The sequence below is a fragment of the Mesocricetus auratus genome, unplaced genomic scaffold (assembly GCF_017639785.1).
Source record: "Mesocricetus auratus isolate SY011 unplaced genomic scaffold, BCM_Maur_2.0 Super-Scaffold_100013, whole genome shotgun sequence".
NCBI lineage: Eukaryota > Metazoa > Chordata > Mammalia > Rodentia > Cricetidae > Mesocricetus > Mesocricetus auratus.
Window position 1 is genome coordinate 29413629 of NW_024429196.1, and position 288358 is coordinate 29701986.

The window sequence follows — 288358 nt, forward strand, 5'->3', positions numbered from 1 at the left end:
CCTGAGTGAAAAACATGCTGTTGACATTGGGCACGACCATGTCGAGGATTCCATAGCTTGAGACCCATGAGAGAATGGCAAGGCACAAACCCACCCACAAGAGTGAGTCTCGGGGAAATGGCAACGCCTGGGGTGGAGGGAGAGTGTGGGTGTTGATGATGAGTGCAGATAATGTCCACCATCGCTTTCTCTCCCAAGATGTTTACGGTCTGAAGACTGCTTCCCTACAGAGACTGTTCCTACTGAGATTAATGGAACCTATCCCCTTGATCCAGCTGTGCACACTTAAACTCGCACTGCCTCCTTGTTCAGCTGTATAAATAACCCTGCCTCTCGGTTCAACTCTGTATAAAAAACAGGCTGCGTTTCCAAGGTGCTGAGGTTTCTCCATCTGAGAGCCCAGGCCACCAGACCCCAGCTTTTCTGTCCCTGTGTCTGTGATTTCTTCATTCCCTCTATACCCCAGTATGGGTCAAGTCCTTGGAGCTGTGCCGGATGAGGACATTCAGGAAGTAAGAGTGCTTGTTCTGAAAGCAAGGGGACCCATGTTCAAATCTCCAACACCTACATAATATCCAAGCATGCCTGTACATGCCTATGAGCAGACACTGGGGGAAAGAGGCGGATCCCAGGAGTTGATGTAGCTGAAATGGTGAGCTTCTGGTTCAGCGAGAGACCACTGGCTGCTCTTCCAAAGACTCTGGTTCAATTCCCAGCACCCACATGACAGCTCACAAATGTCTGACTCCACTTCCATGGGAGCTGACACCCTCACACAGACATACATGCAAGCAAACTACCAATGCACATAACATTAAAATATACACAATGTGAAGAGGAAAACAGTTGTCCTCTTTTGGCCCCCAAATGTGCATTCACAGGCATGAACACCTGCCTCTGTGTGTGTGTATGTGTGAGTGTGTGTATGTGTGTGCACACATGCACACACATACACAAATGGAACGATGACCTGGAGCCAATAAATGAATAAATAAAACAAAAAAGCAACTCAGTAGCCATATTTCTTTAATAGAGGAGCTTACATTTACAGTTTGAATGGTAAGAAAAAGATCTACCAAGGTGGAAATACGTTGAGGAAAAAGAGGTACCATTGTGGTAGGGTGAGATCCCTGGGAGAAGAGGATCTGCATTCATGAAGCACCTGGTCTTGTTAAATATAGATTCTAATTTGAGGGCCCTGAGAGTCTAATTTCCAGCAAGTTCCCAGGAGATGCCACATACTTATGGACTGTTCCACAGACCATGCTTGGAGTAGCTTGCTGGCAGAGAAGGAAAATTAATGTCAGCATCAGGAGCTCCTGCCTAGTAATAAGGGGAAAATAGTAGAGCCTGGGAGGTGTGCTGGAAGGAATAGGAGGGGTCTTCTGGTTGCTTCTTTTTTTTCTCAGTGACAAGCAAAGACTGGAGACCCAATGTAGACATACAGGGAGAAAGATGTGTTAGCAGAGCTGAAGCTTAAGCAGAGGTTTGCAGACTCACAATGGAGGCCTATCAGACAGCCCAGCATCAGGCCTGGATGTAGTCTGGAACTTGTATTTCTTTTTCTATTTGCTTATTTCATATGCTTATTTTCATTTAGAGAGAGAGAGAGAGAGAGAGAGAGAGAGAGAGAGAGAGAGAGAGAGAGAGAGAGAGAGAGATGTAAGTAGGTGCACATGCATGTGGATGCCTGCAGAAGTCAGAAAAGGGAATCCTGTTCCCTGGAACTGGAGATACAGGCAATTGAGAGCCCTCCAATGTGGGTGCTAGGAACTGAACTATGAGTCCTATGGAATAGCAGCAAATGCTCTTCCCCACGGGCCATCTCTCCAGCCCCTCTTCTTTTTCAGCAACTTTACTGAAGCACACCTGATAAACCCAAAACCACACATACCCTCTATATATAGGTTGATGAGTTTGGATATATACATACCCAAATGAAACCGGCCCCACCGTCAAAGCTGATAAACCTCCAAATGTTTTGTACTTTGAGTATTTGTTTTTTACTCATCCTTTCATTCACTTACTTTTGTTTTCTCATTTGTAACCCTTGCTTGTGCTGGGCTATACCACCGCTGTGGAATTACAGCCCCAACCCTGCTTGATTGATTTCGTAAACTTTCTGCCCTCTTTCCACGCACTGTTTTGTGCATGGTACACTGTTCTTAGCTATGGGCACTTATGCAGATCTCTGGAACATAGTCATGTCAGCTCCCCACTGCTCCCCTCTGGAAATGTCCATGTCCCTCCTCCAGGTTCCCTGGCAGTGCTGACATGAATGTTACCAGTAGGTAGCCCACATTTTCAAAACCAATGGGATGGAGGAATGAGGCTAGATCTCAAGGATCGTCTGAAGTCCACTATGCTGAGTTCTCCCCCATGAACCCCCCTATCTCTATCTTCCAAATATGGAATTGCATGAGGCCCCTATGCCTGCCTGGAAATTATATCGATACTAGGGATCCAAACTCTGATATTCACATTTGTTTGGCAAGTACTTCATGCACTGAGCCGGTCCCCATTTTTAACTCTAGGTACCATAGTTTATCTGAACCCCACTGAGAATGCTTGTGGGGTTCTTAGAGGTATCCTTGTAAGCAGTGCTGTAGTGATACATCTTTGTTTGCTCTGAACAACTGGAAGATTAATCTTGGAAGCAGATGAATGTGGATTTTAAGTATCAGTTACTGTATCAGTTATAGTTCAGTTAACAGAAACAACAAACATTCCAGCCAGTAAGCCCTGCCTTTTCTTGAAAAGAAAATTTGATTTCATTTCTAAATCCATGTTAAGGCACAAAAATAAAATTAATGAAAAAGTTCAAATTATTTCTTTTAAAGTTGAATGAATCTCTCAAGAGGAAAGACATATATAATTTGTTTTTGTTTTTGATTTTTTTGTTTGTTTTTTCAAGACTGAATTTCTCTGTAGCTTTGGAGCCTATCCTGGAACTCACTCTGTAGACCAGGCTGGTCTCAGAACTCACAGAGATCTGCCAGCCTCTGCTCCTGAGTGCTGGGATTAAAGGAATGCACCACCATCACCTAGCTAGACATATTTAATTAAAAATATAAGAAAATATTTTTTCAAAATTTATTCTAGGGCTGGAAGATGGCTCGGTGGTTGAGAGCACTTACTGGTCTTATAGAGGACCAGAGTTCAGCTCCCAGCACTCACATAGAACAGCATGAACCACCTATAACTCCTGTTCCAAGAGTTCTGATGCCCTCTTCTGGTGGTACTGTACATACACACACATGCTATACATATAGAGAAGTAGATATACACATAAATTTAAAAATAACTAAAAATTTAAAAAATATTCTATTCTATCCTTCCCTGGTATCTTTATAGTCAAGATGTTTTCTATCCCTCCCAAGACCATATCTTCTGAATCCCATGCAACATCTTTGATAAGTCCAAGTCCATTACCACTATGCAAGTCCCAGGCACTAAAGTTCCAGTCACAGTGGCTTCATAGAAGATCAACACAGCATGGAACAGCTGTTTATCATGGTCTTGGTTGCTATGGGTAAGCATCGCAAGCAAAAGACAAGGAAAGCTTGCCTCTGCTCCCCAGTGACTGGTACCTTAGCTAGATCTGAATGCTGATGTCACACAGGCATCTGGCAAATGACACTGGCAATTGTTTGGCAACTTCAGTTCCTTTTCAAGTTGGTGGCTCACTAGAGTCTCTCCAGAGTGAGAGCTACAGAAAAGGAAGCTAGGTGAAAGCCACGTTGTCGTTCATAGCCTAGCTCTGACAGTCATGCAATGACACTTCCTCGCATTCCATCTGTCAAAGCCATTGAGAGTTTCAGCCAAGTTCAAGGGGAGGGAAACAGACTCTATCCCTTGATGGGAAGAAGTGTTGTTCAGGTCGAGGTGTCTTCCAAACTGGTACTGCTGCTTCCCACTTTCATGCTTCCCTTCATGCAGTCCCCAAAGCAGCCTGGCCAGTTTAATTTCATTAGTTTTTACAGTGCGTGCGTGCGTGTGTGTACATCTTCATTTGTGAGTGCTGGCATGGGTATGGGGATCAGGAACAACTTTAGTGTTGGTCCCTGCCCTCCACCGTGTTTGAGACAGGATTTCTTGTTCACTTCTGAGTACCTGAGTCTGGCTGCCTCTCCTGCCTGCAGAGATGCTTCTGTTTCCCCTTTCCGTCTCAGTGTAGGAATGCTGGGATACAGATGCACATTACCACAGCTTTACCTGGATTCTGGTGATCCAGACTCAGACCCCTGCACTTGGGTGGCAAGCACTTTAACCCACTGAGTATTCTGTCTCCCCAGCCCTAGGAAAGCTTCTAGCAATAGATCAGGCAAACTCCTGCACTTGCTATCTGGGCAGAACCGCCCACGAGAGCCTCATTAATACAGCCCAGGGTTTTCACTTCCTCACACAGAATATACTGTATGTTCGTCTATCTCAGTGTCTTCACGGAAATTTCTTTTCTTGACATGTCATGTGCGTTGCCTTCTGTTCCCAGCCTAACAAACATCACTCCTCAAGAGTTTATTGTCCCTGATCTCACTCTAAAAGCCCTTCTCTGAATTCTGTCATTTGTAACAATGTGGGCAAACCAAGAAGACATTTTACTAATATAAATAAGCCACAACAAAAAGACAAGGCGTTCCAATGACACAGGATTTAACTTTCAAGAGGAATCAAAGCACTCTGCCACTGACCTCTACTCTACTCCCAACCCTTGCATGTAGAGTTTTTCAAGGTCAAATCCATAGTGGCAGATGGTAAATGTTTCCTTAGAGAGGTTGGAGACAATGTGGAGAATAGGAAGATGCTGGTCAAAAAGAACTGTACAGCCAGGCAGTGGTGGTGCACACCTTTAGTCCCAGCACTCGGGAGGCAGAGGCAGGCGGATCTCTGTGAGTTCAAGGCCAGCCTGGTCTACAGAGTGAGATCTAGGGCCACCAGGACTGATAGAGAAACCTTGTCTTGGAAAAAAAGACTCCACTCTCATGACCCAGTCTCACCCCAAAGACCCCAACTCTTGTGAGGAAGTACATAGACATCAAAACCATAGCAGCACAGTGGCTATAAAAATAACAGTGAAGAGGAGGGCTGACGGAATATTTGGAGGTGCTGGACATAGATTAGTCTATGTATGCCACATAGGTCAAAGTGATTATTTCATCAATTAGTCCCAAATTAGCCAAGTTGTGGGTATTAAATATGTACAGTTTTTGTATATCAATCACACTCCAATAAAAATAGTTTTAAAGAAATAGAAGCTGGCCATCCAGCTTGTATTTGACTCATATGATCTTAATTTAATAAACAATGATTTTTTAGCATAAAAACACCCAAATATTTTGCAGGAAATGCTTGTACTGTATTTGTTAAACAAATTCAAGTAATAGCATCTTGTTTTTATTCCCTGAATCTAGTGACTTTTTATGAAATGTTAACCCACATGGCAACTTAAGTTCTTTTTTTTTTTTTTGGTTACAGGGTTTCTCTGTATTGTTTTGGAGGCTATCCTGGAACTCGCTCTGTAGACCAGACTGCCCTCGAACTCACAGAGATCCACCTGTCTCTGCCTCCTGAGTGCTGGGATTAAAGGCATGCACCACCAACATTTGGCCAAGTTCTATTTTAAATGTCTAATTTTTGTGTTTGCATGTTTATAGTATGAGTTTGGGTGTGCAATACAAATCTGTTCGGGTGTCCTCAGAGCCAGGGGATGCATCAGATCTCACTAAAACTGGAGTTAGAGGCAGTTTGTAAGCTGCCCCATGTGACTGCTGACAGCTGAAGCTCTCCTCTGGAAGACAGACATACATTTAACCTCTGAGCCAAGTCTCCAGCCCTGTGAGTTCTTCTCAAAATGGCAGAAATAAACTTGATTTTTTTCCGTTTTTTAAAATTTAAATTAGAGGGGCTGGAGAGATGGCTCAGAGGTTAAGAGCACTGACTGCTCTTCCAGAGGTTCTGAGTTCAATTCCCAGCAACCACATGGTGGCTCACAACCATCTACAATTCAATCTGGTGCATGCCCTCTTCTGGCATGTAGACAAACTGTATCTGTAATAAATAAATAAATCTTTAAAATTTTAAAATTAGAAACAAGCTTGTTTTACATGTCAATCCCAGTTCCCTCTCCCTCATGTCCTTCCCTACCCTCCCCCACTGACACCCTATGGTACCCCCTTTCTGCTCTCCAGAGAGGGTGAGGCCTTCCATGGGGGAATCTTCAAAGTCTGTTATATCATTTGGAGCAGGGCCTAGACCCTCCCGTGTGTGTCTAGGCTGAGAGAGTATCCCTCTATGTGGAATGGGCTCCCAAAGTCCATTCGTGTGCTAAGGATAAATACTGATCCTAAACTTGACTTCTTAACTAAATATAAGAAAATGAGCTGAATTTGGTGTCCATTTTGTCTCAGTAGCTGCTTCGATCCTCAGCCTCAAAATCTGAGAAACTTAACAGACCCAGATCTGTTTCTCGTTGATGAAACAGCTAAAAAGATGCTGAGTCGGTGGCTCTCCTCAGCAGTTTGCTAAAGCACTAAACTGCAGGACACCTGTAAAGTCACCACCTCAGATTCCTTGGTGTCTACCATACAAGTGGCAAAAGAGACAGTATAAGAGGTCACATGACCCTTGCATGTGTCTGAGTCCACTCTAGCCACATGCCATTAACAACAGTGTCTCCACCTACACACAAGAAGAACCCGGAAATAGTATCTCACAGGAACCTCAGAGTTCTCTGCAGTCGAGAACTGTTAGTATAATAAAAGGACCCAGGCTGTGGTACCAGAATTCTGAATTTACATCATAGCCCAGCCTTCTGCTACTATGAGATTCCAGACAAATTCTGGAATTTGCCTGTGCCTTAGGGTTCCTATTGCTATGAAGAGACCACAGCAACTCTTATGTATGAAAGCATTTAACTGGGGCTGGCTTAGACTTCAAAGGTTTCGTCCATTATCATCATGCCTTGAAACATGGCTGCATGAAGACAGACATGGTACTGGAGAAGGAGATGTGAGTTCTACATCTTGATCCATAGGCACAGCTAGAGACTGTGCCACTATACCTGGCTTGAGACCTAAAAGCCCACCCCCAGTGACACATCTCCTCCAACAAAGCCACACCTACTCCCACAAGGCCACACCTGATAACAGTGCCAGCCCCTATGAGTCTCTGGGGGCCATTGTATTCAAACCACCACACCCTATGGACCTCAGTTGTCGAATTTGTAGATAGGTCACATGCTGTGAGTATTTCTGTGAGAGCACAGTACCTGGCACACAGAAAGCATTTAATAAGCAGCTGTTATTATTAGATGAATGTATTTTATTGTCTGCCATCTAAAAATCATTTCTTTAAAAAGTATGTCCTCACTTTATGTGTGTGGGTGTCTGCACATCTGTCTGAGCACCACAAGCATGCAGTACTTTTGGAGGCCAAAAGAGGGCCTCAGATCCCCTGGAACTGGAGTAATAAAAGGCTGTGTGCCACCATGTGGGTGCTAGAAACCAATCCTGGTTCGTCTGCAGGAGCAGTAAAGCCTCTTAACTGCTGTGCCATCTCTGCAGTCACTATTAAAAGTATTTCTGTGACTCGCTTCCTGACGTTGGTTTATCTAATAGTAACACAGACCAGTAGTGTTAATTATATACATATATATGAATATTCTTCATCTATTCTAATTAAGGTTCTGCCGAATTCAGTTACTCAACTTAGATGAAATCACATAGCTAGAGTTCTCAAAATACATCTGGTTCTCTGACCTCAGAGGAGCAGTGAAATCTTTTGCCAAATGTCCACACCCAGACATTCCACATAAACACAGAGGGTTGTATTTGCTACAACCTTCAAACACTGAAGAAATTTCTTTTTCTAGTACAAATGACAGCTGTGCCCAGGCTGTAAAGTCTGGTTCCTTATTCCAATCGCCTGACTACAATCCAGTAAAAGAAAACGCAAGAAACTTACTTTTTCTTATTGGTTTCAACTGTATGTTTGTCTTAGTGGGGTCGAATTTCCCCGTGCTGAGCCTGACTCACGTTTTCCCAGCAGACATGGCATCACCTGTGATACTAAACATTTTTACTGTATTGCTGACGACCAGAACTGAAAGTGAGGTATTAATGGCAACAGACAAACAGCTTCAGCCACATCTTCCTCCTGCTTTCTTGTTTGGTTTTCAACTTGGTTTTACTTTGCCATGCCAGTAGAACTTTCTCAGGAGACTGATCATGTCATCTGCAATAGCCAGCGTCTGTATTGTTGGGGTAGATTTATCTTTTTTTTTCCAAGGGAAAAGGAAAAGTAGGATCAGGGATAGAGAATCATCTGACATAGCATCAATTCACCAGACTTCTTCTGCTTTGTGATGTATTGTGACAGCTTTGGCTTGTTCATTCTGTTGGTCTTTCCCATCTGCCAGCATCTAATACTTCATGAGCAGACAGCTTTGCATGCTTTCAGAGACTTCCTTGGATAACCACAGACATCTGCAACCAGTTCTTCTCCTTTCAGAGTATTTTCAGCAAGCAACAAAACACCGTTGTTCGGGGCTGTGGGTGTGGTTCAGTGGTGGAGTGCTTGCCTAGCATGGGGGAGGCCCTGGGGTTAATCCCCACATCACAAACCAAAGTAACCGTTTTCTGGTCTAGTTATTTCCAAGATGTCTATCCTAGTTATTTTTCTTGCTGTTGTGATAAAAGGCTTGACAGAAGCAGCTGATGGAAAGAAAGAATTTGTTTTAGCTCACGGTTTAAGGAAGGACACAGTTCCTCATGGCAGGAAGACACAGCTTGCCTCCTCCTTTATCCCCCACCCCCTACCGTGTGTGGGGTGTGTGTGTGTGTGTGTGTGTGTGTGTGTGTGTGTGTGTGTGTGTGTGTGTGTGTGTGTGTTTCTGGTTTTTCGAGACAGGGTTTCTCTGTGTAGCCCTGGCTGTCCTGGAGCTTTCTCTATAGACCAGACTCATGCTGCCCACATCCAAGATGGGCTTTTCTTTCTTGTTAAACCTCTCTGGTAACTCTCTAAGATACACCTAAAAATGTGTCTCTAGGTGACACCAAAATCAAATTGACACTGAAGATTAATTACCACACATTTCCATTGTGAAAATTATACTACAGATTATACTCATGGGCAGATTGACAAATAAATATTTTCACTATTTCTATCTTGTAAATGAAATACCTTGTTTTGTACTATGTCTCAAATGTATCTTTGACAAAATGAAGATAAAACTCATGGTTTTAGCAAGTATATCCAACGATGGCCTGTAGGGTCAGATTAGTTATGAAAGCAGCCCAACATAAAATTATAAGTTTGCCTAAAGCATTATTTAACATCTTTGTTTTGTTTTGTGTTTCAGTTTGTGGTTCTGGAGCACGGGCTTTATAGACAGCACTCTTGTGTTGCAATGGCAAAGGGCTGGGCACATCTGGTTAGAGTATGAATTTAAAGTTAATATTTGAAAGGGTGTTCTCTCCAAGAGAAAGGTCATAGTTACATTTTGTTGGCTCTGTCTCCAAAGGGAAAGAATAAGAATCCCATGACTCAGCTTCTCTTGAGTTAAGCTATGTCCTAGATGAGAAACCCAGAGAAGCCACCTAGTCAGCTTCCAGGCTTCAAAATCAAAATCTTGTGTGTTGTATTTAGCTATTTATTTTTTAAGTATTTCTTATACGATAACTCTGTGTGTGTGTGTGTGTGTGTGTGTGTGTGTGTGTGTGTGTGTGTGTGTGTTACAGCATTGATTATAGAGGTCAGAGGGCAACTTTTAGTTGTTTCTCCCTTTCCACCTTGTCTGAGGCAAAGTCTCTCTTATTGTCCCTGCCACTACTTCGCTGCAAACTCCAGGATACCTAGCCTGAAAGCTTCCTGCAACCCCCCTCCACCAACACACATACACACACACACACACACACACACACACACACACACACACACACACACACACACGCAGAGTAGCAGTGCTGGAATTACAGATGTCGGCTGTACTGTCTGACTATTGCATGGGTTCTGGGGAGTCAAACTCTGGTCATCAGGCCTGTGGGTGCTTTTACCCACTGGCACATCTTTATGCCCCCACGTGTGATAACTTGAAACAAAGCTGAGCAACTGAGCCACATCCAATTACTCTTGCAATCTCTGTTCTAAAGTCACTTTTCTTTCAGACTACCACATTCAAGGAGACAACATGGATGCCTCCAACTCCACTCCCTGGGGGGAAAACCTATGAGAGCTAGAGAGAAAGTAGATTAGCAGAAGACAATTATTCCTTCTGCAGATGAAAACAGTCATTCTTATGTGTAAGCGTGTTTTGCCTGTGTGTGTTTGTCTGTATACCACATGTGTGCCTAGGACTTGAGAAGGCCAGGAAAAGGAGTGAGCTGCCCTGGAACTGGAGTTAACAGATGGTTTTGAGTTGCCACGTGGGTGCTGGGAATTGAACCCTGGTCCTATGAAAGGGCAGGTGGTGTGTGCATAACTACTGTGAACCTACCCAGACCCTTTGTAGTTTTTCCTGAGGCAGCACAAAACTGCCCTTCTCCTAAGGAGTTGTGTGACTTCAGCATGAATGCAGGGCTCCATCCTTTTTGGCAAACAGGAAAAAAATGTTTTTAGTCTTCCTATCATTTGCTTTAGTCCTGTGGTGGTGGGGGGAGAGAATTCAGGATGTCTAAGAGAGGAAGAACTCCAAACTGTTTCTTGTCAGTTTATGTTTTAGATGGGCTACAAAGGGCTAGGAGGGAATAGCTCACTGTGTTTACTGGCTTTAGTCTACCCTTTATTGTCCTTTTGCAGCTGCTGTTATTACTGGTTCATCTTTAACCTTTCAATTAGTTAACAAACAGCCTTTAGAAGATCTTTATCGCTCACTGGAGGGCCAGTGCTGGGTGATTTTTAATCAGGCCAAGAAAGGTGAGCACTTGAAAATGAGTTACAAGTAGCTGGAGATTATCCAGTCCCGTGCTTCAAATCTGCCTGCTTTTAAAGTCTTTACATTCCTGACCTACCGAGCTATTATTGACAATCATGTCAATGTCTCAGAGGAAGCGCATGCATTGATGTCTCAGCTGGTACTTGGGAAGCCTGTTCCCATTCTTCCTGCCTAGGCTGCCTTCAGCATCCTTGATGTCTGCCAGCTTTGGTCTCAGTGGTCATCCTATTCATTGTTTCTCTATTCCTCCTGGGCAGGAAGGAAGTGGACTGCTTTGGGAACCATTTCTATCCTAGAGATACAAGGGTGGGTGCTATAAGTCCATGATTCCTTTTTGACACTAAAGATAGAGTAGCAGAGCCCTGGACTACTATGGGGATGAGGTGTTAATTCCTTGTGAGTACATGAATCTTATTCTTTTTGTTTGTTTGTAAACTAATTTTGCATACCAATCCCAGTTTCCTCTCCCTCCTGTCCTCCCATTCCCCCCCACCAACCCCCATCCAACCCCCCATCAGGGAAGGTGAGGTCTCCCAAGGGGGGGTCTTCAAAGTCTGTGACATCATTTGGGGCAGGACATAGGCCCTTCCTCTTGTATCTAGGCTGAGAGAGTGTCCTTCCATAGGGAATGGGCTCCCAGAGCCCATTCGTGCACTAGGGATAAATACTGGTTCAACTGCCAGTAGCCCCTTAGACGGCTTAAGTCCACCATCTGACACCCACATTCAGGGGGCCTGGTTCGGTCTTATGCAGGTTCCCTAGCTGCCAGTCTGGAGTCCATGAGTTCCTACTTGCTCAGGTCAGCTGGGTTTCTCCAGCCTGGTCTTGGCCCCTTTGCTCATCACTCCTCCCTCTCTACAACTGGATTCCAGGAGTTCAGCTCAGTTTTAGCTGTGAATCTCTGCTTCTGCTTCCATCAGCTACTGGATGAAGGCTCGGGGTTGCATTTAAGGTAGTCACCAATCTCATTATAGGGGAAGGGCATTTATGGCACAGGCACTGAGATCGACAATTAACAAATGGGACCTTCTGAAACTAAAAAGCTTCTGTAAGGCAAAGGACACAGTCAAAAAGACAAAAAGGCAGGCCACAGAATGGGAAAAGATATTCACTAACCCTACATCTGACAGAGGGCTAATCTCCAAAATTTACAAAGAACTCAAGAAACAAGTCTCCAAAACACCAAAGGATCCACTTGAAAGGTGGGGTACAGAGCCAAATAGAGAATTCTCAGTAGAGGAGGCTAAAATGGCCAAGAGACACTTAAGAAAGTGCTCAACATCCTTAGCCATCAGGGAAATGCAAATCAAAACAACTCTGAGATACCATCTTACTCCTGTCAGAATGGCTAGAATCAAAAACACCGAAGACAATTTATGCTGGAGAGGATGTGGAGAGAGAGGAACACTCCTCCACTGCTGGTGGGAGTGCCGACTCATACAGCCTCTTTGGAAATCAGTATGGAGATTCCTCAGGAAAATGGGAATTAATCTACCACTAGACCCAGCAATTCCACTCTTAGGCATTTATCCAAATGAGGCAGGTTCATACAACAAGGGCATCTGCTCCACTATGTTCATAGCAGCATTGTTTGTAATAGCCAGAACCTGGAAGCAACCTAGATGCCCCTCAACTGAAGAGTGGATAGAGAAAATGTGGTACATTTACACAACGGAGTATTACTCAGCAGAAAAAAAACAATGGAATATTGAAATTCGCAGGGAAATGGATAGCACTGGAAGAAACCATCCTGAGTGAGGTAACCCAGTCGCAAAAAGACAAACATGGTATGTACTCACTCATATATGGATTTTAGACATAGATCAGGATAGTGCCAGTCTGCACTTCCACAGATAGAGAGTCTGGTAAACAGGAAAGAACCTAAAAGATATGCATATATGCATAGTACCCAAGAGAAGAGGATGGAGACAAGATCCTCTGAATGGATGGGGAACACGGCTAGGGGTGGGGGGGAGTGGGACCTGGGAAGAAGAGAGGGGGTGAAGAGGAAGGGAGTTGGTCATGGGGGAACAGGAAGTTGAGGGGGTGGGGGTAGAATAGGGGAAGAGGGAATCATAGGTTCGAAGACAGATCAGGCACCAGAGTGACCTTGAGTGATCTAAAGGGATAACACCAATTGGCAAGCTAAGCAATAGTGGAGGGACCACCTCGAATGCCCATCCCTGATAATGAACTTGATGTCTATAACCATCCGGGAGCCTTCATCCTGTGACTGATGGAAGCAGAGGCAAACACACAATTAATCACTGAACTGAACCCAAGGAACCCAGTGACAGAGAGAGAGGAGTGATGAGCAAATTGGCAAAGAATGGGCTGGCAAAACCAGCAGAGACAGCTGATCTGAACAGGGGAGAGCTCTTGGACCCCAGACCGACAGTGGGGAGGCCAGCATGGGACTGATCTGGACCCCCCCAAATGTGAGTGTCAGTGAGGAGGCCTGGGCAACCTATGGGGCCCTGAGCTGTGGATCAGTGTCTATCCCTGGTATACAAACTGTCTTCGTGTGCCTATAGCACAAAGAGGGATGCTCTCTCAGCCTGGACTCTTAGGGGAGTGCCTGGACCCTACCCAGAGTAAAATGACAGACTCTAGATATCCCCTATGGGGAAGGATTTGGCAATAGGGGGGGGGAAGGGGAGTGCAGGAGGAGGGGAGGGAGAGGGAACTGGGATTGACATGTAAAACAAGCTATTTAAAATGAAAATAAAAAATGATAAAAAAAAAAAAAGGAAGCCTCTCCACTATTGCTTCAATTCTTAGTTGGGGTCATCCTCGTGGATTCCTGGAGATTTCTCTAGTGCCTTGTTTCTCGTTGAGCCTGTAACAGCTCCCTCAATCAAGGTATCTCTTTCCTTGCTCTCCTCCTCTATTCTTCCCCTACCTCAACCTTCCTGATTCCTCAAGTTCTCCTCTCCCCTCCCCTTCTCCCCTCCTATTTCCCTTACTTCCCTCCCCCCTCCCCCATGCTCCCAATTTACTCAGGAGATCTTGTCTTTTTCTCCTTCTCCAGGGTCCCTGTATGTCTCTCTTAGGGTCCTCCTTGATGAATCTTATTCTTTCATGAGGAAAAAAATGTTAAGATATTAAATGGTTTCTATATAAGGTACATAAGCCATACTCATAAACTCAAAAGATATTAAACATAATTTTAGTGTTTATTAAAATGTTTATAAAGCCAGGTATGGTGGTATTTGGCTTTAGTCCCAGCACTTGGGAGGCAGAGGCAGGTGGAGCTCTGTGAGTTCAAGGCAAGCTTGGTCTACGGAATGAGTTGCAAAACAGCCAAGGCTACACAGTGAAACCCTGTCTCAAAATACAAAAACAAAAACAAAACAACAAAAAATAAAGTCTAATAAAGCATTAAAATATTTGACATCAGCTAAAATTCAAGTAATTAAATTTAATATGGATGAAGAAGAATTACAGCAGGGGTATAGAGCATTTATGAAACTTTTTTTTTTTTGGTTTTTATGAGACAGGGTTTCTGTGTGTGTGTATGAGTGGACATACACAGAGCCTGTTCTCTCCTTCCACCCTGTGCATTCTGGGAAAGGAACTCAGGTCCTTAGGCTTAGCAGCAAGCACCGTCCTTTACCCACAGAGCCTTCTTGCCAGCCCTATTATTATCCTAAGCTTTTGTATTTTATTACATTTTATTTTCATTGGGGACACAGGTGTGTCACAGCGTGCATGTGGACGTCAGAGGACAACCCATAGGAGTCAGTTCTCTTCCTCCTTTGTGTAGGTTCCAGGGACTGAACGTAGATTATCAGGCTTTGTGATGAGCATCTTTATCTACAGAGCCGTCTCGCCAGCCCTGACATTGTATTATTGTGCCTGTGTGTGATGTGTGCATGCCTGACACTGAATGCGTGTGGAGGTCAGAGACAACACTGTGGAGTTGTTCCCTCTTCCACCTTGGCACTGTTCTAGGGGTGGAAGGTGGGCTGTCGGGCTTGGGAAGTAAGCTCTTGGCTTGCCATCCCACACTTCCGTTTAATAACACCTTGGTTGAGCTGTAACGCATCTGTCACATAGTCCCCCATTTGAAGAATGACATGGAGCTGGGTGAGCTAGTTTGTTTGTAAATCCAGCACAGAGGAGGTGAGGCATGAAGAGTGAGTTCTAGGCCAATCTAGAAAATCCCAGGCCCACATGGCCCACCTGTGAGGCCTTGTCTCAGAAAACAAAACAGAGCAACCTATAAAGATACAACTTAGTGATTATTTTTAGTACATTCACAGATATATGCAGTCTTCTTTAAGTCAATTTTAGAATTTCTCACCACCTCAAGGAACTCTTGCATTCTTGCAGTTATCACCTCTTCTGTGCCTCCCTCTTTGCCTAGCTATGATTTATATTTTGTACTGAGATTTGCATATCCAAAGCACCTAATATAATTAGACTTAAAACATGATCTTTGAGCCTGGTCTGTTTGAATTGAGTATATTTTCAAGATTGACCCCTTGCTTCAGCCAATCACTGTCTTATTTGTTTTATTCTATTTATTGACAAATAAATGATAATCTATTTTATAGATGTTTTGTTTATCCGTCCATCAGCTGTCTTCATATAGATTTGTTTTGAGATAGGATCTTGCTAAGTAGCCCTGACTGGCCTGAATTTACTATATAAACCAAAATGGCCTGACATTTAAAAGTAATTTCTCTGCCTCTGCTTCTCAAGTACTGAGATTTCAGGCATATACTACCATGGGCTGTTTCTGTTTTTTATTTTATTGTACTTTTTTTTTTATTTTTCAAGACAGGATTTCTTTGTGGCTTTGGAGGCTGTCCTGGAACTAGCTCTTGTAGACTAGGCTGGTCTCAAACTCACAGAGATCCACCTGCCTCTGCCTCACAAGTGCTGGGATTAAAGGCATGTGCCACCACCGCCCAGCTATTGTAAAAATATATTTAACCTTTATTTTTATGTGTATGGCTGTTTTGCCTGCTTATATGTCTATGCACCATGAATATGCGATGCCTGTAGGATCCAGAAGAGGATGTCTGATCCACCTGGGACTGGAGTTATAGACAGTTGTTAGTCATCATAGGGTGCTGGGGCTTGAACGAAGGTCCTCTGGAAGCCAGAAGCCAATGCTCTTAACCACTGAGCCATCTCAGGCCTTCTATGTAGCTCAAGTAGCCTTAAACTCACAATCCTCCCTCCTTAGCCTCCTAAACTCTGGGATGGTAGGTGTGCACCATTACTCCTCACTTGTTTTTGGCTGTTGCTTCTATTGTTAAACATTTTTTCAAGCATTTGTTTAATCATTTAAGAATCTGCCAGACTGTTTTCCAAAGTGATTGCACCATTTTCCATTTCCGCCAATACCCACAATATGTAAGGGATCCACCTCTCCACCTTTACCTGACTTGTGAGACTAGCCATTGTAGTGACTGAAGCAGCATTCCATGTGTCCTTCGCTGCTGCTTCTGGAGGGATGGCAGATGCTGGGCATCTCTTCTTGTGCTCACTGTCCGCTTGTATGGTCCACTTGGAGCCTTTGCCCAGGTTCTAGCTGAACTATCATTTTATTAGTTATATACCTTCTGTTATAATTCCTTCTGCTTCCCCATACTCTCTCTGTGGTTTTTGTTTGTTTGTTTTTCAGATAGGGTTTCTCTGTGTAGCCCTGGATGTCCTAGAACTCCCTTTGTAGGCCAGGCTGGCTTCAAACTCAGAGATTCCCCTGCCTCTGCCTCCTGAGTGCTTGCATTAAAGGCAGAGCCACCACCGCCCAGACGCTTTTCCTCTCCACATTTTTGTTTGTTTTGTTTGTGTGTGTGTGTGTGTGTGTGTGTGTGTGTGTGTGTGTGTGTGTGTGTGTGTGTGTGCTGGTCAGAAGATAACTTTCCTAAGTGGCTTCTACCATGCGTGCTACAAACGAGCTGGCCTGTGAGCTTCTCGTGGATTCTCCTGCCTCGACTTTGATCTCACCACAGGAGTGTTAGGATTACAGGAACCTACCATTGCATCCAGCATTTTACCTGGGTTACCTGGCTAGAACTAAGGCCGTTGAGCAGCAAGTGCTTCTGTCCGTTGAGCCATCCCCCAATCCCTTTCCTCCCTGACTGCAAGAGCCCTGGAGAAGATAATATATCACTTACTTTTGCAAAGCTGTGAACAGAATACCCAAGAGAAACAACTAAAGGGAGGAAAGAGTTTCCTTTGCTCACCATTGCAGACTCCAGGCTTGTATAGCAAGCCCCTTTCCTCCTGTGCCATCTCCATAGTTCCTAAGGATTGTTTACCCTGGCCATATTCCAATCTCTCTGAGTCAGTTTCCTTTAGGTGGTAATTATTAGGATGAAATAAAGCAGCATGTGGCAGATACCTACCTAGGGCCTGTCCAAAATACAAGTACTGGTGGGAATTTGTGCTGCAGAACTTTATCCAAAAGCAACTCTGGCCCACAAAGCATGTGACCCTGTATTAATGAAGAATGCTGCTAGGGAAAGTTTATTAAAGGACTTCAGAATGGGGGTGGGGCTTCCAGAAAGGGAGCAAATGGCAGAAATAAAAGGAGGGTTTGAGGGCTGAAGAGAAATGAGTCAGACTTTAAAGCCTGGGTGGCTCCCAATTAGCAATAGTCATTAGCTGACCCTCACTGGGCTAAGGTCTTGCCAAGCCAACTGCTGAGAACAAGATTTTCTGGGGACTCATGGCGCTGCCTCTGGCAAGGCCACATTCTGTCATGCCTTGTCTGATTCTCTCTTCTAGTCATCAAAGAGTTTCTAGGAGAGTGGCTGGTAAGACCTGTATTAATTGGATAAGCCTACATGAGGGTCCTTGAGCCTTCCCATTTCCCTGCTTTCTGTACCAAGTAACCTTGGACTTGAGTGAACACCATTGCCTACAGACCCCACTTAAATGTTCTGAAGAATAGAAATAGATTGTCCTGCCTCATAGCGCCAGCAAAGAAAAATCTGCCTTCTAACTGCTTGGTGCACACAACAATGGTACCTTTGTTCCTCATCAGTAAACTCATAGCCTCCAGGGATGCTGTGCAGGCCTGCAGTGACCAGGCAGAGAACATGCAGTCCTTTGATAATGGCTCTTTATGCCAGTATCTAAATCAAAGTAACAAGCATGCTGATGACTCCAGCAAGCACAACCCTTGCTTTGAGGTCTCACCCTGAGATGAAGTCCCACCTCCAGGGGAGAAGCACGTGCCATCTTGGTGCATTCAAAGAAACAGGAGCCTTGAGTCCTGTACTCAGCTGTGCTTGCCTGAAGAGCTCAGACAAAATCTATTGCCAGGGGGAAATGTGGGTTATGCAAAGGGTTTTTCCTAACTCCCAGAGATAGTGATAGGCACTCGTCTCTGGCCTGCCTTTGCCCATGCTTTACATAGCTCAACAATTTCATAAGCCTTTTCTGTTTTTTTTTTTATTGGAGTGCAATTCACATAACAAAAATAATAATTTAAATGAACAATGTAGTGTCATAGTGGAAAGCTCACTGAAGAGGAGTGAAAGGAGGTTGTCATTCATGCAGGGGTGAGTTCTCAGTGAGACTGCTGTCTTCAGGGGAGGGTCACCCATGCTTCTGTAAGTAACCCCTCACCAATGCTCATGTAAGCAAACCCAGTAAACTCATCATAAATTCACCAAACTAGACTTGGGAGGGACTGTTCTTTGCTCTGTGGTTGATGTCATATCTGGGATATATAGACATCTGTTCATGTCCCTCCAGGAAACAGTCACACATAAGTTCCTTACCCCAGCACAGAATCCTGTGTCTCTTACCTATCCTTCTCCCTCTCATCCGTGCCAACCCTCATAACAACCAATCTACTTTTTGTGGCTTTACTTATCCTGGATATTTCTTTTTAATGGAATCACATTATATGTGAGCTTTGTCCTAGCTTCATTCATTTGTTAATATAGTATAGCCTTATCAAGATCCATTCCTTTTTATGCTGAATGGTAGTGTGTGTGTGTGTGTGTGTGAGAGAGAGAGAGAGAGAGGGAAGGGAGGGAGGGAGGGGAGGGAGGGAGAGGGAGGGGAGGGAGGGAGGGAGGGCGAGGGAGAGAGGGGGGGAGACAGAGTGTATATGTGTGCTGTGTTTATACATGGGGGGTGCATGCATGTACTAATGCGTGGGAACCACCAGAGGAAGATGGTGTGGGTGTCCTGTTCTGTCACGCTCCACCGTGTTCTCTTGATGTATCCCTTCTCCACCGTCACATTGCTGGAGGTACAGGCATGGCCAGCCACACCTTGCTTTTTACATGGGTGTTGGAGACTTAGTCCAAGTCTGGACTAAGTCTTTACTCTTGTGCAACAAGAGCTCTTCACCGCTGAGAATCTCTCAAGTCCCACCTTTCAATGTCTTACATTTTCCTGCTTCTCTGCTAGATATACTGCCCCTCATGAGCAGGGCCTATACATTAAAAATAAGAGCTTCAGTTCCAAGACCCAGAATAGTGCCTGGATGTGGGTAGCTTAGTTAATCTGCACGAAACAGTCTGAGAGATGAGTAAATAGTAGTTGTTAGATGGGCTTATGAAAATGGGATTCACTCTTAACATCCACCATATGCCCTCCCGCATGCAGGAGGCGTTAGTCACTTTGAGTTCTGGGAAATAGCAGAGCACACACCTGAAAGGGAGTGTGATATGCTGTATGATGACTCACAGTCATTGTGGGCTTGTTCTTTGGCCTGTTCAACTTCCCTTCCCCTTCTAGACAGGAGCCCTCCTTCTCCCCGCCCCCAGCCCTCTTTCTTGAGCAGACCTAATTCTTTGAGATCGGGGGAGAGGAGGGCGCGGTGCTACTGCTGCCCACCAGTCATAGGTCAGGCCTGTGTCAACTGAAGTTTCTGAAGACACATCTATGTCAATCCTGCATCATGGTTGACTGATTAGAACTTCATGACTGGGGAGATGGGATATTACAGATCAAGACCCAAAAATTATGTTGAGCTATCTTCATCTCAATGTAATGGCCATTAACGACCGACCTCTAAATCTGATCTAAGACCTCATGACTACTAGGTCAAACTTTTGGGATTCACTGTTAATCTTAGCAGACCACTAGCTTCCAGCAACCCTAAAGTTAAGAATGTTACAATATCTGAAACCTATGGAGGATATTTCCTAACTCTGCTGTAACCCACCCATGTGATGTCTCACCAGTGTGTTTGTCTCTCCATTAGTGAGGGCTCTCTTATATTCTACAAATATAAAAATTCATGTAACCTCTTCCACAGCAGAACATTTCATTCATGAACTAATGCTCCCAGTCACAGTCACTCTTAATTCAGATGAACTTCTCTTACTCTTTTAGGAGTAAGAACTGTGGCAGGTTTTGTATTTGTTTGTTTTGTGCTTTTTTTTTTCTTTTTTCTTTTTTGGTTTTTCAAGACATGGTTTCTCTTTGTAACTGCCCTGGAACTCACTCTGTCGTCGGACTCACAGAGATCAGCCTGCCTCTGCCTGCCATGTGCTAGGATTAAAGGCCCGTTATTGACTGTAAGAAGGAAAATTTTTGTACCTTAATTGAAACTTAGGGTTGATGAGAAAGTTTCTACTAATGTTTATTCACCAAAATTGACCTCCAACAGGCTCCATTCCCATAACAAAAGAAGATAAGCCTGACTAACAACTGGCCATGAACATGACTCTAAGGGGCAGCTCAAGTGTGCAGTACAGGGTGACAGCCATCATTAAATCCTGATCTGCACTAAAGTCTCTGTGCTCTTATCAGGAAAAGCAGAATTCTGCCAGGTAGGCAAGGTGAACCTGGGTAACAAGCATTCGAAAAGAGCAGCGCAGGTGTACTAAAGAAAGAATTCTGACAATACTTTTGTGGTGTAAATCTCCCTTGTGTCCAAATGGCCAGACCTGCAGTATCCTGTCTCTGTTTAAATTATTCAAAGTGTGACCTTGGGTCAGGACCTGAGATTTGAGAATGACAGTGTATGTAAATTAGTAAAATCTTCTATTAGAGACCAGCTCTTCTTTGGGCATTAGCCAAAGTCATTCATACCTGTGCTATATTAAAGAGCCTTTTCATTTCTTAATTATTATTTTCTTAAGTGTGTGGAGTGACTTATCAGTGGGAAGGCATATTAATTCTATAACAATATAATCCAAACAAAAGCAATGAAAGCCTTTATCAGGTTCCCATGGAAGAAATTTTGTAGTGGAGGAAGTAGCCTGCTCAGAAACTGTGGTGATCATGAAGAGTGTCACCCCAAGAGGCTGTACAGTATTTGAAGAGAACACAGAGATTCCCAGCACTATTATTTCAGCTGTTAGATTTAGCCATCACTGTGAGTTCAAGGCCAGCCTAGTCTATGGAGTGAGTTCCAGGACAGGCTCCAAAAGCCACAGAAAAACAAAAACAAAACAAACAGAAACAAATAAAAGATGGTTTGAGCTGATTTCTGTAAAGAAAACATTGACTTTGAGACAAAGCCCACCATATAGATGTGACTGACCTTGAACTGGCTGTGTGGGTAGGCTAGCTTTTCACTCGTGTTTCTCCTGCCTCTGCATCCCAAGTGCTGAGATTATAGGCATGTACCACAAAACCTAGCCAATTTTCAAAGTAAAGTTTGACAAAAAGAGGAAATAACTTGTAGTTTGGTGTCAAAGTGACCCTTGCATTCCAGCTCTGCCACTTACTGATGATAGGGCCTTGGGTGAGGTCATCTAATACCACAAGGCTCCAGTTTCTTCATCTATAGAATAGAGATGAAGACTATATCAGAGAATCATAGCCAGCCAAGGTGTCCATGGAAGTCTCCTTGTGACATGTTTTCCTCTCTCTTCTCTTCTCTCCTCTCCTGTCCTCTCTTCTCTCATCTCTCCTCTCTTCTCTCATCTCTCTTCTCTTCTCTTCTCTTCTCTCCTTTTGTTTCTCTCTTCTCTTTTCTCTCTTCTCTTCTGTCTCTTCTCTTCTCTCCTTCGTTTCTGTCCTCCCTTTTCTCTTCCCCTTCCATCTCCATCTCCCAGTCTCCTCCCTTCCCCACACTTCTCCTTTTCCCTCTTCCTTCCTCTCCCCTGCCCTCTTCCTCCCTTCCTTTCCTCTTCTGCCTTTTCACACCCTACTTCTGTCCTGTGGAACAAGTGTCCCATTTTTGCTTATCTGTATTTCTAGACCCTCATAAGAACAGAAACTACATACAACTGCCATGTTCACTGCTCTGTGCTTGTCCTCATCACAGCATCTGGTATGCTGTTGCCTTGTAGTATCTACTGAATGATTTACTTTTTTCATTAATTGATTCAATGAACATAGCGAATTACTTTCTTCCACCTGAATCAAATTCTCTGCTGACACCATATGCCTATAAGGGGTATCTTAGAGTATCTAAATGTAGTTGGTGTGTTTTTTCTGCATCTTTCCCCATGGAAATTTACCATCTAATAGTTGTGGAATAGTCCTGATTTCTCCAAATTATTCTTAGAAAAATGAAAAAAAACTCAGTCTTATTTTAGGTTTGCATAATTTCTACATTTACTCTTCTAGAGCATCTCCTGATGATGGCCCTTGGAGAGACTCTCAAGGGTTGATGGCCTATCTAGTCACCACCCATACTAGCTAAGTGCCCATGGTGGGGCCAGCCCAGGGATGGGAGAGGGAAGCTATAGTATAAATGTCTACAGATGTAAATGACCTCCAAACTCAGAGCTCAGCCATACATTTTGCAGATAATCAATGCAGATTGTCACCCTTTTTAGTCTTCAGTGGAGGTTGCCTCTAGGATAAAAGCAGGTCCCCTCAGGTTTCTAAAGTATTTTCTAAGTGCAGTCCCAGCAGAAGTTTGGAATTCTTTCCTTGGATTTTAATCTCTTAGATTTAAGGCATTGGTCTCTATCAAGATGCCAATGCCCAAGGAAATGTTTGCCTCTCTGTCAGTCACGTATATTTAAAGACTAAAGGAAGATTCATTTGAATACTGGCTAGAGGACACTATTAACTTTCATCTGATTCCATCCAGACAAAAATATGGGGCAAATCACTCAGGGATATCAGGCTCTGCACACCCAGGTTTATGGACATCAGTCCCAGAGACTGACTCTGCCTCTTTTCTTGAAAAGCCCCAACAGTTACCCCCCCCAAAAAAAAGTTGAAAAAATTACTAAGCTGTCCCGTCCTCACACGTGAGCAACTGCACTTAAAGATAAACATCTTCCCCTGGTGGTCCTCAAGGACTTGGAAATATTTCTCAGACCTCAGTCCTCAAGGACTTGAAAACATTCCCCAGAGCTCAAGGTTCCAGGCAGGTCACAAAGTTCAGCCAGGGCACAGACATTGCCTAAGACAGATAATGAGCCAGTCAGCCACAAGCGTGAGTGTTTGCATGAAGGTCTGGCACCGATTACCAAACACCCTTTGTACCCCCACCACCCCGTTTGCAGTTTTAGGCTTTAAAAACTCATTGTAATTTCTGCTCAGAGTTCACTCCTTCCCAAGGCTGCTGAATCCTGGTACGCCGGCTTAATAAAAATCCTCTTGCAACAAACTTTGGCTCCCTGGTGGTCTTTGGGGCAAGGGACCTGAGAGAAAGACTGAAGGGTCTTTCATTTTGGGGGCTCGTCTGGGATTTCCCTGTGCCCCCAGACCCTGGGACCTCCAAATTCCAGAGGAACCTCCACGAATGCTCCACGTCTTCAATTCTTCTCTCCGCTTTTACTTTCAGTTTGGTGAGTTGTCGTGCCGCAATCGGAAAACAATTGTGCTTTCTGAATCTTTTTATTTCTGTCTCTGAATTCTGAAGTCAGTATCAGTATCCCCATGTACAGGTAAATCAGTATTCATCCTGGAGGACGCCCCAGTGAGGTTTTTGGAGGGGGCAATTCTACTGCCCCTGTATCAGTAGGCCTGCCATCAGATTCTATCTCTGTCCTGCAACAAACTTGCCAAGGCCGTTGTATCCTTGTCTGTTTTGTTCTTGTCTGTATGTTGTTTGTGAGTATTTCTTTAACTAGTAACATGGGACAGACACCTTCCTCCCCTCTGCCTTCCAATGGGTCTCTGACTGACTCATTGGAAGGACATAAAACAGAATCTGGGACTGTAGTTAAAAATGTTGGGAAAAAATTTCTTTTCCTTCAGGAACACTGGCAGCCAAGGACACTATGCCCAGTGCTGCTTCCCTCCTAAGCCCAATTCTTCACTGTGGCAACAGTCAAGGTCTCGTCTGCTGGCCAGCAGCTTCGCACCTTAATTCTTCTCTGTCCTGATTCTGCTTGGAAAACAAAAATGTTAAATTTTGCCAGTCTATATACTGTAATAAGCTTTGACTTTAAAATAAAAGACAAAGATACATTATGTTTAAGGAAAAAATTATGCTTTTGTTCCCACAGGAAAAGAAAAACATATGGATTTTAGTCATTTAAATCTAATGGGTTATATTTACCTTGTCATAATTTAAGATATTTCACACTTTTTACAGGGTTTTATTATGTTGATACAAGTTTAGAGTTATTAAAACCACAAGAAGGACTTTGGTAAGAATTTTTATGTTGACTAAGAAAAGGTCAGAGATTAAAATAATAAATAAGTAAAGGGAGAGAGAAATTTGTCTACAGAAGATAATACAGTAAGTTATGGAAGGTCACAGGAAAATGTGAACTATGTTTGCTATGGCTTCTCATACATACAAATACTAAAATTCAAAAATTGGTAATATAAGTTAAAAATTTAACCATATTGGGTTAATTCTGGTTAAAAAGATTGTCTGTTTCTCAAGAAAATTATATAGGTTTGTCAAAAAGTTTTGTCTATGTTTTCTGGTGTACAACTCTATACACATGAATGTTAAACTTTGCAATTTAATAGTCACCCAGGTGATAATGGTTTTAAAGGCATAAAGGGTATTTTATTCTTGATATTGCAAAAAGAGATTAATTGTTTTTTTTTAAAGTTTTAAAATGTTTAAGGTTATAAGGTATTTGTGTTTAGGCTATATTGTTAACGTTTGTACTTAAATCAGAGAGCTAAAATTTAAGATCACTGTCATAAATTCCACATGCTAACCAAAAATTGGGATGTTTATTTCTTGAGATACAGTAAGGCAATAACCTAAATTTGAAAAAAGAGCTTGGAGTAGCTTCTAAGCCCATGGGTCTCAATCCTTTGTGGATTGAAAAACCTTTTTATAAGGATAGCCTAGGACCACCTGCATGTCAGATGTTTACATTGGTAATAACAGGAAAACTTTGTAGCAACGAAATCACCACAACATGGAAAACTCCTTTATAAGGTCAAAACATTAAATTTTTAAAGCTAAACCTGACAATGTAAAGTCCTAGTCTTATAAAATCTGCTAATTGTATTGTATGATTAAGTTTGTTGATTGTAGCCATATTAAATATTAATATAATTAATTACTTCGTTCCCTGTATATGTTTTCAAAAGTTGAGCTCAAAACAATTAACTGAAAACAAAGTTGTTTTTTCAGATTTACTTAGGCAACCCTCTAATACTTCAGAGATTTGTAGAATTGGCATTTAAAATGTTAGTTTCAAAGTTTATAATATCAGATAGAGATCCTGACAGTGACCCAAGGTCTCCAAAGACGATTATGGGAAACCCCAGTTCCCGCACCTGGATTATGATGACACTGACCAGGGGGCAAGATGCCCCAATGCAACACCTGCTAACAGGACCTGGTCCAGACTGTGGACAAGCTACTGGACATTGGAGAATTGATTGCACCACTTTTGCCTAGACAAAATAAGGTCAGTCTTTTCCATGTCTCCCTTCCACAGAGAGGAAAAAAAACCTCTCACCTTATGGTCCTGTGGAAGATTGATGCTGTTCTGTGATACTTCTGCCTCCAACACTATGGAGACTTGAGTATTGCTAACTATATATGGACTGGTCCCTGTCATTTTTATTAGATTCAAAAGTTAAATAGAATTTATCTTTCTCAGATCTCTGATAGTATTGGTGGTTGGGCTAGCTATAACTTCGTTAGCTTGACAAGCACCAGGCAGCCAGATCCTTCTATAAGGTTATGGCCAGCTTGGTAGTTCATTTTATTTATTAAGATCAAGCCTTGATATAGTTCCTAAATAAAAACCTGAGGATGTAAGTACATATAAGTTTCAAGGATATAAAAATAATTTTAAACTGTTTTTCCCTTCTATGATACAAACGTTCAGAGCTTGACCTTTAATAAGGTTCTGATAAGCTGATAGAGCAGTGACTACCTCTGTTCAGTCACAAGCTCAAGAATTTGGATTTATTTTGGTTGTCATCTAAGTATAAACCTAAAGGGCTTTTAATCAGGCCATAGGTATCTCTGTCCAATCTATACCTAGCCCTCTCTGGACAGAAGAAAAATGTACAAAACTGTAGGTTTTGTTGAGACTTAAAGGTATGAGTCTATTACGGATACCCAATGTCTGCTTTTTCTGCAATGTGGATTTCAATACAGATTTGTAATGCTAATATATCTAAAACTCTTATGCCCTCTTTTTTTTTCCAAGACAGGGTTTCTCTGTGGCTTTGGAGGCTGTCCTGGAACTAGCTCTTGTAGATCAGGCTGGTCTCGAACACACAGAGATCTGCCTGCCTCTGCCTCCCGAGTGCTGGGATTAAAGGTGTGAGCCACCATTGCCCAGCATTATGCCCTCTTGTAAAATAAAGTTTATATAAGCTTCAGAGGATCAAAAAGTCATAAAGCTTGGATCCACTTCTCACAGGTCAAAAGGACTCCAGATAAGTTTCCCACCTGTTTGCTCCTGAGGATGGGATTTTCTCTCCTGGTCTTGGGACTCCTGCCCTTCCTGATCACTAAAACTATGGGAGTAAGAGTTCTGATTGAGCACATAAGTTTTAACTTCTGTTCCTAGTTTAAACATGTCTCAACGGGTTTACACTTCTGGCAAACATCAGTTGCTGACTACAGCCTACTCCAAAAGACTGTGAGCCCTGGGCTTGCTGCTGATGTGGACCAGTCCAGCCAATGTGAACACTCCCCATATCTTCAACAGAGTCTTTGAGCCAGCTGCTTCTGATGAAGACCCCCTTGCCTAAATCCCCCTTTTGCTTTTGACTAGCATTTCAGCCTGCTTTGGCCCCTGACAACAACACCCCAAAAGTCAGCAGGAATACGTCGTCCCTTTTCCCTGGTTGAGATGCTAAGTCAAAAGAAAACACCCTTACATAGTGATGACAGTAGACCTTGTACCCCAAACTTCCCCCAGAGTCTTTTAAACTGTCCACTAGTAACCCAAGAGTGGGTTGCCTATAAGAAAAAGGGGGATGTAAGAGCAAGGTAAACTGGAGAGGATGTAGTTAGCTCTATCCTCAGAAAAAGTCACCGTGGTTCACCACACTATTGTCCACCCTGATGGGCCCCTTGCTTATCTACTCCTTTTGCTCACCTTTGGACCTTGCATTCTTAATCACTTACTTGCTTTTGTAAGAAAGAGAGTGAGTGCAGTTCAAGTTTTGATGCCTAGACAGCAGTATGATGCTTTGGTTCGACTGAGTGTTAGACATAAATTTCAGGATTGAAATTAGTAACTAGAAGAAGAGGGGAATGAAGAGCCCCAACAGTTAGCCCCCCAATAGTTTAAAAAATTCTAAGTTGTCCTGTCCTCAGACTTAAAGATAAGCATCTTCCCCTGGTGGTCCTCAAGGACTTGGAAATATTTCTCAGACCTCAGTCCTCAAGGACTTGAAAACATTCCCCAGAGCTCAAGGTTCCAGGCAGGTCACAAAGTTCAGCCAGGGCACAGACATTGCCTAAGACAGATAATGAGCCAGTCAGCCATAAGCGTTAGTGTTTGCATGAAGGTCTGGCACCGATTACCAAACACCCCTTGTACTTCCACCACCCCGTTTGCAGTTTTAGGCTTTAAAAACTCGTTGTAATTTCTGCTCAGAGTTCACTCCTTCCCAAGGCTGCTGAACCCTGGTACGCCAGCTTAATAAAAATCCTCTTGCAACAAACTTTGGCTCTCTGGTGATCTTTGGGGCAAGAGTCCTGAGAGAAAGACTGAAGGGTCTTTCACTCTCTCTGTACCCTGTGCTGTTGGCGCCTGGACTTCCAGTTAAACCCAGCCATGACAATGCTATTCACCCAGCTGAGCACCTGCTAATCCACTGACCACCTTGGAGACTTGATTCCAAATTTGCTTGCTTTCTGTGGGGCAAGCCCTTGGTCCTGGCTCATGACACAGGACAGCAAGACAATGAAGGCAGTGGACAGTGACCAGAAGCTCAGAAGGTATCTTCCCTGCCCACACGTACATGGCTTTCTGACCTGACACTGATCAGGGAAGGGAGGAAGCAATATCTAGATCTTCTTTGATAGTCTTTTGGCATTGTGAATTTGATTTGATTCTTACATTTTTGTTTTTGAGACAGGATCTCAATGTGTAGACTTGGCTGGCCTAGAACTTGCTATATAGACCTGCCTGGTTTCTAACCAATAAAGATCTACTTGCCTCTGTCTCCCAAGTGTTGGGGATTGAAGGCCTGTTCTACCATTCCCTGCCCAGCTGATATGAATTTTATTTATTTATTTATTTATTTAAGTGTTTTGGGAAAGGATTTCTCTGTGTAACACTCTGGCTGTCCTTGTAGACCAGGCTGGCCTGGAACTCACAGAGATCTACCTGTCTCTGTCTCCCAAGTGCTGGGGTTAAAAGCATGCACCACCACCACCTGGCATATATGAGTCTTATAATGTTACAGTTTTTTATTTGCCTCAGTCTGAACTGGGAGGTTGGGTTAGATTTTTGTTGCTGCTTTAGTTTGGTTTTTGATGCAGAGTCTCATATCCCAAAGGTGAGCTCAAACTCTTGTAACTGAGAATGACCTTAACTCTTGATCTGTCATCCAGATGGACTTTGGGAGCCCATTCCACGTGGAGGGAAGCTGTCTCCACCTGGACACATGGGGGAGGACCTAGCCCTACCCTAGATCATATGACAGACTTTCCAGATCCCCCAACAAGGGCCTCACCCTCCTTGCAGAGTGGAGTGGAGATTGGAGAAGGGGTTGGGAGAGGGTTGAAGGGGGGCGAGAGAGGAGGGGAGGGAGAGGGAGCTAGGATTGACATGTGAAGCAAACTTGTTTCTAATTTAAATTAAATTTAAAAAAAATAAAAAAAGAGAAAGGGGTGTCAAAGCCAGGCTTTGGTGGCGCACGCCTTTAATGCCAGCACTTGGGAGGCAGAGGCAGGTAGATCTCTGTGAGTTTGAGACCAGCCTGATCTGCAAGAGCTAGTTCCAGGACAGCCTCCAAAGCCACAGAGAAATCCTGCCTCGAAAAAAAAAGAAAGGAAGGAAGAAAGAAAGTCCCAGGCACCCTGTATCTCTGCACTCTCTCCTGCTTCATGTTCATCCGTTGTAATCCCTCCTGCTTTCAAACAAATGGCCACTGGATGGTATGAACACTGGTTACTCCATGATTTGGAGCCAGGTCATTGGCCAAACTAGGCCAATCAGAGCCCTTCTTAGCATAATGCCCTGGGCATAGAGACAGAGTAAAGTCTGGTTTCTCTGGTGATGGAGGCCATGACTTTAAGGAGAAGACAGCTCTGACTCAGCTCTTGAGGCTGTCTGTGCCACATTGTCTTGGTTACAGAAGTCAATGGGGCCTGCCTGAGGATAAGAATAGCTATTGGCCAGGTGTTGGTGGCACACGCCTTTAATCCCAGCACTCGGGAGGCAGAGGCAGGCGGATCTCTAGGAGTTCCAGGCCAGCCTGATCTACAGAGTGAGTTCCAGGACAGCCTCCAAAACAATACAGAGAAACCCTGTCTCAAAAACAAAAACCAAAAAACAAAACAAAACAGAAGCATAGTTATTGGGAAGCAACTTTGCAGGCTAGTTTTTATTATTGTTGTTGTTTTTCCTGAGATAGGAATTCTTTGTGTAGCCCTGGCTGTCTTAGAACTCTGTAAACCAGGCTGGCCTGAAACTCATAGAGAGCTACCTGCCCTTGCCTCCTGAGTGCTGGGACTAAAGGCGTGCGCCACCATGCCTACCTGCTGGCTAGTCTTGACACCATCTGGAGTCTGAGATGGGGGAACCTCAGTTGGGAAATTGCCTTCATAAGATCAGGCTGTAGGCAATCCGGTAAGGCATTTTCTCAATCAGTGTCTGATGTGGGTGACACTACCTCCACTGGGCTGGTGGTCCTCAGTATTTGGCACTGCTCCATGGCCTCTGCATCGGCTTCTGCCTCCAGGTTCCCACTTGGTTTGAGTTCCTGTCTCCGTTTCCCTCAGTGGACTGATTCAGGATATTTAAGACAAATAAAGGCTTTTCTCCTCAAGTTGCTTTTGGTCATGGCATTTCATCACAGCATTAGTAACTTTAATTAAAACAGAGAGTACCAGTATTAGCCTGGCTAGCCCCATGGGAGCTTTACAAGAGTCCTGAGCCGTGGGGGAAAGAACATCGGCTCTGTGCTCTGTGGCTATCAATCACCAGACACAGCTCTGGGAAGGACGTGGCCTTGGGCAAATGCTGTGTATCTGTGAGCATTTAGCTAAAAGTTTCTTACTAACAGAGGGAGATCTGGGTGGTGTACATCCAGCATGTGTTCTCTCTGGTGGGGATTGAGCTTGGGGTCTTGTGCTAGGCAAGGACTCTGCTACTGAAGTGGGTATGCAGCCCTTCTTTCTGAGCCTCTCTCTCTCTATCATCAGTGAGGGCTACACAGTGGGTGCCTGTCACACAAACAACACAAATCTTTTTTTTCTTTTCTTTTATTTACACACATATATACATACATATGTACACATAAACTTTGCTAGTGTATGTATAGTATATTTCTGAAATGAGGCAAGAAACCATGAAATTAATAGCAAGGAGAGGGACTAGAGACTTCACTATAAGGAATAAACACATTTCTCTCTTTGTGTTTGTAATAATTTGAACATAAAATGGTCCCCACCTCAGACTCGCATGTTTCAACACTTGGTCTCCAGATGGTGGTGGTGTTTGGGGAGGCTGTGGAACCTTTGGGCCCTGAGGCCTATCTAGCAGATGTGGGGCCAGGTGCTATGGTATGGTTATGGCCTGAGGTCTACTCAGGTGGTCTCCCCAGTGCCCTCATGTTTCCTCTGACGCAACGGTGATCTGCTCTTGACAATGTGCTTTGCTACCTGATGCACTGTGTCCCTGAACATACCTTTCCTCTCACATTGTCTTAAGGGTTGTCTGACTTACAAAATACCATGTATAATTTTAAAAGCAAAAACAAAGCAAAAGGGGGCTGGAGAAATAGCTCAGTCGATAAAGTGCTTGCCTTGTAAGCATGAGGACCTGAGCTCTATCGCCAGAACTCAGGTAAAAATGTCCTGGGTCATGGCATGCACTTGTAACCCCAGCACTGGTGAGGCAGAGATGGGGATTCCTGGTGACTCCTGGCCTGCCAAAGGAACTAAATCAGCAAGTTTCAGGCTAATGAGAGACCATGTGCGAAAAGAATTAGGTGGGGGTTTTTGTGGATAATACCTAAGATGTCTTTCTAGTCTTCTCATGTCTACATGTGTCAGACACACACACCACTTGCACACACATGTGCACATGTAATAAAAATATGTGATATTGATGCCTAAAGGCTAAATTCACAATGTAAACTGTTTAGCACTGTGGAAATGCTGGGGTTTAAGTCATAGAAGACCTCTCTGGTCAAGCCGGCTAAGCTTCAGTACCCAGGGCAGTTTCACACATCACACATAGGATGAGAAAGCCCTCCTACAGCATGGGATCCCAGGCACTTCCTACAGAACAACAAATGCCAGTGACCCAAATATGCAAACCAAACTGGTGAGGCAAGATTCTGCTCTTCACTACAGTGTTCCCAGGTAGCACTGGGATACTGAGTTGAATGAAGGCCTGACTTCTCTAGAGGAAGGCGAGCCTCTCAAAGCACATCCTGGGGCTCTTTTACCCATATACTGATCAGATCTGTTAGCATCAGAGTGTGCAAAACAATTGGAATGAGAGTCATGAGAAACCCACCACTTGATGAACTGGGCAAGAGTTGTATCAACCGGAGAGTCAGGCAGCTGATGACACAAATGACACAACAAGCAAGAGGAAGGTTTGCTATTCATCTTCCAAACAATGCCTTCTCATGACAGCAGGCTAGGAAGACCAAAGACAGCACAGTTGACAGGGCCCATGGGAAAAAGACCTAAGACCTAAGTGAAACTTTCTAGGGAAGCATAGGGACTGATGGCAGCGGGAGGAGAAGAGGAGACTACAGAGGTGTGTATGAAAATGTCCTTATACTACTGTATCAAGCTGGGTGTGGTGGCACAAGCCTTTAGCCTCAGCACTCAGGAGGCAGAGGCAGGTGGATCTCTGTGAGTTTGAACCCAGCCTGGCTATATAGAAAATTCTAGGTTAGTCAGGGCTACACAGAGACACCTGCCTAAACAACAAATTAAAAATTTACTGTACCATGTACAATGGATATATACAACTTAAAAAAAAAAAGAACCAAAAACATATGCAATTTCCATCTTTTTTAGTTTTGTTTTGGTTTTTGAGACAGGGTATCTCTATAGCATTGAAGCCTGTCCTGGAACTCTCTGTAGACCAGGCTGGCCTCAAAGTCTCATAGATCTGCCTGCCTCTGCTTCCCGAGTGCTGGGATTAAAGGCGTGTGCTGCTGCCACCTGGCCTTCTTTTTTATAAAATAAACCAAGACAAATAGTGACCTTTGGGCCCATGGGACATTTCTCCTTCCAGTTACTGCCCCTTAAACTTCAGGTGAGAAGTGAAGATTGACCCAAAAGGAGAGAATTGAGGGTCCTATGTGTAGCCAAGTGACTTTTGGTCAGCATACTTGTGCCCCAGCACCAAAAACACTCAAACAAAAGCTATTGCATGGAAGTACATTCTTGTTTTTGTTTTTAAGATAAAGCCTGCATACCCTAGGTAGCCTAGGCTGACCTAACATTCAAGGTCATCCTCCTGCCTGAACTTCCCAATGCTAGGACTATAGGCATGCACCACCACACTGCTGAGAGCAGAAACTTTAATGCACATATTTAACTTCTGTCTTGGTGGCCTTCATACTGTGCCAACCAATAAGACACGGAAGCGCACCAGCTAGTCAGGCCACGCCTGTCAGTCTAGCTGCCCTCGCACAGATAAAACCCAAGGACAGCTTTTCCGTGTCAATAGTTTCCTTAAAGTGATAGAACTGGAAATTGAAGAATTCTCCTGACCTAAATTGCAGCCTTCAAAGCACAATCAGAATACTCTGTCTCCCAGCTGGCCTGCCACACCCTCCCCTAAGTGACAGAATGACACCCCTGAGAGCACTCCTGGCCAGTCACTGAATTGTTTCGACCAAAAAAGTCAGACACTTTTGACAACTATGGATTTTACACTCAAACTCAAACCAATGGATCCACCCACTTTTCATTGTGTCTTGTGAGTCCAGATGACTTTCCGTACACCCACACAACTACGCCCTGGTAGTGATGCAAACTGTCACCTTCCCAGAACTCTCTGGTCAGTTCATGCTTATCTGCAGTTAGTCTCCATAGTGTGTCCAGAGGGCGGGCCTTTTAGAAGCTCATGTCTCCATTCCCCCTTAAAACAAATACAAGGACTTGACAAAACCCTGAAATACTCTTCATTTTACATGCCCTTTACATCTCAAGTACAGATGGGATGTAGCTCAGTGGTAGAGTGCTCATCTGACATGCAAGAGGCCCTGGGTTCGATCCTCCGCACCACATAAATGAGACATGGTGGTGCATGTCTATAATCAGTTCTGGGGGTGGGGGTAGAGACAGAAAAGTCAGAAGTTCAAGTTCAGGACCAGTCTGAACTACATCAAATCCTGTCCTTAAGTCCATCTTTTGCCATACTATGTTTTAGCCTTTCTTTTTAGAACATGTAAGAACATTTGATGAAGCCGGTCATGATGGTATGTTGGGACACAATCCAAGAACGGAGTCATTCCAGGATACTTCTGAGTGCTTGAGAGAAAACTCCAAGAAATCAAGGTAAGAGTCTTATGACCTTCGTTTCTTCAAAAACATGGAATTGTTCTTAAATTATGCTTTCATTCCCCTCCTAGGTGTAGCAGATAGGAGTGAGTTTATTTCAGATTAGTCTTTATTACTGGTTATTGTCATTTGTTTATATGCCTTCATGGAAAAATGTTGTTTTTCACCCAATTCAGTGGCTGCCCCCAAAGCAAGGGCCACAGCCAGTAGGAATTCTGTTCCTCATGCACCAGCTCTCTCCAAGCCACTGAGGGAAACTTTATCTAGATCTCAATTCCTCTACAGAACTCAGGATTCAAAGGTTGGGGTGAAATTCTGCTTGATACTGAAAACACACGAGACGTTTCTCCCAGCTCCCACTTAAGAACACTCTCTACACCTGGTTCCTCCTTACCACTTCCTGTCAGCTAGTTGCTGAGAACAGCCTCCAGACCACAGGTTAATTTAATTTAATCAAACAAATGGAACATGTTTTTGTATTGTAAACAAAAGCAGTAGGAAGAAATGTAACACACCTTAAAATAATATTCCGTAACAGAACAGCTTGTCTGCCATGCTCGGCTTGCCCTTGCGATTATACACTTTACCAATGTGACTCCTCTTAACCCTCAGAGTATAAATTGTCTGATGCTCTGAATAAAGTTGGCTACTGTACGAGACTTTAGTTCACCTCACTTCTAGGCTCCATTCTCCCATGTTCCACTGGCCTCTAGAGCAGTGACAGTGGCATATGCCTTTTATGCCAGCATTGGAGAGACAGAGGCAGGAAGATCTCTGAATTTGAGGCCAGCCTGATCTACATATGGAATTCCAGAACTACGTAGAGAGACGTAGTTCTCAACAAACAAACAAACAAAAATAGCATTTATACTAATATGAATTTTAATTTTCTAAAATTCCTTATTACTTTTTGAAGTATTTTAAAAGTTAAAAAACTTTTGACCTTACTGTCTGTGCTACTGGTGTTATGTTCAGGAAGCTGTCTCCTGCACCAATTCGTTCTAGGGTACCACCCACTTTCTCTTTTAACAGGTTCAGTGTGGCTGGATTTATGTTGAGGCCTTTGATCCATTTGGACTTAAGTTTTATACATGGCGATAGACATAGATCTATCTGCATTCTTCTACATGCGAGCATCCAGTTATGCCATCACCATTTGTTAAATATGCTTTCTTTTTTTCCACTGTATTTTTAGCTTCTTTGTCGAAGATCAGATGTTCATACATGTATGGGTTAATGTCAGGGTGTTCAATTTGAATCCATTGGTCTACCTGTCTATTTTTGTGCCACTACCAAACTGTTTTCAGGACTACAGCTCTATGATAGAGCTTGAGGTAGGGGAAGGTGATGCCTCCAGATGTTGCTTTGTTGAGTAAGGTTGTTTTGAGATACCATCTTACTCCTGCCAGAATGGCTAAAATAAAAAACACCAACGACAATTTATGCTGGAGAGGTTGTGGTGAAAGGGGAACACTCCTCCATTGCAGGTGGGAGTGCCAACTGGTTCAGGCACTTTGGAAATCAGTATGGAGATTCCTCAGAAAAATGGGAATAAACCTACCACAAGACCCAGCAACTCCACTCTTAGGCATATATCCAAAAGATGCCCATTCATACAACAAGGACATCTTTTCCACTATTTTCATAGCAGCATTATTTGTAATAGCCAGAACTTGGAAACAACCTAGATGCCCCTCAACCGAAGAGTGGATAGAGAAAATGTGGTACATTTACACAATGGAGTACTATTCAGCAGAAAAAAAAACAATGGAATCCCGAAATTTGCAGGCAAATGGATAGCACTAGAAGAAACCATCCTGAGTGAGGTAACCCAGTCACAAAAAGACAAACATGGCATGTACTCTCTCATATATGGATTTTAGACATAGATCTGGGGAGTGCTAGCCTACAATCCCATGACCAGAGAGTTTGGGAAACAGAACCTTCATTCAGTGGCTGATGGAAGCAGAGGCAGACTCCCATAGCTAAACACTGAGCTGAACTCAGGAAATCCAGTCACAGAGAGGGAGGACTGATGAGCAAAGGGGTTAAGACTGGGCTGGTTTAACCCCCAGAAACAGCTGACCTGACAAGGGTTGGCTCTTGAATCCCAGACTGATGGCTGGGATTCCAGCATGTGACTGATTAAGACCCTCTGAACGTGGGTGTCGGTGAGGAGGCCTAGGTAATCTATTGGGCCTTGGGTAGTAGATCAATGTTTATCCCAGGTATACAAATGAACTTTGGGTGCCCATCCAACAATGAGAGATGCACTCTCACCCTGGACTCCCAGAGGAAGGTCTAGGCCCTGCCCTGTATGAAATGACAGACTATGGACACCCCCATGGAGGGCCTCACCCTCCCTGGGGAAATGAGGGGATATTGGAGGGGTTGGTGGGAGTGTGTGGAAGGAGGGGAAGGAAAGGGAGAGGGACCTGGGATTGATATGTGAAGCAACCTTGTTTCTAATGCAAATTTAAATTTAAAAATTAAAATAAAAAAATAAAAGTTTTTTTAAAAAAGTAGCATTAAGTCAAGCCTCCCCAAACCATACATTAAGAACAACTTAAATATAATTTACTGAGGGAAGACAGCTGATGGCAGTAGTTATTTAAACTTTCTTAGCTATGGGTTTCCTCTCCCATAAACAAGAAGACCCTGCAGGATCTTTTTTTTTCCTTGGGGGAGGGTTTGAGACAGGGTTTCTCTGTGGCTTTGGAGGATGTCCTGGAACTAGCTCTTGTAGACCAGGCTGGTCTTGAACACACAGAGATCCGCCTGCCTCTGCCTCCCAAGTGCTGGGATTAAAGGCTTGCACCACCACCACTGCCGGGCCAGGATCTGTTTTTACATAATCCAATTATGCTGGATCACTAAAGCACATCCCAGCACCTGACAAAGAGGAGTCAAAATCAATAAATGCAGCAGAAGCTGGCCAGTGATGGCACACACCTTTAATACCAACACTCGGGAGGCAGAGACCGGCAGTTCACTGAGTTCAAGGCCAGCCTGTTCCACAGAGCAAGTGCCAGAACAGACTCCAAAGCTACACAGAGAAACCCTGTCTCAAAAAACCTAAAAAAGAAAAAAAAATACAGAAATAAAATTAAAACTCAGATATTTTATATAAAACCATTATAATCAAGATTTGGGGTCCTTTTATGTTTTCATTTTTTTTGAGGTGCTAGGAATTAAAATCAACATACCAGGCAAATGCTTTACCACTGAGCTTCCCCAGCTTCTTTTTTTTTTTTTTTTTTTTTTTTTTTTTGGTTTTTCGAGACAAGGTTTCTCTGTATTGTTTTGGAGGCTGTCCTGGAACTCTCTTTATAGACCGGGCTGGCCTCAAACTCACAGAGATTCACCTGCCTCTGCCTTCCCGAGTGCTGGGATTAAAGGCACGTGCCACCAAAGCCTGACCCCAGCTTCTAATTAAAAAAAAAAGATATAAAGATAGCTTAAATATATCTCTGGAAATTTCCCCTAAATTACCCAAGTCAGGGCACACAAAGTTGGGCTTGAAAACCTAATGTCTGTGATTAAGGAAATGCAACCGACACATACTGGAACATCAGCCACCCCTCTCTTTGGGGATCTGTCTTATCCTTCCACAGGCATGGACTGCTGGTAGCCATATCTCTGCCATGTGATCCTACCCCCTTTGACAGTTGGTCAAAGTGGGCAATCAAATTACTCTTCTGGAAAACTGATAAGGAATTTGAAACTCTAGATAGTCTAGTTCAGTGAGTCTCAACCAAGGTGAATTTTGCCTATTGGGACACTGGCAGTATTTGTAAACATTTTGTTTTGTTTTTGTTTTTTGAGACATGGTTTTTCTGTGTAATGGCCCTGGCTGTCCTAGAACTCTTCTTTGTAGATCAAGTTGGCCTTAAACTCAGAGATCTACCTGTCTCTGCCTCTAGAGTACTTGGGATTAAAGTCATGTGCTACCATGACAAGCATCTGTAGATACTTTGTTAAAAGTCATTGGGGTTAGAGGGGTGGCTGGTCCAGACATCCAGTATCTGTAAGTCCAGAATATTGCTAAACATCCTATAATGCACAGCAGCCCCACAGTAAAGAATGATCTTATTTATCTAATGCATCACTAGGTAGTGATAGTGTAAATTCAATTGGTAGGAATTCCTGATCCTCATCACACATGCAAGAGAAGCAGGCAAAGTCAACCACAGAGAAGCTAAGATGTGTGGAGAGGAGCTGAACTTAGTTTTCTGATTCCTCCTCCTTTGCCTCCATCATGGGGTTCAATCTAGAGCCTTGAGCACCTGAGGGGAACACCTACTATTGAGCTGCTGCCCCAGCAAGTTTTCTATGTCCCAACTTCAAGTCTTTCTGCATGTTTGGTTTTTATTTTCCCTTTTCAATAATGAACAATGCAGCATTCTACTCTTGAAAGGTACACAACATAGAAACAATACTGTCGCCGGGTGGTGGCGCATGACTTTAATCCCAGCATTCGGGAGGCAGAGGCAGGTGGATCTCTGTGAGTTCGAGATCAGCATGGTCTACAAGAGTTAGTTCCAGGACAGCCCCCAAAGCCACAGAGAAATGCTGTCTCAAAAAAACAAACAAACAAAAGAAAAAAAAGAAACAATACTGTCTTAGTTAGGGTTTACTATTGCTGTGAAGGGACACCATGACATAGTAACTCTTATAAAGAAAACATTTAATTGAGGGTAGTTTGCTTACAGTTTCAGAGGTTCGGCCCATTATGATCATGAAGGGTCACAAGCATGGCAGTATACAGGCAGATATGGTGCTGGAGCGAGAGTCCAACATTTTGCAGGCAACAGGAAGATGACTGACTGTCACACTGAGGGAAGTTTGAGCAAAAGAGACCTCATAGTCCGCCCACACAATGACACACTTCCTCCAACTCGGCCACACCTCCTATTAGAGCCATTCTCTTTGGGGATCATTTTCTTTCAAACCACCACAAATACAGAGCAGAAAACGCCCAGTTAGAAGTCAGGGTGTACCAGTTGTGGCACACCTGTAGTCACAGCAGGTAGAGAGAGGAGGATCAAGAGTTCAAGTCCAGACTCAGCTACAGAGAAACTCTGAGACTAACTTGGGCTACATGAGAGACCCTATCTAAAAAAACAAAGCAAAACAATAAGCCAAACCAAACCAGGGTGATGAGTACTAAGAGAAGGATCATACAGAGTATTTTGAGACTCCAGAATAGTGGAATTTCACGGAGCGGGGAGAGGTAAGGAAAGAGTCCTACAAGATGTGACATCGACACTGAGAACTCAAGCAAGCGGGAGGAAAGCATGGCCAAGTAGGAAGACGAGTATGTGAGTGGTGTTCATTCAGATAGAAGAACAAATGTCCATAAGGGAAACAGCATGGCGAGTGTCTGGGATACAAAAATGTTTGGTGTAGCAGTGCCAGTAGTCTGTCTGTTGGCTCTCAACTGCAGTTCTGCTTTTCTCTGCATTGCAGGGGATAAAAAACCAGCAAGTTACATCTCCCTGAGCTCTTTGTCAACTGGCTATTGGCCAGGTTTTGCCAGTGGAAAGCAGGGGAGGAAGATGGAGGTGGGTGTTTTGTGTGTCTGCCATGTTCTTCCACATTGCTAGAATCTCCACTAGTGGCAGCAACAGCAGCCAGTGAGTGAATCCTCCTGGGTTCACCAGCAGCCATGGCAAGGTCACTATGTCAGCTTCACTGGTAGTGGTGCTAATGAAGGTGGATGCTTTTGTATTCTGTTCAGCAGCACAACAGTCACAGACAGCATTGTTTGCTGAGGCTAGGTAGCATCTTTTTCACACTTCTCCAGCCTAGGTTCATGTAGCTCTAAATTTCTGGGGAAACAAATCTTTCTACTCTTCTAACTCTTTTTTTTAGCATTTCCATTTATCACATTGCCTGTGTTTAAAATACCTCCTGACTGAACCCTAAAATAGCAACTGAGTCAGAAAATAAGATGGGGTGGAGGAGGGTTGTGGTGAGGGATTTGGTTCAATAGGTAATTCAACAGCAGGTGGTTCAAGCTGCGTTAGGAAATGATCAGGCATTGGGACTTTATCTTAAGAGCAGTGAAGACCCACAGAAGACTTAAACACACATTAAAGATTGAGCACAGGGTCTTTCCCATGCTTGTGCACACAAGTGCTGGATCACTAAACTACATCCTCAGTGCAAGGTTTTAAACAGACATATACTTTATAAATCTTTATCTCCAAGATCTTGTGAAACAGTAATTTTAGTATCCTTTTTTAGAAAGCAAAACAAACAAGCCAAACACCTACATTTCAAAACACCCAGAAGAGCTGGTATTAGATTCTTTTCTTTTCTTTCTTTTTTGTTTTTGTTTTTTTTTTTCTTTCCAATACAGGGTTTCTCTGTGCAGCCCTGGCTGTCCTGGAACTTGCTCTGTAGACCAGACTGGCCTCAAACTCACAGAGATCACCTGTCTCTGCCTCCTGTGTGCTAGAATTCCAGGCATGCACCACCACTGCCTGGCTTGTTTTTGTTTTTGAGACAGGATCTCACTATATATAGTCTAGGCTGGCCTCTGACTCATGGAGAATCCCCTGCCCTTTGCCTCCCGAGTGCTGGATTAGAGACACACACCACCATTCCTTTTCCTTTTCTTTCTTTCTTTTTTTCAGGGATTGGATGCAGAGCTCACTTCACTAATGAGCTATATCCTCACCACCTTGTTCTGTTGCATTTAATCCTAGCTGGTCATGGCAGCATGCCCGAGTATACTGTTTATTCATCAAGTATTTTATGACTTCTCATGTGCTCAGCACTTTTCAGAATGTGGGAAGCATAGTTATAGACAAGGCAGATAATATCCTTACCTTCTTGGACTTTGACATTTTAGTTGGCAGGCAAATAACAAGTGAAGAAGATAATTTGCAGTCTGATAAAATAAATAAGCAGTATACTGACAGAATATTGGCTGAGGGGAAGTGGGAAGGGCTAGCTGTGGGAAAATGCTCGGGGAGGAAGTGGAGGTTGATCACTGTGGAACCAAGAAGGGTAAAAAAGTGTAGGTGGTTAAAGGCCAAATTCTAGGTCTTGAAAAACGGATGCATTTGAATTGTACCAATCAAGAAGCAGAGGCCCAGTACGAGACGAACAGCAGAGGCTAGTGAAGCAATTCCCTGTGAGCTATACTACCAGCAGAGGCATGGACATGATCAGATTTGGTTTTTAGAAGACAATGGATAAACTATAGGAGGTAAGACTGTTGGGAAAGCCATTGGAGAATCATTGCAGTGGCCCAAAGTTGGAAACTGGCCTGGATTAAGGTTTATTCATGTTCTTTCTTTGTAGAGTGAGGATAGAAGTTTAGGAAAAACAGATCAGCAAACAGTACTGAGAAAGACTCCAATGTGCTGTAGTGTGTCAAGATTTAAAACATGTTTAAGATTGATGTACTTTCTACCATTCACTACCAGCCAACCTACTTCCTCTTACTCAGGTTTCACTCTAGCAGGAACCAAGAACAGATGTGGCCTTGTAACTCACTGAACCAATTAGTGGCTTTAAAGTCTCTTTACCATGGGTAGTTTTTGTTGCTTAACTAGCTGTTTATCAATTGGGATAGGCAGTGATGCAAGAACCAAGAATGGCTGCAGAGTTGTGGTTGGGCTCAGTCTGGAAAGGTTTGCTCAGTTCAGGTGTTTGGTTTTGCTTCTTGTCCTTCCTACAGGGCTATCAGACCTGTACTGCCAATATTAAACTTCAGTGTAAAGGGTTCTTGCTAGCCTTAAATCCAGTTCTGGTGTCCCAGTGCCTTTATGCCTCTTGATAACTGTAACATGTTCATTCAAAACAACATGCTATAATTCAGCTGATACACTTAAAAGCCTCTTTAGTATCTGTACTGGCTGATTTTGTATCAACTTGACACAAGCTATAGTCATCAGGGAGGAAGGAGTCTCAGTTGAGGAAATGCCCCCATGAGATTCAGCTGTAAGGTATTTCTCAGTGATCAATGGGGGAGGGTCCATGCCATGGTAAGTGGTACCTGAGCTGGTAGTCCTGCATTTTATGAGAAAGCAGGCTGAGCAAGTCAGTAAGTGGTACCCCTCCATAGCCTCTACTTCAGCTCCTGCCTCTAGGCTCCTGCCCTGTTTGAGATCCTGTCCTGACTTCCTTCAGTGATAAACAGCAGTGTGGACGTGTAAGCCAAATAAACCCTTTCCTCCCTAACTTTCTCTTTGCTCATAGTGCTTTGTCATAGCAATAGAAACCCTAAGACAAGTTGGTACCAGCATAGTGGGGTATTGTGACAGACCTGACTACGTTTTGGGGAGGCTTGTGGAAGAACTTTGGGACTTGGGGCTAGAAGAGTCATTGGGTGTTAGGAGCTCAGTGGGATGTTCTTTGGAGCTTGGAAGATAATGTTGAGAGCGGGCTTGGTGGTGGTGGTGCACTCCTTTAATCTCAGCATTCCTGAGGCAAAGGCAGGTAGATCTCTGTTAGTTCAAGGTCAACCTGGTCTACAGAGTTGGCTACACAGAGAAACCCTGTCTTAAAAAACTGTTGAGAGCAGTACAGAGCACGGAGTTTTGACTTGTGAAGTTTCAGAGGGAAGTTTAAAGACTGTGTTGCAGCCATTTGTTATTTTGAATTAATATTCTGTGGTTCTGGTGAGGTGGGGCTGAACAATCAGCTGTGATTGACAAGATACCAGAACTACTAAAGCAAAACTGCTTTGCTGGTATACTTGATGCTGGTTGGCTGCAGCTAAGAAATTGATGGTGATTAAGAAGAGACCAGTATCGCCAGGCGGTGGTGGTGCACGCCTTTAATCCCAGCACTCGGGAGGCAGAGGCAGGCGGATCTTTGTGCGTTCGAGGCCAGGCTGGACCGATAGCCTCCGAAAAAATACAGAGAAACCCTGTCTCGTAAAAAAATAAAAAAATAAAAATAAAAAAAAGAAGAGACCGGTATCACGAAGGTGAAATCTGGGAAGTGCTTCCTGAGAGCTCAGAGAAGCTGTGTTCCAGAGATGGCCAAGGTTGTACCTCGTGCTGGTAGCTGGACTTGGTAATGTGTAAGAGTCACCGTGATGGTATTGGTTTTGACATGGGCAGCACCTAAGGCTTGACACTGTGAGAGGCCAGGAAAGCCCATTGGTGAAGTGCAACCTCAGTGGCAGTTGAAGGCCCAGGAGGGGCCATGCAAAGAAGTTGGCACCATGAAGAGACCTTATGGGAGACTATTGTTGGAAATGCAGCCCAGTTGCAGCAGAAGACCCTAGTGTTTTGCAGGTGCCAGTACCATGGGATGACCACCAGGAATAGCAGCAGCAGTGGAGTTTGGAGCCAGCTGAAGCCTAGAAGACAAGCTCTATGTGATACAGAGGGAGGAGTCGAAAGAGAAACACACACACATTGGAGGAGTCCAGAAGATTTTGAGTGGATCCCAGCCATTAGGCAACTGGGATTTGGTTTTGCATTGATTTGATTGTGACTGGGCTCTGATTTTTCCCTCTTGAAGTAAGAAAGAACCCCTAACTAAGACAATATCCAAAGACTGGTGGCAAACTATGAATAAAGCTCTCTGTATTATTATTATTGTTCACTTTAAAAATGGCTATTACATGTCAGTTCAAAAATATAGATGTCATAGCTCTGATGCCTTCAAAACTGTGCCTACTTAAGGCATTAGCTAGTTTGCCAAGAAAAGATCAGTTATGTTCACTGTTAAACAGGTTCAGAATCTCTTTTTTGTTTTCTTGAGACAGGGTTTCTCTGTGTAGCTGTCCTGGAACTTGCTCTGTAGACCAGGCTGGCCTTGAACTCGCAGAGATCTGCCTGCTTCTGCCTCCTGAGAGCTGGGATTAAAGGTGTGCGCCACTACGTGCGCCACTACTGTCTAGCCAGAATCTCATCATTTTGCATCTTATAAGAATTTATTTGGCCTTGGACATGTATATCAACTTAAGATTCTATGTGGTTTTATTTACTCAAATATACTTTTCTGTGTATATGTGTGTGCATTCACCTTGTTTTATGAGAAAAGTTCTCTCACTAGTGTGCTAGACTTGCCAAACCTAGGGATAGAATCCTCTGGTGTCATCTCTTTAGTATTGAGATAACAAGTGTGAGTCTCCATGCCTGGCCTCTTCAAATGGGTTCTGGGGATCAAACTTGGCAATTACTTTACCAACTGAACTATTTCCCCAGCCCTACTACTGTGTATAGTTTTAAATTGCTATCTTCTCCCCTCCCAGAGAGGACTGCTGTTCAAAATCATACTTCCTTAAACCCTTTTTGTGGGGTGAAGAAACATACAAGATAAATAAATAAAATAAAGGTCACAATTGTCACAGCTGCTGGACAGTTTCCCGTGCCTGTAATTCTAGCCTCTGGAAGGCCGAGGCTGGAAAATAGACAACTGCAGGCCAACCTGGACTTTGTTGCAGGATCCTGATTCAAAAAAATTCATTAAAAGTACACATTTTAAAATCTCAGTTATTATAACTATGAGGAAAGACATTTTACCAAGATTTGCTTTGGGTAACTACTGTCAAACTATACTTGAGAGCAAAACTTGAGTGAAATAATAAAGCTTTATCAATTCTATTGGCTTTGCAACTCACATGCAGGAAGTGCCAGTTCCTAAGCAGTCAGTGGCCATAAGAAAATCATTTATTTAGGCCAGTGTCTTAAACTGTGGGTTGTGACTCCACGTGGGACTACCTAATGAGATGTAGAAGTTGTAGACAATTTGGCAAAAGTAAAAAATTCCTGAGTACAAAATGACCAAAATCAATTTAAAATTAGACACAGTATGATGAATGGAGGTGTTTCAGGCAGTCTTGCACCTAGAATTAAGGAGCATCAATGCAGCCTTGTTTTCCTTTTTTTGGAGACAAGGTCTCTATGTAGTCCTGGTTGTCCAGGAGCTTACTAAGTAGGCAAGGTTGGTCTCAAACTCACAGAAATCCACCTACATGCTGGGATTAAAGCGTGCACCACTATGCCCAGCCATTCTTGCTTTTGAAAACATAGCATGTTCATTCTTCCTGGTCTGTGCCAAAAGAGTACTGCCCCAAACACTTTGGCTCAGACTGTATGTTACAAACTGCAGTGTCCTAACTGTGCACACAAAGTTAGCTGCTGTTGTAGAAATCATGCTTTGTGGAAAACAGACTCAACATCCTTTTCACCATTCATCATTAAGTATCAAATTAGTGTGTCTTTGGATTGTATTGTTAGAATGTTTGATTTGAAAATTTAGGGACTAAGCCAGGTGGTGATCTCAGAATTCTTGAGGTAGTGGCAGGTAGGAATTTGTGGGTTTCAGGTCATCCTAGTCTGCAGTGTGAATTCCAGGACAATACAGGCTACACAGAGAAACACTGTCTCAAAAAATCTAAACAAACAAACACCCCCCAAAAAAATTAGGGACTAAGTTGCAGATTTGAGTTTCATACCAATCCCATGGACTTTAATGTGGGATGAGGACAGACTTTCCAACAACTTTGGAACAGTCCCAGATATACATCTACCATTTAATATTACATACTTATGGAAGGCAATGCTCTCAGCAATGTTTATTATAAAATCAAAAATATCAAATCAACTCCAAAAAAATGTTGAAAATGCTCTAAATACTGTAATATTAAAATCTAGCACATCACTGTCGTTAGTAGGCAGATTTGTTTTAATCTTTTAATAAATGGTGTCTTGGGTGTTTTGTTGCTGTGAAAGGACACTATGACCATGGCAACTCTTATAAAGGGAAACATTTAATTGATAGCTGGCTTACAGTTCAGAGGTTTAGTCCTTTGTCATCAGAGCAGGAATCATGGTGGCATGCAGACAGACTTGTTGATGAAGAAGTAACTAAGAGATCTTACATCTAGATCCAAAGGCAGGAAAGGTGAGCCACTGGGCCTGGCTTAAGCTTCTGAATCCTCAAAGTCCATGCACTTCCTCCAACAAGGCCACAACCACTCCAACAAGACCACACCTCCTAATAATGTCAATCCCTATGAATCAATGTATGGGGGCCATTTTTGTTCAAACCACCATAAATGGTAAAATTATATGTATACCAGAAATAGTTCCAAAATAAAATTATCTATAAATGAGTTTTACACCTATTTTATATACTTGTATACCTATAGTTGCATAAAAATTTATCAGATTAAAAGAAGGGCAACTACTTGACAAGCATGGTGGTGCACACCTTTAATCTCAGCACTCAGGAAGCAGAGACAGGTGGGTCTCTCTTAGTTTGAGGTCAGCCTGTTTCAGGACAACTGGGACTTTTCCACAGAGAAACCCTGTCTCAGAAAATCAGAATAAAAGACTGGCTACTAGTGGGAAAAGTTTAAAAAGCCCTGGTCTAGCCAGGTCTGGTGGCATCTGGTGGTAGAACTCTGTAAACTTGTGGTCAGCCTGGTCTACAAAGCCAGTTCCAGGCCAGCCAGGGCTACATAGTGAGACATTGTCTCAAAAATAAAAAACAAAAACAGAAGCAAGGTTTTCTCAAGGCCTGCCCCTTGGATTGACAGGCTTGCATGTCTTTTCAGGAAAACTGGAGATTCTAGGAACAGTGGAAGAAAAAGGGGTCTGGGGGGAAGGAAGTGGTGAGCACCAGGAAGCGTCTTGGCTCAAGACTTAACCCACTCACTGGTCAGTTGTCATGTTTGTACCTGATTAGTTGTATCTCTCAGCAGGTGAAGTTCTGCTTGATGGGAGAGGCCATTCTGTAAATCTGTCTCTTATTGGTTGTTGAATAAAGCACTGTTGGCCAACAGGGAAGTAAGAGAGGTGGGACTAGGAGTCAAGCAGGATTCTGGGAAGGAGAAACATAGGGAGCCATCATGTAGCTGCCATAGGGGTAAGAAGTCCGGACCCTTTTCTCCGGTAAGAGAAATACTTAGATTAACAATTATGGATTAAATACTGAAGTCAGAGCTAGCCAGTAAGAAACAAGCAAGGCCAACAGCTTCATAATTAATACAGCATCTTGTGTGTTATTTGGGGACTACAACGTGGCAGAGCCCAGGCAACTGGTGGGGAAAAACCAAAGCGGCTGGCAAGGAAAATGCTTCACTCAACATCTGCTTCCAAACTGAATCTGGCCTTACAGTTTACATACACCACAGTAACCTTTTTACAGCAGAAGGTGATCTGCATGCGCCATGTCAGAGACCAGCACCATCACATTTATCCTCCACTCTCAGAAACTGCAGGGCTAGCCTGGGATCCTACCCCCATTCAAGTTGTATCATTCTTCAGGTTTGAATGTGATACATTGTTTGTGGTTTCTGTTGACTCTTTGGAACAATAAGCAACACAAAATAAGTCCTGAAGACACTTATTTAAGGCATTTGTGACATCATTTCAAAGATCCTATCTTGTGGATTCTTCCAAATTTGCTGCCATTTATCCTATTATCAGTTGGCTCAACCATCATGAGTTAGACAATTTAATGGAATACAAACTTCCAGTCTCCTAGGAAGGATTGATTGAGCAGATACAGGTGGTCTCCAGCTATGCCCAAAGGAAAACATATATAGCACAATGTAGTACTGTTTCAGACAATGCCTGGGTGGTGATTTTCCTTTATTCTGTTGCCAGTGAAATTTCTGCCTTCCTGAAGGTTTTAAATATGCCAGATTAAGTGGGCAATCCAATAGTCTATAGTTCCAGAGTTATGCCATTGAAGGCCACAATTTTATAGAATTATTCTCTGAGTCAAACAGACACCATCTTCTGGAGTTCAGCTGTGCCTACTTGACAAAAATCATCCCAGCTGGTTTTGTTGACTGTTTAGATACACCATAGAGAGGTCACTGAACCCTTGTCTGAGTATCCGGCCACGTCCAATCACCTGTTGCAGGTAACTCTGTCCTATTGCTCATGGTCTAAGGGAGGGGCCAGAGAATAGACAAGGGAAGATTGGGGAGGGGGTCCATTTGTACAGCTATGGAAAAGCATCATCCTTGCTAAGACTTTCTGGTGTGGCCTTTAGGGGCAGGAGCACTCAGTAAATTCATTGGCTCCCCAGAGTGAACATTGGTGAACTCACGCCCCAGTTTGTTGTTGGGACCTTAGTGGGAGAGGTAGATATTGTATATGTCTCCCCTGGGAAGAAATTTTAGCACCAAATAACTAGATCTGCAAACAAATGAATGAAAAGAACACCCTCCAAACCTTAATGTTTTTGCCTTCTTGGGGGACAAGTGTAGCATTTTTGTGTGTGTGTGTGGTTGCCATTGCATTGGTTGGTGTGGGTAATTGGCATGGGTCCAAGAAATTCACTGCAAAAGTGGTTTGTGAGTGTTTGCTTTGCCAAACCTACAGTCCCCTTATTAGGAAGGTGGTAAAAACTTTTGGTGATACATCCCATCTAATAAACCCTTTCGACACTTAGAGATGGACTGCAGTTGTAACCTTAAATAGGTTCCAGTGTGCACTTGTAAGTTTGTATGTTTTCAGGATGGAGGCTTTCTCAGGTAGGAAAGTGATGATTAGTTTAAAAATTCTAGAAAATGTTTCTTGTTGTCTTGGTTTTGAGACATCCCTCCAAAATGTCCAGTGACAAAGGAACCAATTTTGTAAACAAATTAAAAGGCAATTAATCAGGTACTATGAGCACCATCACATTGCCATTTTCCCTGTCACTGAATTCTTCTGGACTATTCAAGATGAGTGAGATTTTGAAATTGGAATCTGAAAGTGTAGTATCTCTGAGGGGCTGAGTTAAGAGGATTGAAAATCTAAGGCCAGCCTTGACTCTATGAGTTTGGGGCAAAGCTCAGATATCTGTATCTCTATCTCTGTCTATATATCTATAAAGTTTCTAAATAATAAAATTGAAATTGGCAGTTAGCTGAATGAATTTATGGTGTTGGTATTACTGTTGTTTTGAATGGCAAGATCATCAGCTCCCCGAAAACAGTTTGATCTCTGATAGTTTGGGAATGTCCATACCTTTAATAGAGCCTCATGTATTTCCCATTTTCCCAAATTTTGATATAAAAGCATCACAAGTTTTTTTCTGATTTATTGATTTTTATTTCATGTGCATTCATGTTTTGACTGTAGGTATATATGTCTGTGTGAAGGTGTCAGATCCCATGAAACTGGAGTTACAGTGAGGAGCTGCCATGTAGATTCTGTGAATTGAACCCAGGTCCTCAGGAAAAGCAGTCAGTGCTCTTAACTGCTAAACCATCTCTCCATCCCTGAATTATAAAGTTTTAATGCATTATGCCAGAGTCTATGTTCAACAGGTAAAAAGTATTTTAGAATCTATCAGGTCCTCAGGAAATGACATCAGAGAAAGGCTGCATTTCTGACTGGGAAGGAACCTGCCATGTTGTTTTTAAAGACAGGGTCTCATGTAGCTTAGGCTGACCTGGATCTTGTTATGTGATAGATAACTTTCTTTTCTTTTTGTTTTGTTTTTTGAGGCAGGGTTTCTCTGTATTGTTTTGGAGGCTGTCTTGGAACTCACTCTGTAGACTAGGCTGACCTCGAACTCACAAAGATCCACCTGCCTCTGCCTCCCAAGTGCTGGGATTAAAGGCATGCACCACCAACACCTGGCTAACAGATGACTTTCAACTCCTAATCTTCTTGCCTCCATCTACCAAGTGCTAGGATTATAGATGTGAACCACCACAGGCAGCCTGATGCCAAGTTCTAGTATATGTATGTGTTTATGATTCTAGCTGCACATGCAGCATGAACCATGGAAGCCAGGATTCAACCTCAAGTGCCATCCATTCCTCAGGAGCAATCTCTCTTATTGTCCAAGGCAGTCTCATTGAGACCTGGGGATTACGGATTCGAGTAGACAGACTAGCCAGCAAACCCCAGGGACCTCCCAGTCTCCATCTCCCCAGTGCTAGAATTATACTGCTAAAACACCAAATGAGGCTTTTTGTTGCAGGTTCTGGGGATTAACCCACTTTACTGATTGAACCATCCCCTCAGTCCTGAACACAACTTTCTTATGATTTGCATTGCAGCAGTCTCAGAGCCTCAAATTACGTGTTCAAATCTGTCAACTCACAAGGGCCCCTCCAGACACTTAGAACTACACACCTGCTGAAAACTTTTAAGTTAAAGCTAAAACAATCCTTCAGAAGCAGACAGGATCTAAACTACTGTATAGAACCATCCTCCAAGCTAAACTGCCACCATCTTTAGGGGCTCAGCTGGGCCTGCTTGCCAAAAATCATCACTGGTGTGCTTGTTGACGGCTGGCACTCTCTCTTGGAGGGAGATGGGGAAGGCCATAGGACCCTCACCTGAATATCCACTTACCCTTCCCAATCACATGTATGCAATTCTGCCTAGTTACACATGATGGGGGAGGGTCTTCTGGGAAGGACTAGAGTATATAGGTGGGGAAGGATGAGGGGAAGGGACTCCATTTACACAGATAAGGTGTGGGGGTTTGTGGTCTCCATGAGTGCTGGGTGTAGACATTCCAGTGTTCCCAAAACCCCTCACCCACGACTCTGTAGGTGAGCCTAATAAACTCAATGATTCACCAGGGCAAACTATGGTGGAATTACACTTTGGTTTGTCCATAGGATTGTAGGAGTGGATAGAAGGTGTTTACACTACCTCATGGGAAGGAATTTTAGAAATCCTCAGTAAATGTTTGAAGGTTTTCTTTTAGATTTTGAAATTCTCCTGTGATGACTGAGTGCTCTATCTCATAGCATGGAGGAAAGCTGTCATGCATGCAGGCCTAATTGGTGAAAGGTTTTATCTTATAAGGGAGAAGACAACTGCATACAAGTGTTAGTAGACTCAGAGTATGTAGATAAACAAAATGATCAAGGTTTAGTTAAAGTACAGTCCTGAGTTTGCTGCTCATACTTTTGTCTGTCCAAAGACAACTTGTACTTGTTACGATTGTAAGCCCATGTGTATGACACTGCATGTGTGGATATGAGTGGAGACCAGAGGACATCTCAGGAGTTCTTTCCCTCCACCTTGGTGGGTTCTGGGAATAAAGACAGATTGTCACGATTTTGCAGCAAGCACTTTTACACACCTTATCCGCTCACAGCTTCTGATTCTTTAAATCCTTCTACACCAATTAAAAACATAGCTTATTGGTTAGGCAGGGAACTTAAAAAATATCTTTTTCTGGTGCCAGGCATGAAATTGGCATTCCAACCAACCAGACTAGGGCCTTGTGCATGCTGGGCTGCTGTTCCTCTGAGCTATATCCCTCCCATTTTCCAGGGTTGTTGACTTTTTCTTTCCGAGTCTGTCTTGAAAACAGTTCTCTCCAATCTAAAACCTTTTCCATTGTGGTCACTGCATTTCCAAGCTGTTTATTTAGATTATACATATTTTGGGCTCATGATTTTAATATATGAACTTTAGTTGGAGCTCCAGAAAGTAGACTCCTGGACTTCTTGAACTAGAAAGAGTTTTTGTAAAATAATTACCTCTTCTCAAATAAAAAGTTTAAAATAGTATCTGGTCAAGGCCGTTAAATCGATTCAATCCTGTTAATTGTACATTCCAATATGACTCAACACAGTTTTGATTCTAACCCAACCAACAGATGAGACTACTTAACTGGTCCAATTTAGTAAAATATGGGGTAAGTGAAAGATGATAAAAGTTGGCTGAGAATAAGTATGGTGAGTTTACAGCCAGTGGAACCTGAGATCAAAGGTACTTGCATATGTTGATTTAATGGTACTGGGGATTATGGGAAAGTCTCCTTTGGATCCTGACAGTTCTGCCTGAAATCTCGAAATTATAAATTTTACAGAGAACAGGATCTAGAACCAGGTAGCATCCCAAAGATGGTTCAGAACACCCAGCTCTAGTGTGGTGAACTGTACTTAGAGGTAGAAACACAGTAAACATACAAAATCATCTCAATAGTGCAATACCGGACTTGCCTTAAATTTAAGGGCACACTTTGGCAGCTTTCAGCCTGGGACTGGTTGAGCCCAGCTGCTTAGTTACCAGAGGATATACCTCATGATCTGCTTTGCATCTCAAGCTAGAATGCAGACCATTTATACAGGAAGGCCACTCTGGACCAAATTTTTACCTCAAGTATGGCTACCAGTTTAGAGCACATTTGTTCGAACAGAACCGTACACGTTTCAAACAGGGGACACAGAATTCTAAGCTCTTCCCGGTCCCGCAGGCAGGGGCGGGAGCCAAGCTGCAGAGGCAACGAGGTTGTCAGCCTTGCAAGAGGGTGTTCTCACGACTTGGCCCCTCCACGCCTCAGCCGGTGCACACCCCACTCCAAGTCCCAAGGGTTCGGTTCCCGGGACTGAGGACCAGCGAGCTCCAGCTCACGCCACACCGCGGGAGTCAGGCACGTGGTAGCCTCGCCGCCCTGTCCCTCCTATTCAGCTACTGCCGAGGCCTCGCGTGTCGCCGCCCAAACCACCGTGCCCCAAGACGGGTGGGAAAACCGGAAGCCAAGATGGCAGCTGCCCGCCCTTCTCTCGCGAGAGGAGCGAAGACGGGAAGGTGGGGCGAGCGGGAAATGCACCAATGAGACGACAGACCGTGCGTGACTGACGGCTCCGGCGGCCTCTCGCACGCCCCGCCCCGGCTGCGGAGCTCGCTCTCCGCTCCCGGCGCTCTCCCCGCCTCCCCTTCCCTCCCCGCCCGGCTCTTCTCTTCCCGTTGAGGTGGCGGCCGGCCTCGCCTCCTAGTCAGCTCCGCTTCTCATCTCCTCGGGTCTTCCCTTTTCCCCGGAGCCCAGAGCGGCCGGACTTCTCGCTTCTTTCTCTACAGTGGCCCCAGAGCCCCTGCGTGCGCTCCTTCTCCCACCATGAATGAGGAATACGATGTGATTGTGCTGGGCACCGGCCTGACGGTGAGCTGCGGGGGACGGCGGGGAGACGTATCCGTCCGGCCTCTCTCGGGCCCGGGGGGGGGGCGAGGGCGGGTCGCTTCGGTGTACAACGAGCGAGCCCCGCCCGCGCCCTAACAGCCCTCGTCTGCACTCCCTTGGGGACCGGCCACCCGCGTCCGTGGCTTGTTGGGATGCGCTGATTGAAGGAGCCCGAGTGCTAGGGAAAACCAGGATGTGGAACTTGGGACCGGTGTCTGGGAAGCTAGCCCATTGGGAAGTTGAGGACAGAGTCGCCCAGCAGCTGGAGAGGAACAGCTTCGTCCTTGTGCAGGAAGGAGGAGGAAAGGGAAAATTGCTTGTGCTCCTTCCACTTCCCCTTTGGGTGGATGACCTCTCCCGATTGGAAGCAAGCAAGCCCTAAACAGAGCGGGAGGGAGTCGGCTGCAGGCGCTTGCCTTTCATTTCCTATGGGCGAGCAGCAGCGGTTGCTTAGCTAGTCAGTCGGCTGGGAAAGCCAGGCAGAGGGATAATCGCTGATCGGTAATTGTCCTAGAGTTTGGCCAGCTGAAGTTTCTAGAGAAAATAATGAAATGAGTTCCTTAAAAAAAAGAAATCCCTTTTCTAATAAGCCTTAAGCATTTCATTGCCGTCCTATCATCCTCTCACTTAGAATGGGAAATGAATTGTCTATTAAATACTTTCACCCCTGGCCCTTGTCATGTTTCCCTTTTGTTTGCTTTATTGCGTGACACCACTGTTTCTTAGTGTTTTCCCTTAAGAAATGGATTGAGCAGGAGAGGCTAAAAAAATAAACGTGCAGCGTGAATGTACTGGTAATATATAAATGTAAGGCGGTACCTAATGCTGTAGTATATTATTTTTTGTGGGTATCTATCTGCTAAGATATGTTTAGATGATCTGCATAAAAAATGTAGACAAGTTTTTATATTTTTTTCTTGACTTTTTAAAGAAAAGAGCTGATCATTTGCTAAAAGAAATTGGAGAGAGAACCAATCATTTTGAATATCCATTTGGGTGTGTGTGTGAAATTATGACTGCGTTATTTCATCAGGAACATTGATGTACGCATCCCACACAGTATCACTTCAAATGCCCGAGTCATTTAAAGTCACAGCTTTTGAGTTTGTTGAAATGCATAATGTTTGATCAAATTAATATCTTTTAGATAAAATATTCTGAAATAGCTGTTTTAGATATAAGCTGTAAGGATTTTTTGTTTTTCGAGACAGGGTTTCTTTGTGGCTTTGGAGGCTGTCCTGGAACTAGCACTTGTAGACCAGGCTGGTCTCCAACTCACTGAGATCCACCTGCCTCTGCCCCCCGAGTGCTGGGATTAAAGGCATGTACCACCAATGCCCGGCTAAGCTTCAAGATTTTTATATCACTTTTTTTTAAACTTTTAGTAAAAGCTTATTTTTTCTTTACAGTGATTAGTGATGGTTGCTAAAGAAGATTATTTAGTCAGGTTCTCAATAGCATTGGTTGACTAGAATTGGGAGCTCTGCCTATCCCTGCCTGTCCCTGCCTCCTGGATCCTGCTGATAGCTCAATAGACATGTGACTGCCCAGAGAGTAGGCCGTCAAATAGATTCCTTTGCTTATCTAGAAAGCCATTTACTTATTTCTGCCTCTTTATATTCCTTCATGGTAGAAGAGGGCACCAGATCTCGATACAGATGGTTGTGAGCCACCGTGTGGTTGCTGGGAATCAAACTCAGGACCTCTAGAACAGCCAGTGCTCTTAACCTCTGAGCCATTTCTCCAGCCCCAATGTAAAAAAAAATTTTTTTGAGGTATTTCTGTGTTGTCTTGGCTGTCCTGGAACTCCCTATGTAGATCAGGCTGGCCTTAACTCAAAGAGACCTTTCCACCTCTGCCTTCCCAGTGCTAGGATTAAAAGATATGCACCATCACACCAGTGATGAATTTTTTTGGTTGTGATTTGGGAAGACTTGGGTGTCAAAATGAATTACTACCAGAGGAGGCAGCAGTTTCTGACCTTTAAGTGCATAATTGGGTTCTAAGTAGTTTGTGGTGGGTCCAGTGGCTGCCAGCATGTTGCAATAGCCAGTTATTTCCATTTTGTGTTGTCGTTGCTAATAGTTCATATTTGCCCATTAATAAGGTCAGTTGAGTACAGATAAGTGAGTACAGAGCCATCCTGCAAGTTTCCACATGCCTAGTTCAGAAGCATCACTATATCAAAGATAGCACAGTCTGTTTAACAAAATTACTTTCATTTGAATTGTGAATTTCTTGATGAATAGTGGATACTGAGTCTTACAGCTATGCTAACTTTCTTCCTCAGTGGGTGGTAAAGATGTATACTGGGAGATGTTCTTTTAGAACTGTATCAGTGCAGGGTGGTGACTTTAGGACCATTATTGATAGAAGCAATAATAGCAGGATGATGTTGACAATAAGAAATTAGATTAGAGCCAGGTAGTTATGGCGTCTTTAATCCCAGCACTTGGGAGGCAGAGGCAGGTGGAGGCCAGCCTTGTTTATAGAGGGATTTCGGGACTACCAGGGCCTGTTACATAGAGAAACCATGTCTCAAAAAAACAAAAAAGAAATAAGTAGGACTTAGGTGAAATCTTGAATTAGGTTAAATCTTGAAGAAACCTGCAGTCAAAGTTAAAAAACTCAAATTAGAAGTAACTTTAATATTTGAGTGGACATACCATTTGATGTTTTTAATCTTTGGCTTTGGATATTTAGTGCTGAATATTTAAGAACCTAATAAAAGAGTGGGTACCAAATGCTATATAATACAAGTATGTCAAGGACTTTGCAGGGAACTTGTCACTTTTAAACAAGTGTTGAGTTTTCTATGTCCCTTGGTATTGGCATTATTTTCTATCAGTTAAACTGATACTAATCCACAAGTATTAAAAATAACTTGAGTAAAGACCTTTACTTCTCTGTGAGAAATGGCAGATTCGGTATAATTCTCTAACACTGAGAGTTATCATTTTAAAGAACTATAGTTTGGTTGCCCTGTGGTGGTGGTGGCACACACCTTTAGTCCCAGCATCATGGGTGTGTGTGGGGTGTGTATCTCTGTGTGTCTGTCTGTCTTTATGAGTGGGTGTCTGTGTGCGAGTGCACTCAGGCCATCTGAGTTAGAGACTAGCCTAGTCTGCAGAGTTCCAGGAAAACCGGCGCTAACCAGAAAATCCTTGTCTTGGGAAAAACAAAACTCCAAACCTAATGAAGATAAAGTAGGAAAAATAATTTTTGGGGGTAACTAGTGTTTTAAAAGGACTAATTTTTGTGCTGGAACGCAATGAAGGCATTAAGATCTAGCAAGTTGTATAGGGGTACTTAGACCCGTTCTAACTAGGCTCAGGCTGCTTTGCCTTTTAAATTATTCTGTCTCATTTTTGCCTCCCACTCCTTTGTTGGTTGGCTGGCAACTTCTGCATTTCTGTGCTTTGAGCGTATGTAACCAGGCTTTCATCACATAATTGGCACGCAACTCATATGGACTTGGTAATAAATCAATGAGTTGTGCTAGAATTAGTTTATTTGAAAAGAGAGGCTAGCTCCATAGCCATTTGTGTTTTCCAAAGGCTTTTTTGTTTTCTACACAATAAGCCTAGAAATTATGAATAGAAACATGTGCTTTGATGTTTAAACAACTCATTCTCAGCATTATTTGTTCAGAAATTATTTTATATCCTAAAACATTGCCCCTACATTTCTCTTTACTAAAACATGGTTATCCAATATGAGGTTTTGTACTTAATTTGAAAATCTTAAACTGTAATTTAAATTTGCTCAGACTTAGATTTGGTGTTGAAAACCTCTGCCATATCTGTGAGAGTTGTGTGGACAAAAGACTTTGTATTCCCTACAGTAGTGGTCATAGGATCAATGTTTTCAAATGCTTTTTTTTTTTAAGCTGAATATTCCTGGCTTAAAATGTTTAATTTGACCAGGCAATGGTGATGCATGCCTTTAATACTGGCACTTGGGAATCAGAGGCAGGCGGATATCTGTGAGTTCAAGGCCAGTCTGGTCTTCAAAGCCAGTTCCAGGACAGCCAAGGTTTTTAAACGGAGAAATCCTGTCTTGAAAAACAAAAAACTAAACAAAACAAAAAGTTAGAGAGTGCTGTATGAATCTTTTAGAGCTCCAATGCAATACCACAAATGGAAAATTCCATCCTTAATATCATGTAGTTGGGTGGTTGTCAAGATGCTGGTTCACTAAAATTACTGTATTAAGATATAGAGTCTTAGCACAAGTAAAATTTATATTTAGTTTGGATCCCATTCCCAAGAAACTTTGCTGTGGCTTGGTGACACATGCTTTTAATCCCAGCATTTGGCCATTTTGGTCTACCTAGAGTGTTCTAGACCAGCCAAGAAAACATAGTGAGACCTTGTAACAAAAATAAAAACAACAAAAAAACTTATATATGCAAATATTCTAAGTTGTGAGAAAGGCATTTCTGATCAGGGTTTGCAGCTTGTATTAGCCTTAGAACACATGAGCATTGCAAGTGTTCCAGATTTATATACTGTAAAGCTAGGCATTTGTCTGATTTGTCTCATTTCTCCTCTGGATTAATGTTTTAACTCACATACCTTATCTCTCCTGCCATTATCTCTCCTCCTTGTACCTGAGTGAAGACTTGTATTACGGATAATTTTTTGTTCTGTTTCAGTTATTTAAACTACCTGTGACTAATGTAATCTGTTGTGAGAAGTGAAAAGGTAAACTTAGAAGTTTCCTATATTATCAGTAAGTAGTTTATTTTCCTGTAGAGGAGTAACTATAAAAAGAATAAATGTAGGAATTGAATGGTCTGATCAATGCATATAAGTTTGAAGCCACCAGGCTGCATAGTGAGATACTGTCTGAATAAAAAAAGGAAGCATGAGAAGTTCAGATAGAATCCCCCAAAACAAATAAATTTATTTAAAAAGAAAAGATTCCCCCAGAAACTTCTTAAAAGGAGGTTAACTGTTTTTAAAAAGTATTGATAAGCCTGGTGTGACGGTACGCCCCTTAACCCCCCAAGCACTCGGGAGTTCAAGGCCAGCCTGGTCTACATAGTGAGTTCTAGGATAGCCAAGACTATATGGAGAGACCCTGTCTCAAAACAAACTAATAAAAAGTATTGGTAAGGTTTGAGTCGCAGGGGGGATTCATAAAAGGACGTGGGGCTAGTAGGATGGATGGCTTAGTGAGTAAAGACTTGTTGACAAGCCTTATGATCTGAGCAGTGTCATCTTGGGATCCACAGGTATGGGAGTCAGTTCTGTGCTTTCAAGTTTTCCTCTGACCTCTACATTTGCTTCATGGTATACATATGCACACATACATAAGTATTAAGAATAAAGACGTGTGCAGGGCTACCGAAAGTATATTGCTTGTGCAAAAATGAGGACCTGGGTTCTATCTCCAGAACCCACATTAAAAAAACAAAACAAAGTAAAAAACAAACAAACCAAGGTATAAAGGTATTTGTTCTAAATGATACCCTGAAAGCAATTACACATATTGCTGTTTGACACATCTTTAAATTATTAGGTCCTTTATTTTAGTTCTCAGCCTTCATGCTTTAGGGCCATAGTCCAATGGGCCATGCTTCTTGTGGAAGTGTGAAAAGTTAGGTGTAGAGCTATACAGCAAAGTTTGCTGTTATTTTGTCTTATAAATTGTACCCTGAAGTCTACTTTCATTAAGTGAGAAAATGACTTTTTTGGTTATTCTCTATCTTTTATGAGAGAACCTGTTAAGTGTTACTCTATTTTCACATACTGTGTTGATCAATGTATTCTAATGTGTTACTAAAAGAAACAAGGGAGCTGAATATAGTGACACACTCCTTTAATTCCAGCACTTGGAGGCAGAGGCAGAGAGATCTCTGAGTTAGAGCCAGCCTGGTCTATGTGATAGATTCCAGGACAGCCAGAGCTACATAGTAAGTAAGACCCTGTCTCTAAATAAAAAAGAAAGGAAGGAAGGAAAGAACATTTTTGTAAAGTGAGAAAGAAGGGAATTTATTTTAAATAATATTAGAACAGACTTTTGTATTTATAAAATACTTTCAATTCTGTTAATCAAGATGGCTTTACAAAAGTAAAGAGGTAGTTAACAGAAAAAATATTTTGCAGTACACATAACTTGTAGAGGACTTCATGGCTCTAAAATATATAAAGACCTTTTATAAAGTGGTACAGAAAAGACATAAATCCAACTTAAGAAAATGAGTCAGGGCTTGATAGGTGGCTCAGCTGTTAAGCACACTTGTTACTCTTGCTGATTACCTAGGTTTAATTCTCAGTCCCCACATTATGGCTGACAAGTATCTGTGACCCCAGTTCTAGGGGTGCACATACACACACACCAGCAAAACACTCAAAAAATTTAAACTAGAGAATGAGTCAGTGACACTGCAGCAATGGTTCAGACACTGAGTGCTTGCTGTTCTTGTTGGGGACCAGGTTTGGGTTCCTGGCTTTACAGTCACTTGCCTCTCCAGCTACTGGGGATCCGAAGCTCTCTTCCTGTCCCTAGGCACGTGCACATACCCACACGCAGACACGCATAAATGCATAATTAGGAAACTTTTCAAGCAAGGGAAAAAAGACTAAACATTTGAGTTAATTATTTCTAACAGGTGATAACCACCATTAATCAATTATAACATGTTCTCAGCCTCATTTCATCAAGAAACCCTGATGAAACAACATCTTACTCAGAGTACTAACTGGCTGGAAACAAGGATGTTCATATACTATTGAAGCAAGTGAGTTTGGAATTACAACGGAAAGCAGTTAAGCACAGATGCTGTTCTGTTCATGGATGCAGCTGTAACAAATGGTATGCCAGAAAGATCCATGTGAAAGTGGCCACAGCAATACTTAACTAGTCAGGAACTGGAAGTCTTCGGTCCACCAAGAGAAAAATGGATATGTAAAATCTGACATATCCCTATGGTGTACTAATTCAGTGGAGCCCTCTGTTGTCTTGTTATTGGAAGCACATCTCTAGACTAGCTGCTTCCTAAGCACCCGAGAACTTACTAGAAACATTAGACACCTAGTCCCTCAGACAGATATATGAATCTGCATTTTCACGTGAGCCCAGGTGACTGTCACTTGAGAAATGCTACTTGAGTAACTGTTCTTCAGAAATCAGTTCTGGACCAGCTTCGTCAGTCATCTAGGAAGTTGTTAGAAATGCAGATTTTCATCCCCCTCCCTTCTCAAGCAGCCTAAAAGATAGGACTCAGTTGTTGTTTTACCAAACCTTCGGGAGCTGTGGTATCAACTTGAGTTCACAGAGCCTGTTTAGAATGTCCATTTCCCAGCAAGTTGGCAGATGATGGAGAACCGGGAAACACACCTTGAGATCATCCTCCATTTGCAGGATTAGGTAGACTTTCAGGTAGGAAGTGATATTGTAGGTTTTGCAGGTCATGTGGGCTCTGTCACAGTTGCTTTGTTATTGAGAAAATAGCCACAGGCAGTCTGTATACAAACAAGCATTGTGGTATAGCTGTAAAATGATTTACAAGCCATGTACCTTAGGAGCCCCTGCTCTGTAGCAAGGAGAGTAGATAAGTGATGCCTTATAAGACCACACACAAACAGTATACACCTTTGATGTGAGCATTTGGAAAGCAGATGGAGGTGGATCTCTGAGTTCCAGGGCAACTCGTGTACATGCCTTTAATCCCAGCACTCAGGAGGAAAAGACAGAATCTCTTGTAGGTCTGAGGTCAGCCTGGTCTACAGAGAAAGTTCTAGGATGGTCAGGGCTACACACAGAAACCCTGTCTCAAAAACAAAACAAGTATCACCTACAGTGCTGACAAAACACACCTCCAGGTGTACCTGTAAGGGCGAATAACTGTGGGGTAAGACCTGCCCTGCATGTAGCAGCTTCATCACATGGAAGGATGGTGCAGGAATATGAAATAAAAGGAGGGGAAGGAGAAAGCCAACCAGTGCAAGTATTCTCTCTGCTTCCTGTCAGCCGACATGGGCTTCTCTGCTTCATTAGAGCCTGTGAAAGGATGAACCAAAATAAATGACCCCTTGTGCTGTTTGTCAGCTGTGTAAGTCTAACGCAACTGGGTTTAAAAGATAGTCTGAGGAGACAACTTAGTCCATAATCCTTCCAAGCACGGGGACATGAGTTAGAGTGCTAAGCCCACATGAAAAGAAGTCAGGCATGGAGGCACACGCTTGGAATCCCAGTGCTGGTGTATCAGAGTCAGGAAGATCCTGACTGGAACTCGGCAGTTACTCAGTGAGTTCCAGGCCAGTGACAGACCCTATCTCAAAACAGGTGGATAGTGCTTAAGGACTGACAGTGTGCATACATGCCCCCCAAATAAGATTTGTTCATATCTCTGTTCTGTCTCTAAGATGACACAGTGTCTCGCTGTGTATCCCTAGATGGCATGAACTCACTCTTTGTTTTACATTAAATTTCTTTAATGTCTGCCTCAGAAATCAGGCTTCTCTACTGTTCTTGTATTTGTCTTAGCTGAAGTTTGAATGGAAAAATCAAGTCTCACAATTGTATATTTGAAAAGGGAAGACTATTTTAATTGCCTTTCAGATTTTTTTTTGTAACAATTTCTTTCATTTACACAAAACTTGTGCCATTTTTTTTTAATTTTTTGAATCAGGGATTCTCTGAGTAACAGGTTTTTTGTTGTTGTTGTTGTTGTTTTTTTTTCCGAGACAGGGTTACTCTGTATTGTTTTGAAGGCTGTCCTGGAACTCACTCTGTAGACCAGGCTGGTCTTGAACTCACAGAGATCTGATTGCCTCTGCCTCCTGAGTGTTGGGATTAAATGCGTGTGCTACCACCGCCCTGCTTAAGAGACAATTTTTAAAAGATTAATTGTAATATGAAACCCAAACTGGATCTATATTTCTTACTCTGGCCTATTAAAAGTCTTTGCTTTAGGTGCTGGAAAAATGGCCTAGTGGTTAAGAGCACTGGCTGCTCTCCCAGAGGACCCAGCACCTACATGGCAGCTCACAACTGTATGTAACTCCAATTCCAGGGAATCTGAAACCCTCAGACACACATATAGGCAAAACATCAATCATTAGAAAAGGTTTTTAAAAAATGAAATAAAAATCCTTTGCTCTGGCTTGTACTTAGAATTCTTCTTTTGTGATTTATAACATCATTCTCCAGTCACTTAGGAACTCCTAGCTTTCTCAGTAATACAGATCTTCAGAGTGTTGGGTATTTCATTTGATGATATGAAAAGTCTAGTCTGTCTTGGGTGTGTTGGAACATGCCAGCACTCCTGGGTGGGAAGGTAAGAGGATCACTAGTTTGCTGGTTCTTAGCCAGCCTGGTATACTACATAGCAGCAAGACCCAATCTTAAGATAAAAGAATGAGAAAGAATCAGTTGTTTCTAATTAACACTCTAAAAAGTCCTGTACGTATTGGACCCCATGATCGTAGATGAGTGTTCCAAAATTATTTTGCATTCATAAATTGTACTTTACTGGTAACAAATGACAGTTTGTCTTTTTATTATTTTATGTGTATGGTCTTTTGCTTCTCTGTATGTTTGTGTACCATGTCCTTGCTAGTACCCATGAAGGCTAGAAAAATGCAGTCCTATCTCTTGGAACTAAAAGTTACAAGTGATTGTGAACTGCCTTGTGGGTGTTGGGGATCAAACCCTGGTCCTCTGGAAAAGCAGCTAGTGTTTTTAACCTCTGCACCATCTCTCCAGCCCCAACTGCTTGTAGGGATGCAGGGATGGATCTGAGTTGGGTGGCAAAGGAATGAAGAAAAGACAAGCACACAGACAGTGGTGGCCTGGGCTTTCTGCTGAAGAAGCTTCAGCACTCTGGAAGCTCAGTGTTTGTGTTACATAGAGTTGAACAGAGATGGGTTTATTGCAGACAGGGAGGCTTGGTTTTTACATTTAGATAAACAAGGATGCAACATTTACAGTATATTGCCAGCCTAAGGAGACAGGGTTAGGAAAGCTTGGCAGTCTCCGTTGGGAAGCAGTGGGTGGTTGGTGCTGAAAAGCTATGGTGGACATTTTCAGTACACACTGTCAGACATTTCCACTTGGACAAGGAGGAAAGTTTTTGCCATTTCCCTGCGTCTGTCTGAGAGGAAGTCTGCCATTAGTCAACAATGCACACTCACCAACTCAGGGCTTCCTCCTTTTCCATACCCAACATGTATCAATTTCTAAGACAGTCATTTTTGAAAAAATGTTTACCAAAGCAGAATAATCATAGTCATTTCTCTCAAATAAAAATGGTGACCACAGAACAAAGTATCTACATACAGCCTGTAAGTGAGTGGCACTACAGATTTTCCTTGAGCTGGAAGTGCTATCTGGGACTTCAGTTTTGCCAAATGCAGTGTAAAAAAGGTTGGTATTTCAGATGTGCCTTTATTTAGTTAAATTTCAATGCCTCGTTAATGACCTTAGTGAATGCCTGGTGTGACAGGGTGTAGTTGAAAGCCTCTGCCTTTGTCCTGTCTGCTTGTGATTTGGTATTACTATAAATGACAGCCCAGTACACAACAGTGACTGATACATCCCATTATTGTGAAACAAATTTTCACCTGGGAACTCACAGGAGCCGGAGAGAGGCTTTTAGGTCTGCTGGTTTTGTCATGGTGAGCAAGTGTTTTAATTACTATGAGACTGCTGTTGAGTTTACTTTTTAATAAAGAACCATTTAAACATGTTACGTATGTTCTTTTCTTTTAAAAAATACACGTTTACCTTTTAGGAATGTATCCTGTCGGGGATAATGTCAGTGAATGGAAAGAAGGTTCTTCACATGGATCAGAACCCGTACTATGGAGGAGAAAGCGCATCTATAACACCACTGGAAGATGTAAGTCTCTGTGCTCAGTGTATCTATGTGTAGGAATTGTGAGTCTCCACTTTAGCTTTTGGAGATGGTCTCAATTCTGGATCATTATTAGTACTATTTGGGAGAGGGGATGAGACAGGGTCTCTCTCTTCTCTACTTAGCCCTGGCTATCTTGGAACTCACTATATATACCAGGCTGGCTTCAAGCTCACAGAGTTCCCTCCACTTGACTCCTCTTCTCAGCCCTGGGATTAAGGGCACGGAACACCATATCTGGCAGTTTTGGCTTATTAAATATTCTACTTAATAAATCTTCAGCTCTGTTATTCTTAGGTGCTTCTAGTTTGGGGATTGTAGAAATGTGTGGGCTAAGAAGAATGGGAGGAGTGTCCAATGTGCTAGCAGAATGCCATCACTTGCCACCTGGCCTTATTTATTGTCTCAGTCTTTGTTTTTTGTTTTTGTTTTTTTGTTTTGAGATAGGGTTTCTTTCTGTAGCCTTGGCTGTGCGGAAACTCCCTTTGTAGGCCAGGCTGGCCTCCTTTGTCTCTAAAGTTTTGCATACTTTATTCCTGTTTTCCAGATTACAAAATTGTGTTTGCAGGATTAAAAAAGCACAGCTGTGGGCTGGAGAGATGGCTCAGAGGTTAAGACCCAGGTTCATTTCCCAGTATTCACATGGTAGCTCACAACTGTCTGTAACTCCAGTTCCAGGGAATCTTGATACCCTCATACAGACAGACATTCAGACAAAGCACCAATGCAAACAAAATAAAATTAAATGAATATTTTACAAAATCATAGCTGTAATTCCAATCATAATGCTGTTTGCTCCACTATCCTTTTTCCTTTATTTTGGGGATGAGGGAGCAGGGCAGGGCAGGGCACAGGATTCATTTTTAAGTGAGTTTTTCTAAATTTATTTCTTCATCTGAAGCTTGTAAAAATTTACATTCATGAGGATTAACACTTCATGAAGTAATGTATACTTCTTCCATGAGTACTAAAGTCACTGCCTGATTATATGTAATACCTGTACCAAGAAGTTTATTCTTGTGTTTAAGAACATAGAATAGTTGAAAGAATGTTTTATTACAGTGTAGCAAAACTTCCCATCTGAATCCAGTAGATAACATCTTATGTTTGATTGGATTTTTTTTGTAATAACAAATACTGTGCTTTTTCTTTAAATTTGACAAGGTTTTGTTATATAGCCCTAGCTGGCCTTGAACTCAAGATTCCCCTCCCTTCAGCTTCTAGGGTGCTGGATTGTAGGTCTGTACCAATAGACCTAGCTTTTTTTATGGCTTTGAAAAGTTGAAAGTAAAAAAGACATTGTGGCACTTGACCTAAATATTTCAGCTTCCATCTGTTAAGGATGGCATTTTCTACACCATCATAATGCCACTACATTTATGAAAATGAACAATATTTAGATTATATTCAGATTTCCAGTAACTCAAGAGAGTGATATTTGGCTCTTCAGTAGGCTTTTGATTAACTAAAAATTTGAGCGTTGTTTGTGTTTCTTCTCTGTTCTCTTAATCTACAAGTCTCACCACCTTTCCCCTTTCCACTTTTTCTCTGGAGAAGTACAGGCTACTGGGTTGAAGGACATTGTTGATTACTTCATACTGTATCATGCTGGGAGGCACTCATTGGAGGTGAATGTGTGCTTAGTATTCTTGCTAATCTTCTCTGTATCGTTCCAATTTTAGTATATGTGCTGCCGAAGCGAGCACAGTGTGCTTAGTATTCTTTAGTGTGAGCTTGTGTTCACACTTATCAAAGTGTTTACATTGTGTATGTGTAAGTTTTATACATCAGTTGTATTTCAGTAAAGTCTAAACACTACAAGCTAACAAGAACTAGTCTTAACTATTTTTTCTAGATTTGAAGTATTTAACTTTTTTTTTAAACTTGTGTAGCTAGAGAAGCAAAAATTAGGGGGAATGAGTTTAAATGATTGAACAATAAGTGGAAAAGATTCTGCAATGCTTGTATCTTAGCATTCGTGAGTTATTTAATTACATAATGTATTGAGACCTGAAAGTCTTATCTAATTAGATAAAAGTTTACTTGACAGATATTTATCTGATTAAAGATAAAGTGATTTGCCTCTTACAATTGTATTATATATACCTCAGCCTCTCAATCCAAAAATTATTGAAGTTATAGTGAAAAATTACATCTTGTTACATTATTGATATTTTTTTCTGTTTTTAGTTATACAAAAGATTTAAGTTACCAGGACAACCACCAGCATCAATGGGGAGAGGAAGAGACTGGAATGTTGATTTAATTCCCAAGTTCCTTATGGCCAATGGTAAAGAATGCTGACATTATTTATGACAGTGTATGAACTCTGGGTTGGAAGTAGAGAACATTATCCCAGGTCTTGAGGCCCTGGGGAATTGGTTGATGTCAACAGTATGTTTAGTAATATGCTTCATTGAAAGTGTCTGGAGTCTAATTAAGAATGGAGGGAAGGGGTATAGAAGATAGCTCTGAAAAGAAACAAAATCATTATATGACATAGAGCATACTAAAATCGAAGATTTTGTGATATATATTATATATGTATGTATAAATATTGTAAGAAACTGTAGACATTTCACACAGAAACATTTGTTGCAAATCCTGTGGTATAGTACAAACCAAAATTCTAAATATAATAACATTGTAAGTACCTGCAAGAGACTTTCTTCTTAATGCGCAGGTGATGATCTAGAAGAGGCTGAGTTTTTGTTTGGTTGTTTGGTTTTGTTTTTAGAGACAGGTCTTCTCTGTACCTTTGGAGTTTGTCCTTGAACTCACACTGAAGACCAGGCTGGCCTTGAACTCATGGAAATCCACCTGCCTCTGCTTCCCGAGTGCTGGGATTAAAGGCATGTACCACTACCCCTTGGGAACCTGAATCTTAAATGGCCTTTTAAAAGTTAGCTGTTGATCACCTAATTTTTCATTATTTTAGAGGACTGAACTATCCTTTAAAATTTCTGTGGTGTCTGTGTTTTTTTCTAAGATGGTATTGAAAAATGAGCTAGGTGCAGTGGTGTATACCTGTAATCCCAGCACTCAGAAAGCTGAGGCAGGAGGATTGCTAATAGTGTGGGACTTTCCTGTGCTACAAGTGAATTTTAAGTCAACCAGGTCTCACGGTGGGAGGCTCTGTCTGGAAAAATAGAAAATAAAGGAAAAACTAAATTTTAAGTTGCAAATTTATTTCCTGTGAAATACAGTATGTGTTACTCTTTTTCCGTTTTTTTTAGTTATGTTTTATAGTTTGTATTGTAGATACTTTGAGTTTTCTTTTCAATTTAATTGAATTCTTGTAAATCATCAACAAGTTTGTATAGTCTAGGTAACACTAACAGTAATCTAAAAGGAAACAAAATTTGCATAGTCAGAATCCCACTATCTGGATTTTTTTCTTTGCAGTGATAGGGATAATCCTTAGATTTAATTGTGCTTAACATTTTGATGTTCAAGATACACATAAGTGTTTGTATGTACAGTCCCAGTTAACAAGTAGTTTTCAGCCTGTGTATTAATGCATGTGTTAGGGATGTAATAAAGAGGGAGGAAAGGGGTGTGTGCGATTGATGACAGATAGCATTGTGTACCCTTAGGAGAGAATTATGGATCTTTTCCAGAAGACTTTTTCTGTTTTTGCCACATTTGGCATTTGCCTTTCCCATTACCATTATCAGCCAGTCCTTGATAGTATTCATTTTTGTTTCTGCCATTTTGTCATTGTAAGGTAAAATTTGAATTTTTAACAAAATCTGTCTACTAGAGGGTGGAATGAGTTTTAGTTATTTACCAGCTTTCTTGTTTATTGGTGAATTGGCTTATTTTCTGTTATGTTTTCCTTATGGTGAACTCCTTATAGATACCACCTCTCCGAAGACACAGGGGCAGCCTTTGTAGACAGGGACTTTGCTGCACAGCTCTATTGTATATCTTTTTCTTTATAAAACATCCACTGGTCTTTTAAGGTCACAAACCTTAATATTGGGGACAGTTAATGTAGTTGTCCAGTGTACTTTAATCTCTGCTGCATGAGAATCTCTTTGTATTTTATTTCTCTAATTTCTATTCATTTTTAGTTTTTTTGTTGTTGTTGTTCTGCAGTTCGAATGCTAGACATGCTAGACAAATGTTTTTCCACTATGTTCCCCAGCCCTAACTTAAAAAAAGATGTGACTACCCTGTTGTAGTTATCCTTTCAAATCATCTTTAGAATGATTTTGGTCTCACAAAAATTTTGGCTGATTTGGGCACATGAGCCTCCTTGGGCTTATATGCAGATGGTATTCCTAACTGTAGTCCTTAATCTATTTGATGTTAATATACTCTAATACATAAAAGTTGACTTAGAAATTGAAATATTTGGGATTGTATGTGACTGATATAGAACTTCAAGGTTGCCTAAATTCACTCACTAGTATATATTCATGGCCTTTGTTAGCCTACAAGTTGTAACATTAAGCTTAAATGTATGCTTAAGGTGTGTATTTCTAATCGTACCATTGAAAATATAGCTTTAGGGACTTCTTGGTAAGAATTGCTATATAATGTTAGGAAAATTTTAAGTTTTATTGGTAGTAACATTTGAGTGACAGCTTGCATTACTTGACTTTTCTAGGTCAGTTGGTGAAGATGTTACTTTACACAGAGGTCACTCGCTATATGGATTTCAAAGTGATTGAAGGGAGCTTTGTCTACAAGGGGGGGAAAATCTACAAGGTTCCTTCCACTGAAGCAGAAGCACTGGCATCTAGTAAGTAAAATTTTTTTTTGAGACACGGTTTCTCTGTATTGTTTTGGAGGCTGTTCTGGAACTCGCTCTGTAGACCAGGTTGGCCTCGAACTCACAGAGATTTGCCTGCCTCTGCCTCCCGAGTGTTGGGATTAAAGGCATGCACTGCCAACGCCCAGCAAGTAAGTAATTCTTATTTATCAGAATGATGACATTTTTATGGTGAAAAGGAGTCTCAGAAACCCATTTATCTAGTCAACAGATAGTTATTGATTTCCAGTTGTGTGCCAGACACTATTTTAGGCCCTTCTTAATCTTCTGTTTAGGAGAGGAGGGAAAGGATGTAAAACTAGAAGTTTTCTTAGCTTTTTCTTAGTACCAGCTGTGTGCTATTAGTAGGAGTACTGGCGTAATAGAGCTTGGGATTTAGTTATAGCGCGCGCTCGCGCTCTCTCTCTCTCTCTCTCTCTCTCTCTCTCTCTCTCTCTCTCTCTCTCTCTCTCTCTCTCTCTCTCTCTCTCTCTCTCTCTCTCCCTCTGTTTGTCTCTTGTGTGTGAAGTTTTTTTTTAATATTAACTTACTGTTTTTTTTAGTTTTTAGACAAGTTATGTCCCCCCACAGCCAATGTATTTCTTTCTTTTCTTTCTTTCTTTCTTTCTTTCTTTCTTTCTTTCTTTCTTTCTTTCTTTCTTTCATTTATTTATTTTTTTTTTTTGGTGTTTGAGACAGGTCTTCTCTGTGTAACAGTTTTGGCTGTCCTGGAACTCACTTTGTAGACCAGGCTGACCTCAAACTCAATGAGATCCACCTGCCTCTGCCTCCCAGGTGTGGGGATAAACACGTGCACCACCACCGCCTGCTCAGTGTATTTCTTTTAAAGATACTTTATTTTTATTGTGTGTGATTATTTGCCTGTATATATGTGTGCATACCACATGCACACCTGGTGCCCTTGGAGGCCAGAAGGAGGCATTAGATCCCCATGGGGCTGGAGTTACAGATGGTTGTGAGCCACCATGGGGGTCCTTGGACCTGAGCTTGGATCCTCTGCAAGAGCAGCAAGCTCTCCTAACTGTTGAGCCCTCTCTCCAGCCCTGCTTATAGCTGTTTTTTAAAAAAGTGTGTAGAGGAGCTCGCTGATTGTTTTAAGATTTCATTAAAGTAAGTGACTCACAGTGTGATCAGCTTCTGAAGGTGGTTGCTGTTAATTCTTCCTGCTGTCTTCAGCGTCTTTTCCCATTAGGTCTAAGAGTGTGTCTTACAGCCAGAAGAGGGAAAAGGAGCAGCATTCATAATTTTGGGAACTGACTGAATACAGATGTGCATTGTTAGAGGAAAAACAACGGTATAGATGCCTTTGGAACAATGTTTTCTAAGGTTCAGCTTCTCCAAATATGTACTCCTTACCTGAAGTTTTGTGGTAAAATTGAACTTTATGAGTGATGTGTTTTAAAGTGTTGTGCCCTTGGAAGCCATGTATCTAGATCCCATGTTCTATGAATTGTGTTTGTTGAGTCATGACATTGATGTTTAAAGAGTCAGTGTCCTATTGTGAGTATGTGCTTTTTGAAAAAATGTTTTTCAGGCTTAATGGGACTGTTTGAAAAGCGCCGCTTCAGGAAGTTCCTAGTTTATGTTGCCAACTTTGATGAAAAAGATCCTAGAACTTTCGAGGGTGTTGACCCTAAGAAGACCTCAATGAGAGAGCTGTATAAGAAGTTTGATTTGGGCCAAGATGTTATAGACTTTACTGGCCATTCTCTTGCACTATACAGAACAGATGAGTAAGTAGATTAATGAATCTCATTGGTGGCTTTGCACAAGCTGGAAAATGTTTGCCAGCAGTGACAGGAGGTCTGTTGTGTGTACCGCAGTTGGATTTAGGCAACTTTGCAGTTCCTATTCTGTATCATAGACAATTCCAAGCACTTCAGTTTCTAGTCAGTGTATTTGAAGAGATAATCAACAATACAGAGTGAGGATTCCAGTCAGAAACTTTTGGTTTTCAGATTTTTAGTTTTCTTTAAACATTCAACTGAATCTCTCATTTTCCAAACGAGCTTGTATGCTGTTGTGTGACCATGTGAAAGAGGTTCTAGTTGCAAGTTAGTGTTAGGACATTTTAAGAGAAACGAGAGGGAAGTAGTTTGAAAAAAAAAGTTTAAAATAAACAAGAAAGAAGTAGTTTTTTTCTAATGTTGTTTTAATTTTTCCCAGCTACTTAGATCAGCCGTGTTGTGATACCATTAATAGAATTAAGCTTTACAGTGAATCTTTGGCAAGATATGGTAAAAGCCCGTACCTTTATCCTCTCTATGGCCTTGGAGAATTGCCACAAGGATTTGCAAGGTGAGTGCCTGTTTAACCTGTTAACTATAACCCTGCTGATCTTAGACTTCATCCTGACTACTGAAAGTGAAAAATGTCTCTGAATAGTGAGAAGCCATTTATTTGTTTTGTGTTTTTTTATAGTAATATCATTATCGTTATTATTACTATTTTGGTTTTTCGAGACCCAGGTTTTTTTGTGTAGCACTGACCTGACTGTGCTGGAACTTGCTCTATATACCATGCTGGCCTTGATTGAACATATATATATATCTTATTATTTATTTATTTATTTGTTCTTTTGAGACAGAGTTTTTCTGTAGCTTTGGAGAGCCTGTGCTGGAACTCACTCTATAGACCAGGATGGCCTTGATTGAATCTATGTTTTAATGCCCAAGTGGGTGGGATATGCTACATCATTATAATTCCATCTTTTAAAAGTGGTTGTGAATGCCTTTAATCCCCGCACCTGGGAGGCAGGAGGCAGGAGGCAGAAGGCAGGTGGATCCCGTGAGTTCAAGGCCAGACTGGTCTACAAAGTGAGTTCCAGGACAGTCAGGGCTTTTTATATAGAGAAACTGTCTCAAAAGGGGGAAGGAAAAAAAAGGCTGGAGAGATGGCTCAGAGGTTAAGAGCACTCACTATCTGCTCTTCCATTGGTTCTGAGTTCAATTTCCAACAACTACATGGGTGGCTCACAACCATCTGTAATGAAATCTGGTGCTCTCTTCTGGTCTGCAGACATACATGCAGGCAGAACATGTTATATATAATGAATGCATCTTTTAAAAAAGAGTTTTGTATTTTAATAAAGTTCAGTATGTCAAACTTATTTTACATCTGTTGAATGCATTTTGAGTACTATGAAATGTTTGCTTAGCCTAAGGGCCAGAGAAGCTTATAGTTTTGCCTTTTTATGTAACTGCTATAATTCACCTTGAAAGAATGCTGATGCCTAAGTGAACTATGGTTTGAGCCTCTGCCCTTTAATCTGTTGTATTTACTTGTTCCATCTGCATTTACAGATGTGTGTATGTGTGTCTGTGTCTCTCTGTGTGTTTCATTTTCTAGTGGTCTTGTAGTAATGGTTAGGTCTAGTTTGGAGGCTGTTTATGTTCAGATTTAATTTGTTTTTCCTATTCCTTTACCACATTTGTCCTTATAATTTTATAGTCTTAGAAGTCAAGTGATATAACTCTTCCCACTATATATCTTCAAAATTTATTTTGGCTATTGTAGGTACTTTACTGCTTTTTAGATTCAGGGTGTCAGTTTCTAGAAAAACTTGCTAGGTTTTTTTATTGGAACTGGATTGTCTGTATATCAATTTGTGACAAATTCTCATTATACTAACACTAAGTCTTCTGGTACACACTTGTGTTTAACTTTGTCTTCACTGTGCTTTTCATATAATTTTGTTCACATTTATTTAGAAGTGTTTTATCTTGATACTGCTGTTAATTATTTTTAAGTTGTTCGATGCTAATGTATATAATGCCCAATTAATTTTTCTGTATTAACTTTGCTATGCTCATTATTCTAGTTCAGTTATTCTGACTTACCTGAATTTTCCTTATACATAGCTATGCCAGCTATGCTGACAGAGAGTAGATTTTCCCCTTAAAATATGTATGCATTTTGTACCCTATCCACCCTTGATTGTATTATACTGGCTAGGACTAGAAAAATGTTGAATTGGCAAAAACAAATATTCTTGTCTTATTCCCAGTCTTAGAAATATTTTCTGTTAATAGTTTTAGTAGTTTTTTGATGGATTGTTTTGCGAGATTAAATTCTCTTCTCATCATAGTTTAGGCAGCTTTTTATTGTTGAGTGGGTTGTCATTGAGTTAATAATGCAGCTTGTCTGTGTATTCTGTTAATATGCTGCTACTGGGTGTGGCGGCACATAGGTAAGCCCTAAAAGATGGTGCTACATCCCCAGGCTCACTTTTCTTCATTTTAAAATATTTTACTGTCTTTTTGAAGGACTTTGTTGGTTGTAGCCTGTTTTCATTTAGCACATTGGAAATAGCCTTCCCCATGACTGGTTCTTGGCTTGAATGAGAAAGTGGCTGTCCCTGAGTTCTTTCTTCGGGTATTTTGCGTTTTTTTCTTTCTGTCAGTGATCTGGCTTTTGACAGTCTTGCTGTTTGAATATTTAGATTACTTTTAAAAGAATCAAATGTAGAATTTTAGGTCATTATTTATCCAGCTATTTGGTCACATTTTTCTTCTCTTTTGGAGCGCCAGTCTCTTGTGTGTTAGATCTTTTGGCATTACACCATTCCCTGTGTTGATGAGGCTCTGTTCATGTGGTTTTTGTCATTTTTTTCTCTTTCTCATTTTGGGAGATGTGTCTTTGTCATAAATTCCATCCCTTTTTCTGCCTCTTTCTTCTGTGTAGTACTGGGGTTGATATCAGAGCTTTACTGGATGTGAGCAGTACTTCTACCATTATGTGTATGTGCATGTGCATGCTGCATATACAGCTAAATCTTTATTTTTATTTTTCCTCCCATTCGTTTCCCTTGTTCTTTGATTGCGTTATATATTGTGAATATATAGAGAAATATTGATACAGATTCAAATCCTGTATTTGAGGGAAAAAATGTGATTTGGTATTTTAAGTCTCTTATTTTGATTAACATGATTTCTGGGTTTATCCATATTTTTTATAACTGACATAATTTCCTTTTTGCCTGTATTCAACCACCTTTTTTCTTTACTCACCCCCCACTATGTTCTTTTTATGCCCCTCTCAAACCCTTTCTTCCCAACACTTCTCCCTCACACTGTCATGTCTTTTTGTTTGTTTATGGCCCAGTACCTTTAATTAGTAGGTACTATAATTCATTTAGATTTAATTAAGAAGGGAGATTTTTAACAATTCAAGTAATTGTGAATTCTAATTGAAATTTTTTTTTAGGTTAAGTGCTATATATGGAGGTACCTACATGTTGAATAAACCAATTGAAGAAATCATTGTGCAAAATGGAAAAGTGGTTGGTGTAAAGTCTGAAGGAGAGGTAACTATTCTTGTGAATAAAATATACTGTCTGCTAGGTACTTAATCTGATGTGGACATTGATATTATGTCCTGGGGACAGACATACCCCCTCCCCTCCTTTCTTCCCCCCTTTCTTTCCTGCTTCCCCCCCTCCTTCCCTCCCTGCCTCTCTCCCCTCTCCCCCCATATTGTTTAAAGTTATTATAGTTTTTTTTTCTGTTTTTTCATCTTCACACAGCTGTGTTCTCTCAGGAGGCTTCATGGTGTTGATATGAAACATTTGCCATCTTTCCAGTGCTATACCATACACTGATTATTTACTTTCTTTTTTTTTTTTTTTTTTTCTTTTGGTTTTACGAGACAGGGTTTCTCTGCATTGTTTTGGAGGCTGTCGATCCAGCCCCGCCTTGAACTCACAAAGATCCACCTGCCTCTGCCTCCCCAGTGCTGGGATTAAAGGCATGCGCCACCACCGCCCAGCTATTATTTACTTTCTACTAGGACATACATGGCAGTCCAACAATAATCTTTTGAGGTCAAGTAGAACTGGATTTGAATTACTTCTGAATGCCTTGCAACTGCACAAGGAAAACTTACATTGATTACGGGCAAAAACTAGCTTAAATGGTTACCTGTAGTTCAGTAATTCTGAACTTAAGTTATGAAGATAATAGATTCAAGACAATACTGTAAATATAGTTGTGGTGGTTTGGAGATTTTTGTTGTTGTTTATTTATTCAGAGTGCTTGGGATGGAATCTAGGACCTTAGACTTTGTAGGCTCATCCCAGTACATTGGTTTAAAAAAAAAAAAAACACTATAAACACTGAATATTAAATTGTAAATCACCTTTTCCCAAATAGTTATTTTGAGTGATGCTCTTATGAGAACTGGTGTGCAAAATAACTATCTTTGAGACCTTGTCTTCAGTTCTTTGGTAATATCAATTGGGTGAAGTGCTGGATTAAGTAGTAATCTTGTTTTTGTTTTTTTTTTTGAGAAATTGTCATACTGTGACATTAGCCATATTATGTTTCATTCTCAAGCTATCACTTTCTGTTTGGGTAGTAGGCATCCTAATAAGTATCTTGTGGCTTTGATTTGTACATCACTGGTGCTTCATGATATGGTACTTAGCCATTTGTGGAGCTTTGGAGAAATCTCTGTTCATATTCTTTACAGACTATTTATTTGTTTGTTTATTTAGAGACAAGGTTTCTCTGTGTAACCCTGTCTTGGAACTCACTCTGTAGACCAGGCTGGCCTCAACTTCAGAGATCCACCTGCTTCTACCTCCTGTCCCACTGCCTATTTTTTTAATCAGGTCTTTTTTTTTTTAATTGTTGAATTATAGCAGTTCTTGATATACTTTGGATATTATTTTGTAACGTTGAGGTTTTCTGACCTGGCTAGGTCCTGCTGCCCTTCTCTGCCCCAATGGCTAAGGTTTCTTATTGGCTAGCTGTCTAAATTATTAACCCATTTCTAATAATCTCAGTATTTCCACATGGTCCCATCTTACCAGAGAAAAGGTCCGGGCCTCTTACTCCCTTGGGGTCTACATCGTGTTTGCTCAGCGTCTCTGCAGAGAAGAGAGGAGCAGATACGAGAAGAGAGCGATTTCCTGCTTGTTCCTGCTTATGTGCTGATTCTGCCCTATGTCACTTCTTGCCTGGATCACACGACAACTTCTCTTTACTACATTTCCCAGAATCTTCCTTGACTCCTAGTTCCAACTATCTTGCTTCCCTATTGTCCAACAGTGCTTTATTCATCAACCAATAAGAGAGACATGTTTACAGAGTGGCATGTCCCACCATCTCTTCTTTTCTGTCTAAATAAAATGAAGGGTTTTAACTTTAACATAGTAAAATATATAACAAAACAATTACCAAGTAAGAACTATAGTTGCAATATTTAGTTCATTAACATTTGACAAAGTTTATAGAATATATTCTATCATCTATCCTGTCTTTGTGAGTCTAAAGTCTAATTATACGTTTGACTATTTCAGGTGACTTATCATCTTATTTAATTGTACATTTTTCATGATTTTTTAATTTAAATTAGAAACAAGCTTGCTTCACATGTCAATCCCAGCTCCCCCTCTCTCCCCACCCCCTACCAATACCCATTCAACTCTCCAGGGAGGGTGAGGCCCTTCATCAGGAATCTCCAAAGTCTGTCATATCATCTGGGGCAGAGCCTAGGCCTCCCCCATATATCCAGGCTGAGAGAGTATCCCTCCATATGGAATGGGCTCCCAAAGTCCATTCGGATGCCAGGGATAAATACTGATCTAGTACCCGAGGCCCCAAAGATTGTCGAGGCCTCCTTACTGACACCCATATTCAGGGGGGTCTGGATCAGTCCCATGCTGGCCTCTCACGTACAGTTATCAAGTAAGAACTAGAGTTATAAAACTTAGCTCATTAACATTTGGCAAAATTTATAGAATATATTCTATCATCTATCCTATCTTTGTGAGTCTGAAGTCTTATATGTAATTTATCTTTAATCCTAGCTAAGGAAAACTAAAACCTGTATAAACACAATAGCTAAACAAGAGGAGAAGTAATACATGTAACAAAATTGACCTTAAATTTGTATCAACAAATGAAAATCCATACCAATACAAAATATTCATTTCTATATCGTATTCCCTTTTTTTTCCTTTAAAAGAACATTGACTGTGATCATTACCATTTCTAATCCACCCCATTTAAATGGGAAAAAAACAACATAAACAATATTTGGGAATCTGGGCGTCATTCTCTCCAAACTGCTTTCTGCTGTTCCGGGCCCTGTCATGGAGAGCCTAAGAAAACCCAGAAGTCCTAGCTGTAGTGGTCCGCAAGGCTGCCTTGCCCCAGCTGTTTGGAATGTTGGACCACCTGGGCCACTGTTTCAGGGGATCTTATTTCATCAAACTATATTAGTCTGTGGCTTTTTTATTACTCAATTTTTTGTTTGTTTGTATTTTTGAGACAGGGTTTCTCTGGCTTTGGAGGCTGTCCTGGAACTAGCTCTTGTAGACCAGGCTGGTCTCAAACTCACAGAGATCTGCCTGCCTCTGCCTCCCGAGTACTGTGATTAAAAACGTGTGCCCCCACTGCCCAGCTACTCTTATTTTTTTCCTTTTTCTATTCTCTCCCAAGCCTATGTATATGTTTAAAACCCTCTAGAGGTTTTTCTTCATCCAAATCTGTCTTTACTGTAAATCCCTTTCTGGTTTGAGGTCTTTTATCTGCTAAACAACATTGCTAAGATTAAAGCCATGGCTGTTTTAGCCACTGGCTTTCCAAGATGGTGGGGGTACATTTATTGCCAGTATTGAGAGCTGTGTTCACTACCTTGGTCTATGATGCCATCAAGCAGCACGCTGCCGGCTTGGAGATGTGGTCACTGCTGCCACCAGCTGCTCGTACACCATTCAGTTGTTAGCAGGGCCTCTTAAAAGAGCCTTGCAGTTTTTTTGCTGCTTATGCTGCGTCAGAAAGACTCCCTTAAAGGAGTCATGCGCGTCTCTGCTTGTCTCTGTTGTTCTGTTTCTAAAATCCCTTTTAAGCTTTTGTCATTATATGTGGAAATTGATGCTGCATGCTGCTGGTGCAATTTTGTAGGATTAATCCAGCAGCATTTCTTTTATCAGTTATATTTCTTCTCATAGTTCCTTTTTGCTTTAAACGTTTAATACCTACTGATACACACGAATTTTAACTTTCATGAAGTCTACTTTGTGAGTCTTTGGTGGGTTAAAACAGGTTATTACAATAAATGAAGCTTTCTCCTTACATCTCTATCCTTAAGAGTTTTTGTATTTCAAGTCTCATCTCTTATGGTTTTAGTTAAGTTTCAGCCCCGCCACTCCCACCCCTCCCATCCCCTCCCCCGGATAATTTTTACCAGCACAATGGCTTGTTCTGTTTTTTGAGTCTCAGTCAGGTACTCCTCACTGACCTCAACTATATAGAACAGGTTGGTCTCAAACTTGTGAACCTACCTCTATATCTGAGTGCAAAGATTACAGGTGTGCACCACAAGTTTTTAAGAGTTTCCTTAACCTATAATTGGTTTTATCAAAAATCACTTGAAAGTGTGGAAATTTATTTCTGGCTTCTCTTGTGTTCCTGTGGCCTCTCTCTCTTTGTGCTAGTACTAGGTACCAATCTGTATTGAGTGCTGTGGTTTTTAGTGGAGTCCTCCATCTGTATTCTTTTCTCAGTCTTTAAGATTCAATATTACATTTAGGATTGATTTAGAGATCTTAGCCTTCTAATACATGAATGCTGGACATATGACCATGTTCCTGTGTCTTCTGTATAATGTTCCTTTAAATGTTTTGTTACAGATTGCTCGCTGTAAGCAGCTCATCTGTGACCCCAGCTATGTAAAAGATCGGGTTGAAAAAGTGGGCCAGGTAATCAGAGTGATCTGTATCCTTAGCCACCCTATCAAGAACACCAATGATGCCAATTCCTGCCAGATCATCATTCCACAGAACCAAGTCAACCGTAAGTCAGGTAAGTTTTGGAGAGCAACCATTAAGAGTAGAATTATGTGAGATTTCTTAGTGTTCCCACCCACATTCCAGGTTTTACTCAGTACTAAGGAGACTTTGATATGGGAAGCAGACCTGGGCAGCCAGATGTCCTTCTTGCAGCAGTACACTGAAATGGAGTTGGTCTGGTACTCATTACCTCGAACCTCAGCCTCATGTCTAGAATGAATGACTCCGTGGATGAATGCTTGCAGGCTTCCAACTTTTCATTTATTAGTTCAACTCATACCACTGTGTTTCAACTGATTGTGTTGTTGTGGTTTTAATGGTTGTTTTAGCCACATGTGATTTAAGTCAGGACTTGGTCTAAAAATTTCAGTTCCAATTTTGATATAACTAGTGATTTTCAACTATATCTTATATTTTTGCTAGACGCCCCACATCTCAAGATATCACTTAGGAGTTTTCAGTATTGATTCCCCCACACATACAAATAAGAAACCACACCACAGAACATTTTCATTATAATAAAAAGATAGACATAGTTTTGGTTTTTTGAGACAAAGTTTCTCTGTATAGCCTTGGCCATCCTGGAACTCACTCTGTAGACCAGTCTGGCCTTGAACTCACAGAGATCTCCCTGCCTCTGCCTCCCAAGTGCTGGGATTAAAGGCGTGCGCCATAACTGTCCTGCAATAGCCACATTTTGAGTGATTCCCAAGCAGATTTGCAGACCTGTGGAAAAACTTAAAAATTCCAAAAATTATTTCTACATTTGAAGCTGTATTTAGAATAGTGGTTAGTTACAGAAATATGCAAGTATTATGACAATGGGAGTATGTGACAGCGAAATCTGCTTACCTCATAGGACTAGGAAAGACAGCAAACAAGAAGGGTCTTGGGCACAAGATAATACACTTTCAGACAATGCCCACAGTGGCCTACTTCTTCCTGCTAGAGCGGTTCTCAAGCTATGGGTTGCAATCCCTTGGGAGATTGATCAGCCCTTTCACAGGGATCACAAATCAGCTGTCCTGAAAATCAGATATTACATTGTTTCATAACTAGTAAAATTGTAGTGATGAAGTAGCAGGGAAAATATGATGCACACATTTAATCCCAACACTCTGGAGGCAGAGGCAGTCAGATCTCTGAGTTCAAGGCCAGCCTAGTCTACAAAACAAGTTCCAGGATAGTCAGGACTGTTACAAAGAGAAAACCCTGTCTCGAAAAACAACAACAACAAAACAAAGCCTTAAAAACAAATCAAAACTTAATAAATAATACTAATAATGAAATTTGTGGTTGGGGTCACCACAGTATGAGCAACTGTATGAAAGGGTCGGAATACTGTGCTAGATCCTATTTCCTAACAGCCCATTTAGCTCTGAGCTCATCAATGGATTGATGAGACTGGTACTTTGCTGATTCATTCATCTGTTAAGACCACCACCAGCAGAGAACCAATTCTTCAGCGTATGAATTTATTTTGGGTGACATTTTATATCCAAGCCATAATGTGGTTATGAGAAATTTGTTAGTAAATATTCGTAACTTACCCAAAACTTAGTTTATCTCCATATGTAACAAGTTTAGACAGTATTGCCTGTTCTAAGTAATTTTAATTTATAATGAAGTGAAACCATATAGTAAAATTTGAGTGTACTTTTTGCCTACGGTTTTCAAACATCAGTGTGTATGGTGTTATTTCTTCCAGATATCTATGTTTGCATGATCTCCTTTGCACACAATGTGGCAGCACAGGGCAAATACATTGCCATTGTAAGTACAACTGTGGAGACCAAGGAACCAGAGAAGGAAATCAGACCAGCTTTGGAGCTCTTGGAACCAATTGAACAGAAGTGAGTATTGTGCTCATTCATGTCAACTGAAACTGAGGTGTTGGTGTCTAAGAATAAGACAGGCTAGCCACTGGCTGCTGTGAATCCTTAGAATGCCTTGCTCTGTCAGTCTTATGCTTTTGGCTCAGAAATTAAGGCAAAGCAGTGATCCTGATTTGTTTCTCCCCATATAGATTTGTCAGCATCAGTGACCTCTTTGTACCTAAAGATTTGGGAACAGAGAGCCAGGTGAGTGTGATGATCTGAAAAAGATGTTACTAGTCTTTGTTGGGGAGTATTTCTGAGTAGTCTGAAGTCTCTATAATTCTTAATTCCAGATCTTTATTTCCCGTGCCTATGATGCAACCACTCACTTCGAGACAACCTGTGATGACATTAAAGATATCTATAAGAGAATGACAGGATCCGAGTTTGACTTTGAAGAAATGAAGCGCAAGAAGAATGACATTTATGGAGAAGACTAACAGCAGTACATATAATTAGGACAAACCTAAAATTTGGCAAATAATGTATATTGTATGAAATCAATATTGCAAGCCCGCTTTTATGATCAAAATGGAGATTGAAGAGTGCTATACCAGTGAATACTCCTTCCCTTCACTTTTCTGATATCATGTATTAACTTGTTTTCATGGAATGGCTGGTCAGAATTGGTTGTTTCTGTTTGGTTTAACCAGACTGGCTTTTTTTTTAAGTGAAGGAGCTGTTCTAAACAAATATTGATATCGATAGAGAACTTGATACAGTTCTTGTATCTTTTAATCAGTGTAGCCTTTGCGATTGTGTTGCCTCTGCTCAAGAGCTAGATCTATACAATTTGTGCCATCCTGATATTGGGACTCTAAATTGAATCCTTTGGTTTGGGAAAACATTCAGAGTTTTCTCTATTTTGTTATGTCAAGTATTAAAGCAGGGCCCAAATAGTAGCCACATATTTTGTTTATGTGGGTGCAAACTTCTAGCCAAATTTTAGACTTAGGGAGTTGTTTGGAGGAAGCCAGTATGTAGTATTTTAACCTACTACAATTGCTGAGAAGGGGAAAGGAACCTTATGGTAAGCAGGTAAAATTATAGAGGCACCTTTTATCCCAGGTATGGCTTCTTCAATGGACCAAGCTGCAATGCAGTATTGATTTGACAGAGCCTTGATTTCAATGATGTCTGTCTCAAAATGGCTCCAAATGATTTCTGTACTGCAAAATAAAGCCAAACTCTGGAAAGCACTGTCCTCCATATTGTCTACCCTGTTCTGCTTGTGTAGGAGAGCTTACCTAATAGATTTGGATGGGAACCATTTATTTCCTGGCTTCATTATGACTAGTTACATCTTATTCTTAATATTGTTAATGAGGCTCATTGTAGTGGGATTTTTATTAAAGGCATCCTGGTGAATGGCTTAAACATTGCACACAGACTGAATCACACAGCACAAGCAACTGCATTTTAATTGTCTTTATTAAAAAACAAAACAAAAACCCAACCCCAAACTAGGTATAAAAGCCTTTGTTCCAAATAGATAGATAGTATACAAATGTTTTTTTTTGTGTATTTTAAAGACTTAAGAAAGTTCTAATTATTATAAATAATTTCTTCCCCAGATTGATTTTTGTAGTGCAGCATAAAAAAAAAAACCCTGAAGTGGAAAAGTGTATAAATTTGTCATTTACAGAAAAATGTTTCTTTGTAGTGTTTCTTATGAAGCAACAAACAAAACAATTATGGATTATACTTTTTTACAATATGGTAAAATCCCCGAAACATGCACTTCATAAGCCTCTGACCACACACAGAAACAGCTACTTGTTAAAATAGACTTTACTTCCCATAAACGTGTGAAGGTCTCAATTTTAATAGTAAGCTTAATAGTTTTGAGGGCATTATGTTTAGAAGGAAAATACAATATTTAACATTGGAACCCAGAACTAATGGCAACTATGGTCCATGATGAAATATGACATTCTAGCAAGGTATGAAAAATGAAACATGGATTTGATTTTTTTAGATGAGGATTGATTGTGTATATCTGAAGTTTTCCAGACACAGGAAAATACACCATGTCTAGTCTCCAAAATGTAGTTTAATTACCTATAGAAACACAAAATTGTTAAGGCAAAAATAACCAAGAAATATAACCGAAAACTTTACAGTGTACTCCATTTAAATCTAAAGAACAGTTTTTGAACAGCTTTCTTTCCCTCAGTGGTAGTGTCTGCTGCTGGTAATTCCAGCTTACACGGAAGTTTTACAAAAAGTTCTTACCAATAGCTACTCCTAAATGGAGCTGCTATCTTTTGTATATTTGCAGTGAAGTAGTTTACATCTGTAACAAGGATTCCATTATTTTCAAAGACTTCTGTGGACACAGTTGGCTTGTCTGTAAAGAAGAAAAAAACCGTGGCAAAAAGCTAGCATTTCCCATTTTTCTCAAGGTAGCAGAATTCACTAGAATGATAAGAAAAACCAAGACGCATGGCAGTAGCATGGGGGAGGGAAGAACATAATGGACAATAGTACTGGTTTCAGTAAACCAGGCCGCCTAGCTAAGGCTCACAGAAAAGTAGAAAAATGTACTGGTAGGACCTGGTAATATTAATTAGAAGGCTATGAACTAGAGAAACTCAGCAATCCTTGGCAAGCATCTTCAGGACTTACTGGGTATTTGTCAAAATACATGCTGCACTACCAGCTATGGGTAAAAGCCACATATATTTAGGGCATTCAGTAACTACTTAGGGTATTTATAGAGCTGTCCTATTTTAGCATTAATGAAGATTAGACTCAGATTAAACTTACCTGTTAGGAAGACAGCAAACCTGGCATTGATATGTTGAACTTGTAGGTTTAGCAAGCATTTCAAATTTTCAGCTTTTGTTGGTGATGGAGAGTCACATTTGTGATAATGAAGCAATTCAATGATATTTACACTCTGATATGATTTCAGAATTAAGTTCTTTTTATGTGCAATTGAATCTACCCTGGAAAATAGAAAGAAATGTTAGCTTTTGTTGCTTTCATGAAAAAGAAAAAGAACTGTGGATCTATATGAAAGAAAGTGCATGTTAGTGCAGGTCCCCTAAGTCCAGAAGAGGGTTTCTGATCCCTTGGATCTGGAGAGGCAGCTGTAAGCCACCTAATAATGTAGGTGCTGGAAACTGATCTTGGGTCATCTCTCAAGTACCAAACAATCTCTCTGGCTCTCTTTGCTTTCATTTTAATTAGTTGTTAAAACACTGGTCAAGCTGGGCAGTTGTGGCTCAGGCCTTTAATCCCAGTACTCAAGAGGCAGAGGCAGGTGGATCTTGGTGAGTTTGACCAGCTTGGCGAGTTCCAGGACAGGCTCCAAAGCAATACGGAGAAACCCTGTCTTAAAAAACAAAAACAACAAAAAACCCACTTGGTCAAAGAGCCTGTCTTGATGTTCTTTTTCATGGCATAATGGCCAGCATGTATGCACTATCCCTATTAGTTGCCTCTAAACTTTACAACAATGATTCCTTTGAAAATACAGACTGTAACCTTGGGCCTCGTTCTAAGAGACATAATCCATGTAATTACAACAATCTTGTATTTTGGCAACTAAAGGTCCTACAAAGTTCTCAGGCAGTCACAACTATGCTTTTTCACTGATGTTAGTGGACTTTTGCACTAATTATATGTAAGCCAACAAATCTTGTTAGGGGTCTTGCTTTATAGTCCAACTTGGCTAATAATTACTGTATTCCAGAGATTTCCCTCTGTTCTTGCCCTTAGTGCTGTGGGATTACATTGTATGCTACCATGCCTGACAGCAATAGGTATAATTTATGTTTCATACTTAAGTCTCCTGGTCAGATTACCAATCTCAGTGAAACTAAGCAGAAGACATCTCCTAAAGAAAAATATGTCTTTAGTTCTTTAAATGTATTTATTCATAGGTGTGTACATGACAGCTTTAATACATCGTTATTACTAATGTTAAGCTTTCCCTCTAAAATGTTAGTTAGCTGGGGATGGAGAGGTGTCTTAGCTGTTAAGAGCATTGGTTTGATCCAGCATGCAAATGGTGGCTAACAACTTTTGGAGGAGATCTGATGCCCTCTTCTGGTTTCTGGAGGCACTGCATGCATGTAGTGCATACATGCAGGCAAAACACCCATACACGATTTTTAAAAAGCTGGTTGGCAAGATCATCTGTGAGTTTCTGGCCACATCCTCCAGCCTGCTTTGCTTCATTCACTATCCCTACTTTATTAGTGAATCCTCTTTTCTTGGGTAGCTCCTGCAGCAAGGAAAAACCTGAAATTTTATTCTGTCTTTAAATGTATGTGTCTGTGCATCTGTATGTCAGTGTAAGTGTATACGCACAGAGGCCAGAATAGGGCCTAGACATACAGATAGTTGTGAGTTACCCAACACAGGTGCTAAAACCCAAACTCTTGATGGATCAGCAAATGCTGTTAATACCTTATCCATTTTATTCTTTCCCAATCTGCTTAAGTTCTTTTCCTACTGTTACCAGAGAACTTGGGGTCACACCTTGAATGAGTAGAAACTCTCATAGGCTTCAGATCTCTTCAGACAAATAAAGCTAATTTTCTTTAAAAAAAAAAAAACAAAGTAAATCACTGCTGCAGACATGGTGCAGTCAGTAAAGTACCTGCTGGCTAAACATGAGGACTTGAGTTTAGACCCCTCCCCCCAGCTCCCATATAAAGAGCCAGATGTGGTGTCACACATCTGTAAGGCCAACACTAGGATGAGGACAGGCTCACTAGTCAACCAACTGGCCTAGTCCAACTGATGAGTTCCAGATTTAGTGAGACCTCTTAAAAACAGACAGTGATAGAAGACACTAACATAGATTGCCAGGCTCTGTGCACACAAATGTGTAACCTACATAAATACATACATATTCACACACACATGTTGGGGAAGTCCTGTTATTTGCCTGTTATTTGTCAATAAAGTACTGTTGAGCCTATAGGAATCTAGATAGATGGGGCTAGGAGTCCAGGAGGATTCTGGGAAGGAGAAACACAAGAGAGTCAACATGTAACGCCATGGGGGTAGGAAGCCTGGAACTATTCTCCGGTAAGAAACATACTTAGATTAACAATTATGGGGTAATTACTTAAGTCAGAGCTAGCTAGTAAAAAACAAGCAAGGCCAACAGCTTTATAATTAATATAGCCTCCTGTGTGTTATTTGGGGACTAAATCGCAGCAGAGCCCAGGCGGCTGGCGGGGGATAAACCAAAGCGGCTAGCAAGAAAAAGCTTCTCTTAACACACACAAATCATTGATTTAACCTGATATGCATGGCTGGCTGACATACACGAGAGGCCTGCACTTTTCTGAAGAGAAAGGAGGGGCGAGAATGTTGAGAGGGGGAGGAAATGGAATGAGAAGAGAGAAGGCAAACTGGGCTGCAAAAAAATTAATGAACTTAAAACAATAATCACTGCTTTAGATTTAAGGTGAGTTGTCTACAACTCAAAATGTGAATCAGTATCCAAAAAAGCAAGTTGATACTTCACCGTATTTCTGTACACGGTAGCAGAGCCTGACCTAACTATGGACTTTTAAAACCTGACATGTTGCTGTAAATACACCTTTCACTGGACTCCCTACTATAAAAAACCCCAAAGCTAACCAGCAGACCTAAATCTTCCAAAGGTGATGTCCATTCTGACAAAATTCTGTGACTGTGGTGCTTGAGCTACACTAGTCTAAAGCACATAGAAAACTGGAACTAGGGTATTTGCACCTTTCTCCACATGTAACTACCTGACATCTTCCTTGAGTTTTTTATTTTCTCTGTAGTGAAGCAGCCACTTCCATCTTCCATTTTCATTTAGTTTTTCCAGGACTGTGACAATTTCCTTCAGTTGAACTGCAGAAAAAAAAAGTTCAGCAAAGAGATGTGTCTTAGTTTTTGTTGTTAGTGCAAGGTCCATTAGTTCTAACTTTGAATGAAGAGACCCAATGTCTCTACCTCTTCCATGTCTGGCCAATGTCCAGTCTCATAAATGCATACCCGGTGACTCCTCAAACCAGTTCTAACTCGTCATACTACAATGGAAACTGTAGGTGCAAAAGCATGATGGTCACCTGCAGCTAAAGCTCTGAGCGTGCCACATGACAGAACAGAAGCAGGAGCTCAGTGCAGTAGAAAAGTTACATAAATATTTTTATTAACCTAGTTTATGTGAAGAAGTTATGCTGATGAAGGTACAGAAATGATATTCAAATTGATCTGATGTGATCTGAGTTAAGGCAGGTTTAGATTATAACAAAAAAAAAGAAAGAAAAGAAAAGAAAAAAAAAGCCTGCCATCAGAAGTAAATACTACATTAGGGTGTTAAAGGTATTAATTAACCAGCATGACTTTTGGAAGCCATTTTTTCAAGATTTTTGTTAAGAAGGACATTAGGTCTTGTGTCATCAAAACAGAGAAGTGATTCTTAAACAAAACCCAAAATGTTGCTAACTTTGCAAATGTTAAAAATGACTACAGTAAAAACATTTAGTAGAGCAATTTGCACAAAGTAAGCCCTCAATATGTGGTAATTAATTTCTTTAGAGTTGATTTCTTTTTGATGAAACAGTATTTGTGTCACTGGATAAGGAGGAATTGAGCTGACTAGGTTTCAAAGTTAAAGACCAACCTAATGTTAAATTTTCAAGTATGTCATCATCTGATACCACAAAGCCGCCTGAGCGAAAGAGTTCTTGGTAAGTGTCATTCAGAATGTCTTCAGGGCTGTCCACCCCAGCAAAGATGACACTGGGGAAATGCTTTAGTTTCAGCAGAGAAGGAATCTGTTAGACATAAAAAGACTTCCATGAAGAAAGGTATATGTAGGAACATTTAACATTCTCATAGGTTTCAAAGACCATGAGCAGCTGAAAGTATCTTCAGCTTTGCCACACATAAAGAGAAGTTCTCACCTTATTATGAGTAGCCATTAAATGCTCATCAACATTCATTAAAAAGAGGACTCAAAAGAAGAACATGTCTGAAGTTCAGGGACCTATAGATAGTTTTAAGTCACACAAACTCATTCTGTTTCCAACAGACCTGGTAGTGCCAACACCACTGAGATCATGTCACTATCATGTGTCTACAAACAAGTTGTACCTTGAGACAAACAATTATTTCCTGTCAACTAGCAGGTAGATAGAAGTTCCTTTAAAGCATGATTTTCTTAATAGACATTAGGTGAGAATATTAAACACTAGCTCACATTTTTTCATAGTTCCCTCTCAGTTAGACATGGTAACAACCTAACTTACAGAAAGACCCCTGGGTGACTGTAGGGTATGCCACATTGTACCCTCCCCAGTTATCTTCCCACTAAAGGCCCAATGGAAACATGTCAGCTATTTCCCTACACAGAATGCACAGAATAGCAGGGGGTCACAATACTACAGATTTTCGGTGCCTAGAATATATTTCTTTTTACTGTGAGATTCCAAACTTACTTGATGCAAATGTGATATTATGTCTTCATTTTTGATGATCACTAATAGTGTTTCACTCTCTCCGTGAAAAGCTTGACAGAAATCCAGAAGTTCAATTTCTGAATGGCCTCCTTTTTTTAGAATGCTCTGAAAGATTTACAAGTAGCTATTACTAAAAAAGGATACTAGTACAAAACACCTTTTTCTTTTTTCTTTTTGGTTTTTTGAGACAGGGTTTTTCCCTGTGTAGCTTTGGAGCCTGTCCTGAAACTAGTTCTTGTAGACCAGGATGGTCTCAAACTCAGAGATCCACCTGCCTCTGCCTCCTGATGCTGGGATTAAAGGCATGTGCTGCCACTGCCCAGCTTTTTTTTTTTTTTTTTTGAGACAAGGTCTCTTTATAACCCTGTCTGTCCTGGAATGTACTATGTAGACCAGCCTGGCCTCAAATTCACAGAGATCCAGCTGCTTCTGCTTCTCAAGTACTGGGATTAAAGGTATATGCCACCATGCTTATACAACTATTTTTATAATAAAAACAAGCACCAGCTGGGCATAGTGGTGCATCCATTCTTGGCATTTGGGAGACTGAGGAAGGATCATAAGTTCTAGGCCAGTCTCAGCAACACATCTCAATATGAAGCAAACAAAAGCATTTAACAATACATCAAAAAATTCTATTTACTAGGCAACATAAATAGCTACTGGTCTTATTACTAAGTGAATACACAAATATTACAATGAACTGAATTTGTTTTAGTTATAAAATTACTAATGTGTATGTATGTAAGTGGGTGCACACGCACATGCCATGGACTACACGTGGAGGTCAGGGAATAACTTTCAGGATTTGTTTCTTTCCTACCATGTGGGTCCTGGATATCAAACTCAGGTTGGTAGGCTTGGTGTCAGGTCCAAGAAGTTTATTTTAAAGATAAAGCAATTTATATCTACAAAATATCAAAGGATGATTAAAAAAATCCGAATCAATTCACAAAAATGAAGTTTCATTTTCAAGGGAGTAAGACAAGACAGAGTTGCTGGGTGTTTACATAATGCCATTACATTTAATATACGGCTAGAACTTTAGCAACATACCAGTGCATTCTTTTATCACTAATGGGAATCAATTTGAATAGTTAATTGTTCACTGGTGGTCCACACTTAATATAAGGGTAACAAACTACGTGTTTCTAAGGAACTGTACATTCTGACTTTACCTCAGAGAGGATCCTTGTGAAACCTCATTGGGAAGGTAAATGTGCATTATGAAAGAACTTTCTCAATCCCATTTCTCTTATGACTCTGTTTCTTGAGAGAACTTTTCTGTGTTGCCCTGGCTGTCCTAGAACTCACTCTGTAGACCAGGCTGGCCTGCAGAGATCCACCTGCCTATGCCTGCCAAGTGCTGGGATTAAAGGTGTGCACTACCACCGCTGGTCCCTTATACCTCTTATGTGATGCATCTTCACTGAGGATTATGACTTGCCACTGTACATTCCAAACAGTCAAAACATTTATTGTCTTTATAAGGTATTACTTTGTCTGCCTTGAATCCCTAACTGTACTGTTGTTTTCTTGAGACAGGATCTCCCCCGGTAGCTTGGCTGGCTTCACACCTCTGATTCTCCCATCCCAGCCATCCAAGTGCTGGGACTACAGGTGTCAGCTACCACACCCAACAAACATTGTGCTCTTGAATGCATGTTATAAGTTTACTTTAGTATGTATTCAATTAAAAATTGTACCTTTGTACAACCATGTACTTTTTATTATGAGCAGTGGCCAAATAGTGAAATACTGTCAAATTTTCAATATATTCACTATAGAAATAAGAGGCTCCCTAGCCACAGTGTGGGTGCTAGGAATCAATTCCGGATATCTGTAAGAACAGTAGGTATTCTTAACTGCTGGGTCATCCCTGCTATTTATTTAAAAAAAAATATTATGAGTCTTGCCAGTACACACTCGGGAGGCAGAGGCAGGAGGATCTCTGTGAGTTCGAGGCCAACCTGGTCTATAGAGCAAGTGCCAGGATAGGCTCCAAAGTTACACAGAAAAACCCTGTCTTAACTCCCCCTCCCAAAAAAAATTATTAGTCTTTCCAGTGACCTCAGGATGAAGTCTAAATATGGTAATGTATTTATAGGAGCCCTTTTCTAGCATGGCTCTTTAGTGTCTCTAAATTCTTGACAATAGACTCTATGTCCAGTGGTGCTGACCAAGCTACCCCACTCCCACCCCACTATGCACTTGTTCCTTCTGGTCCCCGTGTCCCATACCTTGTCTTTTGTCACCCCACATGCTTGTATCTCTGTAGCATTAAGCCCATTGTATGATGTGTCTGAATTAGTACAAAGATTACTTTTCACAAAATGTTATACGAGAACACGCCTTTATTTTGTAACCTATCATTACCGATTTTCCTTTTTCTCAATGAGACATTTTGGTATGTGATTTTTGTGAATGTATGAATGTGGGGCCAGAGTTGACATCAAGTGTCTTCTATTGATCGTCACTGTTTTCAGACAGGGTTTCTCATCAAACCTAGAGCTAACCTATTCAGTCAGAATGGCTGACCAGCAAGCCCCAGGGATTTGCCAACCTTTGTCTCTCCAGTGTTTGGATTACAGCCACCTGCACAGCGTGCTGTGTTCAGGTCTTTCTGTTTGTATGTCTTGTATGGCTAACACTTTACTGACTGAGCCATCTCCCCAGCCCTGTAATAGTTTTTCTTAAAAAAAAAAAAAAGTGGTTATTGAAAGCCTGTAATGGTGTGAAAGCCTGACTTGGAGGGCAGTATTTGTCTTGATTGACCACTAGCTTTTCATTTTTGTCCTCTTGGAATTTATATTCCATTTGAGTTGCTGATAACACCTGCCATGTAGTATGCAGACAAAACTCAAGATTAATACCCATCACATCCTATACCATTTCTTTTTAAGCACAAACTTTTAAGTTTATTACTTCTAAGATAAACTAAAATTAGAATATAATGAAGTATAAGAGTAAGCTGATACTTTACCTTTGTTCTTAAAAAGAATGACTTATCTTCTGTTTCAACAAGGTAGAACCAGAAAGGACTCTTACAAGCCTCCCTCATAACTCCTTTTAGTTTGATATGCAGAGTGGCACACAAGTCTGTGATCACATCTTTGTAGGATACTGACCGTCTTGGTTGACATGTCTCCTGGGACACAGATTCTGCAGAAGCTATGTTTAACTCTTTATCTTGGGAAACAATTTGGTTGCTGTTCATCATAATCTTATTAAACTCAGCATATTCATTTAGAATAAGTGAAATATCATTTCTACCTTCTTTCAAAGTACTGTTGTATTTCAGTTTATTGAGGTGGACTGGAACAGTCTGACTGGAACAGTCAGAACTTTTAAGATTTCTACTTTGACTACATTTCTCCTTCCAAAAACAGGAAGAACTGTCCAGATTGCTGGGGGAGTGGCCTCTTCGGCGATGGCTCTGCTGCCTTGTGTCTGAGTGTACAACTGTCACCAGAATGGGGCTTCTGTTCTTAGGTGCATGATGTAGAAGGGAGGCATCAGAAGTTTGTGTTGAAGCGCATGTTCCAACTGAAATTCGGGTAAGTGACTCCTTAGAGAAACTGTTGGTGTTAGGGGAAGACTGCTGAGAATCCAGCTTCTTTATTATTTGTTTTAGCTTATGATCAAAACGCAAGTACTCCAGGTCTAAAGTATTCTGAGTGAGGTCATCTGCAACATGCCAAGTGCTAGTCCAGGAACTAAGAAGGCTGCAGTGTGCAGTGAAATTCCAATGCCTCTTCAGGCTATGCAATGTTCTTGTGGTGTCTCTGGACTCTTTTGTTATAGTAAAGTTAGTGTAAGTCCTGGGGATACCGTGGGAATCTGGGATCTGGACATAGCGTGGCATACACTTATTTGTTGAGATAGGACACGGTTCTGTGTCCCAGTTTCTGTGTGGAGTGTGTGTTTCCAGGTCTGAAATTTTCCTAGAGTATTCCCAAGTGTTATCACTGATGTTTAAGCCTGTGAAAGAGTCATTGCTATCTTTTATAGCATCTTTTTGGTTTGCATGACTACCTCTCAAAGTACACAAATTCTCCACGTCTAATTTGCAGTTTCTACAATCGAGAGAATCCTGATTGGTGTCTTCAGAAAGTGGCCCATAGCACGTGGAGTCATTTACACTTATCTCTGTATTCCTGCTCAGTGTTTCAGAATCTGCCTTGGTTTTATGTCCCATATTAGGGTTTTCACTGACAATATGTTCTTTGTAGATACCACAAGCAGAGTCAACAGATTCTGGGACAAAGGAAGCAGAAGGCTCTTCATTGATACTTTCACTGATGTCTGCTGTATTTTGGTAAGAATGAACATTTTGGGAGGAAATGCCATCATTCAAGGGCTTTTTTTCTTCCCATTTTGATGTGTCCTGCAGCACACGAGTTGTTTTTTGCTCACCTTTTGTCAATGTGAAGTTAGAGTGAAGGTCAATAGCACTGAGATCCATCCTTTCTTCATTTAGTTCAGTTCCATTATTTTGAAGTAAGTGGGCCATTCTAGGTGTTTGTATTTCCTGTGTTTGAAACCCTGGCTCTACACTTGTTGGTTTTGTATAATAGGTGCACTGAGCATGGTCAGAGGAAGAAACAAAGTTAGAGATCTCTGGGTGCATGTTTGCCTGTACAACATCAGTTTTGTCAATGGAGGCAGAGTTCACTGACCCAGCCTGCATATCACCCTCTGTTTTCAAATCACTGTCACAGACATTTTTATTCTTTTTAGAGCTAGTCTGTTTTATTGACATGTTCACTATTGCACTTACAGTGGTTACAGAAACCAATGTATCTGCCAAAGACTTATTTTCAACAACACTGGACTCCAAGGCAAAAGGTTTTATGTCTAGATTTCTGTTTTCCATACAAACTGCCTGCAATGGGTTTCCTGATTTTACCAGTTTTTCAAGAGGCTTGAAGTTATCTCCATATTTGGGGGGCGAGGTAGGCTTGTTTAACTCTGTATCATAGCACTGCACCTTTTCTGAGAAAGACAAATCCTCATTGTGCTCATCTGGAACACTGAACTCTGTTATCTCACCAGGCAGAGTTACTCTGCCTTCTCTTCCTGCATTATTTAGTATCTGTGGCATTTCAGCCGAGAGCTGCACTTGTACATGAGGTAACTTATCTTGTCCCATTGAAGTCTTAGGACCAACAAAAGAATTTCCCTTTTCTGGTATGGTTAAATCTCCTGACTTAATCTGGGAAAACTTATTTTTCTCAGACTGTGTACCATGAAGTTTTAGACAACATGGAGATGGTTGTGTTTCTTCAGTTTGTACTATGGGATCAGGACTAGAAGCTGGAGACACTTCTTCTATTAGAGGACCAAAGGGAAAGCCTGAGGGAACATTAATTTCCTCTGCAACCTTAGGGGCACAATTTTCTTTAGAAAGTATTAATGTACCTGGTTTCAGATCACTGCTTTGTGTCTCTTTTAATGGTTCTCTGGATTCCACAGAAAACACTGACATAAGGCTAGCTGAACTTACTTCTTTGTTTTTTATGTGGCTCACTTGTGCTTCTGGTTCAACCATTTCTTCAGTTCTACTCAGTCCTAAATTTGATATCGGGGCCCTATGCAATTGTTCAATTTCATCTGATGCTATTTCCTCCCTGGGAATTGTATGTGGTGATACTGTTAGAGTTAGGTCAATATCAGAATCTTTCCCTAACAACTCCATGCTAACCTCTTCCCTATTCATAGACAGATTGGTTTGTTTGGGAATTAGTGAATTAAATGTTTGCAAACCCTTTTCTTGGTTTAGACTACTCTTGTCATTATTCCTTACTTCTGAGGAGCCATCTGTTATATTACTTATTGTTGGAATACAGTTAAGGGACTGCTTGTTTCCCAGGGTAGCAGAGGTTGATGATGACACTTTAACTTGTGATGGCTCTAGAATCTCATCTAAAGACATGTGAAAGCCATTCTGAGTCTGTAGAAAGGAATCTTGTGGGCATTTTGTTTTATCACTGGCTAATGAATAACTAGAACTTTTAACAAATGACAGTGCCTCTGTTACCAATCCTTCATCTGCTGATGACGTTGGAGGAGGAATCTCTTTCTGTAATGGACACAGGCTTTCAGGAGGTGTTTCCTTTTTTAGGGAGGAGGTAGAAAGACACTTACTCTCTTTACATTCTGAAATAGCAAGAGAAGGAATGTCCCTAGGGCATTGTGTTTGTGCCTTTTCCAGTGTAGACAGAGGATGCTGAATACTCAAGGCAGGGGATACTTGTTTAACCAGCTCAGTATTAAAGTCTGTAGGTTTGTCAGCTGTATTTACTTCTTTATGTATTGGTATATAGGCAGGTTTTTCAAAAGCAAGAGTAACAGGATCCAGATTAATCATCATATATTCTACATTATCATCTGTCCTTTCCACAGAGGGTGTACAGTTGTTACTGATGGGGCTGCTATGCTGGATAACATCCCGTACAGCACCTGTTTTTATCAGCAGTGATGGATGGAAAGTATCAACTTTGTTCTCAAGGGTGCCAACCACAGACTTCTGACACATCATTGGCTCGATTCTGGCTCCATCACAAACTGTGGTCAAGGTGGCTTGTGTGACAGAGTCATTACAAGAACCTATCTCTGTGCTCTGGAAGGTTTTATCTTCACTAGGAATACAAGATCCATTACTTTGAGCACTTGCAACACCAGAAAGTCCCATATTAAAAGTCTCAGACATATCTGGTAATTCTTGTTTGGCTTTACCTCCGGTTACCTGAAATGACAAAAATTAAAACAAATAAAAAAAAGTTAAACAGATTAAGGAAAATTATATATATTAAAAAAGGTATGGGCTACTTTTAGTTTGTTTTTTGAATTTTCTTAATCTATAAGAAATTACCAAATGATAGGATAAGCAAACCTACCAAATTAGGGTTTTATTTTGTGTGTGTGTGTGGGGGGGGGGTACATACCATTAAACTTAGGCTCTCTGCCCATTAGGCGAGCATTCTTCCTCTTAGCCATGCCATAGCTCACTGTTTTTCTCCTTTAAAAATATTCATAGATGAGGACGAGGTGTGTATGGGGTGGGGTGGAGGTGGGGGGGGTGGCACATGCCTGTAATTCTAGTACTCAGAAGGCTGAATCAGGAAAATATAGAGTTCAAGGCTCCTGTCTACAAAGGAAGGCCTGTACCTTATTCAATGAAGAAGGTAGACAAAACCTACCTATGAATAATATAGAGGAACACTTTATGGAAATTATGTTTGGGGCATTAAAATCCTTTACACAGATAGAAGATCCATTTTTTTTTTTTCCTAAATAATATCTTGTCTTGAGTAGGTTTACATATAAAATGAAAAATTATCAAAAAAATAATCCCAACGTTTATAATAGTACCTCACCTCATTATTACAAGAAGAGGTGAAATTCTGGCCTCCTGAAGTATCCAGGTGACACTCCCCTGTAAACATTTCTTTCTGTTCATTCTGTACACAGAGTTCCAAGTCTCTGGTGGTTGGTGGACTAATAAAAGGAAGCACGCAGTTAGGTCCAGGAAAGGTCCTATTGGTGCCATGTCCTTCACACGCTTCCTTAGTCTCCAACAGAGGGTCTACAGAATATCTTTCCACACTGGAAAACTCCTCAATTTCACTTTGGTCAAAAGAGTCTACAGACCTATTTATGCATACGTATTTTGCTGGGTTTCTGTGTTCTACCACCTTTCGAGGTGACCCCATGATTTTGTTCTTTTTGCTGTAGAACAGAGCTACCCACATATGAAGTAAAAGCTTCACATCTTCCATATTTTCAGGCAAATCAGTGTTCCAGGGTCTGAGATGTTAAAGAGCACACAAAACATAATTGAAATGTTATTTATCATAATTATTGTAAACAATTTAATTATCATAGTAAGTTTCTCTATGAACAATTATTTTTGTGTTCACTTTAAAATATTACATATATGAAGCAGTAAGATTTAACAAATGATTATGAAGTATAATCCATTAATTTTAAAGAGAAGAAAACCAAGAATCAGAACATTAAGTGCCTTATTTCAAATCACAAAGCATACTCAACAGTTGAGGCTTCTGCCTCCTAGCCTACTAGCATTTGCTTTTCATACCACACAAACTGACTCTGGAGACAGCCTGTTATTGTGGGATTAATGGTTCTAGCAACTACCCAAATTCTTATCACTTTAGTTTGGTTGGGAATTGTTAATTCATTTAGTTTTCTTTCTCCTTTCTTCTTTTTTGAGTCAGGGTTTCTATGTGTAACAGTCCTGGCTGTCCTGGAACTTGCTTTGTAATTAGTTTTCACTTTCATCCCTTATAATAGTTGGAAAAGTATGATGATTAGAATATTCTTTGGGCAATGCATCAAAAACTATACTATTTTCAGATTATAGTTCTAGACAGGCACAAAGCAATTCTGTCCTTTGACAAAAAGACAACAGACTGCTGAAGTGGGCTGAACTGGAGTTAGGCTACAGCTGTCATACTAACTAGGACATCAACTAACTCTGTGTATTTTTTTAAGACTTATTTATTTATTACATATACAGTGTTCTGCCTACATGCCAGAAGAGGACACCAGATTGAATTGTAGATGGTTGTGAGCCACCATGTGGTTGCTGGGAATTGAACTCAAGACCCCTGGAAGAGAGAGCAGTCAGTGCTCTTAACCTCTGAGCTATCTCTCCAGCCCAAATCTGTGTATTTTAACCCATGCAAGAAAAGAAATCTGGTAATATGGAATGTCATTTAGTAAATATGAAATGGTTCACAAACAGCTGAATGTCATTCCATGCTGTTAATTCTTCTTGATAATAATTGCTACCACTTATTATAGTGGGCCAGTCACTGTGCAAAAGTTTACTAATCTTAATGACCTTCAGAATATAGCTTCTGTTAAACCTATACTTAAAAACCTCTCCAGAGCCAGGTGTTGGTGGCACACCTTTAATCCCAGCACTCAGGAGGCAGAGGCAGGTGGATCTCTGTGAGTTCGAGGCTAGCCTGGTCCACAAAGCGAGTTCCAGGACAGCCTCCAAAACAATACAGAGAAACCCTGTCTCAAAAAAACAAAACAAAACAAAAAACCTCTCCAGACCATAACCCACCACTGACACCTGATATTTGTTAAGAGATGTAGACCCAGAATGCACCAGAATCTGCAGCCCAATGAAATTCCTAAATGGGAAGTATATATACAATACTTTTGAGAATCCCTCCCTGCCTAGAAGCACATACTTATTCCAGGTCACAACAAGCTTAACTACGAAAGCTACTAGTTTAAGCTCCAAAACACTATAGTGCTAATAAATCACTTTTTAAAAAAATAATTTACTTTTATTTCGTTTGCATTGGTATTTTGCCTGCATAGATGTCTGTGTGACAGTCCCAAATCTTGGGAGTTGGAGAGGGTTGTTAGCTGCCATGAGAGTGCTGGGAATTGAACCCAAGTCCTCTGGAAGAACAGTCAGTGCTCTTAACTGCTGAGTCATCTCTCTAGCCCCCTTGTTTTAGTTTTCTTAAACAGGGTTTCTTTTTGTAGTGCTGGCTGTCCTGAAACTCAATCTGTAGACTACAGAGATCTGCCTGCCTCTGTCTCCTGAGTGGTGGGATTAAAGGTATATGCCAGCTCCATGAATCTTTTTTTAAAAATTTATTTATTATATGTGCAGTATTCTGCTTGCATGTATGCCTACAAGCCAGAAGAGGGCACCAGATCTTATTACAGATGGTTGTGAGCGACCATATGGCTGCTGGGAAGTGAACTCAAGACCTTTGGAAGAGCAAGCAGTGTTCTTAACCACTGACCCATCTCTCCAGCCTTCCATGAATCCTTAAGGAAGACTTATGGAACCATTCATTCACTTAAAATCACTCCCATCAATTTGATGAACAAGCAATGCAAATGAAAAGCCACATCTTTACAAGTTCTCTATGTGATCACTAATGGTGGCAAAATGTATCATATTCATTAAACACACACTTTATATTGTATTATTGCTGTACAATGCTTGTTCCTTCCCCAAAGTCAGGCATGAGTCTCCCATCTTACCACACAGAGCAAAACAAAAAGCTGTACCCCTCCTACTTACCCATGTAATGCTCTCACAACAGTTTTTTCCAATGGGTTGCTGGTATATTTGCTATCTAAGCTGAATGTATATTCTCCTTCACATTTGAAAGTGATCTTAAAGGAGCCATCACAACTAAGAACAGTATGAGAGCAAAAAATATCTTTGACACTAGAAGATACAAAGAGACTTTTGCGCTTAGTCAAAGAATCTTCAGAAAGCTTTTGTAGAGGGGAGGTATTCTGTAGATGCCGAAATGGCATGACTTTTCCTATAGGCGTTCCAGCTTCGGGGCCTTTTGTCCCATTCTTTGCAAAAGCTGGGCTTGGTAACTTTCTCTGATGCAGATGTTTCTTGGATTGCTCAGCAAGGAGCAAGGCATAGGAATGTTCAACAGCAACAGAGTTTTGGCTTGCATCTGAGGATTCTCGGGCTTCCTCAAGGAGTGCTGGCTGGGAAATAGCAAGAGGCTGAGCACAAGGTACAATGTTTTCTTCTTGGCTAAAAGTGACGTCTAACTTTGAATCAATCTTCTCATCAGAGGATGGCTTAGGTAATAGTATACCTTTTTGACTTTTAACTCCCCTATGATATTCATGGTCAGAGGTGCTGTGCAATGAATTTTCTTTAGAGAGTAAAACATTGTTTTGTGGCAATTCAGAGAAGCAGGGAACATTCCTAAGCTCACAAGATGGTATGGAAGAAGCAGCGGAGCTTAATGCCAGGTCAGCTAACATATTTAAGGCCTGGGAGTCACAGTTGATAATTGAGTTTTCAGGAAAACCTTTAGAAATCGCTGCAATACTTTCTTGTTGAGCTGTACTTAGGTTAGTTCCATCTTTTTGAACATATGATGAAATTTCTGATTGAAGATGTAAAGAAACGTCTTTTTCGGCTTCATAATAAAAAACAAAAAGGATAGTTATAACATTTTTTTCTTAGAATATCTTGCATATTCCTATACTTAACTGAAAATAGTCAATGCAGTTACAAAAGGAGGGTGGGAAAAACAAAACCCAAAGTCCAGCCTTCAGTGTGCTTACATTCTAGTTAATGTGCAATTTAGAAATATGAAACACGTGCTATACAGTTTGCTAGCACACTTTATAAGAAACCATTTCCCAAGAAACAATTAAGCTAAAATTAGAGAATGTTTAGCTTTATGATATGCATAGAACATTATAAAAACGTTGAATATTCAATCAATTTTATACTTAATTTTATATTTAAAGAACTTTACTTTTAGCAATAAAGGTACTATTACCTGCAAAAGAGGTAATCTCCTAGCAATTTCCTTTCTGTAATAATGGAATCTAACCATTTGCCATTACCAGAAAAATTACATTCTCCAGTGGTTTGCAAAGCACTTGCTGAACACTAATCTTCTTAAATGCTATTATAAAAAAGAAAGTTCACAACTATACTATATAACAATTCCCTTTACAGATGAATGGATACAGAGAAAAGCCAAATGGATGCTTTCAAATCAACCACAGCAGGTCTGAAATGAGTCAATAACCTGTCTACAAAAGGCCAGTTTATACATTTAATTAATTAATACATTTAAAGAGAGGAAAACTCTGGCCTGTGATGTATCATTTGGAATGAGGAGGGTTTTGGGAGAAAAAATTACTCAAACACAGCTTAGTTGTCAACTGACACTGATTTTTGTTTACTTTTGTTAACATTACAGTTTACATCTATTTCTTATATAGAGTATCACTTGTAAGTTATGGCTATTATGATAATGACTACCAATGACAAGAAAAGTAGTATATGTATGTAAATTTAATTTAAAGCAATTATTGACTTGGTACAGATTCTCAATCAATTAAAACATCATATACAGAAGACTAAAATTAAGAAAAAATAGACCTAAGACCAAGGTGACAACAATACTTTCTGATAAAGAATTAATGTCGGGCTGGAGGGATAGCTCAACCGTTAAAGGCTAGGCTCACAACCAAAAATGTAAGAATTAATGTCTAACAGGTGGAAATATACTATTAGCAAGTCAGCTTTTCACTTATGTATATAAGTTTTATCAAAAGTAAAATATCTCAAAAGTACAACACTTTTTAAAGCAAATACATTTTTAATTACTGCTTGTAATTATTTTTAGGCAATCTTACAGCCTTTTCTAATTGATCAGAGATCAGACAAACACTAGTAGATACTACTTTGTAAGACTATTTAGTGATAAATGAGGATATTTATACTTTAACTCTTATAAAACTCATGTTCAGGCTTTAAAGTTAAAGTAGAGGCTACTTACAGGTTTTCTAAGTTATTTAAAAGAAATTTTTATGTAGCTTGCTCAAAACTGCCAATAATCTAAAATAATGTATTTGGTTTAAAAGGCAGCAATTAAATTTTAAGTTATTTTACTTTTCTATCTTTTAAATAAATAGCACAATTAAGAATCCAGAGGCTGGTTATGGCTCAGTAGTTCAGAGTACTTGTTGCTCTGCCAGAGGACTGGGTTCAGTTCCTAGCACCCACACGGTGGACACATACCTCTCTAACCCCAGTTCTAGGGGACCAGACTCCTCCCCCTCTGGCCTCCATGAGCACTGCATGCACATAGTGCATAGACATACATGCAGGTAAAACACTCCTACATAAAACAAATCTAAAAGTAGTAAGAAAGAAGAAACCAAATTATTGTCATTCATATCTGGACTAAAGACTAGAGTGTTATTGATACATTTCAAAAACTGCTGTTATATATTGCAATATATTTTCTTACAATCTATTAGACGTGTAATGATAGTGTTCATATTTACAGGAAGAGGTTTTCTTACCAAGTTGGAGCTGCTTTCTGGTTCTGGGATTCCTACGGCCTCTTGTTACATTTACCTTCCGTTTTTGTGGAGACTTTTTCAAAGGTGGCTTAGGCCGTGAAACAACTCTACCTGGAGATTTCTCTTGTTTCTTTGCCCTTTTAGCATTTGTGGCCACCGGAGCATCTTTAGATACGGAAGTGTCTCTTTTTCTTCTGTCCAGTCTGGTTTTCTGTACAAACTGTGCAGTCAGCACTTCTGCACCTTATGTAGAAATGACAGGGCTGGGTTAAGGGTGTGACCCAGACACTTAGCAGCATAACCCTTTTCTTTATTTTACTGGGGGTGGGGTGCTAGCTAATACTAGGAAATACATTACAAAGTTCTGGATATCAGTGAAAGATTTTAAAATAAAGCAAAACATGGGAAAATGACTAGTGATTAAATTACAGGGTCAAACTTAACATTCAGATCTTGGCAATCAGCATATTCTATATGCTTCTTAGGCACCGGTATTTCCTAATTAAAAATAAAAAACAATCTCTCTTTCTGCTACTGTCTCCTCTTCCTCTTCTGTCTTCCCTCTGTGTCTCTTTACATCTTTTCTCTTTCTTTCCCCTTTCTAATAAAACTTCTCACTCAAAAACAAAATACAACGTCTTTAATCCCAGCACTCGGGAGGCAGAGGCAGGCAGATCTCTGTGAGTTTGAGACCAGCCTGGTCTATAAGAGCTAGTTCCCAGACAGCCTCCAAAGCCACAGAGAAACACTGTCTCGAAAAACAAACAAACAAATAAATAAAATTAAATACAAAAGTGGTGGTGTATGCCTTTAATCCCAGCACTAGGTAGGCAAAAACAAGCTGATCTCTTTGAGTTCGAGACCAGGCTAATCTACAGAGCAAATTCCAGGATAGGCTACAAAGCTACACAGAGAACTCCTGTCTTGAAAAACCAATTACCCGCCCCCACAAAAAAACAAAACAAAACAAAAACCAAGAATGGAGGCTTGCTTGTCAACATGGACAAGTTCATAAGACCTGGGAAAGTGGTACTGGTCCTGGCTGGATGATACTCTGGACACAAAGCCATCATTGTGAAGAACACTGATGATGGCACCTCAGACCACTCTTTCAACCATGCCCTGGTGGCTGCAATTGACCACTATCCCTGAAAAGGGACAGCTGCTATGGGCAAGAAGAAAACTGCCAACAGATCAAAGATCACATCCTTTGTGAAAGTGTGTAACTACAATCACCTCATGCCCACAAGGTACTCTGTGGACACCCCCTTGGACAAAACTGTTGTTCAACAAGGATGTCTTTAGAGACCCAGCCCTGAAACACAAGGCCAGGTGGGAGGCCAAGGCCAAGTCTGAGGAATGATGCAAGACAGGGAAGAAAAAGTGGTTTTTCCCCAAAGCATGCTCTTAGGTATATTTTTGTTTCCATCATAAACAAAAGAAGAAAAGGTTGGCAAACATTTCCCATGAAGAACCAGACAGTATGTACTTTCAGTTTTGAAGGTCATATGATCTCTGACTTAATTTTCCAACTCTACCTATATAAAGTGACAGAACCCTGCCTCAATGAGATGATGGGACAAACTTAGACTTATCCTCTCCAAGAAGCAGATGGGAGGTGATGGGGAGGAGGAGGAGGAGAGGTGGGAGGGGGAGCTGGAATTGGAATGTAAATAATAACAATAACAACAACAACAATAATAGTAAGAGCTTTAAAAAATGACAGAGCTAGAGATCATCTATGTATGAACGAATGGAAACCTTGGTTATATAGTGTGTTGACTCCTCTGCTTAAGAGGTCCCATAAAAAATACTACAATTCCTTAGTTCTAGAGAAAATACAATAGATATAACTTGAGCTGATGATGAATGAAAGTAATACAGTTTGCTATACTGACTAAACTATATCTGTCAATAAAATAAATGGTGGGGATGAAGAATTGGCTCAGTGGTAGAGAGAGAGAGAGAGAGCACACTGCTTTTCTAGAGGACTAGTGTTGGATTATCAGCACCCGGGCATCAGGCAGCACAAAATGGCCTGGAACTCCATCTCCTGGCACTGGGGTTGGGGCATGATGTATATGTGTGCGTGCATTTGATAACCTCTTCAAGTTTCTGTGGGCACTGTAAGCCCCCAATGAAAAAATGTAACTTTTTTCTTTCTTTTATAGGTGCTTAGGCTGTTGGTTAACGGACACTGTTACTGGCATGTCCATTTTTAGAGGATCTGTTTCCTACTACCTGCCAGAGCAATACAGAAATCAGATAGTCCTCTTTCTAAGAATGGAACATAAGTATGTGAGAACCACCTGAAGGTTTACTAGAGAAACATAAGCTTATGGTGGACAGGCTTTTGAGACCTTAATTGTTTTCATGTCTTGGTGTCCAGCTCTAGATCACTGTTTTCTCTAGCTTTCATATACATACAAATCACTCAGGAAAAAACGGCATTTCTAACAAACTGGTAAGCTCTAGTTCACATGAATCCAGTCCAATAATAGGATTTGAAGTGAAGTTGTAATTATAATAATCACATACATTATTCTTACCTCTTTTTCTCTTCTGAGGAAACTGCCCTTTAACTAACTTAAGCGTTGGGTTGCATGATCCGCTGTCTGCTTTGGGTGCAGTTCTTTTGGAAAGTGAGCGGCCCAGGCTCCCCCGTTTATTTGGCAGCATAATGGCTGATGTGCTGGCCTTTCTCTTTGGCTGAACTCTCAGATTTGAAACTGGAGTCAATAGAGCCACAGCTCTCTTCTTTGTTCTCAATGTTTTCCCAGACTTTGTTGTTTCAGTTTCTTTTCTTAGTTCCATCTCTGAGTCAAGAAATTCAGGATCTGGAGTCATAACTAAAGAAAATCCAGCATCACAAATCCCATCTGAAACACAAGGACACTGAGGATGCTCTGCTAATATGTCTAAAGTAGTAGACAGATCCAGAGTGTAGCCACTAGGATCTGAAAAATAACTCTTCATCTGAGTCAGAGACTCTGGAGGGCACTTTTCAAGTGGGGGAGCCAAGTCAAAAGCATGGGACAGTTTCCCAATGAATGCAGTGTCTTTCATTTCATGGTTCAGAGTCGTCAAAGAAAGGCTTTTGTCCACCTTATACAGGTCTTGGAAAGTATGCTTTACTAAAATGTTTGGAGGTATTCCTTTTTCAGGAAGTGATTTCTTTGCTTCTAGAAGTGCACAACTAAGGGCAGGTAAAATAGGTATCACTTTCAGAGAGATGCCATCTTCAACTTTCAAGTCCTTTGCTCCTAAAACACATACGTTAAGAATTCAACCCTGTTTCAGACATACAGGAAAAATGTTATAGATTTCAAATTTATTACCAAGTTATATATGTTACAGTACTGTAAATGCAAACCTAAGTGGCAACTAGTAAAAGTTTAATGAGTATATTTAATGAGTATTTATCTCCATATACTTACATCTCACACACACATCAATACGGAAAAGTGATTTGATAAGCAAAATACTACGTTACAACGAATAAAACAACTGTGCCTCCAAATCCATCTCACCTACAGGGTGTTTAGAAGAGCCCTGTGGACCTTATAGTAGTAGCACTGCCCTAAGGACAAGCAGCGTGTTTCCCACTTCACTTACTTTCTTTGAGAGGCTACAATGCAAACTGAAGCGAAAAGTGCAAAGGCCTTAAGCCTTGAATGTAACTGAAAAAACAGATGAAGCCTTGGGGTGGTGGTGCACACTGTTATACTGTCTTGAAAAATAATTATTTTTCCTTCTCTATGAAATTATATTTTATGCATTTAAAAATTAACTGATGTGTATTGCACCTCATCTCCCTGACTCACTCTCTGATTAATTTTGCTTAACTTTTTTTTGTCTTTTGTTTTTGGTTTTCTCGAGACAGGGTTTCTCTGTAACTTTGGAACCTGTCCTAGAACTCATTTTGTAGACCAGGCTAGCCTCAAACTCACAGAGAACTACCTGCCTCTACCTCCAAGTGCTGGGATTAAAGGTGTGTGCCACCACCACCTGGCACTTATCAATAACCTAACAAATGAGGAAAAAGGAGGATGTCAGATCTCTATGAACTAGTTAACAAAATTCTAAAACATCTCAGTTACCAGTAATATAAATCTACAAAAACAACTCCAGTGCCTACTAAATGGAAATAGAAATTATGAAATTAAAAAAAAGCACCTGCAGAATTACAAAATACCAAATTAGTCCTAGTTAAATATATTAACACTGTACAAATATTAGAAAAGGCAAAAGGGCAAACAATAAAAAGGAAATGTAGTTAAGCATTAAGATTTTCTTCCAAAAAAAAAAAAAAAAAGATTTTCTTCCAAGCTTGTCAGAGTACCAAGAGAAGAGAAAAGAAAATGTAGAAAAGGTCTGTAATATATTACTAAAGACAGCTTCATGAAAAAGTCCCTAGGCAACTTCACTATTATCAGAAGAACTTGAAAAGGCAGGAGCCTTCCACATCTACTGGGAAACCCTGTCTTGAAAATCCAAAAACGGAAAAAGAAAAAAAAAAAAAAAAAAAAAAAGAAATAACAGCTAGTGCCACCAGGCAGTGATGGCCCATGCCTTTAGTCCCAGCTCTTGCGAGGCAGAAACGGGTGAATCTGTGAGTTCAAGGCCAGTCTGGTCTATAAAGTTCATTCCAGGACAGTCAGCACTGTTATACAGAGAAACCCTGTCTCAAAAAAACTGGAAAAGAGGGAGAGGGGAAGGAAGGGAAGGAGGGGGAAAGGGACAAGTGGGGGGAGAAGGGGAGAAGGGAGCAGGAGAGAAAAAGGCCAAGAGTCAACATGTTTTGTAGTAGATTTACCATAAAACTTATGAAGACTATTAAGCTGGCTAAACAAAATTTCAATTTAATAGAGGTTACTAAAGCTCTGAATGAGAATGAGTAAAAACTGTCTCAATGAGAAAGATGTGAAAAAGTAATCCAATACTGTTCTAGTCATTCACACAGCATTCCTGTGCTTTTTTCCAGTTATTAGACTGGCGGTTTATAATTAAAGAGGAGAATGAAGGCTGGGGACGTGGCTTAGTAGGATAAGGTTCAAGAAGCATGCATGAGGCCTAGCATCCAGCAGAAAGGAAAGGAAGTAAAGGGAAAGTGGGAGATGACAAAAAAGCGAAGAATGTAACCATAAATCTTTTATTCTTTAAGATTTTTAAATTTTTTGTGTGTGCAACTACACATGCAATGTGCAAATATTGGTATTGAAGCCCTTGAAGCTCGAGCTACAGGTTGAACAACCTAACTTGGGTGCTGGGAACCAAACTTGGGTCCTCTAGAAGGAGAGCAAGCGCTGTTAACCACAAAACCATCTCTGCAGTTCCAAAATAAAAAGTTGTAACAGAAAAAAAGTAGCACAGTATGTTGAGAGGCAGCCCTGGAATCAGGTTAATTAGGGCAAATCTGTCTGTTTCTTCATCTTTCAAATGGTTATAAAGAATATTTACTTTAAGGATTGCTAAATCCGTAGAAAAATACATAACACAATAAATGTGAATATTCTTTGCCAATCTGTCCGTATAACTGGCTCGTCTTTGATCGTGCGTGCGTGTGTACGTGTGTGTGTGTACGTGTGTGTGTGTGTGTGTGTGTGACTTTAAGGGGCTGCAGAGATGACTTGTCAATTAAGAGCAGTGGTTACTCTTCCAGAGGACCTGAGTTGACTTTCCAGCACCCACAGAAGGCCAAAACCACCCCAAACTCCAGTTCCTGGGGACCCAATGCCTCTAAGGTCACTACACAAACATGGTATACATTCATACATGTAGGCAAAATACTCATACACAAAGTAAAATAAATCTTTTTTAAAAATCAACTTTAAAAACATTCTTATACTGGCTATAAATCTAGAAATATTATATTTAGTACTATCCTCAAACACATACAATATAATTCAAACATGTACTTTTTAGCAAACACTTATTTTTTTAGATGTCTGACACATATGCTCTGAATACACAGAATGAAACCAAGGTAGACATTATGTTTGAGGATATAGTCTAATGGTGAACCGCATGCTCAGAATCCAAGTATCACAAACCAAAAACTAAATCAAGCACATTAATAGATTTGTATGACAAGCACAGCCAGATGTGGTGACAAATATCTATAATCCCAAGTGATGCAGTCCTGGAGATCAAATCCTTTATACCTATGACACTAACACTCTACCAACTGAGCTACATCCCCAGCCTAGAAGTGTTTTAATTGCAACGAGATACACATGACATACTATATAACTGTTTAGGTACTATATGACTTGACTTGTGGTAGTCTGAATGACAATGCCCTTCATGGGCTCAGATGTTTCAGTGTTGGTCCCCAAAATGGATGACAGTTGTTTGGGAGGTTTGAAGATGTGACCTTCCTGAAAGAAGTATGTCACTGGGGCAAGCTTTGAGGCTTCAAAAGCCCCTTGCCATTGCTAGTATGTTCTCTCAGCTCGCTGTTCCAGCCCCCATGTCTGCTGCTTCCCATCCACCATCATCGATTGTAAGACCTCTAGAACCATAAGCCCAAATAGATTCTTCTTCTTCCTTTTTCCTCCCCACCTTTGGTTTCTCTGAGACAATAGCCCTAGCTGTCCTAGAACTCGCTCTGTAGACCAGGCTGGCCTCAAACTCACAGAGATCCATCTGCCTCTGCCTCCCAAGCGCTGTGATTAAAGGTGCGCATCACCACCGCCCAGCCAAGATTCTCCTTTTTTTTTTTTTTTTAACACAGGGTTTCTCTGTATTGTTTTGGAGGCTGTCGGTCCAGCCCAGCCTCGAACTCACAGAGATCCACCTGCCTCTGCCTCCTGAGTGCTGGGATTAAAGGCGTGCGCCACCACCGCCTGGCGATTCTTCTTTCTTTATGTTGTTTTATCACTGCATTAGAAAAGTCACTAATACATGATTAAAATTATTTTTTGAGGTCAGGTGGTGGTGGCATATGCCTTTTAATTCCAGCTCTTAGGAGGCAGAAGCAAGAGGATCTCCTTGGGTTCAAGGCTAGCCTAGTATATTAAACAAGTTCCAGGAGAGTCAAATCTACACAGAGAAACCTTTTCTTGAAAAACAAAAAAGGAAAAATTATTTTGTATTTCTAACATTCAAGTATTTGTACTCAGGGTCAATATCACCTTGAGAATGCATGGTCCAAACACAAAGACCCACAGTCTAGATATGAAAGGTAACCATGAAAACCCCAAGTCATAGCTTTTAGACAGACAAGGAAAAAGCATGTCCTAGTTACTGTTGAGCAACAAATGAATTCAGTTTTGGATATGCTGAATTTGAGGAAGCTTAGATATCACGCTAGATACATTAGTCAGTGGAGACACAGGTCTGAAGCTTAGAGTCCATTTGCAAAGGAAGTAAATTAGGAAGGTAAAGATGACTGATGCTTAAGGGAAAAAAACAGTTAACAAGGGCTCTGTGCTACTGAGAAGTTGAGTAAGATGAGTACTGGAAAGTACACAACAGGCTGAGTGAACTGGGTACCACTGTAATCTTACCTGTTGACTGAGGTGAATAGAATAAATGTAAACCATGTAGACCCATCTGCTCATCTCCAAAATCTGTAAGAATAAGAATCAGGAGAAGAACATGTAGGTTGTTGATCTTATGAAACAAAAGTAAATACATTAACCCCCCCCCCCCAAAAAAAAACCTCATTCTTACCTGGTTCTGGCGTTAAGGCTGATGAAGTAAGTAAAATGAAAAATCCCCTATCTTCTAAGCATTTGATGATGGCCTAATTAAAAAAAATAAGAGGATTATTCAATCTCTTTACTTCTGGGAGAACTATTATAGACTGAGTAGGACTAACACTCATTTTTGAAAGGTAGGTTCCCATAAAGGTTTCTACTTGTCAGTGTCACCTATGCCATTTCCAGCTACTGAGGGATGTGCAGATTATACAAATCTTTCTAAGGAAACTAAAGTGATGGCCAGGAGGGGCTCTGCCTCTTCCTATTCATATGGAAAGGAAGCATGTGACCCTGACTGGCAGCCACAGGACAAAACTATCACACAGAAACTCATGTTATTTGCTTGCAACTCAGAGTATTTTAGCCAACACTATCATTAAGATAGGTCACTATCCCTACACACATGCATGCACGCATGGTCTGTTTTACTTTATTGATTTTTCTTTTTTAAAGATTTATTATATATTGTGTTCTGTCTACATGTACATCTGCATGCCAGAAGAGGGCACCAGATGGCTGTGATTGCTGAGAATTGAACATCCAAGACCTCAGGAAGAGCAGTCAGTGCCCTTAACCACTGAGCCATCTCTCCAGCCCATTTTTTAATGTCTATTGTAGGGACAGACAAGGCCTGATCTGCTTCATTCCTGTCCAACATTTGCATCATTTTCTTTGTAATATTTAGAAATTATTGGGCCAGGCATTGGTGGTGCATGCCTTTAATCCCAGCACTCGGGAGGCAGAGGCAGGAGGATCTCTGTGAGACCAGCCTGGTCTACAAGAGCTAGTTCCAGGACAGCCTCCAAAGCCACAGAGAAACCCTGTCTCGAAAAACGAAAAAAAAAAAAAATTTAGAAATTATTCATCATAAAAGCTAGTTTAGGGCTGGAGAGATGGCTCAGAGGTTAAGAGCACTGGCTGTTCTTCCAGAGGTTCTGAGTTCAATCCTGGCAACCACATGGTGGCTCACAACCATTTGTAATGAGATCTGGTGCCCCCTTCTGGTGTACAAACATACATGCAGGCAGAACACTGTATATATAATAAATAAATCTTTTTTTAAAAATTTAAAAAAAAAGGTAGCTCAAACTCTGGGTAAAGTATCTATTTCTATCTTCACCCCTGGCTAGCATGACAGAATTCTTTGAACCAGTAGCTATTCCTCAGTCTTATTGCCTCTATTATAGAAACGGAAGAAACAACTTTTTATAAACCCTGGATAATGGTAGCTTTCAAAGAAACATCTCAGAAGTAGCACTCTGACTAATGCAAACACACTAGCTATCTAATCAATGTATCAAAAAACAATAAAGACGATGAGAAAGAAAAAACTTTTTCTTTTAGTCAGAAATATAAACTGAATAATGAGACACAAAGGTTAAGCTGAGATGTAAAAAAATGAAAATGTCAGTTAAATTATGATGTCAGTATACATAACAGTGAAAACCCTCCCAATAAGCTAAATAATTCAGTGAACACTTAGGCATCAATTTCCCAGTTTAAGGAAAAAATAATTATATATGAAACTAGTGATTCTTACCAATTGCTTATTTTTAATGTATTCGGTTAGTTTATCTATGTTTTCCCCTTGTTTGTTTGACAGCTCCACTTCATATAAATCAAAGCATAAATCCTGGCAACAGACTGTAGAGGGAATCAGAAATACAGAACATTTTAAATTTTAATTAAAAAGTATTCTTTGACAATTCCATATGTATGTATTAAGTGTTTTGATCACATACACTTCCATTGCTCTCTCTTTAACACGTGAAAACATGTATGTATGTATGTGTGTTTGCATGCATGCATGCATGCATGTATGTATGTATATGTATGTACATAGTGTCTCACTGTCTTGATATGTTTTCCTGGCTGGCCTGGAACTTGCTATACAGACCAGGGTGACCTTGAACCCACAGAGACCTGTCTGCCTCTGCCTTAGAATTGGGATTAAAGGCAAGTGCTACCACAGCTTGCCTCAGAACATTTATTTGTTTGCTGAGACAGGGTTTCTTGGTATAGCCTTGGCTGTCCTAGAACTAACTCTGTAGACCAGGCTGGCCTCGAACTCAAAGAGATCTGCCTGACTCTGCCTCCTGAGTGCTGGGATTAAAGGCCTGCACCACCACTATCCAGGCAGAACTTTTATTTTTAACCTACTTAAAAAACAACTTTCACAATCTCAACCAAAAAAATGGATAAAGCAAACGTGGTATATTTACACAATGGAATATTAGCTGATAAAAATCAATGAGATCATGAAATTTGCTGGTGAACAGATGGAACTAAAAAATATCATCCTGACTGAGGGAAATAAAGATCAAGAAAGACAATTATGGTATGTACTCACTCATAAGTGGATATTAGCTATAAAGTAAAGGATAACTATGCTACAATCCAGACCCAGAGAAGTTATGTAATAAGGAGGGCTCAAAGGGGGACATGTGAGAGAAAAGGGGGAGAGAGGAGGGGAGGGAGGAAGGGGGAGAGGGAGAAGCAGGGAGGGAGGGGGGAGAAAAAAGGGGGGACAGATCTCCGAATTTGAGACAAGCCTGGTCTACATAGTGAGTTCCAGGACAATCAGAACTATCCTGTAAGATCTTGTCTCAAACAAAAACAAAAAAATTTCTCTCTTGTATTGCTACAAGATTAACAAAATAAATACTACGCAAAAACATCAGTGTTCCATGAACTAAAGGACCATTTTTTTCTCATATTTGTTTAATTTTTGCTTTTATTTTGAGAAAAAGATCTCATAATGTCACCCTGTCCATCTGCCTCTGCCTCCCAAATGCTGGTCTCATATTTGTTTTGAACTTAACAAGTACATAAGTTAAAAGTAAAAACTGTTGTACATGGGAGGAACGGGTCTGAGTTTTCAGCTATTTTTTTAAAGTACATTTGCTCAATTTTCTGAGCATTCTATATTAAAGATAAGTCTTTGTCATCTTAGATGAATCTGTCAGTTCTTCACTGGCTTCTAAGAAATGGAGAAAAGACCATTTTATAACCCACTTAAGATGAGCTTTAGGTGTGTGAGTGTCCGGATGACAGTGGACAATAACCGCAGGAAGCCCAGGATATGTAGTGTGCCATTACATTCCCACAGACCTTTCTGCTCCAAATAATTCTGTCTTCTAAAGGCAGCTTCTGGTAGGCTTTCTTTCAGAGAAGACACTTTCATTACATACTTAAAATCTAATTCCCGTGGCCTAGAAAAGAAAAATGCATCAAGCAGTATAATACAACCTCATCACTTTCTAACTCAAATGCAAACAAAAGTGTAACTATAGAAAAGTCCTTAAAGGGCTGGAGAAATGGCTTGGTTTTAAGAGTGTACTGCTCTTGTCGAGTTTGGTTACTAGCACCCACACTGGGCAGCTTATGACTCCCTCTTTTGGCCTCTACTGGTACCTGCACATGGTACCACACAAGGCATACACACACACCCACAAGACATACATATATATACACAATGTTTTAAAGTCCTTAAATTCCAGGTTAGGTAATTTACATATTTATATTTATAAACAGTATAGATTCTCACATACATGACCACAGATACTGTAGGAAGATTTTAGATACCTGTGCCACTAACCACGCCTTGAGCGTGGCTAGAGGCTCAGGTATCTAAAATCTCTCCCTACCAATTCCCCTTTTAGTCTAAAGAAGATATTTAAATTTAAAACAAAACTAAATTGTATCAATATACAAAATATAGGAAGTGTGTTGGAAGCTTCAGAATTTCATAAGAAATACCATGTTAATAGCAAAGGCTTAAAGAAGAATTTTTCTATCACTTGGCAACAAGCCAAGGACATAGTAAGAAACTGCCCCACCTGTTCATTCTATAATCCAACTCATTACCAGCAGGCAGTAATCCCAAAGGTATTCACAGAAATGAAATTTGGCAAATGGATGTATTTCACGTTCCAGAATTTGGAAATTTGAAATACGTTCACCACAACATAGACATGTTCTCAGGCTTCCAATGGGCTACTGCCCTCATTTCTGAAAAGGCTGATTCTGTTATCACATACCCCTTAGAGGTGATGGCTGTTATGGGTATACCTGCACAAATAAAAACTGACAATGCTCCAGCACATGTCTCCAGCAAATTGGAACAGTTTTTCAAATATTATAACATAAAACATGTAACTGGCATACCACACAATCCTACAGGACAAGCAGTGGTTGAGAGATCTAACCAAACCTTAAAAGAAATGCTTCATAAAGAGCCAGGGGGAACAAAGACCCCCAAACACAGATTACATAATGCTTTACTAACATTGAACTTTCTTAATGCTAATAAGAAAGGACAAACAGCTGTGGAAAGATACTGGAATACAGAAAAAACTTCTGAACTAAACCAACCAGTGTATTTCAAGGATGTTATGACCTCAGTTTGGAAACCAGGATATGTGTTAACGTTGGGGAAGGGGTTTCGCCTTTGTATCTGCAGGAGAAGAAAAGCTTTAGATTCCATCAAAATTAATCAAGATTCGATCTGAACAGGAGAAACCTCCAGAAGAGGAAAGATGACAGCTCATCCATAAGGTCATATTCTAGTATGCGTAAGGAAACCTTATAAAGGGAAAGAGAAGTGTTGTGATTTTGTCTCCACAGGAAAACCCATCTCCAAATAGTGAGAAGATACTGAACGTGTGGACACCTAACGAAGAGAGGACGGCTACCCAAAGAACCTTCAAACAAAGAAGAATCTACTGTTTGGTATCAATGTCTAATTCTCTTCATTTGTCTTTATAATATCTATTTCCTTTTACTTCCTAATACTCTTTTAGTCCCAATTCACTTAAACCAACACTGGCTTTGGAGCTGAATTGGCTCTCCCCTTCTAAAGCCAAGCATGTTGTTAAAATAAAATTCAGAATTTCTGTATTATATCAAGGAACCACTGACGTAAGACAAAACAAATCCAGGGACTGTCATCTGTTTATACTCGGTTCTTACTCTGAAAGTCTAAATTCCCTCACATTTACCGTCTTACTTATTGCTGCCATTCCCGGTATGCATACATATAAAAGTTAAAAATTCCTCTGTTAACATTAATGTTTGAGTTTTCCACAGAGAACAAGGAATTTTCCAACAGCAATCTTCAAAAACTTCGGAAATAAATTGGGGCCCTACTTCATCAACTCCACCTGATCTGACTTGATGCATGTGAACTGACAAGTACCATCCTGAAACCGATTTGGGACTGCATCGCTCTAACCAACTCCAGACCAATGAACTGATATGGTGCACCTTTTACATTCTGGCCAGAGCCTCAGACAAGAGCTTCACTCAAGATTAGAACTTCAGTCAAGAACTTCAATCAAGCATCTCCCGCCAAACAGAGACTGGGTACAAGTGCTGTAACCAGTGCACTCAAGACTTTCACTACACTAACCTTTTTCTTCCTACAGGATCCCGTGAGGTTGTTGTCGTCCCATCTCAGCAGGAAGTAGTTCTGAGAATACCATGCCCCCTTTGCCTACTGTTGACACTACATGGTAATTTATACCTGTTTAGAGTTAGTTTTCAATTATTTTAAGGTTGGGATTGGAAGGAGGTGTTCAAACTTGGGCATCTCTTTCAGATAAGCTTAGGTTTGGATGGAATAGATATGCTTAGGATGTGATATAGGTAGATTATTGTATCTTCTGGTAATTTATGTAAAGTCTTTCTATGCATAAATATTCTTATCAATTTCTATGTATATATGCTTTACATATGTTTGAGATATTTTGTATATTGACACAATCTAGTTTTAAGTTTAAATATCTTCTTTAGATTAAAAGGGGAATTGTAGGGAGATTTTAGATACCTGTGCTGCTGACCACACCCACTTTGGGCATGGCTAGAGGTGCATACAGATATGGAAATAAAAGGCTGTGCAGGAGAGACACACACTCTCTTACGGGCTTCCAGTCCAGTCTCGGAAAGCTGCTGACTCACTTGGGTTGCCAGTTTCTCTTGTAAGTACCTTCTACAATAAATAGATACCTATACCCTCATCAAGGGTGCAGTTTATTTTACAGCAACAGTATACAAACATGCTCACATTTTCTGAATACATGTTATTTCTGGCAGGGTAGAAATATCCAGATGTGTTTAAGAATTATGTATTCTGAAACTGAGAATTTTTAAAAATTATACTAAGCTGAAAAGTCTCTAAATATTGGGCTATACCATAGAATGTGTCATATATCTCTCCAATATTTTTTCTTGTTTCACAATTTATTTTGAAATGGTATCAGTAAAAACAGTACAAAAAATTTCTACCCTGCACTATATTTGCTTACACTCTATATGCTTTTGGTATTTCTTATTATTTTTGAGAGGCAAATCTGATGCCCTTTTAACTAGTGTTTCCCCCCCCAAATAATATTTCCTTGTACAACAAATTACCATCAAGAAATTCATAATGATAGATTACTATTACTTAGCTTACACCTTATCCATATTTTTGCAAAGATCCTTCAAAAACCAACTATCAGCTGGGCGTTGGTGGCACACGCCTTTAATCCCAGCACTCGGGAGGCAGAGGCAGGCGGATCTCTGTGAGTTCGAGGCCAGCCTGGTCTACAAAGTGAGTTCCAGGACAGCCTCCAAAGCTACAGAGAAACCCTGTCTTGAAAAACCATAAAAAAAAAAAAAACAAAAACCAAAAAACAACTATCAGTAACAAAAACAGATTGAGCAAATTGCATATATAATCTACCTATATCCCATCTTAAGCATATGAATTCTGATAGAAATAAGTTCTCATATGCCAACTAAATTATGTCTATACTTCAGTGGTATGGAGTAAAAAGTATGAACAGGCCAAACAAAAAGATTTCTTAAGATGACCTCCATAGCTACCCAGGAGAGAGAAAAAAAACCTTAATTAACATAATTCAACATATTAAAAACAGATTTAACAGCTGCTTTTAGTATCAGATACTGTAAATCTTAATGAAGAATCAATAATAGAACTGAGAAGCTATAATTTGTTGTATTGCTCTCTGGACAAATCTGATTTGTTTTAGAGAAAAGGTAAACTTCTAATATAAAATAATTTAGTCAGGCATGGTAACAAATTCATGGAGTCCCAGTTATTCAGGAAGTTGAAGTGGGAGGGAGGATCACTTGAGCCTATAAAATCCAAACCAGCCTGGGCAATACAGCAAGACCACATTTCAACTATAAGAGAAATATTATTTTCCCTTTAAGGTACAGAATTTAGGTCACCTGTGTACTTGTATTCTATACACTCAATCAAATGTATTCTAACATAAAACCAAGTAAAATATATTTCACACCAATGTGACCTTGAAATGAGTACCCAGCATTGGAAAAACAAAACATGCATTAAGGATGACATCAAATATAATACTTACAGTTGTACTGGGATTACTGTGCCATAAGTAGACCGAAGAGTTATATCACACTGCAAACAACCCTGAATAATTAATTGTCCTTTCCATGGAGAGATGAGAGCTTTAAGAAATGAGAACAGAAAGAAGCTGACTATTTTGTGAAACTTTTACTAAAACAACAACAAAAACTACAAGAACTAATTGACTTCTTACCATTGTGAGTGAGTTCAAGTCTAGAAAGAAACAAAAAGAATATTTTTATTAGAGGAAGAGAAACAAACCAAGTAAACAAAGTACACAGGTAATTACTCACAAGCTTTTATAAGTGGGTGTTGCCATCTTTTTGGTTCCCAGTACTGAAAAGCTACAATTATATAAGGAAGGGTCCGTCTGGGTCATTTAATAACAGTGTTGCCTAAACATTCATAGAGGTAATTCTGAAAGAAGGAAAAAATGTATTATTAGTACTATGGAAGTGCATATGAATTAAGTTTACCCCAACCCTAGCCAAACCTGAAATTTAGGACATAAGGTTAAGAAATATTTTTTAAGGTATAATTTATTCATAGTGACTATACCTGACTTAGTTCGAAGGCACAAAAATGACTTCTTTTGTAAGAAAATGTGTAGGTATCTGCAGCCACATGACAAACATAGCCAGAAGATTGCCTAAGGTAGTTACCTGTATAATTCTCAGACACAAACTTGATTTTTCCCTAAAATAAAAACATTAAGACTCATCAGATGTTTTCAAATAACAAAAGCCTTAACAGTAGGCTTCATTTTAAAAGAAGTCCAATAGGGATATAGATTTTTTTTTCACCAACAACCAAAATAGAATTTATGCTTCTTAGAAAAAAAATCATCTTAGTGTCACCCATAAGCACTTTAAAAAATAGCTGTGCTTGGGTATCTTTCTGAGGTTTTCATCACAGCATCAAAGGAATACATGATCAGACCAATTATCTTCTTTTTTCTTTCTTTCTGGTTTTTCGAGACAGGGTTTCTCTGTGTGACATCTCTGGCTGTCCTGGTACTCATTCTGTAGACCAGGCTGGTCTCAAACTCAGAGATCCACCTGCCTCTGCCTCCCAAATTCTGGGATTAAAGGTGTGTGCCACTACCACCTGGCTAGACCAATTATCTTTAATGAAACTTCACTAAATGCTATGTAGTAAATACAATAAAGAATGACAAATGAAATCTAAATGACCAAAATAGGAGAAATAGTAATTACAAAATTATTAAAGTATTAATGAACTGCAAATTATTCCAGTGTCCAGAAAGTCTTCAAGGGGAGACATGTAATAAAATGAATCACAGGCACATGTCCTTGGCCACTGAATGATAAACAGTATTTCCCGTGACAGGCTCAATGAAGAATTAAAAATCAAGTTTACTAGAGCTAGGAGAATAAGTAACAGAGTACTTGCCTAATGTGGGCAAATATGGGCAAGGCCTTAGTTTTGATTTCTAGCAAAAGGAAAAAAAAAAAGTCAAGTTTTAACATATGATGAAATGCCATAGAATGATTAAGTGTTAAGGGGGCAGGGGCTCACAAGTTTGCACTAGTAGCTGAGGAGCTACCGACAGTTGATGGCTTCTGGGGGAGGGAGAGTTCTCTTCAAGGATATAGTCCTAACATGTCCACCACACTCCAGGTAGGTGACACCACTCTTATGGTTATATGGACAGCACAAATTGGATGAGGTAGGTTACTTAGGGAAAAAAAGGACAAGAAGTTGAGAAGGGCCGGGTGGTGGTGGCACACGCCTTTAATCCCAGCACTGGGGAGGCAGAGGCAGGTGGATCTCTGTGAGTTCGAGGCCAGGATAGGCTCCAAAGCTACAAGAGAAACCCTCTCTCAAAAAAAAAAAAAAAAAAAAAGAGGTTGAGAGGGGTTGCGGAATGGGAGATGAGATGAATCTGAGAGGAATTAAGAGGAGTAAATATCAAAATACATTATATGAATTTTATGAATAGTAATCGCCAAGGGATTAATAAAAATATTATAATAAATTAAAGATCAGGGGCTGGCTCAAATGATTAAGAACATTGGCTACTCTTCTAAAGGACCTGCGTTTAATTCCCAGGACCAAATGATGGCTACTAACTATAACTCTAGTTCCAGGGAATCTGAAACCCTCTTCTGGCCTCCTTCAGCACCAGGCATGCATACAATATACAGGTACATGTATAGCAAAACATTCATACACAAAATAAAAACAAGTCTGTACACTGTATGGCTCTATTTTACATAAAGATCTACAATAGACAGATCCAAAAAGGTGGAAAATAGACTAGTTGACTGGGTTGGTGACTTAAAGGGTCTAAGATAATTACAGTGATTGTGTCACAAATGTGACTACATGAGAATAACACACATGTTAGACCATATAGTTAAATGGGTGAATACTACTGTACAGGAAATATTGCAAGGTACTTTAAAAACCAAAATCACCATGAATCTAGCCAGCATGCATAACAATCCGTTTTAGTCCTCACAGTTACACTTTGTTTTACCTAGCAGTGCTAAATACCCTCTTCTTGAGTTCCTGCTGCTTTGGGCTGCAAATACTCCTCCACTTCTCCATTACCTAGTTCCATGGATATCCCAAACATTTCTGGCCATCTACTCCTTCTATATATCCCACATAATGATGTCTTGGCTTCAACTAATACCCCAACTCTGGTTTGGGTGGATCCCCTCCTAAACTGCTATCACTACAAGGCTGTTTCAGAAACATGAAAGGCTGAGTAGTTCTCTAATTCATGAAAGTAGTATCTATCCACTTACTGAGAAATTACTAAGTACAAGTTCCTTGGGTAAGTACTTTAAATGTCATTTAATCCTCAAAGTTACCTACTTTTCCAATGAGGAAAAAAAAACCCAAAACATAAAACTTTTGATGCTAACCATGTTTTTAATTATTGCCTATTTATCTCCCTGAGTTCTTCAGCATCCCTGTCAATCTTCTCGCCTCCTTTCCACTCAGGGTACCACTACAGTATGCTGAAAGTATTTTATTCTCTCTTACCATTCCACAGTTGTCAAGTTTGCTCAGATCTACCCTTTCTATTCTAACATCATTACAAAGGTATAAGAGTCTTACTAAAGTACCAATCTCTTGGCACTGAAAAATACTGTTTTGGATTCAAAATTCAATTACATCTAAACTTCTAATTGAATATTATGACCTGCATAACACTAATGAATCTGGCTTTTATTCTAGCCATCTCAGAGAAATAACGAAACTTCACTTCATTTTGCACGAGAGGAGATTCACTTTTCTCAGACCTGTATCTGGCTGGACTGCTCAGTGTGTTAAGAACACTCAAACAACACATGTTGACATGCCAATTTTGCCTTTTAACAATGGAACTATTTTGCTTATTATAAATCTTAAAATGAAAATTATTAATCCTAAATACTCTATAAAGGAAAATACAATCTGATCAATGTATATTCACAGCTCAAAATAAACTAATGTAGAATAAAATTATATTTACAAATTATGACTTTTTCATCTGACTGCAATTGCTTATATTTGGATTCAATATTCAACTTTAAAAATAAATGTAAGCTACCTTTATTTTTCAGGTGTATATTTGTGGAGGGCAACTGGAAGGAGTTGGTTCTCTCTTTCTATCACGTGGGTTTGAGGTCAAACTCAGACTTTCTGAGCTATCTTGCCCCCTCCTCCTTGATTTGTGATACAGGGTCCCTTTCATTCTGTAGCCCCAGCTGGCCTTGAACTTGTAGCAGTCTTTCTGTCTCAGCCTAAGTGCAACATTCAACTTTTGAAGATTGTTTTTAATATTGTCAAAATTTGTTCTACAAAGTTTCTGATTATCAGGTTGATACTTACAATTCTTAAAATACTATTTTTGTTTTGTCATGATGTACAAAAGGTAAATAAATTGTTCAAGATCACACATAATTTTGATTAAAATTATTTTGAAATGTTAAGTGGTATGCATTCATCCTCTCACTCTCTTTTGTGATACTGGGGAATCCAACATGCTAAATGCTCCACTACTGAGCCACACCCCCAAGTCTTATGGTGACATCCATATAAACCCAGTGACCAACGTTCTAACTTATCAAATCGGGTTTATGAATTTGTGCTTTAGTGGTAAACTATTAATTTTCAATGAAAGATTGCACCAAACTCATTGTTATGTTGAGTACCTTCCAAAAAGATATTAAGTCATTTTTCTCTTAGAAGAAAATCTAAAAAAATTTGAGACTATTAATTTTTTCTGTGACGATTACATTTTTAAATCCATCTTTGCTTTTCTCGATCATTTTATATTACAAAGCAAGTGGCAAAACTAAGAATTTTTAAAACTGCTTTCACCACTAGATATATTTACCCCAAATGCTCTGAGCACAAAGTAGGGGGTTTCCACAGAGGTGAAATAGATCCTGTAACAAATAAACTAGGCCTTAAGAACTGGGGTCAAGTATTTCTTCTCCTAACGAGGGAGCAGCTGTAGATTAAAGGGTGTATCTCATCAAGCAATAGTGCACTGACTATTAGCAAGGGATTCAGTTCTCCAATTAATGGTATTACATCTTATTAAGGGAAAACAGAAAGTATACCCTAGGTACATTTCTTATGACAAAAGCAGTAATTAAAGCAGAAGCCAATTTAAAAAGACAAGAAAAGAATATTTACTATGCAGATAATGAAAGATAATAACACATTAAGACAGCAGAATAAAAAAACAAAACAAAAAACAAAAATCACATTTAAGAGCCATTTAATAGCCAAAAAGCATTAAAACATCTTCAATTTACGAACTTAAAAAAAGCCAAATCATTTCATGAAAGATAAAACCACATTACAATGACACAGTAGAATGCTAAAGACAACATATATATTGCAGTCAGAGGAAAAGAAACCCAAAGACTAGCTGGGCAGTGGTGGCACACACCTTTAATCCCAGCACTCAGGAGGCAGAGGCAGGCCATCTCTGTGAGTTCAAGACCAGCCAGGTCTACAAGAGCTAGTTCCAGGACAGCCTCCGAAGTCACAGAGAAACCCTGCATCAAACTCTCCCCGCCTCCAAAAAAGAAAAGAAACCCAAAGACTAATGGGTGAGTTAGTAGCAATAATGGAAGCCAAAGACAGAAATGAGGCTATCCAAGAACATATAAGAAGTATTCAAAACTAACATTCTAAAAGACAATTATCAAAGTACAATGTTTATATTCAGCAAAAACATTTTCCAAAAAGTTTATCATCATCATCAAAAAAACAAAAAAAAACTTTTAATAAGAGCATCTACAAAGGAAGTAACTTTAACCACAAGGAAGATACCTCCAGATTGAAAACCACAGTAATGAATGGAGAGCATAGTAGAAATGTGGGAAATAATAAGAACTGGCTATAAAACCCAATAATTATAAACAGGCTTCTGGCTATCTGCTAATAATTGTAAAAAGAGTTCTATTACATGACAACAAATAGAATATAAATCATAAAGAGAGTAAATGAAGTGAACAATTCTAAGACAGATGTAAAAAATAGATTAGAAGATCTTAACATTAGAAACATAGGGTAGGGCAAACAAAATACAAAGAACAACTACATTAAATGCAAATAAATTATAATGGTCTGCCCCTAAAGATATTTAAAACTGCTTTAAAAAAACAAAATTCAGTCAGCAGAGAGATGATTCAGTGGTTAAGGAGATATATTGCCCTTAAGAGGCCCCAAATTCAGCTCCTAGCACCCACATTGGGTAACTCACAACCTCCTGTAGCTCCAGAACCAGGATCCAACACCCTCTTCTGGTCTTCACATACCCTCACTCACACGGACACACATAAAACTTAAACATGAAGTCTTAAAAAAAAAATTCCCAACCAGGTATGATGGAACATACTTGTAATCCCAGAAATTGGAAGACTGAGATCATAGAGCAGCCTAAACTACAGGGAAGAAGGGAGGGAGGGAGGGAGGGAGGGAGGAAATTCTAACATAACAGATACTGTTTTACTAATTAGTGGTACTTCGAATTGAATCTGGGTAGCAAACATACTAGGCATATGTTCCATCACTCAATATTTACAGCCCTTCCGTATACCCTTTTAAGCAATTACTTGAGATACAGAAGTATGGGGTTGGGGATATTGCTCATTTGTAGCAAATATACAAGTGTGTATACCATCTAGTTATTTCAAAATTGAGAAATTTAAATAAACATATTTTTCACTGGTAAGATTAATAAAAATGATTAATTTAGAAGATGAATCAAAACAAGTTGGTCAGTAAGAGATAGTAATATTAAAATTAAAAAAGGAAATGTAAAAAAGCAAGACATTTCAATAGTAAGAGAGTAACTCTAATGATAAATATTAAAACAAAGTCCTAGAAAATTCAAATTTACCAAATATGACATCCTGAATTAATTTTAAAAAAATCTGAGTAACCCTTAACCACTAAAGACATTAAATCAATAGCCTAACATCTGCCACCAACAAAACTGTAGGCTCAAGTGAATTCAATGACAAATGTTTATGGCAGTGGTGATTAGGAGCAGTTTGGTGATGGGAAATGTGGTTATGAACAGAATATATTCTTACAATAAACTGTATCTTGAAGGAAAGTAGTTATAAGCAAAGGTTCTCAAAGTGGTGATGATTATGCTAATCATCTCTCTTTCTGTCTCTCTCTCTCTCTCTCTCTCTCACACACACACACACACACACACACACAGAGAGAGAGAGAGAGAGAGAGAGAGAGAGAGAGAGAGAGAGAGAGAGAGAGAGAGAGATTAACACTAGTCATCATTTGGAAGACCTGCACAATTTAGGGAACCAGTATTTTCCCAAATGACTAATGCAAGCCCTTTAAAGTGCAAACTAGATAAATGCATTTCAACAAGTTTATTCATAAGGTTTCAAATTTACACTGTAGGAAACTTTTAAGAAACTATTTTCAAAATTGATGAATACCAAAGGAAACACAACTACCTGAAAATATTGCTAAAATGTCCCTCCTTTTTAAAACACTTAGCTAGCCAAGGGTAGACTATTTTGCCATATACTTCAACTATAACAATCTATTACAACAGACTAAGTGCAGAAGTAATACTTGAGCATTTAAAGGTGACATGAAGCTATTTGCAAAAACATAATACAATGCCACTCTCATCAACAATTTTTTGGAAGGGAAATAGCTATTTTTCATTAAAAACATTACTTAAGTCAAGATGTAATTGGTTCAGTTTTTAAAGATACCAAAAGTATGTCTGAAAGTAATCAGTTTAACATTTAATGTAGTAATTATCAACAAATATAACTGGAGTGTGAAATAGTTTTAGAACTATAAAGAAGTTGACTAGGGAAGTAGAAGTGTACTTGCCTAGCATACACAAAGCCCTGCCTCAATCCCTAGCACTGCTTAAATCCAACATGGCAGTGTGTCTGTAATCCCAACATTTAAGAGAAGGCAGCAAAAAAATCAAGAGTTCAAATCCAGCCTTTGTTACATACCAAGTTCAAAGCTAGCCTAGGCTACAGTTTAAAAAAAAAAAAAAGAAAGAAAGAAAATGTGTAAAAGAGCATGGACACATGCTATAACATAAATCATGGAACATAAAACAAAGTATGAATCTCTTTAAGTTCAAAACAGGTGAATAATTGTTGGATAATCAAATAAAGGCAGTTCAAGGAATACTTTCCTTCTAGAACAGATACAAACCTTTTCTAAGGTACCTGTAGTACTCTACTAAGCAAGGTACAGAGACAGCCTGCTTGCTTTTTTTGTAAATACATTTTTCACACATAATAAAAATCTATTCTCTTAGAAGGGAAAAATCAAAACAATGTCTTTTCTTAAAGGAATCTATAAATGCAATATTTCAATGAAAACACAAATATTCCAGTGAGACTTTCTATAGAAATTGAGATGATTCATCTGGAAGAAAAAAAAAAAAGAATTCAGAGCTTCCCCTGGTTTCCCAAAAGACAATGTACCAATGTATATTATAAAGCTATCATAACTAAAACAGTATGGTAACTGCTAAACAGGTCAAAGAAGAATGTTCAGATCTAAGGTCATCAACAAGGGATAATGGATTGTCATGTCCCAAATGTTTGACTTTCTCACTAGTAATGATTAAAAATTAAAATGAGAATTTTTAAACTATTAGATGAGTTAAGATGTTTAAAAAACATGGTTACCATCCAGTGTTGCCTAGCAGTAATGAAAACCATACTTAAGGGGAAATGAAAATTTAAAAATACAATCACCCCCAGGGCATTTAACAGACTGCCTAGCATTCTCATAAGAATTTGATTCTACAGAAATATCAGGAGCACCAAAACCTGTTTATAACAGCTGCAGGTGGAGGGAAAACACAGCTCTACAGCATTGTTATAAGAAAATCTTAATATGTTCCCTGATGAGACACAAAGGATAAACACGTCTAAATTCATACTAAATAAATACACTATGGGTAACAAATATCAGGCAAGTTTCCCGGCAGTTTTCAAATTTCAATTTATTTAAACAAATGTTTGGGCTAGAAGAGATGCCTGTCATTTATCTTTTCTAAATAAAAGAATGTAATAGTTAGGAAATGTATTGACAACAAATGTCAAACATCATCTTCCTTAAAACAATAATTACAAATACTTGGTTATCTTTTTACTTTTTCTAACTTGGACTCACTAGGTATTGAAACACAGGTGACAATGGAGCTACGCTTTATTACAGGACCATTTTCCAATAGAAAAGCATTCTCTTACACTATCAGGTGTATATGCTTTGTACTAAACCTCTTAGGTACGATTTCCAACAATCTCAGATGCAATACTATCACATACGCAGCAGTCTTCTTTTTGCTTTCTCAGGGGAACACTCAGTCCTCAGGTCATTTGTATTATACAAGTTTAGGAAAGAGTTTCATTAACTTTCCTATTCTAATTTGACCTTCAGAGAGAATACAGGCTAGAGTTGTTTAAAGTTAGGCATTTCAAATAACTAAATCCCGATTAAGAGAAACTCGAAAACTTCCAATCTCCGATTTTGAAGTTCGGCTACGTTTTCCTACCAAGTGGTTGGTACCGTCTTCTAATCAACTTCGGGACCAACCCACTGCAGTATTCCTTCAACGTTTACTCCAGCCGGCTGCTGACTTCCATATGGGTAGCCCATTTACACATAATAAATAAGTAATGCCACGTGTGGCCTTGGATTCTACAGAATTCACAAACATGAGCTGAGGGTTGCCCTCAGAAACCTGGGGAACGAGCTAGCCCATCTTCAGTGTCGGCTTTATCGCATCCCTTGATAACGGAGCTGACCTGTGACAGGCGACCCAAACCAAAACTCTCCGGAGTCTTCCCGCCCCAAAGTGCAGAGACGACCTCCCAAGCCCTCCGAGGGCTCGCACCGTGACTACCTTCTCCAAGCTGGAGCAAGTAAATGAGCGCGGCTCCCAGTCCTGGGCTACCGAGGCATCTGCCCGCTGGCCCCCGAGCGCCGCCCGCCCCACCCGCTAGCCCTCGGTCACCGCGCGTGCCCCTCACGCGCCGCGGGAGCCGCGTGCGTCCTTCCCCACGGCTGCCTATGGAAGTCCTCGCCCGAGACGCCCCGGCACCCGAGGGAGCGATACCTGTCCCCGGCGCGGCCGCCTTTCCTGAGGAGTCGAGCTCACCGCTCAGTGTCCTTCCCATGCTTTTCCAGCCCGTCCCTTTCTCCTCCTGGCCCTTCGTCCTGCCGCGTCTCCCGATCTTCTCCTCACAAACCCGGGCCCCGCGGCGGCGCGCGCCCCGGTCCCCCAGCCTCACAGGCGGGTAAGCAGCCTCGGAACAATCCTGGCGCTGGGAACCAGCCGCGTCGCTAACCCCGGGGCACCAGCCACCGGAAGTAAAACCTCGTGGCCCTAGGCAAAGGGGAGGGGGTTAGAAAGACAGAAAGTGAAAACTCAAGCTTCGTGGTCCCGTAATAGACGGGAGCCAATCACGAGGAGGACGCCAAGGCGCAGGCGCGACCGCCGGCGGCGTCCACGTTGCGCTGGCTTTTCTTCTATGCGCAGCTGCGGGGGCCAAAGCTCGTTTCGGATTGGAAGACCAAGCCAGTTCCGTGGCTTCTCGGGGACGTATGCAGCCGGATATGGAAGGCGTGCACAGGAAGCGAGGATCCTGTCAGTGTCTCGTGGGTTGCTTGTGCAATCTCAGATGTGAATATGTGCAAATTACAAGAAATATATATGCATAAACACAGGCACACCTTAATGACCTTCCTTAGTCACCATTCTATTGCCACGACCAAGGCAACTCTTACAAGAGAAAGCATTTAATTGGGCGCTTGCTTACAGTTTCAGAGGTTTAGTCCATTGTCAGAACCTGTCAACCTTTTCGAACATGCCTGAAAAGAGAAGTGAGGATTGAGAAAAGAGACAATAGACAAGAAATAGAGTTGGGAGGGCTTTCAATGAATAATGAAATAGCCTCAAGTTTATTTTTCCTAGCCTTTTACCCCAAACGAAAGGGGAGGACAATAGATTTCAGCCGGGCGGTGGTGGCGCACACCTTTAATCCCAGCACTCGGGAGGCAGAGGCAGGCGGATCTCTGAGTTCGAGACCAGCCTGATCTACAAGAGCTAGTTCCAGGACAGCCTCCAAAGCCACATAGAAACCCTGTCTAAAAAAAAAAAAGGCTTCCATGATGCAAAGCGCAAGCAAACAGTAAGCATAGTTACTTTCCCAATACCCAAAACATCTAGTCACCATGCCCTAAGTCAAACATTCTGTTTGGTCTAGAGGGCCAAGACATCCAGTGGCTACACCTTAGGCCAAACATCCTATTGTTAGGTATCAGGGTCAAAGCATCCAATAGCCATACCTTTAGCCAAAACATCCTGTTGTTTTAACCTTGGAGGAGCAAGAATAGGTTTGAACTCTTCTGACCTTAGGTCAACATGGAACTGAATCAAATCTGTGGGCCCCCACAGTCCGTTATCATCATGGTAGAGAGCATGGTGGCATGCAGGCAGGTGCTGGAGCAGTAGCCGAGAGCTACATCATCTCATAATCATTAGACAGGGGGGGGGGATTGTTGAAACCTCAAAACCCACTCCTAATGACACACTTCCACCAATAAGTCCACACCTCCTATTCCTTTTAATCCTTGCAAATAGTGCCACTCTGTGGTGACTAAGCATTCAAATATATGAGCCTATGGGGGCATTCTTACTCACAGCACATGAACCCATTATTTTGTATGATAGCTAAACCATTCATAAAAGAGGGGGAAATTAGAAAGAGAATGACTTTTTAGTTAAGAAGGCCTCCTGGTATAGAAAGTAAGTCCCTATTACTAAAGACACCACACACTTCAGCCGCAGGACCCAGAGGCCCCTGAGCTGGAACGGACCTGAATGCTTCCAAAAGAGGGAATCAACCAACACTCTTACCCAGCTAAGACACCTATGAACCAACAATGACCAACATGACACAATAATCCTTAGGGTACAATAGTGGCACACATACTTTGGTAGTGACCAACATCTCTTTAATTGGATTTAAGACCTGCGCAATAAGAGAGCAATCATGCCTGGTACTGGGAATCTAGCTAATTAGCCAGGACTAGTGATATCATGGATCTTGGAGAACTGTAACCACCACTTTACCAGCCCAAACCCAAACTATATTCTAAATATTTATTCTTATGTTCACAGATAATTGTAGTCCTCATCCCACATCAGGGAAACTTCTCTTTGTAACTGACAGAGACCATTACAGAAAACCACAGCCAATCAAAACACAGAATTGTGAGGCCCAGTCTCAATGGATACATCTACAAAACAATAATTATCACCTAAGACTCATGGACCATAGAAGAGTGGGTAGAACGATTGTAGACCTAACATGAATGGGAGAAATCCCAGGAGGCCTCACACCTACAAAAAGCACTACAGGTAGCCAAATAAGACTGAAATATGGAGAAACTGTTTTCCCCTGGAAAGAGCACACTAATTAGTTATCCAATATTAAAAATGGTCGTCCCTGAAAACATACAAGTAACATTTTACAAACTGGGCAGCTTGTGCTTGTATTTAAGAGTGTGTGTGTGTGTGTGTTTATATATGTATGTAACACAATGAAAAAAGACATTGACTTGACAAAGAGCAAAGAGAAGTATAGGGAAGGGTTTGAAGGAGGAAAGGGAAGGGGGAAATTATCTAATCATATTAGTCTCCAAAATATAAATGTAACAATTTTTAAAAAGATGGCCTCCTGGGGGTCTGGAGGACCCAGGTTCTATTTCAAGCATCCACATGGCAAGTCATAACTTTATAACTCCAATTCTAAGAGATCTGATGCTCTGTTCTCGATTTCAAGGGCACCAGGTACACAAGTAATATACAGCTATACATGCAGGCAAAACATATACATAAAAGTTTTTAAAAATTAAGGTCTCCTGTTATGCTACCTAGCACAATTCCAAGTATGTCTACAGCAAAATAAAGCATAACCACAAAAATTTGTTCAGTGCAAAGAATATGGCTGGTGTGTGATTATCACATTACTGGAAAGTATCAGAGATAGGTAAAGTAGACAGGTAGACTGTCTCAAACTATAGGGTAAGAATCAGTCCTTATAGCTTAGGAATGGATTGCTCATTTCTCTTACAAAGAAAAAAAAACAGTCTAGTATTGACTTAGTCATGTGGTTATTAGTAATCATTCTTATGCAGATATATAAGAGAAAGGAGCAAGCTGGACAAAGAAGAGTGAAAAATGTGCAGTTTGAGGAAAAGGGGAGCACCTGGAAGTATTTGTCTGGAGCCAAGTACAGTGATCAAAGAGACAAAAGGCTTACAGAAAAGCCTGATTCTAAATAGAAGGAAGGGAGTGCTGATCTCAGGGTAAGACCCCACCCAGCCAAGCTTCCAACTTGTGAAAGTAATTCAATGAAAGCTTAAGCAGTGAAGGAAACCATTAAAAACAAAAAGCTCATGCAAATGCACCTGAAGGAGGGAGCCAAGTTCCAGCCCCATCAAGCAGTAGAACTTGGCAGCTATGGGGTAGGGACACTTAGGTGGTTCTGGCTTTACAGTCAAGGATACAAAAAAGGGATTATGGAGTTTCCCTTTGTAGCTAAGGAAAGCTGCTCAGGCCAGGCCAGGCCAGGGGTGTTCCTGCATGGAGGCCCAGAGAGGTTAGCATATAAAACTCTGAAGGTGGATACTAGATTATCTTGGAGAGCCCAAGATGTTGGAGATGCCAGAGTCATGGATACCTGTCAAGGAAAGTTGCAGATGGGGTATGGAACCAGCACAGGAGAGAAAAACACGTTGCAGTTGAAGATCTGAAAGGATATGAAAGGAGTTGGAGATCTGAGGTGCCCTTTGACATCAGAAATGGAGATACAGAACTTGGAGATTGCCTTGCTGAGTTTTAGAGTTGCTTTGGTTCAGTATTTCCTCACCATACTTTCTTCCCTTCATGTTTGAATAGTAATGTATATTCTGCGCCACAGCATGTTGGAAGTATGTGATCTGCTTCTGGTTTTGATTTTGTAGGCACTTCTGGTTAAGAGATTGCCATGAGTTTCAGAAGAGACTTTGAACTTTTAAACAGTATTGAGACTGTGCTAGACTGTGGGGAACTTTTGAAGCTGGACTGAATGCAAGCCTATGGGGACCAGGGATTGGAATATGGTGGTTTGAATAATGCCCCACCCAGGGCTCATATATTTGAATGTCTAGTCACCAGGGAGTAGGACTCAGTGATGGGATTAGAAAGATTAGGGGGTTTGGCCTTTTGGGAGGAAGGGTGTAAGTGGGGGTGGGTTTTGAGGTTTCAAAGAGCCCCCTCTCTCTCTGCCTAAAGATTATGATATGATGTAGCTCTCAGCTACTGCTCCAACAACCTATCTACATGCCACCATGATCTCTGCCATGATGATAATGGACTAAACCTCTGAAATTGTAAGCAACCTCCCCAATTAACTGCTTTCTCTTATAAGAGTTGCCTTGGTCATTATGTCTGTTCATAGAAATAAAACAGTGACAAAGATACAGGAATAAAAAACATTCTAAGGAACTACTATGAACAATGCTTGGCAACAAATTAGGTAAATTGGATAGGCACATTTTGAAAAAGGAACAAATTGCTAAAACTGACCCAAGAAGAAATAGAAATGTATGCTAGCGCCGGGCGTTGGTGGTGCACGCCTTTAATCCCAGCACTGGGGAGGCAGAGGCAGGCAGATCTCTGTGAGTTCGAGACCAGCCTGGACTACCAAGTGAGTTCCAGAACAGCCTCCAAAGCCACAGAGAAACCCTGTCTCGAAAAAACCAAAAAAAAAAAAAAAAAAAAAAGAAATGTAGGCTAGCAAGATGACCCAGTGAACTAAGGCACTTGTCTCTAAACCTAACAGTCTGAGTTCACATCTCAGGACCCATATTGTGGAAAGTGAGAACTGGCTCTTACTAGTTGTCCTCTGATGTTTACACACATGATTATCATAAATTTAATTTCAATTAAAAAAGCAATAGAATATGTAAATAAGCATTTCTCAAGTAGGTTTAAGTCAGTTATTGAAAAGTTTGCAGCTGGGATACTAGGAGAATACTGGTAAAAGGAAGTCAGATAGTGAGTTTCCATCCAGATGCCATGTAGCTGCCAATGGAGTAAGAGGTCCAGGAATCACTGGTAAGTCAAGACCATGTGGAGACACATAGATTAATAAAAATGGGTTAATAATTGAAAGAGAGAGCTAGCCAATAAGAATCCTGAGCCATCTGCCAAACAGTTTATAATTAATATAAGCCTCTCTGTATTTGGGACTAAAAGGCTGTGGGACCAGACAGGACAGAAACTTCTGTCTACATGTGGCACCCAAATGTTTGGCAAGAATTTCCACATAAAACTTGATAAAAGCTTTAAAAAAACGTTCTGAACACACAGAAACTGCACTGCACTGGACTTCCTAGTCTCACAGTCTCATGTAGGCCATGGTGCAGAGACTCTGTGTCAGCTGGGCTTGAGCACAGCATGGTGGATTCCCACCATGGTTCCCAGAGGTAGTCTCCAAGCCACACAACATGTTGTATGGCAAATTTAACTTTTACTCATATAGCCAAAAAATGTTTATGGGCAGTATGCTACAAGCTGCTTGATGGCAGCATAGACCAGAGTTGAGGCAGACTGAGAGCACAGCTCCCAGAGCTGACGATAAATATAACCCCACCATGTTTGGCTGGTTGACTGGAACCAGCAGCCAAAACCTCTGCTTTAATCCTAGTCATGCTGCTTAGCATATTAAAGACTCGTGTGGTCAGAAAAAGAGATATACAGTAAAGCCTGGTTCAGATGAAAAAAACCTCTAATGGTTTACAGTGTGTTTAGAAATATGCATAGGTTTGGAGAGAGAAGGAAAAAGATAGAGAAAGTCCTTAAAAAAGAAAGAGAGTAGCTGGACATGGTGACACACACCTTTAATTCCAGCACTTGGGAGCCAGAGGCAGGTGAATTTCTGTAATTTCAAGGCCAGCCTGGTCTACAGAGTGTTCCTGGATAGCCAAAGACACACAGAAAAACTCTGTCTCAAAAAAAAAATAAAAGTGAAAGAAATAGAGTAATTTTTAAAAAGCCATGCAAAGATGGAAATGACACAGAGAGTCTGGATACTGTATGTTATTGTGTTGTCTTTGAATTGTTTGATTGCTGAAGAAGGAGTAACAGCTGCTAAATAAGCCATTTGGGTATAAGTGCTGCTGGATTAATACAACATATGTATTTTAGAAATACCTTGACTTCAAAATTTAAGTCTAAGCACCTGTTACTTTGGAAAAGAGGTTCTGTTTTTGTTTTCACAGAAAAGCTGTGTATTCTTTCAGGTCTAATGTTGTTTGTTTAAGTAATAACCCCTGAAGCAGTGGCCCAGGTGATTCAATATTGAAAACTACAGTCAGGATGTGTCCATGCTTCTGGGTTTTCTCAGGATCCCCATGGGACTGACAGCTCCCCTAAATAGCAGGAAGGAGTTTGTAGAGAACCATGCCCACATTCCCAAATATAGTTTATAAATGTTTGTTTTCATTTACATGGGGTTGGTTATAAATGGTAATGATCACAGTCAACATTTTTCTAAAGAAAAAAAGGAATAAGGAATATGATACAGAAATGAATACTTTGCGCCAGGCGTTGGTGGCGCACACCTTTAATCCCAGCACTCGGGAGGCAGAGGCAGGTGGATCTCTGTGAGTTCGAGGCCAGACTGGTCTACAAAGCGAGTTCCAGGACAGCCTCCAAGACAATACAGAGAAACCCTGTCTCGAAAAAACAAAAACAAAAACAAAAAAAGAAAAAAGAAAAAAAAAAGAAATGAATACTTTGCATTGGTATGGGTTTTGGTTTATTGATACAAATTTAAGGTTAAGTTTGTCATATGTATGTTTCTATTCTTGTCTGGGTATTGTGTTTATACAGCTCTTTAAAATGTAATGTATAATGAAATACATATTATAGATACACACACACACACACACACACACATGTTTACAGTTTACAACTGGGTAGTGATGGTGCACTCCTTTAATCCCAGCACTCAGGAGGGCAGAGGCAAGTCGATCTCTGTGAGTTCGAGACAGCCTGGTCTACAAGAGCTAGTTCTAGGACAGCCTTCAAAGCCACAGAGAAAGCCTGTCTTAAAAAAAATAAATAAGAGGCTGGGCTGGGCTGGACCGACAGCCTCCAAAACAATACAGAGAAACCCTATCTCGTAAAACCAAACAAACAAACAAACAAAAAAGTTTGTACACACAAAGAATCCCAGATTCAGAGAGCTTCACTGTGAATTCTAAATTTTTTTAAAGAATGGGTGACATCAATCTTCACAACCCCTTTACAAAACAGATGAAGTAAAATTTCCAAAATCACTCATGAGTTCATTATTCCCTAATACCAAGCCTAGAAAAATATAACAGGAAAGTTACAGACCACATTTCTTATAAATAAAGATGCAGGGCTGGGCAGTGGTTGTGCATACGTTTAATCCCAGTACTCAGGAGGCAGAGGTAAGCAGATCTCTGTGAGTTTGTGGCCAGTGTGATCTACAAAGCAAGTTCAAGGACAGCCAACATAGTGAGGCCCCGTCTCAAACTAACTAACTAACTAACTAACTAACTAACTAACTAACTAACTATGCAAACTCCTAAACATGGTACCTTGAAGCCAGCATCACATGAAAAATTTAAAAGGTCAAAGAGCATAACCAGACAAATCACATCTATGTGCAAGGATTATTTTAATACCAATGACAATCAATATGATACAAGTATAAAACCGTGATTATTGTACCAATTAAAAAAGATGTATTTGAAAAAATATATCCTTTCATGATCAGAAAAAGTAAAAACAGTAACTAGGAGCTTTTTAAAAAATTTTTTTCTGAGACAGGGTTTCTCTGTAGATTTGGAGCCTGTCCTAGAACTCTTTCAGTAGACCCACCTGCTTCTGCCTCCTGAGTGAATTAAAAGGGTGAACCACCACCCGGCACTTGGGAGCTTTTTTTTTTTAAGATTTATTTATTATGTATATAGTGTTCTGCCTGCATGTATCCTTGCATGATAGAAGAGGGCACCAGATCTCATTACTGATGGTTGTGAGCCAACATGTGGTTGCTAGGAATTGAACTCAGGACCTCTGGAAGAGCAATCAATGCTCTTAACCACTGAGCCATCTCTCCAGCTCCACTTGGGAGCTTTTTTAACTAAAAGGGATACCTATAAAACATACATTGTAGTATCATGCTTAATGGTGAAATATTGAATGTCTGCCCTCTGTGATCAAGAACTAGACCAGATCTGGCTCTTCCCAGGAATTATCTTCAACATTGTACTACAAGTTATAGTAAAGGGAATTTGACAGGAGAATAAAAATGTACTTATAGACCAGTTCATGGTAGTGCTTGCCTTTAATCCCAGAACTCAGGAGGTAGAGGCAGGCAGATATCTATGAGTTTGAGAACAGCCTGGTCTACAACAGCTAGTTCCAGGACAGACTCCAAAGCCGCAGAGGAACCCTGCCTCAACACCCCCCCTCAGTGCACTTATATTAGAAAAGAAGTAAAGTATCTTTTTTTTGCCCACAGCATGGTTGTATATGTCCAAAATCTAAAATCCTCAGAATATAGTTGTACATAACCACAAATAGAATTAATGAATAAATCCAGCAAGATTGTAGAATTAATCAATATTTAAAAAATCCATCATCAATCATGTTGCAATATTTATACTAAAGAATATTAAATTTAAGAAGGGCATTTCCAGTACTACAAAAAAATGATAAGATATTTAGAAGTGGATTTCACAGAAGAAATGGAGACATGTATACTGAAGGCTACAAAACAATTTGGAAAGTAAGACAGAAATAAATGAGCAGCTACTCCACCAGGACTATGACAACACCATTAAGCTGAACAACACCAACTAAAGATGCGCTTTGGACTACAAACTTCTCAGAACAATTTCAAGGAGGCCAGATGAGATGATCCAGTCTCACAAAATACTTTAGCCAAGACTTGAAACAAACCCTGCACTTTCCCATTACTCAGAGACTGGAAAACAAATGATACAGCTTGGCAATTACCCCAACAATTTTCCTTTCAGGATCCCCTAAAGATTCTGTTGCCTCCAGACAACAGGAAGTAACGTTAAGAAAAAAAATTCCCACGTTCCCAAAAGGTGGGGTGGGTGGCTTTTGGTCACTTATTGGTTTATGGAAATTTGTCATTGTTTAGGGGATTGGTTACACAATGTTGTTGGTTACAATCAGGAAGGATGTTGAACACAGGGATAGATTCAAGGTTTTTGTTTTGAAAAAAAAAAAAAGGAACCCAGATATGATAGGATAAAAGGGTAGATTATTGAATCTACTTTTAAAAAGCAACTACTAGTTTTAAATATTTTACACTGGATTGGACTTTGTATATTGTATGAAAATATTGTATATTGATACAAACTTGAGATTAATTTTGTTAAAACATACTGTACATACATTTCTAATATTGTTCTATGTATTATATATATACAGCTCATTTTATAATGTAATGCAAATTTCTAATCCTTGAAAGTTACTATTACCAACTATATAAAATAATAAGGAAATGTAGGTTAGTAATTAGTCACCTATTATAATCAAACTTGTAGTTACATTAGGTATGTTTTCAAGGTCAAATCGATATATATTTTAGAAAGACAAATGATCTTCAAACACTTCAGAGATTGATAGAATATGGCATTTAAGATGTTTTAATAACATAAGTTTTTCTTTTTTTATGACAATGAGATATGTCTGCTCCTGGCAGCACCAATCTACTTCAGAGAAGATGATAGTCATTGAAAAAACTCCAATGGAATTTACTTTCTCTGTGGCAAAGGTAAGACACTGGGCAAGAAGGTGCCCTTACCTCAACTGCTGACAATATGATGTCCAAGCTGGACAAGCAGGACATCAAAAAGGGTGACTGCAAACCTTGTCAAGATAAGGTGGGACAGTTCTTTAAAAATCCTACTTCACAGAAGTCTGTCAGATATGCTAGGCCTAGAGGCCGAAGATTGATGACCCAACATTGCAGAGGAACATTGGGTGACTATCTAGACTCAGAAAAGAAACTCACTGAAGAGATGCAAAGTGTGAACGGTTTGAAAGACATTAGAAGATAATTTGATAATGCAAATTAAAATAGGACGTAAATTAGGTACAAGACTTTGGACTCATCACGATAGAAAAGATAATGGAGTATTGTCTCTGAATGTGCCAAATGCAAATGGACTAGACATAAAGGTTTAGATAATGAAGCATTTTCTCTGAATTTGTCAAATGCAAATGAACTAGACATTGTTGATATTACTATTGCCTATATATTATATATACTTATTGTATATAGTTTTTCTTATGTTGCCTTCTTTTTGTATTAGAAAAAAGGGGAATTGTAGTGATATATTATTTATGATTTATTAAAGCTTGCCTGAGGATTCACAAAGCAAAGTCAGCCACAAGCTATAGAATTCAGGCAGTAGTGAAACACACCTTTAATATCAGTAGCTATACTAGCTAGCTAGGCAGGGGTGGCACACACCTTTAATTCCAGGATTCAGGAGACAGGCAGATGGATCTCTCTGAGTTCAAGGCCATCCTGGCCTACATAAGAGTGAAGAGTGTTGGGGAAGTCTTATGTCAATAAAGCACTGTTGAGCCAATAGGAATCTAGATAGGTGGGACTAGGAGTCCAGGAGGACTCTGGGAAGGAGAAACCCAGGAGAGTTGAGATGTAACGCCATGGGGTAGGAAGCCCGGAACTTCTCCGGTAAGAGACATACTTAGATTAACAATTATGGGGTAATTACTTAAGTTAGAGCTAGCCAGTAAGAAACAAGCAAGGCCAACAGCTTCATAATTAATATAGCCTCCTGTGTGTTTATTTGGGATTGATGCGGCTCTGGAACCAAGCTGGCGGGAAAGCTTCTCTCAAGGAAAAAGCCTCCTTTTACAGAAGAGTAACAGAGATCATGCCTTTGATCCCAAAACTAGGGAGGTGGAGACAGGAGTGATGTGGCTGGGTGGAGAATGGAATGCAAGGAGGAGACAGGAACTGAGAGCTTTTGCCTCTGAGTATTTGTGGAGACAGGATTGCCATTTCAGCTGGGTAGAGGTAAGATCTGCTGTCTTGGCTGCTTTGCTTCTCTGATCTTCAGTTTATAGCTCAAACCCTAGTATATTTCTCTGGGTTTTTTATTTTTCATGTTACAGCAAAACAAATCTCATTTCTTTCTCTATGAATTTCCCATTCATATGTTTTAATTAACAGTTTATCCCCCCCCCCCGTTGTTTTGTCTTTTTCTCACTGTTCTGGAGAGCTTAGGGATGCCCTTCTCTATTTGTGAATATATGTTTCTCTTATTGGTTGAGAACAAATGCTGATTGGCCAGTAGCTAAGCAGAAAGTATAGGCAGGACTACCAGACTAGGAGGATTCTGGGAAGAGGGAGATGCTGCCATGTAGCCTCCAAAGGAGTAACATGCTGGAACATTATGGGTAAGCCACAGCCTGTGGCAATACATAGTTTAATAGAAATGGGTTAATAATTAGGGGAGGGTTCAAATAGTTTATAGTTAATGTATGTCTTAGTGTGTTTATTTGGGACTAAATGGCTGCAGGACTGAGCAGGACAGAAGCTCCATCTTCACACACCTTTAAAAATGGTTTCTGTACTGGGTGTGATGGCACATTACTTTAATTCCATCACTCGGAGGCAGAGACAGGAAGTTCTCTGTGAGTTCAAGGCCAGCCTGGTCTACAAAGTCAGGGCTGTTACACAGAGAAACCTTATCTCAAAAAGCCAAAAGGGGGGGGGGTAGTATTTCTGCAATAAATACTGAAGTCAACCATCAGAATAGTGGAAAAGACTACCAACAAGTAATAAGCAAATGATTGCTTAAGAAGTATGTAGCAAGCATTAGTATAACATTTGTATACATACATGTATATATCAATACATACTCTATGTGGTCTATACTCAGATCTGCAGAATATGTCAGGGAAGAAATGTTGAAGAAAATACAAGGTCGGGTGGTGGTGGCGTACGCCTTTAATCCCAGCACTCGGGAGGCAGAGGTAGGCGGATCTCTGTCAGTTCGAGGCCAGGCTGGACTGACAGCCTCCAAAACAATACAGAGAAACCCTGTCTCGAAAAACCAAAAAAACAAAAACAAAAACAAAAACATGCAGACATATCACACTGACAAGAAGGAATACAGAATTCCACAGCAAATGTGTTAATAAAATAAAAGACTATTACATCTGGGCATGGTGGCACATGCCTTTAATCTCAATTCTCAGGAGATTTAGGCAGGTGGATCTCTGTGAGTCTGAGTCCAGCGTGGTCTACAAAGTGAATTCCAAGACAGCCAAGGCTGTTTCACAGAGAAACCCTGTCTTCAAAAACTAAAAACCAAAACCAAACCAAAGCAAAGCAAAAACATCCCCCAAGTCTATTAATTTTATTTAAATATGTAGAAATATGCAAGAAGACGTGCAAAAGGGCCGGGGGAGATGGCTCAGTGGGTAATATGTTTGCTGTACCATCTGTGAGGACCTTAGTTTGGGTCCTCAGAACTCAAGTAAAAGCTGGGCGGTGTGGCTAGTCATTCAGAATCCCAGTACTCTTCCACCTCGGTGGGAGGAGGAGGAGGCAGGAGGCTCTGTTGAAGCTCACAGTTCCGACATTTGCAGGAGCGAACAGGTGACTCTGTCTCAAACAAAGGGGACGGCAAGGACTGAGAGGGTATCACCTGACCTGCACACACATGCCGTCACTCACACGTGAACAGGTGCACTCACATACGCATCATACAAATAGTAAAACAAACAAACAAAAAGCAACTACAAGAGCCAAGAGTTAATAGACAAAAGGATGTAGTAAACACACATTATCAAAAGGGCTTGAAATTTTATTCCAAGGCTTCCCCAGCAGTTCAGATCTTCAACCGGTAACATTCAAGGCCTCCTAAATAAACACAGTACCTGTGGTCCAACAGGCAGATACAGTTTAGGGTTATCCAAGAATCCTTACCTCAGAGGATGGCTTCTAGTGCTCTTTCCAAAGATCCTGACGTTTCCATGTTCAGCTCAGAATGTATTTCTACACTGAGGCTCAGTACAGGTTAAGGTGAAAGAATATTTCAAGAGGCTGAAGAAAGAAAAGGAAAGAAAAATCATAATAGAGCACAACGCGGCTCACTCGCTGGTTGTCTTGGAATCCCTGGAGAAGACTGGTTTCTCATTTCTGACAGGCTGCTCATGGTACTTCAGCCTCCTTCTGCTAAACATTAGTGAGCCACCAGATTAAAACTGTCCACCAAGAAACGTACTTTTTGTTAACGAATTTCAACTATTTGAAAATTAGGATTTATTTTGAAAAGTGGAAGAATCAGGCACTTTGATCACCAGCTTCACTGGAAGGCTCTTCTTTAAGGGATTGGATACTTTGCTCAGCGGGAACAGTGTAAACTACAGGAGGCCAGTTTTGGCAGCTAGGCGCATTTTGCACACGGGTACTTGTTTCAAGAAACAAACATTTTGCACACAGACACATCTTTTACAAACGAACACAGGTGTCTAGGCTTTTCATCTAAACACAGGACTTGTTAATGGGCAGGTATTCACACGTGCAACGTGTCAACACAGGCGTACATTTTGCACACTTCAGTTTGCTTGTGCAAATATGCACACCCTTTGGTGGTGACAGCGGCGTGGACTCAGGCGCTGCGAATCAACAGAAACTACAACTCCCAGAGGTGGCCACGGAAACAGTCAGGCCCCGCCCAGCGGCCTGCGGTCCTGGATAGGTCCTTGCTTGGTCCCGGTTTAAGTCGCGGCTCAGGTCCCAGCTCCCGGGAGTCACAAGACCGGTAGGCAGGGGCCCCCAGCCGGCGAGCCGCATGGAGCCCCGCGCCGGGGACGGCTGCTTTCTGGGAGATGTGGGTACGTGCTTCGCGCCGCAGAGGCCAAGGGTACCACACAGGGACTGGAGCAAGGACCGGGAGATCAGTTCTTGCGGACAGATCAAGCTCATGGATGTTCTTTATCCCGGAGATGGGCAGCGCGCCCCGCTCCCAGTTGGTGGGGTGGGATGTGGTGATTCGATCAAGGTCCGGGTGATCCTGAGCATCTCAGATCCGCTTTTAATGTCTGCCACCTTGTTCCAGGCCGGTGCACCGCGGGGTTGGCCATCCGTGTGTTGCACCAGGTGTGGGATTCAGAATCCCCAGTTCACGGCACACTTTGGGGATCACGCGGGGCCGTTGCCCAGTTCAGCGGCAGAGCCTGGGAAGTGTGTGTGCACTAGTCACACTGGCTGACTGCTTCAGGAGGAGTCAACTGCGGGTGTTGCACCACCTTCCGGGCGCTTGGTGTAGTATATTGCGTGGAGGGTCACAGTGTGTCGCGTGAAGGGAGGGTCCCACCATTCTACCCACACTCCAGCTGCGACCGGGAGTATGCTCCAGAATGAGAACACGGCCCAACGGTGCGGCATGCCGGGTGCTCTCTACCTTTAGGGCAATTTTAGAGTGAAATGGATTCGAAGGCGAAGGAGCATTCTTTGGAGAAGTAAAAATTTTCTTGCTTACAAAATAATAATAACATGATAAATGAAAATTGAAAGCTTGGAAAGTAAACAAACAAAACAAAACAAAAACAAAGCTAACCAAACCAAGACGCCCACCCTGCCCCAGCATTTTTACATTAGAAAAAACAGTAATGTAAAGAAAATATAAAATCTTAAGAGTTAATTTAGCTGGGTAGGAAAATTGCAGCCATAATAAGGCAGATAAAATATTTTAATTGATTCTTGCAAAGACGGTTTAATGGACATGTTTTTCTTGGCACCCTAGGCTGCTCTAAGACTTTGACCCTGGTAGCATGGTCAGCATTTGATTCAAGTGAATATTCAGTGGATGGCTAACTACGGAAGCCTGTTAAGGATACATTTTATTTTGTTCAGGTAGAGGACAGTGTGGTTCAGAGTTGGACATGGTGGCAATCGCTTGTAATCCTAGCCCTTGGAAAGCAGGGGAAGTAGGGCATGAGTTCCAGGCCAACCTAGGCTGCATGGCAAGACCTTGTCTCCAAATAAAAATTTTAATAACATCACTCCCAAGTATATTCTCTGTATAGCCTGTAGGGAAGAAAATCACATTCTCATTTAGTGGGTGCATACATGTTCTTGAATTTTTTTTTCTTCGAGACAGGGGTTCTTTGTATGGGCCTGGCTGTCCTGAAACTCACTCTGTAGATGAGGCTGCCCTGGCCTGGAACTCAGAGATCTGCCTGCCTCTGCTTCCCTAGTGCTGGGGCTAAAGGTGTGTGCCACCACTGCCCAGCTTGCACCACTGCTGGCCTGAATATTTTTGACATTGTCATTTAAAATTTTTAATATGTTTCTCCAAAAATACGTCTTGTGGATATTTGTATTTCCGGCCTAAGTGAATAAACTGAATGTGTTGGATACAAAACAGTGTCACTGTTTCCGGAAAGTGGAGCCTCCATAGCAGTTTTCCCTGGGTACCATTCTGCCCTGCAAGTCTGTATCCTGTTGTACTGTAACTGTGCATACCACTTTTTAGATTGGTTTTGTTTGCTTATGTAGATGTGTTCCCCCTCTCTGAATTTAGTGAGGCCTTTGCAGAGAAGGGACAGAACAGATCTTCCAGGTATCACTGGGAACCCCCTAGCCCCATTATTCTTTTATCCTGTGTCTACCCAGTTCTAGCAAGAATTCAGGATGTTTTCCAAGGCATAGAATGATACTTTTAAGGGTTAGAATGGAAAACTTACCCCAAAATGGGAATTCAAAGAGAAGTTGTTGATAAACAATCAAGAGAAGCATACCCGAGGCTAACAAAGGAAATAATAATAAGTAATAAACACACTTTTAATGAGCCAAACAGCACACTTCCTTATCTTTTCTCCATCTTGTGACCCTGTGAGAAGTTACATCCTTCACAAGAAAACTAAGGCTGTTGATTTCAGATGAAAACCTTTTCTAAAGTTATTCAACAGAAATGAAGAAGATAAGCCAGATATGGAGGTTTCCACTTGTAATCTCAGCTGCTCAGACAGGAGGATTGTGAGTTCAAGGCCAGCTCAGGCTACTACCAAACCTAGAAAGGACAGAATGAGAGTGCAGGCAGGACCTTGTGAAATGAAGCCCAGGCTCACTGTGTCTTGTGGCTGGGACTTGGGATCTAAGGGAGAGTACCCTCGAATATTAAGGGTCTTATGGTGGCTAACAGTAGGGAAGGAGGCAGGCAGCAAATTACTGTGTGAATGATGTGAATGGAAAGGGGAGGGTGCTGAGGGTGCCGTAAGTGTTTTCAGCAGAAGGAAGGGGAGGATGCTGAGGGTGCTGTGTTTTCAGCAGTCTGCAGTGGAAGGGGAGGATGCTGAGGGTACTAAGTGTTTTCAGCAGTCTGCAGCGGAAGGGGACTCCTGTCGCTGCTCATTGTGCAGCGACTTCCTGGTTCTTTCACCTTTCGCTTTCTCTCTTTCACTTTCTCTTCCTTAGTCTTCAAGTTGAAGCTCCCTAGTCCCTCTATGGAGGCAAACATCTTGTTTTTTTTTTTTTTTTAAATCCATATATGTTATTTTCCTTTTAAAAAAAGACTAAGTGCATTTAAAGTCACATTGATTGCCATTTACATTATGTTTCTTTGTCAAATAATATTTTGGAGATTCATAATTAAAACATTTAAAAAAGACATAGATGAGAAATACCTTAAACTCAAAAGCAGCTCAAATTTTAAAGTAAAGATTTCTACAAATAAAGAGACGGGCACCTTGACTTCCAAAAGAAAATATGAGTCACTGGAAGACTGTGGTCAGCTTATTTGGATACATGAAGAGGAAGGGAGATGGAGCCAACTGGCAATGGGAGACCGATTGTATAGCAAGGATTGAAGCCTGGGCTCCAGCCCCAGAGGGAGCTTGCCAAAACAGTGCAGGGTTTCAGATTTCCAACGCAACACTAACCCCAGGATATAATATTGAGATTCAGGAATGGAGCACTTTATCAGAACTGGGGTCTTGGCATTGGGCTGGACCAGTCCATAGTGAAGCCTGACCTGCCAGTTTGCTAATTGTCTGTATTTTCTGCATTTACTCTTCAGGAATGCATTTAAAAGGTTCTCACTTCCAAGCTGTCCTTCCCCTTACTTTTTTTTTTTTTTTTTTGTTATCCTTCCTGGTGCTTGCTACTGGTCTTGATGAAGAGAATGCCTTATTCCTCCCTAATTCATAACCCTAGAAGAGTCATCCAGTGGCCAGGAGTGTCAGATGCACCCTAGATGACTAATACCCCTCCCTGCTATAAAGCTATCTTTTGCGATGCTATTGAGCAGATGGCAGCTCTTTCCAGGCTCAGGTTCTCCTCTGGCTTTTGGTTTCTGTAAGGGCTACTGTGTCTTGTTGGCTTAATTGGACCTGGAATAACATGGGAGATACACCTCTGGGTATTTCTGTGAGAGCCTTTCCAACGAGGTACTGGACTAGCATTCATCTCCCTTTGCTTCCTGATTGTGAACACAATGTGTTTTCACATGCTCCTATTGCTATGTCTTTCCCACTGGGATGGATTGTGCCCTGAGCCAAAATAAGCTCTTCTTGCCTTAAGTTGCATTTGTCAGGTGTTTTATCATAGCAGTGAGAAAAGTAACTAATATAGTTACTCATAAAAATTTTTATGTGTGTGGGTGTTTGGCCTGCATATATGTTTCTGAGCTATATGTATTCAGTACCATCAGAAGCCAGAATACGGTACTGAATCATCCAGGACTGGAGTTACAAGTGGTACTGAACCTTCATGTAGGTGCTAGGAATTGAGCTCAGGTCCCCTGAAAGAGCAGCCAGTGCTCTTAACAGCTAATCCATCTCTCCAGCTCCCTTCTAAACATTTGGATTGTGGTAAAGAGCATGTAACAAAAAATTGCCATCGTAAACTTTTGAGATGTAGAGTTCAGTGGCATTAAGTACAACAGTCATCATCCTTCACCCACATAACTCTTTTTATCCAGCAAAACTGGCTCCATATACTTATTAGACAATAATTCTCCACCTTCCTTAGTCCCATTAGGCTGCTTTCTGTCCCTGTAATTTTGTTTACTTTATGTACCTCATATGAGTAGAATTATATAGCATATGGCCTTTTGTGACTGACTTATTTCACTTAACATAGTGTTTTCAAGGTTTATGTATGTTGTAGCATATATTTGTATTTTCTTCCTATGTAAGGCTACATTTTGCTTATCCATTCATCTCTTGATGAACATTTGTATTCTTCTTTGTTGTGTTTACTTACAAGAGTATGGGTAAGTTTGTTGGGTTCACTTACAGGAGTGTGGGTGAGGGTTTACGTACAGGATCAGAGATAACTCAAAGGCAGCTGCACCACCAAATGCAGCATGGATAGAATATGAAAACTGGAAACCTGGAGTTCACTGCACAACTTGGAAGCAGCTCCACACTGGAGAGTGTCCTTTCCAGGCAGCTCAGTTGGTCTGAGTGTCTTCTAGGCCTGGCTTGTTTGAGAGTATCTCTTATTAGTCCTTACTATTTGTGTATGTCTGGAGAGTAAGAGACCTTGTGAATCTGGTCAGTTTCAGGAGCTTCCTGATGTTATTGAGTTGTTTGCTTCCTGAGTTTTAAGAAACTTTCTTGAGAATGGAATGTTTCCACTTCCCTTAAAACATCCAGAATATTAAGAGTCTTAATGAGCTTCCCTCCAGGATTGAATGTTTTGTTTCAGAAAAAAAACCTATATAACAAAGGAGTAAGAAGTAGTAGCATCTCATTGTAATTTGGGTTTGCATTCCTTTATGTTTGTGATGTTAACAATCTTTTCATATGTTAATTGTCCATTTGTATGTCTTCTTTGGATAAATGTCTGTTAAAACCCTTTGCCCACTTTAAACTTGAATTCTTTGATTTTTATGTTGTTGAATTATAGAAGTCCTTTATATATTCTTGGTATTACTCTCTTATCAGATATGTAATTTGTAAATATTTTCTTCCATTCTATGCATTGTCTTTTTTTTTTTCCCGAGACTGGTCTTGAACAGAGATCCCCTTACCTCTGCCTCCACACCACTGGGATTAAAGCGTGCACCACCACCACCACCACCACCACCACCACCACCACCACCACCACCACCACCACCACCACTGGGCCTATGTACTGTCTTTTAACTCTGTTGACTGTGCCCTTTGATGGACTGAAATCTCTCCCTTCTTCCTGCTCCTCCTCTCCGTCCTCCACCTCCATTTTGACAGTCACATTTGCTGCTTCTGATTTCTGTCTTTAATATTGCTTTAAGACGATTGCCGTTGATGTTTCTACTGGAAAATGTAGTTACCAGCCATTGCATTTCTTCTAAAGACAGGCCATATAAAGAAATAAAGTTCTATTGTCTTTTTCAAATTGCATATTTTATACAATTAAAATTCCTTTAAGCCATTCCATCCCTTCATCCAAGCATCCAGCATCCAGGTGAACACAAGCAACATGCGTACTAAGTGCTAGGAACACAGAGATGAGTCAGCAAGCTTGACCTGCACACTCACAGCTTGCCTTCCTCTCTGCTGCTTCCATGCACTTGCCTGCTATTTCAGAGATTTTGCTTCTGAATTCCTATCACTGGAGATGTTCGTCCATTGTCATTATTGTGGTGTTTTGAAGTGTTTCTGCATTCACCTTGCTCCTAACTAGGAGCTGCCTATAGCTGCCTCTTACACATTTTTGTATATGGAAGTGGAGAATGCTGGTCCCTTGTAGATATGCTGCTGAATGGATATATGGCAGGAACTTCACACGATACGTTAGCTCCACCTCAGGCCCTGTTCTGGTCCTGGTGGCCTCCTTTTCTCCCCTCCCCTCTCGTTTCTCCTCTCTCCTCCCCTCTCCTTCCTCCTCTCCCCTTTCTGTCCTCACCTCCCCTCCTCTCCTCTCTTCTCAGTTTCTTCCTATTTCTCTCTCTCCTCACCACCCCAACACAAATCCAAGGCTTACCTTGTTGTTCTCTCCCTTCTAAAGTTGCGTGCAACTTCTTTTAGTTTGGGGTTTTCCTCTCTCCCACATTGACTTTAAATTGTAAACTAGCTACTTCTCACTGTTCCCTCAAACTGTATATTGCTACTTATGGGGCACATTTCTCTTGGTAAGGACCATCTGTGGAACTGCTGGGCACAACAGTGAGCTATCACTGTGTCTGTACGGGGCCAGCGGTGGGAGGTGGGATCATAGTATGAGCCAGAGCCATAGCACAGGAACTCTTCTATGCCCTGGCAAGGACTTTGGACTCTAGCCCTCAGCTAGTTGAGATTGCTTATGGGCTTTTTAAATTTATTTTTTCATTTTATGTGCTTTGGTGTTCGCCTGCATAAATATATCTGTGTGAAGATGTTGGATCCCCTGTAACTAGAGTTACATACAGCTGTGAGCTGCTATGCAGGTACTGGGAATTGAACCTGAGACCTCTGGAATGGCAGTATGTGTTTGTAACCAATGAGCCATCTCTCTAGCCCTGCTTATGGATTTTAATAGGAACGCTGGAACCAATTGCATGGTGTCTTGGCTGCCAGTGGGCCCTGGAGCCTCCTGTGTATGCCTTTGTCCTGATGGCAGTAGGAGGGTCTTGGTAAGGGTTCTGTTTCCTCTTCAGGTTTCTGGGTGGAGCGTACCCCTGTGCATGAGGCAGCTCAGCGGGGTGAGAGCCTACAGCTTCAGCAGCTGATTGAGAGTGGAGCATGTGTTAATCAGGTCACCGTGGACTCCATCACACCCCTTCATGCAGCGAGTCTGCAGGGCCAGGCCCAGTGTGTGCAACTGCTGCTGGCAGCTGGTGCCCAGGTGGGTGACCATGTGGGACTGACAGCTCTCTAGTCGCAGCTGTGAGAGTGGATGGGTCAGGCTCAGAGAACACTAGAGAGAAGAAAAGACTCTAAAGTTATGCAAGCAAGTAGGTAGACAGGGTGCCCCAGTGAAACTGCCTAGGGTGCTGAAAGCCACGGGAGGAGGTGGGGTAGTTGCTGTGGACCAGTTTTAGCACAGTGGTTTAGCATGACTCTGCTCTGAGATGGTCAGGGCAGAGCAGGGCAGCCGTGGACCAGGCACAGACTCTCTGGGAGCACTTGGGCTTAGGCTGAGCAGTTGCCACGTAGGTGTTTAACCAGCAGAGTTCTTGACTCCAGGATATCCATGTGAGATGCTGGCAATACAAGTGGGGTGGGGTGGGGGAACGGAGGTAGCAGAACTAACTTCTGACCAGGTTGCCTTCGCTAGCATGCATATTCCCCGCATAGTTTTAGCTACCTTGGTTTCTTTTCTGTAGGCTGCTTAGCAGAGCTGTCAGGATCTGCGTCACCCTCTGTGTTGGTGCTTACAAAGAATATCCGGCTCTGGTCTCGGAGCTCACCAGAGCAGAGCGAAGGCAATGCACCGTTTACTCTTCCCCAAAGCTTGGAATGGAACAAATTCCACAGTTTTCAGTGTGTACTCACACGGAAGCCAAACTTGTCTAGGGAGTTGCCTTCTTCCTGGCCTGTGATTTTCATACAAGATGAGGCATGCTAAGCAGTCTGGAGCGCTTTTTTTTTTTTTTTTTTTGGCCCAAGCTCCCTCTTGATACCTGTTTTCCCAGCTTGCAACCTCAGGCTCTCCTTTTCTGCCCTATATCTATTATTTGCCTCCGGTGTTGGTGGGGGTGAGGTTGAGTTTCATCCTGCCCTGGGAGGGAGGGGAGAACCTTCAGTGAGGGACTTCTATATGAGAGACTCCTATGCATTCCTGCCTCCAATCCACGCAATTGTTCTCTTTGAACCCCCTTGCCTGGCTTGATGTACAGCAGCAAACTGGTAATTTTAAGGCGTTATCTTTGCAAAGATGAGTGCGCATGGAGGCTACAAGCACCATCACATTCATTCGCCCTTTGACGTTTGTTTCTTCTGATGTTTGAGGTGGATGCACGCAACATTGATGGCAGCACCCCTCTCTGTGATGCCTGTGCCTCAGGCAGCATCGAGTGTGTGAAGCTCCTGCTGTCCTATGGGGCGAAGGTCAACCCTCCTTTGTACACAGCATCTCCGCTGCATGAGGCCTGCATGAGCGGTGAGTCCATTGAAATGGCCCAAGTACAAAGCACTTAGAGCCCAAAAGAAGATGTTGGCCTGTATGGATGGGGGTGGGAGAGGACCAGTAGGAGCTCTCAGTTCTTGTCTTCTTGAAGAAAAGAATTCAGTCAAGAGACATAGTTTAAGCAGAAGTTTATTTATCAAAGCTAAGCAAAGCAAACACTCAACAGAAAGATTGGAATGAGCCATCCCAAGTTGTAAGCAGCCCAGAGAAGTCTGAGTTGTAGATCCATAAATAAGTTTTTTGTTCATTTGTTTGTTTTTGTTTTTATTTGTTTTTGTTTTGTTTTAGAGACAGGGTTTCTCTGTGTAACAGTCCTGGCTGTATTGGAACTTGCTTTGTAGACTAAGATGGCCTCAAACTCACAGACATCCACCTGCCTCTGCCTCCCGAGTGCTGGGACTAAAGGCATGCACCACTACATCTGGTTATAGAGAAGTTTTATGAATATTTGTGAGGTAGGTGGCATATTCTCCTCCTAAGTTATGGTGGACCAGACTTTCCATTTTTGGGGATTTCTTCTTATGATACTCTAAGAAAACAAAACCCATAAAAGAGAGGTATATGTCAAAAATCTCAATGCCAGTGATATTATAATGATGTCAGGTTGTTTGGGGATGTGGGTCCTTCTTTAACGTGCATTGTGTGGAGAGAAGCTTTGGTGCCTTAGCCTCTGATACACTGGGAACAGCCTAACTGAAGCTTCAATGATGTCTCTCCACAAGGGATATTTGACCATCAGGGAACACAACTGCTAAGATATAGCTAGTGTTCCTTGGTTACCTCCACATCTAACTCCTTGCCCACCAATATCAAGCAGGATTTGGTCTGAGGGAAAGATGCAAAAATAAGGTAAAAAGTGACTCAGGCTAAGCAGGGAGCAATGACACCGACTGAAAAGAATTTATGTAGGAGCAGGGACCTCTGGGAAAGGGGACTATGTAGTGGTTGTACTGTTAGGATGAGCTCTGCTAGCGTGGTGGGTGTGGGGCTATGTTTTAGGGAATGGGATGGTTACTGGGTAGCTGTCAGCAACAAGGAGGTAATTAAGTGACATGAGAAGATGGATTCTGGGTGATGGCGGTGCACACCTTTAATCCCAGCACATGGGAGGCAGAGGCAGGTGGATCTCCATGTTTGAGGACAACCTGCTCTACAGAGTGGGTTCCAGGATAGCCAAAGCAACATAGAGGAACCCTGCCTCAAAAAATAAAAAAAGGCAACAAACAAATGAAGACAGGGTTGAAAGGAAGGAAGGAAGAGAGAAAGAAAGGGAGGAAGAAAGAGAGGAAGAGAAGATGGAGTCTGTGGCAGAATCTTCTGGAAAGGAGAGAAGCAGGCCCTCAGTCCAAACCTGTCCCGAAGGCAAAAGGAAGAGCAGGAAAGAGGCCGTCGAGGTGCTAGAGAAGGCAGAGGAAGGTTCCTTCTTCCTGGAGACTGGCAGGATGCCAGCAGCTATGCGCGCTTGCTATAGCCTGGATGCTCCCTAGCCACTTCGAGGGGGAACTAGGGGATGAGGATCAGGATAGTCTTTGATCCCTGTGTCCAAGTGGTATCCCACGTCTTCTGTTCTCAGAAGGGAAGTGCCTGTGACCCTTTTACTACCAAGTGTGCTGAGAACTCCTGAGGGAAGGGGAGAGATGTCTTTGTCCTCTTCTAGGGCCATTCGGAGTTACCAACTTCTTTGTATGTGGAGATATAAGCTGCTTACCCTTTTCTACTGCTGTTGGCTATGGTTACCACTTCCAGTGTACAAATTCATGCACTTTTCCATCTTTTCCCATTTATTTCAAGGGAGTTCTGAATGTGTGAGGCTTCTTATTGATGTGGGGGCCAATCTGGAAGCTCACGATTGCCATTTCGGGACGCCTCTACATGTTGCCTGTGCACGAGAGCATTTGGACTGTGTCAAAGTTTTGCTCAATGCAGGTATGCTGCTGCTTACCCAAGATAGTGTTTACCTGAGTGGTTGACTTACCTGTGCTGTGCTAGCAGAGGGCTGGGTAGTGGAAGCAGATGGAAATAAAGTTTCCACAATGCCGGGTATACAGTCAACACTTAGTAAATGCATGCGATTACTTTATTATTTGTGTGTGTGTGTGTGTGTGTGTGTGTGTGTGTGTGTGTGTGTTGTACATGCACCAGAGGGGGATGTCAGGTGTCCCCTTTACCAGTCTCTCTTTGCCTTACTCCCTTGAGATAGGGTCTCTCTCTGAACTTCCAGCTAGGATGACAGCCAGCAAGCCTCTCTTTACCCCTCACAGGAGATGGTTATAGGCCACAGAGCCACACTCAGCTTTCAGCTTTATTATTATTATTATTATTATTATTAGTTTACATTCTAATCCAGTTCCCCTCTGTCTCAATCCCCTCACCTTCCCCTTACCCCACCCCCACTCTTGCTCTTCAGAGAGGGTAAGGCTTCTATACTTCCATAGGGTAGGGGGAGTCAATGAAGTCTGTCCCATGACCACATTGAGGCAGGACCAAGGCCCTCCCCCCTGTGCCTAAGCTGAACAAGGTATTTCTCCATGCCCAGCTTTTTATATGGGTCCTAGAGATTTGAACTCATGTCCTCTTGTTTGCACAGCAAGTTCTCCTATCTAATGAACCGTCTCTCTCAACCCCATGAATGGTTATTTTTAGAGAACACAGGCAGCTGTTCATAAATAATGCCTGTCTGATGAGGTTTGCTGTCTGAATCTGAGTCAGAGGTATAATGAATGGGCAGTGGGGTTGGCAGTATTTAAGAGAATGGAGCATGTATAACCTGGTTTGTGGCGGGTATTTGGAAAAGACTCCCTGCAGAGAGATCCCTAAAGTGAACAGAAGGTCTGCACATGTTTGCGATAGATGAAATCTCTTTTGTTTTTCTGAATACTTAAATCTTTGGCTACCGAACCCAATGGAACCTAGATGGCTGTTGGAATAAGGAAGCCAATTACAACTGGGTGAACAATGAAGGTCATTTCTTGGTTCATGTGACAAAACATGAGAAGTATAGCAGAAGTACAGTCATTTTGATCTCATGGCTCAAGAGTTTCACTATGCCTTTGAAAAAAATTTTTTTTGAGACAGGGTTTCTCTGTGGCTTTGGAGGCTGTCCTGGAACTAGCTCTTATAGACCAGGCTAGTCTCGAACTCACAGAGATCCACTTGCCTCTGCCTCCTGAGTGCTGGGATTAAAGGCTTGCACCACCACCACCAGGCTGAAATCTACTTTTCTTGTGCTAGTTATCTGCTATGATAGTGGATAAATGGATGCAGCTGGTACAAGTGCTCTCTCTCTCTCTCTCTCTCTCTCTCTCTCTCTCTCTCTCTCTCTCTCTCTCTATCTCTGTGTGTGTGTGTATGTATGTGGGTGCCTGCAAAGGCCAGAGAGAGAGACAGAGAGAGTGTGTGTGTGTGTGTGTGTGTGTGTGTGTGTGTGTGTATGTGTATGTATGTATGTGGGTGCCTGCAAAGGCCAGAGAGAGAGAGACAGAGAGAGAGAGAGAGAGAGAGAGAGAGAGAGAGAGAGAGAGAGAGAGAGAGAGAGAGAGAGAGAGAGAGTGTGTGTGTGTGTGCCTGCAGAGGCCGGAAGAAGGTACCAAATCCCCGTTGCAGGCAGTTGGGAAACCATCGTCTCTCAGTCTTCAGCACTTTGCATGCAGTAGGTGCTTCTGCAGTGACATCAAAGGTCCTGACTCCACTGGAGGCGCTGAGCCATATATGGAGTTGTCATACTGTTCTCCACAGGAGAACAAAGACAGTTGCTCCTTTTCTTTTTGTAGGTAGAGAGGCTGAGCTAAGCAACTAGATTCTGTTTGCAAAGGAAAACTGGTGAGGATCAAAGTCCAGTTATTGTGGTTAAGTAATTTTTCATCTGACCATTAACAGTAAATATTTAACTCTTTTGGAAGAGGCCAGAAGTTAGTAGTTAAGGGTTAGTTGTGCATACACCTCCTTGGTAGAGAGAGCCCTGTTACTGTGTATTGAGTAATCTGTGCTGATGTCCCAGGGTTGGGGCTGTTCTCAGCCGTGTGCTAGAGTGTGTTAGGGCAACCCTGGCTTCACTGGGTTCTGTTTTGCTCCAAATCACATTAATGCTATTTTGCTTTGAAGTTAGGATTTTGGTGATGAGCCAGCTGTGACCCCTTTCTCTGAGACGTGACATTGACAGTTGTTAATGACTAGGAAAAGGTGCTTTACCACCTCCCCTGCTTGGCCAAGACATAAAATGTTCACTGTACCACAGTCACTGCCTGCTGACACTCTTCCCTCCCTCCTTTTGTTCCTTCTCCAGCTTTCTAATGGAAACCCACAGTGTTGGTCTTGTCTCACCATTTCTGATTTCATTGAGCACTCATCCAAGCCCATGCATACTGCTGTGCACACACTTGGTTTGATGTTTCCAGTCGGTTTCCTTCCTTTACCCTCCTTCCTTTCTACCCAATCAAATGATGCCAAGCACACATTATGGAACAGTTTTATTGCTTACTTTGGGAAGGCTTCTTTGAAAGAGTCACTCATGGTCCAAGGCCTTATCTCAGGAGCCAAGGTGGCAAACAGCAAGGAAGGAGGGGTGTATATTCCAGATCTTTCCTGCTTCCTTTTTTCTCTCTGACCTTGAGGGCAATTTGCTTCCTTGTGTCTTTTTCTCCATTGTTAAAATTGAGATACTTACATTCTGTCCTGGTTAGCAAGAATATTGCAAGGATCAATGAGACAAAGCCACTTGGATGATAGATTCTGTGATCTTTACAATTTAGTTTTCACTACAAATTGTATATGTAGCATTAAAATTTATTTTTGCACAATGATTACAACAGTCTTTACTTCCTTCCCGTATCATTTTGTAACTCCTGTGTGTGATTCAAGCCTTTTCCCTTGAGTGAACAGTCAATCCCTCCAGACCTGAGCTTTCTGGATTTTGCCAGGGGGAAAGGAAAGAGTGTTCCCAGGATCACACCGTGACCATTGTGATAAACGCAGCTCTTAAATCCGGAGGATTACACAGAGTTTAAAGCAGAAAACCATTGTTTTCCAACAATATTTCGAGTGGTGGAAACAGCACTGAAAATGACCACCAAATAGTGGCATGTTGTTGGCATAGCTATGATTTTTAAGTCTGTGGTTTGAAGCCGTAATTTTAGGAATTTATCAATGCTAAGGTATTTGCTTGGCTTCTTTAAAATACTTTAATCTTTTCTTATTGTCAGCTATTAATTCTTAATTGGTCAAGAGGAGATTCAAAGAAGTTGTCATCTTCTTCCAAATGAAGTCTGAGGCCTTAGGAAACCCATTGTATAGAACCAGTGATTGCTATGTGTCAAGGAGGACATTTCACAGAGACCATCTTGTAACCAAAATTTTTAACTTTTAAACATTCGCCTTAAGTTTTATTTATTTTGATTGTTTGCATGTGAGTTCAGGTGTGCATGCCATAGTGCATTCGTGTGATCAGCTGATAGCTTTGTGGAGTTGGTTCTTCCCTCTTTCTGTTGGTTCTGGGAACTGAGTTCAGTTCACCAGACTTGTGCTGAGCCATCTTGCCAGCCTCAAAGCCTTTATTTTTTAATGTATTTTAAAATTAGCTACTAATTCTTTGAACCTTTCTGTATGCCTCCAGAAAGATAAGGAGGGTGGAATTGAGTCCACAGCTAACTTCCATGCACATTATCTGTTTCCCTTTATCTCTCCAAGTGAATAAAAGAATATATTTAAGGAATATTCATTTTATCATCCAACCCATTACTTTTTGAGTTCATGGTGCCTGTGGTAGAGCGGCTGTGTCACCTGGTATGTCTGTGTCCAAGTATAGGCTGCAGCATTTGGGTGACTTAGGTTGAGCCTCTAGAAATCTAGGGACCTCTGAGGTCAGAGTATAGGACACCTATATGACACCTAAACAGACATTTGACCCATAAGAAGACTTTTATTTTGCTTTTTTGGGGGTGCATATATTTTTTAAATTATTGCTGCCCACACTTTCATAAGGAAAAATAATTATTACTCTTAGATTTTAAGAAGGTACATTTTGGGCAGGGTTTGCTTTTGCACTCAGCCAAAGGATGGTGTGTGTAGGTCAGTCTTCCCCTTGTTCCCAAAGGATGGTGTGTGTAGGTCAGCCTTCCCCTTTGTCCCAAAGGATGGTGTGTGTAGGTCAGTCTTCCCCTTAGTCCCACATTCTCACTTTGGTGACAGCCATTCTCTGCTCTGGCTCTCCAGGAGCCAATGTAAATGCAGCTAAACTTCATGAGACCGCCCTTCATCATGCAGCCAAGGTAAAGAACGTGGACCTCATCGAGATGCTCATAGAGTTTGGAGGCAACATCTACGCCCGGGACAACCGGGGGAAGAAGCCCTCGGACTACACGTGGAGCAGCAGTGCCCCGGCCAAGTGCTTTGAGTACTATGAAAGTGAGCCAGGTTCTATTGTGCAAATACTCCCATATCCCAGTGTCTTAGTTAGTGTTTCTATTGCTGTGATGGAACACCATGACCAGAAAGCAAGTTGGGGAGAAAAGGGTTTATTTGGCTTACACTTCCATGTTGTTATTCATCATCAAAGGAAGTCAGGACAGGAATTCAAATAAGGCAGGATCCCAGAGGCAGAGCAGATGCAGAGGCCATGGAGGGGAGGGGAGTTGCTTATTGGTTTGCTTCCCCAGGCTTGCTCAGACTGCTTTCTTATAGAAGCCAAGACCGACCCAGGGATAGCACCACCCACATTGGGCTGAGCACTTCCTCACTGCCTAGTAATTGAAAAAAATGCCTTACAGCTGGAAGTCATGAAGGCATTTCCTCAACTGAGGCTCCTTCCTCTCTGATGATTCTAGCTTGTGTCAAGTTGACACAGAACCACCCAGACTGTCAGGAACCACCATTGTTCATCTTGGGTCCTCAGCTTGCTATTTGTCCTTGAATTTATGCTGACTGCTTTGAGTTGAGTCCTGAGCTCCTGTCCTTGGTCACTAGTATGTACTAGGATTACTTCTGTCTCTGGGGACCGTGTTGTACTGAAGCACCAGCTCTTCCTGTATTCCCATAGCCTGTGTCCCCAGTGAGGAAAGAAGCCTATAATAGCATGAGCAGGCTGCTAGCACCTTCCCTGGCATAATTCCTTCACTCATGCCTCATTCGGCTGGATTTGTGACACACAAGTCCTTTAGCCACAAAGTCTATTTGCTGATAAGTCTATTTGCCAAATAGTAAGTGTCTAAAACGAACCAACATCCCCCTCCAACAAAAGAGAAGACCCCTGTCTTGAATAAGATGAATCCCTGTGGATGCCACCTGAACCTTATTGCCTGGTCCTCTGGTCCCTGGCTATCTGACCTTCCAGAGGTGACATTTGATCCATCCTGATTCTAGGGGAAAGGGAGACTCTTCCAGTTCTGCCTTAGCATTAGGTCGCAGGATGTGCTTCTTCTAGAAATTATCCTCATGTATTTCCTTGATCCTTTTTTTTTTTTTTTTTTCAGAGACACCTCTTACCCTCTCACAGCTCTGCAGGGTGAGCTTGAGGAAAGCCACTGGCGTTCGGGGGCTAGAGAAAGTCGCCAAATTAAACATCCCTCCACGGCTCATCGACTACCTTTCCTACAACTGAGTTGCAGGCAGGGGCTGGAAAGGCTGGTGACTTGCCTGGCTATCACCTTGTTGTGCCTAGCCTTGGGCCCTAAAGAGTTCTGCCCATTTCTCTGAGACAGTATCATTGCTGTAGATAGATTGACGCTCCTCTGTTTCTTTTTGGCTGTCGTTTTGGATGTCTTCTTCTGAACCCTGGAGAAGATCTCGGAAGCACCAGGTGGTGGCCAGTGTCTGACATCACAGTTGTGGATATAACCCTCAGTTGTCTTCTGAACTAATGCTGTCATTCTCGGCTGGGCTCAGTTCTCTAGGTTTCCTCTTGTCACCAACCTCCCTCTAAGGCACTGAAGACAGACAGTTGAAGGTGCACAGGAAATACTGGGGACTCAGGACACTGATGTTAATTTTCCTATGTCTGGGTGCCATGCCACAAGAGCATCAGGTTCTAAGCACCTGACCCTGTGACCTGGGATGACCATGTTGCTGGTATCTTGCCACTCAGACAGAATTTCTGGGGTAGCAGCTGGCACTTTTCAAGGTCTACCTGCACCCAGATTTATCACTCAGGGGCTTTACAGATCTGAGTGGGGAAGACAGGCTTTGTACCCCTACATCTACCAGTGTTTCTTGGAATGATTGTCTCCAATATTAGGACTCAACTCTTTTAAAAAGTTTATGTTGGGGGCTAGAGAGATAGCTTAGGACCGGAGTTCAGTTCCCAGCATCCACATCAGGCAGCTCACAAGGGCCTGTTACTTCAGCTCCAGGGGATCCGACAGCCTTTTCTGACCTCATTAAGTATTCACACATATATATGTACACACACACACACACACACACACACACACACACACACACACACACACAAAGGTATACATAAATAAAATAAAATCTTTTTTAAAAGTCTATGTTGGAGAACCTTTAGAATATATACGTATATATGTATATATGTGTCTCTCTGTATATGCATATGTATATGCTGTAACAAGATTTGCAATGAGTAATGTAAACAATATAAACAATAAGTAATATGAAGGCCTGGTGGCATGTGTTCCCATGGATAGTCATTTCCAATGTAAAGGGCTGTTAGAAGACTTTTTTTGAGACAGGGTCTCACCATGTGATGCTGGCTGGCCTGAAACTTGCTATGTAGATCAGGCTGACCTTGAACTCAGAGATCCACCTGTCTCTGCTCCCCCAGTATTGTGATTAAAGGTGTGCACCACCTTGCTCAGCTGTTTGAAAACTCTTTCGGGATTGTTTTTCATTTGTTTTTTTGTTCGCCCAATGGAGTCTTCACCAATCCTTTTAAGCTAATTCCTTGAAGCTATAAGATTAGTAAAATACAGTGACACCACTCCAGCACCCATGAATTTTTCTTGCAGATGCTTCTGGAGTATCTATCGTGCATAAGACATCAGTGCAAGACTTGAATCAGATGGGAATGTGATTCATCAGTCAAGCAGGAAACGAAAGTGGGCATAATCCTTTCCTATAGTAAAGAAAATGGATCCTACATTGTGGGTTTGAAATATTAAGTCTTGCATTCAGACTGAATTTTCCTGATTAACATTCTATATCTTTTTTTTTTTTTTTTTTTTGGTTTTTCGAGACAGGGTTTCTCTGTGGCTTTGGAGGCTGTCCTGGAACTCGCTTGGTAGTCCAGGCTGGTCTTGAACTCACAGAGATCCTCCTGCCTCTGCCTCCTGAGTGCTGGGATTAAAGGCGTGCGCCACCAACGCCCGGCTAACATTCTATATCTTAATAATACTGATAATACCCCACATACAACAGGGAGAGCTAAAGAATTTTCCACTAGTCACTCAATACCACGAAAAGCTACCTTATTTCAGTTACAGTCTTAGGTATAAGTTCTAAATAAATCCATGTTTCTGCATGTAATAATAATAACAATCATTATATAGAGTATTGGATTCTGCCTCTTTCATGTAACAGAATCTTGCGTCTATCAATAAAACCCAATTGTACCTCCACTCAGTCAGCATATCCTTTGGTATAGAATAAAGTCCCTTCACCATTATTGCCCAATAAAGGTGGTTGAACGAAGTTTTTCCTGTGTCTTATTTTCAAGGACAGATATGCCAAAATGGGCTCCACCCTGTGAGAGTAGAGTAGGGCCACTCCCTGTCCTAGAGACCGGATGACAAGCATTTTGGGTCCTTGTCCATGCTTTTTTCAAGACAGGGTCTCACTATATAGTCCTGGCTCTCCTGCAACTCATTTTGTAGACCAGACTGGCCTCAAACTCACAGAGATCCATCTGCCTCTGCCTCCCAAGTTCTGGGATTAAAGGCGTGCACTACCACACCTGGTTCCTTGTCCACTATTAAGCAGGGCTGTGATGATAAAAAAAATGTTTCTTTCCTTCTTTGGGCCTGAATTGTCTCAGCTATAAAGCTGGGGTAACAGGTCAGGCTTGGATCACAAGGATTGTTTAGATGGTCCACTGATGGATCTCTTTACCCTGCAAGTGAGGAAGCAAGACCCATTTTCTTCATAGGCTTTTGTGGGGCTGAAGCTAGGTGACTGAAGGATGCTTTGATACGCCTAAAATGCTCCTTCGGTGTGAAAGGTACACAGCTATGACTGATCTCTGGTTTTGTTGATATTTGTAGAGCTTACACCTGTCTAAATTATTCTCTTCTGATTTTGGGGGTGTGCCATATCTCAGGGGGTACTGTTGACATCTTGAAACTCTATGTGCAGTTGAAAGTTTAGAGAAGATATTTGTAATGTAGAAAATAAGTAACAATCAAAAATGTGAAACTAGCTAGGCATGGTAGTATGTAGTTGTTTGAAGTATGTAGAAGTTTGAAGCCAGTAGCAAGTTCCAGGTCAGCCAAGGCTACATAATAGGATCCTGTCTCAACACACACACACACATGCGAGCATGAGAGAGAGAGAGAGAGAGAGAGTTGGGAGGAGAGAGGTCACCAATGAGTTTCAGTGTTTTTCTTTATTATTTGTTTATTTTTAACTTTTATTGTATGTGTATGAATGTGTTGCCTGCATATATATCTGTGCACTGTATGTGTGCCTGGTGCCAGTGGAGGCTAGAAGAGGGTGTCAGATTTCCTGGAACTGGAATTACAAATGGTTGTGAGCTACCATATGGATGCTGAGAATTGAACTAAGGTCCTCTGGAACAGCATCCAGTGCTCTTAACTGCTGAGCCAAGTCTCCAACTCTTCTTCTGAAAAAGCTAATACACGTAGAGAAACATCATCAACAGGCAAAATAATCTTTTTTTAAAAAAAGAAATATAAAGGATAGAACTATATGATTCTTATAAACTGTGCTGTGAAACAGTGGTTTGGGTCATGTGATCTCCGTTCCTCTATAGCCATTGACTCTTGTTTTGGACCTGCTCTTAGATAAGCTAAACCTTGCAGCCCTGGCTATGCTGCCTGACTTACAGATTTGCTCTCATCTCCTTTAAAGGAAAGCTCTGGATAAAACACAATTCAGGGTTCAGCCCTACTGCTACTACATGGCTTACTCCATAGATGATGACAAGCCCTCTATTTTAGAGGTGCTATGCTCAAAGTCCCCAGCTTCAAGCCCTGCCTTTGGACAAATTTTTTTAAAAAAGGGCTAAGTGAGGACCATTCTGCAGTTGCATCATCTATCCTAGCTTGATCTGTGCAGGTTGCTGGACAACCTGTTCCTGAGTGCCTCCTGGCCTCTGCTGATGGATCCAAGAAACTGTTTATATCTGGGTGCCTTATAGTCTTCCAGGGAAGGAGTTGAACCTTATCTTTTCCTGTGCCTCCAAAATGCTACCTACAATAGTCCATTCAACGTCTAGGTACACCTTCAGAGAGTTTGGAAATCATTTGTGACAGAAAGAATACGTTTGCATGCTTGGTTCTTCTCCGGGTTGCTTTAGTTAAGTGAGCTTTCTTCCGGGGCGACACCCTTCCCTTCTGAGCAGTGAAGTTCCTTCATTTGCCAAAGAGCACAAAGATGGGTCTGAGAACAAAGCCCTCGAGCTCACTCATATTGCGAGCAGCTGAGCTGGCACTGAGGCTAAGGCAGTCCCACAAAGGCACCGGCAAGCGAGGGACTGTGCCTGCCCTTGGGAATCCCCATGTTTTATGGATGGGCCTAGAAGTTATTCCTGGTCCCCAGGGTCTTCTTTCCTTTTCCCACCACAACACCACACGGCCTTGATAGCTAGGCTGCAGTTACACCATCAGGGAAGTCTTGTAGTATCCTGGCAATTTGAATGAAACCATGTTTTCAGTTGGTTCAGTCTAAACAGTGTCTCTGAAAAGCCGAAAGTTTCCAAACTATGAATAAATGAGGAGATTCATATTGACTCTTGCTCTCATTTGCTTGGTTAAACGGGATTTTACTTCCCTGCAGCTGGTCTCCAGGTGTACACTTCTTGTGATCAAAGCCTTTGAAGCCGGGGAGAATTTGCTCCTCAGCTCTGAGCCAGGATATTTTCCTTGGTTATGAGTCTGTATGCCAAAGGCTCAGCAAAGGCAACTCCTATGGCTTCTTGGATTAACCTGCTTATTCTGCTCTGTGAGGGACACAGCAGTGAGGCAAGATAGGAAGGAACATTCACTCGTTACTTGGCCCCCCTTTCCCATCTATCCCCCTTAGCTTTCCTTTTATTCTATCGCTACCAGGTTTTGTTTTGTTTCACATTCTCCAGTAAACACTAATAATGTGAGAAGAAACAGAACCAGGTCTCGTCTTTTGTCCAGGGAAGAGACACAGGAGTGAATACTGTGTGCAGTGTGTCAGGCAGCGGTCTAGTTTCACAAGTTGGATTCTTTTCTCCCAGTGGGATGGAATTAGGATGTGAAGCCTTCGGAGGAATGAGGCTGGAGGGTGGAGCCTTTCTGATTAGGGCCTTAATAAGAAAGTCACTTCCTTGTGGTGACAAAAACACCTGGCAGAAGCAACTTGAAGGTGAAGGGGTTTGCTTTTGGCCCACAGTCCATCATGGTAGAGAGGCTGGAGTGAAGGCTGTGTTTCGGCTCCACATCTGGGACCATCAGAAAGCAGAGAGAGAGCACAGAGCAGGAGCTGGACTGGATTATGTCTCTCAAGGCTAGCCAATCTCCAGTGATGCAGTTCCTCCAGTAAGGCCCCATCTCCTCCCAAAACAGTGCCACCAGCTGGGGACCACGTATTCAAACACATGAGCCTGTTTGGGTGGGGGAAACTTTTACATCCGAGCTATAGCAGTGCCCTTATAAAAGAGTCGCTAGTGAGTCACCTTGTTCTTTCCATCACAGAGGATGCAGTGAGACAGGCCATGCACAAATCAGAACACAGTTCTTTACAGAAGCAAATATTTTAGGTGATTCGTGTCTTCAGTCAATGACAATACATGGTTTTGCATTCTATTAGCAATTAGTTAGTATAATTGACTGACTGTGACAGAACTTAGGTTTGGCTACATCCTGTCAAGTTATAAAGGAGAGCAAGCCACCAAAGGTACTGTTCTGCCTGGGGCTGTGGGGAAGATATCATGGGAGTGTGTCTCATAAGCTATGTGTGGTAGTGTGTGCTTGTAATCCCAGTGATGGGGAGGTAGAAATGGGTGGATCCATGGGTTCATACTCCTCCTATACTCTCTGGAGAAAACAGTCCTGACACTAGGTAGTGACTTTCCTCAGCGATTCACCTGGGAACATAAAACTAGCCCACAGACATTCCCCGAAGATCCAGAGGTTCCAGTTTCTGCAAAAGGATGCCCAAAGAAAATAGCCTGCAGCCAGTGGCTCACCCCAGAATGTTGTCCCCTCGCAATGAAAGAAACTGTCCCTACACTGCTCTCACTTGTCTGGAACCAGTGGCTTTCTGACACAGGGCTGTTACTTTGTGGGGTTAGCAGTGACATGTGAGGCTCTGTTTGCAGGTGACCATCTGGTGGGTAGAACATTTGTTTTGAGTTAGTGTTTCCATGTGGAAAATAGAAGTAGCTCCCTCCTCATGAGGCTGCTCAAAGGGAAAACTTTACAGAGGGCTTTGATCCACTTGGAAAAATACAATACACAAAAGAAATGCAGTTCAAGATTGCTTGTCCTTATTTTCCACACGGTAGAGATTTGGCGAGCATATTTGGATCTCTTCCGTTCATCAATCATTTACTACAGTGTTTGGAGCATGAGGAAGAAAGTAATGAGTCACACCTGGTCTGAGGTAACCAGGTGTCCATGGGCACAAAGTATACAGCAGTTACTGTGTTCACTTATGCAATCTCAAATGCTTGCCTGATTCTGGAAGTCTAACAAAGGGCAGTAGATGGCAAAGAGAAACAGATTTAAGAGCAGCAAAGCATGTCTCCTAGTTAGGGGATGTTTCTGCAGGAAGCAGAAAGCAGAGGTTACAAAGGGGCCTTAGCTGTGGCCTAGTCATCCAAGGCCATCAGATTTGAGCAGCAGCAGGCAGTCTAAAGCACTAGGCTATACAGGGCACCAGGTAAACTGTGGCTAGAAGCTAAAGGGAAAGGATGGGATGGAGGAGAGAGCAATTGGTTGGACAGTGGTTCTTGAAGTGTAGCTTCTCCACACACATACACACCCCACCAGCACCTCTGCAAACCTAGTAAGCAGCTAACTAACCCCTGGGCCCATCTGAGACTTGCTTGAAACTCAAACGGTGAGCCAAGGAACCTGCATTTTAATGTGTTTTTTTTTTTTTACTTAAAAAATTTTTTTTGAGATAGGGTTTCTCTGTGTAGCCCTGGCTGTCCTGGAATTCGATCTGTAGACCAGGCTAGCCTAGAATTTACAGAGATCTGCCTGCCTCTGCCCACCAAGTGCTTGGATCAAAGCTGTGTGCCACCACTGCTAACCCGGGAATCTGCATTTTAACAAGGCCTTCTGGTTACTCTCATGAATGATACATGTTAAGAAATAAAAATTCTTGCCTAGCATGCTCTCGATCCCCAGTACCACATAAGCCAGGTGTGATAACACGTGTCTGCAATCCCAGCATTCAGGAGGTGAAGGGAGGAGGATCAGAAGTTCCAAGTCGTCTTACTGCGTTCCTTGTCAGCTGGAACTACTTATAGCCCTGACAATACCAAGGAGGAGGAGGAGGAGGAGGAGGAGGAGGAGGAGGAGGAGGTAAGGAGGAGGGGAGACTAGTAAGAATGAGAGGAGAAAAAGGAAGGGAGAGGAGGAAGGACTGTGGTGTGAACAGAGACTTCTGGGGCCATAGAGGGCTGTGTCTAGCTTGTTGACTATGATCCTCGTCCTAATGAAGAGAATTTGGCCTTTCTCATTTCCTTCTGCTACCATAGCTGTGTAAACTCTAAAGAGTAAATATTAATATTAAATTAATCTGGACTACGAGTAACAGATACTAATCACAAGGAATCTCCCGCCTTAAAGCAGAAGATTGTTTTTTTTTTGTTTTGTTTTTTTGTTTTTTTTCTGTCTTTCTTTTTTTTTTCCAGAACAGGTTTGAGGATGGTAGGCTGGCAATTTTTTTTTCTGTCAAGGCTCAGATAGTAAATATTTTTAGCTCTGTAGTCCACATAATTTCTCTTTGTCATCTTGGACAAGATAAGTTTTAGGCAAATGAGCATGAGGCTGTGTTTCAATACAACTTTATTTACAAAAACAAGTGGTGAATCCAGATTTAGTTCATGGACTACAGCTGGACAGCCCTTGGCATAGTATATCAAGGAAAACATTTTTATTCTTGTCTTAACCTTTCTTTCATAGCTTCTAGTGACTGCCATGGCACCAGTCAACATTACCCTTGTTCTAGACAGGAAGGAAAAGGTGGAATAAAGTTTGTTTGTTTGTTTGTTTTTTGCCTGTGCAGGAGACCTTATTTACAGCATTGCTTTATTGTTGTTTGCTTGTTTGGCACATTGACCTTCACAAAACATGGGGTTCTCTTACTAAGAAAGACTAGGAAGCAAGCAGATTGTAGGCCCAGCAGCTGCCAGCACAGCTCCCTCCCGTCTTTTACATTTTCTAAGTCTTAGACAAGCACTGTGCAAAGCCTGGTGCAGAAACTCAGTCCATAAAGACTCCCTAGTTTCTTGTTTCTGACCTTACCTGACTTCACTCCATTACTCAGTTCTTAGAGAAAAAGGCAACCTCCCCCTCCATTTTACAAAAAGGTGACTTAAAATTTCCAACCCTTGTTTAAAAAGTGCAAACCATTCCGAATACTCCCACAACCCCTTTCATGTTACTTGGGGTCCCAGGTGGAGAACAAAAGACAGGAAGATGCGGGCAAGGCAGGAAAGAGAACATTAAGCATTGCTCATGCGGCAGTAATAGTTAGCAGGTTTAGGAGAGTGGAGTGGTGAACTCAAAGCAGTTACAGGCTGTGATTGATGGTGTGTGATGGGTACCAGGAACGACCTGCCCTGATCATTCAAAAGCTTGGAGAAGTAGTTTCCATGATGCCACTTCATCACTGATTTCAGTGTATGCAAAAGCATGTTGTGCAAAGATGGGTCTTCTACTCAAAAACCAGGCATTGTTACATTTTCCATGGTCTTTCCAACAGAGATGAGACAACACCATGACTATCCCCCCCTCCTCGTGTGTGTGTGTGTGTGTGTGTGTGTGTGTGTGTGCGCGTGCGCGTGCGCGCGCGGGCTGCATTCAATGCCCAGCATCTCTCAAGCTGGGCATTGAACCCAGTGCATGTGCACACACACACGTTGAACCCACGAACCCACGGCCTGTGCATGCTAAGCAAACACTCAACCACTGAGCTACATGCCCAGTCCTCTATCGATCTTTTAGGCCACTTGGTGTATCAGAAAGCCCCTCAAACTTTCAGACCCACGGACAGTGCATTACTCAGGGTCCTCCAGTACAACAGCTTCTCTAGCTTTGCTCTTTCTCATTACTCCTTCCCCAATTTCCCAGAAGGCCTCTTTCTAGTGAAAGCAGGATAGGATGAGAAAACAAAGTGCCTGAGTCAGCAATGAATCAAATAGAGCTATCAGAAAAGGAGGACACGGCATGCCCCTCAAGCTTTCCCCTGCGACTTAGGAGCTGCTCTAGATGGTGGTGTGTATTCCCTGTTATTACACAAATCCAGCAACTCTCTTGACACTGAGATTGGCCATGGCCTCTTCCTTTCCAATTCCCCACTGACCTTGTCTCTTCAATTTCACATGACATGTTTACTCATTTATTATTATTTGAGATAAGCTCTTACTATGTAGTTCAGGCTGACCTTGAACTTTAGATCCTCCTATCTTAACCTCCCAAGTGCTGGGCTTAGGCACCATCATACCCATTCCAGCTCTGCATGTTCTTGGATTCTATTTCTCAGATGGAGAAACCTTGAAGCATAAGACTAAGGCTAAATGCAGTCCCAACAGTGGGCTCTTGTCTGATGGGTCTACTCCATACAAGAGAGAGATCTGTCTCTTAGTGCCAAATCTATGTGAGGACACAGCAAGAAGACAGTTGTACACAGGCAGGAAGAGGCTTCATTGGACCTCCACTATGCCCCTGATCTTGGAACTCCTAGCTCTCAGAACTGCAAGAAAATAAATGTCTATGTTCAGGTTATGGTACTTTCTTATGGATGAAGCTAGAGTCCCGAGAGGAGTGGGTTTAAATATCAGATCTGGATATTGTAGCTCTAGTGGCTGAAATTTGTGAATGTTGATGCAATCTGAACACTATTCTATTTTTAAAATAATTTATTTTAACTTTATTTTATGTGCATTGGTGTGAAGGTGTCAGATTCTCAGGAACTGGGATTACAAACAGTTGTGAACTGCCATGTGGGTGAAGGGAATTGAACCATGGTCCTCTGGAAGAGCAGCTAGTGCTCTTAACCGCTGAGCCATCTCTCCAGCTCCCCTGAACACTATTCTTAGATAGCCAATCGAACATAGTTAGGGGTAATCTTGATTGTCAACTTGAGTGGATTTAGAGTGACTTAGGAGAAACACCCTACCTTAATGTAGGTGGCACTGGTCCACAGACTGGGCTCACACACTGAGTCAAAGGAGAACATGAGCTGAGCGTCAGCCTTCAACTCTTCTTGCTTCTTGACCCACTTCCTCAAATTCCTGTTACATGCCTTCTCTGCTATGGATTGATCTCCTCAGACTGTGAGTCAAAATAAACTCTTCCATGGTACTTCCTGTTAGATACTTGGTACTGGCAACACAAAAGTAACCAATAGAAGTAAGAGGCATATAGACTCCAGAGAACAACAGATGTTCAGACAGGCACTGCCTAGCCTGTATCTCACTTTGAAAAGATTTCAGTGGGCCCAGAAGCTTCTTAGTTACAGGAAAATCCCTTTCCTTTTTCAGGCCTCAGCTGATTGACAACCTGGTGCACCTCCTTAGATGGTCCCTGAAGTGTAGGTGGAGTTTCTCTGTGTCTTGGCAGCTGCTCCCAAATAACCATTCAGAGACTTATTATTAGGTAAAGATGCCCAGCAGATAGCTTAGGCTTGTCTCCAGCCATCTCTTACAACCTAAATTAACACATTTCTTTAATCTCTATGCTGCCCCAGGCTGTTTTACCTCATCGTTGAACTTTCCATGTTGCTTTTTCCTCTGGTTAGAGATTCCTCAAACTCAACCTTCTTCCCAGCATCCTCTCTGTGCCCCCCAAATCCTGCCTAGCTACCAGCCAATCAGCTTTTTATGAACAATGAGAGGAACACATTTTCACAGTGTACAGAAGGGTTATGGGTTATTCCACAGCACTGAAAAATCATTCCCTTTCTGGGTCTCTGTGGGCATGGCTCATAACTGTACCCAAACACCTGGTTTTTAGTTTGCTATGGTAACAGTCACACTCATACTTTCTTAATAATTTCCTAATGAGCCTTTACATGTGTTCAAGCATGAAGTGCTTTGAGGATGGGGACCAGGTCCTGTGTACTATCATCCCCAAATCCTATCCCCAGTCCATGTCCTGGCTGAGAGAATGAGCTCTAGTTTGCTAAGTGGAGGAGATCAGCAGAACAGGGATCCTCAGGGTCCCTGGCTACCCACTGCCGTGTGGGAGAGAGCCTGCTCTTCCTCACCAAACGTCTGATTTTACTGAATTCTGCAATGCTCTCCACACAGCAAAGGGTTCCAGCATTTCAGCAGCCACCTTCTCTCATTCTTCAGATAGACCTAGCTTTGATAAGGGTGGCCAGTAGGGCTCTGTGGGGATGTCAAGGAGTTCAAAGGCTCCTACTTGGAAAGGGTGTTTCTGGGGTCAATGGGTAAAGGTTTCAGCAGTATTTGAAACGTAGACTCTAAATTTTAGTCACATTATGGAGTTGAGGGGTGAATAAGTAACTGTTTTGAGTTGGTTGAAACACAGGGTAACAAGGCTGTCTGGCAGAGAGCCTTTATGAGGCCAGCATGACTTTAAAACAGGGTCAAAGAGGCTAATAGCTCCCTGTCTCAATCCAGGGCCAGCAAAGCTCAAAGTAGAGAGAGCAATGTTTCAAACAGAACCTGGCCACCTGGATCCCTTGTTTCTTCTGCAGGTCTTCACCTGCCATCTTGCTGACTGTGCAGGTCTCCTCCCATGATTCTTCATGCTTCAGCATCTACCAAAGAAATGATAAGGAAAAAAAGAAAAAAAGAGGGCTCATAATACGATCGTGCTGGGTTTGCAGAAGAGTGTGCCCATCAAAAGTCAGATGTGAGGAAGGAGGGGCTCAGGGAGCACTGCCCCAGGGTGCTGAACTTTTCCTAGTGATGGATTCAGGGAACTGGGAGTCATTCACTGCCTTTAGTTATATGCCCAATAGTTATCTCATTAGACTCCAGTGGACAGTCCCAATCTAATGGTCACAAGATGGTTAAACTAAACAGGTCACAAAACAAAAGCACAATCATGAATCTGGGAAAGGCACAGGTTGGGGTCTGGTATGGATGAGTCAAGGATTCACCCTAAAATATTGTCACCCAAGAGTTGAGCACAAATTTAGGGACCTGAATTGTCAATACGTACAAATTTTATTAAGGCCTTGGCGGTGCTCTGAAGGATAGGCTGCCAAGGCCTAATTTGTAGCCAGTTTTCTGTTCAGACATTTGGCCACATGGAGGCACCAAAGCACCAGCCTGGTTCCCTCCTGCCTGGGTCCACTGATGGGGAGGGATAGCTGGGTTCTCTAAGCTGCAGTGGCTCAGGCCAGAAAAGGGTGTCCCTGAGAAGACTCCTCACAGCTCTCCAATCCTTAGTAACCTCTGTGACTCTGGGGGCACCAAATGTAATTCAGTGCTAGGAGTTGAAGTCAGATTGATATCTCACATGTCACAACTGAGTCAGTCTCTTTGGGGGAGTGTTACCTCCATGGCCTTTGGATAATTTACTTGCAATACTCAGGGTCTGGAGAAGACCCATCCCTAAGGACACTTTCTGCCCTTAGGTTTTTTTTCCTGTTGAAATATAAATTTTGAGTTTTCTCCAGTTTTGTAGAGCTATAACTGTGTAAATTTAAGGAGTACAATGTGATATTGGGATATGTGTCTTCTGCGAAATGATCACCACAGTTGAGGTAATTATTGCATCTGGTGTGATTTCTATGTGGTGGGAACCATTTAGGAAGACTCAGCTAGCTTCCAGTGTACAACACAGGATTGTCAACTGGAGTCTCTAGGTTGTGCTTTTGAGCTTAAGATGACTCATTCATCCTGAGTAATGGAACTCTTTCACATTGGCTAATTCAGTGTGTGTGTGTGTGTGTGTGTGTGTGTGTGCACATGCCTATGTGAACATGTGCAGAGGCAAAAGGCCAACCTCAAGTGTTGTTCCTTAATCACTATGTTTTAAATTTCACTTAATTTTATGTGTATGTGTGTATATCTGTGCACCATGTATGTGCAGAAGCCTGAGGAAGTCAGAACGAGCATCAGGTCCTCTGGATCTGGAGTTATAGAAGGTTGTGAACTGCTAAGTGGGTGCTGGGAACTGAACCTGGGTTCTCTGAAGAGCGGTCAGTGCTCTTAACCTCTGAGACATCTCTCCAGCTCTTCTACCTTAGTTTTTGATACAGTGTCTCTCACGGATCCTGGAGCTCTCCTGGCCAGCGAGCCCCTGGAATCCTTCTGTCTCTACCCTTCCAGGGCTGGAATCATACGCGTGTGTTAATGTGGCCAGACTGACAAAGCTTTATTTTTTTATTAATTTTAGTTATGTGTATGCATAACTTACATGTGTGTGTCTGTGTATAGGTATGTGCATGTGAGCGCAGGCACAAGCAGAAGACGAAAGCATCGGATTCCCAGGAGCTGAAGTTACAGCTGGTTGTGTGTCGCTTCACAAGGGTGCTGGGACCCTAACTCATGTCCTCTGAAAGAGCAGCATGTTCCTTTAACTGCTAAGCCATCTCTCCAGCTTCCATTTCAGATTTCAGTTCTGCAGGAAATATGCCAGGGCTGAGCTTCTGTTTCCTAGCACCTTTGGTTTCTGACACCTGTTTGGCCTTTCCCGTGCCTGTGTGACCTCAGGTAAGCCACTTGCCATCTCAGTTTTTACCTTTGTCTGTGGTGTCAGGGTTCAGTCAGCCTGTCCAAGAGTATTTCTTAGGGAATAGGGGGGAAGTCTGCTCCAAGTTTGTGAGCTGAGAAAGGCGTTCCACTGGAGTCTGTTTTGGAGGATGGTGGTTGGAGATGGCATCAGCTATATACCAGAAACTTTGCTCCAGAGGTCAGGTTGAAGGGGTTGGAGAAAGGGGTGGGAAGGCGGTTGAATTTTGGTAGGAAAAAAATATGCAGAACAGAACAGAGCTCCAGACACACATTCCACTCATTCCTTGCAACAACCACAACAAGCCAACAATACAACAGTAAGTCTAGGTGGCTTTGTTTGGGCACCTCCAACCCTTCCCTTGCTGATGAGCATCTTTGGAACTTAGACCACCAGCTTTTGTTTAAAGTGCTTTCATACAGGCTGGAGTGATGTCTCAGTGGCTAAGCGCACTTGCAGAGGGCAGCTTCCAGCACCCATATAGTGGCTTAAACCTTCAGTAACTCGAGCCCCAGAGTTTGGGACACCCTCTTCGGGCTTCCAGGTGCACTGTAACGCACATAGTGCACAGACATACGTGTAGATAAAACATCCATGTACACAAAATAATAAAATCAAAGTTAAGGTGCTTTTAATCGGTTAATTAATTTTAGGTTTTTGCTATTTGCCCTTTAATTACTAGCCTCAATCTGTTCACGAGCACTACCCCAAACCTCCTGTTTGACCCCCTCCTCCCAGATCTGTGACATTGGGCACTCTTAGGTAGGAAAATGATGACAGGAAGCCCCAACCCTTTTGTGTGACTGCCTGTGACATTTCTCTGGCCACTTTAAAGTGCTTTTATAAGGCTGCTGTTTGAGCTTCTGACTGTCTTTCTGGGTCCCAGCCTCAGAGCAGTGGTGCAGAGAATCATGGGAACCTTTGACTGCAGACACACAGTCCTCGGTCATCCCCAGCTCCTGGAATGATTCTGTCAGTCTAGGATGGGGCAGGGTGTCGAACCTGCTTCCTTTTAAGCCATAGCCTGCCAGGTGGAAGGACACCCTGCCAATGGGAGGAAGGAACGAGTCCTTTTCCCTTGTGGGTGTCTTCTCTGCCCTCTGCTCCCCTTTGGCCGCTTCTTTTGATTTGAATTCATATCTTGGTATATTGTATACAATTCTGGAAAAAAGATATAAAAATAGCGATTCTCTGGAAGCAGTGTTTCCCCATCTTGTTTAGTCTGGGGTGGTGTGCTGGCTGTTTCAGGGCTGTGGTGGAATGCGGCTGGCAACATGTTCCCTAGCTCCCCACAGCCCTTCCTGTGCACACAATCTGTTTGCTCTTGCTGTCAGTCCTAAGCTTAGGGCTGGTAGGATGCCACCAAAGGCAGGGTTGGCCCAGGACACTCATTTCTTTGGTCCCGGTCAGCTCTGTAGACCGGAAGCTAAATCCTGCCTTTGTGTCATTCTAAGCAAGCGAGAAGTGAAGGACTCCTAGTGTGTGAAATGCAGTCTGAGGTTTGCACAGTCCAGAATGCACAGCGAAGGCTTCAGATGGTCCCTCATGCACGATCAGACCTGCTAGTCAACATCAGCCATGAAACACTTTCTAGGTGGCTCCTCCCACTTTCCTGTCATTGCTCCTGAGACTATTTGGTCCCTTATCATTGCTCATTCTCTTTATCCAAGTCCTTCTGTGATGGTCAATATTGTCAGCTTGACAGGATCTAGAGAAGTGGTTCTCAACCTCTCTAACACTGTGACCTTTTAATATAGTTCCTCATGTTGTGGTGGCCCTCAACTATAAAATTTTGTTTCTACTTGTTATAAAGTAATTCTGCTACTCTTCCGAATCACAGTGTAAATGTCTGAGTGGGTTGCGACCCACAGGTTGAGAACCGCTTATCTAGAGTCACCTGGAAGACAAACCTCTGCTCATATCTGTGAGAGAGTTTCTAGACGGGGTTAACTGAGGTGGGAAGGTCCACCCCAAATGTAGGCAGCACGATCCGGCAGACGATCCGGCTTGGCCGACTAGTATCCCTGACTGAATAAAAAGGAGAAAGCAAATTGAGCACCAGCGTCCATCTCTCTCTGCCCTCATGCCTTCCCCACCGTTAGGCCTTGAACCCTTGACCCAGGAACCAAACAAACCTTACTCATCATTGAGCTGCTTTTGCTGAGGTTTTGTCACAGCAATCAGAAAGGACCTAGTACATCTTCTTTCAGGCTGGGCCCTCCTCAGGGGAACACTGACCACTTTCCCCAGAGCTTGTGAATTTTTCTCTCCATACAGGCTCCAGAACCAGTCATAACAAGTTTATGGAAAAAGGAAAGGGCAGAGTAAGTAAAAACATGCATTTTGGCCTCAAAACAAACCCAGAAACAGATTCGTTTCCAAGCCACTTCAAGCTATGACGTGACAAGGCTCAGATGCATGGGCTGTGGGTTCTGCTTCAGTGGGGTTGTCCCCAGCCTTGAAGAAAGGGTCAGTGTCGGGAGTGCATGAAGTGGCGGGCATGTAACAGGAGAGAGGGGATGGTCCCTCAGACCAGGGCTGGAGGCTTAGTGTTCAGACAGGGCATCCCACTCTGAGCCAGCCAACAGAGGAGAGAAACTGGCCACCTGGGAGAACAGGGCAGACGGCCTCGGCACGCTCCGACTGTGAGCCGGCCTTCTCATGTCTACCGCTTCCCTCCTTTTCCTTGGCCTTCAGGCGCCTGCCGCCTCTCTCGAGGCGGTCTTCTGTGGCTTTTCATGTTAACTCTCCTGGCCTTTGTGGTTAGTTGTGCCCTTTTCTCATAGGCCCCGGGAGAGAAGGGCCAAGGCTCGGGGACACCCCAGGCCTGGCTTACTCGCTTCCTTCTGCGCAGAATTGCCCTTTCTTTGCACTTCCCTCCGCATCCTGTCCAGCCACAGCCGGGGGTCTGTGCTGAGCTTGGAGACCTTGTTTCCCTCCTGTTTTGTCTGCTCAAGTGCGTGGCCACTGGCTGTGCAGTGGGAAGTGGCAGCAGAAATGGCCTGGTGGCGCTTCAGAGAACTGTCTGCTTCTCTGACCTGTGAGACTTGGGGATAAAACTCATCGACTCCCTTCTCAGCACAGTGCTGACAACCCCATTAGGTTGAGCAGTAGCTCCCCCCCCCCCGAGACTGTGTTTTAGGAAGAAAGAGGTAGAAAGACCCTTTCATTCATTGACTCACAAATCCATCCTCTCAGCGTAGAATGGAGACCTATGTTATTCTAGGCTCTCTCTGTAGATTGACAGGTGGGCTAATACAAACAGCTGGCGCAAGCTAGAATGGGGCTCTCTGTGCTTGGTGCTCTGAGCTCCAGATCAGCCAGGCTGCAAAACCACAGGGAAAAGCACAGGGCCGGAGCCTTGACCCTTGGCCAGCAGAGGCTGCAGCTGTTACTGATTACCATGCCTGCCTCAGTCCTGGAGGGCTGGCTGCCCTTTCTCCAAAGAGGAAACGCTGATGCCTCCCGCAAATTATAGAGAAAAAGAACAAGCTTGTGGTTTCATAGACCCAGCCAAAGCTCTGCCTCCAAGGCCTGGTATCCTTATAAGCTGGCTCCGTACACTGCTTGTCCAAAGGCCTGGACAGGGAGAGCAGTACCAAAGGCTCGAGCATGTGGCTTTCCTACCTCCTATCCTTATTGAACATGAGCTGGGTCAATGTAAAACTTGCCTCTTCACCAGAACCTTTCAGGACAGGGAGATCCTGGGCAACATTATTTAACTCTCTGAGCTTCTGTTTACCCACTGAGAACTTGAGGGTAGTTGTACTGTGTGTCTCCAAAGTTCTTGTGTGTGTGTGTGTGTGTGTGTGTGTGTGTGTGAATGCACGCACATGTGGGTGTGGAAGCCAGAGGTCAGTCCTGGGTCTATTAAGAGTTGTCCACCTTTTTTGTTTGTTTTTTTTCTGAGATATCTTTCACACTGAAACTTGGGGTTTGGGGATCAGACTAGGTTGGCTGGCCAGCAAGGATACTCTGTCTCTACCTCTTCAGGACTGGGATTGTACATTCTACACTACCGCTCCTGGCTTTTTTTTTTTTAAGATTTATTTATTTATTATGCATACAGTATTCTGCATGCATGTATGTCTGCAGACCAGAAGAGGGCACCAGATCTTGTTACAGATGGTTGTGAGTCACCATGTGGTTGCTGGGAATTGAACTCAGGACCTTCGGAAGAGCAGTCAGTGCTCTTAACCTCTGAGCCATCTCTCTAGCCCCTGCTCCTGGCTTTTTATGTGGGTTCTGAGGATCCAACTGAGGTCCTCATGGTTGTGTGGCAAGCATTTTGCTGACTGAGCTATGTTTCCAACCCAAACCTCCAAAATTCTTTCAAAGATATTATTTATTTAGCAGAAAGACAATCAGCATCTTAACTAATTTTAGCAGAGATCTGTGATGTGCAAAATGTGGTTCTAAGTCTTTCACATGGATTAGCACGTTAAATTCTAAGAGCATCTCTATGGGGTAGATATTTTTGTGACCCTTCCTACCACAAGGACACGTGCTCAACTGTGATCACTGCAGTTTTATTCATAATAGCTGTAACCTGGAAACAACCCAGATGTCCTGCAACTGAAGAAGTCAAGAAATGCACTTACTGGGTACGTACTGGTCAAATTGAACACGTGGGATTCCCACCAGGGCATTAGATACCAGAATCCATACTTCAGTCATGGACCCATTCCATCTCCCAGTGAGGGAGGCAATCAGCCAAGGCCACTGCCTCTTTTTGGAGCTTACTGGCTTCATCTTTAAAGGAGAACACTGAGTCCTGTCCTGATGTTGCCTACTGCCCTGAGCTGACGGAACAATGTAGAGAGTGACAGTTGAAGAACAATCACATCTGAGCTGTCTGGGAACAGGGTGAGGACCTTGCTCTTACGTGACCTCAAGGCACATTTTTTTTTATTTTTAAATACACTATTTTGATTTATTTCTTGAGAATTTCTATAGCTAACAATGTATTTTGATCATATTCACCCCCTACTCCTTCCTCCAACCTCTCCCAATTCATCTCCCACATCCCTTTCTATGGAATATTCCTCTATAGCTTGACAGGTGGGACTTGTAGACAAAACAGAGTGTGAAGAAGGGGAAGAGTCTCAGGATCATGAAGAGATGAAGAACTTACTGTGTTGGGAAAAGCCACACGACAGAGCATAGATAAGAAATGGGGGTTAATTTAAAATATAAGAGTTAGCTAGTAACAAGTCTGAGCTACTGGCCAAGCATTTATAATTAATAAGAAGTCTCTGTGTGGTTATTTGGGAACTGGCTGGAAGGAAAGAAAAGTTTGCCTGTGCCTTTCCAATTATCTATTTATGTATGTATTTATTTTTGGTTTCTTGAGACATGGTTTCTCTGTGACTTTGGAGGCTGTCCTGGAACTAGCTCTTGTAGATCATGCTGGTCTCGAACTTTCAGAGATCCGCCTGCCTCTGCCTCCCGAGTGCTGGGATTAAAGGCGTGCACCACCACCGCCTGACTCTAATGTATTTTTTAACTAGCACACTGAGTCTAATTAACGTTGCTCATATGTGCACTAGTGTGCAGCCCATACTCTGGAGCATGATTGACCTACCAGGGGCCATATACCAAAAAAAAGTTGTGGATTTTTTCTTCCCTTTGTAGCCACTAACTGTCAATAGCTGCTCACCTAGAGATAGGGGCTGGTGAGTCTGTTTCCTTCCATGCTGGGATGTCTACTGGCTTATCTTGTGCAGGTCTTATATAAATAGCCAAAGCCGTTGTGAGTTCACAATTACAAGGACTCTGTCAAATCTAGAAGTCATTGTTTTACCTTAGTCCTGGGTCCTACAATCTGCCTTACCATCTTCCTTGATAGTTCCCATACAGATGTCCCACTTAGAGCTGAGTGTTCCAGAGTCACTTATTTTCTGCACTTTGATTTAGGTACTTACTTGACTGTTTTGACTGTCTCTTATTTACATGATGTCTCCAAAATGTTCTTCACTGGGTGAGTTTTTCTACCCATTTTTGAAACAAAGTCTTACTATGTAGTCCTGAAATTTACCCCATAGACCAAGTTGGCCTTGAACTCACAGAGATTCACTTACCTCTGCTCCAGAGTGCTGTGATTTAAGGGGTACACTACCATATCTGACTGAGTCTCTCTGCCTTTAATTTTGCCAAGCTCCATTAACATCTTGCTTAGAACTCTTGGTCCTGAATGGAAATGCCAAAATCTTTGCACAGCACTGAAGGCCCTGCCTATCTGCCTCTATTTACTTGACTATCTCCATCTTTCCTGGCCTTTCTGCTGCTATCCAACACAGGGAGGCCAGTGTTTCCTGACCCTACCCTCCAGTAGCTGGCTTTTCCATCTTACTTCAACATCTGTAACCCCTTGTTGCTCCTACAATTTACATATCCATCCTCCTTCTCCAGTGGCTCCTTAGGCTAGTGAGCCTCCTCAAGTATCTTCCCATTCCCAGACAGGGATGGCTATCTCCCAGATGAGAGAACAGAAACTAGAGTTGAAAAGGGATTTATCATGGATCATCAGGCAAAATCAACATGAGAGGTGGAATTAGAGCCCAGTCCCATGGTGTCTGGGGTAGAGTTGTATAAGGAGTACCAGGGGGTCCGCATCTACAGCCACCTGAGAGCAACGAGAAACCATTAAAAGGAAACTACACATAGCTGAAGGCCGACAAAGGCTCCTGAAAGCCTGAGTTACTCTACTCCCAATAGCACATTTCCTACAAAGAAATCTGCCGTCCTTTCCTTCCTCAGATCTCTACATCCAGACGGGCGGAGGGGACGCATAAAGATAGAAAAACAAAGCTGAGCATGCAGCCTCAGTTCCCCAGACACCCTTTATTACAGTTATCTGAAGGATTGAATGATTGGTGGGGACCACACATTTGAAAACTCTGCTCGTGTGCTCAGACCTGCATCTGGTTCTGAGGGGAGAAACCTAACAGCATGAAAAGACCAGAGGCCAAGTAAATGGAAATTTGGCAGGGTACGGCAGGCTGCTGCTGGTGGCTGTAGCCAGACAGGAAAACTGAGATGGTGTGAGCGAAATGGCTGGAGGGCTAAGTCTTTTCTAAGAAGTGATGGAAGGATCTTTTTCCAAGGGGCTGGAGGGGCCCTGCAGACATGATCTCATTACTCTCCCCATGGTTCCCCTGCCCCTGAGATCTAAGCTTAGCTCATTTTCCTAACAAGACCTCTCACTGACAGTAGAGGGATTAGAAAGTCCCTCAAATCCCACCCATGACAGCTCACTATGGCAGTCTCCTCACACTGCAAAACACTTGAATTCCTGTGTGCAAAAATGACTGTGGAAGTTGGGGGAGGGGAAGTTGTTCAAGGGAATTGTTTGATTCTGTATTGAGGGGTTGTCTGTCTTACCTTGCTTTGGCAGAAGGAGATGTTAGTCACTCAGTGAGGCAGGCATTCTTAGACACAGATTCCTGTATTAAGGCACCTCCAAAGTTCTCTTTATTCAGCTAAAACTTGAGTGAAAGCTGAACCCCCAGGGTCATTCCTGTTCACTGTCTAAGTGATACAAGCTGACCTTTCCCAGAAGCATTCCTAGCCTCTGTTTTAATCTCTCAAACACACACCGGTGCATGGTCTTAAGTGGTATCCATTATCTTCCTTTCTTGAACTATGACTGTCAACTGACCATGCTCAGGAAAGTGATCCTGAAAATACTTTCCTATGAGTAAATAGGGCCTCCTAAATAAAATTCCCATAGTACTTTGGTTTGAGGAGAACATTACCTTGAAAATAGTACCTGTGCTCTCTTTACCTGATGCAGGTATAAATATCCACTCATATCTGTTGGTCACACTTGGTTTGCACTTGTATTCACTGTATGGAGGGAGAGTAGGGCCATGTGGAGTGGAGAATTGAGAATACTCAGTGTTGTGGGTAGAGAACATCCGGGATCAATTAGACACTGCAGTTGTTTTTAATCTTTTCTGTGGCACAACACTTTTTTGGATACTGGTAAATACAAGGTTTCTTAGTGAACTTTTTTTTTTCGAGACAGGGTTTCTCTGTGGCTTTGGAGGCTGTCCTGGAACTAGCTCTTGTAGACCAGGCTGGCCTCAAACTCACAGAGATCTGCCTGCCTCTGCCTCCTGAGTGCTGGGATTAAAGGCTGTATCACCAACACCCAGTTTCTTATTGGACTTTTACTCATGACAGGTATTGAATGAGAATCACAGAGTTTGGACTGAAGAAAGAGCATGGCAGCCATGGGTGGTGTCTTAGGGTTTCTATTATTGTGAAAAGACACAATGACAATGGCAGCTCTTATAAAGGAAACCATTTAGTTGGGGCTAGCTTATAGCTTCATGGCGGGAAGCATGGCAGTGTGCAGGGAGGCATGGTGCTGGAGAAGGAGCTGAGAGTTCTGCATCTTGATCCACAGCAACAGGAAGTGAACTGTGTACCATACTAAGCCTAGCTTGAGCAAAGGAGACCTCAAAGTCCACACCCACAGTGACATACTTCCTCCAACAAGGCCACATCTCCTAATAGTGCCAATCCCTTTGGAGGACATTTTCTTTCAAGCTCAGGTGGTCTGAGAAAGATTCATGAGCTCTGATTATAAGCTGGTGCCCATCTGCTGCATGCTGAGTATGTGCCTGGCATCTCAAAACATCGTTTCATGTAATCTACATCACAATCGGGAGGGCTGTTTCATATTACTGCCCATTCACCACCTTGGTAGTGTCAGATACAGGCCATTGATGCTCTTGAGGGAAGAATGATATTGACAGAGATGACTAATATAAGGTAAAAATTATGTAATTACTGCTTAATAAACTAGCTTGGTTTCATGGATTGAATCCAGGGTTTCATTCATGCTAAACTCATAGTCTGTCATTGAGCTATTCTTTCATCCACAAAATACATATGTTTGTGTTTTTGTATGTGTGTGAGTGTATGCCTGCATGTATTTGCACACATGTGAATGTCAGAGGGCAACTTCAGATGTCCACATTTTAAAATTTTGAGACAAGGTCCCTTACTGGCCTTGAATTCACTAAGTAGACAAGGCTGGCTGGTCAGTGAGCCCGCAGGAATGTCTCTTATTTCCTAGTGCAGGGATTACAAGTGTGCATCACCATATATGGCTTGGATTCTAGACATCAAGATCACATCCTTGTTCTTGCAAGACAATCACTTTACTGAGCTATCTACATAACCTCAAAGCAAATACATTTGGCTGAGGAAATCAGAGTGCATTCTCTGATTTGACCCCCTGCATGGTTAACCATGTCCTGGTTGGAGCTGTCACTATTCACTTTTCTCAAATCTTGCTGCAGGCAGAAAGGCTAACATTTGAGATGGTGGAGCAAACAGAAGGACTGCTTTCTCTGTATCTATGGGTCATGGTGCTTTGTGGTCTGAGATAGATGAAAGGACATACTGTTTTCCAGTGCTGCAATGTCTCCTTTTTTCTGCCAATCTAAAGAAACATGAGAATCTTCACAGCTAGGAACGAGGGGGAGATGCCCTTATTCTAGCTGGGGTGTGCAGCTAACATGAAAGTGGAGATAGAATGCAGACTGTAGAGGAAAAGGCATCAGGCAGCCCCTCCCTTGGAAAAGCCCTGTTGCCTTCCAATTCTCAATATTTGTTTTGGCCCCAAGCAGCCGAGCCCTCTGGGGAAAAAGGAACCTGGTGGAACGAGAACAGGGAGGAGGCACTGAAAACCACAGGGTTAGTGATGAGGTGGTACAAAACACACCTAACCAAAATACTGAGTTTAGGGTGGGTCAGGTATGTGGAATTCTGGACTGTTCCATGACCATCCAGGCCAATATGAACAGCTAAACACACCCAGATTCCTGGTTTCTGGTAGGTCTGTATTTCCTGAAAAACCTTTGGCAAAGTGGTCCCAATGCTTGAAAAACCACAATAAAGCCTCCCCCCCCACAGCATCACAGAATCAGTAACTCTAGGGCTGATGAATTTGCACATAATAAACAGGATTCCAAAAGAAAGACCAGTAAAACTTTTATTCATGTATGTATTTATAGATAGAGTCTGCTGTATCCCAGGCTGACCTTGATCTCATCATGTAGCCAAGGATGACCTTATACTCTTGATCCCTTTGCTCCACCTCCTGAGTGCTGGGATTACAAGTGTGCCTGGTTTATGTGGAACCTAGGGCTTTGTGCATATCCGATATGCAGTCTACCTACCGAGTTACGTTCCCAGTCCCTTATTTGTCTTTTAGAGCTGAGTTGTTCATTTCCACAGCTCAGACTGGGTCTGTAGATATTCTTTTCTTAAAACCACAGCTGTCCAGCCAAGCATTCAGATCAGCTAGGCAGCACATGCCTCCCTTCCAGCCTCCAGCTCCCGAAGCTTTTCAGAAATGAAGTTCACTTGGTGTAGAATAAAGAACGAGGAAGCCCCGTGGTACTATCCAGCTGGGGACTCCCTCCCAGCCTTATGAATGAATAGAAGCCGTTTGTTTTATTTATTGCTTGTAGGGAGGTGAAGGGGCGTGGAGAACTGGAAGAACATCAGAGCCAGTCTCCTGTGGGGTCCAGTGCTAAGCAGAAAATTTTAAGGTAGAAGTACGGTGAACATCAAAACTGTTTTTGTAGCATCTCTCTATGCTGCAGCTTTCTCTCCACAGTTTGCCATGAGCTGGGTAGGCAAGGAAATCTCAAGATGTTAGCTTGTTTCTACAAACTGAAGTTCTCTGACAAAGCCACATTAATATGGAGGAAGCTGTAGATTTCCTGATCTCGGCCATCGAGAACGTCATGATTGTGGAGAGAGAGAAGTTAAGAGTCAAAGCTGGCTTGGGATTATCTTTAGTTCCCTTTAATAGTTGTTTACTGTCAACTTCTGCATCTCACCTTGAATTCTTACACTGCTGGATGACTTTGAGAGTACCCAGTGAAGCCTGGCAGACTCTGACCTCCTGCAACCCTAAGGTTAAGGATGCTGTTAAGATGACATATGAGTCTTGCAGACAGATTGCTCTGCCATCCTGGAGCTTAACTGCTGATCCCACCAATGTAACTGGGACATGTGTTGATTTATGGTTTCTTTTGTTTGGTGAGTGTACAACTTCATGTAATGTGGAACATGTCATTTCAGAGTAACTTGAATACGTGTCCCTGAACTGTGGTCACTCATATTTGGGTCTGAATAAATCATTTTCTTCGAGAGTTGAGTTGTTATTTTATGTCAGAATCTGTGTGCATTTCCTCATCAGGAAATCCTTATAAGGAATCTGCTTGCTTCTCAGTCTGCTTGATGTAGTGAGTGCTTCCTGTCTTGCTGCTGTGACCAAATATCTGACAAGAAGCAGCCCACAAGGAGAGAGGGCTTATTTTGGCTCACAATTCGATGGTACCACCTAATGGTAAGGAAGGTGTGGTGACAAATGCCATGACCTGCACAGCTTTAGGAACTGACCTGGCAGGAGCAACGAAAGGACAGACACATTGACACACCTACGGAAAAGCTCAGATCAGGTGGGCCATGCACTTTGGTCAGATACACCAGTGATAGCCTGGAAACTCAGCATGTTTATTACGTACCACTGGGTGAGGAGGTAGGTTTATTTTATATGGCTGCATGAGGAGACAGGATTAGAGTATATGGCTGAATGAGGAGACAGGCTTATTGTATACAGTGGAACAAGTAGGAGGTAGGTTAGCTAATCTGGGTAGGAGTGCTCTGTAGGGCAGTGGTTCTCAGTCTGTGGGTCACAACCCCCCGGCACCCTCCCCCCCTGCACATGAGATATCCTGCATATCAGATATTTACATTACAAATCACAACAGTAGCAAATTACAGCGATGAAGTAGCAGTGGAATAGTTTCATGGTTGGGGGTCTGCCGCAACTTGAGGGACTGTATTTAATGGCTTGAGATCCACTGCCAGAGGGGATCAGTTTCAGCTAGCAATCATCTGGGAGAAGGAAGTTTCTGCATACACTGTTTTTATCTAAGAGACAATGATTTGTAACATTAACTTTTGGGTCAGAGGAAGGCTTTGCCATCCTCATGGGTCTGAGGCTCATGTCATTAATACACACTCACTCAGGACTCCATTCACTCTCCACAGGAACATTAGGCAGCTGGTCACACTTCCTTTCCAGTCAGGAAACAGAGTGATGGGTGCTGGTGCCTGGCTTGCTTTCTTGTTCTTATTTTATCTGGGACCCCAGGCCACAGAACAGTACCACTCATTTAAGAAATCTAGTGTATCCTCTCAAATATAGTCAAAGGTTTGTCTCCTAGACAATTCTAGGTCTGTCAAGTGGACAGTCAGTATTAACCATCCCAGAATGGTTCTTAGAGATCATCCAAGTAGTGTTCTTTAAGACCTAACAACAGCTTGGGGACCATATAGAGATGTTTAATGAGTTTAGAAGGTGTGACCCAGGCTCGAAATGCAAACCTAGCTATAGGAAGCTGTTCTGAGTGGTGATCAGTACCCAGAACAGCCATTACTCAATTAGTGACGGGTAAAATGAAATCAACAAAAATTTCACTGCGTTCTGAGATGGACAGTGTGTAGAAACCCAGAAGTGGAAGTTGGACCCTATGCTAGCTCTGTCATTGATTAACTCCTGGTTTTCTCTTTTAAGAGGCTGTGCCGGCCTTGCCTTCTGCCGTTCTTTCTCAAGTCTGAAAGCGTACATTAACAGTGTACCCAAATTCCTGGGAAATGAGAAGAAGGCTGAGATATGACTCAGGTTCCCCTAGCCTGTGAGTCACTCATAACTGCAAGCATCGACGGTGCCAGCAAGCTCTCTTGGACTTTGTTCTTGCTGCACCCATTGGCTTTTAATCCCTGAATTACAAAGCTGAGCCCTGACCACCACGACTGGGGCACTGTGAAAACGGATGCTGGGCCATGGCCTTTGAACTTGAGCTTGCAAGCACTTAATGAATAAACAATTGCATGTTGATAGTAATGACAAAAGAAGTCCTTCCATGGCTCTGTCAGTACTTCAATGACCAAAATAAGGAGCTTTCCAGGTGTGTACGAGAGCACAACAAGCCCCATCTCCTAATCCTTCTCCAACAGTTCCACCAACTAGGGACCAAACATTCAAATATAGGAGCCTATGGCACCATTATTATTCAAACTGTCACATCTAATCAATAGTAGCTACTTTATAGGAAGCAGTATGTCTCAGAAAGACTCTGCCTCACTGATATTGGGACACCTAGAAGGCCAGACCTTCTTGTTGAACTTAACCCTTGGTGGAGTCAAGCCATGTTGCCAGTTTGTGGGCACTGGTGGTGTCTGGTGCGTACCTGACTGGAGCTTTAAAAGGGCATGGGAGGAGCTTGTCTGTCCTCATCTCCCTGCTGTCACGGAGGAGGACTGATTTCCCATGCTCTCATTCCCGTAAATCGCCTTCCGCTTGCTGCTCTGACGATCTACCACGCTTAGTCAAACCAAACCGAACCAAAGGAAAACAAACAACAGAACTGTAAATGGTCTTGAACTCAAGAGAATTCTTTCTCAATTTCAACCATGCAAACATTGTGGTTCATTTAACTGGATTGCCAAATTGGTCTTCCCAACACATAACAACCTTCCGGTGTAACTTTTATTTTAATTTAATTAGCATAAAGAAGTAGCAAGTTTCTTTATGGCTTTTTCTTGTACACTTAGTTTTCCCCATTCTTTCCCACCATTCACTCCCCTTTCTTATGTCCCTCCTCCTCAGATATCCTTCCATTGACCCAATTTTTTTTATTAAAAAATCATTTTTCATTTTACATACCAACCCTCTCTCCCCTTCCCACCCCCATCCACTCCTCAGAGGAGGTAAGGTCTTCCTTGAGGATTCAACAAAGTCTGAAATACCAAGTTGAGGCAGGACCAAGCCCCTCATGCCCTGTATCAAGGCTGAGAAAGGTATTCCACTATAGAGAATGGGCTCCAAAAAGTCAGTTCATGACCCTGAGTTAGGCCCTAGAGCCACTGCCAGGGTTCCTCCCAAAGATCAAGTCACATAACTGTCACCCACATTCAGAGGGTCTAGTTCGGTCCCATACAGGTTCCCCAATTGTCAGTCCATAGTCTGTGAGCTCCCACTAGCTCAGATCAGCTGTCTCTGGTTTCCCCATCATGGTCTTGACTCCCCCTCCCCCTACTTCATATGATCCCTCCTCCCTCTTTTAAACTGAACTCCAGGAGCTCAGTCCAGTGCTTGGCTATGGGTTACTGTATCTGCTTCCATCAGTTACTGGATGTGGATTCTATGATGACAATTAGGGTAGTCATTAATCTGATTAAAGGGGAAGGCTTGTTCTGACAGCCTTTCCATTATTGCTAGGAGTCTTGTGATTTCCTGACAATTTCTCTAGCACCAGGTTTCTCCCTAAGCCCATATTGGCTCCTTCACCCTAGCTACCTCTTTCATTGCTCTCCCCACTCTGTCCCTCCCCCAACTCTGTCTTCTTGATCCTTCATGTTCCTGTCCCCATGCCCTCCCTTCTCCCCTCCTCTCGGTTTACCCAGGAGTTCTCAACTATTTTCCTTTCCTGGGACCCTCTGTGGCCCTCTTCTGCTTTCTGTTCCCACCGTGTCACCCTCTCTTGCAGAAGGATCCACTGTGCTCAGGGTGAGTGAGATCCGACTCACGCCTAGCCCCTCTGCTCCTCAGCCTAACACCCTCTCAGTACATTTCTGAACAATGCTGCCAGATGCTCTTCCAGAAATGTCTCATTCATTGCGTCACCCAGTCTGCTGAGGAGGCTAAAGAGTGCACACACACACACACACACACACACACGCACGCATGCGCGCACACACACACACACACACTTCTCAGGATATTGTAGGCACATGGAGGGTTATTATGAGGGGAATTCAGGGAGTTTCTACTCAATGGCCCCAAAATATCTACACGTGAGTGACAGGGGAACAGGAGGGGCTGATAAATGCACCTTTATATGCTACACTATGAACACATTTGTGCTTCGTATTGTAGAAAGATAACTGCACAGACATGCTACTAATAGCACATAAACACTGCTAAGGGTTGGTTTGTTTTCAGTTAACCCCACAGCCCAGGCGCTCCTGGAGGAGTGTGAGGTCGGTACCAGACCGTACTTACTAGACTCAGTACCTCAAGAGGGAAGAGTGGAAGGGATGATATGGCAACCATAAATCTCAGAAATGTGGCTGACCACCTTATCTGGAGGCTAAGGCTGACTTGTGGAATAAATAACTGCTGTCTTTGTCCCTCTCCTACCCCTGATAAAGTCTGCTGGCTGGAGATGATGTGTAAGCCTATTTTTTCTAGGACTGGCTTTACTACGCTGTGTTCTCAGATCACTGGGTCTCTAAATAAAGCAACAATTTGAAGGTTCCACTCTGGACTCAGTTCATCAGTGTTTGTGGTGAGAGGCATCATGAGCTCTAGGATTCCGGTTAGAGGAGTTTATGTGATAATCTGTTTGGCAAGGGGGTGTGTTATAGGGTATACCTTGCAGTTTTTTTTTTTCCTAGGGCTGTTCTACCAGGTCCATACTCACTGGCTGGCAGGATTTTTGTTTTTGTTTTTGACAGCAGGAACCCAATCTTTCCATTTTCCTTGCTCAGTAGGCTGCTGGTAACTCCATGGACTTGTTTGGAAACTGGGTTTTCTTTTGTAGGTGGTGATATAGATTGCTTAGTAGGTTTTACACAGAGTAGCATTTCGTTTACTGATAATGTGGTGTTTTCATCTGTTTTAAGGATCACATTGCCCATGGATTATTGCTTGGATTCCTCAGTTTCCATTTCATATTCCATATCTTCTTCAGCAGAATCTTGCAGTGAGGTGACCTCATGGCTGGTGGGGAGGTTCCTGACAGGGAACATGTACATTCTTTATTTCTTGTTTTGCATGTCTGCAAAGAAAGGACCTTTTCCCAGGGGATGATGCATCACATGTCTACTTCATGAGGGTGTAGAGGACTCACCACACAATCTTTTTAGGGCACTGGATTATAAAGAAATGAGAATCTAGGATAATTTGTTTCTCCTTAAGTCAAGACAGATCGTCTGTGATTTGAGAAATAAAACACTATTATCATTATGGAGAGTTGAGAAGAGAGCCATCCTTCGGAGGTGAAGATGAGCCCAGACTATAGGAGCCTCCAACATTTGTAGAGTTTTTTTGTTCATGCTGGTGTCTCTCTCTGTCTTAACTTCATCAGATGTTTTAGGGAAAGCTATGTGTTGTTGTATTCTGCAAAGCTGACATATAACTAGACAAAGCTGGTGAAACCACAAGTGACCTGCATCCCAAGAGTCTCTGGATTCCCACTTGCTTCCTACCACCCAGGGGAGCCACACTTCGGATTTACAGAATGAAATTGTGTTTATCCATTCCTAGACTTGAGGTAAATAGAAGAGTGCATGGTGAGCCTTTTGCACAATGAATTTTGTTCCAACCCTGGAAAAATAGCCAGCACTAAAGCAGTGTTTTCAGAGTGTTAATTCCAGCAGCAGCTCCCTCTAGCACTGCATGGAAAGACAGCAGGGAACATTTTCAGAGAAATCTTGAGTTCAAAGCCAGAGAAACCACTACTGTCTTTACACTAATCGTCCAGACATGGTTCAGAGCTTTGAGAATCTGTCCTAAGTGTCATGAGAGAAACCAAATGGTATTAATGCTTCAGGATCTCCCCCCCTCTCTGTCTGTCTCCTGGTGCTGTCCTCACCCAGAAGTGACAGTATGAGGAGGTGAGGCCTCTGGGGGATGATTAGGTCCTATGGATGGGGCTTTCAAGAGGGGGTTAGTCTTCCTCTAAAAGGGATTCCAGAGTTCTCACTTTTTCCACCATGGGAGGGTCTAATGAAAGGTCAGGAGTTTGCAGCCGGGAAGGTTGACCCCGCCAGAATCTGACCACGATGGCTCCTGTGCTTATGACTTAGGACTCTACAGCCATGAGAGAGAAATCTCTGTTGTTTATAAGCCACCAATTTATGGTACTGAAAATAAGACCTGTATTGGTTATTTTTCTCCTCAGCTGTGACAAAATACCTAATGGGGGAAGGCTTGTTCTGACTCCTGGTTTCAGAGGGCTTTCAGTCAATTGTAGTGAGGAAAGTATAGGGGCATGTGTAAGAGGAACATTACCATACTCTGGATAGGGATGTCATATGTTATTTTATTAGGGAGAAATCACTTACATGAGAAACCGATAACTCGAGGTCAGCACTACGACCATTTTTGCTGCTCTCCAAGATCCAACCCCAAGAAAGTAAGAGCTGCCTCTTGGAGATCTTTATCCCATACACCAGTAATTTAGAAAGGAAGGAGAAAATCTTTGGAGGGATGATAATTTAATAGTGAAAGGTTGCAGTGTTCTTGGAGTTGGCCATTTACTCGGCTGTGCAAAGTCTTGTGCTTTGTAAAAAATTTGTAAAGCAACATACAAATCGCAAACTCAAGAAACAATTTATTTGTTTTTCACACCCAATGGCAGTTATCTTTAATTCCCCTTTCTTCCTTCTTAGTTAGACTGTGAATGGTTTCACAGCTTTTTAGCCTTGACAATTAGAATTTTGTCTTCCCTGTTTAAAACTGAAATTGTGACTCAACTCATACCTCTTTATGTCTTTGTTCACTCATTATCATGGGACTGCATGGACATACAGTTGGGTTGCTGTGCCCAGGAAGCTGTCACAGGTGTGCTTTCCCTGTCTGCTCACCTGAGCTTCTCTTTTTGGGTTTGAGGCACTTAGCAAAATAAAAACCCTGAGCACAGTAGACTTAGGTTTTTTTTTGGAAATACCCTGCACAACATTAAACTCAATAAAAGGTGAAAATTGTCATAGTCAATGATAGGAAGGGCTTTCAAATTTTAGTGCTTAAGGTTACTTAATGGTCTCCAAAACCCATAACTCTATAGGGTATGATGATGGTGTAAACTATGTCTTCTAATCTGAATAAGTCCTATGCTAAAGAGCTGTTTCATTTTGGATCCTGTGGGATGGTTCAGTGGGTAGAGGCACTTACTGCCAAGCCTGATGGTTTGAGTTTGACCTTGGAATCCACTTGGTGGAAGGAAAGAACTGACTCCCAAAAACTGCCCTCTGAACCCCATATATGTTTAAAATAAATAAATGTGAAGAATGTAACGCACTAAAGAAAATACAAAACGAAATAGATTAATTTCACTCACAAAACAGCTACCATAGAATGACCAGTAGGAAACTGTTCACAGTGTGAAGATAGTATTAAGCATAGTAAGTTTTTAAAGTTTTTTTTGTGTGTATATGAATATTGCTGTAGGTGCATTTGGAGACCAGAAAAAGGTGTCGGGTTTTCTGGAACTGGAATTATAGGTGGTTGTGAAACACCATTTGGTTGTGGGAAACTGAACTCAGGTCCTCTGCAAGTGTAGCAAGTGCTACTAATCACAGATCAGTCTCTCTAGTCCCCAGAGTAGCTTTTAATATAAAAGGCAGAGTTATAATAACAAGCCCTCAGTGGAGGTTGTTTATTTTACCCAAACTCATTGCATTTAGGATGAAAGTGTTTATGTTACCAGAGGTTTTCTCTATGGAGCTTGCTGAAGCACACAGCTGGGATGTGGTTGAAGACTCATGAATAAACATCAGAGTTTGAGATTCATTTGGGGCAGTTGATTTAAATTTGCTCCATAATCACAGACTATGCTCTAAATTCTCTGAGACCTTTTGCAAATCTTTTGTCCAAGAATAATCAGATGAGAGAGTATGTGAATGTCTTAAGAATCTGTAGAGATATTGATAAACATCTTAATGTTCATGCCAGTGTTAGCCAAGGGCCATTCTTGTGACACTGGCGAATGAAAGAACAGTCTTTTTGACATTGGGAAGTTATATGATTTCCTTGAGGCCAGACAAGACTGAGTAACCAATCTCTGTATGTGTGCATTGATGTTTGCATGTACATATGACTCTGTGTGTGTGTGTGTGAGAGAGAGAGAGAGACAGTGTGTGGTGTATGTGCATGTACATGTGAGTATGACTGTTGGTGTGTGTGTGTGTGTGTGTGTGTGTGTGTGTGTGTGTGTGTGTGTGTGTGTGAAGGCCACTTCTTCTTTAGGTTTTCCACCTTAGTTTTTGAGACGGGATCTCTCACTGACCTGGCACTTGCTGATATGGTTAGACTGGATGTCTAGTAAGGCCCGAGACCTTGTCTCCACCTCCCCAGTGCCGAGATTATACATTCACATTGCTATACCTGACTTTTCATGTGGGTGCCAGGTATGAAACTCAGGTCCTCATGCTTGTCCAGCAAACATTTTACTGACTGAATCATCTCTCCAGTCTCTATCTTTTTGAGAAAATCTTTCTGTGTAGTACACACTCTTAAAGCTCTGGCTTCCGACTCTGAAGGGATGGAATCACAGATGTGTGCCACCTAGCTACTGTGGTTTCTACCAGATGTCAATGATTTCCTTTTGGCATTCAAATTTGGCATAATTTATTATTCACTAAAAAAAATTCACTCTGTTAGACCCAACAAGTGAACTTTTCTTGAAGCTCCAGTTGCTTGCAGTTCTGGAGAGTTAGCTTTCTGGGATAGTATGGTCAAGGATTCTGTCAGTCTTGAGAACAGCTCTGGAGAAAGGCCGTTAGTGAACTATGCAGTGGTTTCTCTCTTCACTGAGTCCATTATTTCTCACAATACTTAAGGTTTTATGACTACATGCTTAGTGCTCTCCGGAAGGTGAGTGGACTTCCTGACTTCTAGTAGACACATCACCAGGTGGAGAAACCCACAGGTGTTGAGTCTGTGCTGAGGATAAAGCAAGAATAGTGTGTTTGGAGCTTTAAAAGCAGAGCACTAATGTGTGGATCACATTCTTCCAGAGGTGAAGGGTATGGCTGAGTTTGTAAGCACCTAGATTTAGATTAGAGCAGTGAGTGAAGAAACAGGTCCAATGGGACCTTTCGGGAGAGCTGAGACCATGAAGGCTGAGGTCAAATATGTAAAATGTGCAAAGCCAACTTCACTTAGGGAGATGGGGAGTTGCTCTGGCTTGGATGAAGGTTGGGTTTGAAGAAAGCAGATTAGGAACAAATGAGGGGTTATGCAATCCAAAGATGTCTTTGAGAGTTCCAAATCCAACTTCTTGGGCAGATGGTGCAGGATCTGGCTGGTGTTAGGACTGTTTGGTCCTTATCCTGGCCCTGGAGGATCTGGTCTGGAGGAATTTCAGCTATCTCAGCCTTGTTTTCCTGTGAGACACCTAGCTAGGGCATGATTCTGTTTCCCTAGAAGAGGAACAATCTTGCCAGCATAGCTCACTCACCCAGCCTAGAAAACAACGACTCAGTGATATGCTCAACTTACTGAGTCTTAAGAGTAAAGGGGAGAGCGGAGATGTTTCTGTAGATGAGAATGCCAGCCAGGGCATTGAGAGAATTTATTGGGTCTATTCAACTCCATAATAACATAATAACAAACAGAACCATAACTGATGGCGTAGGGATTCTTGTGAGGCAGGTCTTACATCCAGACCTTTCTTCCTCATTCCTAACTCCCTTTCTGATGCTTCAAGTTAGCTTTGGGCTTCATTGTGGCTTTTCTGCTTAATCTCAGTTACTTATATCATTAATTCTTTTAAGACTTGGAAACTTAGAACATTCTACCATCTTGGATCTTTGTAATTTGAACTTAGAGGGACAAGAGAGTATCAAGATCTAGACTTGTTTTTCTGGTACCACTATAAGCACCAGAGTTGACTAATAGAATCTTCCTTTTTCTCTTTTATTTTATTTTATTTATTTATTTTGCTTGAAAAAGGCCATAATGAAATTTTATTCTTTTTTATTATTATTTATTTTTAAGTTTAAATTTAGATTAGAAACAAGGTTGCTTCACAAGTCAGTTCCAGATCCCTCTCTGTTTCCCTCCCCTCCTCCTGTGCCCTTCCCCCAATCCCCCCAATATCTCCTCATTTCCCCAGGGAGGGTGAGGCCCTCCATGGGGGTGTCCATAGTCTGTCATTTCATCCAGGACAGGGCCTAGACCCTCCCCCAAGAGTTCAGGGTGAGAGTGCATCTCACATTGTTGGATGGGAATCCAAAGTCCATGTGTATACTTGGGATAAATACTGATCTACTGCCCAAGGCTCAATAGATTACCTAGGCCTCCTCACTGATACCCCCATTCAGGGGGTCCCTTTTTCTCTTTTAACAGTCCTTTATTCTCATTCTCTCTGTGTCTCTTCCCTTTCTCTTCCCTCTTTCTTCAACATAAGAGGAAAAGAATGGAAACAGAAAACTAAAATTAGACATACCTGACCAATGATTCTGCTTCAGGCAATGGAAATATAAACCATACCCACATTTCTGTTTTTCCCAGGATCTGAAGTACAACGTTGACTGTTTGGGCAGTTGGCTATTCTGGGGTACATTTCAGAAATAACTCCTGTTTATTTATCACTGGATATTTATAACAGCATTTCAGAGTTGGCTTCCAGTAACCCCATGAAGGATCATGAGCTCCAGCAATAGCGGAGGAGGTTGCAGGGAGGACCTGAGCAGGGAGGGATACTGGCACTGCTGGAGGCTACAGGCCCTCCCCCTGCTTAGTGTTTCTCCAATTGAGGTTGTGGGTCTAAGGGGTGGGTACTGAAAAACAAGACTTGAGCTTTGTTTTTCTGTGAGTCTTCCCGGAAAGGATGTTAGAGTCTAAATCGGATTACTTCTCATTGATGGAGTGTGGACGCATGCACACACACACACACACACACACACACACACACACACACACACTCACACACACACACACACACACACACTCATGCACAGATACTTTGAGCTCAGGCAGAGATAAGTGTTGACATTTCTGGAGGCACAAAAGGATCATGAATTCCTGTGAAGTCACCCATAGACCTGAGTTGCCTAGGAATGCTGACTGTTCCAGGCACTGACATCATTCCTCTTCCAGCCCTGAAAGGAACCCTCTGACCCCCAGGTCTTAGGGCACTTATTTTTAGCTTGCAAACCCTACCCATTGGCATTCCCTTGGTGTCCTCGGGGAGCCAGGTTTCAGGAAGGGCCTTCGACTTTATTTAACTTCCCGTTCAGATCTCTGCCTGAGAAGGAACCAAGAATGAGGTATAAGAAATGAAGGGAGGTTGGTGATGGTGGCACACACCTTCACTCCCAGAACTTGGGAGACAGAGGCAGGTGGATCTCTGAGTTTGCAGCCAGCCTGGTCTACAGAGTGAATTCCAGGACAGCCATGGGTACACAAAAACCAAAAGAAAAAAAAAGGGGGGGATTTGGAGCTCATCTGATCCAGCATCTTTGCTGGGTGGAGGATGCCAGAGAGGTTAAATGGTTATTCAAGGTCAAACAGTCAGTTGTAGATTTGCCCTCCTAGCCTTCCTACAAATTGCTGTTTCTTTCTCTTAGTGGTTTCCAAAGAAGTTGCCCACAGGAACCTTTTGCACTCTAAAAAATTATTTGTGTGTAAGTATGTATGTGTATGCATGTGGTATATATGTGTGTTTGTGTTCCTGTGTGTGTGTGTGTGTGTGTGTGTGTGTGTGTGTAGTAGAGGCTAAATAGGTGTGTATCTCTAGCTAATACTCTCCACCTTATTGTTTTTTTTAATTTATTTTTTTGAGAACTTTGTACATGAATGCTGTATCTACATTACTCCCTCCACCTGCTCAAACTGCAGGTGGAGGGAGTAATGTAGGTACAACACTCAATGTTACCCCTCCAAAATGCAGTCACTTCTTTAATTATTATTTGTGGTGATATATTGTTTATGAGCTAATAAAGTCACTGAAGATCAGAATGCAAAGCCAGCTACATTAGACAGCCATAGAAGCTGGGCAGTGGTGGCACACACTTTTAATCCCAGGATTTAGGAGACAGAGGCAGATGGATCTCTTTGAGTTCAAGGCCACCCAGGGCTACATGAAAATGAATCAGTCTAAAGGAGAAACAGAGCTCACACCTTTAATCCCAGCACTAGAGAGGTATATAAGATAGGAACAGGGCATTCAGTATTCAGTCTCAGGGCAATTAGTCTCCAGCCACGTTGAGGTCAGGATTGCCCCAGTCTTGGCTGCTTTGCTTTTCTGATATTCAGCTTGAAACCCAATATCTGTCTCTGGGTTTTTACTATGCAAGCTACAATTATTGTTAAGTGTGTGTGTGTGTGTGTGTGTGTGTGTGTGTACAATGTAAAACCTAAACACACACTTGTGTGCACTTGTGTCCAGGGCTGACCACTTGGGACTGGGGATCAGACATCCTATGTAGTAACTCTTCCTGGGGGAAATTAATTCTGTCTTAGGAGTGTTGACCTCTTGTAGCTTTTCAGCCAGGGGTGGGGCCATGTGGAATTTCCCCTGTCCACATTGGCTCGTCAGCTAGCATTGTCACTATGCTGTTTTTTCCACCTTAATTTTTGAGACAGGGTTTTTCACAGAACCTGGAGCTCACAGATTTGATAAGACCAGCTGGCCAGTGAACTTAAAGTAAACTTCTGTTTCTGCATCTCCAGAACTGGGAGTATAAGCGCATGTCACCATGTTAATAGTGCATGTCACCATGTTCAACTTTTGACATGGATGCTGGGGATTCATCTTAGGTCCTTATGCTTGAGCTGCAAGTACTTCACCTACTGAGTCAAATCTCCAGACCCTAGAATATTGATGATGATCCCAAAGGAGTTATCCTAGTCAGCATTAACTTTCCACTTCACACAACCTAGAATCATCTGAGAAAAGAGTTTTGGTTAACAGTTGTCTGTATCAGGTTGGTCTGTGAACATATCTGTGAGAGATGGTCTTTATTGTCTTAATTGATGTAGGATGGTCCAGCCCGCTGTGGATGGTTCCTATCCCTGGGCAGGTGTGTATATATGTGGAAGCTAGATGAGCAGGAGCATGAATGAGCCAATAAATGAACAAGCAAAGAGTTTCTGCTTAAAGTTCCTGCCATGACTCCCCACAGCCTCAGTGATAGGATGTTATTTGGAAATTTAAACTAGGCATTTTCTTATTCTAAATTGCTTTTGGTCAGAGTATTTTACCATAGCAATAGAAAGTAATCTAGGACAAGGTATTGTCTGTATGAATTGTGTCTGTTGATATATGCCATTAAAAACTAAATCTGAGAGGTGTAAAGATAGCTAAGTGAATAAAGTTCTTGTCATATAATAATGAGGACCTGAGTTAGACCCCCAGCATTCACGTTAAAATTTGGGCATAGTAGTGTACACCTGTAATCCCAGCGACAGCAAAGAGCAAGTAGGAGGGTCCTCAGGGCTTGCTGAGCTGTCACTGTAGATGGATTGGTGAGTTCAGATTCAGTTAGAGACTCTGTTTCGGAAAGTAAAGAGTAACTTCAGTATGAAGATGTTTACCTATAGCCTCTACATTCACATACACAGGGGCTTATGCATTGATGCATACACACAGAGAGACACACATACAGACACACAGACACACAGACAGACAGACAAACAGACAGACAGACAGAACACACATGCAAAGATGAGAAATTAGGCAGGTATACTGTAAGTTTGAAGCTATCCTGGATGACATAGCAAGACTTGTTTTAAAATAAGTAAGTTAATAAATACAACTGAGAACCACAACATGCATTTATTAATACAGTGAAAGTATTATAATAAAATATGTTATGATAATTGTATTATTTAGCTACAAAATAGTGGAAAAGTAGCATTACTCTATTTTGTTTATTTTTTAATTGAAAATAAATATTTTCAAACAATGTATTCTGATTATGGATCCCCTCCCTCATTTTCTCACTGATCTTCCCCACCTCTGCACCCATCCAACTCCTTCTTTCTCTCTCTCTTTAAAAAACAAATAGGCAAAGTAAAAACAAGGACAAACAAACAACAAAGAAAAAGCATGATAAACATATATTCACAGACACACACACAAACAAAACCCATAAAAACACAAAATTGGAAACCATAATATATAAGCAAAAGACCAGTAAGGTTTAAAAAAAATGCCAAAGCAAAGCAATATGTGACATAAAAATCTCCAAAAGTACTATTGAGTTTGTCTTGTATTGGCCATCTACAGCTGAGCATGGGACCTGCCCTTAGGTGTGGTTTGCATATCCAGGGAGACTCCATTGGAGAAAGCTAATTTTTCCTTTGCAAGAAGTTGTTAATTGCAGATAGCTTTGTGAGGGGTGGGAGCTCATGCCTACTTCCCTACCTCCTTCTCAGTGATATGACCTCATCTGCTTTGGACCAATGCAGACCCTATGCCTGCTGCCAGTCTCTGTGAGGTCATACGTGCTTCAGTTCCATTGTGTCTGAAGACACTGTTTACTTGGTGTCATCCATCCCCTCTGGCTCTTATAGTCTTTCCTCTTCCTAGTCTGCATAGCTCCTTAAACCCTGAGGGCTGGATTTGATGAGTGTATTGCCTTTAGGACTGAGTGTTCCAAGGTCTCTCACTGTCTATACATTGTTCAGCTGTGGGTGTCTGTATTTGTTCCTATCTACTGTATGATGCAACTTCCCTAATGATGGTGGAGTGAGGCACTGGTCTATGGGTACAACAGAATGTTGTTAGGAGTCATTTTTATTGCTATGTTCCTATAGCACAGTGCTTTTCAACATTCCTAATGCTGTGACCTTTTAATATAAATTCCTCATGGTATGGTGACTCTCAAAAATAAAATATTTCATTGATATTTCATAACTGTAATTTTGCTAGTTCTATGAATTGTAATGTAGACTATCTGATATGCAGGATACCTGATGTGTGACCTCCTAAAGGGATTGTGACCCAAAGGTTGAGAACCATTGCTTTAGCAGACTACTAGTATTTCCCCTTAGTCCATAGCATATGTAGTCTCAGGTTCTTGGCCACCTGAGCAGTGTTAGGTATGGGTTTCCTCTCATGGAATGGACCTTAAATCCATCAGATAGTGGTTGTCTATTCCCACAATGTTTAGGCCACTATTATACCAGCAAATCATGCAGGCAGGTCACTATTGTAGATTGCAGGGTTTGTAGTTGGTTTGATGATTATGTTTGTCTTCTAGTATGGTGAAGAGTTCCTTCCAGCACCACAAACATTATCAATGAAAAGAGTGGAATTATGGGGCTTGAGAGATGGGCCAAAGGTTAAGTGCACTGGCTCTTCTTCCCAAGGTCCTGAGTTCAATTCCCAGCAAGCACATGGTGGCTCACAACCATCTGTAATGAGATCTGATGCCTTCTTCAGGCTTGCAGGCATAAATATAGGCATAACTCTGTATACATAATAAATAAATAAATCTTTAAAAAAAGGGTGATATTATCTTATATTTTGTAAATTGTTTTAACATCTGGATTAATGGAAGACACCAGGGGTTTCATATCTCCTTTCTCATCCAATCAGTTACAAAATCTCATGTCACATAATTGCTGGAAACACCACTATGCGAAGATGAGAGCAAAATGTATCTAAATGTTATAGGATTATTATAAACAGATCTGTGTATCTCAGGATTCTCTGTACACTCCTTGAATATCTGATATGTTTCAATGACAGTCTTTTTCACTCTGGATCAGACTACTATTCAATAAATACTCATAAGAAAACTACTATTACAACAACAACTACAATAACAGCAGCAGCAGCAACAACCACAACAACAACAACTACTACTACTGCTACACAGGAGAGCTGGTGCTACCCTTCTAAGCTGGCCCTGGTGGCAAGGGCTCAGGAGAGGTGACCCCAGTGGTGTGAACACGGGAAAGATGGCCACACTCATGAGTGCTGGACTCCGTGGCATAGGAGAGCTTGCGGGCTGACAAACTCAGCTACCATCCAGGCCCAGACCCAGGGCTTTGAGTTGGTTTACTCCAACATCTACCCATCTATGAGTGCTGGAGCCCAAGAAGGGGCTGGTTCTGGGGATCCATAAACACAAGATCTCCATGACTCAGGGCATCAGCAGGATATTTGAGAGTCTCGATGAGGGTCCAGTACTGATGGTATAGCAGAAGCCAGAAACCTTTAGCTAGGCTAATGACTCATTGTAGTGAACATTTGCAAATAAAGCTGTTTGGGTGACACACGGAAATGTCCAATGTCAGTGCCACTACGATGAATGAATGTGTGATGGAGAGGCAGGTAAGATGGAGGAGTGGAATGGTGTGTGCCCAGTAGGCTGCAGTTGACAGAGGTTGGTGCCCAGAAGGGTCAGCAAGAGTTTTGTTGTTGCTGTTTTAAAAATTATTTATGTTTTATTTTCCTTTTGGGGGGTGGTTACAAGAGTGAAAGGCAGATATGGAAGGGCTGGGAAATGAGTGGGGTTGGGATGCAAATATTCAATTAAAATTGTGTTTAAAAAAAGGAAAACTACGACTAGGTTCTAAGTTGGTAAAGATAAATAGCATATGCAAGCTTTCTTCCCAAAACTCAGTTGTAGAAGAAAGAGAACTTAGTTTTTCTAATGTAATTAAACATCTGATTCCCTGCCCACATTCTGCCAGACTTCTGGGAAACTCGATCCTGGTATTCTTTCACAGACTTTACTTCCTCTACCCAAAGAATGTGGTGTAATCTTAGGGGCTCACAGAGGGCAAGAGCTTTCAACTGACTTGTACAGATTCACATGGCCCCGTGCATTCAGTTAGCTACAAAGTAGAGATGAGATGCCCATGGTTGTCTGGTGTCATTTAGAGTCCAGTTCTTTCTGCTGGAGTGCTGGGAATGTGGGCATAGGCATACAGGCTGAGAAGTCACCCTCCTGTTCCTTTTCTGTTTCCATGTATGTGTGTGTGTGTGTGTGTGTGTATGTGTATTCCACATGTGTGAGCATGTGTGTGTAGAGGGCTGTGCACCCATGTGCATGGCTTTGTGGAGGCGTGAGGTTGCTGTTGGAATCATTCTCCATTGTTCTTCCACATCATCTGTGGAAGCACTGCTTCTCACTCAGACCCAGAGCACCCTTATACAGCTGGTCTCCCTAGCCAGCTTGTCGTGGGGGTCTCCTGCCCCACCTTCCGAGGCCAGACTTACAGGTAGGCTGTAATTACACTGGGCATTTTTATGTGGAATCTGGGGAGTCTGAACTTTGGTTTTCATGCTTGCATAGAACTACTTTACCATTCTCTTCTGTATTCACCCTCAACTCTCAGGATTCATTTTTACTTTTATGATTTAATTTTTAGGGTGTGTGTGTGTGTGTGTGTGTGTGTGTGTGTGTGTGTGTGTGTAAGTGCATGTGATTTCAGGTACCTGCAGAGGTCAGAGATGTTGGATTCCCCCTGGAACTATATTTATAGACTGTTGCAGTCTGTCTCATGTGGGTACTGGGCATCTAACTCTGCTCCTCTGCTAGGACAGTATGGTATGCATTCTTAATCACTGAAGTATCACCACCGCCTTTAAAAATCTTACAGTGTGTGCATGTGTGGTATACGTGCATGTGTGGTACACCTGCATGTGTGGCGGACAGAGAAGGGGGTACACCATCTTCCTCTATCACTTCGTTACTTTAGTGTTTTCTTTTTGAGGTGGGGTCTCTAGTCTAATTTTTCCAGGTTCACTGGCAGGCAGGCAAGCCCATTGCCCCCACTCCTGTCTCCATCCTCCTCAGTGCATGGGATCGTGCCGAGCATGTGGCCAGCTTGTCATGTGGGCGCTGGTGTCTGAGCCCCCATCCTACTCTTGAGCAGCAGGCGCTCTGACTGCTGAGCCATCTCCGGAGGGCTCCCACACTCCTCTCTTGTTCTCCGTTTCCTTCATTGCTTCCTTCCTTTAGACTTGGAGAAATCTTCCTCCGGGGCAATCCTTCTCCCCTCAAGTTTGTTCATGTCACTCTCTCTCTCCCCTACTCTACCTCTCCATTTCTCTTAGGGGCTTAAGATATCAAAAGCCAGTGGCTACTGAAGGATGTGGATGCCTTATCTATATAACAACAAACTTGGCTTCAGGTTGTGTTTACGCTTGATCCTGAAGACTGGATAACCAGTGTGTTTACCATAGGCTTGGAGGATTAAGGGAAGAAAGTCTGTTTGCTCCTTATACATGATAGTAGAATTCTTCTGCCATGTCCCCGTCTTGGTTAGGGTACTTAAGAATGTTGAAGAATAGCCGGGCGGTGGTGGCGCACGCCTTTAATCCCAGCACTCGGGAGGCAGAGGTAGGCGGATCTCTGTGAGTTCGAGGTTGGGCTGAACCGATAGCCTCCAAAACAATACAGAGGAACCCTGTCTCATAAAAAAAAAATAATGTTGAAGAATAAATTTGAGGTGTTCAGTATTCACTGGATTCCCCTTTTGACTGTAAAAAAAAAAAAGATATCAAAAGCCAGAAAAACATGGAGGCTAATTCTACTTCCCACCCTGCCTCATGCTTCCCTTGGGATTAAATGGGTTCATAATCAATGTGCCTAGCAAACACTTAAGTACCCAGTAAGGGCTGGTGTTTATACTCTGGCTGTTTTCAATCAAGGATACTGAGGTACAGCATTTGAAGGGAAAGAGAGCAGACTCTAGAGTTTCTACACTTCTCATGAAAATGGCAGCCGGCTCCTTTTCAGTGACTGTCTGAAGCTGTGTGTCAGCATTCCTGGGGGAAGAAACAGAAGAAGCATCACCCTATCCCTACCTCCTCCTCAACAGCCCTCTGTTCCCAGTGCACTGGAGTACTTTATTGGAAGACAGTCCCCTCTGAGGTTGCTCAGTAGGCCTGGTGGGTGGTGCATTCCTTGCAGAGGCTTAACGTGTGAAGGTCTTGAAGGGAAGCCCCTGAGTTCAAGCTTCTGACATGGCTTTATATAACTTATCCAGCCTCTGCTCAGACTTGCCTTCCTTTGGGATGGGCAGATAGGTTTTTTTACCCCCTCAACTCCTCCAGTGACTCACCCCTTGCCCCAAGAGTTTTCAATGGTGTTAGCTAGTATGTCCTTGCTTCTCTAGAACTTGGTTCTCTTTGGGGGAGCTCTTGGCATTTCAGGGCCATTTCTGTGGGATACACAGACCATGACTTGCACACCTTTGGACAGTCAGAAATGGAAATATGCTTGTGTATGGAGCTGTGTGCGTGCGTGTGTGCGTGTGTGTGTGTGTGTGTGTGTGTGTGTGTGTGTGTGTGTGTCCAGGGCCCTCTATAAACATACATTCCATAACAGAAAGGCACAGTGTGGAAGAATCTTCTCTTTCCTTTGAAGACTGTAAGGCCTCCAAGGGTTAAGTCTAGAAGATACATGTGTCTGAATAATTAAGATTTTTTTTTTATTGGAAAGCACACTGTGTGCCGCTCTCTGTATACTTTCTTAAGGTATGATGCTCATGGCTGACTGTGTGGTCTGGATAAAGCTGCTGTTGCATGGTGTTCCATGCTGATGTTTTCTTGTGTGGAGATCAGAAGTGTGATCAACCTCCATTGGACCCTACAGCTAGACACCGAGCTCTTGTGAGTCTGGGTAGCATAATCCTCCAGTTCCTCTGGAGCAGAAATTGGAGCTGGATGGGATTTGTTGCAGAGAGCAGCATGAGGATTCAGCTCCAGCCGGGGTTTCCTGTGCAAGCCATAGTACTTATGAGTCATGAAGCCACCGTACATTACAACTCAGAAAACCCAAACCCTGGGCTGTCTGCTCCGGAGCACATTCATAGGTGAATTGGAGGTGAGTCAAGAGCCTTCAAAGGAGGAAATGACTTATCAGGCCGAACTTCCTGGCAAGTGCGTCCATCAATCATTTGCAGAAAACAGAAGAGCAAGAAAGCACTTTGCAAAGTCCCAGTTGCAAATTCCCTCCCCTTTTCTCCAGGCTCCATGGAACTGTCATAGCCTGTGAGCTGCCTCAAGGGGGCTCAGGTGTTCTTGCACAGTGTCAACCAATTCTCTGAGACCAAAGTCTGTTTCATGTGCTGTCAGGATCCCATGCTTGATAGTATCACCAGTTGAGTCTCTTCTCCTGGAGACTGACATTGCAGTTGAAGGCCTGTAGCACCATCACAGAACCATCAAATAGCTCCCAAGATGCCTTCACAATGTGGTTTGGAACCCAAATTTAGTCCTTGTCGCAAGGATGCTTGTGATCCCATCTATAGTCATCATTGACCTTAAATCTTAGGGAGACCTAGGCCTTTCTAACTAGTGTCCTTTGCTTACACAGCACCCACGAGAAGGCCAAACCTATGAAAAATAGGGACAGAAGAATAAACCCAGGTCAAAGGTACAGAATAGTTTTTGACAAAAAATTCAGGAACCAATAAATATGACTCATTGGCAACTTCTAATATTAATGGTCTCAATTCCCCAGCAAAAAGACACATTAGCAGATTGGATTAGAAAACAGGTTCTACCTTTCAGCTGCAACCAAGGCAGATGTTAACTCAGGGTATAAGGATAGAAAAGGGTATTCCAAGCAAGTGGACCCAAGAAACAAGCAGGTATATCCATGTGAATATCTGACAAAACAGACTTCAAACTACAACTAATCAGAAGTGATGGTGAAGGAAAATGTGCATTTATTAAAGGAAAAATCCACTAAGAGGATATTCAATTTCAAACATTTGTACACGGATAATAAGGGAACCAAATTTATAAAAGAAACACTACTATAATTAAAATCACAGATTGACCTATACACAGTGATTGATAGTGGGAGAGAAAAGACGCAAATCAATAAAATTAAAAATGAAAAGGGGACATTATAACAGCTATTGATGAAATTCACAGAATCATAAAGACATACTCTAAATTCTGTATTCCACCAAACTGGAAAACCTAAAAGAAATGGATACCTTTTTTTGATATATGCAACCTACAAAGTTAAGTCAATATCTAATAAGTAGACCCATAATGCCTATTAAAAGAGAACCAGTCCTTTTTTTTTTTTTGTCTCCAAACTGAGAGTTAGGGGGAAGAGCCTAGGGCCAAATGGATTCAGTTAAAAATTCTACTTGACCTTCAAGTAAGAATTAACTTCAACACTCTTCAAATTATCCTGCAAAATAGAATCAGAAGAAACATTTTTATGTTCTTTCTATGAAGGTGCTATTACCCTGATGCCAAACTATACAAACCATTTATGAGCATAGTTGCAAAAATTCTCAGTAAAATATTTGGAAACCAAATCCATGAATACATTATCTACCATAATTAGGTTGGCTAATTTCAGAGATGATTCTACATGTAATCAATAAGCATAATTCACCACATAAAATGACAGAAAGACAAAAACCACATGGTCATCATACTAGATATAGAAAATGTCTTTGACAAAACCCAACATCCAAAAATCCTAGAGAGAATAGAGAACAATGGACATACCTCAACACAATAAAGGAATTTTATGGCAAGTCCACATTTAATCTCAATGTAAAAGGAAAGAGACTCAAGGCACTTCCACTAAGATCAGCAATGAAATAAGGATGCCCACTCTCTCCATACTTATTCAGTACAGTGCTTGAAGTCTTAGCTAGAGCAATAAGAAAACTGAAGGTGATCAAGGGAAAACAATAGAACAGGAAGAAGTCAAAGTATCTTCATTTATAGATGATTTTTATACATAAAAGACCAAACTGACTCCATCAGGGAATCCTCACAGCCAATAAACACTTTCACTAAAGTAGCAAGACACAAAATTAACTCACAAAAAATAGCAGTTTTCCTACATACAAATGACAGACAGACTGAGAAAGAAATTAGGGAAATACAACCTTTCACAAAAGCCTCAAAAAGATCTTGGAATAACTAACTAAACAAGTGAAAAATTTGTATAATAAAAAATTTAAGACAATAAAGAAATTAATTGAAGAAGACACCAGAAAATGGATCTCCAAGGTTCATGGATTGGTAGGATTAATATTGTAAAAATTGCCATCTGACCAAAGGTAATATAAAGATTCAATTCAATCCCCATCAAAAAACAATCTTCAACTTCATACAGAAATCCCAAAAGCAAAAATAGCTAAAGCAATCCCAAATAATAAAAGAACTTCTGGAGGTATTACCATTCCTGATTTCAACTTTTATTAAAAAGATATAGTACTAAAAACAGAATGATATTGTCATAAAGCAGACCCACTGATCAAAGGAATTGAAGACCCAGGCATAAGTCCATGCAACTGTGATCACTTGACTTTTGACAAAGGAACCAAAAAATACAACCTGTAGAAAAGACAGCATCTTCAACAAAAGATGTTGGTCAAACTGGATGGCTGCATGTAGACGAATAAAAATAGATCCATATCTATGAAACTTCACAAAACTCAACTCCAAATAGACCAAGGATCTCAACCTAAGACCAGATACTCTGAATCTGGTAGAAGAGAAGATGGAGAATTGTCTCGGACTTGTTGGCACATGAAAAGACTTTCTGAATAGGATGCTGACAGCACAGGCTCTGAAAACAACTAAAAATGGCACATCATGAAACTGAAAAGCTTCTATATGGCAAAGGACACTTGAGATAAAGTGGAATCCTACAAAATGGCAGAAAAAGGTCTTTATCAATAACACAGCTGAGGCTTAGGATCTAAAATATGTAAAGAACTAAAAACCAAAACCACCACCACTGCCAACAACAAAAAACTAACCAAAAGAAAGCAAATATCCCAATTAAAATTGGGAGAAATCAGTAGAGAGTTCTCAAGAGATGAAACACAAATGTTGAGAAATACTTAGAGAAATGTTCAATATCCTTAGTCATCAAAAAATGCAAATCAAAACTATCTTGAGATTTTTAACTTACACCAATCAGAATGGCCAAGATTGAAAATAAAAAAAATTACAACACATGATGATGAAGACACTTATTCATGGCTGGTAGGAGTGCAAACTTGTGTGGCCACTATGGAAATCAGTGAGGTAGTTTCTCAGGAGGCTGGGAATAGATCTACCTAAAGATCCACTAACCTTGGGCATACACCTACAGGACTCTACAACGTGCTACAGACATACTTGCTCATCCAAGAGATGCTTGTTCATTGCTGTTCTATTCATAACAGCAAGAAATTGCAAAGAACCTAGACGTCCATCAACTGATGGATGGAAAATGAAAATGTGGTACATTTGCACAATGGAATATTAATCAGCTGTTAAGAAAATTTGAAATTTGCAGGCAAATGGATGGAACTAGGAAAAATAATCCTGAGTGAGGTAACACAGACCCCAAAGGACAAATATTGTATGTTCTCTCTCTCTCTTTCTATTTTGGTTTTTTGAGACAGTGTTTCTCTGTGTAGCCCTGTCTGTCCTGGAACTAGCCTCAAATTCACAGAGAGCTGCCAGCATCATCTCCTGAGTGCTGGGATGAAAGATGTGCACCGTCACCACCTGGCTAGCTTTTTTTTTTTTCGTTAATTGGTCTTTTGCTTGTTTGTTTTGATTTTCATTTTTATCGAGTTCTTTTGTTTCCTGTGTGTGTGTGTGTGTGTGTGTGTGTGTGTGTGTGTGTGTGTGTGAGAGAGAGAGAGAGAGAGAGAGAGAGAGAGAGAGAGAGAGAGAGAGAGAGAGAGAGAGAGAGAGAGAGAGAAGAAATATGACATGACTGGGTAGGGAGGAGCTGGTGGGAATTGCTGAAAGGGGAAAAACATCAAAATATATTTCATGAGAAAACTTTTACCAAGTCCCTGTGAGATTAACTAATAGCCACTTAGTATTTCATGTGCCATTGTTAATAATAACAATGCTCTTATATTCACTTCTATAACCATGGAAATTACTCTTCAGGTTTGAATTCAAGGACTCAATTGCCCAAAGTATACAAAATTAGTTTGAATGTAGCCAAAGTCTCCATTCAATTTGACAATTTACTGATTTTGTTTGGGTGTTTGTGTTTTGAGGGAGTTGATTTGTCTTTTTAGCCTAGAGTCCCTAGTTACATTTTTCCTTCTTTTAGTCTCACAATGAACACAGTATTCCATCTCCATACAATCTGTGAACTGCTTCACAGAACAAAGCTGTCATCATTTCATTTCACACTCTTCCAATGGTAACACAAAGGGCTGTAATTGATGTGGTTGAGAGACCAACATCCAAGCAATAAAAATGAATTCCGTATGATGGTCTGCAGCAAGGCAAATGGAGCCAGTGTCTGGGCTTAATGGGAGTGGGGAAATCGATCCCAGATGACTGTAGTGTTCACACAGACAGTCTCTGGCTTTCCAGCTGAAACCATTTCTGATGGCAGCTCGTCTCCAACATGTGTTGTACAGACTCGGGTTATTTACGGGATGCCCCGAGAGCAGCCAGGCTCCAGGTATAACAACAGGGCCTGCATGCGTGAAGGCTGAGGTCATGTAGTTATTCATTTCAAGCTGTAAAGGCATTTGGTTTAAAGAGCCCAAGAGACTCCACAGGGATTGGTTTTCAGAGGAGAAAAACAGCCCGGAGTTCTTTTCCTGTCCAGGCAGCGGTGGGTTCACCCTGACATCACCAGCCCCCTCTTAACTCTTTGGGGCTGGTAAAGTTCCTAAGTCCTGTCACTTTCTCTTAGTGATTTTTTACCTTTGGAGGAAGATAGAGTAAGCTCAGTGATTTACAGTGGGGCTTGGGCTGTAGCTCAGTTGGTAGAATGCTTGCCTAGCATGCACGAAGTTCTGTGTTCTGTCCCCAGAACTGCATAAAATTGAGTGTGGTGGTATGTGTCTATAATCCCAGAGGCAGGAGGATCAGAAGTTCAAGGTCAACCTTGGTCACAAGTTTGAGACCAGCCTGAACTATGTAAAACACTACCTCCTGTCAGGCACTGTGGTATACAAAACTTTAGTTCCAGTACAGCTAGGTGGATCTCTGTATTTGAGGCTAGTTTAGTCAACATAGTGAGTTCCAGGATAGTCAGAGCTATATGGAGAGAGATACTGTCTTACCCTTTTCACCCGCTTCCTGACCAAGAAAGGTCAATTCCCCAAAATAAAGTGATTTAATGTTAATGTGATGACAATTTCCAGGCATTGGTCCAAATCAGAAGGTACAAAGATCACTAAGAAATCACCCTGGGGACTCAGGAACAAACACTTGGGCCTCTGAAAGAGACCTTAGGCTCAGTCTGAGTCTGGAGACACATTCCCATCTGTAAAGTGAAGAATGTCATGGTGAAGGGAAGGTGCCTACTTGTTTTTAAGTTCCCCTCTAGCTCTGTAAAAAGCATGTGAACACTTCTGCTGACAAGTTATATAATTGTTTCTAATCCGAGGACTCTCATGAGTAACTGTTCCTTATGTCAAGGACCAGTCCTGGGCACATGGGCTATTATCTAATTGACTACCTGTGTGGATAGACTGCTGTGAAAGTGATTAGAGTGCTAAGAAATAGTTTGCATGTGCACCCATGTACCATTATCCAGTGTTCATCACAGATGCATGGCACGGGAGAGCATAAGGGTAAAATGATATTGCTTTGGTCCACATGTGTCTGGAGATAGAGCCCAATCAGAGCTTGCTCAACATGCATAAGGCCTTGGGTTCAATTCCTAGCACTGGAAACAGAATAAAACTAAAGAAAGCCCCAAACAATAACAACAGAAATCCTTAGAAGGTAGATGAGACAAATATGTATGAGCTTTAGCTTTCTTTATACAAAGACATCTGGGTTAACGATAAATCTAAGAGATAATGTGATTCAACAGTCATGATTCCTATAAGGTAACTCTTTCCAGTGTGTCATCCTCATTGAGTCAACATTGAACGTGCATAGCAAATGCATAATCTAATACAGACATGCCTCAAGCAAATGCTATCATTCTACAAGCTACAATTTAACAACAGAAAGCTTATACATAGCAGGAAAAAGTGGAAGAATGACGTGTCACTGGGTGAGAAGACATATAATCTATATTTTCCTGTTGTGATATTATGAGACTCAGAAACCTCAAAGATGCCATTGGTTTCTTTTTATGCCCCAAATTATTTCTAGTAGCCTAATCCTGTGCTTTGTGTACATTTAGTTTTGAGAGATAGACACAAAATTCAGTTGTGTTTGAACCACACAGACGGCAACATGCTTTAAGGCTGAGAATCTCTGAGGGCCCCAAAGAAATGCGATGTTAGAAGAGAGATTTCTGAACACCAGAGATATATTGCTTGAACAGGAAAATATGAGGAGAAAAGGCATGAAGTCATGGCTACTATGGGTCACCTGGTCATGGGCCACCTGTCTGCATTTGTTCCTGGGTGGCTGAGCAACAGTTGTTGCAGAGGTGGCTCCCAGAACTGGTACTGATGTCAGCTTCACTGCCTCCTGTACAGACTAGGCTCCTTCATCCTTAGTGATGCAAGGAGAGAAGACAGAAAAAAGGCATTCCTAAAGCATGGGCAGTGAGCACATGACTCAAGATCCTGTGACCACCCTGTTGAGTTTCCTTCACATAAGCGCCGAGTGGGGGTGATGGCTGGACTTGGGAGGAGGGCTGAATCCTTGTACTCAATGCAGTTTGAGTCTTTCCCACATGTTCAGGACACGTTTGTCATTGTGCAGTCTGTGTATGCGCGCACGCGCGCGGAGAGGCCACACATGGGTTGGGGGGTTGATCTGGGGGCTGGAGCTAGCCTGTCCTTAGCTGCTGGCCCCAGCGGGGCTCATTCATCTTCTACAGCTGTCCGTGATGGTGGTGGGGCAACAGGTGAAAGCAGGCCCGGCTCATTTTCCCCAGGAAGCCTTTAGCTATGCCCTACCCCCATCTGGGCAGAGCCGACCGACCTCCCGGCTTAGATTGAATCACGGTGGGAGGCCAGCTCTCAGAGTAAGAGGGCTGGAAAAGCCATTTTCCTGCACCCAGCCCTCGACTGTCCCCTGAACCTGTGCCTGGAAAGCTGACTTTAGATCCCCGGAAGGGTTCCTTGATGTACGGGGACAGGTGTTACAACCCCCCTGGAAGCTTAGCTTGGAGTCCAGATAGCCACAGGGTCAGAAAAGTGCATTTCCTCTCCAGGCATGAGACCCCTTGTCATCCAGTGGGACAACGTCAAGCTCTGCGTGTTTCAGGTCTTGTGTATCAACCACACCTTCCAAATATTCTAGTTAGCCCTAGATAGTGTGAACATATCATCTTCCTTCTAAGTTCCCTCTGATGTCCAAGATTGGTGCTTCATGAATATTAAGATTTGAAAACTAAATGTAAACTTAGTTGTATTTAAATTTCACAGGATAGCATCAAGCCTAGATTCTGAGATTCAGAAGACAGAGGCCCCCCACAAGTGTGTGAGGCCTACCTAAAGTTATACAGAAAGAGAAAGGCTTGAGCAGGAAGAAAAGAACAGGATGGGGAGATAAACTGAGCATGCTCCTCCGCCCCATGGGTGTTTCTTTGTGTGCGCACACAAAGGCAAGTGGTTAATGTTAGCTGTCTTCTATTGATCTCCACCTTATTGTTTGAGTCAGAGTCTCTCCCTGGTCTGGAGATTGCCAATTCTTCTAGACTGGCTAGACAGCGAGCCGAAGGGAGCTTCCTGTCTCCCCCCGCCATGCTGGGGTTACAGGAGCATGGTACCATGTCTGGCTTTTTGCACGAGTGCGGGAGACCGAACTCAGGTCCTCCCGTCTGCACTGCAGCACCTCAGCAGCTGGGCCACCTATCCAGCTCTGGACACATACTCCCTTCAAGGCCCTGTGAAGAGTCCAGCCTTCTACCGTGGCCAGGGCTTGAATCATCAATTTGAAGAATGTCCTAAATGTTCCTCCCAGCATCCTAAAGGACGTATTGTCATTTATCTCTCATCCTCTGGGTGCCCACATACAACCCCTTTTGTTACTTAGTTACTTTTGGGGACCAGAAGAAAGAGGGGGTAGTATGAGGGCAAGAAGACACAAAACAGCAAATAGGCATCATGGCGGAATCTGGGACTGGCAGGTCCTTTGGAGATGGAGTACAGTTACAGAAGGACTATGACTCCAGATCCTGAGAAAGCAGAAAATTCTGCCATTTAAATGTGGTATCAGTTTAAGTAAAAATTGTCACTCCTATGTAAAGGGTTAGGATTGACTGTCATAGAATAGCAGGCTCTGCCTTTCTGTGGGATCCAGGATACAGCCAGGGCTCTCCAAAGGCAGGGCACTGGAAGCTCCATGCAGGTGAACACCCGGGGACAGGATTCTGCTGGCAGGGAGTGAAGGTTTTCGTTCCCATTCCCTGGGACTATTTTCTGTGCAGATGACACTACTCCAACTCTGTCCTAGGTAGAGAAGGTGGGTAATAGAGCAACTCTACTTTGTCAGTGTCTGAATTCCTGGCATCAGCTTCACTCTTCATGGAACCTCTTAAGACGAAGCCACTTCACCAGGTCACTGACAACATGAAAGTGGGCCATTAGCCAGTTTTGATGTTCAGATTTTCTAGTACAGGGCTCTGGAGATGACTCTTATGCATTTGGTCTTCCCACCATGCTCTACCACCAGCCTTTGGAACATTCCACTTCTTCTGTCCCCAGCCCCGTGCCCACGCCTTAGACTGCACTCAAGTCTGTACCACCCCACAGTATATGCAGCTTGAATTCTTACCAGAACTTTTCAGTGGTCTCCAGTTCATCTCCCCACCTTGTGACTACCTCAACCCCCCTCAGAGTCATTCCATAGTGTGGTCTTCCCGACTTCTCGTGGCCCCTCAGCTTTCCACTCCTACTCTAAGACATGCTAAAGCAAGCTCCCTCCTCACATGCTCCGATCTCGCACGAAGCCTTCTCAGAGCAACCTAGGCAGCTGCGATGTTCTTCCTGGAAACTCTGTGGTTGCTGTGCCTGTGGCAAAGCTCACTGCTTCTTGTTTGTCCCACTCTTGTGCCTCTGAGGCTTTTACTTGCAAACAGATGCTCTTTGACTCATGTATGACAAGTTTATTTATGCACCAATAAACTCATTGCAAATTGAAAATTTCATTGAGTTGAGATTGCATTTGTATGTGTGTGGTATGTGTGTGTGTGTGTGTGGTATGTGCAAAGGAGTGTGTGGGTTCATGTGTCTGTGCGCCCATGTAGAAACCAGAACAAGATGTTGGCCATCTTCCTCTATCACGCTCAACATTATTGCTTTAAGACAAGGTTTCTCACAGAGTCAGAAGCTACTCCTCATTGCAGCTGGGCTGGCTGTCCAGTGAGCTGCTAGGATCCACCCATCTGTCTTTACCTCCTCCCCCGAAATCTGGTGTTATAGGCATGCACAGCCATGACCAGCTGTCATGTAGGTGATGGAGATTTGAACTCAGGCTCTCACGCTTGCAAATCAAGAGCTCTTATCGACTAAATCATCCCGCTCCTTAAAGTTACATTTCAAAATTGATTTGCATTCGTGTTTGTGTGAGTGTGGATGTACATGTAAATATGATGATGCACGCAGAAACCAGAAGTCATCATCAGGTGGTGGTGTTCCTCGGGAGATATCTAATCTCTATCTTTAATTCATTTACAATACTTTTAATGATTTAAAAACTAATATACAAAGTATTAGATTTCATTATGGCATTTCCCAGCAAAGAACATTTTAATGAATTCTCCTTCCCCTCACTGTCCCCGCCTTGCTACTCCCTAATGGACTCTCCCCGTGACCCCACCACCACCACCACACTGGTTTCCTTTCCTCTTTCATCTATCATCTGCCTTTTTGCCTACCCCTCTTACTTTTTTATCATTTATTTTTGCCCTCCTTTGGTTTTATCTCTAGCTTTTAGGTTTTACTCAGTCCCTATGTGCTATGTGCACATGAATGGTTCACAGTCAGAGAGCCACATATGAGGGGAATATGATGCTTTTGACTTTCTGAGATTGCATGGTCTCATTTAATGTTGCACTTTCCATATCAGCCACTTTCCTGTACATTTAATAATTTTGTTTTTCATATGGTAATTGGTTCTTAATTTTTTGAGTTCAAAATGCAGTGAAATTATATTTGAAATATCTGATCCACTGACCATCACAGTTTAGAACATAGAATAATGTAGCATATGAGTTATATAACACTTGATTGTAGGATTGACTGCCAGTGTGGCTTGCTGGAGAGTATCATTCCACACTGAGCCAGCTTAGGAAATGATTAAAACAGGAGTATAGTTTCCATTGACCATGATCTCTACACCATCATAAAATGAGAAAACCACAGTCAAATAAAAATGACTGCTTCTCAATACTGATTCTTAACCTTTCTAGTTTGTAAGCTGTGTATAATTTCAAACTCCATGTTAAATTTGCATAACAAAATATAGGAACTGAAATAGTTTCTAATTTATCTAAGTGCTTATATATTTTAGAGATGTTCTTTGCAGGATTCTATATGGTATACTTTTATTTCAATTGTCTACCACAATATTGATAATACTTTTACTAATACCACAACCTTGCTTTTGGCTCAGTGGTTAAGAGCATATGCTGCTCTTGCAGGGGATCTGAGTTCTGTTCCCAGCATTCACATCTGGAAGCTTACAATTTCCAGTAACTCCAACTTCAGGGGCTCTAGTGCTTTTTTTTGGCATTGGTGGTCACAAACACAATTGAACACACACACACACACACAGAAACACACATGAATAAGAATTTAAAAACTATAAAAACGTAAAAATAATCATTATTAACATTATTTTACAAAGAAAGGATCCACATACTTTTATTTAAAAAAAAAAAGAATAAAGAATTGTAAGTCAGCTGCTATAGGCAAGTGACCACCTGGATTCTAGCCAATGAGATCATCCATTTTGATTAGTGATGATGTCACACACATGAAGCTTCAGGCATGCACATAGTAGTTTCTCAACAGATGTAAGCTGAGTCTGGATCACTTCTACAAATAGCTACTCAAGGACTGGGGTACAAGCCACTGAAGCTTTGATGGGCGTTTCCTATTTGGCTACAAGAGGTTCTGGGGGCACAGGGACAACAGGAAGGCATTTGAATTAGAGGTGAAAGTGGGCTCAAGAGGGCAACCTCCTGTCTTAAGGTGTGGAATTGTGCCTGTGAATTGGGGACAAACAGGAGTCTTCGACACTGACTCACCTAGAGCTACAAATAGGATCTCAGGGCACAGGGGTTGGGCAGCAGGAACTACTGCAGATTGGAGATTGGAGATGGCAAAACCTTTGAACTTTGGTTTCCATAGAACACCAGGCAAGGAACCTTGGTAAATCCCCAGCAGGGCTGGGCAGTTGGCACTGCCACAGTATTCAGCCCATAGGAGGATACCACCCACCAGCACCATGGATGTGAGCGGACGGATCCTTCTAGACAACCCGTGTCTGGTTCCTCACGCTTCCCTCAGACACACTTATCTCACCTGGGTGGTAGAAACTGTCCACCTGGACACTAGGATCAGCTGCTCCCAGCAAGTCACTACTCTCCCTAGTCAACACTCCAGTTACTGGAGTGTCCCAGACTCAGCACTAAGAAAGCTTGCAGACAGAGGTTCTCTGCTCTGGCTAAAGGCTTCCCATGACATTCCACCCCTGCAGCCATCTGCTTGTCGGTGCTGCTCCCAGACCTTGTAGTCTCACCTCTAGCTAAGTCAGTTTTGTCCTGAGCCTGCTGTCTACATCAGCTCCCGGGACCAAGATGCACTTGGTGACTCTGATGGTCATCAAGAAAGCATGTGGGAATCTTTGTGGCTGCCCAATAAACTGGCTTCAAAATAGCTTTGCTTAACTCCCCTGGGGACACCCAGTCTCCTTGTCTCCTGATCCCCCAATACTTTACTGCACAGACCCAGCTGTGTCCGGGAAGAGACTGTCACTCAGTGGCTTGAGGTACATGCTTATTTTTAGGCAATCCCTCATCCTGGGTGTACACCTCCCCGAGTGCCCCAGCTCACCTCCTAGACCACTGGAGATGTCTGTCCTTCCGATTCCCTCCCTCCCTCCCTCCCTCCCTCCCTCCCTCCCTCCCTCCCTCCCTCCCTCCATCCCTCAGTGCCTCCTTCCCTCCCTCCCTTCCTCCCTCTGTCCCTCCCTTGTTCCCTCTCTTCCCTACCCTTCCCTACCCCGCTTTCATCTGGATATTTGAGATAGGTTCTCTCTCTATACCCTGGGCTAGCTTTACTGTAGTCTTCCTGCCTCAGCTTCCTAAATGCTGGCATTACAGCTGTGTGCCACTTTTCCTGGAGACCCGCCCTCCCACCTCCCCTTCTCCTCTCAACACCCTTCCCTGCCTTTCCTGCCTCCTAGGGCAGAGGTCAAACCAGGGCCTTGTGCTTGCTGAGCAAATGTTTGCCATTGAGATCTAAGTTCTAAGAGGTTCTCGTCCCCAGAGTTGTGCAAATTTCTCTTTAGTTCCTGATAATTGTCCTTATTTTCCCTCACCCCACATGGGTGACTGCAGTTGATAGTAGCATGTTAAAGTGGGAAGTACGTGTTAAAGGAAAAGTACTTGCTGAAGTGAAACAGAGTGGATGCTGTACAGTCAGTCACTTCTCTGATTCTCAGTTTTTCCATCTGTATAATGGACATAATAAGCCGCCTCTCACTGCAATGACAGAACACCTAACAAAAGCAATTTAAGGGAGGAAGGCTTTATCTCAGTCCATGGTTCAAGGGAATATAGTTCATCTTGGTGGGGAAGGCATGGAAGTTGCTTGAGCTTATGCTTTGATGGCAGGAGATGAGGAAGCAGAGGGTATAAGCCAAAGGTAGAAGTGGAAACCACCAAGACCGACTACTAGCTAGGCCACAATTTTATAGGTTGCACAACCTGCCAAAGCAGTGCTCTCTGCTGGGGACCAAGGGTTCAGACGCATGAAGCTTCGGGGACATTACACATCCAAATCACTACATAGCTGTGATGGAGCAACACTGGAACAATGTGGGGGTGTTTCTTCACCTTCGAAATGTACTCCAGTTTCCAGGAAATGGTTTAGATGGAGACAGTCCAATCAGAAAGAAGCAGCCTGCTGGCCTAGCTCTGGGTCACCTGCCAGCCTTGGAGGGGCACCCAAGGCATTTATAGTTACAGGGTTTCTGGCTGCCATAACCTCAAGTGAGTAGCTTGTTCTAGTGAACACAGAGAACCTCTCAAAGCAAAACTCCAGTGTGGATGCTAAAGCCTGATCACCCAATGGGAGTGAGAAGAGAACAGCCAGGCTTGGAGAGCTGAACCTTCTTGCCATCCTACATGGCATGTGCAAGGCTTCTGCTGGCGTAAAGCAGGAGACATGCTCAGGAGCAGCAGCGGGAGCCTCTTGGAGGTACTCCTGGCCAGTCTTCTGTCCGTCTCCAGCATGGATGGAGTCAGGGGTCAGACCAAATTGCTGAGATAGCAACTTGGAGCCCGCCCCGGCCCCGCCGCACCAGCCAGCTATTGTTCTCTTCCAGCTCAGCCTTTCTAGGTCAGGACATTGACAAAAGAGACAGGGCCACTCCCTAAGCAAGCAAGCTCTGGCTGGGATCTCAGAGGCGACTGGGGGGCCTTTCATGTGCAGAACCAGGGGCTGGAAGAAACAAGTTCTGTGCCTGCTGCCAAGTTTCCTCAGGGAACAATGAGGGAGAAGATGGTGTTTTGCAGTCTGGGAAACTGCAAAGGGTGTGGTGGTTACAGGTCTGGGGAAGGTCATGCACACTGTTGCAGGGAAGTCACCTCCCCTCCCCCTCAAGAGAGCAGGCATTCTGAGTTGGTGTTGGCCCTTGTCAGGGTGCTGGAGTGGTTGCTGTTGTTTTCAAAGCTTCTGGATGGATTGTAGGGAGTAGCTTCTCAAGAAGGGAGAAGCTGACTCCTCCTTTTCAGTTAGAGATTACGAGCATTGTTTCTGTGAACAGCTGGCAACATCACAATGCATTTGTTGATTAACTTCAGATCTATCATAAAATGTTCCACGAAGAAGTTATCTCTGCCTTCTAGAAGGTTCTATTCTGTCCGGAAAATACCAGTGAACACAGCAGAGTAAAAGGCAGCACAGCAGGTTCAGACTTTACACTTTGGTTATATTGCAGTCTGCTTCTGGATGTGGCTACTTACGGCTGTGCATTTGTGCCTCAGTTTCCCCTTCTGAAAAGGAAGAGAAAGATCATAAGATCGTGTATTTATGGAGCTTTTGTGAAGCTTAAATGAGACATTGTTTGCAAAGTCATGAGGACAGCATCTGGTGTCCTATGCTCTGGTGTTTGCAAGGAGAATAGCCTTTAAGTAGAGCTGAAGATGTCAAGGCAAATGAGAAGAGAGCACGTTCCGGCTTGAAGACCAGGTGTGGCAGTTTTCCAGCGGGTTCTGACCAGCGGGTTTTGGTTTGTGTTGGTTGTTTCAAAGTTGTCTTGGGCTTGTGAGAGAAGCAAGTGAGAAAGGCTGTGATTCTAAAATGTAGACAACACTACAAAGTTGTATGTGAGTGTGTATGTGCTTGTGCGTGTGCATGTGTGTGTGTGTGCAGATGTGCGTGCTCACACAGTGTTGCAGGAGCACATATATGTATGCGGTGTGGTTCCTCACACATGTTTATGTTTGTGGAGGACAACTTTAGAGTCATTCCTCCATCCTCCCGTTCTTTGTTTGAGACAGGGTCTTTGGCCTGGAACTTCATCACACTGGCTAGACTAACTGACCGGTGAGCTCCCAGGGCTTTGCTTGTCTCTATTTCCCAGTTCACCACCCCTGCAATCACAGACAAGAACCACAATGCCTTCCTTCTTCTGTTCCAGGTTCTGGGACTGAGCAGAAGGTCTCATGCTTGTCAGTGCTTTACCAATGACCTGTATTCCATCCACCTTTTCAAAGCCTCTAAAGGCTCCAGCATCTCCTATCGGGATCTTCTTTCCTGGGCAGTGACTTTACTCTTAACAAAGAGTGATAGAAGACCGTTCTCAGTTGAGAGGCCGTGGATGGTGCAGGTTTTCGACTCTCCTGGCATTGAAACCACTGTGCTCATGGAGAGACTGACTTTGGCTGAGATCTGAACATGATGACATACTGGGCTACAAACAAACTGAGGGTTTGAACCAAAGCAAGGTTTTTCTCCTCTAGACAAGTAGACATTTAAAGACCTTTCCATCTTCACAGGGTAACAGTTTTTCTACTCTTTTCCAAACCCACTGGGAGAGAAAAAGAAGTCTATAGCTAAGGGAGAAAGTAGAGATGCTAAATTCTCATGGCTCCGATAAGCTCTAGGTGTGGAGCAGGTGATGGAAGGCGTGCTTTCCGAATGGCCACAGATTCTTGAAAGACAGTCCTTGAAGACCACCCAGTACAGGGACAGACCTCCTATTAGATCCCTCCAGGCCACAGGGACAACATAAAAGCACCTGTAGTTCAGGCCATCCCACGGAGGCTCTTCTCATTCATTCCCCTCTCAAGAGTGAACCAGCACAACCTAACAACAGGGAGCAAATAGGTTAGCGCTTGGCAGCAGACACCTGTAGTCCTGGGTCCTGGCAGCTCCAACAAGCTAGACTCATCCACCTGTCCTCAACAGGCCAATTAAAGAGATAAGTCATGGTGAAACGTGGAGGAAAGAGATTATTTTTCCTAGTGTGACACACTGGAAAGAGGAACAAAGAGATCCAATGACCCTCAAGTCAACCTTTGAGATATTTAGATGAGATTTAGGTTTAAACAGATGATAAGAGGTATGCATAGTCGTTGGTCATTGGTCCGGGTCATTGAACCATCATTGTTTGAGATTCAATCTCTCCTACAGGATGAAAGTTGTAAAACTGAGTGAAATCTTCCTCCAGGAGATAAGCTCCCCATCAGATTGGAGCTAGATTTCAGTCTTTTTCTTCTTCCAACATGAGATCCTGGGGAAGTTCCAATTTCTTGTGATCCATTATTTAAAGAGTCTCATAGCTTATACTCAAATGGAAGGACACAATGCCTCTTCTTTAGGGAATTTTTATTCCTGTCAGGATGGTTACTATCCCAGTACTGAAGTAGGAGGTTGGAAGTCCAAGGCCAGCCTAGGTTGTATAATGCGTTCCTGGCTAGCGTGGACAAAAGGTCTACTCAGAATTGAGACCTGAGTGTATTGAGGTTGATCAGAGTTTAGAGCCCTCCAGGCAAAATGTGTCTCCATCTTTTGAAAGTACACACAAATCTCTAAACTAAAGAGACGTCACTAAGCGTCTACTTCCTCTTCTAAGGCTTTTCTTTGAGTAACTTAACCCACTCACTTCTAAGCAAAACTCTGGGAGGGAGGTAACCTTATTGTCTCCTTTGCATAGGTGAGGCAACCAACACGCACAGAGGTTAGGTAACTTGTTCAAAGACACACGTAATTACTAAGGCTAGACTCCCAACCCAGGCAGTTTGTGCTGGCCTGCCCCTGTCACCTGGCCGAATGCACTCAGGCAGTACCCTGGTCAGCCCAGAGTTCCATGGCTAAGTAGTCTGCATACTGGTGCAAAGGGCCCTTTTAAAACACAGACCCTGCCCACTTACGATCGCTTTCCCTTTCTCTTTCCCGGTGTTCCCCTGGGGCAGACAAGACTTTTCCCCCCTGCCTTTCTCTTCTGTTTTATCTGTGTCTCTTTTCTCTTTCCTCCCCCCTTTTCCTTTCTAATAAAACTTCTCACTTAAGTTCTGTCTGCCTGGCATGTTTGTCCCCCATCTCAGTCACCCTCACCTTTGGTCACCCTCGCCTGCCTTGGAATCCGCCAAGGTTCTCCATGCGTTTTATCATAACAGCTTGGCTTTGGAATTGATCTTAATGGCACTGGTGACATTCTGAGACACGGCTTTGTGAGTTTTAAATGCAGTTCTAGAGCCTAGTTCCAATTGTGTGGGTCAGCTTGACTTTTAAAATGTACATTTCAGGGGCTTTCCAGTCCCTAGGCAAAATATGAAGGGTGCAAATAATAACTAACCAAAAAACACAGACATATTTCAGTTGTTTTTGCTTCCCAAGTCGTGAGGTCTCTGCTAGCTTATGTTCGCGTAAGACATATTCCACTCAGACAGATTTCCTTATGTTTTTTGTTTGAGACAGGGTTTCTGAAATTTGTTCTGTAGACCAGAGATCTGCCTGCCTCTGCCTCCTGAGTGTTGGGATTAAAGATGTGCACCACCACTGCCGGGCTTCTTATATTTTTCTTTTGTTATTGTTATTGTTATTATTATTATTATTATTATTATTATTGGTTTTTCGAGACAGGGTTTCTCTGTGGCTTTGGAGGCTGTCCTGGAACTAGCTCTTGTAGACCAGGTTGATCTCGAACTCATAGAGATCCACCTGCCTCTGCCTCCCAAGCCCTTGTATTTTTCCTAAGTTGATGAGTCCTACTCTATTTTCCTAACTAGGTGAGGAAGGTTTTTTGTTGTTGTTTTGTTTTATTTTTTAAATATCAGTTGGTTACCGGATATAGAGTCACTGTCCCTCTAAGCATTGGGTCATTCAGAGATCTGAGTAGTGTGTTTTCATTCAAGTTACTGTTTAAATAAAGGGAAAGAATGCAGTGATTAAATGTGTGGGTGCTGGGCCTGGGGAGGTGCCTTAGTGAAGCACTGGCCATCCAAGCCCGGAGGCAAGGTTCAGATCACCAGTATCCACAGAAAAAGGCAGGGATGGCACATACATCTGTAATCCCAGCACTTGGGAGGCAGGGGTGAGAGGATCAATCTCTGGAGCTTGCTGGCCTAACTGAGTAAGTGAATTTCATGGTCAGTGAGAGACCCTGTCTAAAAATTAAGGTGGAGAACAACCAAGGAAGACACCAACATTGACCTCTGTTTACATGAACACACACACACACTGGGAGGGGAGGTGGCCAAAAAGACTTCAATTTTGTTACATAATCCCACACAGACACTGTAACTATCATTGGCCTCTTTTCAGAAAGTTGTGACGGGGAGTTTCCATATGGAGTCAGGCTGCCTTCAGCTTCTGCGGTCCCCCTCTCCTCGCAGATCCTGTTCCCTCCCCCTCTTTGGTGAGTTGTGGGGAGTATCCTGGGGCCAGGACCCGAAACCAGAGCTGTTTGGCTAGCATTCCACCCATTGTCCTCAGAACTGGTGGAGCAGAACAAACCTGCCTGAGATTCTCATTACAGTGCCTGCTTTTGGGAGGCCAAGAGCCAGCTGCAGTGGTTTCCAGGGCAACCAACATCGCAGAAAAAGGTCACAAAAAAGCCTAGAGGCTCTTGACCCAGGCCTTTAAGAGTCAAGGAGTTGAGGGGAGGGCCAGAGGTTGTTGTGAGCAAAGGTGGCTATTCAGGAGTGTTTGTTTCAAATGTCAGCTGTGAATCCGACCTGCCACCCTCTGGGCCTGGCTGCTCCCCAGCTTAGTACCCTGCTGTGGACCACCAGGTTGAGCCTTCTGTGTGTCCCCATCACCAGGGGTCCACTTGGTCCTGCAAAGCCCTTTCTGCTTTGTGTGTTCTGAGCTCACACTTGGCTGTATTTCAATTGCTGTCCCTTGTCCGTCCCCCCCCCCCCGCTGGAATTCCTTTTCTTATCTTTTCCCACACGTGAGAACATCAGTGTCAAAAGGCTAAGTAAAACACAGTATAATGAAAATAAGGTCTGAGGCAGTTCCGATCCATCATTTAAAAGGCAAAGGCAGTACTTGTCCTGTCCTGGCCACTGTAGTGACTCATTGGGTAACTTTTGCTGCTACTGTAACTTTCCTGGCAGGAGTAAATACATGTTTTTCTTTGGAGTAAATATATTCTAAAAAGACACACATCCCTCTCTTTCTGACTGTCAGGCTTCTGAAACAACAGTCCCCAAGGAACTAAATTTCTCCCTGGGATCTCATGCTAAGAGAAGAAAAGGCAGAAGCCTGATGCTAACCAGAGGGGGAGCTTGTCTCTCAGAAACAGATTTGACTCCATCCTAAAACGTGTCAGAGCATCTTGTGGTAGATTGGAGCTGGACACTGATTGGTCAGTGACGGGTGAGGCCACAACTGGACCAGGACTGCTTATGTATCCTTCTTACCCTCGATTTAACTTAAACCAAAGGTAGACTTGAGGGTGTGTGGCATTGGGCCTTCTCCTTGTTTGTCCATTCAATTAGCCTATTGGAGGGAGGGGGCCAAGCTAGCTTGTTCTGGCTGTCAAGGACTATGATCTGACTTTAGCAATTCTGGAGAAACAGAGCAGAGATGCTTTTCTAAAGATGCTGAAATTCACGCCCAAGTCCCTTTTTTTCTCCATGTTGCTTCATTCAAGCCTCATCCAGGATCTCAAGGAGCCAGCCTCTCACAGTGCCTGACCCTTGCTACCATTCTCCAAGGGGAAGTTCTCTATATGTAGATATATAAATGACTTACTTGCCTGACCTTAACACACACACCTTAGAGGCAATCTGTCTTGTTCCTACACAACCTGTGAGTTTGTTTCCAGTCTCTGTCTTGTTCCCCCCAATCCGTAAGCTTGTTTCTAATTTGTTAAAGTAGCAATATCCCCACCAACTCTGTATTTCCTTAAATGTCCTAATTAGGAGATTACTCAGAGACATGTTTTTAGATGATAGGACTCTGAGGCTCAGTTTAGAGGTGCTGGTAAAACTGAGCAATTTAGGATCTGATTTGGAAAAACTGCTCTAAGTGTTGAGCATGTTTGGGCAAGTTTGGGGCAGCTAGAACAAGGGGTGCCTTCCTGTACTAGGTTTACATTGTTATCATTCTCTCTGTCCTTAAGAGGGATACACCTGTGGTACAGACAGGTTTTCAGAGATCTACCAACCTGCTCATGAACTTCCCCAGCCAGGAAAGTCCCAGGAAAACACATGCCTGAACTCATGCTGACCCCAGGGCTCTGCTTTTTCTTTCTTCTCCAATATGCTGGGACCCTGGTTCCATTCCATAGCCTGCCATGCTCAGGGATAACTGAACTTGAGCCTCAGAAGGAATAGAGGAGAAAGCATCTATCCCGGGGCTACCTACCAGACTCTTCATACCTCCTGACTGCAAGGCTGTTCTTTCTCTATGTAGTTGCTTCTAGAGTTCTGATCACGTGGCTCTCCAGTGCTTTGCAGCAGCACTGGGAACTGGGAAGAGCCTCTGTGTATAGAGTTCAGGGATTCTGCGGGGAATCTGGTTGCCACTTGCTACATGTGGTGCTGCATAATTCCTTGTCTGCAAGTATGGACTATGAGTGACTTCACAACATGCTGCAGAAGCGACGTATGGAAAATGTGCCCCTAAGTGCTATGCAGGGAGTGAGTGCCATCCTTGTCAGCTCTGTTTCTGTTCCTGCCCTCCTTTGCTACGCAGACACAGACTGACTTCCCTGAACCCACTCTCTCATAGTTCATTCTTTCTGGTCCATTAAAATACTTCTCAATAAAGGTCTAGATGCAAAAACCCACTGCATTTTTATATATTAGCAACAATCAATTAGAAACTGGTATTTTTAAAAGCCAATTCCATGGGTAAAGAAAATGTTGTATGTGTATATATATATATATGTATATATATGTGATGGAATTTTTTTCAGGCATAAACAACAAAGTTATATCATTTGCAGGATAAGTGCAGCTAAAGGTAGTCATGTTAGGCAAAGTAATCTATTATCATAAAGACAAATATACATTTTCTCTTATCTGTAGTTTCCAGCTTTTATATAGACACATAAAATCATATATGTGCATGTGTTTTGTGTATGTGTGTGTGTGTGTGCATGACATGAAAGTAGATGTAAACTACAGAAACAACAGAAAGCCTACAAACTTGAGGAAACCGTATAACCCACTACTGAATAAAAATGGGTCAAAACATAAACCTAGAAATTAAAAACTTTCTAGAATAGAATGAAAACGTAAACACAAGATACCCAAACTTATAGGTGGCAAGTACATAGCACTAAATTAAAAAAACTGGAGAGATTTCATATTAGTAACTTATTGACACAGGTGAAAGCTCTAGAATATCAAGAAGACATAATATCCCAAAACAGTAGACAGTAAAAAAAGAATCAAACTCAGGACTGAAATCAGTGAAATAGAAACAAAAAAATTACAAAGAACAAATTGAAATAAAGAGTTGCTTCTTTGAGAAAATCAACAGGATTAATAAACCCTTAGCCAAATTAACCAAAAGACACTAAGAGAAGTTTCAAATTAATAAAATTGGAGATGAAAAGGTGACATTACTATGGATAACAAGGAAGTTAAAAGAGTAATAGAATATTCTTCAAAAACCAGTACTCTATAAAACTGGGAAACTAAAAGAAATTGATGGATTTTATGCTATATACAACCTACCAAAGTTAAATCAAGATCAAATAAGCAATTCAAATAACTTGTAAGATTATGAAATAGGATTAATTGAAGTCTCTCAATCCCACCACCCATAAAACCCCTGGGTCAGATGGATTCATTGCAGAATTCTACCGGATCTTCACAGATGAATTAATCCCAACACTTCTCAAATTATTCCATAAAATAGAAGATGAAGAAACATTTCCAATTCCCTTAAGAAAGCAATTATTAACCTTAAACCAATACTACACAAAGATACAATGAAAAAAGAATATCATGCACCCATATCTTTCATGAACATATATGCAAAATTCTGAATAAAATAAATAAGAAAAGTATATGTAAAACTGTTTAGAGAGACAAAGGGAACTAATGGAAGGAGAGGTCAAGAAAAGGGAAGGTAGTGGGCATGGGAACATATGCTAAACATGCAATATATACTTGTGAAAATGTAAAAATATAAGCCTAAAAGAAGCAGAGAAAAATACAGTGAAATGCAATATAATTACAACACTCCAATATATAAAATATGTTGAAATGCATCTAATGGAAGACAAAACAAATATTTTTCAAATATTGGAAACAAACCCCCCAAAATTGCTGAGAAATATTAAATATAGTAGAAGAACTGAAACAATGTATACAAAAGGTGAAAGGTCAGAGGGCTGACACTAGCCTCAAAATTTCTCAATGACAAGCTACAGATAGATCAATGAAACAAAATAGAGGACCCATATTTATATGAACAATTAATTATTGACAAGATCATCAAGGTAATTTGATGAACTAAAAGATAGTCTTTGGTTTATTTGTTTGAGACAGAATCTTACTCCATAGTCCGAACTAGCCTCCAGCTCACTGTGTAGACCAGGCTGACTTCAAACTCTTGATAATCCTCCCTTGTCATCTCCTGAGTGCTGAGATTATAGAAACGAGCCACAATGTCTCTCTAAGAATAGTCTTTCTAACAAATGGTGCTGAGAGACAACTGCATACGTCAATTAGAAAAAATAACATTTGACTATTGCTTCTCTGCACAAAAATTCACTCAAGGTTTATTATCATGAACACAAATATGAAAGCAAAAGTTAAAGAAAAATTAGAAGAAAATGTGGGCAATGTATTCATTACCTAAGAGAGAAAGATCTGTTCTTTAGGCTTTAACAATAACACATAAAAATAAACAATGAATTGGATAGTATACAAACTAAAAACTTCTGATCAAAGGAAGCCTCAGAATATTCTGGGAAATATGTTTTCACAATACAACAGGCCTTTGTCTGACAAAGGTCTTGTAGTAAAAATATATAAAGACCTACTTACAGTGGAAGAAGAGAAACCCACCCAGTTTTAAAATGGGAAAAACACTTAAACTCCAAAAGAATATAATTAATTGGTCAATAAATACATTAAAAATGGTTGAGCTGTTGCCCATTAGGACAATAACTTCAAACCATAGTGATGTAGTGTTTCATCTACTAGGTTGGCTAAAATAAAAGCAAGAATATTATGTGGGACAAAGATTTTAGGCATCAATGACTAGCCGGAGAGAAGATGGTGGTGTAGTCACAGTGGATCAAATTTATTTATTAATTGGTTACAAAGTTAACAGATACCTTCCCTGTGACACAGGTATAGCTAAATACCCAAGGAAACAAATTAAAGGGAAGAAAGATTTATCAGGGGGACATTGTTTCAGAGTTTGCTCAGCCTGAATGCTTCGTTTCTGTGAGCCTCTTGGTGGAGAGCATAGGGTGGTGAAAAGCTGATCACCTCCCGGTGGCCAAGAAACAGCAGTGAAAAGAGCAGAGTTCCAAAGACTTACTTCAAGGGTGCATGAGCAATTTTCTTCTTCTTCTTCTCCTCCTCCTCTTCCTCCTCCTCCACCTCTTCCTCCTCCTCCTCCTCGTTTTCCTTTTCCTTTTCCTTCTCCTCCTCCTCCTCCTCCTCCTCCTCCTCCTCCTTCTTCTTCTTCTTCTCCTCCTCCTCCTCCTCCTCCTTCTCCTTCTTCTCCTTCCTCTTCTTCTTCTTCTTGTTCTCCTCCTCCTCCTCTTCCTCCTTCTTCTTTAGTGAGGTTACACCTCACGTTGCTGGTTTTACCACCTTCCAGTAGCGACACAAGATATGGACTAAGCCTTTAGCACATAGGCTTTTGTGAACAGCCAGGTTCAAACCATAACACCAAGTCACGATGACACTCTTAGATACCTGTTAAGGACATGGTAACACGCCTATAATAATATGCATACAATAATGCTCACAGCAGGGTTATTCATGATGTTAGTAAAAAGTGGGAGTAACACAGGTATCCATTCAAAAGAGAATAGAAGGTCTATAAGATGGCTCAGCAAGGAAAGGTGCTTGCTGCCAAGCTCCATGACCTGAGTTCAATCCCTAGGACCCACATGGTGAAAGGCCAGAACTGATTCCTGGGACTTGTCCTCTGATCTACACATATGTGCTACGAACATACACATCATGCACTCACCCACACAAATAAGTAAACAAACAAATGTAATAAAAATGAAAAGCAGAAAGAGGATAGATTTTGCTGTACTTATAAATGGAAAAGTACTGCAACAAAAAGGATTAATGTGGAAAGTTTTTATAGGCATCATTCAGAGAAAGAGTCCAGACACAAAGAGTGTGCATGTACGTGTGTGTGTGTGTGTGTGTGTGTGTGTGTGTGTGTGATTTCATTTACATAGTCTAGGCAGAAATAATTCACAGTTAAAGGAATTATCTATGGTTGCCTTTGGGTGAGGATTTGAGGTATACAAAGGAAATAGAGTATTAGAAATAGTCTATCATTTTGGAACAAATGAAAAATTTTTAGGTAAATACTTTTTAAAAAATCAAAACTCCTTGAGCTATATGATTAAAACTTGTCCCTTAACTTAAAAAACTCTGTAAGGACATGGAGCCTAGTCTTGGTACTATGGATACAAATTCTGTTTATCTAGGTTCTAGCAAATGATGATAAGAATCAGTTTTCTCATAGTTGAAGACAGGGTTGAAAGTATTTGGAGAAAAGTAGACTGTGCCTTTGTGGTATTGGATTGATATACCAGGAGGCAGTGTGAACTTGTAGTTATCTCTATTTTTAGGTAGACATAGGGTGTGAGGTTCTTACAGGTAGAAAGAAATACACTTATAGATATGCACATTCCTACCTTTGTCCAATGAGAGAACCTGGAAGACTCTGCAATATGAACTTCTGTCTGTCTGTCTGTGTAATAGTATAGCTACTAAAATTTAAAAGAAGTTTTACATTTATAAGACTCTGTCATCTAATCTGTAGTCTCTATTCAGATTTCTTTAACTGTCACAGTAATGTCTCAGAATTACTTTAGCTTGGTCCAGGACCCAACCTAACTTCATACATTGCATCTAGTATTTATGACTGTTTTTTGTCCTAATTTAAACATTCTTTCATGCCCTTACAGTTGAGAGTTGGGCCCATAGGCCCTTAATCTGAATAGGCTTTTGAATGCTTTGAACAACAGTGGGTGGGTCCTGAGGAGGGACCTGGGGACCTGGGAAGATGGAACACACAGCTGCTTTTTTATTGGTCCCTAATGCTGATCTTCAGGTTTGACTCTGGAGTCTCCCCTGAGTCCTCAGTCCTGCAGAGTGTCTCATCCAGGCAGTTCTACTGTCAAAGAAGGGTCGGGTAGGTAAATGAATAAATCCCAAAGAGAGCTGCACAAACTTTAAAATCAAGTGTGTGCTGGCTTATAAGCAGAGGACAGATGTGCTACAGGAGTGACAGAGTAACCTAAGCACCTAAGGTCTCAGACCACAACTATTTACATTAGGTACAAGTTTTGGTTTCCTGTAATTTACATTACACTGAATCTTTCATTAATTTGTTTTATGTTCAGGTTGGCTTGCTTGGGTCATGCATTCCTTCAACTATGGAAATGCTAAAGCACAAAATACACATGAAAGTGTGTATATGTACGTAAGTGTGTGAATGTGTTGTCGGCTGCTTATATGTATGTATAAATATGTCTGAAAACATGTGTCAGCTCATAACTGTGAGTTTTATGCATGTGTGTGTGTTTCACTTGGATCTGTACCTGAGCATGTGAGTATATTGGTACAGTATGTGGCATGTGTGAATGTGTGCACACTTGGAAAAATGTCTAAGTGTGTGAACCTGAAGGGCATGCCTATCATATTCGTGATTGTATAAATATGTATGAATATGTTGTATGTTTCAGGACATACCTGTGAGACCTGTGAGTCGTGTGTATGTGTGAGTGTGCTCATACAGTGTGCAATATTTGGATGTGTATCTGCATATGTGAATCTGTCAGCACATGCCTGTATGCTTGTGTGTGGATGTATGTGAGTGTGTGGATGTATGTGAGTGTGTGGCATATATGTCAGTACACGCCTGTGAGTGTGTCCATATGTAACTGTGTGCATGTCTAAATGTGTAAGTGTATCAATGTATGCTTGAATGTGTATGTGGTGTAAGTATGTTGCATATGTATGAACACATGCTCTTGAGTGTATATGTGCAAACATGGGCATGTGTGACTATGTGCACACTAAACACATGTCTAAGTGTGTAAGCTTATCAGTGCATTCATGTATATGTGTGACTGTGTTTGCATGTTTTGTATGTATCAGCACATGCTTGTGAGTGTGTATGTGAGTGTTTATACTATTTATACTACTGAATATGTGTCTGGGTGTGTAACATATTCCTGTTAGTGTGTGTTTAAATATTGTGAGTATATTGGCTCATGAATGTGTGTGTACACACACTCAGATATGAGTCTGAGTGTGTGTGTGCATTTACAGGGCCTTGCCTGAGGGCTGCAGAGGACACTGGTTGGGTTTCTGTTCTCTTGAGTTCAAAGTCCTGACAGGCAGGCTCAGGGCTTGGGCTCTGAGAAAATGGGAGACTAGCTCTTGGCAAAGGTCCAAGGAACCCCCACCAGGAACGTGCACGTTTTAAGTGTGTGTGTTCAAGTACTGAGGTCCCCCCTCTCCCCTTATCCCTCTGATTGCTTCTCCTTGTCCTCATTGAGGGGAAGTGGAAACAAATGTCTGGCAGGAGGCCAAGAGTGGAGTGAAGTGTGTGTGTGTGTGTGTAGGCTACTGTTGCCTCTTTAGAGGAGAAAGGGGGGTAGAAGTGACAGAGATGAAACAAAGATGAGCAAAGAAAGGCACATGGAGAAAAATAAAGCGATAGAAATTGTGGCAGAGACTTGGAGGAGAGAAGCGGGCAGAGGTCAGAGACTGACAAGAGCGAGAGGTTGAATGTCTGAGGGCTGGGGTCAGAGACAGAGCAAGACACGCAACCAGGCTAGGAGTGCAGGGTTCTTTGGGAGCTGCTCCTGTGCTCCCTTTCGAGAAAGAACTGACTGCCCTTGTCAGTCCCAACCCCGGGGGTTTCTGAGTGGTGAAGCAGAGGAAACACTGGGCACAACAGGCCTTGGTCTGGAGGCAAGCGACACACAGGCAGAGTTGCCCTTCTAACCAGGTCAGCTCCAAGTAGGCAGGTAAACCCTCCTCCCCTCAGAAGAGGCTCAAGGGTCAACCACTGCTCCAAAGATCTGTTGCAGGTGGAGAAAGCCGGCAGGGTGAGGAGCCTCCTGTGGAGCCTTCTGTGGGTGCACACTCTTCATCCTGCTCTGGGTACACCTCAGTACATGCACCAGGGCAGAGAGACTGTGTCTGTTACACCCACAGCACAGTTAGATTAACGAAGAGAAGCCAAGGTGCTTTCTCCTTTAAGAAATTATGTGCAGAATCAATGCGTGAGTCATCTGGCTCGCATGTTTACAGGAGAACTGAGGAAAAGCAATCTTCTAAGGGTAAACTCATACCATAAGAGATTGAAAAAGCGTCTCTCTTTAGCTGTGGAATGCAGTCCATGCTCTGTCTAGCTCTCTGAGTGAGACTGGCTGTTGTGAAGTTGTAATTGAGGAGAAGTGTGTTTCATTGTAGATTATTTAGGTTTTCCTCCCTCAGTGTGAGTAACCAAGAGTAATGCCTCTACTAGAGACACACCACCGGCAGAGCACCTACTCTGTGCTGGCTGCTGGAGACACAGATGACCTGGCCCCTCCCTCTTGAAGTCTTGACTGTTGCTGTGCTAAGCAAGACCAGGGGTCACCTAGACCAGAGCAGGAGCAGTCATGTTGGGCTGCTGTCTGCTTTACTCACACTCATTTCAAATGGGGAAACTGAGGCACGGAACACTGAAGTACCTCACTTACAGTTGTGTGGTTAGTAAACTAGATTTGAGTCAAGGCACATTCCCACCATGGCCCAGTTATGTCCATGTGGGAGGGGTCAGAGGAGGCACCTTAAATGGAAGTGACATCCGTGTAAGGTCAAAGCAGGAGCTTTCTGGAGAAGTGGGCGTGGAGGAGTGCATCATTGGTCAAGCACAGATGAGCGGTGTTTGGAAGTTGCACAGGGACTCCTACATGCAAAAGAAGCTTGGATTCCAGGACGGAGTGCCCACGTGGGTTGGCTGTGTGGCTGTGGACTTTCCTTTTGGAATCCAGATCCCTGTGTCCTCTGTGGTTGCAGCTCATTTATGACTGTCCATAAAATAGCAGGTGCCTGGTGATCCAGTGCCTAGGTACATATTCCTATGCCCTTTGGTTCTTGTGGAATGTGCCCAATCATTAACTACACACTGGGAAGATAGAATATTTCCAGGAGCATGCCAGAGCAGAGGCACAGTGAGAAAAAGGGCCAGCTAGCTGATGTCATCCTAGGAAGGTCTCTCTGTGACTCATATGTTATCAGATTCCACTTATTGTGATCAAATCATAAGATAATCAACTATGGTATAAGGAGGGAAGATTCATTTTGGATCATGACTCCAGCCCATGATTGTTTTGGGCCTGTGTGGTAAGGGGAGGACATCACAGTATGTGCAAGTGAGTGTGTGTGTTGAGCTGTGCTCCTCTGTGTGTGTATACGTGGGAGTTGGACCTGGGTGCATATTCCTCTCTTGTTCTCCTTACTGCCTAGAGACAGTCTCTCACAGAGAGACCTTTGTCTAGCTCGCCTGGGTGCTGAGCTCCTGGGATCATGGTGGGAAGTACTTTGTGGGGCAAAGATGCTTATGGTACTGGGGTAACAGGGGATGGAGAGAGGGAGAGTAGGGGTTGGGCTCTAATGCCTTGTTCACAGGTATTCCCCCAATGACTTAACCGCCTCTTATGAGGTCCTGCCTCGTAAGGGTTTCACGGTTTCCTAACAGCACTGGAGACTGGTGACCAAACACCTGGCTGTTGGAGACATTTACCATCCAGACCATCACAGTAGTTTCTCATCTGTGACATGAGGTCGTGCAAGCGGCTGTGAGGATGGAATGTGTTACTAGACATGCGGTGCTTGTCCCCCATGCTCTGCATGGTGTTGCTGTGACTGCGGTTATGACAAGGGTCAGAGGTAGCTGGCTTCCGCCTCTCATCTAGCTGGGCATTCCCTGTATTACCTCCCTGCTCTCCACCATTTCCTTGAGCCTTTATACTGAGACTGACTGGTGGTACAGAGATATTATACCGTCTGGCCCTGGGAGTGAGGCCAGGTTAATGGAAAGGTCACCCAGGTTCCCACAGCCTCATTCTTCCTTGTTGTCTGGTTATGAAGCAGGTGTGGGCAGTCTGGAAATGTCTTCCCGTCGGATTATTAAATGCCTTGTAAATGTGTCAGGTCCAAGGAGGCCCTGTGATGTCCCCTTAGTGGGAAGCAATAAGCGTTGTCCCCAGCCTCTGTATATTGACCTCAGGTCTGGAGGACAGCGACAAATCTTCAAGTGTGTGGTGTGGGAAGTACTGGGGCATAGAATCAGGTGCTGTTCCTAAATGCAGTGATAACTGCAGAGGGAGCATCTGAGCAAGTGATGGAGTCCGAGGTACGATGGAGGTTGGATTTGCTGTGTGAGCAGTGTAATGGGCACTGGTAGATGGGTCACTAGAGGTACCAAGGCTCTTCAACCACAATGTCCGCGTGTTAGAGCTCTTGTAAAGATCTTATGTGATAGTGCATGTAACGCCCTGAACTTAGATCTTAACACATGGAAAGGTCTTAGTATTTCCCTGTGTGTATGTGTCTGTGTCTGAGTGTTCATATGTATGCGTGTGTAGAAACACATTTGGAGGCCAGAGAGCACTTTGGCTGTCATGCCCCAGACAGCCTTTCTTCTTCTTCTTCTTCTTCTTCTTCTTCTTCTTCTTCTTCTTCTTCTTCTTCTTCTTCTTCTTCTTCTTCTTCTTCTTCTTCCTCCTCCTCCTCTCTTTTCTCCTCCTCTTCCTCCCCTCCCCCTCCCCCTTCTCTCTCACCCTCTCTCATAGACTGTAGGCTGTCTGACCTTCTAGTCCTTTGAGTCCTATGGATCTGCCCGTCCCTGCTTCCTGGGCACTGCAATTAAAGTGTGTGCCACCACACCCAACTTTACAGCTCTGGGGATTTAATTCAGGTACTGATGCTTATAAAGCAAGCATTTTACTGATTGAGCCCTTTTTTTTTGTCATGCATCAGCTCTTCTGTGGATGAATTATCAAACACCCCAATTTCTCCATCTTTCTAGCTGGGCAGAGTTGACCTCACTGATGGGTATTTCTACGTGTCTACGGGCCTGCAAGTCCTTCTTTTCATGCTGGTTCAGTTGTTACACTCATTCTAGAAAATCCCAACCAAACAGCATAAACTTCTCAAATGGAGAGAATATTTCTACTCATAAAGAAGGCTTAGTCTGAGTTGTAAAGTCTCTGTATTTCCTAGCTACACTTTTCTGGCATGTTGCATGGTTTCTCTTGTGTTTAATTTCTGTCAGGGTCTTGGGTCTATGTGGTTTAAATAACTTTTATGGGGCAGACTGAATGACTCAGTGCCCTGTCATTGTGTTTGTCCTTGGCAATGCATTTAATCTCTCTGAACTTTAGATTCCTTACGATGTAACGCAGGCAGGCACAACAATACTAATCAGCTCCAGACGCTTCAGGCATCAAAAGCCATGTGGGTAAATGCTTCCTGAGTATGTTCCAAAGAGAGACATAAGGAAACATTTTGGGGCTTGTCCTAAGAGGGGATGAATGAAATTAGGGAAAATGTCTCCTAGCTCAGGGGAGCCAATCAACAAAGAAGCAAAGAGGGGCTCTTTCTAATATCAGGGCTGTGAGGAACTGTGGCTTTGAGTTTGGGAATAGCCTAACCTGGAGAGCTGTTTGCATGCATGCTGGGACTTGACTCGAGAACTGACAATGTCACAAGCAGAAACCAGTCTGCTGACAGAACTCTGAGGAGACCATCCTCTCAACTCTGGCATGTGTAGAGCTGGAGCAACCCAGAATGCCTGAAGATGCTGGAAACCTTGACACTAAGATCCGTGCTGTCGGTTTTTCTCCCTGACTCAAATGGGTATCCAGCCTATGCAGCCTGCTGGCCTGGATGTAGGTGGAGGAACCTGCTCCATTGTTAAAGCCACATTTCAGGAAGTATAAGAGTGGCTCAGGGGAAGGAGTTTGGAATCTTCGATATTATCAGGAATAAAGGCCCCGAAAGCCTTAACTGTGTGAAAGGACAGACAGTATTTACCACATGGCATAGTTCTCTTATTGGCCCTTACTGAGTCTGCAATGGAAAGCAAAAGAAAGATCCACCAATAGAGCCCTCTTTCAAGATCCACATTCATCCCCTCCCAACCCCTGCCTGAACTGAGTGTTCAGGCAGCAGCTTCCCAACTGCAAGACTTTGTTGTTTGTTCTTGAGTAAGATAGGTGCCTTACTATGTAGCTCAGGCTGGCCTGTAACTGGATATGTCGGCCAAGTTGGTCTTAAGCTCATGATTCTCCTGTCTCAGCCTCTCAAATGCTGAGATTTTAGGCGTCCACCACCATGCCTGGCTCATCTGGAAGGCCCACCCCCCCCACACACACCATGAGTTTTCTCCATAGGTCTTGGACTTAAGCTATGGGATCAATGTGGCAGGCACATTGTAGATGTCTAGGAATAGTGCTCTAGTTCATTTCTAAACGCCATGGGGCTTTGAGAGCTGGCATCCCAGTCATGGCTGGTAAAAGCCCCCCTTTTCTTCTTTGCAAAACTCAAACTGAGTTGGTATTAAATAGTCACTTACTCAAATAATAACAAAGTATCAATAAGTTTGATTTTTTTAAGGCAGGGTTTATCAGGCTTTGGAGGCTATCCTAAAACTAGCTCTTGTAGACCAGGCTGGTCTCGAACTCACAGAGATCCACCTGCCTCTGTCTCCCCAGTGCTAGGATTAAAGGTGTGTGCCTGTTCTAATAAATTTGATTTTTATTCACTTAAGAATGTCATTCTGGTATGTTGTATATGATATGAATTTAATAGGTATTTATGGGCTGCATCTACTTCCCAGAATCCTTCTGTCTCACTCTACCACTAGAGTGTCAGTGATCTGCCTCCACTGTGTTCTGAGAACAGAGGTTGTAACTGAGACACACAGGACTCAGGGTTTTGCACTGGGGACCTGGCACTGGGTCTGGTCAGATCTTTCCAAGCTTGGAATGCTCCCATCCACACCCAAAAGACATGCTGCTTATACTCATGAACAATGCATGCCACACACATGTGTGCTGATTCATGAACACAAATGCAACAATGTCATTATTAATGAATAGAGCTATATTGACAGTATGTTGAATTCTATAAACAGCCCTTATACCTGCTGTGTCTCCGGGCTCTGCTCCTATACTTCAGACATTCTCTCTGTTCATAGGCCTAAGAAAATCAAGGGTTCTGCAATATTAGGAGACCATAAACTTGACACCAGTGTCCCAGAGCTGAGCTGTCCCTGAACTGACACTGTAATAATAGTTGCTTGTGTGCACTAGCAACTGTATATCATATGCTTTATTTAAGAATCATAGTCTTTCTATGAACAAAGGGGTCAAGACCATGCTGGGGAAACCCACAGAAACAGCTAACCTGAGCAAGTGGGAGCTAATGAACCCCAGTCTGACACCTGGGGAACCAGCATAGGACCAAACCAGGCCCCCTGAACGTGGGTGTCAGCTAGGAGGCCTGGACAGTCTATGGGGCCTCTGGCAGTGGAACAAGGATGTATCCCTAGTGCACGAACCGACTTTGGGAGGCCATTGGAGCCCTATTGAGGGATAGTCTTTTAGTCTTTGGGACTAGGCCCTGCCCCCAAATAACTTGACAGATTTTGATGATCCCTTATGGAAGGCCTTACTCTCCCTGGGGAGTGGGTGGGGGATGGGATGGGGCGGGTTGGTGGGGGACATGGGAGGCTGGGAGGGAAAGGGAACTGGGATTGATACGTAAAATAAGATTGTAATTTAAATAAAATTTATTTAAAAAGCATCTTAGTCATCTTAGTCTTTCTAATTGTTCTGCAAGGTGTTTGTTTTGTAGTGTTTTTAAGTCTATTTAAAAATTAATTTGAATTCAGGTTTAGTACTTTGTCAAAGATTACCTGTCTGATGTGGGATGCCTCGTTAGCTCTTCCAGGGTTAGACAGAGGCAAGCACAGCTGCAAATCTTCAAACGTGTTTATATTTAGAGCAGAAGTTGAAGGGAAGGTGGAGGTAGAAGGCTAGGGGTTTCATGGTAGAGCATCTAGTATTAAAGGTGACAATTACATCCCTCCTGGATACACAAACCAAACCAACTCCCACAAAAATGAAAACAGTTAGATTTCATTTATGTTAACCAATCAAGTACATGCTAAATTCTTCCTACATGCATACTAGTGGTGTGTGTGTGTGTGTGTGTGTGTGTGTGTGTGTGTGCTTGTAGAGATCAGAGGTTGATATTGGGGCCTTTCTTGATCACTCTCTGCCTTCTTTTTTGAGATAGGTTATGCTCACTAATTTGGCTAGCCCCAACAGTCCAAATTAAAGGTGCATGGCACTGTGCCTAACTTTTATTTTTATTTTTAAGATTCATTTATGGGTGCTCAGCAGTTAAGAGCACTGGCTGCTCTTCCAAAGGATCCAGGTTCAATTACTAGCATCCACATGGAGCCTAACAATAGTCTGTAACTCTAGTTCATAGGGATCTGATGCCCTTTTAACCCTTAAATCCCCAACTTTTTATTTGGGCACCGAGGATCTGAACTTGGGTCCTCATGCTTAGGAGGCAAGCATTTTACCACCTGAGTCATTTTTTTCTGGTTTCCATGTGCAGGTTATTGGAAGACTTTAGTATTTCTTTTAGTCAAATCCTCAAGGGAGATAAATGTGCAATGATGGAGATAGACTGACCTCGAGGTCACGTGAAAAGTAGACTTCAGCTCAGATGGAGTTATCACATACTTCTTGTGATCCAGGCTTGCTGCTAAGCATGGGCCCTCTAAAAAGTAAGGTCAGTTGCTGGGCCCAGTAATGCTGCAGACTTATAATTTTAGCTTCTGAAGAGGCTGATAGAGGAGAATCCCAAGTTTAAGGTCAGCCAGGACTACACAGTAAGACACTGCTTTAAAAATTAAACAAATATGTAAGCAAACAAATCAAAATAGGTCTTGGGATATAGGGCAGTGACAGGGTGTTTGTCTAGCATGTGCAAGGTTCCGGGGTTCAATCCTTAGCACAGGAAAAAAATTAAAAATAAAAAAGTAAGGCAGGGACCTCTCTCTGAGTGGTCAATAGGGGGTTGACAAGGTCAGGGACAAGGAATTGGTGCTTAAAGCCCTGATGTATTGATGTGCTTCCAACACGGCTCTCCAGGACTCCTTGTGACAAGTGGGTTCTGCACCCTGCCCACACAGGTCTGGAGCCCTTGCAGACTGTGTTCCTGGCTCTGCTGGATGTGATGGGCACATTGGGGTGAGCCAGACTCTGTCTGGCATCCATGTGGCCTGTCCAGGGCACTCGGTGGTGGTGGGAGGAAGTATGCCCCAATGGCTTCAAAGTGAGGACCCACCCTTTCCTCCAAGGCCAGCCAGCTGTGTGGTGCTGCCAGGTGACCTGGCACTGGGCATGCTGGGTCTGGGCTTGCTGTTGGAACAACGTGGCCTCTCTTCCCTTGGCCCTCTGTGTTCATGGCAGGGAACAGACTCCCCCAACGGAACACAGTGCCCTTATCCTGCAAAGCTTGACCTCCCATGTGCCACACCTCTCTTTGGAACCTTTCTTCTTACTGTGGCTCCCAGGCAGCGCTCTGTTCTCCATAGGCTCTTTCCTCCCCAGCAACCCCCCAACCCATCCTGCCAGGCTCTTGGCTGAGACTCCACACTTGGCTCATCTTTAGATTTATATGTGGGCCTCTTAAAAACAGCTGCTTCTGCTCACATTTTAATGAAGGTACAGGATGAGGCCTGGAAGTCTGTTTTATTGAGGGCTTCTCAGGAGATTCCTGAAACAATCCAGACTTGAACCCAGTACTGTGGAAGACAGGCTTATTCTGGGATCCCGAAGTGTATCTGTTTTGTAGCACTGCACTTCTGGTATCCAGGGTGGCTTGGAGTTCTCTATGTAGCCAAGGATGAACTTGAACTTCTGGTCATTCTGCTTTGTCCACCTGAGTGCTAGGATTACAAGATGTGCCCCTACACCCCATTTATGCAGTGCTGGGGATCAAAACCCAGGTTTCCCATATGTTAGGCAGCAACTCTACTAACAGAATCACATAGCCAGGCCTAACCTGAATTTGAATGCAGGCTCTCTCTCTCTCTCTCTCTCTCTCTCTCTCTCTCTCTCTCTCTCTCTCTCTCTCTCTCTCTCTGTGTGTGTGTGTGTGTGATGCTATTAACCTTCACATATTTTCTTACTTAAGACAGTTACCTGGGCTAAATGAAATAATAAATATAAAATGGCCAGAAAAGGACCCATGTGTACTCAAGGCTCAAGAAATGCCAGCCACTGTTATGATTAGATTGTTGTTCTAAGAATGTGGCATTACAAGGATTTAGGACCATTTGTACTGGTGGTCACATTGTGGTGCTCAGAACATAGGGCACTGTGGAGAAAAACACATTTGCTCTTGAGGTCACAAGCCAGGAATTGAGGCCACAAGCCTGGGACCCAGGCCAGGTTCTGGCAGCGGCCACTCACTTACAGAGTGACCTGAGCAAATCATTTGACCCCTCAGGGCTTCCATTTCCTCCTCTGCACCACCAAGATTAAGTCCTTTCTTGTTTACTTCACACATGATTGCAAGAATAAAACGAAGGGGGTAGTGGTTTTTCTTATCTTGCCTTTGCTGCAACCCAAAGTGGTCAGGAGAGGCATGCCCAGATGGGAGTAAGCATAGGTTGCACTTCAGAGAGCTCTTGCAGGTGACTCAGGGAGGCTGATGGTAGAGTAGGAGAGGACAACCACCGCCAGGGCTATTAGGCCTTCATTATTTCTTCACCTTCTTCCTTCCAGACTATTTGCTCCATTACAGCTTTTCTTCCCTTCCTCCCCAACTCTCTCTCTCTCTCTCTGTCTCTGTCTCTGTCTCTCTCTGTCTTTCTGTCTCTCTGTCTCTGTCTGTCTCTGTCTCTGTCTCTGTCTCTCTCTCTCTCTCTGTCTTTCTGTCTCTCTTTGTCTCTCTCTGTCTTTCTCTGTCTCTGTCTCTGTCTCTGTCTCTCTCTCTCTCTCTCTGTCTCTCTCTGTCCCCCCATAGATTCATATGTAGTTCATACTGGCCTCAAACTTGCTCCCCAGTGTTTAGATTAGGGATGTGTTCCACCATGCTGGGTTTATATGGTGATGGGGATCAAACTTGGGGGTCCTGCATTCTAGGCAAACACTCTACCAACTGAACTACAGTCCTATCCCCAAACTACTCATTTTTCACACCCTGGGAGCCTTTCTGTTTAAACTTGGTTAGAGTTCATCTCAACATTTCCCTAGGAACCCTCTGAGAGTCTCAGCGGTGGTGAGATGGGACATACTTTGCAGGGGCTGAGGGTCTGCTTGAGGAGAGGGAGGCAGAACAAGAAAATGTGGGCTTTTCTTAATAATCCCACTTGACTCCAAAGATAACCATCAGATCTACTGTATAAACTGATGACACGACTGCTCCATGGTATGGTTTAGGGGAACGTTTTTATTGTGGAAATGAGAGGGAGAGACAGAACATCCAGATACATCTGGACGAGTCCAGAGCAGACAGAGAAAGAAGTAGACTGAACATAGCTAACATGGCATGGTCCGGTATAACTGCAAGAGATGGGAGACTAGTAGGGGATAGAGAATAAAGAAAACTGAGAGGAGAGAGAGACAGAGATAGAGACAGAGAGAGAAAGACAGAGACAGAGAGAAAAAGACAGAGACAGAGAGAGACAGAGAGACAGAGACAGAGAAAACACAGCAAGAATAGTAGGGTTATAAGGAGGATGAATAGCTAGGGAGACAGAAGCCCATGAGCTAGAGGGAGTTAAGGTAGGGAAGGAAGTGAGAAGAGCTAGGATGCTAGCATGGGCTTTGAATGTGTAACAGGTACTTGTGATACTGGGAGACCCTGGAGGTCAGCTTGAAATTTGATATGCCAATGGGCCCTATGGTAGCCGTGTGTCACTTCTGCCAGAGATAAGGGAGATGATTCCTTTAAGTCGATGGGAACCAGTTTCACAAGTTCCTGAGGAATGCTGGTTTTTATCTAACTGGTAGAAATCTTGCTACAGCCTAGGTTGAGCTCATTGGATTGCTTTTTGGAGTTTGGAGAATTGGAGTTTCATTTGGATCTGACAGCTAACACATTGGACTCAGATTCTAGGCCATTCTGAGAAATCTGCTTCTCACTAGGCTTCAGGGGAATTTGCAAGAATTTGAAGATATTCTAGCTACTCTGGGTAGGGACTTTTGCGTCTCCTAACCTCTTTACCTACCATCAACTATTAGAACAAAGTATTCTACCTTTACCTTCAAAATACATTCTGAATCTGATCACCTATTTCCATCTCCACCATCCTTGTGTGAGCCACCATCAAACCTCCTAATGGGTCCCTCTGCTTCCACTTTTGTCCCTTCTCTTCATGGAAGCCCTGGTGATCCTCTTAAAACATAAATTAGGGGCTGAGAAGATGGGTCAGTAGCTAAAGTGCTCATGGTGTGAACATAGGGACCCAAGTTTGGAACCCATCACCCCTGTAAAAGCTAGGTGTGACAAACATGCCTGTCATCCCAGTGCTGTGGGTATGGAAACAGGACCATCCTGGGGCATATTGTCTAGCCAGTCTAGTGTAAATGGTGAGCTCCAGGTTCAGTGAGAGATCTGTCCAAAAAGTAACAAGGAAGAAAAGTTGTTGAAGAAGAGAACATCTGGACACATGCACGTGTATGGGTGAGCTCACCTGCACCCATCTGCCACCCTCCCTCCCTCCCTCCCTCTCTCTCTCCCTCTCTCCCTCCCTCTCTCCCTCCCTCCCTCTCTCCCTCCCTCCCTCCCTCTTCTTCCTCTTTCTCTCTCTCAAAAAACAAAAGCAAAGCAGAAATTCAACAACAGACATTAAATCAGAACATAACCCCTCCTGCTCAGAGTCCACTGATGATGCCCCACTCAGCCCATTCAGAATAAAGTCCATGGTGTGGGGGTCACCTCTGACAGGGCTCCAGTGTTCTTTCCTTTCCTCATGCCACAGCCTCTTCCGCACTGAGTAGGACTCACCCATTTTCAATGGCCTCTAAAGGAAGCAGCTTCCATGCTGCTTCTCTGAGATACACCAGCCACCAAGACACTCACACAACTCTGAAGAGCTGTACCAAGAACATGCCTGTCTTTGGTTGTTTACCTTACCTTCCCTATGCCTAGAAATTCATGAATTTTTGCTTGATATGAAAGATTTATACTTAGTCCCTGATATAGTGTTACATGAAAGCTATATCAAAACAAGTTAACAAAAACAAAAACAAGACAAAACAGACATGGGCTGGGGAGGTAGCTCGGTGGTAGAATACTCTGTTATCATATGCAAGACCTGGGTTACTCAGTCTCTCTCTCTCTCTCTCTCTCTCTCTCTCTCTCTCTCTCTCTCTCTCTCTCTCTCTCTCTCTCTCGGCACAATGTTTTTTTTAATCTATGTTCATGCCAGCATAGGGCAATTCCTCTCCTTGGAGGGTGGGCTGGGCCTAGAGACATGACTCTAATTAACAGAAAATAGCAAAAGGGACAGGATAATGATAGATTGAAAGTGGATCATTTACCCCCAAATCAAACCCCCAGAGAAACGTAATAAAGATCTTGGTACAATCAGCAAAGAAGCTTATGTGGGTTGGGGATGGGATGAAAAGGAGACAATAGAAGAAAAGAACATTCTAAAAGTAATGAAAATAAAAGGACAGATTATATAGTGTCAGGAAGGACACGTGTAGTAGTCACCTACTACATAACAAATGACTGCATAACTCATGGCCGTTCATTCTTCCTTTCTAAATTGGTCACATTAATAAATGTCAATTTGTCATGTCCTACATGGTAAAGAACTGAGGGCAGTTTCTGGGCAACAGCCAGCAAGGAGCTGGGGTTTTAGGTTCCAAAGCCAACAAAGAACTGCACACTTCCAGTAACAATTGAGCTGAACATAGAATTAGAACCTCATGGCTGTGTCTCCAGCTAGGACTGTTGTCCTATCTGTCACTTCGATGGTTAGTATTGATTGCCAACTTGACAGGATCTAGAATCACCTAGAACATGTCTGTGAGGGATTGTCTAGATTAGGTTAGCTTCTGGCCATGCCTCTGAGAGATTTCCTAGATTAGGTTAGTTGAGGTGGGCATTCCCATCCTAAAAGTGGGTGATACCATTCAATGGGCTTGGGTCCTGGATTGAACGAAAAGGAAAATTCAGTTGAACACACTATTCATCTCTCTCTGCTTCATGACTGTGGATGCAATGTGACATGCATTTCCATGAATGATGGACTGATTGTACCTCCAATTGTGAGCTAAAGTAAGCCCTTCCTCCTTTACATTCACAGCAAAAATGTTAGTTAGTAATGGGGCCAACTGGATTTTCTTTTTTATCTTTACCATAGACACTGAACTAGAGACCTTGATAAGTCATGCCTGAGTTGCTAGCTCATACAGTCCCTGAAGCAATCAGTGTTGCTGCAAAGAACTGATCGCTAACACTCCTGGGGATCTATCTATGCTGTGGGGTTTTCTCCTTCTCACCAATGCTGTGAACAGCATCCTAACCCTCAGAATGAGCCACATTCAGTTGTTTGTCAAAGCCAAGACCATTGACTTTCAACATGGTGGACTGCCATATAAACAATGGGAACTTTAAATAACACCAGTGATGGCAACCACACAGATGCCTGACTTCTACTCCACAGATTCTTACTTTAATTGATCTGGAGTAAAGTTTGGGCCGTGAGGGTTTATCAGGCTCTCCAGAAGATTCTGTGTGTTCTAACATTTGATAACCACTGACATAGAGTAAGAGGTCCAGACCCTTTTCTTCGGTAAGAGAAATACTTAGATTAACAATTATGGATTAAATACTTAAGTCAGAGCTAGCCAGTAAGAAACAAGCAAATGGCCAACAGCTTCATAATTAATATAGTGTCTTGTGTGTTATTTGGGGGTTCAGACAGTGTGGCAGGGCCCAGGCGACTGGCGGGGAAAAAATACACTCAACAACATAGACAACAACTCTTCCCCTTGGTTGTCCCCCGCCCCCATAGCTACATTAAGCTGGAAATTTTAACAGACAGTTAATTCTCAGTATTCACCAATTATAGGTTTGCCATTTCACCTGCTTGCTAAAGTTTATTTGCAATCACAAAGTCAGCGTACTTCCAAACTCATTCACAGGCCAGGGCAGAGTGACATCACTATTGAGTCACCGGACATACATATGCTACCTGCAGTTAAACGTGGCAACCCTCTGCCTTCTGGTTTCAACTCCCACACTGTAGGCAATGTTCTTCATCGTGGTCTATTCATTGTCACATTTTTCCCATTTTTGTCCTTTTTTACTGTTTAAAACTGGCCCCCAGATATGGGGCTAAAGAGCTCTGGCTCAGGAGATTATGTTGTGTGTTGCAGAAAAAAAATCCAAACCATGAGTTATATAATCTTAGTTCAGTTATGAGTTATGGCACATGGAATTCAATGTCAACAAAGCAAAACTATATCTATTAAATTAGCTCTGTATAAACAAGGCTATATGTTAACTGGGTGGTAAAAATGTGCCCACATGCTCACTAGAGCCCAAGCTGATATTTTCCCCAGAAGTCATGTCTTATTTAGTATTTGCTAATTCAGTGTTCTTGGCAACTTTAAAGAACATATCCAGAATCAAATGTGAATAGCAAGAATCAACTGTACTTTATTTAACACCAAGTGATAGCAAAGGGCAATAAGTATAGAGAATTCAAAAAGTACAAAATTAATTTGCAGAGTCAGAGACAGATAAGTGAACATCTCTTGCTACTTTGTGAATCGTGGTTCTTAAATGAGTGGTAAAAGTTCACAGACATGTCGTCTGAGCTTCTATTATCCTCCTGCTTGCCACACTGGGGAAGTATTTTAATGCTTATGTGATCAAATTCAAGAGAAACTGAGATCTTCTTTGACGCTGACTTCAGTAACAGTATTCTATTTTTTCAAATAGGTATAAAGCAATGTCTAATGAATCTTTATGTACGTGTTCACCTACAAAATCTCTATCTAGACCAAGGATTAGAGCATCTCACAGTCCTTTTTAGGTTTGAGACACACCTTATTATGCCTGATGAGTGATCAATGACCTCATCCTTATGAGAGCTATTGCCTCCAACACCCACAGTCCTGGTATGACTTGCTGTTTTTTGTTGTTGTTGTTTGTTTTGTGGGTTTTTTTCAGTGTTTAGACTAGAACCCAGGCCTGTGCATGTTGAATCCAAGGTCAGATTGTACTACTAAGCTACATCTTCAAATCCAAGAACACAGTCTGTCTTCTTTTAACTCTCATTAATATGGCCATATTGAGCAGGGCGTGGCAGCTCATACCTGTAATCCTAGCCCTTAGAAGGCCCATGCAGAAGGGCTACTGTGAGTTTGAGGTCAGATTGAGTTTCCACCTTAACTTAGGCTATACTAGGGCACCCTATTTAAAAAGAAAAGCTAATATAAAACAAACAAAACCATAGTCATACAGGAATACAATACACACAATGGCATTCAATTATAAAACATGGGTGTGTATAAGAAAAGAAGAGTTGTTCCCATCTATCATGGTGAAAACAACAATAATATTACCAAATTGGCCAGACATTTAAAAATCATTACTATGGAATCCAAGTTTTGAACAAGGCTGTGTCTTCTTTTGTCATGGGACAAATATATTTACGGACAGTCACTCCAACAAATTTCAAGTCAATATCTTCTGAATACTGTTTTGACTTGCTGATATTATAATACCTCCAGGAATCAAATGTGCCTAGTGTAAGTTCTTTCTCCAAGACAGGCCAGATTTGCAAGGTGATTTTCATGTAGGCTTGTCTTCTTCATTCAGTTTTTAGCTAGCATTATTTTTGAACCAAAGTCACCTGCCAAACTAATTTGTAATCATGAGTGTGAGAAAAACCTTTAAAGTAGGAATTTGCTTTAAGTGTTTTTTGAAAAAAAACTATTACATTATATTTATTAATATAAAAACTACTGTACTATAATGAACTCACAAATCAACCAGTCCTTCCTTCTTCCATGTGGGTTCCAAGGATCAAACTTAGGTTGTTAGACTTAGTGAAAATACCCTTACCTCAGGAACTGTCTCATTGCCATTGCCTCTGCTCCTTTTAGCCGATCATCCATCCATCCATCCATCCATCCATCCATCCATCCATCCATCCATCCATCCATCCATTTTTGTATGTGAATGGGTGCTTTGCCTACATGTGTGTATATTCCTTACATGCAGTACCTATAGAGGTCAGAAGAGGGCACTGGTACTCCCAGAACTAGAATTACAGCTGGTTGTGAGGTTCCATGTGGGTGCTGGGATCAGAACCCACAAGAGCAGCAAGTGCTGTTAACCTCTGAACCATTTCTTCAAGCCCCTTGGCTTTTTAATTTTATTTTTAAATATAATTTTTATTTAAATTAGAAACAAGCTTGCTTCACATGTCAAGCCCAGCTCCCTCTCCTTCCCCTCCTCCCTTGACCCTCCACCAACCCCTCAGCCCCCCACCCAATCTCTACACCATTGCCTAGGGAGGGTGAGGCCCTCCATGGTAGATCTCCAGAGTCTGTCATTTCATCCAGGGCATGTAAAGGGAAACCTTTTCCTTGAGAGAAGCCTTCCCGCCAGCCTGGTTCTAGAGCCGCATCAGTCCCAAATAAACACACAGGAGGCTATATTAATTATGAAGCTGTTGGCCTTGCTTGTTTCTTACTGGCTAGCTCTGACTTAAGTAATTACCCCATAATTGTTAATCTAAGTATTTCTCTTACCGGAGAATAGTTCTGGGCTTCCTACCCCATGGCGTTACATCTTGACTCCTGTGTTTCTCCTTCCCAGAGTCCTTCTGGACTCCTAGTCCCACCTATCTTGATTCTGTATTGGCCAGCAGTGCTTTATTGGCAAATTCACAGGACTTCCCCCAACAAGGGCAGGGCCTAGGCCATCCCCCAAGTGTCCAGGTTGAGAGAGCATCCCTCCATGTAGAATGGGCTCCCAAAGTTCATTCGTATGCCATGGTGAATATTGATCTACTACCCAAGGCCCCATAGATTGCTGAGGCCTCCTCACTGACACCACATTCAGGGTGTCTGGATCAGTCCCCTGCTGGCCTCTCAGCCATCAGTCTGGGGTCCATGAGTTCCCCCTTGTCAGGTCAGCTGTCTCTGTGGGTTTCAGCAGCACAGTCTTGACCCCTTTGCTCATCACTCCTCCCTCTCTGTCACTGGGTTCCAGGAGTTAAGTTTAGTGTTTACCTGTGGGTATCTGCCCCTGGGTTTTTTGTTTTGTTTTTTTGAGACAGTCTTACTGCATAGCCCAGGATGGTGTTGAACTTGCAAGCCTTTTGCTATAGGCTCTCAATTGCTAGAATTACAAGTCTGTATTACCACACTCAGTGGTGATGTGTACGTGTGTGATCTATCTGTCTGTCTGTCTGTCTCTGTCTGTCTGTCTATCTATCTATCTAATCTATCTATCTGTCATCTATCTAATATGTGTGTGTGTATCTGTGTTATAGATAGTATATAATGTTACAAAAGACAGTTTTGATCTTATATTCTGGGCTGCTGGCTATGAAAAGATCTTGAACTGCTTCCATGTTCTATCCACTGGCGAAATGCATGTTTCTAAATGCAGGTAATTCATTCCCCCTCTTAGCGAAGGGTTCTCCTCCCACCCACAACTCAGCAATCACAGAGTTGCCATAGCTACAAAGCAATAAATCAGGATTACGCATCGGCAGCCTAGAAGGGAGGGTACACGTCTCACCACTTTGACTAATGGAGGATCAGGACAAGCCTTTGCATGTAGGCCCATTGCTAAGAGAGCATTTGGGATATAGGTGGTTGTCATGGTGATGACTAGTCAACATAAAGGAGGGAAAAAACAATGGAAATTTAGTTGTAACTTAATATTTAAAAGGAGAGAGGATGATAAAGGAAAAGAAACCCATGTGAGTATTTGAGAGTCTGAGATCAGGTTTTAGAAATTTGGTCTTTAAAATGACTTGTTGTCAGCCAGAAATTACAGCCAGTTACTTTGACTTTCAAAGTAAATAAATAAGGTGGTGTCTGAAGCTGGGTGAAACACTGGTTGGCGTGTTCCCCACGTATGTATTAGGGACCTTAACAAATTTTGTCATGTTGGGTTTCAGTGTTAGTGTGTGAGTGTGTGTGTGTGTGTGTGTGTGGGGTTTCTGGAGAGATGATAAAAGATGGGTCATCTAGGGCATTGGTTCTCCCTCTTCCTAGAGTCTCATGAGCAGAGAGTTTGGCTGTGCCTCCATGTCTTCCAAATCTTGAGAGACAAGTAAGACAATCATCTGCACTCCCATACCAAAGAGAATCTTCTGGCCTGGTTTCGCATCCTTTTCTATTCTTCTCCAGAGGAACTGAGGAGTAAGAAGCAGACATGAGAAGCACCCAGCTGTGGTGTCAGGAAGCCAATGGATGCAGGCCACTGGAAAATCTAGGGAGTAGGAAGACACAGTGTAGTATCTCATGAGTATAGAACTGGAGGAAAGACGTTGACTTCTCAAAGGGCCAGTTGGATGCAGCAACTGGTCTCCTATGCCACATTAATAAGAGGATCTCTCAAATCAACACTAGGGGATGTTGGAGTTGAGTGGCTAGCCAAACCAGGAGCCTCTGGTTCTCACAGAGAAGTCATCACCATTGAGGCAAACATCTCAGAGATGACAAAATACCAGTGTGTGGTTCCCTCAAGAGCTGTGTCTCAGTGTTTCCTCTTGGTGCTAAACATCTGTAAACACATGTTATGCTTGTCTAATATTCAGGAGCTTGAGTCTGAATCTGTCATTTGTCTTCATCCTCACGATCCTCTCTAGCATGCTCATGATGCCCAGGCTTCTTTCCTGTTCCCTCCCGGGTGTCTCATCCTACTTGCCTCAGAAAGACTGTCAGAACAGCTGCTTCCTCCTGAATCATGCCTCCTCACAGAAGTCATTCCGTGTCCACAGGAAGACTCCTCAAGCCTCTTTAGTTTGCAAGCAGGAAATTCAGAATTCCAGTCATCCCAAATAGTTCTTCTTCAAAACAAGGATGGGATGTATACTTGAGATTGCTATCTGTGATGGTGGCATTCATTTAGGGGACACTTTTGTCTTCATGCCGGGCATACAGCTTTCCAAATGTTCTGCTAACCAAGGTGACTTCTTGGACTTCCCTTGGTTCTCTGATGTGTCTATCAAACTAGATAACACATGGAGAGAGGGTCATCAGAGATACAGATTCCTGTGTGGAGTAACAATGCAAGGGGGAAATTTTTAAAGGCAATTGAAAATGATTAAACGAATGGTTCTGAATTATCCTTGGCTATGGGGACCACCAAGAACAAGACTGGGGTCAGACAGGCAGTTTCTGGACAGATGTCCTCACAGACCATAGTAGCTGTGACCTTTGCTAAGATTTGACATAAGCAACTCAAGTTCAACAAACTGGGGGCTGAGGAGATTGCTCAGCAGGTCAGCTCTTAGGGTGAAAGCATGAGGACTGCAGTGGGGATCCCCAGCACCACATAAAAGCCAGGTGGGCATGGTGGCCCATCTGCCATCCTAGGACTCAAAAGGCACAGACCAAGATGGCTAGCTGGATTAGCCAAATCATTGAACTTTGGTTCCATTGAGAGATTCTGACTAAATATGTAATGTAGAGAGTGATGGAGAATGATATGGGACATCTTGGGCCTCTACACTCATGCACATATAAGTACATGCACATCCTCATCCATATGTGTACTCACATACATTCAAATGGGTACACACAGATTCATGGATACCATACCCACAAACACATACAGGGAGAGAGAGAGAGACAGAGACAGAGAGAGAGAGAGAGGATGGAAGAAATGAGGGAAGAAAGAAAGAAAGCTTGGACGACTAAACAGGAAAAAATAAAAATGATGCCCACAGTAGGCTAGGTCTTCTACCATCAATTAACTTACCTATCCCCCACAGTCATGCTCAAAGGCCAACCTAATGTAGACAATCTCTCAATGAGACTCTCTTTTAGGTGACTCTAGATTGTGTCATCATAGTGGCTAACCATCACAGTGGCTTTTATACTGCCCACTCTTAGTCTATCTTCTAACCGTCTTACGGTTTTATAAAAATATCCAGTAGTAGGGCATTCTGAAGACAGTGATGGAGGTAGAGGGCAGAGGTTTGTAAGTACTATTTTATTTTAAGGAAGAAGTTATCAAGCATGATTAAAACTATTTGTAGGTAGGCATTCTTAACTGAGCAAGAATGTGTTAAGTGTTGCCCTCTGGGTTTGAGTACTTTCTGTGTGGTAGACACAGCTCTAGGAAGCACAGTTGGGGTGATCAGTGAAGGAAACCAGCAATCGCAGCACAGCATGATGAATTTTGAACAAGTTTCCATCAAATCTCCCACAGAGCCAGGCTCTGGGGTTTGGGAAACACTAAAGGAGTCATAGAAACATCATAGGAATCATGACTCAGTTCAGGCTGGCAGGCAAAGGGTGTGCCAGGGAGGATGGTGAGGGATGGGTGTGGGGAGTGGGATGACAGGTCACTGCACTAGGTTAGGACATTGAAGACAACAGGCAATCACCCAAGGTTTGCAGCAAAGAATGGTGCAACCTGCTTTATATTTTAGAGCGATGGCTGCGGCTGCTGTGGGAGTGGAGGTTGTCAAGGCTCACAGACCAACTAGAGGCTATTATTAGATAAGAGATCTCTAAAGAAACAGAACTGATTGTGTGTGTGTGTGTGTGTGTGTGTGTGTGTGTGTGCGCGCGTGTGCGTGCTCGCATGCATACATACATACATATATATACACACATACATATAGTAAAAGAGGATTTATTAGATTGGTTGTACAATAAGGGCAGAGTAGTCCAACAATGACTGTCTGTATGCTGCGGAGCCCAAAAGCAAGTCACTGCTCAATTCATAGGCTGGTTGCCTCAGCGGTCCCAGTCTGTCACTGAAGGCCTGGAAGAGTCCTGAAGACCTGCTTGTCTTTAGTTCATATTGGTAAGCTGAGGAAGCTGGGCTGCAATATCATCAAAGGATGACAGCATGAGTTATTGCCACAGGGTTGATATACTAGCCAACAGGGATGAGAGGTGAGCAGACAAGAAACACTGGTTTATTCCTTGGTCCTCTTTGTATCTGGGTTATCTCTAGAAGGTTCCACCTACTCTAGGAGAGGGCCATCTCCCTCCAGTTAATCCTTCGTGGCTATGAACTTAGATCAGCCCAGTGACATGTCTCTTAGTCGATTCCCAGATTCAATGAAGCCCAACAATTGAGACTAACCATCACAGACCATTTCATGGACCATGACCATAGACCATAGTGGGATGGGAAATGTGACAGAGGGAAAGGGTTAAGATTGTTTGTTGCCCTCACATCATTGCTCAGAAAGTACCTCACAGCAGCAGCAGGAGTATGGGCCTGTTTCAGGCTGTTTTCCTCAACCCTCTACATATCTTCCAGCCTCTGTGGGAGTAGAAGAGGATGACTGGCATCCTTCCCTGTGGATGCCATTGCAGAAGTGAAACCATGTTTCTGAACTCCCTGATAAAAGTAAAGGCTCCTGCCTGGCTTGATGCAACCATTAGGAAGGAAGGTGGGCTCAGCTATGGAAGGTGAGTGTGATGGTTAATGTTAATTGAGAGATGGGCTCAGGGCATGCCAGCAGCAGTAGAGGGTACACTATCCTGACTGAATGAACTGAAATGGGAAGATGACCCCTGATGGGATCCTTCCTGGACTGTTCAAGCAGAGAAAGGAAGCTGAGGTGCGGCATCCATTGCTCTCCGCTTTCTTACTGTGGCTGTGATGCGACCAGCTCCTTTAAATTCCCACCCCCTTGACTTCCTGCCATGACAGACTATATCCTTAGACTATGAGTTGGAATAAGCCTTTTCTTCCTAAAGTTGCTTTTGTGAAGGCATTTTGTTACAGCATCATGAAAAAGAATGATGACACCAGGCTTTGGCTCTAGGAACTCTTTGTACTGCAGAACTGGAACTCTCCAGGGAGCTGTGCTTCTAATGATGGTCTAATGAGTGGAGTCACAGGAAAGGAGGAGGAGGCTCCCAAACCACCTGGCTGCCCCATGAAGACTATGAACACTCAATCTCCAGAGTCAAACAATCTTTATCCACTCCCAAGTTTGCCTCAAGGCCAGCAGTGTCTACCAGATTTATGAACAAGAACATACACACTGCAGAATTACAATGCCTTGGCTTCATCAGAAAGCCAGGAAGTCCTTCAGAACTAAGCCCCTGGACATCCCTTTGCAGGGTTGATGCTTTCAAGGCCCTGTAGAGAATTCCTGTGATGGGGTTTCTTCAGCATACTGTCTCAACACCCTACAGCATTCTGTTATTTCTGGAATTTCTACTTGGCAGGATACCTCCTCCAAGCTGCATAGCAGATCTCACTGCAGACCACAGCATTTAATGGACTCGGAGATAGCTGGGGCCATGACACTTCAATCACTGTCTAGATCCAGGACAGTGACTTTGACAAAGGTGATGCTGAAGTCATGTCCATGGTACAGTCCTGGCTAGGATGTCCTGTGACTAACCTGGACAGCTTCAATTCTGACTATCTGAATTTGCTGAAGTAGGAACACACAGCCAGTCAGGTATCCTTTATCCTTGGTTAATTGGATGCTGAAGGGCATGTGGAGAAAGGAATAATAACAACTAAAAGCAAAATAGTGTTATGGTTGTAAGATGAAACTTTTTTTTTCATTTTCAAAGCAGAGTCTCTTGTAGCTCAGTTTGGTCTTGAATTCACTGTGTAGCTGAGGTTGACCTTGAACTGCCTGACCCTCTCAATTCTAACTCACCAGAGCTGGGATCATAGGAGTGCATCACCACACTCTGGCATCACATCAAAGCCTCCTGCATGCTTGGCATGCATCCTCCCAAACAAGCCATGACCCCAGTCCTGTCTGCTACAATTTTATGGGAAAATTTCACACATTCATAAAAGGAAACAAACTATGTTAAGAATCCCCTATATATAACACTCCCTATCATCATTGCCAAACATTATCATAGCCAAAACTATTTACAACAAAGGGCAGGGTCTCATTCTGTAATCTAAGCTGGCCTGGAACTCCTTAAGGACTCATGGTAATTTTTCTTTCTCAGCTTCTCAAGTGTTGGGATTATAGAGCGAGTCACTACACCTGGCTTTTGATTTCCTTATTTTTTCTCTGTACAATTTAAACAAATACATTTGTTTATTTTAATTTTTTTTTGTTTTTTTGAGACAGGGTTTCTCTGTATTGTTTTGAGGCTGCCCTGGATCTTTCTCTATAGACCAGGTCTGGTCTAGAACTCACAGAGATCCACCTACCTCTGCCTTCTGAGTGCTGGGATTTTTATTTATTTGTATGTGTATGTACATATATGTGTGGATATGCAGACCACAGTACATGTGTGGAGGTCAGATGATAGTTTTCAGGAGCCAGTTCTCATCATATAGGTCCAAGGGATTTAACTCAGGTCATTAAAGTTGGTGGCAAGAGCCTTTACCCACTGTGGGTCATCTGGCCCCAAGGAATTATTTTCTATGGGAATCCTTGGAAGTAACCTTTTTATTGGAATTCCCAGGATGCACCATTAGTGTAACCTCACCCTCTCTTGAATGATCACAGCTTCCTGTTCTAGAATCTACTGTGTTGGGGATGTAAAGTGAGGAGTACAGGAGCAAATCCATGTGTCCAGATGGAGAAAGTGACTAAGATTGTACAACTTACTTATCATGTCACATGTTGCTTGGGTTGTTGTTGTTGTATAGATAATAGTAATAATACAACAGATAATAGATAATTCTGATACTACACAGTAGAACTAATGCTATGCACTAGGCTATTTGTGAATTTTATTTAACTTTCACACAATAGGTGAAGGTTAAATAATTATGAAGCAAGAACCATTCTTATACCCATGTTCCAGATAAGGAAACAAAAACTTTAGGGCTGAAGAGATGGCTCAGTGGTTAAGCACACTGACTGTTTATCCAGAGGACCTATGTGCAGTTTCAAGCACCCATACAAGAAGGCTTACAGCTACCCATAACTCCAGTTGTGGGATCTAGCATCTGCTGGCCTCCCCTGGATCCTGTGTGCAGGTGGCACACATAACCCCTCACACACACACACACACACACACACACACACACACACACACACACACAAATAAATAAATAAATAAATCTGAAAATGGAAGAAAATCTTTAGGAGGTAATAAGTTGATCAAAGTTATCCAACTGGTAGCAGGGGTAAATCCAGATCTTGAACCCCCACTGGTCATGAACTAGTGACTTTGGTCCCTTTATCTCAAGAAACCACAGCATAAAGTGTCTGTGGGCTGAGATTATAATGAAAGTTTTCTGCTATTCTCAACCAGTGGCCACTGATCGATTCCCTTGCTCCTTGAGGTTGCTTTAAACAAAATAGATGGTGCGTCTTTCAAGGCCTTCATAAACCTTTATGTTCTTTAGAGCATCCTTTCCAAATTTGAACATCATCAACTCTTTTCTCCCTGACCCTGCCATCACCTCCCTCCACCATCTGAGTGCTAAGCCAAAGCCCAAGCGGCCAAGAGAAAGTCAGACATGCAGATCTACTCCAGACAAGAGCCTAAAGCAATTGAATCAAAGTTTTACAAAAAAGGGCTGAATTCCATCTTACTTAGGAAGGAAAACACACATAGACACACAGCTACCCTCTGTTTGTTTTTTGCTTTTGTGTCATTGTTCATTTTTTGCTCCTTGCTCCCGCCACCCTCGTCCCCTACAAGGGTTGTAGTTAAATTAGAAACTGGCTTAAATGCCAGGTTATTTATGTACATGCGCCTACTGATAATGGCTGGCTGACTGGCTCCAGCTATTTTTCTGAGCAACCAGGGAAGGTGAAATTTACATAGAGCAGAAGGCTATGTGTGAAATGCAAGGTGCTCAGGGTAGACTTGACTTTATTTAGACATTCAGTTTCTTCACAGTTCCTCCCCAGAGGACTCTTGGCTCTCTCTCTAGACAGCCTGTGTGTGGTAAGAAAAAGCAGAACATGGGAGCCTGGAAGAAGGATTAACTTGAAGATCAGGTAATAATAGATTTTTGTCATGAGAGCACATTGCCTCATTCATACTTGAAATTCCCACATAGTACAGTTTGATTAAATATTTATGTAAACCAGGTTACTCTCATCTCCCTAGACGGTTGATGTTCTCAAAGGCATAATTCATTCGAGGAAAAATAAAAATATACCCAAATCATTTGATCAAAGACAAGTATTTAGAAATAGCAACAATTGGTACATCAAAGGTCAGTGTGCAGAAATATTTGATAACATATTACCCTTAAGCAATTACTGAGGCATTCTCTGTGGAGAGTGGTTTGCAAGAAAAGTCCATGCACTTTTAAAATGTTTCTAGGGCACAGTGGCTCATCTGTCATCCCATGACTTGGGGCAGACAGGTAGGAGGGTCAAGAGTGGGTTTGAGGTCAGCCTGGGTTACATGAATCCTGTCTTTTTATTTTATTTTTCTAAATTATATTTTATGTAAAGCTGAGTTGTGGCTACCAGGCCTGATCTCCTTGACAACGAACATTTAGAAGAGAATCAGAGAATGTAGTATCTATGATTTACCTATGACATTGTGAAAACAAGCACCAATCTTTTGCTGGAACAGTGGCTGCATCCTCCAGTATTTCTCCCAGCCCCAAGACAGGATGCCTTCATTATTAGTAAACTGAAAAATAAACAGACAGCTGTTGCTTCAACCATGCTGAAAATACCACAGCCACCTCCAGAGAATGAGATCTTTGTTTTAAACTCCATTTAGCAACTATTTTGGAGCATTTGCCTACTTTCTGGTTAGTTTCTCCATCAAGGTTCTTTGGGCATTTAAAGAACAGGACTAAGATCTCTAAGTCTGAAACCATCAGGAACAGTGTAGTTACTGTGAGAGCTCCGGAGAAGATGTGATCTCTCTGAAGAGGGTATGGGAACTCCAAGAAGGGAGCCTTTGGGTGGACCTACAGGACAGGTGTATGATTTTCTTGCATCCAGTGGAAACCTGAGGATGTGGAGGCTATTTCTTCCCTGGTCCCGTCAGGCAGAAGTAACACCAAGCCAGATGCTCTCTCCAGAATCTTACTTCCTATGAAGGAGGCATCTTTGTGTCTCCTTTGGGCAGAGGCCCCTGTGAGTCCTCACTACTGTTATACTCTGTTATCGATAAACACGCTGTCCACCATTTTCTCTGTCCTGGACATATCCCCTGGACTACAGTTATGGCCTCTTAATTAACTTAGTTTGCTTCTCTTCTCTCCCTCCCTCCCTCCCTCCCTCCCTCCCTCCCTCCCTCCCTCCCTCCCTCCCTCCCTCCCTTCCTCCCTCCCTGCCCCCCTCTCCCTCTTTCCTTCCTTCCTTTCTTTCTTGTTACGAGACGGAGTCCCATGTACCCCAAGCTGGCTTCAAGCTCACTATGTAGCCAAGGATGACCTTGAACTTCTTTTACGTTTGTGTTCCTGTGACTGCATGTGTGTGTGCATTCTTGCAGAGGTCAGGGCTCAACCTCAAGGGAAACCACGCACTTTGTTTTTGAGACAAAGTGTCTCACTTGCCTGGGCTTAACAAGTGGGCTAAGCTGGCTATCCAATGACTCCAGAGATATATGTCTATCTGTCTGTCTCTGCCTTCCTAGTACTGGGATTGCAAGTGCACCCCCATGCCTGAACTTTACATGTTTGTTTGCGGGATCAAACTTAGGTCTGCATGCTCGCTTGGCAAGCACTTTATGCCCGAACCAGCTCCACTGTCTCTGAACTTCTGATCCTCTTGCTTCTACCCCCAGAGTGCTTGTGCTGCGAGTGTATGCTGCCATACCTAGTTTTGAGCTGGTTCTTTTCCAGATATGCCTGCCCCTGGTGGAAACATCCAGAGTCAGCTCATGGGAGCCTTGTATCACCACATTAAGATGAAAGGTGACTATGCCACTGAACTGATGCTCCATGGGTCTTCTCGGACACCCCAGACAGGCACTCTTCTCAGTCTTCTCCCCCAGGGGATCCAATTTGCAGGGCATGGTATGTCCAGCTGCTTTGGATTCAGCTATAAGGTCCCATGATCTTCCTCCTTAGCTTGGGGAAAGGAGGTGACATGCTCTGAATACCTCTAAGAATAAAGGTACCACAAACTGTCTTCCCCACAGTTTGATGGGCCAAATGGGCAGTGAATTATGCCGCCTAAAAGCTCAGGGAGAGAGAGGTCCCTTTAAGCTTGGAGTAGTCCCTTCTGACATGTTAGGTAGACTTTGTTCCTGAATCATAACAAGATGGTCTCTACTTTCAGAAGAAACTGCCTTTGATCCATTGTTTGGCAGCTGTTCCACAACTCTCAGATCTGATGGGGCCACCAGCTTCCCTCTGTCAGAAAACAGGACATGCTAGGGAGATGAAATACCCAGTGGAGTTGAGTTCTAAGGGAAGTCCTGGCCATTACAGAGAAAATGGCCCTCGGAAAGACGCCAAGTTCCTTGTAACGCACATAGCTTCTTTGATGTGAGTTCTTTTATTGGGTGCAGTGTAAAGACACAAGGATGGACTCGGGGAACCTCTGGACTTCCAATGCACACCTCCACACCTGGACGGGCAGAGGAAGCCCAGAGGAGGCCAAGGAAATATCGCTTAATTATCAGGTGTCACAACCTGTTGGTACCAATGATGTACCAACAGAAACTCAAAGCCCAAGCAAGTGACCTGGAGTCCATGCTGTCTGAATCTTTCATGGATGTGACCTTTCTTGCTTACCTGTTAGCTGCCCCTCTTTGCTATGTTAGAAGAAGGACAGTCTGTTCATGGGTGTTGGGGTAGCTTCTGCTGTGGTACAACACGAGGGGGCACTGAGGTAGAACATTTTCTGGTAAAGGCTAGGGAGGCCCAGGCTTAAAGGAGCTGTTTGGAGGGCAAGATGAGGCATGGTAGGATAGGTTCTGGGTGTCGAGTGTTTTCAGTTAAGTAATATTCCAGAGTGTAGAAAGAGGATAAGCTTTGTGAGCCTGAAAATTCATGCCTCTCTCTCTCTCTCTCTCTCTCTCTCTCTCTCTCTCTCTCTCTCTCTCTCTGTATGTGTGTTTGTGTATGTATGTGTGCACGTACACTCGCACATGTGTACATGTGAGGGTTCAAAGGCCCATGTACATGCTCAGAGGTCAGAGGAGGACATCATGTGTGCCGTTCTATCCATTCCAGCCTCTCTCTCTCTCTCTCTCTCTCTCTCTGTGTGTGTGTGTGTTTATGTATGTATGTGTGCACGTGCACTCACACATGTGTACGTGTGAGGGTTCAAAGGCCCCTGTACATGCTCAGAGGTCAGAGGAGGACATCATGTGTGCCGTTCTATCCATTCCAGCCTCTCTCTCTCTCTCTCTCTCTCTCTCTCTCTGTGTGTGTGTGTGTGTTTATGTATGTATTTGTGCACGTGCACTCACACATGTGTACGTGTGAGGGTTCAAAGGCCCCTGTACATGCTCAGAGGTCAGAGGAGGACATCATGTGTGCCGTTCTATCCATTCCAGCCTCTCTCTCTCTCTCTCTCTCTCTCTCTCTCTCTCTCTGTGTGTTTATGTATGTATGTGTGCACGTGCACTCACACATGTGTATGTGTGAGGGTTCAAAGGCCCCTGTACATGCTCAGAGGTCAGAGGAGGACATCATGTGTGCCGTTCTATCCATTCCAGCCTTATTCGCTTGAAACAGGGACATCATGTGTGCCGTTCTATCCATTCCAGCCTTATTCGCTTGAAGCAGGGACATCATGTGTGCCGTTCTATCCATTCCAGCCTTATTCACTTGAAGCAGGGCCTCTCACTGGACCTGGAGCTTAGTTAGCCCCCACAGCCTTAGCGACCCTCCTGTCTCTGTCCTGTCCCCACATTGCTGCGGTTAGAGTTGGCAAAGTGGCCGTACCTAGCCGTTACATGAGAGTTTGAACTCATGTCCTTATTCATATTTGTGAAGCCATTGCTCTTACCTGCTGAGCCATGGCCCTGACAATTCTGCACATAGAGCCTGGTAACACCTTGGTTTCTCCATGACAGTCTTCCTAAGGCTGGAAACTCTGGTTGCTTCGCAGCAGGCTTCAGGGAACCTACAAGCTTCTTGAACTTGATCCAAAACATGAAGTGCCTGGGTGTTACTCCGGGTCCATGGTCTAGTGAAAGTGATTTTGCGAACAATGCATCCTCTGAAGGGAGAGGGACTATGGGGAATCCCGTCACATAGTGATCTTGTGACCTGACTACTACCGGATTCTTTAAGTAACTTCTTGGGATTGCTCTGTATCTCCTTCAGGGCAGAAACAAAAACTCCACTGAAGCCTCCAAATTTGGAATAGTTTATTCTTCTGCTAGATTGCTTATTCACGTGTGTGTGTGTGTGTGTGTGTGTGTGTGTGTGACAACAGAGAAAGACTGACTGCATTCCTAAGAGTATTGTGAGTGTGTGCACATGCTTGTGAGTAGGCAGAAATCTCTAAGCAGAGAACTGACTATTAGAGCTAGCCAATGTTTTCTTCCCTTTTGCTTCTTTATGTTTGGACAGTGTCTCCACTTTGAAGACCTGCCTTGTCATTACTTCAAAAACTCTGTCTGCTGCCCTCTGATCCACATAGACGGTCAGGGGATGGCTCCGATCCTGTGTGTGCCAGCAACTTGGGCCAACTGCAACAGTGGAAACCAAGACAGCTCTGGAAAAATATTTGTTTAATTAGCAGAAATGATCTGTGATCTGAATCCATGTTTAGCTGCCTGGCCCACTGCCAAGGCTGATGAATTTTCCTTCAGGACTGTGTTTGGTTTTGAATTGGGTAGTGCTGTTAGGCTCTGTGACTTGTACCCTGGGGTAGGGAGAGGCTTGGCTCTGCTCAGATATAAGATGTTTTCCTGACAGACAGTGCCAGGCACACACAGTGAAAATAGAAGGGTGGGTTAGTTAGTGTCAGCTCCCCACAGTGCCATGAGGATTTAGTTCTGCCATGACAGGTGATTCCTCATGAGGGGGCAGACATGTTGCGTTGGGGGTGTGTGAGGAAATCTTGGAATGAATGGAGCATCTGAAAGAAGTGTCTTATGGGAATGCTTAGTCCTATCGATGGAGTCGTGTGACTTCTGTCTCTGCATGTGTTATAGGAGAGGGGATTTTTTTTGGATCCTTAGAGAAGGAGTCACTAATGTAACAGTGAAATGGAGAGACAGGAATGGATAGTCTCAGGGAAACACCTCAGACTTGACAGTAAACCAAAATGACCTGGGAAAATGCCAAGGATGAGCCAAGAATATTTCAGAGAGGGGGAGGACAAGCCCAGAGCAGCCCTGGGTTGTCTCCTGCTTAGAGCTGCTCGGAGGATAGTTAGAACTTTAGAGATAGCCCTACCTTCTGCCAGCCTCTGCAAACTGGCCGGTACCCCTACAATTTCTCCCAGGATTCCTGGGTTGTACCTGGGTCTACTCAGGCCATTGTGGGTAGGAGCTCCCTGGGATGCTTTGAAGGTAGAATTCCCACTTTCCCAGCAACTTCTTTTATAAAAAGGCAGGATCTTCCGTGGCCAGCCTGGAGCTGCCTCAGGTATCCTGGGAGCCTTCCTGTTGCTCCCCGTGTTGTCCACTCTCCTTTCTCCAGCAGCCTGACCCCATGCACTCTGACTGTGCTTGGGAAAGCCCATGGGGAAGCCCTCCTGGAGGAGAAGGGACAAGGTGCCATTGTCTACCTGTCCCTTCCTTCCCTGGGCACTTTGTACTTCCCTTTTCTTCCACATTTGTAGGTTACTCCTTATCTGCATTTCTTTGGGTCTCTAAATTCAATATGGGTGGGGTCCAGAGACCCTCCTGCTTTCCCTGAACTCTGTGAGCCCTCATTGTAGACCACTCTTTTACGGACCCATTTTGCAGTACCCCAAGGAGACAGTCTTCTGTTGAGTGCTTGTTTGACAGACAAAGCAGAAACTGCTTTAATGATTTCTCTGTAAAGTTTCAACAGTTTTATTGTCTGGGATTAGAGTTCCCCAAAGATAGATGCTAAGGAACAAAAGTTTGATAGGGAAATGGAAAAAAAATCCCACAGCACAAAGGCCTCCAGCACTAAAGGCTACTTGCCTGCTTGGTTCTGGGCCCTGAGAGGGGCAGTAGGTAGGCCTAGAGACCTTGTAAGAAATAGATGATCCGAAGATCAAAGAGACATGGGGCAGAGCTCCCAATAAGGTGGGGTGACACACACCTGTCTCAATTACTCAGGAGACCTAGCCAGGAGAATCACAACTTTTAGGTTAGCTTGGGGCAACTTAGAAAGACCCTGTCTCACAAATAAAATGAAAGAAGAATTGGGTTTATCCTAGTGGAAAATTGCTTGGTTAGTGCACGCCAAGGTCCTAAGTTTAAGTCCTAGTATCTCAAAATGGAAAAAAGAAGAGAGATAGAGATTAAAAAAAAAAGGAGAGGGGGAAGAAGGGGAGAGGAGAAGGGGAGGGCAAAAGAACAGGGAGAGAAGAGGAGGGTATGGAAAAGCAGGGGAGGGGAGGTAAAGGGAGGGGAAGAGAGGGGAGGGGAGGGGGAGGGAGGGAGGCTTTTGTTGTTTCCTTGGATTTCCCACTAAATGCTGGGAACTGGATGCAGGCTCTGTCTCAGACGCTCAGAGATTCACCACATTTAAAGTCCCCTACCTTGTCCTGCTCCCAGGTATAGGCAGGGGGTGTGTCAGACACTGGAAAGACCCTGCAGATTGGCAGCAAAAACCGAAAGAGTGAAAGCAAGCTCAAAGGTCAGAGCTGGGTCTCCTTAGAAGGAACTTTTTTTTTTCTTCAGCAGAGCCTGGGGTTGGTGAAGACCCAGGGTGAAAGAACCAAGAAGGAACAGCTTTCTCTTCAGCCCGAATGTAAGTTGTGCTTTTCTGGGGAGCCCATAGGCACACCCAAAACCTGAGAGGCCGGGGGTCAGGGTGGGACATGCCATTGCGGGACAGTTTCTGCATGCTTTTTTTCTTCCTAGGCAGAGGTCTAAGGTCAATAGATGTCTGGGAGAAACTTAGGAATGAGGGCATTGTACACGCAAAGACACTCAGGGAAAGGGGTGTGGCTTGAATCACTCCAGTTCAGTCAGGTCAGGGACTCACAGGGTCTCTTTGGAGATGACCTAAGACAGCTTGTCTGGAGAGCCACACCAACCCCAAGGCCATCCAGATGTTAAGTTTTCTTTCCTCCGCTCCTGAGGACACTTCAGTGGTGTCCTCTTCCTTTGGTGGCAGGACCTGAATTCATGCTGCAGCTCTTCCAAAACACATCAAATCAATTTCATGGCGCCCTGCTTCAGATACCAGCAGTCAAGTCCCCTTCCCTCAGGCTGAGGTCCTGGATCCCACCCCCAAGTTCTAAGTTTTCTTTTGTTTTGTGTGTGTATGTAGATGATGTATGTTGGTGGTACATGTGCTCATGTGTATGTGTGTGTGTATGAAGGCCAGAGCACAACCTTGGCTGACATTCCTTAGGTACCTTCTAAGCATCATTTAGTCGTTCAAGCTTTCTTTCTTTCTTCCCTCATTTCTTCCATCCATCCTCTCTCTCTCTCTCTCTCTCTCTCTCTCTCTCTCTCTCTCTCTCTCTCTCTCTCTCTTCCTGTATGTGTTTGTGTGTATGGTATCCATGAATCTGTGTGTACCCATTTGAATGTATGTGAGTACACATATGGATGGGGATGTGCATGTACTTATATGTGCACGAGTGTAGAGGCCCAAGATGTCCCATGTCATTCTCCATCACTCTCTACATTACATATTTAGTCAGAATCTCTCAATGGAACCAAAGTTCAATGATTTGGCTAATCCAGCTAGCCATCTTGGTCTGTTCCTTTTGAGTCCTAGGATGGCAGATGGGCCACCATGCCCACCTGGCTTTTATGCAGTTGTACTGGGGATCCCCACTGCAGTCCCCATGCTTTCACCCTAAGAGCTGACCTGCTGAGCAATCTCCTCAGCCCCCAGTTTGTTTTCTGAGACAGTCTCTCCTAGTCCTGGGCTCGGTTAGGTTCAGGGGCAGGCAAGCAAATCTCAGGGGTGGGCCTGTCTCTATTTCCCCAGCTCTGAGGTGGCTGTGGCTGTAATAGGCTTCTTTACATGGATTCTGGAGGTTGAACTACAGGTCCTTGTGCTTGCAAGGCAACACTTTGCTGACAGAGCCAGCTCTCCAAATTTTCTAATTTCAATATTCATAGTTTCTCCCCTTAGCTCATTCAGTCTTGGGGTATTTTTGTTTTTAATCTTTTCAATTACAAGTATCAATTTTCTACCCATGCGGAGATTTATATGAAATCCTCTTGGCTGAATGGAGGTGGCCTTGTCTTCCATCTGGACTGTTTCACTCCTCTACTTCCTCTCCTGTTCTGAGAAGAAGTTTGGGGAGGAGAGAGAGAGAGTGGATAGAGAGAGGGGGGCTAGGGGGAGAGAGAGAGAGAGAGACAGAGACAGAAAGACAGAGAGACAGAGATTGAAAGAGGGAGGGAGGGAGGAAAAGAGAGAGAGACAGAGAGAGAGGGGGGTAGGGAGGGAGGGAGGGAGGGAGGGAGGGAGGGAGGGAGGGAGGGAGGGAGAGGGAGAGGCTGGAAGCTGTCATCAGCAAAGGGCCAATAAGGAGGAGGCATGTGTGGGCAGTGGGGGAGGTGGCCCACAGGGAACAGACTCAGAGAGCAGCTCTGAGTCACTTGCTGCCTTGGGAATTTGACCTGGGGCCAAGAACATATCAGGGAATGTGGGTAATAGTAGTGGGCAGAGGAGTCAAGGAGGACTCTTGTAGGACTGTGGAGTCCTGGAGAATGCTATGCACAGGTGTGTTCTTATCTCTCTGGCTTAGGCTTCCCATGCTAAAGCCCCTGCAAAGAGCCACCTTTCTCTCATTTATAGAGCCCCAGGTGGTTTCTTACAGGATCTGCTCCCTCTATTGTGAGGCATCACGATTGTCTGGTTTTTGTCAGAAGGAGAAACTGAGGTGACTCTTCTCAGGCCTGGCAGATTTCCTCATCACCTGTGTCCTTCTGCCCTTAGGGTGAGTCCCATTGCAAAGGTCTGCAGTCTCTGGCAAACGAATGCCCCTGCAGCTGAATTGTGAGGCAAACTCAAACTTCTTCTACTGGACTGTGGGTGTTTAGACTCAAGCTGTAACTCCTGTTCCTACTCCTCACCAGGAAGTCTAGAAGTTGCCGGAAAAGCCAGGACCTCCTGGTTACCAGGCTGGTGTGCAAGTTAGGTTAGTCATGGATTTCATTGACCTTTTGATATTACAAAATGATGTCATCATGTACAAAGTTCACTCTAGCTAGAACCTAGCAATTGAGTTACAAAAATCAACACACACACACACACACACACACACACACACACACTCCTCAAATACGGTGTTGTTAGTACATTCCGTATTTAATGTTGGGCTGCCGCTTGAATTTATCTGGAAGCTGGAAGCCATGCCCCTGCCCCCAGTTCAGAATGTGAAGCCTGAATTCCTAACCCCCAGTGCCTTGGAACTTGACCGTGTGGGACACAGGTTCTTTATAGAGGTAATTAAGTTAAAATGAGGTCAGATGGATGGGCCCCAATTCAGTCTGACCGGTGTCTCCTTCAGAAGATATTAGGAGACTCTACAGAGGTATCTGTGTAAAGAAAGCCACTCAAGGAGAGCAAGACTGGCTGTCCGCAAACCAACGAGAGGAGTTGAGGAGGAGCCCCATCCTGTCAGCCCTTGGTCTAGGGTTGCCAACACCCACAGCTGTGAAACAAGAAGCCGCTGCTGTTTACATCCCCCAGTCTAGGCTATTTTGTTATGGCTGACGAACACTGCCCCTAACACCTGCTCTGGGTGATTGGAGCCTGATCTCTGACTTGCTCAACCATACAATTATTGACTTAACACAATGCAAATGTGTCTTCCTATAGTCTGGAGGTCAGAAGTTCCAAGCCAAAGGGGATGGCAAGATGGCTTAGTGGTTAAAGATGTTTGTCAGGCAAGTCTGGCTACCTGAGTTCAATTCCCAGAACCCATGTAAAGGTGGAAGAAGAGAACTGACCACATGTTGTTCTGACTTCCGTGTGTGCACTGTGCACACCCATACCAAACACAAAATCGTGATGAAGACGACGATGGTAACAACAATAATAAATTTAATAGAAGTAGGTCTGCATCAGGGGATGGGCAGGGATGCATTTGGAGATAAGTCCTTTGGAGGCTTCAGAGGTAACCGTTATTGTTCTAGAAGCTACTTACTTCCTTGGCTGTGGTCTTTTCTTCAATTTTCTCCTCTCTCTACTCCTCCCTGATTCTGATTCTGATCCCTACCTGTACATTACGAGGGTCTCTGATTATTCAGGGTTATGTTCACATCTCAAGAGTTTTCGCTTAATTCCATCCTCAGTTTCTTTAGCCAAGGGAAGATACATTCTTCCAGATCTGGAGGGTAACGTCAACCACACCCCTCACCACTCACCAATGCATACACCTTTCAGATCCCCAGAGACTACTTGGAAAGTGAGAGGCAGCAAGGAGATAAGGCTATCTTCTGCCCCCCACCCCTCGTACTCCCGCCCAACCCAACAACCCAGTGCCAACAGTAACCTGTGGAGCCCTGATCCAAGAGAAAAGGAGATGGAATGGTGCAGGGATGGGCTCCAGGTTGAGCCCAGACAGGGCCTGACTGAGAGTGTTAACTTCCAAATACTAGGAGAACTGTAGCGGCACAGTAGACAGGGCTAAAGGGCGTGGCTTTGTAGCAAGGGGGAGAGCTGCTTGTGGTTTTGGCTCTTGGCTTGCTCTGGCAACATGGCGATCTGCGCTTCATTTTCTCATCTGGAAAATGGGGGCGATGGTGCTTTAAATTAAACATAATTGGACCAAAAGACCCATGATTCTATATTCTGAGTCCCTCCATAAGGAGTAGAAATCAAATTTGGTAGTAAGTCAACCAAAGCCAAATGTTGGAGTTTCCTTTGGTAAGAAGCAGCCGAGTCTCAGCCAATCACAGTAGCTGAGCTTCAGTCGCAAACAAAGGGAACTCGTGCAACTATGTTCAAATAAGGCAAAGTCAGAGCTGGAGCCAATCAAACTGCTTCTGCTTTGTCTCCACACCCATTTCTGTCCACGTGGCCCGGCAGAGCTTCTTCTGATTCTGTGCTGTCTGATTCAACCGTCTGTCTTTGCTCAACTTGAGCTCTTTTAAACTGAATTCTACAGTTTTTATTATTGGGTTGTGAAAATTAAGTAGACATTTCGGTTTTATAGTGGAAAGACAGTATGACATTAGATATTCTGAAATTCTGGTTGTCATGACAGCAGTTTCTCTGTTGGCTGTCTCTTCAGTATTATGGTGCCTAGGAACCTCAGGTCAATGCTGCTACTAGTGTGTGTGTGTGTGTGTGTGTGTGTGTGTGTGTGTGTGTGTGTTTATGGTGTGTTGTACAGGGATGAAATTGGTGCGTGTGATGGAGGTTGGTACAGCTGACAGCTGCTGACCAAGGAAAAGCCACAAAATGCTACATCCAACATGGGCATAAAGAACATCCTTCCTGGGATGAAGAGATTGCTCAGTGGTTAGGAGCACTTGCTGCTCTTGCAGAGGACCTAGGTTCAGTTCTCAGCACCCATATGGAGGCTTACAACTGTCTGTAACTCTAGTTCCAGATCGTTGACATATCTGGGCACCAGACAAGCATTTGGTATACACACACACACACACACACACACACACACACACACACACACACACGTCAATAATACATTCATATTCATAAAACAATAATGATAAATCTAAAAAAATACTCTCCTTCCCTCCTTATTTCTAGGTAACTCACTGATTAATTGGAAATGGAATTAAACTGACTTCATGTCTCCTCCCTAACACCTCCATTCACCCTCATAGTTTACACCCATCATTAGTCACCCTGAATGAACTAGGAGTTGTGTATAGGCCAGATGTCACCCTAAGATAGAACTCTTTGGCTCCTGGGAGGTGCTTATGTGGGTTTTTCTCTCCCTCACATGAAGAGGCAAGAATGTATGTCTGCATGAGTGTGTCTATGTAGTAGTGCATGTGTGTCCATGCCTGTAGAGACTAAGGCCAGGGAAGAATGGATTGAGATCTCTTTCTAGCCTCTTGGAGTGAATGCTACAGCTTGGAGTGGAGGCATGACCTGAGGTCACAGAGCTGACCCATGACTCAGTTGGCAATGTCAGCCTGCTTATGGCGACTGAATTGGGAACTCAGGCCTGACTATTAACTGCCCTCTTGGCAGGTCTTGATCCTGGGGGACAGGAAAAGGAAACATGGAGGTAGGGAGGTCTTGAAGAAGACAGGGGAAGACAGAAGGGCAAAGGCTTTGCAATCTTTTCCCTGTTTGTGTGGCCTCAGGCACAGTCCTCTGGTGGTCTCCATTTCCTCTTCCTGAAAAGGGGGCAGGGTCTTTTCCTCCTTGGGCAGAGGACTGTCAGTGAACTTACGAAACTAATGGAGTAAAGGGCGCCGAACAGGTCTGGTGCCTCCCTGACACCTAGTATGGTCAGCCACAGCAAACGCCACGTGAGTGCTGGGTGTGGCCCTGTCACACCTGCTCTCCTTCCTTTCCCATTCCTCACTTCCTCTTCCTCCTGCCTCCCCTCTTCCTGCACTTAGAGCAGACCTACGGGCATCTTCAGAAAGCTGATTTATCAGGGTACTGCTAGCCAGCTTCCTGTTTGCCAAAGCCAAGGCAAGGGACATGGCAACCCTAGACAGAAAGGTATCTCTCCCTTCCTCCTTACCCCTTTATCTTTCTGCTCATACAAAAGAAGGAGACAGAAAAATCAGCTGAGTCAGGTTCCATTAAACCCACAAAAACGTCCTGGTTCTGGCCTGATGTAGAATGAAACAAAACCAAAAGCCAGGAGCAGCAGAAGGGCACGTGTTTGTTTCCCTGTTCCTAAAGTGTTCGGGTGACGCTTGCTTAGCGTTTGTCTTCCTTTCCTATCCCATCACTAGAGGACCCACCAGGCACAGTCCTAATTTTATACCAGAGACTCACGGAATGCCCAGCCACAGGCGACGTCCATGGTCTTCGACTGCAGTCAAATTGTTAATTTTTAAAATAGTGACTCATGAGGTTGGGGAGATGACGAATTCAATAAAGGACTTGCTATGAAAGCACAAGAGCCTAGCTTTGGATTTCCAGCACTTGTGTAAGAACTTGGATGTGGTCTCATGGTCCTGTAGTCTTTGTGCTGGAGAGACAAAGATGGAAGGTGTTCTGGGGCTCCCTGGCCAGCCAGCCTAGCCTGGTGAATTATTGGGTTTCGAGCCAGTGAAATACCCTGACTCAAAAAACAAGGTGAGTGGTACTTGAGATATGACACGTGAGTCTGTCTTCTGGTACCTGAACACACGTACACATGCCTGCATGCGAGTCTACATGAACACATATAAATACCGATCAACAGTGTTTTAGTTATATGTATTGCATCTCCAAAGAACTTCTAGCTATGTGATATATGGTGGTGGGGAAGGTGTGACTGAGCATCTGGCCAAAGACTAAACAACAAGTTACTGATTGAGCTGGACCTTAAACTAGGTCACTTGCTCCTCAGGTCAAGCCTGAACTGGTTGTCACACATTGTCATCTCTGGCACTGACTGTAGATACGCCTGCTTGTTTCTCTCCTTTTGTCTATAATGCAAAGAGATTTCTGTTAAGGTCTGTTTATCCTATGACATCATTAAGGTCATAGTGACTCTCCAGGCAGAGATCTGTGGGACTATGAAGCTGTGCAGTGCATACCCTGTGACACAGAACATGACAACCTTGTTTTGAGGGCTAACACAGCATTATTGGTTCATTCCTCCAGAAAGAATGATGAAATGGTACCCCGAGGGAGAAATTGTGTCTCTACTTCCAAACTTGGCGGTCCTAGGCTGGTAAGAAGGCTAAGGATAAGGACACTTGCCGTCAAATCTGATGATCTGAGTTTCATCTCTGGGATAGAAGGAGAGAGCTTACTCCAGAACTGGTGCCAATAGCCTGGTATAACTGGATCCAGAAAGCAATGATAGTTTTGTTTTTTTTAAGTTAGACAATAGCTTCAGGCAGAGGCCTGTGTGTTACCATGGAAATGGGCTGGTGGCTGTGGGCACACAGGTAGGGCACTGGGTCTTCACACACGTGTTGCTGGAGGGGGGCTCCAGTGGCATAGCGGTAACCCACCAGGCTAGTCCTAGACCTTAGGCAGCTAGATAGGGATGAATGCCAGTTACGTGTCTCTGCCTTGACTCAGCAGTGACGTAGTGAAAGTTTACCAGCCTTTCTCTCTGGCTCTGTTTCCTCATCTGTGTAAAACAATCAGGTCGAGCAGGCCCAGCCTGTACCTGCTTATAAGGACAGACAGAACAAAAGGGACAGAGTGATTGTGAAACATCTCTGGGGGCATTGTGTGATGACCAGACCAAGGGGTGGCATGGTGCCAGGTGCTTCTGTGAGAGCAGCTCGTGTGAGACAAGATAAAGGAAAAGGCTCTAGCTGCCCTCCACCACCAGAGGCCTGTTACCGAGATGGGCGCTCTCACATAACATTCTCTCGAAGACAAGTTGTTGATCACTGACTTTTCCTTTGTGAGTAAGAATCCTTTCCCTTGTGAGCTAGACTCAGTCCTCCCCTGCTTCTTCCCTCCCCTCCCTCCCTCCCTGCCTCCCTCCCTCCCTTCTTCCTTCCTTCCTTTTTCTTTCTTTCGTAAAGCACCTCCTTTGAATTATCATATAGTCAATGGCCTATATTAGTTATTTTTCTCGCTGCTGAGACCAAGTCCCTGACAGAGGCAGCCTAAGGAAGGAAGAGTTTATTGTGTTCGCACAGGAGTGGAGGCAGCTGGCAGCTTTGCGTCTGTACTTAGGAAGCAGGGAGAGGAGGGTGTTGAAGTTCAACTCACCTTTCCCTCCTTATTAGCTAAGGACCTCAGTCTGTGAGGGTGGCACCACACACGTTTAGGGTAAGTCTTCTTATCCCAGTTAACACATTCTAGAAACTCCTCACAGACATTCCAAGAGGTTTGTATCCTGGGCAATTATAGATCCTGTCAAGCTGAGAGTGTTTATTATCAAATGGCTCAAATTTAAAGTTGACAATTTAGGTGCCTCTTTGGCGAAGTAGGCGATGAGCCAGTCTCTTAAAAGCTGATAACGTCTATGCATGACAATACATCATGGGCATTCGATAATGAGTGACATCATCACTCCAAGAAGATCCCTCATTGCGTTTGCTGCCCGTTCTCCTGTCGTCTCCCATTCCCATACCCAGTCACACCATGCTGGTGTTACTTTAACAATATTTTCTTCAAGACCTAGGGGGCTGGAAGCAGGAGGACCACAAGTCCCTGATGAGTCTGGGATGCACCCTGAGAGGGAGGGCAAGGCACCCAGTGAGTAGGAGGCTAGCCTGTGCTACACAGCAAGACGCTGTTTCAGACAGCAGCCACAACAACAAGCAGCCTCCTCCAATATAAGAAATAAAAGCAAACGAAGATAGTCCCAATCCTTAGATTTCAGTGTCTGAGATTTTACTCTGTTTAAGAGTCTTGTGCAGCTCAGGTTAGCTCCAGACTAACTGTGTTGCCAAGGATGACCTTGAATTTCTGATGTCCCATCTTACCTGGTTTTATGTGGTGATGAGTCTAGGGTTTAGGGCTTTGTGCATGCTACTCCGCAAACTGAGCTACATCACCCAGACTAGCGTTCTTTAAAAAGTATTTTTATTTTGTGCATGTGAGTGTCTGTATACACGTATGTGCACCACATACAATGCCCAAACAGGACAGAAGAGGTCACCATATCCTCTAGAGCTGGAGTTACAGAAAGTTGTGAGCTACCATGTGGGTTCTGGGAACTGAACCTGGGTCTTCTATAAGAGCAGCGAGTTTTCTTTACTGCCAAGACATCTTTCTAGCCCCAGCCCAGAGTTTTTTTTTTAATATGAAAAAAAAAGCACATTTCAGAACCCACAAGATGGGTCCTCTCAGTGCTTACTATGAGCAGGTGTAGCTTGTGCCTAGGGATTAAGGGTCTGGGCTGGACAGGATGAAGGCACAGCCCAAAGGAAATGGCTAGTCATGGCAGGACTAAGGTTCAAATTCAGGCTTTGTGGGTTCCATGGTCCCTGCCCATGTGACCACCTCAAACTATCTTTAGTAATCAGGTACAGGGAAGCTGTGGACTTGCTTACTCTTTCAAGGGGCTGGCCTGGGTCTCTGAGAATGAGAGGCAGGATCAGCATCCAGAGCCATTTTGGGACATTTCTGGGGCTCCGGCTTGTCCCTGACTAGAAAAAGAGTCCTAGGGTAGGAAGTCAGAGGAACTGGAGTCTGCCAAAACATCCACATGGCTTTGCTGTGTGATTTGGAGTTAGGCACCAGGACATAAGCTCCTTGAGGACAAATGTGCTCTGTCCCTGGGTGCACAGCATGATGCCTTGCATGAGAGAGATGCCTTGGACAAAGGACACTAACTGACACACACAGCTCCATGTTCCTAAAGCTCGGGTAGACTTTGGTGTGCCCTTTTGTTGGGCCTAAAAAAGGCTCGGATGCGAGGCCCAGTGTAAGCTCCTGAGCCTGACTTGAATTTGGCGACCTGTCTCTGGCCTGTAACCTCCACGTGGGGGTGACTCAGCCAGACCTGATGTAAGATTGCCCCCTGCCTCGCTACCTGCCAGCTTGGTGGAATATTATCGGCCCTTACTCCTCACGTCACCTTACCCCATCCTGTGATTCCCATTCCCTACCTCAGCCCTATATAAGTTCATACCTGCTAAAATAGAGATCCTGCTTCAACAGACTCAGTGTGTTCCCCCCTACCCCTGTAACTAGTGGGGGGAGGGTCTGAGTCATGGACACTCACCATCCTGCTCAGCCCCGGGAAGAGACCAGCTGGACCAGCCCTTCCCCGCTCTACCTGCCGAGCACCTTTTAAGGACACTTGGAGCTAAAGCTGCTTCAGCTTTTCCAGGCTTGCAGAGAGGTCCTGAGGCTCAGCCCTGAGCAGCTTTTCTGGTCATCCCTCACTGCCCTAGGCTCTGGCTTGTCTTCAGCACTGGCCATTTGTCAGTGGCTTTTGGTTATGGTTATGCCATATTCGCCTTAAGGACTGAGATTTTAGTCACTTGTTCCCCAACCTGTATTCCTCATTTTTGTTCAGCTTGTGGTCTAACCTGAGCCCCCTTTTCTGGGAACTAACTCTCCAGTACCACAAAAGGGGTGTGTGTGACTCTGCCCAGATGGGCCAGACATTCCTGTGAACGTTCTGGCTAGTGACCTGAGTCGCCATAGTTCTCTGGAATGACCCTAGAAGCTGCTGCAGAGCTATCCCCTGGCGTGTCTTCCCTGCTCTTTGAGACACTGCTTTGGAGGAATGACTCATAACTAATTCTTCCAGTCAACAAAAACAAATGTCCAGGGAGATCCCTGTGGGCCCTCATCAGTGACACCATTCTTGAAGTTAAACAAGCAGGGAAAACCCTCTTACACAAGGCCTTTGTGGGGGAAATTGAGAAGGAGAGGAGCCAGAATAAACACAGGATGATCCAAATGACCTGGGCCTGGGAGAAGGATTCCCCCCAGATCCATTGGCTCATGAAGCAGAGCTTGCTTCTTCCTACTATGGCCATTAAACCTGTGCTTTGGGCATAGAGATGAGTAGGTCCTCCCTTGGCCCAGAAACATACTTTTTTGCATTACCACCTAGACAGACATGGGTGCAGGATTCCAGGCCACATACTGATGCCATCATGAAGAGGACTGTAGCCTTCAGAATTGACCAGATCTGACAGCTTTGCCTTTTTTTTTTGTGTATTTTAAACACATGGAACCACCTAGTATGTGGCCTTTTATGACAGGTTTCTCTCAGCCTGGTTTCTTTATGCATTATTCATGTTATAGCATATATTAATGGTTGTTCCTTTTTATTGTCAAATGATATTCTATTGTAGGGATATGCCAGTCATAGTTTATTTATTCATCAATGGATAAATGATGTTTTGAACTTGGGTTTTGGTTTTAAGGCTCAGGCAACTTTCTTAACATTACTGAATCTCAGTTTGTTTACAGGTGCATGTTCATGGAGACAAGAAAAGAGTATTGTTTTTTTTCTCATTTTCCACTTTACTTCTTTGGGGCAGGGTTTCTCTCTGAACCTGAGCTTTGTATTTCCTTGGCTAGGCTGACTGCCAGCAAGCCCAGCAATCATTCTATCTCTGCCTCCAGAACTGGGGTCAGAGACACGCACCCAGAACTCAGCTTGTTATATGGGCACTGTGAACCAAGCTCCAGCCCTCTTGATTATCAGTAAGTGCTCATACCACTGAGATATCTCTCTAATTCCCTCAGTTCTTTAACTGTAACATGGTTACAAAGTTCACCTGGAAGACTGCCATAAGAGTTAGCATAAATACACAGTTTGAAATACAAGAAGTCTCTTCACCTGATGGCTAACTCAAAGACAGTTTAACATCACCATCTTTCAAATGAGCCTTCTGGGTCTAGTGAAAGGAATGTGAGCAGAAACCAGGCTTCTCCTGTGGGTACCATGTCTTCTTTGGGACAGAGAGAACATCTGTTTAGCCTCATCTGTCCGGTAGCCCCATGACCTGGTTTCATAAGCCATCCTCCTTTGATGGAGTCTCATTTCCAGGTCACTGGCCAGATGCTCACCAGACTGAAGCAAGCCCATGCTGCTGGTCCCAGGCTCCAGTTTATGTCTTCACAGCACTGTCTGTTTTGTTCACACCACCTTAAAGCTAGTCAGGCTCACCCACAAACCACTGGCTATGTTTGCAGAGGTCTGGACACTGGCAGGCTGTCTCAGGAGCAGACACTGTTCCCTTCAGGCATAGTGTGAGGGTTGACAGTTGTCCAGGCAGAGGATCAGAACCCAGTGTCCCCTGGGACCCAGAAGATGGTGCTATGCTTGTAAAAAGAGTCTTCAAATAGGAATCTGGGACCATGATGGCACATGTTTGCAATCCCAACTCCTAAGAGGATGAGGCAAGAGGGCTACAATTTCTTGGCCAGCTTTGGCTATGTTGCAAAGAGCCTGTCCTCCCACCTTCCCACAAGAACAGAGAAATAAAAGACATCTTGTTACGGGTCTGGCTGTCTGACTTCAGGGCAGACAACTGAATCTAGAGAGGCACATTCCATTTCAGTGAGATGGAGAACCTCTCCCATCCTCAGGAACAAAACCCTCACTACTGATGTGTGCACTTGCTGTGCCTTCTCTGGCCTCCCTCCCTTACTTGGCCACAGGTGGAAGAGAGTGAAGAGAGACAGACTGACAGACAGAAAGGTGTGCGCATGCGCTTGCTCGCAAGCGCGCGCGCACACACACGAGGTGGGGGGCTGAGGGTGGACAGACAGAATGATTTTGGTAATATACCAAGGTCATTCAGTACAATAAAATCCATGTTAGAAAAATGTAGGTTGTTGGCCTTAAGTTCTGTTTCTGTAATTAAATCCAAATCAGCCACTGGTGGTATACTGAGTTCATCCCCAAACAGTGGTGCTCGACAGATGACCAGTGAAGCGCTGCTTCTGAAAAGGGGGGTTCCTTGGACAGGACTTATATTTGTCTGGGTGTGTCCACATTATAAAAGTCTCCAGGCAGAACAGTGCTACACTGATCTTCAAGGATAACTAACTGGGGACAGCAGAATGAGTTTCATCTTCCTTTTTACTGGCCTTGTAGCTCTTTATGTAGCCAAGAATGACTTTGTGCTTCTAATCCTCTTGTCTCTGCTTCCTGAGCACTGAGATAGCAGGAATGTGTCACCACCACACTTAATTTATGCTGTGTGGGGATTAGACCTAGGGCCTCATACATGCTAGGGTAGTGCCATACCAACAAGCCATATCCTGAACCTGCTATCTCCACTGAAATGCTCCCCTTCCTGTTAGGCTTATAATTACTGCTCAAAGCAGATGATTGTAATGAGTTCCTAAGAAGTAGGCCACCTATTTTATAACCCCAATTTCTCCATTGCAGGAAGGGAGTTGGACCTGCAGGTGTTGTCAGGGAAAGGGGTTTCCAGGTCCTGTGTTTCCTTTTGTATTACTTCAGAGTCATTTTGTTCCCTGGCCTGTGATTCTTATCTGTTGCTTGGTTGACTTCTAGGAGCTGGGCAATCTCCCGCATCTATCATGCTCAGTCTGCAGATTTCCCTCTGGGTCGTCTGCTCTTCTTGTACCAGTAACCACACTCATGGTTTCAGGCAGTATCCTTGCTTTCCATTTGTGTGATCTTCTCCTCTGAGGATAGAGTCATCTTGATTAGAAAAGGCATGGTGCAAGCTCTTTTAAGGTAATTCCAGGGATTCCCAGGGTCTGTAAATGAACTCTTGGCCACACTTGAGGACTCCGTGTCATACCGTGTCTCTCAGGGTTCCCTATTTGTTCCATATGAAGCATTAATTAGCAAGTTAGCTTTTGATACCAGCTAGTTGTGTCTTCTTCTGTGATCTTAAGGGGTTCAAGTGTGTTCTCCATTTTGTGTAACTATCACCTGATCAACAATTCATTTCCATAATTTTTCTGTCCCCCTACACAGAGAAACCCTACACACCAAACCATAATCCTGTTTGCCTTTTGTATTTGAGGGACACTGCCTTATGCAAATCTAGGTGGCACACAATGTTAAGATGCCCTTGGAATTATGCAAGGCATTGCATTGGCTATGCTCTTATCAACTTTCATGACATTTTTGTAGAAGCACAAATATTCTTTAAATCTAAAACAACCAGAAGACTAGATGTTAAGATGTACTTTAAAGTTCTTGGATTAAACAATGCTCAAGAATGAAATTTTGTCGTTTGCATCGACATGGTCAGAACTGGATGTCATTAGTTAAAGGCAATAAGCCTAAGCCAGGCAGAGAAGATAAATACCACATACTCTCACTCATGTGTGTATGTTAGCATGTTGATCTTACAGAGGAATGGGCTGGAACAGGAGGCATCAGAAACTGGGAAGACCATGAGACTGATGGGAATCAAAAAGAAATTCAGTTAAGAGGAAGAAAAAAAAACACAAGGAGGAGAAATTATATTTTTATATACCACAGTAGGTTAACAATTAATTAAAACATTCTTTAATATATTCCAGACTGGCTAGGAAAGTATGCATTTCCTCACACCTAAAAACAATGTCTAAACAGACAGAAATGCTTATTATTTTGATTTATCACACATGACTTTCATATATCAAATCACCATAAAGTACCCCATAAAGATGTATAAACATATCTCAAAAAAAGTTTTAAAGAAGTACCATAATTTTCACTGTGAGGAGATCACTCTTTCCTGAACTACAAATTCTACAATCTATGGCAACAATTCTGATTAGATTAATTTCATTCTGCTAATATGTATAGTCATATGAATGATGTGTAAGCTAAAGCCATGGGTTTCTTCTCTTAAGAGTGCCCATAATCTAGTGCGGGGCTGAGAGGAATGTCCTTCTTATATAACAGGTCTTTGTAGTTCTTTAAAATCATGTTTTTTAATTATGGTGAGCAGAGCAAATGATCATCATGCTTGCATCTTCTCAGAGTCAGATCCAGAAAGCTTATTCTGACAGAGAGATGAGATACAGAACTCTCAATGCAAAACATACAATATCTATCTTAGGACAGTAAGGGTGGTGTCTGAATATCAAATGGGCAGGGGCTATCTTCAATCTAGCCTTCCACTTGGCAGTAATCATTTACAATTTAGACTTGAGAGAGGCTTGGTTAGGTACGTGTAACTCGAGGTCTCATGAGTTTTCAATCAAGTTATCATCAAGAGCTAACATCACATGAAGGGCACTTACGTGATTGCTGGCAGTCGTGAGCTACTGTTGGCTGTTAGCCAGTGATCTTTGTTCCTTACCAACGACCTCTTCAGAATCTGCTGGAGGTTCTCATCAGTATGGCAATTGACTGTCCCCAGAACACAGGATCCAGGAGAAAAAGGAAGAGCTTAAAACAGAAGTCATATTCTTTATAACCCAACCTCAGAAGTGACATATCCATTCTGCTACATTCTGTCGGTGACATAGATAAACTCTGGTCCACGTGGGAAAGGGCTGCAAAAGGGTTTGAATACCAGGAGGCTGAAATCACTGGAGATCATCCTGGAGGTGGTCTATCATAGACCTTAGTCCTACACCCATCAAATCTTCCCTTGTCAAGGTTATCAACAGTCCTCATGTGTCAAAGTCCACTGGCTTGTTCTTAGATTTCAGATTATAAGACCCTTTGAAGGCTGTTAAAAGACTGTTTTCTTAGTGCCATGGCTGCAGTGCTCTCTCTCTAAAGTTCATGATGAAATCTAACTGCCGGTATGGCAGGAGTTAAGAGGCATGGCATCAGATGGCAGTTAGGTATGAGAGCCACTGCTCTCTTGAAGGGACTAAGGTCATTATGGTGGGACAGAGTTGGTTACTGTGCAAGTGGCAAACTCCTGATAACACCCTCATTAGAAGGATGACTGTTTTGATTCCCCTTATCGGGCTGCGTATTGCCTTCTTTGTTGCCCTGTGGTGACACAGCACAAAGGGCCTCACCAGACACCGGTACCATATTCTTATACTTCCTGGTCACCAGAACCATGAGCCAAATAAATTATGTTGCTTACAGATCACCCAGTCTTAGTTCTTTTGCTACGGCCCTGAAAAATTGACACTAGATTTCCAGTGTTCCTCTGGCTTACTTCCTCTTTTGTCTTATCACCACCAACCCCCAACGTACTTTAATTTATGCTAATCATCTCACCTGTAGCAAAGTTCCATGAGTTCGTGGATTCTTTCTGTTTTCTTTGCTATTATGGTGATCCTTGAGAAGACTTGTACCAGCCTTAATGGATTGGAATCCCTCCAGGAAAACTTGGCAGTTCTAAAACTTCTTGAGAAAGGACTCTTTTGGACGATGTGATTTTATTTATAGTTTTGTGTGGCTATACTTTGAATTTTCTGTGTGTGTGTGTGTGTGTGTCTGAAAGTTTACAAATATTCTGCCCTACCCTGGGAGGGACAGAAAAAATCACACAAAGCCAAGTTCTTATCCCCAATGAGATGGCTTTTAGAGGCCCTAGTGTAGGCTGGGTTTTGCTTTTGATGTTCTCATCAGCTAGACTTGGATGCTTCAGCCATTCAGGACCTGGGCTGCCTACATTTTTAACCCCAAGAGACCCAAGGAAATCCCAGGTAGTGAGAAAGTTCCATCAGCTTCCCTTCCTCTTGGGTATAGACTAGAGGTGAGATCTGAGTGTTCCCCAGAAGCTCTGTGTGGGGGTGGAGTGTATTCATGTGAGTGGGTGCACGTGCAGGTGTGTATACAATTGTGTGGAGGCCAGAGGTCACCATGAGGTTACTCAGATGCCATCTACCTTGATTTCTGAGCTAGGGTCTCTTGCTTGGTTTGGAATTTGGCAATTTGGCTAGGCTGGATGACCAGTAAGCCCTAAAGATTGGCTGTATTCAGTTCTCTAGAGCTGGGATTACAAATGTGCCTTTTTTATACGGACTCTCGAAGTCAAACTCAGGCCCTTGTGTCTGCTCAGTAAGCACCTTACAGACTGAACTCTCAACTTCGTGAGTTGATGGGTCTCTGCTGTGAATTGAATGTTATGTTCCCCCAAATCCACATATTTTAGCCCTAACTCCATTGTGACTGTATTTAGTTCCTTTATAGAGGTAATTAAGGTTCATTGGCAACGATAAGGCTCCAATCCAAAAAGGTTAATGACCTTATTAAAAGAGACAAAAGAGACTTTGTTTTCTCTCTGCCCCCTGGAAGCAAAGTCAAACAACAGTGGTCTGTAAGTCAGGAAGGCAGTTTTTACAAGAAACCAAATTCTGCTAGTACATTAACCTTGGACATGTCAACCTTCCACACTGTGAAAAATGGCATGTCTGCTTTTTAAGCTGCATACCCCATGGCATTTAATAGGGCAACTTATGCCTAATGAGACAGACCCCTGTCCCCACTACCTGTTCTGGCTGACTATCAGTGTCTGCATCAAGTGGTCCACTCACTCTCCTTGGATCCTCCAGGTTGTGGTTTTGCTCCACTTGCTATTTTTAAGATGTTCTCTTTCTCCTCTGGTTCTGCAAACACACTCTCCTGCCATTGACAGCCCATCCCTGCTCTTCTGAAAGAAATCAATGGCCCTAGACTCTCCCTCCTCTGATCCGGCATATTCATCATAGTAAATGTCATCTGTTTCATTGCTTGCATATGATCTTTTGTCTGAAATGATGGCTTTATGTCTATGAACCCTAGAGAAAGAGTTTGTTTGAGGACAAGTTCTTTGCTTTATTCTTTATAGTAAATCAAAGTTATGTATAAGTCATTAATAGGGTAATAAATATGCAGTTGTGCATTTCTTTGGAAAGACAGAAACCGAATTAAAGAAAAAAAAGTTATTTAGGAAGAGTATCCCAGACATCTGACTCGTGCATCTCTTGTGTCTGGGGCACAGACTGTACCAAGAGACCTTCCCTTCAGGGGCACTACCTGTGTGCGATCTGGAACTCTTAGACAAGTTCCTACTGTTTTGACCTCGTGCCCTGGTCAAATGCATGAAGGACAAGGGTTCACAAAAGCCTGTCAAAGTTTTGGAAGGTATTGGGAATTGACAGATAATTGGAAGAAAGGGAAGAAACAAAGAAATACACACACAGAGAGAGAGAGAGAGAGAGAGAGAGAGAGAGAGAGAGAGAGAGAGATTCTGATATAAAAGGAAAAAGAGGAGAGGAAGAGGAGGAAGGGATATGGATGAGGAGGACGACGATGGGGAGGAAGGAGAGGAAGATAGGAGAGGGGAATCACTGGGAAAGGGAAGCTTGGATAGAAAGCCCTGGGTGGACTTACTTGTAGGGCATGAGACTCAGAAAAAGAATGAAACGGCAGCTGAAGAAACTTCAAACAAGGAACGTGGGAGGTGGGTGGACCATGCGAAGGAAGACACGCAAACGAGAGGGCAGGCCCAAAGACAGAAGAAAGGCCTCATCATCTCAGCATCTTCTACTGGAACTTCTGAGGAAGCCTGATTTACGTTTGTGTTTATGAGTCTTGGACATAAATCTGCTCCAGCCTTGAGAACTTGGAATCTGGGCAACTGGAAGACTTCTCTGTTCTCCCAAGGGAAAAAAATTATTCAAGGCTATTACAAAGGGTTGGGCCTAGTTAGATGGTCATAACATTCAGACTTTCTCAGCTATGCATTGACCAGGATGAAAATTCAGCCTGGGAGGCCGAGGAAGAAGGTGCCTCCTAAGGCCACAGAAGGGGTTTATAGTATATATGCTCACTTATATACTTTTAAAATTATTTTGGAAAATCAATTTATTTTAGCTGCCGTTATCATAAAAGACTGCCGTACCCTTCCCTCTCTTAGGTGGGTTTTAGTCTCTTCTCTTCAGTTCAGTTATCTTCAGTTGTCCTAGTGTAGACAAGGCTTCCTTCTGAGTTACAACAACTGCCACCTGACATTGTGACTTGGGGGTTCAGAGATTTGTGGATATTTTCCATGGTTCTGGCTTCAGAAGGATGTTTGTAATGTAGTGCCAGAAGCTGGCCTGTTGGAAACTCAATTTTCAGATGTATAACAGAGTGGGGAATTCCTTTCCCAGGAAGGCCCAATGATGAATGTAGCTCTTGCTTAATAGTAATGTGTATGATAATGAGGCTTATACAATTAATTACAAATGTGCCATGTGTCGCTTTCTTCCTCTTTTGAATTTTACAGCCAGTATTAGAGATTCCCTCCCTCCCTCCCTCCTTATCTCCTTCCCTCCCTCTGTCCCTCCATCCCTCCTTTTCTCTTTTCTCTTTTGTGTATGTATGCATATGCTCATGTATGTACAGGTGTGTGTGTGTGTGTGTGTGTGTGTTTGTGCATGGGCATGGGTTTGACTGTACATGTGGAGGTCATGGGGACAACCTCAACTGTTGTTCTTTAAGTGACTTCTACTTCTCCACCCATTTATTAATCCCTATTTGTTTAATTTGTGTGTGTGTGTGTGTGTGTGTGTGTGTGTGTGTATGTGTGTGTGGTGGGGGTGGGGGTGATTGTGCTGTGCATATGTTTGAAGGTCAAACGATAATTCTTGACAGTCAGGAATTTCTACTTCCACCATGTGGGTTTGAGGATAGAGGAACTTAGTTAGGCTTGGTGGCAAGCTCCTTAATCTCACCAGCACAAGGGTTTATTGGATTGTTTGGGTTTTGTTTGAGATAGGGTCTTCCAGTGGCCTGGAGCTTGCTACACAACCACGTCTACTTGTGTCACAGGAATCCTCCCCCCCCCCCATTCCTAGGAGTATAAGCAAGTGTCATGCCGGCTTTTCATATACTGGCTCAGCAGCTCTAACACAGTTACACAAGCACTTTAGTGATTGAGCTATTGCTCCAGCCCAGTGCTGGAGATACTTCAGTTCTCTGATGTGTTAGGTACATTCACCTGTGTTTATATGGACTAAACATTAGGACCTTATCTATCAGAAAGTAGGGGATTCTCTGAGCTTAGCGCCTGACATATATCAGGCATTCAACAGATAACTGTAAGATCTGAGTGAATGAATGAAATACATATTGAAACAAATATCTGATTGTTCATCTTCTAAACACCATCAATATAGCTTTGTCTTCACTATAGTAAAAGAAACTGACAGCAAAAACAGCACTGCTCATGAGAGAAATGTCTTTTTCCCACCTCTTACCCAGGTCTGTGCAGGATGGCAATGTGGAAGACATGGTATATCCCTATGATCTAGGTTGGAGAACTCTGTCTTAGCTGTCTTTCAGCTTTCCTGGTATCCCAAAAGCTTTTTAAAACGAGACTTGGTCATTGCCAAATCTCTCTGCATGTTTTTGTTCCTTTTCAGTGGAAACTTCAATTTGTCGGCAGAGCTGAGGTTTCCTCACAGGCTTCAGATTACAAATCAAGCCTTACTCTGTCCCCTCAAATCTCCTTTGGGAATACTTGCCTTATTTTACTTTTTAAAAGCTGTCACTGTGCTGAACTGGGACTTGCACAAGGCTACCAAGACTCCAGACTGAAAAGCTAACAATTTCCTTTTAAATTTAGGTAAAGAAGTTTGACCTGGGACTCTTATTTGGATAGCCTAGTTCTTGGAAATGCAGCTGGTATCTCTTGGGGCCATTCCTACTCTAAAATAGATTCCCTGTATAGCTCTTCTGTAAACCTTGCTAGAAAAGACTTTCCCTACAAAGTATTACGGTAGGGACTTCAGGAAGCACAAAGGTGCTTTTATTCCATCAAGGCAAAGGCCCCTGTGCAGGGCAATTTGCTCTGGTTTGGTTTCCCCAATAGCTGTCTCCAAATTTGATCTTTTGTGAAATTCTTCTGCATGTCTAATCTAAATCTTGCCTGTTTCAGACAACTTTTTTGTTTGTTTAAGACCACATGGTTCTTCTGGAAAAGAAGAAGTATTCCTCCCCTTCCCACCTAGTCTTTCTGAATTAAAAGATCCTAGTCTAACCACTGTGACGGAGACATCCTGTACTTGATCTTGGCTGAAAAGTGGAGAAGCAATAAGGATGAAGATAGTTTCAACAGACACTGTGCCTTCTCCTTTTGTCTGTCAGACCATTGAAACAATGAACTCCAAGAAACTGGAATTTTCCCACTATTTCTTCCATACTGAGAGAAAGAAAAAGGTGTGAGGAAGCCTGAAACGCATCAGAAGGGAAGCTTTCCTCCCAGAAAGAGACTGACAGCTTGGCAGGCAGACTAGATTCAGACCATCAATGACAGGCAAGACCACACCTTGACCAGGACTGTTTAGTTATGTGTACCTCCTGCTCTCTACCTGAAGAGCTATTAGTTTGTTTATTGGATGGAGTCTTACTATGCAGCTCTGGATGGCCTGAAATTTGCTATGTAGACCAGACTAGCATCAAACAGAGATCTGCCTGCCTCTGCCTCCTGAGTGCTGGGTTTAAAGGCATGTGCTAGGTGGTTTATTTTTATCCCCCCCGTGTGTGTGTGTGTGTGTGTGTGTGTGTGTGTGTGTGTGCGCGCGCGCGAGCGTGCGCGTGCGCGCATGCGTGCACATGCGCATGTGAGTATATATGGCAAAGGAGACTAGAAGAGAATACTGTGTCCCCTAGAACTGGAGTATGGGTGGTTGTCACTTGATGTGGGTGATATGCATGCAACCCCTGAGTCACCTCTCCAGCCCAGTAGTGCTGTCTATTTAAATATAAACTTTATGACAGTACCCAAAGCACTTGGGTTTGGAGTAAGGGTCAGTGGACTTTTTTGTTCCTCTTCCAATGTGGTCGTGTTGAAACTCCTTTTCTGCATTTCACTATGACTTGTCTCTAACTGGCTATGGAGGACAGGTGGTTCAGACGAGGTTGTTACTGCTACCAGGACTCAGGCACTGACACTAATAACTTCAGTAACATTTTCTTCCCTGAGCAACTGAACCAACTGTCCTTAACCTGAGCTCCGGCTTGCTCCTCTCTTTTCTGGTGGAAGATGCAGAATGCTAGGGGGTTACAGTTTCTGGACAGGTTGATTCACAGTCTGGGTTGTTAGGACTTTGTTCCCAACCATATCTGTATCCTTGTCTGTAGTAGTCTAGGGAAAATGTATGTGGCTCCAAGCCTACTACGGTCAGGAACATCCTGAAGACCCGGTGTAACTGAGTCTAGTCTGGCCAGCCAGTCCTGTAGGTATTGGGAAGTGAGACATAGTATTTGGATTCTCTCAGATTCCCAGATGATGTGAATAGTCATATGCCCTTCCCATTCAGAGTGTGTTGTGCCAATGCTTTCCGGACAAAAGAAAAGGTTGAAGCTATGTCCACCTTCTGGGTGGAAGTAAAGATTGTGCCATCGGCAAAGGTCTGGTGGACAGTGGAGAGCTCTGATGGAGACAGACATTCACTGGCAAAGAATATCCTCATGGTAGGATCTTTCTAGAGCTAAGGCTACAAGAGTGAGAAGGAATGGCTGCAAGGCACATTGAGTACAGAGCAAAAGACAGCTTCAGAGTCCATTGTTTGAGACAGTAACAGCAGAACCTTAACAGAACCACACACTGTTTTGCAAATGGACTCTATGCGTTGGCATGCATACAAGGTAGAACTCAGGTCATAGTTTTGTTTTTGCTCCCTCTACACCCTCTCTGGTATGTCTTGTTGGTTTTTATGGCTTTGTGTATTCCAATGTCTCCCAAGATCCTCAGTCTTGACCTTGTTCTTCATCGGTAAGTGCTAGCACCCGAAAGTCAACAAGACTGAAAAGCAAATTTATCATCTTGACCTTCCTTACGGGTCCTCAACCATCAAAACACTTCCCTTTCTCAATGTTCACTTTCAGAGATTAACAATATCTATCAAGACATTTGCCTGAGTCTTTCTTGTCTCTTCTCTCCTTGAATTCTCTGTGACATCCTAGCCTTTAATATGTTTGGATAATGTCTCTCTTTCTGGCATTAATCACCTATTGCTCCATCCTTGCTACAAACCCACTGAGGTTTGCTGTTTACTTGGGTTACTTGCCAGGTGTCTTCTCCAACCTCTATTCCTTATCTTTCAACAGCTACCACTGTGTTTTCTCTTTCTCCCAAATCAATCCAAGACCCTTCATGGCTTCCACTATGGTCCTGAGTCCTGAAAATGGCAGGGCAAGCTCTTCCTGACCTTACACACGCCCATCCTGTCACTCACATCTCTAGTAGGCCATACTTGGGTGTCCCATTTGCCCCAATCAACTTGCTTATTTTAGTAACAGCTCTAATCTGGGTTCTTTGCTGCTTATTTGGCTGTGAAGATGACTAACTAGAGAAGTAAATGATTCAGAGGAAAGGAAGATGTTAAACACACAAATCATAGAAATGGGATAGAGGATGGAATGTATGAAAATGTAGGGAAAAGTCTCTAATCTACCTGGGGCTGATGTTGTGGGCCATTGGAAAGTCAAGTGAAATTCTCAGTACTTCCAACATCAGAATTAAATGCATAAGGACTTGGAGAAAGTGGCCACCCAAAGAGGCAGCTCTGTGCCTCTGAATTTTTATGTCTTGTTGGTTTTGCTTATCTGCTTGGGTGCCTTCAAGACACAGGTCTAGAACCACCTCTCAAATCTTTCCAGGTAACTTCCTTCTCATTTTGTGAGTTGGTACATGTTCCTATGCTTCCAATGCACTCCCCTGTCTTTCTTGCCTCTTACAGCTACTTATCTACTGATCTTTCCATCATTATCTATATATTTTCTATTGCTTGAATATGTAATGTCCTGTCACAGGCCCATGTGCTTAAACATCTGATCTCTATATAGTGGCACTGTTTGTGGAAGACTGCGGAACTTTTGGTACTTGGGGCTAGGTGGCAGAGGTGGGTCACTGAGGACAAGTCTTTGAGGGTGATAGCTGGATCCAGGCCTACAGCTAAAGCGTGAACAAGTCTTTGCCACACGTTCCTATTGCCACCAAGCCTTTCCACTCTGCCTTCCTCACCAAATGGACTGAAATCCCCTGAAACCATGAGCCAAAGTAAACTTTTCATCCATTGCATTGTTGGCTATACCACGACAACAGTGAGAAGTCTACTAATAGAATCTTCATGTTTTCCAAAAAACCTAGCATGTGTGTGCATACAGTGCTCGACAATGTTTGCTGAGTAAATGCCATATCATTTGAGAACAAGTCTGTGTTGCAAGAGTTGTTTTATTCTTTAAGGTATTACATTCAGGAGAGGAAGAAGGAGTTCTGTCGCTATGGATATTGGTTGAATTTTGCTGGGGATCTGGAATCTATCATCATGGAAGATTTTGGAAAGCTGACAAGTGTCGAGAGCTGAGGAACTAGTGTAGTGAGGGGGGCTGAGGATGGGTTGCATAAGACTATCCTGAGGTAATGAATGCTTTTCAGCCTGGAGAAAATGGAGTACAGCATCATTTACAATATTAGAGGTACTGACGCATGACTAAGGGATTCTTCTCATTTTGATGCTCTATATTCTATCTAGAATGTGAAAAGAGGGAAACATTGGCTAGGTGAAGTCACATGAAGGCATATTTCAGGCTAATCAGTGGGGAAGCTTTCTAAGGATAAGAATTATTCACCACTGGACTGGGCACTTGACATCATTAATCTCTCTATCATGGTTAGATGAATTATCTCTCAGGGATATTGTTGCTCTTCAGTTTTTTGCCTATGATGGGAAATTGAGCCAAATGACCTTTATAATGTACAAATCTAAGACTCCATAAACCTAAATGTTAAATCTCAACCTGACTTTCATCCAAGTTCAGGCCCGTGTGATCATAACACCAAATTGCCCGATTGTGGGGGAAGAAAAGAATGTATCTCAAATTGCCACCCTCTGTATGCTAAGCAGACTTGGCTACCCTGGCAGTCCTCGGAAGGGCTGAGAAAGGGAGAGCTCAATCTCTCTCATAGTTGCTAACTAGTTCCTCAGCAGGGTCAGTCTTTGGACACTGTCTGACATATAGAGCCTAGGGAATTTCACTAGAGGTTATCCCAAGTTTTTTCCTGCATAGCAGGGTAAGTCTTTCTTCCCTTCCCTTTGGATAGTCTCTGGAGCCTCGAAGCTATGAATCTCTGCATTATTCATATGAAATCAGAGCTGGACAAAGGAGGACAGCTTTGGAAAAAAGTCTCCAGTCACCCTTGTGAGCCTGGGAGCAAAGAAAAATAGATTGCGAATATTTCTCAGCTCTTAGAGTGAATACAATGGTTTTCTGAGGCTGCTTTAGGTTGGATTCTTAAAAAAAAAGAAAAATATGCTTTTACAGTTCTAGAGTCTTGATGTCCCTTGTGGGGAAGGGCTTCCTTCTGAAGGCTATAAGGGAGAGTCTGCTATAAGCTTTTCTCTTTGCCTTATGGATAGCAAACTTCTTGTATCTTTACAATGTTTTGTCTTAATGTGTGTATTGGTCCTGCTTATAAGGATTCCATTAATATTGGATTAGGATGAATTCCAATGACTTCATTTCAACTTGGTTACTTAAGCACAGACCCTACCTCCAAATGCATTCACATAGTGTTGTCAATAGAACTCCAACATATGATGTTTGGAGAACAGGCTCATCATCTGGACCCTCATGATGTGTGTTTTTGTGGGAGTTAGGTTCTTCCTTCTGCTATGGATGCTGAGAAGCCAAGAAGCCTCCTGATCGCTTGGCAACAATGACAATGGCTTATATATTTCTCTAGCTTGTCTCTGCTCCCCATTTTCAGGATTTTCTTTGGAGGTCTCTTTGGTAGTGCTCCTATTTGAGCTCACAGCCCCTGTTAGGTGTAATGCACTTGCTCTCAGACTGCTTGTTTTCAGAGCTTCTTTTTTGGCACAATGGGTAGGATATGAATATAGGAGCCAGTCTGGTGCAGGATCAATCACCAGCTTAAGTTGCTTGACTTTGATGAAACGTATTTAAGTCGGGAAGTCTCAATCCTCTTTAAAATGAATGAATCGAAATAGCTGCCCTGTGAGCTTATTTTGAGGATTTGATGGTGAGTGGTTTGTGTCGGTGTGCTCCAATGAAAACTCTGCTTCTATCATGGGAGAGTGTAGACCTGTAGACTGCTAGGGCTACATGTGGTTGGATTTCTGTAGCCCTTCCCTAGATAACCAGCACCCCTGGTGTGCAGCCTGGGCTGTCACACATCCTGGGCATACCTGATATTTAGTTTTTTTCCACGGCACTTATGTGATTAATGCTCAACACCTTTGTCCTCTGGGTAGCACCAAGTGCTCTAGGAAGGAAGTGAAGGATCTGATGAGGTTGTGTAGGAAACACTGATTGTTCCACAGGAATCTTCTGAATATGGGATCTCTGTCATCATTCCTAGGTCCTCTTCAAGGTCCTTCTCTTCCATGCAGGAAGCTGAGCTAGCCTATCCCACACCCAGCACCTGTCATGAGAGTGGGTTAGAGGAGTCTTTCTGTCGTGGCTCCATGATCAACCCCCTGCCTTCCCTTGTCCAGTTCAGAGTCCTAGCTGAGGACTTGCTATGGAAGCAGTCATCAGAAAAGCAGGACGATGGAGGGGTGGACATGTAGGTTGGGTCCCAAACCTTTCTCAGAAACAGTTTTAGATTTTGTATAGTTTTATTTTGCCTTCCCTCTCTCTTTTCTATCTCCCTCCCCCTCCCCTCATTACAACAAACAAACAAACAAAACAAACATCAATTTCACTCATTGCTTCATTCTACATTGAGCTCTTTCATCTAGTATGTGAGTTTTCATGTTCTATGCCTCTAGCAGAAACAACGGGACATTTTTAGCTGGCTGGTTCTGAGAGTCTTTGAACTGGCCTCTGGAATCTGGAAGGATAAACAGGAGCCAGTGAGGCTGGCCTGTGTTTGATTTAAAATTGGAAAGCCAGCAGTCAGAGGCGAGCTTTATATATCTGGGAGTGTGGGAGCCTCGAGTCCTGATTTATGAGGGAGCTCAGTGAAAGCACATGAAAGTCGAGGTAATATTTATAAATTCTTTCCTCTAAAGATAGATGGAATGTTCTGCCAAGCTGGAGTTAGATAGCACCTTTTTTGGGGGGGTGAAGGGAGGTTGTTTAAATCTGATTACTCAATGTCTGGAAGGATAGGGGGACGTTAGAGGTACGGCACCTGCTCCAGAGTCTGTCAAAGGAGAAAACAGGACTGCATCCTTTTTTGCTCCTTGCATACTGGTGAGTATGTGCTGGTTCCTTCCTTCTGCTCCAGACATTGACCTCTCTTTGCCTTTACTCAGAGGGCAAAATCCTACTCTCAATCATGATAATCATGTTGTCATAAATTAAGTAAAAATAACTGTGTTGTCTTCTTTCCTTAAACAAACAAACAGCATTGCCTCCTATTGCTAGATGCAATTAGGCAGGACCAAGTCTGTGGGAGTCCTAGCCTTGGTGGGGAGGAAGAGGGGAAAAGAAGAAATCGTGAAAGTAGGGAGAAAAATGATGATTACTTTGGGTACCTTAGATACTAATGCTATGGGTACGTTGCTTTGGGCAAACTGAGTCAGAGTAGCTGATGCCTAGCTGTAGAGATTGGCATTCCCAGGCCTGTTAAGAGGCTTGGAATCTACCAGCCAGTTCAGGGGAGTCACAAAATACCAAGACTACTCTTCCAGTGAGGAGCAGACAAGAGCAGCAGCCTGGGACTTTGTTGTGGAATTCTGCCCTCCGAGCATAAGTCATCAAATGATCACAGTAGCTCTTGCTGCCTGCAAGAAACCTTCAAGATTGGATCTCACGTGCGCGCGTGCGTGCGTGCGTGCGTGCGTGCGTGCGTGCGTGCGTGCGTGCGTGCGTGCGTGCGTGTGTGTGTGTGTGTGTGTGTGTGTGTGTGTGTGTGTATGTGAGTGAGTGAGTGATACTCCAGTACCTCCACATGTGCAGCTATGGAGAAGTGCTATCCATGCTGGGATGTAACTTTTCGGAGATGTGCCTGGAAAGTTTTGGGTTCACTCATGCTGTTTGAAGTAATCCCTCACCCATGCCCCTATCAGCCCAATAACCTCACTAGTTCATCAAGCCAGGCTTGGGTTATATTATTAATTGATCTGCCATTGGTGCTCTGTTTGGAGTAAGTAAACTTTGGTCACATCTTCCCAGGAAATGCAGATACAACACTATTTCTCATCCTAAACTCAACAGGTTAGAAAGAGGGGCCATACATGTGTTCATACAGCTGGTGCTCACTGCTAAATAACCCCGAGTCTCCAAGACAGGAAGCTGCAAAAATAGTTTTAGTACATTACATTTGGGAAAGTAAATACCAACAGGGCAGGACCAGGCACAGTCAGCTTGTCATAGGGCTAGCTGGCTTTGACCTTGATGCCTCAGAGCTTCCAGGACCGGAGGAAGCAACCGCCCCGCCCCCTCCCCAGTTTTAATTACCACTCTGCTTCTGAGGGATCCGCTTGCTGGGAAGCTCAGGGCTTGTTGGTTCTTGGCTGAGAACAGGCAGGAGCCTTTATATCTTACCTGGGAGTTCCTGCCCTGGCAAAAGGGTTCTACATGATGGGCTCTGAGGCCTGAAAAACGTAAGCATGAGTGAGCAGTTTCAGGGTGGTGTGTGGATCACAAATAGAAGGGTTGCTTTGGCTGCATTGCCAGGAACTGGCACAGAAATATAAAAGAGCCCCTCCTAGGTAAACTCTTGGGCACGTGAGTAGGTCCCAGTATTTGTATTTTACATAACTTCTAACTCGGTGTCAGGATTACATGTCAGTGCCCCAGCCAGGTTATCTATAAGGCACAGAAAGACAGATCGCTGGAGACCTCTGCTTCTCACTTGCTGGCAGAATGTAGGAGATACCTGACAGGGTACTTGGAGATCTGAGTTATGGTTGTCCTTGAAGGGGATGTTACCTTCTTCTAGCAAATGGCTCTGGGATCCACATCCACACCCCAGGCTTAACTCTTCTGTTTCAGCAACTCCAGGGAGCTGCTGACCAGTCAGCTCTGGATGCTGTGTCCCTAGTGCTTCTGAGACTCATCCCCAAATCTCTAACTGGAATGTCCAGCCGCACCTGTCTCTTAGCAAACCAGAGGTTAGTTAGCTCCGTCTGAAACTTTCTCCTGCTTTCCTTATGGGAGGATTGACAGTGACCTTGGTACCAGGGCCAGTTCTTACCCGAGACTCAGCAAGATGGCACAGAAAGCTTTGCCTTGCCTCCTCTCTGCTTTTAACCCTTGAGGTATTTGTGAGTGACAAGCCTTGTTGACCCTAGAAGGAACCCTTAACTGTGGTAGTTTATAAAGAGGCCTCCATGCGTACTTAGGGACTGTACTGACAGTATTGTTCTTGGGCCGATGAAATGGCTCAGCAAGTAAAGCGCTTGCTGTGTAGTCCTGCCAACCCGAGTTCTATCCCTGGGGGAAGGAGACAGACTCCATAGAGCTGTCCCCTGACTTCCACATGGGTGCTGTGACACAAGTGCTCTCCTATAAACATCATATACACAGAATAATAACAAATAGAAATTTAAAAATAGTGCTTGTGGCTGGCAGTGGTGGCACACGCCTTTAATCCTAGCACTTGGGAGGCAGAGGCAGGCTAATCTCTGTGAGTTTGAGGCCAGCCTGGTCTACAGAGCGAGTTCCAGGACAGGCTCCAAAACAATACAGAGAAACCCTGTCTCAAAAACCCAAATAATAATAATAATAATAATAATAATAATAATAATAATAATAATAATAATAGTGTTTGTGGGCTGAGAATATAGCTCCATGGTAGGGTGCTTGCTTAGCATGTATAAGGCACTAGTACTGACTAAAAAAAAATAAAAAGAGAAGGAAGGAAGAAAGGGAGGAAGGAAGGAAGGAAGAGAATACTATTCTTATAATCCTTGCTCATGTGGAGAAAGGCCTCTACTATCATCACAATGAAGGCAAAGGGTCATTCCCAGCCAAGAGGGAGATCAAGCCTAAGACGTGCACTCAAGTTCCTCAGCTGTAAGATGAGGAAGCAAAGAATAGTGGCCGCCCCACAGGCACTTAGCAAAGACAGTGTGTGGGTGCTGACATCATGAAGGGGCTCAGCCATGAGATAGTAGAAGAACAGAGTTGCAGCCCCAGGCTGTCCCGCTGCAGAGCCTACTCTCACTATTTCACAAATGAGGAATCAACGGAGGGGGGAAGGTGGAGGCTAAGCAATATCAACATTTTTGATGAGCCCTAGTCTAGGGTCCACCTCACAAAACATTGAACTTCCACTCCCCTTAGCACTCCAAGTGTTGACTGAGGAGGCCCCTCAGGCTCCGGACAACCCGACACAACCTGTGGGCATGGCTGGTGTGGATGGGACTAAATGTGGACAGACTAACGGCCTCTGAATTGCTGCTGCACCTTGGCCAGAGCCATCCTGTAGTTGGACTTTCTAACCCTTCCCAACCAACTAACTACCAGATGCTTGACAATAGCCAGAATGACGGTAGGAAGAAAGGAGTAAAGTACTGGAGATCCTTCTCTACTGTGATTGATGCAGGCCTTTTTAGCAGCTTTATATATATTTCTTTTCCTTTTTTCCTTTTTCTAAAATTGGGGTTTCCAGCACAGGTTGACCTCTAACTCCTAAGGACAACCTTAAACTTCTGATCCTACTACCTCTATCTCCTGAGTGCTGGCAACACAGATATACACCACTATTGTCGAAGCCCCACATGGGGGGGGGGCATCTGTTGGGACCTATTGACCTGCCCAGTTCATATCTGAGAAGGGGAGTGTGAATTGAAGAAAGAAACAGACAAGAGACAGAGATAGATTCGAGAGGACACCCAGTGAATACTTGGATCAGTCCCAAGTTTATCACTCAAAGTTTTTATATACCCTAGTCAGAAGTGGGGAAGGCAAAAGCCTTTTTTTAAAAAACCATGATACAAGGAACAAACAAATGTAATTATCTCCTTAACACCCAAAACACCTAGTAATCACACCCTAAACCAAACGTCCTGTTGTTTAGGTAAGATATCCATTAGCTACATTTCAAACCAAATACCCTGTTGTCAAGGTAAGACATACAATAGCCACACCTTAGGCCAAACATACTGTGGATTTAACCTTGAAGGCGCAATAACAAGCTTGAACTCTCTTACCTTAAGTCAAGATGGAATGGAGCCACTTTTATGGGCCTCCGCAGAACATGCCCAGTTTACTTGGTGTTTATTGAAAGCCTAGGGCCTCATGTATGCTAGGCAAGCATTCTACCAGCGAGATCTCTATGTCCAGATCTTTACTGAGATATCTAATTGTTCTGTGGTACCAACTTGGCCATTACACTGAAAGATTTGTTGGACCCAAACCTTTTCTATATGCACCAATACAGGAACTTATTGCGTTTACACAAAACAAAACAAGCAAAAAATGACAGTTGTAGGAAACTGTGTTTTAATTAGAAGCATAAATGGGAACAAAAGGGGAGCATAAGTATCTTATCTCTTCCCCTGCAGCTTCCCTCTGTCTTTCACTCAAATTTCTGTACTTCTAGGTGAAGACAAACATGTTACAACTGACCCCTAGCTTTACTCCCAGCTCCAGAAAGAAAGAAAAAAAAAGTTCAGAGGTTCAAGGAAGGGAAGTGATGTTTTCCAGTAGCCTGGCCTCAGTCATTGAAGTCTACATCCCTGCCCTTCATTCCAATGCCCAAATGTTTTCTAAATCCAACAGCAGATGAGGTCCTTGGTCTAAGAGGCTCCAGGAACTATGATGTGGACTGATGGCTACAAGAAATCTTGCTGCCAAGCACTGGTGCCTGATAGGGCCCTATTCAGGAGGTTCTAAGATGCTACTAGGTTAAGAAGACCTGGTCACTTTTGCTACACCCCTATACCCACACACCTCCACACCCCCACACCCCCACACCCACCCACCCACAAACACACACACACACACACACACACACACACACA

At 42.7% G+C, this 288358-nt stretch overlaps 3 protein-coding genes, 3 long non-coding RNA genes and 2 pseudogenes across 9 annotated transcripts; 4 read left to right on the top strand and 4 right to left on the bottom strand.

The window, feature by feature from the left end:
• The first annotated feature begins 41117 nt into the window (after positions 1-41117).
• Positions 41118-81291, top strand: Gdi2 (GDP dissociation inhibitor 2). 2 transcript variants are annotated; one of them, XM_040755548.1, is made up of 11 exons: positions 41118-41139; positions 63520-63627; positions 65833-65932; positions 68258-68392; positions 69957-70155; positions 70589-70720; positions 73628-73727; positions 78060-78231; positions 79927-80071; positions 80245-80299; positions 80389-81291. In XM_040755548.1, exons 2-11 carry the CDS (start codon positions 63541-63543, stop codon positions 80533-80535), a joined length of 1272 nt encoding a protein of 423 aa, XP_040611482.1. In that variant the 5' UTR covers positions 41118-41139; positions 63520-63540; the 3' UTR covers positions 80536-81291. The 2 variants fall into 2 exon arrangements, with proteins under 2 accessions (XP_040611482.1, XP_005071794.1); XM_005071737.4 differs by lacking the exon at positions 41118-41139 and adding an exon at positions 52520-52757.
• LOC121143846 lies at positions 65291-65348 on the bottom strand (annotated as a pseudogene).
• LOC121143523 lies at positions 78458-79371 on the bottom strand. Its single transcript, XR_005880755.1, has 2 exons — positions 79071-79371; positions 78458-78955 (listed from the first exon to the last, which is right to left on the bottom strand). It is a non-coding gene; the product is annotated as an uncharacterized LOC121143523 (long non-coding RNA).
• Positions 81292-81508: 217 nt separating the features above from the next.
• On the bottom strand, positions 81509-125463 carry Tasor2 (transcription activation suppressor family member 2). 3 transcript variants are annotated; one of them, XM_021228164.2, is made up of 19 exons: positions 125126-125463; positions 116175-116208; positions 115806-115929; positions 115706-115725; positions 115514-115613; positions 111240-111340; positions 109669-109772; positions 108100-108172; positions 107934-107996; positions 102972-103685; positions 100423-100665; positions 97640-98513; positions 94935-95364; positions 90539-94303; positions 87535-87660; positions 86718-86871; positions 85837-85942; positions 82865-83046; positions 81509-82445 (listed from the first exon to the last, which is right to left on the bottom strand). In XM_021228164.2, the coding sequence occupies exons 3-19, from the start codon at positions 115889-115891 to the stop codon at positions 82327-82329; spliced, it is 7260 nt and encodes a 2419-aa protein (XP_021083823.1). In that variant the 5' UTR covers positions 115892-115929; positions 116175-116208; positions 125126-125463; the 3' UTR covers positions 81509-82326. The 3 variants fall into 3 exon arrangements, with proteins under 3 accessions (XP_021083823.1, XP_012970106.1, XP_005071795.2); XM_013114652.3 differs by having other exon boundaries at positions 116071-116208; XM_005071738.4 differs by lacking the exon at positions 116175-116208.
• On the top strand, positions 101422-101833 carry LOC106021260 (annotated as a pseudogene).
• A 12495-nt stretch (positions 125464-137958) lies between the features above and the next one.
• On the bottom strand, positions 137959-138870 carry LOC121143524. Its single transcript, XR_005880756.1, has 2 exons — positions 138719-138870; positions 137959-138215 (listed from the first exon to the last, which is right to left on the bottom strand). It is a non-coding gene; the product is annotated as an uncharacterized LOC121143524 (long non-coding RNA).
• Asb13 (ankyrin repeat and SOCS box containing 13) lies at positions 138860-156851 on the top strand. Its single transcript, XM_040755549.1, has 6 exons — positions 138860-139009; positions 145741-145928; positions 147035-147185; positions 149004-149138; positions 153420-153611; positions 154676-156851. Exons 1-6 carry the CDS (start codon positions 138967-138969, stop codon positions 154801-154803), a joined length of 837 nt encoding a protein of 278 aa, XP_040611483.1. The 5' UTR covers positions 138860-138966; the 3' UTR covers positions 154804-156851.
• Positions 156852-168046: 11195 nt separating this feature from the next.
• LOC110341180 lies at positions 168047-179433 on the top strand. Its single transcript, XR_002383044.1, has 2 exons — positions 168047-168234; positions 178893-179433. It is a non-coding gene; the product is annotated as an uncharacterized LOC110341180 (long non-coding RNA).
• The last annotated feature ends 108925 nt before the right edge of the window (positions 179434-288358 follow it).

What these genes read in the sequence shown, in the direction of transcription:
- Gdi2 (XM_005071737.4), top strand. Translation starts at nt 52,713, where the DNA reads ATGAATGAGGAATACGATGTGATTGTGCTGGGCACCGGCCTGACG. An exon ending in TGCTGGGCACCGGCCTGACG is followed by an intron (nt 52,758 to 63,519) that starts GTGAGCTGCGGG and finishes TTTACCTTTTAG; the next exon opens with GAATGTATCCTGTCGGGGAT. An exon ending in GCACTATACAGAACAGATGA is followed by an intron (nt 70,156 to 70,588) that starts GTAAGTAGATTA and finishes AATTTTTCCCAG; the next exon opens with CTACTTAGATCAGCCGTGTT.
- Tasor2 (XM_005071738.4), bottom strand. Translation starts at nt 115,891, where the DNA reads ATGACCCAGACGGACCCTTCCTTATATAATTGTAGCTTTTCAGTACTG. An exon ending in ACAGTAATCCCAGTACAACT is followed by an intron (nt 111,341 to 115,513) that starts GTAAGTATTATA and finishes TTTCTTTTCTAG; the next exon opens with GCCACGGGAATTAGATTTTA. An exon ending in TAATATCACATTTGCATCAA is followed by an intron (nt 86,872 to 87,534) that starts GTAAGTTTGGAA and finishes TATGTCTAACAG; the next exon opens with ATTCCTTCTCTGCTGAAACT.
- Asb13 (XM_040755549.1), top strand. Translation starts at nt 138,967, where the DNA reads ATGGAGCCCCGCGCCGGGGACGGCTGCTTTCTGGGAGATGTGG. An exon ending in CAAAGTTTTGCTCAATGCAG is followed by an intron (nt 149,139 to 153,419) that starts GTATGCTGCTGC and finishes CTGGCTCTCCAG; the next exon opens with GAGCCAATGTAAATGCAGCT. An exon ending in GTGCTTTGAGTACTATGAAA is followed by an intron (nt 153,612 to 154,675) that starts GTGAGCCAGGTT and finishes TTTTTTTTTCAG; the next exon opens with AGACACCTCTTACCCTCTCA.